Source organism: Lynx rufus, unplaced genomic scaffold (assembly GCF_022079265.1).
Source record: "Lynx rufus isolate CCGP_SWC_20201006 ecotype Redwood Valley unplaced genomic scaffold, mLynRuf1.p SCAF_6, whole genome shotgun sequence".
NCBI classification, from domain to species: domain Eukaryota; kingdom Metazoa; phylum Chordata; class Mammalia; order Carnivora; family Felidae; genus Lynx; species Lynx rufus.
Window position 1 is genome coordinate 125,231,842 of NW_025814878.1, and position 283,570 is coordinate 125,515,411.

Consider the following 283,570-nt stretch of genomic DNA (forward strand, 5'->3'; position numbering starts at 1 on the left):
TGTCTCTCTCTGTCCCAAAAATAAATAAACGTTGAAAAAAAAAAAATTAAAAAAAAAAAATTTCAAAAACATCAAACTAATGCACAAATCCACATATAACAGCTGAGAAGACTCTGGGGTTTTACAGCATTCTAGAGTTGAATGGCATTTATATACTACTGTATAGTACAAGCATAGACATAATACATTCAGTATTTTTTTGGAATTTTCTGGTTGGTGAGTCTGCCCAAATGCTTGGTTTTATAAAATTCCGTCTTAAACATGGGTCAGAGGAAAGAATGTGGGAGTTTCAGAAAAAGTTCTGAATCTAAATTCAATACATAATGCCTTGAGCAAGCTACTTAAATTCAGGTTTTGGTTTTTCCCCCTCTATAAAAATGAGAATCATCTTCCCTCAGGGAGTTGTTCTGAAGGTTTATTAGATGATAAATGGAAAGGCCCAAGAGGACAGTCCATCACTGATGTTTAATGAGTGAATTCCTTTCCTACTGCCTTTAAAAAAGCAGCTACATTAAATGGCACCTGAGCTTCAGAGCCATATTCCCAGATAATTCCAAAATGTAAAAAAGGGCAAACTCCAGGTTACATAATTAGTTACTACAAAAGTTCAGGCTTTTTTATAAATGAAAAAAAAAAAAAAATCCTACAAATACTAACTGGTAAAGTTCATAAGAGCCCCTAAAGAAACTGTTTAGATGTCTGCAGGTCAGGTAAGTTTTCTTCTTCCTTCCCAATATCCTATTCCACTTATGCTAATTAAGAGTAAGGGGTTGACATGTCAGGCTGCTCTTCACTAAGGTGGAGATGTTCCAAGTAGGATTTTATTTAGTAAAATTAGAGCAAATGTACTGATTTTATAGCTATAAGTGATGTGGTCCAAAAGTGTGGCAAATTACTTCAAGTATATTTGAAAATACAGATTTAAATTTTTTAATTTAAGCTAAAATCTAATTTTGGAACTAAAATGAAGACTGAAAACCCAAGGACTGTAACCTACCAAAATCTTGGTGAGAGATGATGTGTATTGCCAAGTTCAAGGTTAAAAAAAAACAAACTGCATTATTTAAATGCACTAACCAAGTACCTTTTTTCTTCCACAAAAGATGAATGCTATATGAGACTTGCATATTATTACATTTACCTACTACTATACCTCCAAAGTAACAGTCATTAAAGATTTCCATGTCACATTTTCACCATTAACTATTCCTTAACAGAGGCAAATACAAGTACAGGCTGATGCACTGCAAATACATTCTTAAGGCAGTGGACTTTTTAATGTTTTAAGATCTGAATTTGCCTTTTCCCCCTATCAAAGTCACTATTTTCTGAAGCTTATATGAAATTAAAAACTTCACTAAAACCAAGCCCATGCTCCTTTTCTTCTAAGTTCTATCTTCCTCAGGACCTTGCAGGTCCCATTCCCACCCCACCCCGCCCCTCCTCAGACAACACCTCAGAGGGTTCAAGAAGGCAGGGGGAAGTCTTAAAAGTCACTATGTGAGACCATGAAATGAATGAATGAAGCTATACAACCAAAGCGAGATCCATGCTTTATGAACACATTATTCTCACATGTCTGGGTAACAGGTTTGATATACAAGATTCTTGGTTCATTTTACAGATTCTGAAACCAATTTGCTCAAAAGGTGAATTCTGAAACCATGGTTGGTGTAGCAAATGAATATATCAAAACAAACTTTAAAAACTTCATCCAAATATTTACATTTAAAAAAGACATTTAAAAAATAGGCTACTTATTAAGTGTGCTTGAACAAACCATGTGTGGAATTGAATTCCATTCATTATGGAGTTAGTTTCTGCTAAACACATACTGATACTATAGAAGACCCCTGGCAGCTGAGGATTTAAAGGATTTCAACTGTTCCCAATCTATGCTAAAAAATGAAACATGACAAATGATTTCTGAGGCACTGATCGGAACCTCAGCAGTGGAAAGGCTAGTATGTAAGGCAAATTACTTAGGAGGCCGAAGGGCTGGCATCTGTAACTCAGTGTAGCTTTGCCACTGCCTAAGTATCACCAAGTAGTCAATAAAACTCTCTAGAAGCCATTTAAATTTTGTAATTACACCTCATCGCATTATGTTCTAGTAGTTTCACAAACTTAGAAATTCACAAAACAATGTTTTGGAATATATTCCTTGAGAAGGTGGAGGGTCTCCTATATTACATTAAACAAAAAACATGCAGTTTTTACAGCTCATAGAGCTTTTTCAAAATAAGCTATTGATCACACAGCCCAATTAAAAACTCAAACACTTTATATTACAGGTATAGAAAGTTTATAGTTCAGCAATGCCAATATAGATAATTTGACACCTTAGCCCCTACTTGCAAAGTGATTAACAACTATACAGTAACTTCTATTCTATTCTGGCTTTGGCTCAGATGTTTAAATACTTAAAGAACCTGGAAAGATTTTTTTGTCTGTGTGTCTTGTTTTGCTGTTGTTTTGCACGGACGTGAGTGGGGATTATAACGAAGAGGGGAGGAGAGGTCAGTTCATTGTAATAAAGACCGATCAGGAATTAAACAGCCACTAGAATTTCATTTACCATTTCCTTACGAAATATACGTGGGAGATTATGGCTTAAAGACAGAGAGGAAAAGCCTCTTATTTGTTCATCTATTTTACTTTACCCTTTTTCCAGTCTGACAATAATGCCAAACTTTATTTACTACCTATGACAAGAGTGACTCTAATAGGGTTTTATGAAGTCCAATTTAATTTTGGTTGAGATCTTAAGTGCTTAAAACTTTGGAATTCTTTAGATTAACTAAAAAAATAAATGCTTCTGAACAACCAAAATACCCAAAAGATTAGATAAGAACCAACTGGTTAGCTACTTAAAAAAATATCCAACTCATCTTTTTTTAACAGATTAGTATTACTTGTAATATATCTCTGCCCCTATAAACTGACTTTTTGCTTAGTCTGTAGACCAAGGCAATTTTTCTAAAAGCAAGATACTTCTAATTAAGGGGGAAAAAATGATCTCTTAAAAAAACAAAATGACAACTTAAGGAGGTCTAAAATCACTGCAGAGCTACCTCCTGGGTCAGAGAGAAAACGATGGATAACACAACTCAGTTCCCACAAATGTACCATTTTTTTTTGTAAAAACAAAAACAAAAACAAAAAGAGGGTGGGGCTGGTTTTATATATCAAAATCAGCAGATTTCTCATGCTTCACAATTTTGTTGCTAGAAATCCCCAAATTCCTTGGACTCATTTGGGAAGTTTTCTGAAGGTGCGCATTATAGTAAACAGCAGCAAAAATACCAAAACAATTCTATTGCTAAAAAGCAGCTACTCCTGTGTGTGCCTTTAGAATACTAGTTGTAAAACAGCAACAAGAACAAAACAGTAATTTGTGCCATCAACTGGGATTTGAGCAATTCTAAAAAACAGTTTCCTTTAAAACAGTCTAAAAGCAGGACATCTACAATCATATTGGACAAATATTCATTAAGTTTTGGGGGGAAATATCAGAAAATGTCAAAAAGAGACAACATCATTATATTCAGTATTCTAAAGGCATGCTTCAGGTAGTTCAACAATGATTCTGGTAAGACCAACTGCTCACATACATACACACGCACACACATAGATTTTAATGGCTTAAAAAAAACCAAATTTGTTACTTTAGAAAAATGAATGCAGTGCATTTTCAGTAATATTATCGCCACAGACTCTGATTGCTCAGTCCACACATAAGTAGTAGTTGCCTTCTATGGTGATATGGCTTCTCTGCACTAATTCCCATCAGGCCGAAAAACATTAGGGCAGGTTAAGTAAAGACTGAATTGTTGCACAAAGGAACATTTACTCATCAGATCCCACTGATCTCTTCTGTGCCCGTTTCCTGGGCAACCTTCTTGGTGAAGCTTTATCTGGAAGAAAAGAGAAAGTTTTTAACTTGCTTATTTTAAGTACAATAGATTCAAAAGACCTTTAAAAAGCATTTTCCTTCAGCTTTACCACTAAGTTAAAAAAAGAAAACACACACACACATGCAAAAATACCCTAATAATAAATGCTTCTTATATAGTATAGGTTTTTAAAATAACCTTTAAGATAATCCTTCAAGAAGTAACTCAATTAAAACAAAACTTCACGCAATCAGGATGGGAAAAGATCTTGGTTACTAGAATACTGAAGCCACCAAGTATAATCTTCTTAAACTCTACAATGAATATGCTTATACATGCATAAGTAAACACTTTAGAAGTACTATAAGAGGTATGAAGTTTGCAGCTCAAAAACATGTATATTGGTTACAAATTAATATTTATAAATGCAGCCATGCAGTCTGCATAATTTTTGGCAATTTCATACATTTTCCTGGAAGCAGCAGATTAAAGGAAATTTTTAGACAGATGATCAATACCAAAACCATCATGCAGACCTAAGTATTATCTTTGTACTTTTTTCTCTTTATCTCCTTTTTTACAATGTTAATTTACTTTGAGAGCAGGTGTGCACATGGGGGGGGGGGGAGGCAGAGAGAGAGGGAAAGAGGGAAGCCCAAGCAGGCTTCACACTGCCAGTGCAGAGCCTGATGCAGGGCTACAACTCACAAACGGTGAGATCATGACCTGAACCAGAATCAAGAGTTGGACACTTAACTGACTGAGCCACCCAGGCATCCCTCTCTTTATCTCTTACATTAGATTCTTAGCGGAGTCTACTAAACAATAGCTAAATTGGTGGTGTCTATGTCCAACCAGTAAGCATCACCTATGTTTCTTTAAAAAAGCTGTCTTCTCTCTGACCACTACCCTTTTTATTTTCTAGGAGCCCTTTACATATTAGGAAGATAAGCTCTTTGGGGAATATGTTACAAATTATAATTATTTTTACAGCTTAAAAAAAAAAAAAGGTATTTAACACCAAAGTATGGGGTTCATTTGTAAGCATCTCATGAAGAATGGTATGAAAAAAAAATCCACCTACAATATCTTAATTTTTATTTTCTAAAATTACCAGATCACCATAACCATATTTTAAAAATATATAGTAAATGTTTATCGAGAATATTTAGCAACTAAATTTTTTCTAAAATGTGCTTAAATGTTAATGACTATGAAATATTAAGACTGAGTCTACAAATCCCGTGAAAACTGATCTCAGTACTTTATTAAAACAGGTTAGTTAATGATGCATTTGGGGAGGCTCAACTCACCTAAAACTGAGCACAGAAGCATTTTTCTGAAGAAATCTACAACTTTCATCAGATTTCAGAAAGGTCAGACTAAACTACTGCCTTCAGACAACTGACCAATTACTAGATAATATTTTGTTTCTTTTTTAAATTTATTTTTGAGAGAGAGACAGAGTGCGAGCAGGGGAGGGGGAAAGAGAGAGAGAGTGGGAGGGAGGAAGAGGGGGGAGAGAGAGAGAGAGAGAGAGAGACAGAGAGAGAGAGAGAGAGAGAGAGACAGAGAATCCGAAGCAGGCTCCAGGCTCTGAGTTGTCAGCACATACCCCGACGTGGGGCTTGAATTCACGAACTGTGAGATCATGACCTGAGCTGAAGTCAGATGCTTAAAGAACTGAGCCACCCACGAACCCCTAGATAATATTTTAAAATAAACAATATGCTGAATGTGACATTTGAGGATTCAAAAAGTACTTTAGAATCTAACAGCCATCTGTGCAAATACAGCTGTTACTATGCAGATGTGAAGTGGTGATTACTGACTTCCAACAATTTCAACCACCTGTAGCAGGGTTTTAAATATGAGAATACAGGAAAAAGTGCCTCAGAGGAACTGCAATGCCTATTTCAACACACAACAATCTGACTCCAGTAAGGCAGCCAACTCAGCTTAATGGAGTCTCAAGTCTAAAGACCTCCATCACCTACCTAGCACATCAAAGTTAAGAGGCAGATAAATGAGAGGGTGCCTCGGTGGCTCAGTTTGTTAAGCATCCAACTTCAGCTACGGTCATAATCAAACCATTTGTGGGTTCGAGCCCCGTGTTGGGCTGTGCTGACAGCTCAGAGCCTGGAGCCTGCTTTGAATTCTGTGTCTTCCTCTCTCTCTCTGCCCCTCCCCCACCTGCCTTCTCTCAAAAATAAATAACATTTACGAAAAATTTAAAAAGAAGCATATAAATGAGAAACAGAGTTAAGATAGTGGCCTAAAAACATTCAGCTTTTGGGAAAATGGCTCCAAATACCTCAACGGCCTAGAGAGCAGCATTTTACTTCACTAAAAAACAATAACTAATGTGTATAATGATGCTTTTCAGCCATCAAAGAAAAAACACCCCCCTCTTACAACCCTCCCTACCCAAAACCCTAAAAAACTATTTTTAAAAATCCAACAAAATATTTAAGATCAAAATATTTTAGCTTTTAAGAGTAAAACCTAAAGTATATGAAAAAATCAGTTAACTGAAAAGACAAAAAACACTAAAATATGTTAATGATATTCAGTAAATGGGCCTGATCTGAAAATGCCCACCCTGCCCTTCATAAAAAAACTTATTAGGGGCACCTGAGTGGCTCAGTCGGTTAACCATCCAACTTTGGCTCAGGTCATGATTTTGCAGTTTCTGGATTCCAGCCCCTCATCAGGCTCTGTGCTGACAGCTCAGTGCCTGGAGCCTGCTTCCAATTCTGTGTCTCCCTCTCTCTCTGCCACTCCCCTACTTGTGCTCTCTCAAAAATGAATAAACATTAAAAAAATTAAAAAGAAAAAAAAAAAAACCTTATTAGGAACAGGCTCAAATTGTTTAAAACCACACCTCTCTTTCCTTTATGTTCTGGTGAGATGGATAAAAATCTTCCAAAATAAATGCTGGCCCCTTACACTCGCTTGCCCTCACACTACCACTCCCCAAAGGTAATTCCTCAAAGCTTGAGAGACCTTCTGCTTCCATGCACACCTCCTGCTCCATGATCTTCAAAGTTTCTCTTGGTGTTCTCCATTTTATCCTCAAATATGCAAAGTACATGTACCATCTCTGAAAGAAATGGCTATTTTTTCAACCTAAAGTATCTTCCATTTGTCTCAACCCCTTTCTTCTGAGAAACGCATGTTCTAAGAGTGGCTCTCAAAGTATGGTCTGGACCAGTAGCTTCAAAGTCACCTGAAAATACAGATATGCAAATTCTTGGGCCTCACCCCAGACCTACTCAACTGGAAACTCTAGGGGGTGGGGCCTAGCAAGGGGAAGAGGCAATTCAGGTGGTTCTGGGGAGGGCTACAGTTTGAGAACTATTGCTGTAAGGAACCAAGTATAAGAGAAATACAAGCATACAAAATTAAGTAAAAATACTATTAAAAATTGAACTGAAAATATCAATATGATTTGGGGATTTGAAAAAATAGATATTTTTCTAGCTCAGTTCACAGAATGGGCCTAGAAACCATGTCATCCAATGTCAAGGACATCCCTAATGTCCAGATTTTCATTTTTAAGTATCATCCAGGGGTCCTTGGAGAAACAGCTTGCTCCATGCCTAAGGTAGAGAAAGTACAAAATGTCTAGATTATCTTCTTGAGCCAACAAGTAAGGGATCATTCAAAGTTCAAAAGGGTAAGATTGGAGGTAGTTCAAAAAGGCAACCAGTAGTCAAAACTCTAACAATTTGCGCATCAAAAAGAATACAGCTGACTAAAATCCACAGATTCTATGAAAAACCGAGTCTATACATGATAGTCAAAAAGGAGAGAATTAGGAAAAACTCATCTGTCACCATTTGGGTGGCTTTTAAACCAACTCTTTGAAAATTGGAAAATAAAGATAAGAATTAAGCATTTAGCCTGCTTTTTCAATAGGAATTGTCCTTTTAAGATAACCAAAAAGTCCCAGTTGATGAAAGAAAGCTTTACTTTACAAAACAATAGCAGTTAGTAAAAATTAAACAAATTTCAATTAAAAATCATCACAACTTCTGAAACATTACTGATTCAGGAAAGGAATATCAAATGGTGAATGGTTTAGAGAACTGGACATTGGTGCGTGTCAAAGTGATAGTATACAGGTAACTTCTGGGTTGCAAGCAAAAAAGACCTATCCGATCCTGGTTACATGGAACGATCATGTGGCTACCACCCTAATCTAGTGCTCAGTTTAGCATCACTAATCAGATACGGTTTCTTGATGTGATATGGGGAAAAGTACTTTTAAGTTATGACATATCAGCCAAAAATGATTAATTTAAATCTAATCAAACCTATAGATTAGTCTTCCAAGTTAAAAGAAATGTTAGCTAAAACACACCAGGAGAAAACAATCAGAGAAATCTGGAACAAGGGATTTTTTAGAGTCTCATTCCCTCAGTGTGATCAATGGGTCAGCAGCACTGGCATCATCTGGGAGCCTATTAGAACACTGACATTTAGGCCCCACCCTAGAACAACTGAATCCAAAACTGCATAAGATTTTCAAGTGATCTTGCACACAAAATTTGGGAAGCCCTGGCTTTGGGCTGACAGCATGGAGTCTGCTTGGGATTCTCTCTCTCCCTCTCTCTCTGCCCCTCCCCTGCTCACACGCACTCTCTCTCTCTCAAGATAAATAAACTTTAAAAAATTTTAAAAAATAAAGTGTGAGAAGTCCTTTTCCAGAGGACAAGCGGCCATCTCTTGAGCTGCTATAAATTAAAAAGGACTTAAGAAACAGAACAAACAGATGCAATGAATCATCCTATATTGGAAAACCAGCTATAAAAGGTATTTTTGAAACAACTGAAGAAATTTCAACATGATTATTAATAAAGTAATTCATAATTCTTTAAATGTGATGTTATTTCTGTCAGGAAAAGGTTATTTCTTTGCAAATTGAAATTTTTTTTGAGGTAGTGTGTGTCACTGTATCTGTATAGAAAACAAACAAACAAAAAAACAACCTGCACTCTAAAAGGGCAAATAATTGGGATGTCCTGGGCTGGCTCAGTCAGAAGAGTATGCAATTCCTGATCTGAGTCGTGAGTTCAAGTCTCATGTTGGGTGTAGAAATTAGTAAACAAACAAACAAACAAAACCCCCAAAAACAATAATGAAAACTTAAAAAAAAAAACACTAAAAAGGGTTATTTTTGTTTTTAGAAATAAATAATAAAAGAAAAAGAGAAGGAATAATACAAGTGTCTTTTGGTAGTAAGACGTGGTCCTAAAACAAACTCAGCTGGACAATCAGATTTTGAGAAAGAAAGACAAGTACTAAAAAATATTTAGTGACTTTAACTCTACCCACCTTTTTAATTTTTATTTATATATTTATTTTTAATATTTTTTTCTAATGTTTATTTTTTAGAAAAAGAGAGAGAAAAAACGTGCACAAGCAGTGGGGGGGCAAAGAGAGAAGCAGACACAGAATCCAGAGCAGGCTCCAGCCTCTGAGCTGTCAGCACAGTTGGGGCTTGAACTCACAAACCGTGAGATCATGAGCTGAAGTTGGATGCTTAACTGAGCCACCTAGACGTCCCAACTCTACCCATCTTTGAGTATTAAGTCTTCCTGAAAAAGTACGTGGGCTTCAGAATGAGACAAATCCAGCTGTGGATCTTGGCAGGTTACTTTTCCTCAGTAACAGTGTCTCATCGGTAAATAGAGGGATAGCACCTCACCTTGCAGAGTGAATGCCCAGTACAAGGAGGCACCCAACAGTTCAATTCTTTCCTTCAACAAGGTTTCCCTAGATTCTAATATGGTCCTCTTTCCTAACTTGTAAGTTGTCCGTACCATGTAACTCCTTCTAGCACATATCATATACTACCTTGGATTATTCAAATATTTCATACGTGTGCTTTATTTTCAAGTAGAAATGTAAACTTCTGAAAAAACAGTAATATTCGTTTCAACATACCACTCATGACCTAGCAGAGTATTGTGAAAGACTAAATACTTGGCACTTGCTGATTAAAATACAATTATCAATGATTTGAAGTATAATCATTCCCAGCTTTAAAGCTCATGAATAATAATGTCAGGAAGAAAGATATTATAAAACTAACTCTCCCAATCTATTTGTCATGAAAGAATTCTTTTGGAGAGGTGGCTCCACAGCTGTTACGGTGACTTTAGTTTTTAATTATAACTTTTAATACTTTTCAAATTAGTTTCAGCTAATTCCATGTAAGACACTTAAAATTTAATTACTTTTGAAGAGCCTGTATTTTAACATACCAGACTTTACAAGTAATTCTGATGCATTATAAAGATACCACAGTCTACTGTACAACCCAATTCCATCTTTTGCTATAACGAACGTCAGGATAATGGGGAAAATTTGTCCTTAAAGAGAAAAGATTATCTAAAGATTTATTTAAATTTAAAGACATTATTTCATGGGACCTCAGCTACCACCTATGCTATATATTCAATGACTTCAAATCTTTTTTCTAAGACTTTATTTTCAAGTTTACTCATTTTTGAGAGGGGGAGGGAGGCGAGGGGGGTGAGGGGGGCAAGGGGGGGGCGAGGGGGGGACGAGGGGGAGATGAGGGGGACGAGGGGGATGAGAGGGAGAGGGAGAGGGAGACGAGAGGGAGAGGGAGGAAGAGGGAATCCCAAGCAGGCTCAGCACTCTCAGTGCTGAGCCTGTTGCGGGGCTTGAACTCAGGAACCATGAGATCATGGCCTGAGCAGAAATCAGGAGTAGAATGTTTAATAGACTGAGCCACCCAGGCACCTGTCTTAAGATTTTTAAGTAATCTCTACACCCAACACGAGGCTCAAACTTACAACCCTGAGATCAAGAGCTGCATATGCTCCACCTATTGAGCCAGCCAGGCACCGATCAACATCTCCAAATCTTGATCCACCTGTGCTCTAAATACAACTTTCTTTTTTTTTTTTTTTTTTTTTTTAATTTTTTTCAACGTTTATTTATTTTTGGGACAGAGAGAGACAGAGCATGAACGGGGGAGGGGCAGAGAGAGAGGGAGACACAGAATCGGAAACAGGCTCCAGGCTCTGAGCCATCAGCCCAGAGCCCGACTCGGGGCTCAAACTCACGGACCGCGAGATCGTGACCTGGCTGAAGTCGGACGCTTAACCGACTGCGCCACCCAGGCGCCCCTAAATACAACTTTCAAATAGCTTACTGGATATCCTTATCTTGGCTTTCACACTCAACAGATCTAGTTCCAGCTCCTCACCCCTCATGCATGTTCGCTGCTCTTCCTATATTCCCTAACATTAATGGGATCATCTTCCACCCAGATGCCTAAAACTCACAAGTACTTTTTCCTCCTTCCTCCCTAAAACATCCAAAAAGTCACCCAAAGGCCAATTCCCTCCAATTCTGAAATATCTTTCCAGTTTATTTTACTCTGCATCACTACTGCTTTAGCTTAGGCCCTAAGGATTTCTCAAATGTTTTACGGAATTCACCTAACCGGTATCCCTACTTCTAGTAGTTCCTGCTTGCTAAACTATACACCACAAAACTATTACAATTTCTTTTAAAAATATAAATGTTTATTTCTCTGCTTCAAAGTATCTGATGGCTGCCTTTTACCAAGAAGAAAAGCCAAATCCTTGGCATAGCACATAAAACTCTGAAGATTCCTTCTCATCTAACTCAAGACTCTGGTTGGTCAAAAGTCAACTTTTATGAATGATTCTCCTACTCTCTCCTAGAGAATGAAAGCCCCTCCTATGCTGTTACTTTGTACCCACTTTTAATAAAGCACCTACCCTACCATAATTACGTTGCAATAGAGAATGTTCCCTGAAAGTAATACACATGAAAACAATTCAATTTGTAAATCCAGGAAGGACACAAATAGCTCATTCACAAAAAAAAAATAAGTGGCTATATATGTATAAAGAAGTCAAATCTTACTTTTTAATTTTTATTAATTTTTTTAATGTTTATTTATCATTTTTGAGAGAGAGAGAGAGAGAGAGAGACACCGTGCGAGAGCGAGCAGGGAGGGGCAGAGAGAGAGAGGGAGACACAGAATCTGAAGCAGGTTCCAGGCTCTGAGCTGTTAGCACAAAGCCTGATGCAGGGCTCGAACTCACTAACTGTGAGATCATGACCTGAGCCGAAGTCAGACGCTTAACCGACTGAGCCACCCAGGTGCCCCTCAAATCTCATTCTTAATTGTCAATGAAAAACAATGATCCCATTTTGTATCATACCACCAGATTAAAACATCTGATAATATTTAATGCCTGAGAAAGACTCGTGAGAGTAGAAAAGAAATAGGCAACGTTGTACACTGCTGAGACCATAAACGGACGCTATCTTTTGGGAGGGAAAGAGCTTTCTCCATTAAAAAAAATGTATATAATCTTAGGCCTAACTATTCTACTTTTATCTATCTACTACTATCTATCCCAGATAGCGGGGTCGGTGAAAGGAGAAGAGGGTCAAAAGGCACAAACTTTCAGCTTTATAAAATAAGTTATGGGGGTATAATGGATACCATGGTGTCTATAGTTGTTAATACTGTATTGTATATTTAAATATCTTAAAAGTTCTTATCACAAGAAAAAAAAGACTTTTAACTGTGTGGGGCCAGTAACAAGACTTACTGTGATCATTTCACAATATATACAAATAGTGAATCACTACATTGTACATCTGAATCTAATATAATGTTGTATGTCAATTACCTCAATTTAAAAAAAATGATAAATTATCCCATAAATTTATATAAAAATATTCATTATAGTTTTAAATTAAGAATGAAAATCTGGAATTAAAACATCCTTCAACAGAGAACAAGTTTAATTTATCATGACACATTTATATAAAGGAATACTATCCAGCTGTTAAAAACAATGAGGTAAAGAAGTATCATAAAAAAAAATATCCAACATACGAAAACTTGGGATTCTAGTACAGTGCACGCAGCATTATGCCATCTGTGTACAATATTCACAGAAACAATAGCCATATGCACTGGTAAATGTACAGAAAATACTTAGAATAACAATTACTTGTAGAAAAAGAAAAAGAAATTAGTGGAGTGAGAAGGTGATCTCAGTTTTTCATTCTGTACTGTTTTTGTTTTGTTTTAATTTCTTAAGTTTATTTATTTTGAAAGAACGTGAGCAGGGTAGGGGCACAGGGGGGTGGGGAGAGAGAGAATCCCAAGCAGGCTCCACATTGCAGGGCCCGATGTGAAGCTCAAACTCACCAACCGTGAGATCATGAGCAGAGCCGAAATCAAGAGTCAGATGCTTAACCAACTGAGCCACCCAGATGCCTCTATTATTACAATGTTCTTAATATGAAGCCATACTACTTTCACAATAAATTTTTTTTAAAAGCCCATTTACAGCTGAAGAAAAAATATCTATAAAGATTAATATTTTAACTAATTGCATATGTGATAAAGCTGAAATATGTTAGGTAAACCACCAAGCAATATTTTAGGTTTATTCTTTCAAACTGCAATGGGTAGTTAGTTTTTCTAATAAATATAGTGCTATAAAAAACTGTTCCATTACTCATTAAATGTACTGTATTCATATGCTATACAACCTCCCCAAAACTATACATAGCAAACACCATTAAAAAAATTAATTGCCTCACCTCTTCTACTCTGCACTGAAGCAACAGAAAAAAAGAGATAGGAAAAGATTAGGAATACAGAGAATTCACACATTTGTAGATTAAACTGCAGATATGGAAGCATTCTAAATTAAAGCATAAAAATACTACTCAGAAAAAAAATGTTTAAATGTTTACTAATCATATTATACTAGATTCTATACAAGCAATGGAAAAGATGAGTGTTAAGTAGAATTGACCAAGTGTTTTTAAATCTAAAATACTTAATTTGATTTCCATTTAAGAGAAAAAATTTCCAGCCACATTTATAAGAGTACTTACTGATCTGATTCAAAGTTTCCTGAGGAATCCAACTCATGTCAACATCATTCTGACTTGATGTACCCATTTCTACCTTCTGTATGGGTCTCTTGCGCTAAAAAAGCATAAAAACATCATTTTAAAGAAGTTCTATTATGTTGTTCACAGTAATTTTAAAAAGACCTATTAAGTTACCTAATTTATATATCTTAAACAAATAGTTTTAAAAACATACCCTTACTTAAGTATTTTATTAATTAAAAGAGAAAAGTCATGTCTAACACTAATTATAAAGAATAAACAATAAGGGGGGGGGGGCTTGGGTGGCTCAATGGGTTAAGTGTTTGACTTCGGCTCAGGTCACAATCGCAGTTTGTGAGTTCAAGCCCTGCACAGGGTTCTCTGCTGTCAGCACAGAGCCCTCTTCAGATCCTGTCTCCCTCTCACTCTGCCCCTCCTCCGCCCATGTGTGTGTGTACACTCTCTCAAAAATAAATAAAACATTAAAAAAAAAAACAATAAATTATAAGTAATAAATCTTTGCAACAGTTATTTGTTTTCAGGTTTTAAAGACCTTTTCCTCTGCTATAAAGCTTCATATATTGTTATACAACTGGTGGACCAAGTAAGAACTTCTATTTATACCATTTTTCTTTCTCTTTGGGAAACGAACTTTAAAGAATAAGTTTTCTACATCAAACAAAATTCAAGATAATTACTAAAACATTCAATGTAAGCAGGCAGATTGCTGCATTGTTACCTAAACACACTTTTTAAACAGACGGCACAGGTAAAACAAAACAAGAACATAAAATCTCATTTAAGCCAACAACAACCTCAAACTTTGTCCCTGGAGTACTTGCAGCAAAACTGTTTGGAAGAAAGTGATTCAATTCCTTCTTTAGTCTTGCTCTTAAAACAAACAAAAAAACCTAGCCATTTACATAAGAGTATTAGTTATACAGTCCAGAAACCAGACTATATACACAGAAAGGTAACTAAAAAATGGCTTCATCCAAATAAAAAAAAAAAAATTAAAGATGCCATTATACCTAATACACAAATTTATAGCAAAAATGCTATCATGAAAACGTGGGAAAGAAAGTTATGGAAATTAACACTTGAGCGCTAAGTATTTCTCTTTAAAAAAAAAAAACTTTTTTTTATCATTTATTTATTTTTGAGAGACAGAGAGACAGGATGTGGGCAGAGGAGGGCAGAGAGAGGGAGACAGAATATGAAGCAGGCTCCAGGCTGAGCTGTCAGCACACAGCCCAGAGTGAGCTGTGCTCTCGTGAACCGTGAGATCATGACCTGAGCTGAAGTCAGGTGCTTAACTGACTGAGCCACCCAGGGGCCCCATCTCTTTTTTTTTTAAGTTTATTTATTTGAGAGAGCGAGAGCTCACAGGAGGGGCAGAGAGAGAGGGAGAGAAAATCCCAAGCAGGTTCTACATGGCCAACATGGAGCTCAACGTGGAGCTCAAACTCTTAAAACCACGAGATCATGACCTGAGCTGAAATCAAGAGTCAGACGCTTAACCGACGAGCCACCCAGGTGCCCTGTGTATTTCTCTTCTATTTTTTATCCTAAATGTTTGTTTTGGGGGAAAGGGGGGAAGAGGCAGATAGAGGAGGAGACAGAGATTCCAAAGCAGGCACCGCGTCCGACACAGTATCCACAACCATCAGATCATGACCTGAGCCAAGCTTAACCAAATGAGTCACCCAGGTGCCCTCCAAGTATTTCTTTTATTTTTTTTTATTATTTTTAAAATAAAGAACATTTTTTTTTCAAGTTTATTCACTAAGAGAGAAAACGTGTGTGTCGGAGTGTACAAGTAGGGGAGGGACAGAGAGAAGAAGAGACAGAACCCCAAGCAGGCTCTGTGCCATCAGCTCAGATGCTTGATGTGGGGTTCGAACTCATGAACTGTGAGATTGTGACCTGAGCCGAGATCAAGTTGGTCGCTTAACCGACTGCATCACCCAGGCGCCCCAGTATTTCTTTTAAAGAGCAAGTACTTACTGTCTCTGACACAAATCGTGTTATATTTTCCATTGAGAGCAATAATATGGGTTGCTCTGGTTTTTTGCAGGGAGGACAGGGAGCTAAAGATACAGTGATGGAATTAGCTACTGTATCCAGAGAAAGAGAAACCAAGATTATAGCAGGCGCTTCAGTGTTGCCACTTTAGTACCTTAACAAGAAAGCAGAAGCTAGACAGAATACAGCCAAATTCATTCTTCCTTTTTCAAATGAAAAGACTTAGGTAATTGCTATCCTTACAGTTAAGAGTATTAAAACAAATCTAAAATCTGTGTTGCTCACAAGTAACAAATCCATGAAAAAGCATAGTAAACAGAACAATGAAATCTTACTGAGTTTAAAGAATAAAATTCTAGCATGATTTAGAATTACAATAAGAAGGTAAAGATCATTCTGGAGGGTGTAGCCAAAGATGCTAATTGTATGTATATGAAAGTCTAAACAAATCAGTCACATATCCAAGGTCTCATCTTCAGTTTATTTTTTTTTAATGTTTATTTTGACACAGAAAAAGAGAGAGGGCACATGTGAGCAGGGGAGGGACGGAAAGGGAGACAGAGAGAATTCCGAGCAGGCTCTGCCAGTGCAGAGCCAGACATGGGGCTCAATCTCATGAAGAACCATGAGATGGTAACCTGAGCCAAAATCAAGAGTCGGACCCTTAAATGAGCCACCCAGGTGTCCCAGTTTTATTTTAAAAAGGTACAACAGGGATGCCTGGGTGGTTCAGTTGGTTAAGCACCTGACTCTTAATCTCAGCTCAGGTCATAGTTTTTGAGTTCGAGCCCCACATCGGGCTCTGTGCTGACAGTGCAGAGCCTGCCTGGGATTCTCTCTCTCCTGTCGTCTCTCGGCCCCTCCCCCACTCATGCTTGCTCTCAAAAAATAAACAATAAAAAAAAAATTTTTTAAGGTGCAACAAACCTGTAAATACACAAACTTAGAATGATAGCAAGAAGCCACAAATAACTAGAATATGCTCAGTATATAACAACTTTTGATGTATGACTGTAAGAGTCATTCATCTAGAATTACCTTTCTAGATTCTAGGAGTTGATGAAGGCCAACAACCACCAACAGCCCAAGACCAGCAAGGAACATATACATAAAGATTCTGATATAAAAGGAGAAAAAACAAATTGGCTTTAATTCATAAGAAACACAACTAATTAAAACTAGAATTCTGCTTTACTTCAAACAATAGCACAACTAATTACAGTTGTAATTCTAACACAATATAAGTTTTCCAAATAACTTATGGGGCAAAGGAAGAAAATATTTTATATTCAATTTATATCTAGGTAGTAAGTTCCACAAATTTACTTTTATCTTTAAGAACAATTAGTCAAAAAAAAAAAAACCAAGTATCTGATCTAAAATAAATAAAATTACTTTATTATTTGTCATACTCAAGCTCAAGCTCAGTTAGTTAAAATAATTATATTAGCTTTTGTCTCCCTCAAATATTATTTGGCATAATTTGATTTAAAAATTGCTTTTGCTCAATTACATATATGTATACAGTATAAATGACTCATCATTATTCATGAAGAACACAGTTTCCAAGATAATACCATCTTCTAATTTATATTTTTAATAGCAATTGAAGAGGTATGTAACTTAGATGAGGCTGGTGATCAGCTTATGAGCATGGGGTAGAAAAGAATTTAGGAGAGGGGATGTTCAGAAAGCCAGCTATCTTTTTTAAAACAGTTTTTTTTTTATCAGTTTCAACCATCCTTCCTCTCTGTTAATAGTTATAAGAACCACCTAAGATATAGATTTCACAAAATTTATAGGTCCATTTTCGCTATTAAAACAAATGTTGACAGGAGCAAGCTTTCCAGGTCTGACAGGTGAGATCAAGATCTACCTACACATTGCAACTTTCACTTACGTTTCTCCATCTAATCCATCCTCTCTTTCAATAATCGTAACTGTTTGATTGAAGACAGCATCTTGGAATACATTGCCCTATTAATAAAATAAATCACAAAAATGTGAAATTCATTGAAAAAATAGAAGGTTGTACAATTTCTTAGAAGAATCCCCAACAGATAAAGAAACAGCTTTCTCATCACTTAGCTCGATGTCAGAGACTCAACATTGTATTACTTTCTTCTACAAAATAAAAAACCTTGCTAAAGTTGTCCTCCACTTTCATGAGGGCAGAGAAGGGGAAAGGTATGAGAAAACAGGGAAGTAAAGTAAAAAGGAGACAAATGTGCAGAAAGCAAAAAAAACCCCACAGAACACCGAAGCCATAACTTCTGTTGTACAGAATCCTCCAAAGAAGGGAACAGCATGAAAATGCAGAGTAGCGGATTTTAAGAACTAGATTTGAACAGGAGTCAAATCCATGCTCTAAATTCACAATGAACTGGAAATCAATTTACAATAAACATGATCTGCAGTATCAAAGCATGTTTATGTTGTGGTCTTGGAATAATTTTGTCAGTTTCACACTTCAGTTTTCAAATTCATCATAGTCACTGGAACAATACTTAGATGTTTTCAGCATTTGATGCTTCACAACAAGGCATTACTTTCTCAAAACTGTCACTTATTGCTAAACTGTAATTATTTAAGTTTTACTTCAAGATCTTTCCATCCACATGGCTCCAATGACAATTCCAGCAATCAGAATACATTGAGGATACAAACTAACATTCAAACTGGAACTGAAACTATGTACATGTGTGCTCAAAAACAAGACAAAATATATAATTATTCAAACTGTTTAACTATGAAGCTGAGGAAGCTTAATACATTATTTTGAAGGATGAAAAACCCTTCCCACTAAGTAATTTAAAGAAAAACAGAAAACTTAATGGCAGCATGAGAAATTGATCTCAGACATGAGTGAACATGTTGACACTATGCGATGAAAAGTTTGAGTAAGCTTCCAGGAGAGGATGAAATTTCCCTCTTTGAAAACTTTGAGAAGGGAATGGTTTAAATGTGCTCTCATCTAAAGGACATAATAGTTGGCACCTAGAAGTCAACTCTCAGCAGTAAAATTCTAGTGGCCTTCTCTCATTAATTCTTTGGATATACAATGTGTATATTAAAAACCACAAAAAAGACAACAGAGCATATTAGACTATTTGGTTCTCATAAACCATAAACCTCACTGCTCTAACTATCCTAAAAATATTTGGTTATGTTTTTATCTATGAGGGTATAAAATGATGGAAAAACAGTTACAGAAAGACCTTCACTTACAAATAAAAGCAGTAAAATGGGCAAAATGCAAGCAATAAAAGGAAGTACAAAATAGATTACTTAACACATATTAACATCTGAATACGAAGCAGACTCCACTGTGTGGCTTACTGCTCCTTTTCCTTTTAACATCTAGCTCAAGTCACATCCACTTTCATACTACAGCACTTTACACCCATCCCTCACTATGTATCATTTATAAATGCTGTGATATCACCTGTTTACATCCATCTGCCCCCACTGGATTCTAGACTTGAAGACAAACATGTGTAATTTATTTTTGCCTCCCTCTTGCCCATTACAGTTCCAACTACAAAACAGGCACTTAGATGAATAAGAGTATTCATTAAACAATGTCAACTGTCCTCCTCCATCTCTAACTTAAAAAAAAAAAAAAAAAAGGTTTAGAAGGCCTTACGTTCAGATCTTTGTAGTTTAGATTGATGACTAGACCAAAGGGTCGTCCACCCATGGGCTCTGCAGGAATGAAGGAGTACTCAAAAGTCGCCTGTCTCTGGGGCGGTACTACAGTGTTCAGAGGAAGAGCTGTGAAATTCTGGATATAAAACTGGTAGTCCTGAGGATAACGGAACGAGGCATCTAAAGACTCAACGATAAAATCTTCTGTACCCTTGTTTGTAAAGCCTACTAGGAATTTCACAATGTTATTTGCTGGAAAATCTAAGAAACAAAAAAAGAAACCAGAAGATTAGAAAACATTCAAAGGACACGAAGAGACATTATAAGGATTTGGGCACCCTCTCCTACACGTGGACCTGGTTTCAGAATCTTTTTTAGTAGCTCACTCCAGCCCCCTACTAACTAGTAACAGATTACAGCTGATGTATAAACTGCAACCCTTGTCTGTGCTCCAGCGTTCCAACTTAAGAACTGAATGGAGTATCTCAATGTCAGACTACATCACTTGCACATCATGTGGTCTAAGAAAGAGATGTGTACTTTTAGCAGTTAAGATTATGCTGCCGTGTGACTATCTGTCTTGAAATCACCTTCAACTCAGTATCTATTATCTGTGCAAATAACAGAAGAATGACAGAAAGACAGGCCTAAGAGATTCACCTGAAAATTGTAGTATCTGTTAAAATACTGAGAAAAAAACAAAAACGAACCAGGTAACCCATATCCACTTTGAGCAATCACTCAAAACACAAATTTGAAGGTGAGACCCCAGGAGACAGCTACAAAAAAAGGAGAAGGGGGGAATCTCTTATTCATATCATACCTATTGAAGGCATAAAATTGGAATGTAGGTGAGAATAAAACAAAACTTGAGAAGACCAAGATAATTAATAATTTCAAAAAAGAAGTCTTCAATGATTACATTGTGGTCTACAGAGCTGAGTTTCACCCAGTTTAGCAGAGGCTTTGGGACAGACAAATCTGGGTCTGTCTTCACAATCTATTTGTGAAGCTGAGTCATCCTGGACAAGTTCCTCACCTCTCTAGACTCTCTACTGAACAGTAGTAACTATCCTCATATGGACTAAATAATACACACAAAGTACTGAGAACAGTGTCTGCCATATAGCCCTCAATAAACCTAAGACATTATATGTATTTTCTTTTACTGAAACCTAGGCTCTAATCAAGGCCTAATAGTACAGATTTAATATTTCACTAATATTTACACTCAAGATATTAGTTTACTGTGGCAGTTTGAAAAAAGTTTTAAAACAGTAGCTTTCAAAAGGACATTTAACTTCTAGTTAAAATGGATAGTTTTTATTTTCCCCCTTAGTTTAAATGCCAAGAATACTACCTTACAGATATGGCTATTCACACATATAGGAAAACTTGTTTGGAAATATGTATTTACATACTTATTTGTAATCTAAGAGAGGAAAATAATAAAGATCTTAAGCATCTCTGCTTCCCAAATAAAGTGAGCTTGTCATCTGAAAAATTCCTATGTCTGAATTAAAACTAACATTTCTCTATTACCTTCTCCTTTCACAAACAAGATTGTTGTATCTGCACTTGGTGAAGCTTCAGGTTCGCCAGATACATCTTCTTCTTCTTTATCTTCAGCCTAAGAAAAACAACATTAAAAAGTATTTATGGGGTAAAAATACATCATTAAAAAATTAAATAATGACTTTAAAAAAATGACTTCACTAGATTTAGCACAAAAGACTGCTTCTCTGAGGCTTTCTTGGGATTAGTAGTGAATGAATTTCAGTGTATCTCATCAGTTAAAATAAAATTTACATCTCAAAAAGTAAAGTGCATACCAATCCCCTGGAGATTTTATGCAGATCTGATATAACTCTAGGGAAAGCTGGAAATTCAGTATTTCTTTTTTTTTTTCCCCAAAAAATTTTTTTACATTTATTTATTTTTCAGAGACAGAGCATAAGCAGGGGAGGGGCAGAGAGAGGAAGACACAGAAACAGAAGCAAGCTCCAGGCTCAGAGCTGTCAGCACAGCTTGTAGGGCTTGAGCTCACAAACTGCGAGATCATGACCTGAGCCAAAGTCATACTCTTAACTGACTGAGCCACCCAGGTGCCCCGGAAATTCTGTATTTCTAAAAGCACCCAGGAAATGCCAAGGCTTCACGTACTCAAACCACACTTCAAGCTTCAAGGTTCTAAAGCATGGGTTGGTAAACTTTGTAAAGTTTGAAAAAAGCTTAAAATGTGTCTGTCAAAGGAACATTTTACATTCTAGTTAAAACAAATAGTATTCATTTTCCCCCTTAATTTAAATACCAGGAATACTGGGGCGCCTGGGTGGCGCAGTCGGTTAAGCGTCCGACTTCAGCCAGGTCACGATCTCGCGGTCCGGGAGTTCGAGCCCCGCGTCGGGCTCTGGGCTGATGGCTCAGAGCCTGGAGCCTGTTTCCGATTCTGTGTCTCCCTCTCTCTCTGCCCCTCCCCCGTTCATGCTCTGTCTCTCTCTGTCCCAAAAATAAAAATAAACGTTGAAAAAAAAAAAAAAAATTTAAATACCAGGAATACTACCTTATAGGAAAAAGTCTCAAACTCAGTCTTCCCCAGCTACCTGCCCCATCCTCCCACAACATGGGTGGAGGAAACAATACTCTGAAAGTGGCACCAACCCATGGACCCAGATATCAAGTATTTTTGGCTTTGAGAACCATGAGGTCCCTCAGGCAACTACTCAACTCTGAGGCTGCAGCATAAACGCAGCCACAGACAATTATGTAAAAGAATAAAGACCACTAGACTTGGCCTGTAGCCCTTTTGTCAGACTTCTGTTCTCGAGCACCTTGTCCTCACCCTTGGAGTGATTTCTATCCTGATTAAGAGAACAATTTTCCTCTGAGAAGACATCACACAACTTGGTAAAAATGGTAAAGAAAAGAAAAGAAAAGAAAGGAAAGGAAAAGGGAAAAGAAAAGGAAAGGAAAGGAAAGGAAAGGAAAGGAAAGGAAAGGAAAGGAAAGGAAAGGAAAGGAAAGGAAAAGAAGGATTATATTGGGATGATGGAAATGTCCTAAAACTCAGAACTGCTCACCTTAGTATTTACTAAAGATCACTGAATTCCATGTTTAAAAGAGACTACCATGATACGTAAATTAGGTCTCAACAAAGGTGATAGAAAATATGAACTAATTTTAATTTACAATTTTAATCCTCAGTGCAGTCCTTCTCCAAGCATCAATGAGAATTACAAAGATATTCATATATTTGAAATACTCAGGCCCTTAATAAATTGAGATGCTTAAGGGCACCACTGTTTACTGGCATTTTGCCTTCCATTTATGTAAAACACTCTCTCCCCCAATAGATAGACGTCAAGGGCAAAGACTGTCTTACACTTTAAAAAAAATTCTCCACAGCCAGCTAGTACTCAAGAGAAGGCACTCAAAAATTTGTTTGAGGACTATGCAATTGTATAATGTTATATTTTAAGTATCCTTAATGATACCACTAATTTAGTAAGAGTTAGTGAATTTCCACCTTTGAGAAAAGAGACCAGAGACAAGAAGGCAGGAACCCTAAAACTGTATTAAGGAGGAAAGGGTATGCTAGAGAAAGTTAAGACAAATCACCCTGAAGGTATGATTTAATGAGTTGTGGGATAAAAAGAAATGGAAGTAATAAGGCAAGAGCCTGAATCACTGAGCCATATCAAAACAGTAAATAATTTATGGAGGTGGGATGAATGCTAAAAGCTGAATTCCATTTTGGACATATAAAATCTGAGGTACTAAGGGGCGCATTGGTGGCTAGTTGATTGGGCTTCCGACTTCGGCTCAGGTCACAATTTCACGGTTTGTGGGTTGGAGCCCTGCATTGGGCTCTGTACTATCAGCTCAGAGCCTGGAGCCGGCTTCAGATTCTGTGTCTCCCTCTCTCTGCCCCTACCCTTGCTCACACTCTGTCTCTCTGTCTCTCTGTCTCTCTCTCTCTCTGTCTCTCTCTCTCTCAAAAATAAATAAATAAATATTTAAAAAAATAAATAAATAAATAAAATTTGAGGTACTAATGGAATATCCAGATGGTGCTAACTGGCAAAGAGCTGGAAATAAAGGTATGGAGTTCAGTAAGGTAAGTGGTTAGAGACCAGGTCTGAAGGTTGTCAGTTAAAGATGGTGTTGGGGGGCGCCTGGGTGGCGCAGTCGGTGAAGCGTCCGACTTCAGCCAGGTCACGATCTCGCGGTCCGTGAGTTCGAGCCCCGCGTCGGGCTCTGGGCTGATGGCTCGGAGCCTGGAGCCTGTTTCCGATTCTGTGTCTCCCTCTCTCTCTGCCCCTCCCCCGTTCATGCTCTGTCTCTCTCTATCCCAAAAATAAATAAACGTTGAAAAAAAAAAATTAAAAAAAAAAAAAAAAGATGGTGTTGGTTGAAACCACAGGGTTTTTTTTTAATGTTTATTTATTTATTTTTGAGAGTGCACGCACAAGTGGGGAGGGGCAGAGAGACGGGGAGGCAGAATGCGAAACAGGCTCTAGGGTCCAAGCTATCAGTGCAGAGCCCTACACAGGGCTCGAACCCACAAACCATGAGATCATGACCTAGGCCGAAGTTGGACGCTCAACCAACTGAGCCACCCAGGAGCCCTGAAACCACAGGTTTCATTAACATTATGGGGATAAGCAGGGGAGAGAAGATAGTGGAAAGACCAAGCAGCAGAAGATGGGCAGAGGAAACTAAAGGGGGAGGGTACCACAGAAGCCAACATGAAGGGACTGAAGAAAGGGATACTCTACTCTGCAAATGCTAAGAGTTTGAACAGGAAAACAATGAAAAACAGACCAGGAATTTCACAATTAGGTCAGTAGTGACTTAGCAAGAACAGTTTTACTAGATACATAGTAAAACTACACATTTACTCTTTCAAGAAATGTGCTGGTAAAGATAAAATGTGTAGCAACTTAAAGTGGAGAATACAAAGTGGAGTACGTAAGTACTGTATATGCATATACAGTTTGAAAGAAACAAGTCACTAAGAAGGATCAACATGTGAAATTACAGAATAATACAAAATCCCACAGGACGACAGGGGGACAAGAACACAGGTGGTAGGGCTAGCCTTAGAAGACAGTAAAGACAACTAATTTTTAAGGAAACTGTAGAAAGAATGAGTAACATATTTAGAAGTAGAAAATTTGACAGCGTTTGCACCTGATAGCCTTCGCTTTCTGACACTGAAGGCAATGTGTTGCTAAGACTGTGAAGAGGACCAATTTTGGGGTTTAAAAGTAGTAAAGAAAAAAAAATGTGTAGGATAAATTATAGTAGTCCAAGAGAGGAAATGAAATTAGCTAGAAGCATGCAGCAATAATCTTGATTTTAGCCTAACATTCTTACTGTCATACTATAATTTTAGAATAAGTCTCAGAACTAGAGGACTTTCAAGACATCTTCTCTAAACCCCTTCCTCTTCACAGGACACATTTTATATACTGTTTACTGCCTGCTCCTCACTTCCTGCCAGCAAAATACACACATACCGCCCCAAAAACAGAAACTCCACGATAGCAGAGAAAATATCTGGCCTATCCTCACACCAAGAACAGTGCCTAGCACATAGTAGGGACTCAGTAAATAGTTGCTTACTGAATGAAGGAAAGAAGAGGCAAATGAAATCCAAAGAGAAAAGCTACTCAAGGTCAAAAAGCTAAGTAGATGCATCCCAAATCTATCAACACTGGTCCAGTGCTATTCCCACTATACTATTACCCTCATAGACTCACAATCATATGATCTTAATTGTTCTTTGTTTCATGTCTCCTTCCTTGTGCAAGAAAATATTTATAATCCATCCTCAACGACTGGCCCCATTCTCCCAACTTCAATCCACTTTGATCACATTTACAAGCCTCTAAAAGCAAGAATGTTAATATCAAATTTGTCTATAAAAGGATAAATTCTAGAAATGACATATACATGAGTTACATTGTATAGAACACTAACCAAATCTGTGGGTTCATCTTCTTCCACCTCTGCTTCATCATCTTCATCTTCAATTATTGAATCTTCTACCGTTTCTTCATCTTCTGTAAGATCTTGAGCCTCAGCTAATGAGCCTAACAATAAAATACAAAACAAACAGTTAACCTTTACCCCTGGCAAACCAATGTTTTTTAATCCCAGGTATAGGCAACACACTTTCCCCCTTGGAGTAACTCAATCTCTCAGTTCACTTGAATGATGACAAATTACAATGCATCTACCTAGATGATTCATGATTTTATCTTATTGACTGTCTTACCAACTATATGTTAATTTTAATGGGAAATGCTGTTTAATTTTAAAAAGCATCTAATTGTTAGGAAAATGAAGGGAAACTAAAGATGGCTGGAGGCTCAAATAAAAAACTTGAAGCAAGTTTGTTTTTTTTTTAATTTTTTTTCAATGTTTTTATTTATTTTTGGGACAGAGAGAGACAGAGCATGAACGGGGGGAGGGGCAGAGAGAGAGGGAGACACAGCATCGGAAACAGGCTCCAGGCTCCGAGCCATCAGCCCAGAGCCTGACGCGGGGCTCGAACTCACGGACCGTGAGATCATGACCTGGCTGAAGTCGGACGCTTAACCGACTGCGCCACCCAGGCGCCCCTGAAGCAAGTTTGTTTTAAAGAAGCTCCAGGAGGCTGAGTGGCTCAGTCGGTTGAGCCTCTCTTGATTTCAGATCAGGTCAGGATCCCAGGGTCGTGGGATCAAGCCTGAGATTCCTTCTCCCTCTGATCCTCTCCCCCGCTAGTGCTCTCATAAATACATACGTACGTACGTACGTACATACAAAGATAAATGTAAAAAGCTCCAAAATTTAATCCCTGTCATTAACCATACAAACAAAAACCCTGCTCAGGTCTAAAGGAAAATAGCACTCTCAATAACTAGGCAAGAAACATTTGTTATTAAACGTGACTACAGTTCTAACTTTCAGAACTTGATAGCATGTAATTTCAAGGAACATACATTTGTATGGCATCCATGGTAAAAACTAGCTTGCATAAAATGCATATGATTTAATGAAAACTGCACTGATAACTTCAGGGCTCATAGCCCTTGAAAGCATGCATTTATTTCTGCATATACCTTCAAACATGTTCAAGTACTTTTTTATTTTCCCTACACTTAAAAATTAAGCATAACTTTAAGGCCAAGAAATTATAATTTTATAGACAAAAGTTCTCTAAATAAGTCACATTAAATCTATCTCAGGCAAGACCTCAAAAAAGAATTCCCAAGTCCTAGTGATTCTTCCAACTTTCCTCAGAAAAAAAATGATGATGTGGCAGTTCAGTAGAGGGAAAAATGTGGGAAAGGAAGCATATGTAGATGCTGCAATACCCAAGAAAAACAGTACATACTAAGGACTATGCATTTTAAGTTTTTTCCATTTCCTTTAGTTCTTACTGGTTAAGATTTATTTAAAATATTAAAGAACACTGATCCACACATTGCGAACACATTGTGAAAAATAGCTTCTACTGTTTGCTGAAGAAAGACTCAAATAGTGCATTCATAATTTACAAGTCATTTTCTAAAACCAGTAAGAAAAATACCTATGCTCACACAATTTTAAACTGTACTTAAATTTCAAGACTTCTCAATATACATAATGAATTTGCACCCTACATTTCAGTAGATACTAATGTTAACCAGTAACAATCTTGTGCCTAAAAGTCTAGCAATTTTCAATTGGAAAAATGAAGAGAAAACATCCTTTGAAAGACCATTCCTCACAAAAAATGCTTAAAGATATCCAGTTGGCTTTAGATACTGAATTGATGTTTCTTAAAGATGAAAATGTTTTAAAATCTGAAAAAATACACCTAGATTCTAATCAAGTACAATCGTCTAATTTTCTTTAAAAAGCCAAGTGAGCACAGACCAGCAAGCCACTCATAAAGGAAAAGAATCCCTCTTTACACCCGCAAATGATTTCATTAACAGGTTTGGGTAATTCTCTCACTTGGTTTTCTATCCACTAAATAGAAGCCAGTCACCTCACTGTTCTTTGCAAAACCACTCATGGGTACCTGGCACTATCATTCATTTTGCCACACAGCTTGCTTGAACTTACAGAATGAAAGGAATTCTAGTAATCTTTTAGTCAGACTGAATTTTACAGATTAGAAAACTGAAGTTCCTGATAGAACCAGGGCAAAAAGCCAAGTTTCCACATCATTAATGTTCTGCTAAGTTATTTCCACACCAGGTTAACTGTTGGAAAGAATAAGCCGAAATAAACGTATCGTGTCGAATTAGATTCCCCACCCCCCACCCCCAAGAGCAAAGCGCTGTTTCCCACAGAACAAAAAACAGTTAACAGAAAAACGATAGGAGAAGAAAACCGAGGGCTCAAGTAATGGGAATTCCTCGTTCGGCCTGGGAGTAAGGGGTGGACAATGAAGGCGAACATGTGGAGTTCTTCTGAAATGAAGACTCCTGGTAACACGGAAGGACCGAGTGCTGATAAACAGGGAGATGGCCAGAAAAAAAGATGCTCTAAGAGTTTAGGTGTGTAGAGACCAAGGGTTTCAGCAAATGAATGGAGGGCTCCCAGCGTGGAAGTTAAAGACACGTCAGCCCAGAGCGGATGGGGGTGGAGCGGAGGCGGCCAGAAGAAATACAACGGGCTGCAGACCGCGCTCGGGGTGCAGCTGTGCCCACTGCCCCTTCGCCTCCTTCCCCCAAGCCGAGGACCCACCAACTCCGGCCACAGCTGCAGGCGCGGGTCCCGGGCCAGAGGAGAAGCCCAAGGCTGAGGGCGGCCACCAAGCAAGGTCGCCCGGCACTGCCCCGCGCTCCGCACGCAAGAGGCGGAGGCCCCAGCGGGACTCAGCCCGCGCGCGCTGAGACCCCCTACTACCGGCCGGGGATCGGGGAAGGGGTAGGGAGAGGTTGGCGGGACGCACGCCGGACCCAGGAGCCGCTGCCGCCTCCAGCTTCAAACTTGCGGTCGGTGGCGTCTCGTCTCCTTCCCGGCCAAGACCCGCCACCTACTCCCTCGCCTCACCTCCAGGGCCGCCTCGGAGCAAGAGGGTGGCGGGAAACACAAGCAAGAGAAGCAGAAGCAGGCGGGAGAGGACTCTCATGGCGCGGCCGGTCCGGGAACCAGTCACCGCCCGCCAGTGCTCTCCGCGGCTCCGGCGGTAATGGCGTTACTCTTCATCCGGGCTCCGGCAGGGGGCGGGGCACGTATCACGCAAGGGCCCTCGCCACGCCCCCTCTTCTGGCCCAGGAACGCCGCCAACGTGGCTGCTTGGCTCGGAAAGGTGGGGAGCATGGGCAGCCCCAGGAGTCACGTGACGGATTGCCGGAGGCCTCTGACGTTCCCGAGAAAGTCCGCCTCTCGCGTTAGACGCGGGCTGGCCACCAGTGGTTTGTTGCTCGCTCCGCCCTGCTTGTCCGTTGGTCCCAATTAATTAGCGTCGCAAGTAGTTACTTCGTTTGGGTGACGTTCCGCCTGGTACCCAGCGCGCGATAGTCTTCGTATAATTTTAAATTACAGTGCTACAAGGAACATGAAGTGCCCGTATGTGGCACTGAAAAGCAGAAATATGTTCTGTAATACATAATTGTTAAAAAAAAAACCAAAAAGCATTAAAATATACACTGAAAGATCTTGCCCCCTATCTGCCCACAACCTCATCTATGGTTAAATAGTGACAGTTCTTAAATTCTTTTTTTTTTTGACAGTTCTTAAATTCTTACTTGACATTCCAGAATTATAAATCACCTACAACAGTGCCTGGCATATGGTAAACATTTGGTAAATATAAAATAGAGGCAGCAATGGCTGTTCAGTGTCCTTCAGTTTCCTCATCTAGTTGGTTGTTACCAATAATCTGGTATTTCATGCAATTAAACAATGTGAATATGAAGTATTACTGGATTGAATCCGTGTGAGATGTCCTATAGATGATGAAACAAATAAGTTAACCTTTATTGCCTGCTTATTATTTCCAATCACTATTTCCTAGAGCTGTGCTTTCATTATAATCTCAGTAATCTCTAAAAATCCCTATGAGCTGGATATTATTCACTGAGAAGAAAACGGAGACACAGAAGGGTTAGTAATTTACCCAGAGCTTAAAGGCTGGTCAATGGCAGATGCAAGATTTGAACCTGGCAGGCTGAGTCCAGATTCCTGCTCCATGGCCGAGGACCATCTGCTGTTCTGCTCCTGCATTGGCTCTGCTCAAGGCCTCTTTGCCCTGGGGCCCCTGTAAAAGCAGTTTGTGGCTGCTGTTGCCATTAATTCTGTCTACTAAAATCACAGCCTGACTGTGCTGAGCTCAAGCAGCTCAGCCCCACTCCACTCCACCAGGCCACCAGTGCCACTGCCGCCACTGCTGTTACAAAGAAAATCACAGGCCCAAAATGGCATCATTTAGGCCAAAACACCAAATCTGGACTTGATATGCTACTTAATTTCGGTGTCAACTTCCCCCAGAAATAGAGTCATAACCAGTCGGTCACGAATTTTCTGATCAGCATCAATGAGGCATCTAGTCACATGGGCCCTTTTCTATCTCCCAAAAGAAGGTAAGGTAATCAACCTAATAAGACACCCAGTCCTTCCCCCTAAGGGCAGGTGACCAGGCCTGAAACAACCCTTTCTTTTCTTTTGCTAATAACTTCTGGCCCCACCCTCCTTCCTATAAAAACCTTCCCTTTTGTACAACTCCTTGGAGCTGCCCTCTACTTGCTAGGTGAAATGCTGCCCAATTCATGAGTCGCTTAAAAGAGCCAGTTAGATCTTCACATTTACTTGGTTCAATTTTGGTTTTTTAACATGGCTAAGGCACCTGGCAGAAGTGAGGCACTCCCTGAGAGGGCATTCTCCCACTCTGCTGCTGCCTCCATTTCTGTGCTCGGCTGCCAAAGCTGCCACTCTGCCAACGCCACCAAGGCCACTGTCAACACTTTGTGGCTGAACCTTGCGAGTACTCTACTGGCACGGGAAGACTCTCCTTCCCAACCGTGAGGCAGCTTCTGTTCCCTGAGTTTCAAATCAGGCCTTTTCTGAGTTCCTGATGTGTGACAGGTTTCTGACAATCCTTCTATTTAACTTGCTGCTCTCTCCTCGTACCAGAATGAATCCAATGTGAGCCGTGTAACAGAAGGTATAGGCATTATGTACAGTACTCAAAATCACCTCTTGTCTCCTCACTGGACCAAGGATGTCTCACTGACTCTCATTTCCCTTCAGAGGACTGATTTCCCATGGGGAGGAGTCTCATTACAACTCAAACAAGATTCCTAGTAGGTCTGTCTCCAGTTCTCAGGAGGTGTTTAGACAGCCTGAACCGGTGAGGATAATCCAGTTCAGTCTTAAACTAGGACTGCTACACCAGGTATTAAATGATTACTAATTGATTTTATTTGGGACTTGAACTTCAGGCAGCCAGCTACCTAATACTCATCAGAGACAAAGTGTGCCTATCCTGGAAGTGACTTATATGCAGAATTTAGGAAAAATAAAAACATACAAACAGAAAACAAAGAAACCTATGTGACTGCCCAGTTGGTATTAAAATAAAAAGTAGTTGGGGTGCCTGAGTGGCTCAGTGTTGAGTATCCAACTCTTGGTTTCTGTTCAGGTTATGGTCTCACAGTTTGTGAGTTCCAGCCCTGCCTTGGACTCCAAGCTGAGGGTGCGGAGCCGGCTTGGAATTCTCTGTCTCCCTCTCTCTGCCCCTCCCCTGTGAGTTCTCTATATCTCTCAAAATAAATAAATAAACATCAAAAATAAAAAGTAGTTGCCTGTGGATCAGGGAAGTAAAATACTTACCCTGATCTTGGTGCTTACAAATCCTGTGTTATGATCTACATTCTCCCAATAATAAGCAGATTTCCCATAGTGCCCACCCAGAGCTCTCCCCCTTAGCTGGTTCCAATCCTTGATTTATGGAATTAAGAATCTATCTAATTTAAGGGCACCTGGCTGGGTCAGTCAGTAGAGCATGTGTGACTCTTGATCTTGGGATTGTGAGTTTGAGCCCCATATTGGGTACTGAGATTACATTAAAAATCTTAATTAAAAAAAAAAACAAAGAAAGAAAGAAAGTATCTACTAATTTATTTAGGTCTTTCCAAATATTTCCCCACGTTCTCTTTTTCTCTCACCTCTGCACCTATCTGTCTGAAGATACTCATTTTCCAGGAATATACCACATCCTGGTTATTCTCTTCCTACAGCTCAGGCAGATCCACAGTTGATTTTCTCCTTTGGTCATTGTATTCCCTTAGAATTTGCAAAAGCAGAGCCTTCTCTTCCTCTGATTACTTAAGTGTTCCTTCAGCCTCTGGCAAATGGGCTCATTAAGCACCAGTTTTTGTTCTGTGTTATATTTCTCCAGGTTACCACATAGCTGAGGAACTTCCTCATGTCCCTTAAACTCTTGCTCAGCTGTTACCTTGAGGGCTTACCTTCACCTCCTAATTTAAAATCGCAACCCTCCAGCCTTCCCTCCCCCTCTCCCCCACTGCCTATTTCCTTCTCTCTATTCTTCACTCACAGTGCTTACTACCTTCAACACAATATATAATTTATTATGTGTCTTGTCTTTAAACATCTTGAGGCCAGGGATCAGTGTGCCTAGGCGTCATGGTTACAGAAGAGTACACTCTGTGATAACACAGAAAATATTTGTTGAATTTGTTATATTGTTACCAGTGACATCTGTTCTCCACAAATTTGCAACTGAAGTTTAATTGTAGGCTTAATAGGAAATGAAAAAACATCAAGCAAAAAAAAATGTTGTGTTCATTACATGCAAGCAAAGACTTCACCTAGCAAGGGCTAAAGAAAAGGATTGGGCTTTTTGTGCTACACTTTACCTCTGAAAGAAATTCCTTATGAAAAGGGGACATGACAGGAAAAAGAAACAGAAAATAAGGAAAGCTTTCGTAGGAGTTGTGGCTCTGGGGCACCTGGGTGGCTCAGTTAGTTAAGTGTCTGACTTCGGCTCAGGTCGTGATCTCACAGTTTGTGGGTTTGAGCCCCACATCGGGCTCTGTGCTGACAGCCCAGAGCCTGGAGCCTGCTTCAGATTCTGTGTCTCCCCTCTCTCTGCCCTTCCCCTGCTCATCCTCTCTCTCAAAAATAAACATTTAAAATACACACACACACACACAAAGAAGTCATGGCTCTCCAAGCTCTCCTAACTTAGGAGGAAGTCCTACATTCTCTCCCGGCTGCTCTTCCCATCTGGTTCTCTTTCTGCACAATTCACAGACCTCCCCAGCTCATATTGCCTTGAAAAGAATGGACAGACAAAAGCACAATCACCTGATCATGGTCCACAAAACCCTCCACTTATGTCCTTCTGTACACTTGGCTCTGCCCTCCTTTCTGTTACAACAAAAATATTTATAGGCCCACCAAGGGCATCCACCATTTGTGGTGCGCATCCTATCCCCTGCTCAAAAACGTGTATTTCAAAGATAGCCCTCTCTTTTCTACCTCATAATACATTTCTACTTCTCCAATCCATTGCTCCCATGAACATACAAACATACGGTAATATCGCCCAAGTTAAAAAACAAAACTCCCCGTGGCCCCTGTTCCCCTTCAGCAACAGCCTCATTTCCCTGCTTTCTGACACAGTAAAACTTCACTAGCTCACCTTTAAACTTTCTTCTCCACCTATTCCAACTGGGCTTTTTCTTTTCAACAGTAAAACATCTCCGTCTTGCTAAACCCCAAAGTCCTCATCTGAGCCCCATTCCCCGCTTCTTTCACACTTGTTTCTCTAGACTCAGTGACAACCTTACTCTCCTAGTTCTCTTTCCACCTCACTGGCCCCTCCTCCTCTTCCTGGCTCCTAAACGTAATCCTGTTGGAATGGATCTACTATGTAAGGCTGGAAGACTCACCAGCTCACATTCTGGGAGAGGGCCTGGAGGACACTCCATCTACCAAAGCAATGAGGAATGCAGAGGCAAGAAGGGTTCCAGCCTCACTGAGGCCAGTGGTGGGTTGTCCTCTGTAGCCCAGGCTGAGGGTAAAGGATGCTGTTACAGAACTGGGCTGATAGCAATGAGGATGAGTGGATGAGAACAAAGACCAGATGGCACCCCTTAACCATCCAACAGGGTGGGCTCTGTTATCACCGTCACCATGAGCTGCAAAGTCTGATAGGGAGAGGACTGGAGAATGAGCAGGAGGAGTAACCTGGAGAGAGCCACGGCAATGGTTAATAAGATACGTGGGCACTCAACTTAGTGTTAATTTATACAATTAAAGAAATCAAGAAAGATTGGGAGGGTGTTGAGGGCAGTCACCCAGGAAAAAGTCATGGTCCCCTCCTCAGCTGCGCCTGAGCTGGTTCTCAATTCCAGAACCCAGTAACTGCAGAGAAGCCAGGGTACTATGATGGGGAGTCCTGAAACCCCACAATAGTTGCCATTCAGTTGTGAATCCCCCATCCTTCTTCAAAGGATGGACATTTACTCACAGTAATCACGCATTGAGGAAAGGGGAACACCCAGGCCTTTGGAGGATTCTTGGACACAAGGTCTGAACTGATGTTATATCCAGGATCTAACATGCCAACATGGCCCCCTTTTAGAGTAGGAGTATAAAACAGCCAGGCAATAAATGGAGTCTCATCCTGGGTCCAGCCAACAGTGGATTCTTCAGGTTATCAGACCCACCATATCTGGTCCCTGAAAGTACAGATGGAATGGACATACTTGGTGGTTGAAAGAACCCTTACATTGGTTCCTTGGGGAGCTATCAAGAGTATTAAGAGTGTGAAGGGCTCAGTGGAAGCTTCTCAAGCTGCCACTACTACTCTCCTTCCCAATGGAGATAGTAAATTAAAAGCACACCCACATCCCAAGGGAATGGTAGAGGTGTGTGCCACTCTCATAGGGTGGTGGTCTCCATCAAATTCCAATTTAATTTGCCAGCTGGCCCCTACAAGAACTAGATGGGTCATGGCAGATGACAGTGAAATACCAAGAAAGTAACCAAGTAGCAGCCTTAATGCCTCATGTTCAGACACAGCAGCTGATCACAGTTTGTCGTACTAACCCTTCTCTTGTATGTTTCCCAAGAACAAGACTGACCAGAATCCTGAAGAAATTGGGGGTGAAAGCAGTGATTGGCTGCCAGTAGGCTAGAGGAGATTTGGGGTGTGTGAGATGGAAATATTCTAAAACTAGATTGTGGGGATTATTGCATGACTGTACATTTACTTTGTAAAATCACTGAGTTCTACACTTAAAATAGGTGTCTTTTACAGTATGTAGATCATCCCTCAATAAAGGGAAGAGTATATTAAAAAGATATATTAGTTGTAGTAATTCCTCATGTATTTATGTACTGTAGTTTTTATACCTATTTGTGAGATAGAAGAAAATATATATACTGGTCTCTGTCCCAGTTCCTGTCATAGAGCACCTAAAACTTTTGTCAATTCCTAAGTGAGAACAGCATTAGGGGCATCTTTTGTTCTAACGAGGCAACTCTGTGAGCTCTGGATGGCTCCTGGCTGGGGGCTGGTCACTGGAAAGACCAGACCATGATTAGGAGGTTGGAATTTTCAGCTCTACTGTCTATTTTCCAGAAAGAGGAAAAGGATTGGACATGGATTTAATGATAAGTCATGGCTACATGAGGACACCTCCATAAAAATCCCAAAAGGATAGGATTCAATGAATTTCTCAGTTGACGAATACCTCCAAATACCAGGAAGGGAACACACCCCAACTCCATGGGGTCAGAGCACTCAGGATCCTCCCAAGACCTCATCCTGTGTAACTCTTAGTCTGGTTTTTCATCTGTATCCTTTTATAAACTGTTAAAGGTAAGTGTTTCCCTAAGTTCTGTGAGGTGCTCTAGCAAATTAATCAAACCTGAGGAGGGGTTTGTCGGAACCTCTGATTTATAGCTGGTCATCACCTGGACTAGTGATAGGCATCTGCCGTGGAGTGAGGGCAGTCTTGTGGGACTGAGCCCTTACCCTGTGGAGTCTGATGCTACCTCCAGGTGGGGAGTGTCAGAATTGATTTAAATTGTAGGACACCCAGCGGATGTCACAGAGAATTGCTGTCGGATGCTTGGTGTGTGAAAAAACACCACACATCTGGTGTCAGAGTGTTGTGTGGTAGTAGCATCAGAGTAAACGAGAGACATGGGAGAGAGGGAACTGACTTCTTCCTAGACCCTATTCTCCGAGTACCAAAGGTCTCTGATAGGGATGTTCAAATCCTCTAGTCCAAATGGAAGTGGAATTCATCAGTAGAGTGGTTGTGCTGTGAAATCACAGAAATTCTCTTCTCAGAACATCTTTGTTGACCTTGGCCCCATTTATTATAAGGACCCTCAAGTGTACATTAGTGCCATTGAATTTTTCACCATATCGTGCTCACTGGAATTTCTTAAAAACTATGTTCTAATTGTTCTTCATGCAAGGTTGGCCTTGCTAAATATGGGAGGATCTATGTTCAGTTTCACAAAGTACCCCAGAGGTACAATTATGAATTCATACTGACTCCTAGAGTCCTTTGTAAATATTTCAGAGTGGAGCTTCCGGAATTACATATGCCACTTGCTCATACCCAGAGTTTTATTTCTATAGGCAAGTGTCACAATCTTTTATTATTTTATTATTTTTAAAACATTTATTTATTTTTGAGAGAGAGAGAGAGTGAGCAAGTGTGCATGACGGGGGCTGGGGGCGGGGGGCGGGCAGAGAGAGGGTGACACAGAATCGGAAGCAGGCTCCAGGCTCTGAGCTGTCAGCAAAGAGCCCAACATGGGGCTCAAACCATGAACTGTGAGATCATGACCTGAGCCGAAGTCGGACGCTCAACTGACTTAGCCACCCAGGTGCCCCTAACAGGTACTTCTGATTATAGCATCACCCACCATCAACCTACCCTTTACATCACTTTTAAGGTGATCTTTCAAAATGCATATATGACCACATCGTTCCTCTACTTTAAAGCTTTTGGAGCTTGAGATTTCATAAGGATAAAGTTCAGATTTTTTGGCCAGGCATACAATGCTATTCATGACCATCTTCGCCTCCTGCCATATGAAGAATGTGGGTTTTAGACATGACTTGTGGTTCATGGGATGTAATAGAGCCTATCATGCCTCTGTGCTTTGACTGTGCTATTGTTTTCCCCTTCTATCTGTCTGGGGAATGTCCAGTCAGGGACAGATCTGGCTCAGGTGTCCTGAATTTCCCTGACATAGTCCTGGGTCATTTCATCTATGCTTCTAGCGTACCCTGGACAGTTACACCTGCACCCCACTCTAGAACAGTGTATCTATCTCCTTTGGATTATGTAGTCCTTCCTTGCCTGATTTTTCTTTGTGTCCTTGGCATCTAACATAGAGGCTGTCACACAGTTTATTGAAAGTCACTAAATGTTTATTGAAAGAAGTACAGGCTTAGACTCAGCATCCTTCAGTCATGCACCAAAGGAGGCACATTCATTTTGAGACAACCTGCAGGTAAAATATCATAAATGCCTAATAACATACATGGCAAATGTGGTGCTTAGGCACACGCTCCTGTTTGCAGACAGCCTATGTTAATCCCTCCTTTCCAAAAGTTTCATCACAATCGTGTACAGATTGCAGAACTGCATTAGCTATCTTTATGTTAATATTTGTCTTTCTCCTGTCATGTTTTTAATTTTCCCTGGAGGGGATCCTCCAGGGAAACAATATCTCTTTTTAAAACTGGAATCATTTCCAAAACTTTCAATGCTTAATTTTCTGAAACACAACACTGTCACAGCTGCATTTTTTCTGTGCATTTCTCATCATTTGTCTTAAATGGTATTGCAACTTTTTGGATTCGAGAAGTTAAAATTTCTGTTTCAAAATTCACATAAGATCTGTCTTACAGAATTCCTCAGCAAAAATAACAACAATAATAATAGCTTTTATTTATTCAGCACTTCCTTCAAGTGCAGATATATATTCTCCATATATTCTTCTCTTGTACTTCCCTGAGTAATTTCAGTGCAAAACTAATTTCAGCAAGCTAAAATAATTTCTCCCTTCCAATAGTTGATTCAACAGCTACACCTCCATCCTGGTTCTGGGATTTAGCAAAAGGACAATATGCATGTAGGCACATTTGTTTTTCTGATATATCTCACAAAATCAGCTGTCTCTGGTTCCTTTGTTTAAATTCAGAACTAATTCCTCAAAACTATGTTAAAGTAGAAATTATGAGTTAGGTCTCAAAGGACCAGTCCTCCCCTTTCATCTGTGTTTTAATTCCAAAGGATTTCAGAATTAGTGTCTTAAAATTTGGTTGGTAGTAGGAAGAGCTTGCCCGCCGGAAGAGAAAAACGATGTCCTACAGGCAGAAACAAAAAGTTGGAATGAGATACATTACTGTTTTTATGTGTCATTAAAGGCTTGATAATATGGAAGTGATATTGTGTGAATGAAAATAGACATTTGCAAAAGAAGCCACTTGTTCCTCTGTTTATGTTAAAGTAAATATGTTTTGTCATTCGCAGGAATAAATTAGAAGAAAAGTAATCACAATTTTTAGGATGTATAATTTCATCTTTTATACAGATTTTAATGTATCATTTGTATGATTGATCTGGTTACTATACTTAGTAATGACTGTGCTCCTGGACTGGTTGATGAAAATGATTAATGTTTAATCTTCAATCCTATTTAATTTAAATAATTTCTATTTCCTTCTAAAATATCTGGCATCTAAAAAGGAAAGGAAAAAGATGTATCAAGTTTTTAGGAAACACAGACATTCAGTGACAGGACAGCTGATTCTTGATTACATATGGCATTCTTAATTATATATACAATTCTTACTGCATAAACAGCTAATTCTTATATACATGTGGAAAAGTAGTACAGCCTGTAGATGGATAAACTTCACAGATAACACCAATACTATATTTTAATAAATATTTTTGTTTGTTTCAACCTTTTTCTCATTAAGGAACATGGCAAGGAACAAGGGTGGTTGAGTTTCATCTTCCTTGGTTTGGTTGCCAGCTGGCAGAATGAAGAAAAAGGAATAGAAACAAGAATGTAAATATTTCATAAAATGACTTACCAGCGCAGTATAACTAAGAACTGGTAGGTAGTATTAAGGTATTCTCATAACTCCACTATTAGAACAACTGGGTCTCAGTGGAGCATATACAGACATGCCCTTGACTATACCCCTCTTCCATAAAGCTATATCACAAATAGGCCACAGGTTTTCATGAATACATACCCTTGGCCTGGGGTAGGACAAGGGCACCAGTGGCTATATCTTATATTAGGAATTACTCCACCATGGGTAGCATTGGTCCTGGGTCCTGAGTCTGCCTACCACCCCCTTCTATTTAGTACCTATTAGGGGATAGGTGCTGGGGGATACCAAAATGAATATGAGACAATCCCTGCACTAAAAGGGTTCTAGTCAAGTTAAGGGATGTGCAAGTAGAGAACAGTAATGAAATGTTGCAGGTGCTGTTTTATCAAAGGGGACAGTGTGGGCACGTGGTAGGAAGCCAGTCAGTTGCATGTGGGAGACAGGGCAGGAGAGGCTTTATACAGGAGATGGAGCTTGAACTGGTCTATAAGTCTGTGAGGTGGGAACTGAAGTAAGAGGAGAAAAGGAATTGAGAGAGAACATTCCTGGCAGGGGAAGATGCATGGGCCATACCAGGAAGGCATAAAAATAACAGCATGTTTGGAAAATGGCAAGTGGTTAGATGTGGTTTGGTGTATGATGACAAGGAGGGAGCAGTGAATGAGAAAGCTGGATAGGAAGGTGAGGGCCAGATCATAGAGGACCTTACATGCTGTGCTAGGGAGCTCGATTTGATCCAGAATGCAAGTGGGAACCACTGAGGGGTTTTATGTAGGGAAGGGGCATCATCCTTTTTGCTTCTGAAAGATCACTCTGTCTACTCTGTGGAGGATGGAAGGAAGGGGTGCCAAGCTGGAGGCAGAAACAAGTAGGAGATGACTGTCATAGGGCGGATGAGAAATGATGAGGGCCTGACATGTGGCAGTGGCTGTAGGGATGCAGTGAAGAGGATGAATACAAGGAAAATTTCAGAAGGAAGGTTCCCAGTTACAGGATGTATGATGATCAGAGGTCAAAGAGGCCTCATCTGAGGACAGAAAGGAAAGCGACACTGAACATTACTGAAATGTAACTTTAGGAACTCCTATTTAATCTTGTGCTACGGTCAAATTACATGGAAACAGAACATTCTTTATAGTGATCATCAGTATGACCTACCACGGTCAAGGACTTTGGATGATATTCTAATCTTCTTGGTCTGTAGGAGATAGAGAATAACGTTAAAAAAAAAAAAGTGGTGGGCTAAAATAGAGACCCTAGTGAACAAGTATGCCATTATTTAATATGTTCTTGCCTTCACTTTCAAGGAGAAATTGCCATTTAGGATAGAACTATGAGCACCTAGAAGATTCAGAGAAAGGTTTTCAGTGTGTAATATATGGATCAGTCTCATTGCAATTAAATAAAAATATTGAGCCACAGTCTTGTTGTGTTTTAACATTCTCATGGACTTCTTTAGGATAAGATTCTGGCTCTTGAAAATGATGAAGAACTAGAAGCAAAAAAAAAAAAAAAGACATCTGAAACTATTAACGTGCTCGCTTTTATCTCCGAATTTCCCACTCTTTCCACTACTGAAGACAGTCAGCGACAGGAGCACCACAATTCTGAGGCAGTGCAGAGGTAGTCTAAAGCGTGTTCCCCATGCTGAGGGGAAGCTTCAAGGACGGTGGTGGCTGAAGGCTCCTGTAAGTCTCCAGTTTTCTAAGAAACAGCCTTGACCAGCTGGAAAGGGCTCTTCTACTCCAGCTCACCCCCTGGCTTCAAAGGCCATTAGAAGTTTACACAAATGGGCCTCAAATCCACTGTGAAAATAGGCTAAATAAACAACTAGCTGTACTAGTGAAATCTGTGAATTTATATGCGAATTTTCTTATTTTAAAATAAGGATGGGAAAAATATTCCACAGTTTCTGACAGCAATTCAGAGAAGATTCATATTCAGTTTAAATTAGCAACTATAGGGCATCTGTAATATGTCAGGCATCAGATTGTATTCTTTCATATTAGGGGGAAAAATCATAGTTAACCTATCACTTTGCAAATAGTAGGATAATCTGCTAAGGGGTTTTAATTCTCAAAACATAGTTGTATTGCAAATGGTATGCTGAACATTCGTGACTCATGACATAGTCAAAACTCAACTTTAATATCTGCTTCCCATTTCTGCTTTGGACTTTCCTCACTCAAGAAAGCTTTTCCTTTGCCATTGGCTGAATATGCAGCAGGCCCAGTGATGTCGTTGGCTAACTCTAAGGTGAGGTCAGTCCTCATTGTGGGGCAAGAACACAATCTCAATTCAGTAAGCAGAAGGTCCGGTCTTGCATATTAATCCTTTAATCTTCATTCAAAAGTAGGACTTCTCCTCCCCCTTGCCAAGCTAAGGCATGTAGTTGGGAGCACCACCTGCCATTGAGGGTCAATTTCTGCTCCCTCTTCACTCACCATCTCCTCCATTTGCAGGAGGAGGGAGGAGAAGTAAGGTGCTGGGACATTTTTACTTGGTATGGTGACTTCAGTCTCTGGGCTTGTAGTGGCTAAGCTGACTGCGTCTGTGGAGCTTGCCACTGCTAGGGACCTCTGTCCTACAGTTCCCTTGACCAAAGCCGATGCATCTCCCTTCTGGTTGTCACCTGATACTCCATCAGCCTCTAAAAATCTGGCATTCCCTTCTGGCCTCTTGGTGCTGGTAGCCCTCCAGGCAGCTTTGGGCAGAGCCCAAGATAACTCAACTCTCTCCTGTCTGGTTCTTAAGAAACTATCACACACATCTTTTGTCCTGCTGACAAGCTCAGAGAGAACAGGCCACCCCATCACAGCCCCTCTGTGGATCTGCCACAGCTTGCTTTAGTTATCTCAGGCATGGTGTGTCACTGGTGTTCTGTTTCCCAACTTTTAGGGCATGCATATCAAAGCTCTCAAGTTGATCTTCTGGAAACCCCCACACCAGGCTTTAAGCAAAAGAGGTAGAATTACTTGGGGGCAATGGGAGCTCACAATATGATGGATTCAAAGAAATTTCTTTTCCAGTCTTCCCCACTCTCCACACTTTTTATACATTGGATCTGGCCAAGAGATAGGAGTCCTGAAAGCAGTTCTTTGCAATTTCCTTCAGAAACTCTGCACATGGGGAAACTCACTCTCACTTTGAGAACTGATAACTGTTTTTTTTAGCACCTCAGGGACTAGGCCGTGAAGAATCCCATTTTAATATCCTGCTATGGTCTTAATCAACCCCATAGGGCTTGTGCATATACCTTATAGCATCAAAATTACAGAAATAATGTATGTATTATAAGATTTAATATTAGTGTAAGAAAATCTGGTCATAAGATATATATGTAAGCTGTTTTGGTGCAGACAAAATATTAGCTCATATCTCTATATCATCTTCCTTAGAGGTGATTGTAAGTTCCATGAGGGCAGGTATTCTGGCTTTCCAATTCAAGTTCTACAAAAAACATTTATCAACCAACTATTTTATGCCAGGCAAAATACCAAGCACTTGCATACAGTGTATCTTAAATTAAGAAAAGGAAAAAAAAGTTTTTTAAATGTATTATTCATTAGACTTATGTTTTAAAGTTAAAGACATTATTATTTAGAAACAAAGAGAAAACTTACCTTGATTTTCTTGCTTTCTCTCTGGGCCTCCTAATTAAATCTTCCAGATGTTTATTTCTCTTTTCTAAACTGAAGGAAGAAAAATTGGATTTTATGACTAAAACTGACTTTTCTAAACTAATATTTTGTTGGACTCACTACGGGATTTGAGACGATAAATATAAGTGGTGATCTAGCTTCCTGTATATCATCCATCCACCTCACCGTATGAGAATTTGGGATTCTTTCCTAGCAACTCAAATTATTTAATTAATTTCTTCCTTTATAGGTTCCAGTAGTGAAGAAGGAAAGTAGATAGTAGTAAACCTATAAAGTGACAGACGTTCTATTCATTTACACAGACAGTGAGAGAACTGATCCCTTTGCTCAAGGAAACTCAACATGATCCTGGGAATAACATGTTAAAAACAGAGCCCCTGGGGGCGCCTGGATGGTTCAGTCGATTGAGAGATTGAGCGTCTGACTTTGGCTCGGGTCATGATCTTGTAGTTTGTGGGTTTAAGCCCCACATTGGGCTCACTGCTGTCAGTGCAGAGCCCTCTTCAGATCTTCTGCCCCGCTGTCTCTCTGACCTTCCCCTTCTTGTGCTCTCTCTTTCTCTCTCAAAAATAAACAAACATTCAAAAGAAAATTTTTTTTAAAAGCACAACCCTTGAGCTGTGAACTGCTTTAACATGGGGGAAATGTGTAATAGTGTCGTAGGAAGGATCACAGCACGCAGGTGGTCTGTTAGAGATTTACTTGTGTTCTACTTTTATGGCTTTTAGCAAGAGAGGTACAAGCAGGTTCCCTTCTTGCCTTTAGGAGGGCAAATTCAATTAAAGTAGTCTCTTCCCAAATTCCCTTTCCCATCCAGGGACAGTTTATTAGTTTCCTGTGGCTGCTGCAGCAAATGACTACAAAGCTGGAGGCTTGAAAAACACACCTTTATTCTCCCACGGTTCAGGAGGTCAGAAGTCTGAAATCAGATACACTGGGCTAAAGTCAGAGTGTCAGCAAGGATGTGCTCCCTCCAGGGGCTCAGAAAGAGCCTTCTTTGCCTTGCCTTTTCCCTCTCTCTGGCCTCTGTCCTAATTCCTTGGCTCCTGGTTCCTCGGCACATGGCCTTTACTCTTCCTGCTGCTTGATCACATTGCCATCTTCTGTCATCAAACTTCACTCTCTCTGCCTCCCTCTTGTAACAACAATTGGGACTGCATTTAGGGCTCACCCGAATAATGCAGGGTAATCTCACCATCTCAAGATCCTTCATTTAATCACACCTGCAAAGTCTCTTTTGCCATACGAGGGCACATTCACAAGTTGCAGGGAATGGGATTTGGATGTCTTTGGGAAGCTGTTTTTCAGGCTACTATGGAGAGTAAACAGATCTGTGGAGGATAGAAAATTCTCTTGCAGAAGTCATTACCTCAAATGCCTTTGGAAGAGTCAAGCAAGTATGTGAACTGAGTAAAGCCAGCTAAGTGGGGATTTGGACAAACCAGAGAGCATTTGCCCCTATTGTAGAGGTCACTTTTAAGTAACAGACTTGAGCCATGAAAACTTGATCAAGGCAAAAGGGCCCACAGTGACCCCAACCTCCTGGCTGAATACAGACCCGGCCCATCAGGCAGCCTACCTCAAAATATCCATAAGCCCTAGCTGACCAATGGGTTACTTACAGCCAGGCACAGTTCCAAAAAAGGGAAAATTCCATTGGTCACCATACCACCTCACCTTCCCTCTTTAAATACAGTCCCCACCCACTACCTTGTGGCAGACAGTCAGTCTCTCCTTTGCTGTCCTGCCCACTGCTCCCTTCGGTGTATTCAATAAATTTCTATCTCCTTTGTTCTGCCTCAGGTGAATTCTTTCATTTCCCAGGCCACTGGCTTCCACTCAGTCTGGTCGCCCCACATTTGGGGGCCCCCATCTGATTGGGAGGGAATCATACTCATTCCCTGCCTAAAGGACAAAGTTGCTACTTGGCTGATGTTGCCTGATGTTGCCATGTGGGAATGTTGCAGTAATGACGTCAGATCTTAATTTTAAAGAAGAGACAGAAATCTAAATCTTTACAGGAAATCTTCCTTTTTAAATATTAGCAATATTTCAAAAGTACTTTAAACATTAGATGGACCAAACAAAACATATCTGCCTTGGGATATGCCTCATGGGGTGTCATTCTGAAACCTCTGCATTATTGTCCAGAGATATCAGGCTTTTGTTTTCAAAGATTAAAGGGGAGATGTTGTCCATCCAGGAGGGGATGAAAATATTAAATAGGTCCTCTGTTTACAAACAGCTTGAGTCTGTCATACTTCATTATTAGAGAAAATGCCATGGAATAAATCTTTGTCTTTCTAGAGCTCACAAACAACAGCCCAAGTTGTGGAGGAAAAGGATACTCAAGGAGAGAGACTAAAGGGGCTGGGTAGGTTAAGCGTCTGACTTCAGCTCAGGTCATGATCTCACGGTTTGTGGGTTTGAGCCCTGCATTCAGCTCTCTGCTGACATCTGGAACCTACTTCGGATTCTGTGTCTCCCTCTCTCTCTGCCCCTCCCCTGCTCATGCTCATGCTCATGCTCTGTCTCTCTGTCTCAAAAATAAACATTAAAAACAATTTTTTTTTAAGATTTAAAGAAAAAGAAGTACAAAAGGAGAGAGAGTGAAAAGTTCTTCTAAGCGTGCTGCAAGCACCAATGTAATGTACTTATACACAGTGCTCCTGTGCATAGAGCTGAGGACAAAAAGTCACAACCTAAGGCCAGGTAGATGGAGTCATTGGTTTCCATGGGGGAAGTGATATCCTCCCTTGAAGGACACTGGCAGCTCATGCAGAAAGCCAAGCAAGCAGAGCAGCACCATCCAGCAGAATGAAGTGCTAACTGGACCAAGCCAACAGATGGCATGATGTCCCTGCTTGGGAGTGGAAGTCAGACTTACCCATTGTAAAGTCTGTGTTAGCACTGGCGTTTGTTCTTTGTTTTTTAAACATCTTTATTAATGTATAACTGACATATAATGGACTGCACAAATTTAACATGCAGTTTGATGTTTGACATATATATTCACCCAGAGAACAATAATCACAGTGAACATAGTGAACATATCCATCATCTTCAAAATTTTGCTCATGTACTTGTGTAATCCCTCACTCCCATTCCTCCTTGCCCCCAAGTCCCCAGACAACCACTGACCTGCTTTCTCTCACTATGGATTACTTTCCATCACCTAGAATTTTATAGAATGGAATCTCACATTCAGTCCAATTATTTTGACATTGATCCATGTTGTTGCCATGTACCACGAGTTTCATTCATTTTCTCTTTTTTTTTTTTAATCACTGAGTAGTATTCTACTGTGTGGCTATTCTACAATTTATCATTTTACCATTTGAGGGACATATGGGTTGTTTTCAGCTCTGGGCTATTATAAATAAAGCTGGCATGCACAGTCATCTTTGTGTGTACACAAGTCTAGAAATACAAAGACTTATTCCATGGCATTTTCTCTAATAATGAACCATGATAAACTCAAGCTGTTTGTAAACAGGGGGCCTATTTAATATTGTCATCTCCTCCTCATTTGGATCAACACATAGGAGTGCTGAATCATACAGTAGTGTCTGTGTAACTTTGTAAGAAGCTGCCAGACTGCTTCTAAAGTGGCTTGTGTCATATTCCATTCCCACTGGGATGGTCTGAGCTGGTCAGCTGCTCCACATCCTTGCCAATACTTTGTATAGTCAGTCTTTGAAAACTTCCAGTAGTTGTGTAGAGTTATTCATTGTGGTTTTGTCTTTTAATGATGTTGAGTATCTTTCCATGTGCTTCTTCATCATCCATATATCTTCTTGGTGAAGTATCTGTTCAAATCTTTGCCATTTTAATTGGGTTGTTTTCTTACTACTGAGTTTTGAGATTTGTTATATATTCTGGATAAAAGTTCTCTATCAGATATAAGACTTGCAAATGTGTTCTTTCAGACTGTGGCTTGTCTTTTCATTCCTCTGTCTCCTGAAGAGCAGAAGCTTAATTTTTTTTTTTGTTTCATTGAGACACACTGACACATACATAGCACTATGTAAGTTTAAGGTGTACAGCATAATGACTTGATTTATACATACTGTGAAATGGTTACCACATGTTGCAGACTATGAGCCTGGAGTTCTCTCTTGTCCAGCAAGACAGTGAATGCAGAATTGAATATGTGAGAGGCTAATGTCTGGGAGGAGACAAGAGCCCCAAACAGGGGTTTCGTCTCCGTATTTGAGTTCACAACATATTACCCACATGGTGAACGTGGAGAAAACAAGATATTACCCATGTGGCGAATGTGAAGAAAACAAGATCTTACACACATGGTGAATGGAAGAAAACAATCAGATAGTAATCATTAACTTGTGTGTAAGCAAAGGATCTTGAGGGCAAGTGGAGTTTGTGATCAAAGTACAATAGTATATTGGTGTCAGAATGGAAAGTACTCATGATCCCATTACAATATCTCACTACCTAATCTCGAGTGCTTTTGCCCCGTGGTGGTGGCTTTCCACCCTAAGCTTTTTTCTAACCCATTTATGTAAGTAGAACCTATTTCCCCACAACGACAATAAGTTTAGTCAACATCCATCATCTCATATCAATACATGAAAAATAAAGAGAAAATAGGGGCAACTGGGTGGCTCAGTTGGTTAAGTGTCCGACTTCTGATCTGGGCTCAAGTCCTGATCTCATGGTCGTGAGATAGAGTCCTGCATCGAGCCCCATCTTGGGCTCTGTGCTGGGTGTGGAGCCTACTTAAGATTTTCTCTCTCTCTCCCTCTGCCCCTCTCCCATTCTCTGGCATGTATGCTGTTTCTCTCTTTCAGATTAAATAAACTTTTAAAAAAGAGTAAAAGTTTTTTTCCTGTGATGAAAATTTTATAATTTACTCTTAGGGACTTTAAAATATACCATACAGCAATGTTCAACTATAGTCATCATGTTTTACATTTCATCCCAAGTACTTACATATCTTATAACTGGAAATTTGTACCTTTTGACTACCTCCACCTAATTCTCATGCCTCCTCACATCCCCCACCACTGTTAATTAAAAATCTGATCTCTTTTTCTATGGGTTTGGGTTTTCTTTTATTTTGTTTTTCAGATCTCACATATAAGGATATCACATAGTATTTGTCTTTTTCTGACTTATTTCACTTAGCATAATGCCCTCAAGTTTCATCCATGTTGTTGCAAATGGCAGGATTTTCTTCTTGTTTATTACTGAATAGTATTCTTCTGTGTGTGTGTGTGTGTGCGTGTGTGTGTACATAACACATTTTCTTTATCCATTCATTCATCTATGGACACTTAGATTGCTTCCATACCTTAACTATTGTAAATAATGCTGCAATAAACATAAAGATACATATATCTTTTTGAGTGTTTTCATTTTCTTTGGATAAACACCAGGACATGGAATTTGTAGATCATGTGGTAGTTCTATTTTTAATATTTTAAGGAACCTCTACACTGTTTTCTATAGTGGATGCACCAATTTATATTCCCACCAACAGTGCATAAGTGTTCCTTTTCTCTATCTCCTTGCTAACACCTGTTATCTCTTGTCTTTTTGATGATAGCCATTGTAACAGGTATGAAGGCATATCTCATTGTGGTTTTGATTTTGCATTTCCCTGATGATTAGTAATGTTGAGCATGCTTTCCTGTACCTGTTGGCCATTTGAATATCTTCTTTGGAAAAATGCCTATTCAGGTCCTTTGCTCATTTTAAAATTGGATTGTTTGTTTTCCTGTTATTAAGTTGTATGAGTTCTCTACATATTTTAGATTTTAACCCCTTATAAGGTATATGATTTACAAATATTTCTACCATTTTGCAGGTTGCCTTTTCATTTAGTTATTTCTTTTATCATGCGGAGTTTTTAGTGTGCTGTAGTCTCACTTCTTTATTTTTTTACTTTGTTGCCTGTGCTTTAGGTGTCACATCTAAAAAAATCAAGACCCATGTCAAGGAGCTTTTTGTTTTTAATTTTTTTAATGTTTTATTTATTTTTGAAAGAGTGCAAGAGGGGGAAGGACAGAGAGAGAGGGAGACAGAGGATCCAAAGTGGGCTCCGTGCTGACAGCAGTGAGCCTGATGTGGGGCTCCAACTCACAAACTGTGAGATCATGACCTGAGCCGAAATTGGACGCTTAACCGACTGAGCCACCCAGGCGTCCCTGTCCAGGAGCTTTTTTTTTTTTTTTTTAATTTTTTTTTTTTCCAACGTTTATTTATTTTTGGGACAGAGAGAGACAGAGCATGAACGGGGGAGGGGCAGAGAGAGAGGGAGACACAGAATCGGAAACAGGCTCCAGGCTCTGAGCCATCAGCCCAGAGCCTGACGTGGGGCTCGAACTCACAGACCGCGAGATCGTGACCTGGCCGAAGTCGGACGCTTAACCGACTGCGCCACCCAGGCGCCCCATCCAGGAGCTTTTTAAGCTATCTTTTTTCTTAGGAGTTTCATGGTTCTTAGTCTTTCATTTATGTCTTTAATCCATTTCAAGTTCTTTTTTTGAATGGTGGAAAGGAGTGTTCTAGTTTATTCTTTTACATGTGAATATCCAATTTCTAAGCACCATTTATTGAAGAGACTGTCTTTTCTCCATTAAATATTCTTGGCTCCTTTATCAAATATTAGTTGACTGTAAATGTGTGAGTTTATTTCTGGGCCCTTGGTCCTGTTCCATTGGTCTATGTGTCTGTTTTTATTCCAGTACCATGTTGTTTTGGTTACTATCACTTTATAAATATAGCTTGAAATCAGAAAGTGTGATGTCTCCTGCTTTGTTTTTCTTTCTCAACATTTGCTTTAGGCTATTCAGGGTCTTTTGTGATTCTATATAAGTTTTAGGATTTTTTTTTCCTAAGAAATTTTTAATTTTGAGGAAATACAATTATCAAATTTTATTAAAAAAATTTTTTTAATGTTTATTTATTCTTGAGAGAGACAGACAGACAGAGCATGAGTGAGGGAGGGGCAGAGAGATAGGGAGACACAGAATTGGAAGCAGGCTCCAGGCTCTGAGCTGTCAGCACAGAGCCCGATGTGGGGCTCAAACTCACAAGCCACGAGATCATGACCTGAGCTAAAGTCGGATGCTTAACCGACTGAGCCACCTAGGTGCCCCTCAAATTTTCTTTAATGGATTTAGTGTCTTTTCTAAATCATTGCCTAACCTAAGGTTAGAGGCATTTTCTTCTATATTTCTTCTAGAAGTTTTATAGTTTTAGCTCTTAAATTTAGATCTAATATGCATTTTGAATTTTTTCTGGCTGTAGTACAAGGTATAAATTAAAGTTTTTCTGTTTTTTAAGTTTTTTTTTAATTTATTTTTGAGAGAGAGAAAGAGAGAGACAGAGAGGGGCAAAGACAGAGAAAGACACAGAATCGGAAGCAGGCTCCAGACTCTGAGCTGTCAGCACAGAGCCCGACATGGGGCTCAAACCCACAAACTATGAGATCATGACCTGAGTTGAAGTAGGACGTTTAACCCATTGAGCCACCCAAGCGCCCCAAAGTTTTTCTTTCTAAACAAATGAATATCCAAGTATTTCAGCACCATATGTGTCAAAACAATCTTTTCTCTACTTCATCACGTCTACACCTTTATGAGACATCAGTCACCCATATATGTGTGGGTTTGTATCTAGATTCCATATTCTGTTCAATTGATCTTTTTTCCTATTTTAACATCAATGCCACACTGTTTTGATTATTGTAGCTTCACAGAAAGTCTTAAAATCAGGTTTTCCCCCAATTTTGTCCTTCTTTCTCAAAGTTCCTTTGACCATTCTGTGGCCCTTTGAATTTCCATATGAATTTTATTTATCTTTTTAAACTTTTTTTAATGCTTATTTATTTTTGAGAGAGAGACACACACACACAGCATGAGTGGGCGAGGGGCAGAGAGAGAGGGAGGGGATCTGTGTTATCAGCACAGAGCCCGCTGCTATCAGCACAGAGCCTGATGCAGGGCTTGAACTCAAACCAAAGTCAAGAATTGGACACTTAATGGACTGTACCACCAGGTGCCCTGATTTTTTTTTTTTAATTATTAAAGCTTTCTACTCATTACTCCATGAATATTTTATTGCACTCCACTTACTTATGTATTCTTTAATCTTCCAATAAGGACAAACATTTCTTTCCAAAGTTCATGGACATTTTTTGTAGGGAACTTTTGTTTGCTATTATATATAGACTTTAAAATTTTATTTAGTTTATTTATAGTGTAAAGAAATTAAATTGACTTTAGAAGTTTTTCATGATTGTCAATTTTGCTAAAGTCATTTGTAAATATCAATAATTCATCTGTAGATTATTTTGGGCTTTCTGGGTAGGCAAGTATATCATTGGAAAATAATGACAATTTTGTTACTTTTATACTAATATTCACAATTTCAATTTCTTTCTCTCTTCTTAGGATGTTGGTGGGGACTGCCAGCATATTACTACATAGAATTGGCAACAACAATGGGTTTATTTATCTTGTTCCTGATTTTCAGATGAAAGAAATACTTACAGTGTTTCAATTGATTATTATATTGGCTTTGGGTTTTGGGAGGGCATGGGATGGGAACATACCCTTAATCAAAAAGTAGAAGATTCCTGGGGTGCCTGGGTGGCTCAGTCGATTGAGCGGCCAGCTGTTGATTTTGGCTCAGGTCATGATCTTGTGGTTTTGTGAGTTTGAGCCCCGTGTCGGGCTCTGCACTGGCAGCACAAAGCCTGCTTGGGATTCTCTGTCTTCTCTCTCTCTGACCCTCTCCTACTCATGCTGTCTCTGTCTCCCTCAAAATAAATAAAAATAAACTTAAAAAAAAAGTACAAGATTCCCTTATTTGTATTTTTGTCATGAGCTGTACAAAAATATTTTTAATGTATACTGCTGTAGAATTTCTGAGCCTATTGAAATGCTATTTTCTCCTTTAATCAGTTAATGTGGTGGATTTTATTAATAGTTTTTAATGTTTCATTGCTGTGATAAATTCAATTTGCTCAGGAAGCATTGTTGTTCTTTTCATTGCTGGATTCAGTTTGTTTATTTTTGTTGAGAAGTTTTGTATCTATGTTTATGATGAAATTAATTTATCATTTATGCTTCTCAGGCTGTCCTTGTTTGCTTTTAATATTTTTTCTATAAACTCTCCATTTCATCTAATTTTTCAAAATCATTGGTATAAAGTTTTTATTATAATTAATTAATCTCTGCTGCACCTGCTGTCATTTCTCTGTTTTCATTTCATTTTGAAGTTTCTAGCAGTAAAGTCTTATTGTCAAGAAATGATCTATGTTTTTGTCTGAAGTTTCTGTATCTTATCTGCATTTCTTCAAGAGTTCAAGTGGATAAAACATTCTAGGTTGGCAGTGACTCTTATCAGCACTTCACAGACAGTATTCCACTCTCTTCTGGCTTTTGTTGTTGCTATCCACAGGACAGAGGTCAGTCAAGCTGGTTTGCATTTGCAGATAAGGTCATTTCTCTTAAGCCTGGTTTTAAGATCCCCTCTTCCTATCCAGTGTTCTTTAATTTTACAACAACATTTCTAGGTCTTGGTTTCTTTACATTATCCTGTTCTGAAAAATCCTCCATAGTTTATTCTCCACCATTCCATTCTCTTTTTCTGAAATTCCAGGTAGTTTGGATCTTATTCCTCTGAGCAGTTTCACTTGACCTTTATTTCATATGTTTGTGTAATACAGTGTATGCATTTTTTTCTCTTCTAACTCACTTATTCTTTCTTATTCAGTGACCAGTCTACTGTCTATCCTGTTCATTGAGCATGTATTATGTATGTATGTATTTCTGTGATACAGAGGGACTGGAAGAAGGGTCACATTAGATAGTGTGGTCATAGAAGGTCTCTGAGGAGGTGACATTTGAACAGAGACTAAAGGTTGAGAAGGGCAAAATGTCAGGTCAGGGGAAAACATTCTAGGCAGAAGAAAGAGCAAGTGTGAATGCCCTGAGACAGACAAGTCTTGCCAAGTTCTAGCAACTACAAGGAATAGGTAAGGAGAGACCAAGATGAGGTGGGAGAAAGAGTATGAGGTAAAAAAAAATGCAGGGTTTTAGCAGCTGTAGTGGAGAGTTTGCATCTATATTAAGGGTGAGGGGAGGCTCTTCAAGGGTTTAATGCACTTTGAAATAGTGCTATCTAATTTGTGGCTTTTAAAATAATTTTTAGAGAGATATAATTGACATAAAACTTCATTTTAGTTTCAAATGTTCAGCATAATGCTTTAATATTTGTATATATTGTGAAATGATCACCACAATAAGTCTAGTTGCCATCTGTTACCATATAGAGTTACTAAAATTTTTTCTTATGATGAGAAATTTTAAGATTTACCCTCTTGGCAACTTCCAAATATGCAACATGGTATTATTAACTACAGTCACCATGCTGTACATGACACCCCCATGACTTATTTTATAACTGGAAGTTTGTACCTTCTGACCCCCTTTACCCATTTCACCGCCCCCCCCAACCCCCTACCTGTGACAACCACTAATCTGTTCTCTGTATCTATGAGCTTGTTTTGTTTTAGTTTTTAGATTCCACATATAAGTGAGATCATATGGTATTTGTCTTTCTCTGACTTATTTCATTTAGCATTTCAAGGTCCATCCATGTTGTCACAAATGGTAGAATTCCTTCTTTTTTATGGCTGAATAATATTCCATTGCATACGTACATCACATTTTCTTTTTCTTTTCAGCCATCAATGGATACTTCAGTTGTTTCCATACCTTGACTATTGTAAATAATGCTGCAGTGATTTTCATTTTCTTCAGATAAATACCTAGAAGTAGAATTGCTGGATCATATGGTAGTGGTATCTTTAATTTTTTGAGGAACCTCCATACTGCTTTCCACAGTGGCTGCACCAGTTTACATTCCCACCAATAGTGCATGAGAGTTGCCTTTCTTTCACATCTTAGCCAATACTTGTTATTTCTAGTCTTGTTAATAGCCATTCTAACAGGTGTGAGGTGTCTTCTCCTTGTGGTTCTGATTTGTATGATGATTAGTGACATGAGCATCTTTTCATGTACCTGTTGGCCATCTGTATGTTAAACCAGGATATTTAAAAAATTTTTGCTTATGTTTATTTATTTGGGGGGGGGAGGGGCAGAGAGAGAGGGAGAGACAGAATCCAAAGCAGGCTCCAGGTTCTGAGCTGTCAGCACAGAGCCTCACGTGGGGCTTGAACCCATGAAACACGAGATCATGACCTGAGCCTAACAACCAACTGAGCCACCCAGGCACCCTGAACTGGGATATTTTTGTGAGAGGATCTACCTCTCACCAAGATGTTGTCATAGATGTGATGGGGAGGAGGGTACAGAGAACAAGTCTAAAATTCCATAGAAAACTGTCCCTGAACCAGGAATATATGGAGCAGTACTTTTATACCTGAAACTGATCTGGCCACAGGTATTACAGGGAGAGCAGTGTTAGGGAGACAGATGCTTGGTTACTTGAATCTCTGTAGCATTACGGAAAAGCTGCCTTACTCAGACTGGGAAGACAGTGAATATACCTCTGAGGAAAGGGCATTTGGGTGGAGATTTTAAGAACAGTAGGAGATAACTGAGGTGCAGGTAGCCTTAGCGTTCCAGGTGGAACAGCCTATGCTAAAGTTATGAGGCCAAAGGGAATGTGATGCATTCGAGAAGCTATAACATCTCCAGTGTGGCTGAAGGCAATGCAGGGAGTGCGGAGATGAGACTGGAGAGGCAGGCAGAAACCACATTGTGAAGAAAATTTTAGGTCATGTTAAGGATTTTTCTTTTATCTAAAAGTGGTGGAAGAAATCACTAAAAGTGTTTTAAGAGGCATGATCAGATTGATTTATATTTCAAAAAGATTACTCTGGCTGCATGTGCAAAATGGATCTCACCAAGTTCCTTCTTTTATTTAGTCTTTTATAAAAATCAAGTGTCATTAACGGCTTTTATAAGCAAGCAGCTGTTTCTAAAATTCAAGGCATGTAAATTGAAAACTTACAGTATATCCAGTGAAAATATTTAAAGATACTTCAAACACTGCTAAATTTTAACAGAATAGCACCACCTTAAAGAAACATTGCTCTAATGATGTATTTGATAATTTTTGATGTAGCATACACCTTTTAAAAAGATCAAAACTAGGGCATCTGGGTGGCTCAGTCAGTTAAGCATCCAACTTCTGCTCAGGTCATGATCTCACATGAGTTCACCAGGATATCTGTTGTCAGTGCAGAGCCTGCTTCGGTTCCTGTCTCCCTCTCTCTCTGTCCCTCCCCAGCTTGTGCTTTCTCTCTGTCTCAAAAATAAATAAAAGCATCAAAAAATATTTTTAAAGATCAAAGCTAATTCATGATAATTTAAAAAAACTGCTTTCATGAATGTAAGAGACTATATTTGATTTAAAAAAAATGATGATTCTTATCACTTAAAGCAAATCAACTCACATGATATCTGGCAGTGGTTCTTGAACTGTCCAGACATTAGAATCACCTGGACAGCTTTTGAAATACACTGATGCCCAGAACCCACTTGTTATTTAGTTTACTGCATCTGGGAGTAGAGTGTGAGCACTGTGATATTTTTAAAAAGCATTCAAGGGAATTTTAATAAGCATCCACAGTTGACAACCATTTTAGTAAAATTTATAGAACCCAGATGTCAAATCTCTTTTTATTTTTTATTAATTTTTTTAAACGTTTATTTATTTCTGAGACAGAGAGAGACAGAGCATGAATGGGGGAGGGGCAGAGAGAGAGGGAGACACAGAATCCTATGCAGGCTCCAGGCTCTGAGCTGTCAGCACAGAGTGCGACGTGGGGCTTGAACTCACAGACCGTGAGATCATGACCTGAGCCGAGGTCAGACGCTCAACTGACTGAGCCACCCAAGCACCCCAAATCTCTTCTTTAAAAAAAATTTTTTTTAAGTTTATTTATTTTGAGAGAGAGCAAGCAGGGTAGGGGCAGAGGCAGAGGGGAGAGACAGAGAATCCCAAGCAGGCTTCACATTGTCAGTGAAGAGTGTGGGGCTCGAACTCATCAACTGTGAGATCATGACCTAAGCCGAGATCAAGAATCAGATGCTTAACTGACTGAGCCATCCAGGTGCCCCTCAAATCTCTTCTTGGCCACAAAGTGGATCAGTCACTTTTCTGAAATGTAAGTTCAAAAAAATTTGAATTTTAAAAATGACTGGGGAGGGCGCCTGGGTGGCGCAGTCGGTTAAGCATCCGACTTCAGCCAGGTCACGATCTCACGGTCCGTGAGTTCGAGCCCCGCGTCAGGCTCTGGGCTGATGGCTCAGAGCCTGGAGCCTGTTTCCGATTCTGTGTCTCCCTCTCTCTCTGCCCCTCGCCCGTTCATGCTCTGTCTCTCTCTGTCCCAAAAATAAATAAACGTTGAAAAAAAAAAAATGACTGGGGCAAAGAAATGTGGCCAGAGTGATGGTTTGATATTGGTTTAGAAATATTAGGTTATTTGTTATTTCTATATTTCATGAGCCCATGATGTTTGAACATTGGCTGAGTTTTCTTGGTTACAAGCTAAGGAGGAGTCTTATTTTACTTGTCTTCAGTGTATAATTAACACTCCTTTCCTCTTTCAAATTTAAAATTTGTCAATGTCAGTCTGAAAAATGGGAAAATTGTTTTAACATTCATTCTGCTTAGATACAATAATAAGAAACAAAAACAAACTTCCCAAGGTACAAATACCCGAACTGTCTTTCAGTTAGTTATCTTGTGGTGAGTTAGCCCTATAGAAAGTTCACATGTGGGGTGTGCCTTCTATGTAAGAATGTGCCTTCTATGTGCCTTCTATGTAAGACCTTTTGCTTAAGCTTAGTGATAGCCAGCACAGTATAAATGAAATTGGGGGAAGGATGAAGAAACAGCATATGAGAAATGAAGATAATAAGTGAAAAAAATTTGCAGAATTTTATTTATTTATAAATGCTTATTTACTTTTGAGAGAGAGAGAGACAGCGCACATGAGTGAGCAGGGGACAGGCAGAGAGACAGACACAGAATTCGAACAGGCTCCAGGCTCCAGGCTCTGAGCTGTCAGCACAGAGCCTGATGTGAGGCTTGAACTCACAGACTGTGAGATCGTGACCTGAGCCAAAGTCAGACGCTTAACTGACTGAGCCACCCAGGTGCACCTTATTTTTTATTTTTATTTTTATTTTTTTTAGAGAGAGAGAGAGTGCCAGAGGTGGAGAGAGAGAATCTTAAGCAGACTCTGTGCTCACAGTGGAGCCTGATGTGGGGCTCCATCCTATGACCCTGGGATCATGACCCGAGCCAAAATCAAGGGTAGGACGCTCAACTGACTGAGCCACCCAGACGCCTCAAGCTGAATCTCATTCTCATGAGAGAGTTTAGTTGGCACTTGATATATATATATACATGTATGTTTCATTTGGTGTGCATTCAAAACTTTTTGTGAATAAAGTCTAAGCATTAAGCATTGCAAGGTTATTTTACCTGAACACCATGGAATAGCTCCTGAAATTTTTGGATGTTTCTCACTAAGTTTGTCACTGCCCCCCTCCCTGAAATCAAAGGGAGCTCTGAGAAAAGAAGATGAAAATCTGGTTATTCAAGTAGTCAGACATTGAGCAGACTATTTGATTGAAGAATGGCCTTTATTTATAAAAACTTCACATTTTTCCTCTTTCTAGGAGCCTAAAAAAATAAACTTGGTAAGCCAGAGAGCAAAATAAAATACCGGTAAATGTTTACAAAATTAAAAACTAAGCTTTTTTCAACTCACTGTACAATATGGGAGTGGGATATCTCAAGCCTTTGGTCAGCACATTCGATAATTTCTTCATATGATGTAACCTTGAAAAAAATAAGCCAAAAAATTATTCTATGATAAATTCTAGAATTTTTATTTTTGTTTATATTTGCTTTTATAAAAATCTCTTCAGTTGAAGTTCAATTATGTGAATTTCATCAATAGCTTTACAGTAGGCAAAACATCTTCCTTACAGTTTGAAATCAGGAATATGAATAGAAATAGAATCATAAAGTACCTATTCATCATGCAGAAAGAGTGAAGTGTCAGAAAATGGACAACTGTAGTGAGTCAACTATAATCCAGTTGTCTTCCACACAAGTGGTAGATGTATCAGCTAAGGGTTAGAGCCTGTTTGGTTAAAGTTAATGCAGTTTTCAGAAGGTAAACTAGAATGTTAAGTTGAAAAGATCTACAATTACCCTCAAAATGAAGTCGTAATACTAAGACCTAAAATTGCCAACAGCAGGGGATAGACACACAGAATGTTCTTTGTTAGATGTCAGCTAAAAGGCTGATGGGAGCATTTTATAATGTCATTATGAAGTGAAAACAATCAATATAAATGTGTTCCATCATTCTTCAGATCCTTTGTAGCACCAAAATTCTATTATTTTAATATTTGGCATAGTTTTTAAAGACAAATATTTCTATAAGAACATTTGTACCTTATTTATTAAGTTGCCTACGTATCTTTGATATTTGTCATTTTCTTCAATGAGTCTGTTGCAATGGTCTTCTTTTGACTCTAGAAGATTTCCTAATTTTGTGATCTATGGAGAAACATCAGTAAAAATACTAACCTGGAAACTGCCATGAAAACCACACATGGTTGCTGAGAACTAATGAGAACAGTAGCCTATACTTTATTTCAAGATTCTCTCTTTTTTTTTAAGTTTATTTATTTGTTTTTGAGAGAGAGATAGCACTAGTGGGGGAGGGGCAGAGAAAGAGGGAGAGAGTGAGAGAATCCCAAGTAGGCTCAGCACTGTCAGCGCTGAACCGTAGGGCTTGAACTCACAACTGTGAGATCGTGACCTGAGCCAAGAGTTGGACACTTAATCCACTGAGCCACCCAGGTGCCCTTATTCCAAGATTCTCTTAAACCAAGCTGTATCACAAGTGAATTAATAGACACTAATCCTAGTTAGATTGCATTTATAACAGAGGAACAGAAATGATAATTTTATAATTTTATACTCACAATTATAACTTCCTCCAATTTAACATTATGAAAGACCTTTGCAAATAATTGAACATTTGTTAGTGAAAACAAACGTCTGCCCAAAATCTTCATTATCCTCTTTCCATTTATAACCAGTGCATTGATATATTTGCTCCCATCTGAAGTAAAGCACTGATGTCCCTGATGATGCATTTTCAGGTTTGATACATAGTCTCAACTTGCATAAATGACACCAAGTTTTTAAAAAGGCTCAGCTCAATGTATGTCATGTTCTGACCTAAGGTCTAATGTTTTACACACAAAAAACTACCAAAAATTTAATGTTTATTTTTAGAGAGAGAGACAGAGAAAGAGAGAAAGCACAAGTGGGGGAGAGGCAGAGAGAGGAGACACAGAATCCAAAGCAGGCTCCAGGCCCTGGGCTGTCGGCCTAGAGCCTGATGTGGAGCTTGAACTCACAGACCCTGAGATCATGACCTGAGCCGAAGTTGGACACTTAACCGACTGAGCCACCCAGGTGCCCCCAAAATGGCCATCAACCTTCTAATGTTTTAGATATACTTACATGTCTGTAGTGAAATCCCATAGGAGAAGCAACAGCAAAACAAATTTGCTGCAGGAATAGCCACTCTCTTATTCTCTCTTATGTAAATAAATGGGGACAATACCAAATTAATGGTCCTATTCTTCTGACTACATACGTTATTTAAGGTAGGGAGTACAGACATTATGATCTCAGTTTAACAGATGGAATCAAGGGGAAGAGAATCTAAAAGTTTTTGAAAGGATAGGTCTAGAAGTGGGGAAGACTAAAATCCGTATTGATCAACTATTAGCATAGGGCTTGGCTTTTCCCATTCTATTCCTTCCCTGCACTCCTCACCTGGAGCTTCAGGTATCTTGTGACCTCTAACTAAAGCAATGTGGAATTCTTTCCCACTTCTGTTTTTCATTTATAGACTTCATGGCACGTTTTGGATTTCTTTAATGGCTTTCAAGATCAAAGTAATAACTCTTTTAAATCTGCTGACTGAATTTTTTAAATTTGCTAACCTCAGATTAAAGAAATAAGAGCAAAATATTCCTTAAAAAATATTTGTTTTAGAGGTGAAGGAATAGCTCTTGTAAAGCAGTTTTTTGGATTACAGTGAAAAGGAATCAAAATTTTAAGTTTCTGCTGAAGTGTGTGTAAAGTTTAACTGCTTTAAGAGTATTATTGAGGGGCGCCTGGGTGGCTCAGTTGGTTAAGGGTCTGACTTTGGCTCAGGTCATGATCTCACCGTCTGTGAGTTCAAGCCCCACGTGGGACTCTGTGCAGACAACTCAGAGCCTGGAGCCTGCTTCAAGTTCTGTGTCTCCCTCTCTCTCTGCCCCTCCCATACTTGTTCTCTCTCTCTACCTCTCAAAAATAAATAAATGTTAAAAAAATTTAAAAAAAGAGTATTATTGACATATGACAACACATATTTTTATTAAACAATTTTATTCAATTTATTAAATATATTTTATTAAACATTTATTATTTATTTTTATTTACCCATTTTGAGAGAGAGAGAGAGAGAGAGAGAGAGAGAGAGAGAGAGAGAGAGAGAGAAAGAAAGCATGTGCATGTATGATTGGAGTAGGGGCAGACAGAAGGAAAGAGAATCCCAAGCAGGCACCATCCTATCAGCATGGAGCCTGACATGGCACCTGATCCCATGAAACATGAGATCATGACCTGAGCCAAGATCAAGAGTTAGACGCTTAACTGACCAAGCCAGCTGGGTGGCCCTAAATTGCACATATTTAAAGAGTACAGTTTGCTGTTTTCACATATATATACAACCATGAAGCCATCACCACAATCAATATAATGAACATATCCATCACTGCCCCTCCTCTTGCCTTTTGGTAATTCCTCTTTCTTGTCTGCCTGTCTTCCCTGACTCCCAACTCTATGTGAGCCCTGGCAAATACCCATCTGCTTTCTGTCACTATTGACTGGTCTGTATTTTCTAGAGTTTATTATAGAGTAGAAGCGAACAGTATTTACTCTTGTCTGGCTCTTCTCCACACAATTTTGAGCTTCATCTAGGTTGCATGTGTATCAGTAGTTCATCCCTTTTTCCTTGCTGAGTAGTATTCCATCATGTGGACATACCACAATTTTTTTATCCATTCATCTGTTGCTAGACATTTGAGTTGCTGTCACTTTTTGATTATAAATAAAGCTGCTAGAACTTTCACATCCAAATCTTTGTAGAAACATATGCTTTCATTTCTCTTGGGTAAATACCTAAGAGTAGACCAATGGCAGGTATATGTTTAGCTCTTTAATAAACTGCCAAAATGTTTTCCAAAGTGGCTGTACCATTTTACATTCCCATCAGCTGCATATGAGACTTGTAGTTGTTCCACGTACTCATCAATCCTCGGTGTGGTCAGTCTTTTTAACAGACACTATAATGGGTTATGTAGTGGTATTCATTGTGGTTTTAATGTGCATCTCAATGATGTTGAGTATCTTTTCACATATTTATTTGCTATCCATGTATCCTTTTAGTGAAGCGTCTATTAAAACCTTTTTGCCCACTTTTTAAGTTGGGTTATTTTCGGGGCACCTGGGTGGCTCAGTTGGTTAAGCATCCAACTTCAGCTCAGGTCATGATCTTGCCATCCGTGAGTTCGAGCCCCGTGTCTGGCTCTGTGCTGATGGCTCAGAGCCTGGAGCCTGCTTCCGATTCTGTGTCTCCCTCTCTCTCTGCCCCTCCCCCGTTCATGCTCTGTCTCTCTCTGTCTCAAAAATAAATAAACGTTAAAAAAAAATTTTTTTTAATAAATTGGGTTATTTTCTTCTTATAGAGTTTGAGGGTGCCTTACATATGTTTTTAAGTTTTCTTTTTTAAGTTAATTTATTTGAGAGAGAGAAAGCATGAGTGGGGGAGGCGCAGAGAGAGAAGGGAAGAAAGAGAATCCCAAGCAGGTTCCACACTGTCAGCATGGAGCCTGATGCGGGGCTCGAACCCACCAACATTAGATCATGACCTGAGCCCAAGTTGGACGCTTAACCAACTGAGCCACTTGGGCACCCTGGTGCTTTACATATTCTAGATACAAGTCCTCTATCAAATCTTTGATTTGTTGGGCACCTGGGTAGCTCAGTTGGTTATGCATCTGACTTAAGTTCAGGCCATAATCTCATGGTTCATGAGTTCAAGACCTACAACAGGCTTTACATGGAGCCTGCTTTGGATCCCCTGTCTCCTTCTTTCTCTGCTCCTCCCCCACACTCTCTCTCTCAAAAATAAACATTAAAAATATCCCTGTGATTTGTAAATTTCTCCCAGTCCATTGCTTGTCTTTTCATTAAAAGCTCAAATTTTAGAGTTTAAAAAAAATTTCAAAATAGAAATATTTTAGGGGCACCTGAATGGCTCAGTTGGTTAAGCATCCAACTCTTGATTTCAGCTCAGGTCATGATCTCACAATTCATGAGATGGAGTCCTACACTGGGCTCTGTGCTAAGAGTGCGGAGCCTGCTCAGGATTCTCTCTCTCCCTCCCCCTGAATGCACATTCTCTCTCTCTCTCTCAAATAAGCTTTAAAAAAAAAAAAGAAAAATTTTAGAAGACAGAATTGAATCATTGAAAAAGTCTAAAACATTTTCATGAAAGCATACCAAAAAGTATATGTAAAGTAATATTTAAATAATAAAGGATGGAGTGGTGGTAACATTTTTCTTTTGTAAAGGAAGATACCATGAGATAACCTTGAATGTGATATTTGAATAATATTAATGAAAGGTGTCCTTTAATGTGTCTTTTCCTTGATGTCTCAGAGACACTGTAGCACTTCTGAGCTGAATGCTAACCTGAACCCACTTGAAGTCTCCACTAAAAGAAAGTAGATTTGGATGAAGTATGAGAAACTGAAGAGTAGTAAAGTGACTATCTATGCACTTGGCTTAAAATAGCAGAGATCTAGACCACTGTGAGTCAAACCGATGATAGAGCTCCCATTCACCACATGGTTCACAGAGAAGAGGCTTCACTTGGCTCTATTCTATCTGGCCCTAGATTTCTGGATCCATAGGTACTGTACCTGGTGCCACCACACCTCCACCCCATCCTCCTATCTGGTCGATGATTCTTGTGGCTTCCCTTCTAGGTCTTTCCCATGACATTCCTGCATGGTTTTTGGCCTTGTTTAGTCCTTTGATTTTGGCATCCTTTGTTGTGCCCAGTGAGGATCTCAGCCCTCACGGGGAAACTCCTCCCCCTGCTCCCCACCCCTCCCACCCTCCATGGTCAGTCTCCATAACTAGGTGAAGGTAGAAGAGAAATCAGATTTGGGGACACATGAAATTGAAGAAAAAGCAAAAAAATCTTTAGATGGTTATCAGGCCTAGGAATATATACAATAACATTTAAAACTTTGTCTTGGAAAGCAGTTTGGAATCTGCATATAACAGGATGTTATTTATTCTATCACAATTATTATTCTTTAAAATATAATGCATATGTTAAAATCTCTGTTAAAAGATAGTTGTTAAACTCTGTATATATTAAAATCTGCAGGTGAGACTGTCCCCCACACACAATTGTAAAAACAGTATGTTAAAAAATGTTTCATCTTACTACAAGTATAAACTAAAAGGTCAATTGTTAGAAACATTTCAAGTGGTAATATTTGATGAAATAGCACCATTAACACACGGATATCTGTAAGGTAAAGTTAGTCTTTTGAAATTCATTTGATTATGTACATAAAGATTCACATGCATATTTATAGCTTTAAAAGCAGTAATGCCACTTCAATAATTTATTCTAAGGAAATAATCACAAATGAAAAGCTTCTCCATAAAAGCAGAAAGAACTCAATCATCCAATAAGGGGAATGGCTAAAAGATTATTGTATTTTCACTCTATGGAATATTATGCAGCCATTGAGAATTATATATAATCTATATACAATCTATAAGGATAGTATAGTAGCATTTAAAAATGTGTGATATATTAAAATTCAATAGTATATAGACATTATGATTTCAACTCTGCAAAGGTTTGTGGACAAAGACTCAGTATATCTGAAACGTTCTAGTGTGAGCTATGATTTATTCATATGTTAAAATACTACATAGGAGTGAAAATGGGTAAATGCAGCTACATCTATCACAAAAAAAAAAGAACCTTACAGTTATAGGATTGAGGCCAAAAAACTTAGAAAAGGATGTACAATAAAAAAGATATGTAAAATAATAAATGATATACAAAACAATACTGCACATTGTTTAAAGATACATATATATGCAGGAAATACAGACCTGCATGGTCAAGGTAAACATTAAATTCAGGATAATGGTTACCACTGGGTGGAGGGGACGAAAATGCAACTGGAGACAGCCACAGGGGGCTTCAACTATATTCACGTTTCATTTCTTTACCTGGGTGGTACATACAGGGTTATTTATTATATTAGTTTGGTGTGAAATATTTAAAATAAATACTTTTTAAGATCGCATCAGAGCCCTTGCATAAGTGGAGATAAGAAGTATCTGGAGGGTGCTCGAGGGCTGACAGCATTGCAGGGGCACGCTCTCTCATTTCCCCAGCACCTCCCTTCCTGTGGGGTCTGCCCACGTGTGCTGGAGCACGTGGTGCAAATGCAGACCTACAGCAGTGGCGAGGGGCCTTGCCAATGATCTCAAAGAGGCAGACTCCCAGGGTAGGGCTGAGCTAGGCAGAGGAAGAGTACCTGTGTCTGGCCCTATTCACAGGCCCTATACACTTGGCCAGAGTAGAGGAGGAAGTCCTCCTGGAAAGCTGCTTTCCATGCTGTGTGGACACAGGTACTGAGAGGTGAAGAAGCCAGCTGGCTGGTGGTGCTGGATGAGGTTCCCTCGGACCAGGTGTTACTGCTCAGTTATAAAGTCCTCCGGAGGAAGATTTCCTGGGTTGGGTCCCCTTTACAGTCCCCCTGTGTTCTAGATTTATGGACATAGTTCCAAGTTAATAATATATTAACTTGCCCTAATATATTATGAGGCACTGAAATCCACCCCCCCCCAAGAAAATAAGGTCAATACCTCTTGTATTAGCTTTTTATTACTGCTGTAACAAATAGCCACAAACCTAAGTGGCTTAAAACAACAGAAATTTATTATCTTTCATTTCTGTAGGTTAGAAGTCTGGCAGGGATCTCATTTGGCTAAGGTCAAAGTGTCAGCAGGGCTGTGTTCCTTTCTGAAGGCTTTAGGGGAGATTTTCCAGCTTTTAAATGCTGCCCACGTCACTTGGCTTGTGGTCTCCTTCCCTCATCCTCAAAGCCAGCACGTTGCATCTCTAACATTCTTCAAGGTTGTAGCTCTCTCAGACATGGCTAGATGCATGAGATTAGATTGGGCCCATCCTGATAATCCAGGATAATCCACCTCCACATCCCAAGGACCTTGATTTAATCATCTATCTCCACAGAAGTTTCCTTGATTTAATCACAGCTACCAAGTCCCTTTTGCTGTAAGTGCCTAGATTTTTTATTTCATTAAGCGACACAAAATCTCTGTTGCCATGTTGGGTGGCCATTGCTGTGCCTCCCACACACCTCTGCGAGGATCACTGAGGCCTTCTATGATGAGAGGTACAAGCGTCCTGGTAATACAGTCAAGCTATTTGGTTCTACATAGTTCATAATTCCAGGTTTCCTAAGAAAAAAAATTTTTTTTTTTTTTGCTTACACTAACACTTTTTCCTCAAATGGGATTGTCTTATGCTCTGCTGCTGTCAACTTACAGAGAAAGTGTGTCAAGGTAGAAATAACGTTTAACCATGATCGTAAATATATCCGTCATTTTTATGAATGGCCTAGGAGACTGGGACATCTGAAGGCTGGCTGATTGATTGATTTCCCAATTCTTTACATGGTTTTGAGATTGAATACATATAGTAAAATATAAGTTAAATGCAATTAAATCAGAATGTACAGAACAAGTGAAGAACAAGATGCATACATGAAGACAGTTAAAACCTGCACTACAGAGCCATGCATTTGATACTGAACTTCCTGGCAGCTAAAGCAAAACTGACATCTGGCCAGTTACATGATTTGCATTATTCGTGTGATGAAAACACACCTGTTTCTAAAGAGAAGTTTTTTCCTAGTAGGCCTGAGGCCTCAAAGGAAGTTCTCATCCACGTGGCACTAAGTGAAACAATAATCTCTCTGTAACAAATAGAGAAAGAGGTTTCCTAGGATTGCTAAGGGCATAACACGAAACACAACCTGGCAAAAGCAATCCTTTTGGAGGGCCAAGACAACATGTTTCAAGCAGCAGCTTTCTGCTAATAATCATGATCCAGGTTGTGACTCATTAAGCAGTGAAATGAATTTATGACCAACATGCACAAAAATGGAATAGAACAGAACAATAAAAACCCAGTGTTTCTTCTGTGCGTGGGGTATATGTGTATTTGACCAAGAAGTGAAATGGATTTTCTACTGTGGATTGCTCTGGGAGGAATGACAGGGCTGCACAGATAATTCTTCAGAGATGGAAGAGTTCTTAAGTTCTAGGTTGGTCAACAACTAGACTGATGTTATATCCTGCAACCAGGATCTGTCGTGCAAGTATTGCTTCTTGCACTGGCTTCACAATAGGATTTAGGAAAATCAAAACCAGAAAGATGAGGAAAGGGAGCAGAGTATCCCATGAATGCCCTGGGTGCTGGAGAGGGCAAGGAAACAGATGGTAAGGTCGATATCTTCCTGTGGAAACTGAGGAGCAAGTGTTCCGCCCAACTGGATAGCCCGCCCATCTGTGTGACCTGAGTTCCAGTGAGCCCAGAATCTTCCTCAGGAGGTTGGTGGTTCAGTGGCAGAGAGGCCCACAAACTGTAAGGTTTACTCAAGGAAATGCTGTATCCAAATCCAGGAACTGGTGGGTATATTTAATAGTTCAGAGGAACCATATGACATTGGGTTGTGACCGTTTTCTTTTGGCTTACTTAGAAAAGTTTTCCTAGAGTAGTAGTTTTATGCCTTATATAATATTTGTTTCCTTATTTTTAGGACTATAGGAGATGAATATGAAAATGAAGCGAATTTGCTACTTTCTGAGCATTTCCTTGAGAAGAAATAAACTTCTAACTTTTAAGACTACCAAAAGAATAAATTAACGTTTCATCTAATACAGTGAGTATTACAGTAAAGTGGGATGTTTTAGAATAGTATTTCAGTTCTTAGTCTTCAACTATTATATAATTATGGTTACAGGATATCTTCTAGGGGCACCTGGGTGGCTCAGTTAAGCATTTGACTCTTGATTTCAGCTCAAGTCATAATCTCACAGTTGATGGGATTAAGCCCTCTGTTGTGCTGAGAGCACAGAGCCTGCTTGGGATTCTCTCTCTCTCTCTGCTCACACTTTCTCTCAAAATAAATAAGTAAACTTAAAAAAAAAAGGATACCTTCTATAATACTGGTGTAAAAGTATTTTATTTTTATAAAAAGATTTTGGGGGCACTAAAATGGCTCAGGCAGTTAAGTGTCTGACTCTTGGTTTTGGCTCAGGTCGTGATTTCATGGTTTGTGAGATCAAGCCCTGCCTTGGGCTCTGTGCTGACAGCATGGAGTAGGCTTGGGATTCTCTCTCCCTTGCCCTCTGCCCCTCCCCCTCCTTAAAAACAAATAAACTTAAAAAAAAAACATTACTATTTTACTGAAGATGGGATCTAGGAGGACCCTGAAGAATCATTACAACTAGCCTAACTTGAACCCTAAAATTCACCACTGTTTTTTTTTTTAATATTTATTTATTTTTGAGAGAGAGAGAGAGAGAGACAGAGCACGAGTAGGGGAGGGGCAGAGAGAGAGAGAGAGACACAGAATCAGAAGCAGGCTCCAGGCTCTGAGCTGTCAGCACAGAGCCCCATGCGGGGCTCGAACCCACGAACCATGAGATCATGACCTGAGCCGAAGTCGGGCTCTCAACCAACTGAGCCACTCAGGTGCCCCATCACTGTTTTTTTTTTAAATGTTTATTTATTTATTTTGAGGGAGGGAGGGACAGAGAGAGAGAGAGGAAGACAGAGAATCCCAAGCAGGCTCTGCACAGTCAGCGCAGAGCCTGATTCAGGGTTTGATCTCATGAACTTGAACTCATGACCTGAGCCAAAATCAAGAGTCAGATAGGAAACTTCACCAACTGGGACCACCCAGGCACCCCTGAACTTCAGCACTGTTAACTAGACGCCTGTCTGTTCCCTCTGACTAAATCCCCACCTTTGGTGTACCTTATCAAGGGCTTCTAGGATCAGGATTCATTTTGTACTTGACAGTTAAACAACCACAGTGCTAGAGCCAGTCAGTAGGCAAAGCTGGGGTCAAGAACGCTGTCTCAAGATGGAAGAGGTCAGGAGGTGAAACGAGCAACAAGAGGATCAGAATTGTGAAGAAGAACCAAAAGCAAGGGGTCAGAAGGGCCACAAGAGAAGCACAAGATAAAGGAGGAGAGGAGGTATGAGCCTCAAATTTAGCTCCAGCAGACCAAGTCTTGCTGGCCTAGAGCTCCTTAGAGAATGAGAAATGAGCCTCTTGGAGCATACTTCTGCACTTCAAAAACAAAGAACACAACTAAAACTCTTTATTTGGGAAAATTCCAAACACATACAAAAGTAGAGAGACTAGTATAAATGAACCTCCATGTTCCCAGCACTTAACTTCAACAACTTATCAACATTTTCCATTGTTTTTTCATCCGTTTTCAACCTCCCACCACCCCAACTTGGCCACCTTTTCATTTCCCTGGAATATTTAAAACTTTTTTTTAATGTTTATTTATTTTTGAGAGCGCCAGTGGGGCAGGTGCAAAGAGAGAGAGGGAGACACAGAATCCGAAACAGGCCCCAGGTTCTAAGCTGTCAGCACAGAGCCAGACCTGGGACTAGAACTTATGGGCAAGATCATGACCTGAGCCGAAGTTGGACTCCCAACCAACTGAGCCACCCAGGCCCGCCTAGGTTATTTTTAAAGTTTATTATTTATTTTTGAGAAAGAGATAACATGTGCACACAAGTTGGGGAGGGGTGGAGGGAGAGGGGGAGAAAGAGAATCCCAAGCAGGCTGTGCACCACCAGTGCAGACCCTGACGTGGGGCTCAAACTCACAAACCATGAGATCATGACCTGAGCCGAAATCAGACGCTTAAACAACTGAGCTACCCAAGTGTCTATTCCTAGGGTATTTTAAAGCAAACCTAGACATCCTATTAATTCATTCATACATACTTTTCAATATGTATCTGTCTATTCCTAGTGTCTATTCCTAGGGTATTTTAAAGCAAACCTAGACATCCTATTAATTCATTCACACATACTTTTCAATATGTATCACTAACAGATCAGGGCTTTAAAAACACAGTGATATCACTATTTCATTTAGTAAAATTAACAATAACTTCTTAATATTATACCTAGACTGTGTTGATTTTTCTGCTGCTATCTCACAAATACCTTTTTTTTATTTAAAAAAATTTTTTTAACATTTATTTATTATTGAGAGACAGAGAGAGACAGAGTGTGAGCAGGGGAGGGGTAGAGACAGGGGGAGGCATAGAATCTGAAGTAGGCTCCAGGCTCTGAGCTGTTACCGGGAGCCCCTCACAAATACCTTTTTATAGTGGGCTTGTTCAAATCAGGACCTGTATACGTATACATAGGTGTCACACACTCACTGCATTTGGTTGATTAGTTTCTTGTCTCCAAACTCCTTTAGTCTATAATCGTTATTCCTTCGCTTCCTTCCTTTCCCTGTGTCCAGTGTTGACTGATGAGAGTTTTTCACATTCTGCATTTGTTATCATGGTGTCATTTAATTCATCTCTTTATCTACTGTCAAGGTAGTTAGGTCTAGAAAGCTGCTTTCGGACCCAGCTGTTTTGCTGAAAAGGCTTCATAGATGCTGCTGTGTGTGTCCTTCCTGTGGCACATCATGGGGCACAGGCATGTGCGTCTCCCCTTTAGTGAGGTTGACATTAATCAGCAGGCTCAGGTGGTTGTCAGTCTGACCCATTCACTGAAAGTTCCCCTTCAGTCTTTTAAAATTTTTTTTCATGTTTTTTTTGAGAGAGAAAGAGAGACAGCATAAGCAGGGGAGAGGCAGAGAGAGAGGGAGACACAGAATTGGAAGTAGACTCCAGGCTCTGAGCTGTCAGCACAGAGCCCGATGCGGGGCTTGAACCCATGAACTGCAAGATCATGACCTGAGCTGAAGTTGGACGCTCAACCAACTGAGCCACCCAGGCACCCCACCTCAGTCTTGAATGTAGGGTTTTAGCAGCCATTAGAATTGCTAGGAAAAGATGCCTCTTCTCTTCCGCTTTTAATAGCTTACTTTTCCAGTGAAGAGTTGTCCCTTCCTCATCAATTATTTGGTCTGAGACACGGTTTGCACAAGTAGGCCACAGCACACTTTAAAAATGACATCGTGGGGCGCCTGGATGGCTCAGTCAGTTAAGCGTCCGACTTTGGCTCAGGTCATGATCTCGCAGTCCGTGAGTTCGAGCCCCGTGTCAGGCTCTGTGCTGACAGCTCGGAGCCTGGAGCCTGTTTCAGATTCTGTGTCTCCCTCTCTCTCTGACCCTCCCCCATTCATGCTCTGTCTCTCTCTGTCTCAAAAATAAATAAACGTTAAAAAAAAAAAAATGACGTCGTGTATCTGACATGCTTCCAGTTGTGTGCTCTTTCTCCTTCCCAGCTTCCCACTGCTGGGAACATGAAGTTCACTTGCTGTATCTTCTATGCTGAAGCAGAGAAACTACTAATGAACTTACCGAGGGTCTGCTCTCATCCCTCTATGGTCGGACATAACCAGCCATTCTCCTTCACGAGGTGTTCCATGACTCCCCCACCTGGACAGCATCTGGTCCTCCTCTGAACTCCTCATTCAACAAACATGGCCTCTGACAGATGCTGGTCACTGTATCACTTTTTAAGAAATTTCTCCTTTGGGGCGCCTTGGTGGCTCAGTCGGTGAAGTGCCCAACTCTTGATTTCAGCTCAGGTCATGATCTCATGGTTCGTGAGTTTGAGCCCCATGTTGGGCTCTGCCTGTCAGTGTGGAGCCTGCTTGGGATTCTTTCTCTCCCCCTCTCTCTCTGCCTCTCTCTGTGCTCTCTCTCAAAATAAATAAACTTAAAAGAATTCCCCATTACCCCTTATGAATAGTTATTTATGTTAGAAGTGGACATCAGGGGGTTGCCTGGGTGGCTCAGTCAGTTAAGTGTCCAACTTCGGCTCAGGTCACGATCTCACGGTTTGTAAGTTCGAGCCCTGCACTGGGCTTTGTGCTGACAGCTCAGGGTCTAGAACCTGCTTCAGATTCTGTGTCTTCCTCTCTCTGCCCTCCCTCCTTTGCTTATGCTCTCTCTCTCTCAAAAATAAACACTAAATTAAAACAAAAAGAAGTGGGCATCGTGTTTGATTTAGCTCTCTGTCTCCAGAGTGACTACAACTTTTAGCCTTTTCTGGGAAGTCAATAATAACTTATTAAATTAAAAAGTTAATGAATTACAAGAAACTTTTGAGCCCATTGGACTTTTTCTTCTCTCTTAAAGATGAATGGTTATGCTATGAATTTAGTGCAGAATGCCAATTTTTAATAATTTAGAAATATTATAGACTTCTCTAATTAATCACTATTAAAAAACAAATTACATTAATTAATCACCTTTTCATTATAGTAAAATCCAATTGGATTGTAATTCTGTAACTATCTAGATACCAAGATCACATTTTCACTTTTTTTTTTTTTAGGTTTATGTATTTATTTTTGAGAGAGAGAGTGAGTGTGACCAGGGGAGAGGCAGAGAGACAGAGAGAGAGAGAGAGAGAGAGAGAGAGAGTCCCAAGCAGGCTCCATGCTGTCAGTGCAAAGCCTGACTCGGGCCTTGAGCTCACAAATTGTGAGATCATGACCTGAGCGGAAATCAAGAGTTGGACACTTAACTGACTGAGCCACCCAGGCACCTCACATTTTCACTTTCTTATAACATATTTTTCATGTTTTATCTTTATTTTTTTCTAGCTTTATTGAGATATAACTGACATATAATACTGTGTAAGTTTAAGGTGTACAACATGTTCGTTTGATACACTTCTATATTGCAAAATGATTATCGCCACCACATTAGCTAACACCTCCCTTAAGTCACATAATTACTACTTCTTTTCTGTGGTGATGCCTTCATCTTTAGATGGCATCTAAAGTAAACTATAAGAACTATTTCCCAAAGTACTCCTAAATCATAGTTGTTATAAACAGCTATTGATATACTGATATAAAAATGATGGTAGTGGGGTGTCTGGCTGACTCAGTCAGAAAAGCATGTAGCCCGTGATCTCAGGACTGTGAGTTCGAGCCCCATGTTGGGTGTAGAGATTACTAAAATAAATAATGTGCAAAAATATAAATGTGCTTCAATCGCTGTGAAAAATAGCACGTTTTTTTATTTCTGCATTTTGAAAAAATAAATCTGATTACTTTAAACAGTATCAGGTAGGACAATATGTAAAATTTCAAAACCTGAAAGTACAAACTTCAATTCTATACTCTTGTGGTCAAATAATACTGCCACAGTGCCAGTGTAAGACCATTTTAATGAACAAAGTTTTTGAAGGTTGATAGTTTTTTTTTAAGTTTGATTCAAAGAATCCTTTATTTAATTAAAAAAATTTTTTTAATGTTTATTTATTTTTGAGAGAGACAGACAGAGCATGAGTGGGGGAGGGGCAGAGAGAGAGGGAGACACAGAATCCGAAGCAGGCTCCAGGCTCGGAGCTGTTAGCACAGAGCCCTATGCAGGGCTTGAACTCATGAATGGTGAGATCATGACCTGAGCTGATGTTGGACACTTAACCAACAAAGCCACTCAGGCGCCCCGAAGGTTGATAGTTTCTTAAACTTGTCCATAAAATGATGCTATGGATAAAAAGGATAGCAAACCAACAAAAGATCTTTCTTACCAAGCAATCAAGCTCTTCATTCAGACTGTGGTACTTATTCCGTTTGGCTCCCAGTAAGATAGGTACATCTCCAACATTCTTGGTTTCATCTGAATCAAAGCCTGTAACCTGAGATTACATACATTTGTGCTCACTTCCAACACTTCCACATTCCTTGGAAAATTTGACAATAAATACTCTATAAGTTTAACAATCAAAGAGATCTTCAATGGCTAGAATCATAGATGTATAGAACATACAGCTGGGAGGATTTCAACACATTTCCCAGAAGAACATAAATATCTGAAATTGTATTTTTGTATGTTAAGGACAGTGCACAGTAAATATTACACTCACCTCAGTAACTCGATTTTGAAATGCTTTTTCATTAGTAATCAACTCTCTAAAAGCTGTGATTCTGTCTTTATGTTTCAGTAGCTAAGAAGAAAAGCATTTTACATTTCAGAAAAGAAGACAAAATAAAACTACATTCTATAACATTTATAATAAAATCATCAAATCATGCACCATCTAATCCCTGGTCTCCAAAGATCTACTGTTTTTACAGCTCATGTACAGAAAAGCGATCACACAGCAGATCTGAGACTGCTCTCCTTAGAAAGGCCGGCTAGTCAGATTGCTCCCTCGGGGACTGGAAACTTGGACTGCAGGAGGATTTCCATTGTTCCGTACTATGAACAGCTCATTGTGCCTCATCTATCTGTACAAAGATATAGTGTTTACTGAACAACTCTTTCCTTCTGGACGGTCTGGAATTTTAGTATGTGCTAGTCAGAGGTGCTTATGTGAGCAGCCCCCAATAAAAATCCTGCGTGCTGGGTCTCTAATGAGCTTCCCTGGTAAAAACTTCACATATATTGTCACAGCTCATTGCTGGGAAAATGAAGTGCATTTTGCGTGACTCCACTGAGAAGGAACTCTTGGCAGCTTGAATCTGTTTTCCTCTAGACTTTGCCCCGAGCACCTTTGCAGAGTCCCACGGGTCCTACCAATCAATGAACCTGAGGGTGGGCTTGGGAATCTCTGGGAGCTTATGCCAATATTCAGTTGTTTTTACAACCAGGCTATCAGAATTCTTTAGAGGAAAAAAAGAAACTACCAATTTTTCCTAGGTGTAATTTATAATCATTTCTTATTTGTTAATTTGTTCCTTCAGTATAATAACAATAAATCTTAATCTTCAAAATTCAAACTTCTGTAAAAATCAGTGAGGTAAACTATGAAGCACAGAATTATTATTATGAGCAATATAAATAGAGAAAAAACTTGAACGAACCTTCATTTAATTATCACCCAACTTCGACTACTGACGGTTAGCAGCCAATCTTGTATCATTTATATCCCCAACCATGTCTTCTTCCCCACTCCAATCCTCCCCTTCACTAAGTTAAATCACAGACACCACATCATTTCACCTGCCAATATTTCAGTAAATTTACCAAAAGAACACAAACATCTGACATTGTATTTTTGTAACATCCTGCTCCAACCCTCAATGGGGCCTATTTTTTTTTTTACATTTCTTTCTTTCTTTCTTTCTTTCTTTCTTTCTTTCTTTCTTTCTTTCTTTCTTTATTTTTGAGAGACAGAGAGAGACAGAGCATAAGTCGGGAAGGGGCAGAGAGAGAGGGAGACACAGAATCCGAAGCAGGCTGTAGGCTCTGAGCTGTCAGCAAAGAGCCCGACGCGGGGTTCGAGCTCACAAACCGTGAGATCATGACCTGAGCCGAAGTCGGATGCTTACCCAACGGAGCCACCCAGGTGCCCCATCAATGGGGCCTATTTTTGAAGGGTGGCTTAAAAAATGGAGGATGTATCTGTTTCTCTGCATATCTGTTATTCCTTGATCCTTTTCTCTACAGGTGAACTAGAAGACAAAGAGACTCCCCAGAATACCTGCATAAATTTCTACCCACACCAGTTCAGAGAAGTAATTTCCTGATAATATAGGACTGAGTTTGTTACTACAATCCAAGATCCCATACTTGAGTATATTTTTATTCCATTAGCTGATAAACTTGTCACTTCTGTTTTCTTCTCATATGAAAACTGGCAGAAGTTAACATCCTGGTATTACCTTCCCCATTTCACTTACTCTCTTAATCTGTTCCTCCATCGCTGTACCACTATACCAAGAAAAGAATAATTGAAGAAATTCCAGGAATCTCTTCCCTTATGCTTGTGCCACTTGAAAAATAAAATGACTGGTTTTCAATGTATCCACTATTCCAGGTGATAAAGTTTGAAACCACTATCGGGATATCAAAATACACTGTTCTTCAGGAATCTGTAGTGCTGGGACGCCTGAGTGGCCCAGTCGGTTAAGTATCTGACTTCGGCTCAGGTCACAATCCCGTGGTTTGAGTCTGAGCCTCACATAGGGCTCTGTGCTGACAGCTCAGAGCCTGGAACCTGCTTCGGATTCTGTGTCTCTCTCCCTCTCTCTGCCCCTCCCTGGCTTGTGCTCATTGTCTCTCTGTCTCAAAAATAAACATTAAAAAAAAAAAAAAAGAATCAGTAGTGCCATGCAAAAGTGGAAAAAATAATCATACCTTTTTTTGGTAGATGAATAATATTTTGTAATACAAACTTAAGTTATAAAACAAGCCAATTGTTGAACAATGTATCTCCTTAGTTAGGGCCATAGTAAAACTAATCTGGTCCTCCAAAATGATTCTTTTTAAAAAATCAAAATTTGGAGAGTTTTATGTTACCTCTTTGACTATTATTTTCACCAAAAATGATACAGGTTTTAGAATAAAGAATAAATATAGTACCTTTTTATCTAAATTTTTCTTTTTAAGATGGAAGTACTTCAGTTTTTGTAGCATTATATCACTAATTTTCTCACAATCTTTGAAATATTCAGCATCAGTAGTAGTAATCTCCTAAAGGGTAATAGTTTGAGAAGCTATATTAAAAAGTTTTCATTAAAGCTAAAAGAAGGACAGAAAACACACACACACACACACACACACACACACACACACACACACACACAAAATTCCATAATACCTGACCAAACCAAAAGAGATAAAATAATATTGAACTCAATTACTCATCCATAAGACACCTAATAAAGGGTTATAAGAAAGAATTCTTATAGATTCACACTTGTATGTAAGTGGTTATTGGGACAGATTGGTATAATCTCTGGGAAGTTAATACTCACCTATAATAAGGTGAACATCTCCTGTTAGCCTAGCCCGGTCAGTTTACAAATCCAAATTTCAGCCAAATTGCTATATCTAACAGCAGAGTAATCAGACATCCCCAACAATACTGAAGCTCTAGGTGCCTATAATGAAGGTATTTGTATGTATAACCTCAGGGCCAAAACTGTGTGCATGAGTCAGACTGCCTGAGTTTGTATCTGAGTTCTGTCGCTTCACCCTATGTAAGACTTTGGACAAGACACCCTACAGTTCTAAGTCCCAGTTTGTTTTTCCATGTTTTGTTTCCATTTTTTTTTAAGCCTGAGAATATAAAGACTGACATAAGGATTGAATGAGATAACCCATGAAAGGCAGGGACAGTAAACTGAAATGCCTCCAAGGACAGGTTGGAAAGTCAACAAATATTTGTTGAGTGCTGATTAAGGGCTTCATCAGAATTAGATACGGGGCATACAACATACCACGTTTCTGATGTTGAAGCCTTCCACTCTGGTGGGGGTGGGAGACACAGAATAAGCAACCAGATAATATTTGGTGTGGGATGACATCCACCAACAAGAGGGATGAGGACACACTCTTCATGGGGAGGTGTGGTGGAGAAGCAGCCTCCAATGACATGGTGGAAAGCCAAGCCTTACAGTAAGTAAGAAAATGTTTGAAGGAACAAAGTAGGCTGGAAAAGTTTGCAGCTAAGGAGAGTCTGTGCCACATTCAGAGTCACATATATAAAAACAAGACGTTAGGTGGATATAGTCTGTATGCTGCCACTTTGTGATTTCTACATAAAATGCTCAGCTCAGTGTCTAGCATTAAATAAATGCTAGCATTCAACAAACTTTAGCTAAAACACAATAGAAATAAGGATTGTGTTGGATCAGGAACATCACAGACCATGCCCCCCAATTTGGGCTCTGATGACTACACCCAAGATCAAAGAAATGGACGATAATGAAGAGGAAGAAAGACAGCTAGCTCATTTGAGAAGCTATCAAATGTCATGCTCTGTACTCTCATCTCTCATTAAATGTAGTGCTTGTAACCTCCCAGGGCAGGGGAAAGTATCATTTCCCCTACTTACAATGCAGAAACTGAGGCTGAGAAAGGCAAAGTCACTTGCGCCAAGTCACAGAGCCAGAAAGTGGTGAAGTCAGAATTTAAACTCACCTACACTAATTTCATTCTTCATTCCACTAATGTATACAACTCCCCACTGCTCTCCCCCTGCCCAAAAGCTAAATTTTAGATTGGGCAAACAGCTCCATGATGGGAACACTCACTAATCACTAGGAACCAACTGAACCAGAGAACAAGACTATCACTCTGATAGAGTTTCCATGACATGTAAGAAGTACCAAATAAAAGGTTTTCTCTGGTGCCTTTATCTTGTATCTGATTATATTATTTTACTTGTGGGAATTAGGTGTTAAAGAAAGATAAAAAGAAGCAGGAGGAGGTCTGAATTTTGTCTTCCATTTTTTTCTCCCATGACAACTCCAATGCTTTATATTGTTTCTTTGGTTTAGTCCAACTTCTATATTTCTTCCTTCCCCAATAAAAAATATGAATTTTTTAAATTACCTGACATGTGAGAAGTCCTATGACCAGAGCCAGAAGACTGTGAAGTTTGGAGACCAGCTGAGAGGTTCTTTTCACATCTGGGGGATTCAGGCTTTCTTCTTCACAAGGTGAGCAATTCAGGAACAAATTAGAATGTATCTTCTTTGCATCCTATGTGTACACAATTCAGAGGTGTTACAATAAAGACAGAGAGTCTGGATTGCTCTTTAAGTAGAATTCTGAATTAAATACCACTCTTTAAAACTTTGAGCAGCCCTAACAACATGGCACTCAAATTTAAATTTGAAGAGATAGTGGGACACCTGAGTGGCTCAGCTGGTTGAGTGTCTGACCCTTAATTTCGGCTCAGGTCATAATCCCAGGGTTGTGGGATCGAGCCCTGTGTCCGGTTAAGAGTCTTTCTTTCCCTCTGTCCCTCTTCCCCACTTGCTCATGCTCTCTTTCTAAAATTAAAAACAAACAAAATTGGAGATAAATGTTAATATTTAAAAAAAACAAAATTATGAGCTGTGGTTCTCAAACTTCTGATTCTCAGGACCCCTTTATAGACTCAAAAATTAATAAGAATCCCAAAAGCCTTTTGTTTATATTGGTTATATCTATCAATATTTTTTGTATTAGAAATTATGACTGAGGGGGTGCCTGGGTGGCTCAGTTGATTAAGCGTCCCACTCCAGACTTTGGCTCAGGTTGGTGGGATTGAGCCCCATGTTGGACTCCACACTGACAGTGCAGAGCCTTTTTGGGATTCTTTCCCTCTCCTTTCTCTCTCTGCCTCTCCCCCACTGGTGCGTGTGTATGCACATGCTTTCTCTCAAAATAATAAACTTAAAAAAAAAAGAAATTATGACTAAGAACATTTAAAAATTATGTTTACTGGGTCACCTGGGTGGTTCAGTTGGTTGAGCATCCGACTTTGGCTCAAGTCATGATCTCACAGTTCATGAGTTTGAGCCCCATGTCAGGCTCTAGGCTGATAGCTCAGAGCCCGGAGCCTGCTTTGGATTCTGTGTCTCCCCTCTCTGCCCCTCCCCCACTCTCTGTGTGCATGTTCTCTCTCTCTCTCTCTCTCTCTCTCTCTCTCTCCTTCTCAAAAATAAACATTAAAAAAATAAAATAAAAATTTTTATTAATCTATTCAAATAACAATAAATCCTTTGTGTCAACATAAATAACAATTTTATTTTTTTTTTTTTTTTTTTTTTTTTTTTTTTTTTAATTTTTATTTTTTTTATTTATTTTTTTTTTTTATGAAGTTTATTGACAAATTGGTTTCCATACAACACCCAGTGCTCATCCCAAAAGGTGCCCTCCTCAATACCCATCACCCACCCGCCCCTCCCTCCCACCCCCCATCAACCCTCAGTTTGTTCTCAGTTTTTAACAGTCTCTTATGCTTTGGCTCTCTCCCACTCTAACGTCTTTTTTTTTTTTCTCCCTTCCCCTCCCCCATGGGTTCCTGTTGAGTTTCTCAGGATCCACATAAGAGTGAAACCATATGGTATCTGTCTTTCTCTGTATGGCTTATTTCACTTAGCATCACACTCTCCAGTTCCATCCACGTTGCTACAAAAGGCCATATTTCATTTTTTCTCATTGCCACGTAGTATTCCATTGTGTATATAAACCACAATTTCTTTATCCATTCATCAGTTGATGGACATTTAGGCTCTTTCCATAATTTGGCTATTGTTGAGAGTGCTGCTATGAACATTGGGGTACAAGTGCCCCTATGCATCAGTACTCCTGTATCCCTTGGGTAGATTCCTAGCAGTGCTATTGCTGGGTCATAGGGTAGGTCTATTTTTAATTTTCTGAGGAACCTCCACACTGTTTTCCAGAGCGGCTGCACCAATTTGCATTCCCACCAACAGTGCAAGAGGGTTCCCGTTTCTCCACATCCTCTCCAGCATCTATAGTCTCCTGATTTGTTCATTTTGGCCACTCTGACTGGCGTGAGGTGATACCTGAGTGTGGTTTTGATTTGTATTTCCCTGATAAGGAGCGACGCTGAACATCTTTTCATGTGCCTGTTGGCCATCTGGATGTCTTAATATGAAATTACCACATTTTCCAAAGGAAAAAATTAGTGGAAAGAGTGGCATCTTTTACATTTTTGTAAGTATCTATAATGCTGACTTCATAGAAGACAGCATGATTCTTACATCTGCTTCACACATTGAGCAGCCATAAAAGCAATGATCAACAGTTTCTAGAAAATGCCACTGGGAGCACTTGTGAAAAAAATGAGACTGGCAAGGGCATAACATCTTCCTATTACTATGAAAATACTTTTGATCTCATGGACATTCCCAGACCACACTTTTGAGAAAACAGACCTAGAGTTCATGAAAAGCAAAACTAAAAGCAGAGTAAGGATGACTTAGGGATATTAAAGAAATTGATTAGTCAAGATAAAACAAAGAACTTTCCTTTTTTTAAAAAAATATTTATTTGGGGGAGAGCATGAGCAGAGGAGGGGCAGACGATCTCTGGGCTAACAGGCTGACAGCAGTGAGCTCAATGTGGGGCTGGAACTCACAAACTGCAAGATCATGACCTGAGCCAAAGTCAGACCCTTAACCGAATGAGCCACCCAGGCACCACTACTTTTTTTTTTTTAAAGAAAATTCAAGAAAAAAAATATATACTGTGATAAACCTCTGTACAGTTGTACTAACTTATTCAGAGTTTACCAATTCAAAATTTGTCATGATTTGGTTAGCAGCTAAACTTAAGGTCATCTCTGCTTAGGTTAGTGGTTCTCAAAGTGTGACCCTGGGACCAGCAGCATGGGTGAGACTTGGGATCTTCTTAGAAAGGCACATTCTCAGCACCACCCTCCTCCCTGCACACCTACTGAATCAGAAATGCTGAGGTGGGCCCCAGCAATCTGCATTTTCACACCTAATGCTGATGAATGCTAAAGCTTGAGAACCACTGGCATAGAAAATCCTAACTTCTTTCTGGAGAAAAGATCACAGAGAGAATTTTTTAAGTATAAGACAATATTTTCCTAAGAATCATTAAAAAAATTAGCCTTCTTCTAAAAAAGTTTTTAATGTTTATTTTTGAGAGAGAGAGAACAGAAGCAGGGGAGGGGCAGAGGGAGACAGAGAATCCAAAACAGGCTCCAGGCTCCAAGCTGTCAGCACAGAACCCGATGCAGGGCTCAAACCCACGAACTGTGAGATCATGAACTGAGCTGAAGTCAGACGCTTAACCAACTGAACCACCCAGGTGCCCCCAGATTAGCCTTCTTTCTAAATAGTCAGAATTAATAAGGCTGTACTATAAATAATATTTTTAAGTTTATTAATTTTGAGAGAGAGAGAATGCACATGGGAGGGGCAGAGAGAGAGAGAGAATCCCAAGCAGGTTCCGTGCTGTCAGTGTAGAGCCCAACTTGGGGCTTTATCTTGCCAACCGTGAGATCCTACCTGAGCCAAAATCAAGAGTTGGATGTTTAACCAACTAAGCCATGCAGGTGCCCCTATACTATAAACATCTCAAGACAAGCCTTCAAAACTGAAATAGATGTGCTCTGGCTTATGAAAATGATCACTTCCAGGACATGCTTCCAGGTTCTTGTCTACCAAGTCATTTGAACTGCATAGAATACAAAATTACAGCCTCTCCAAATGTACTGTTATGAGGCTTTCATGTTATTTTTAACAGACGTTAACTAGATTTATTGTGGTGATCTCTTTGCAACACGTACAAATAATGAATTATGTTGTAAACTGGAAACTGATGTTATGGGTCAATTACACCTGAATCAAAAAGTGTATACTTTCATAAAATTAATATGTGATATAATATAGTTTTGTTTTACTTTGTAAACCAAATACGTAATTGCGTTATTCAGTTTTATCATTGAATAGGCAGAAGTGACATGAAAACATAGAGATCCCCACGTAGAAAACCCTTTCTCAAAGGATACTTCAGATGATTGGTCATAGATACCCAGAAAATTCCCATGTTAATTTTCATCTCTACCAAAATAGTCACAAGAGGCCAGAAATAGCCTCTTTAGGTGAGTATCCAAGAAGTAGCTGTCTTTAATGTGAGTACCCAAGAACCGGAGAAGCTTCTCCAAATCTGTGGTACCTTTTCCACTCTCCCTTTTCTTGTCGTTGTTAATAATTCTTTCTGCTGACAAAGTGCTGCATCTAAATATGCATGAGCAGACTGTTAGAAACTCCTGAAATTCTGCGTTAGAGATTCTGAATTTGTGACAATACCTTTGTGATATCTGCCTCCACTGCCTCCCCAGAGTCCTCCTTTAAATGAGCCGTCTCAAACCGAGGGGCATAATTTTGCTCCTCGCTCCCTGCAATCTGCTGCTGTAGCCTCACATTTTCTTGTTTTACTGAGCTGACCTGCTGCTTCAGTTTGGCATTCTTCCCCTTCTCGTTCTCAGATATGAACTGTAAATTATTAACTTGAGTGAGCAGTTTCTCCAGTCTTGATTTCAGTTTCTGTCGTTCTTCCAGGTTCTTCTTTTCATGTTTCTGAAATTCCTCCCGTAAAGACAGGAACTCGTGCTCTCGGGTCTTCTTTTCCCTTTTCAACAAGTCCAAAGCAGAAGTGGTGGCCTTTTCCAATTCTCCCTTGAGCTGCTTCAGCCTCTCTACCTCTTCTTCTTTCTTACTTAAGGTTGTGTTCATCTCCATGCACTGACTTACAGTTTTATCTTTCTGTTGCATTTCAGTCATGTACCTTTCCTGTAAGTGAACATAATTGCCCTTGACCTTCTTAAGCTCGAGCTGTAAGGTTTCCTTTTCATTCCTAGATTCCTGGAGATGTTTTTGGGTGTTAGTCAAAACCTCGTGCAAGTTCTGCAGTGTCTTCTCGGTATCATTCTTCTCTAGCATCACTCTGTATTTGTCTTCAATTAGTTCTTCCATCTTTTCCTTTAGCTTATTTATGTCAACGAACACCTGCTGCTTGGTAGTCTGCCTCTGGAGCTCTTCGACCTTCTTCTCTAAATACTTGTTACTACACTGCAGGTCTTGGATCAGAGTTTGCTGCCTTTTGTTAGTATGTTTTAATTTCCGTAAGACTTCATTTAAAGCCATGTCCTCTTCCAGAGGTTGTAAGCTCTCCAAACTCTGCTCCATGTCAGGTGCCTTGCTGTCCTCCTGAGATGCTCCACTACTCCAAGAAATGACTGCAGGAGACCAATATGAGACAGTCCCTGGTCTGTCCATGTCCTCCACTGTGACTTCCTTTTGGTGACTGACTGGCATCTCAGGAATATCCCCGAAACTCTGGATTCCTTTCGAAGACACTGAAATCTTATAGTAAATAAAATAAGTGAAAAAGAGTATAAAGATCATAAATTTTGAAATCAGAGCTGGCCTTAAGTCCTAGGTCCCTAGTTTGGTTTTCTCAGCTGTAACAATGATAATATCCACTTCCAATAATACCTATTTAACAAACATACTTAGGTATTAACTGCTAAGTATATATATAGCACCGATAGCAGAGCACAAAGAGTAGGTATATGATAGGTATCATATTTACTTTTACAAAAGAAAAGCTCAGCTTTGATACTCTGACCACTTTGTATGGTGCGAAATTTTCTGAACACATGTACTTTCTTTGACTTCAAATGAATTAAAACAAATTTATCAATTACCCTACAGTCTGTGAGGCCTCTTCTGAATGAAGACTACCTCTTTCTTTTAATGTTTATTTATTTATTTGGGGTGCCTGGGTGGCTCAGTCGGTTAAATGTCTGGTTTCAGCTCAGGTCATGATCTCACAGTTTGTGAGTTCAAGCCCCACATCGGGCTCTGTGCTGACAGTTCAGAGCCTAGAGCCTGCTTTGGATTCTGTATCTCCCTTTCTCTGTCTGCTCCTTGCCTACTCACACTTTGTCTCTCTCAAAAATAAACATTAAAAAATAAAAAATAAAAAATGCTGTTATTTATTTTTGAGACAGGGAACAGACACATGGGGGAGGGGGAGCAGAGAGGGAAAGAGAAAATCCTAAGCAGGCATGAGGCTCAGTGCAGAGCTCAATGCAGGGCTCGATCCCACAACCGTGAGATCATGACCTGCGCTGAAATCAAGAGCTGGGTGCTTAACCGACTAAGCCACCCAGGCTCCCCTAAATGAAAACTACTTTTATTGCCTGCTAAACCATTATCTCATTGCTATGACTCCTGTGAATGTAAGAATGTCAGACGAACATGTTTTGCCATTGACTTTCTGCCCACAACACAGGTTTTAGGGGCTTTTTCAAAGGACAATAAGTTGTAGTAAGAAAATACTGAAATGAATATGACATTAAAAATCCTGTGAAAGATATTTGCAAGGGTGGGCTGTATAACTTCCTAGAACTTAGAGATATTGGACCCCTGTATTTTTTTTTTTTAATGTTTATTCATTTTTGAGAGAGTGTGTGAGCCCGGGAGGGGCAGAGAGAGAGGTAGACAACAGAATTTGAAGCAGGCTCTAGGTTCTGAGCTGTCAGCACTGAGCCTATGCAGGGCTCGAACTCATGACCTGCCAGATAATGACCTGAGCTGAAGTCGGAAGCTTAACTGACTGAGCCACTCAGGTGTCACTGGACCTCTCTTTTAATGGTTTACTATCATTCTGGGATAAAAACAACTATCCCTACAGAGGCCTACAGGTTCTACTATCTGGTCTTGCTGCCTAAGGCTACCTTTCGTCCTCATCTACTACATGCCTCCTTCAATCCAGGCTTCTGTCAGGTACTAGTGGGTGCCATGATCCCTGAAGCCACAGGGTTTTCCACATGTTACTTCTGCATGGAATGCTCTCCCACCCACAGTTCCTTAACTCCTAACTTATCCTTCAGAGCTCAGCTCAATGACCACTACTTCCGGAAGCCTCCCCCAAACTCGCTGACTAGGACAGTAAGACTCCTGTCATTTTATTCACAGCTCTTACCATCCTTGCAGCTTACAGTTTATATGTAATACTATAGCACGTTATCTACACTTTACATGCACTTTATATGTAACCACTCAGAGCCTTATCATAGTTGAAAGTTTACATTTATTTGTGTGATTCTTTAATGTGAGTCTCCTCTACTAAGGTGTTACTTTCATGAGGACAAAAACCACATTCTTTAAAACCATTATATAATCAACACATAGCATAGAGCCTAGCACAGAATAGGTTCCAGAAAGTATTTATTGACTGAATAAATGACTAAATGCAGTGGAAATAGGAAGGAGCAATCTTGAGAAATGCTGATTAAGCAGATTTTTTAAATGCCATTTTCCAGAATCAATACAGGGAAATAAAGTTCTCTTTTAAATAATGCTTCCAAATAAATGAACAAAAAAACTGCTCATACTTGGAAATGAAAAATAGTCATAGCTTTTCTCATCAGACTTAAAATAAAAAGGTATTATTTTTACTATTCTTGGATTATATTTGCCCATACCAAGTCTTAAAACTATTACTTTTAAAAAATTTTCAGAGAGCACATAGAATTTATACTAGTGGCATCTTCAGTGTTCTTAGGATACTACATGTATGCCCAGAATCAATAAGTCAAAAGACAAATTAGTATTTTCACTTTGGTAGAAAAACTAACATTTTATACTTGTTAACTGAAATCCCTCATGATAGAAAAATTTTAAGATTTTCCTGTCAAATAACTTAATACCTCCATCCTTCTTCCTCTTCTCAATCTTTTTCTTACTGTAAACTCTTGAGTTCCAGCCAATTTGATTCACAAATATAAAAGCCAAGGCACCATGTAGATGCTAAGACACATAAAAGGATGAGTAAGACAGAGCCTTGGTCCTCAAAGACATGACCATTCAGTAGGGCTAATCTCCATGTATGGACATGATTTTAATAGAAAAATCTGTTTCTAAATTGATTAAGATCTCAGAAGGTATTTTCCCCAGAGAAGCAATGTCCCTCTTGCTGATTATTAGATTATTTAGTGGTACTTGGAAAAGTCTAAAATTATATACATAGTTTTGGGGGTTTTTTTTGAAAGCACATATTTTAATACTCCACAAGCTATATTGACCACCCCAAAATTTACCTTCTCTGTTGCATAATTAGCTTTCAGATCAAGCTGGTTAAAGCCGTTCTCTTTGTAAAACGGTTTGTCAACATCACTGGGTACATTTTCCTCATACCAGAAGCTCTGAGGTTGACTAGGTTTGAGGGCAGATTCCGTGGCAGCACTTTTAGCCAGTGACATTTCCATGAATTTCACTGTCTCTCCACTGCCGTGGACTACAGGTGGACTTCTAGAAGGTTGTATGACACATTTATGAGCAAATTGCTCTTCATTTGTAGAAGTGCTAGTTCCCAGTGAATTTTCTTCCTTAAATGAATCTTCCTTTATATTAGTGTCTTTTGCACAATAATACACGTGAATTTGCATTTCGGGTTGTACTGTATAAGGTAAGCCTTCTTTCAGATTTTGAAATGTTATCATTTCATTACTAAATGCTTCTGTGTGATGAAATTTGCAAATGGGTTCAAATTGTCTGAAGGAAGAAATGCTGGGGTCAACTAGTTGAGGTAGTACATTCTGTGAGTCATTTCCAATGTTGAAATCTCATTAGAAAGAGAAAGATGGAAATAAGAATTAGCTGTCTATACATTTATATGCTAACAGTTATATTTACATTTATGAAATAAACTGTTGGGAGTCTTTTTAAAATTATATTTATGTCAACATTTTTTTATTGAGTGTATTTCAGTATGGCTTTGTGCTAGCAAACAAAATAAACTACTTTTTACATGGAGACCAGAAGTTCTCAAATGACTGCTACCAAAAAAGTTTGTACATCATTCTGGTCAAATGCCATTACAACAAATTCCAAGATATCTTCAAAATTCTTTTGTTGTACTGTAATTCTAAAATGTTTTGATTATGTGTCCAAAGAATACAAAAGCACAATGAACAGTATAATAACAAACACACATAAACTTGGTTAATCTCACAGCAATCCCCTGAGCCAGGCACTGTTATTATCCCTGTTTTACAGATAATGAAACTGAGACATAAGAGATGTTAAGTCACTTACTTGCCTAATGTCACAGGTTGGGTAGGCGGTGCACCTGGGATTCTAGAACACTATTTCTAAATGCTGTGTTTGTCAACATGACAAGTTATCCAGACTTAAGACATTTAAAACAATTTTTTTAACGTTTATTTATTATTGAGAGACAGAGCATGAGTAGGGAAGACAGAGGAAGAGACACAGAATCCGAAGCAGGCTCCAGACTCCGAGCTGTCAGCACAGAGCCCAGTGAAGGGCTTGAACTCTCAAACTGCGAGATCATGACCTGAGCTGAAGTCGGATGCTTAACTGACTGAGCCACCCAGGTGCCCTAAGAAATTTTTAAAAATCAGAAGTAGAGATGCCTGGGTGGTTCAGTTGGTTAAACGTCCAGCTCTTAGTTTGGGCTCAGGTCATTATCTTAGGGTTTGAGCCCCAAGTTGAGCTCTGGGCTGACATTGTGGAGCCTGCTTGGGATTCTCTCTCTCCCTCTCTCTCTCTGCCCCTCCCCCACTCATGCTCAGCATTCCCTCACTCTTTCTCCCCCTCCCTCAAAATAAGTAAACATTTTAAAAATTAAAAAGGTAAAAATCAGAAGCAAATAGGCAATAAAATGTTACAAAACTAATTAATGATGCCTCCTTCTATCTAAATTCCCTCCTTTCCCCCTCTTGAGAGATAACTACGAAAGCTGGTATGTATTTATTCTTTCCACCCATATTTTTCTGCTTTCATTACTCAACTATGTACCTTAAATAATATATATCAACTTCCAAGAATTGGAAAGAAATACCTAACAGTTCCATTTATTAAGTAGTGAAGCTCAACTTCAGTATTTGTCTCAACAACTTAGATGTTTGAAAATTACACACAAACTGAAAGAAAAATATAATGCTTTATTTTATTCTCATACAATTGAACTTACTACTTGGATGCACTACTGGGTATCACATGTCTCAAATCTTGGAATCAGATAGGACAATGCCAACCATCACTTTCTATTCTACATTGATTTTTGTACAATACTTGCTTTTTATCACAGCAACCTTCAAAGACCCAGCTTTGCAAATAATACTTTATAGAAAGGGTTATAGTATGGTTTTACACTGAAATAGTAAACTATCTTAAGCTGGTAGTTTGTGGAGTCCAACAGATGTCCAGTGTCACAGCTTCCTAAATATTTCAAAATGTCATGCAGCACCCTGGGTGATATGCAGTACACTACTATTTTTTGTGCTTTAAAATTGTATGTAAATAGACTCAAATTACATTTGTAACATATATATTAGACATAAAACATATATATATATATTTATATCCATACAAAAGTCTTTATTTCACTTAAAATTTTGCTTTTCAGACTTAGCCATGTAAATATCTGTGATTTGGTTCATTTTACTGAAGGACTACACTTTAATCCCTTTTTGTTAGATATGTTTCTAATTTTGCTCTTAAAAACAACTTTCAGTAAACATCCTTATACATGTTTCCTTGTACACTAAGAATTTTTGTCTAGGTTCTGGATATACATACCTCAAAGTAGAATCACTGGATTATAGAAAATGTTACCTTCAACTTCACTAGACATTGCAAAATTACCCTCCAAAGTAGCTGTACCAATTTATACTTCCAACAAGAGCATAGAAGTTTATCTGCTCTACTATGTCCCTCCAACGCATATTAAACTGGTATTCATTAAATGGTATTTTGTGGTCATTTGAATAGTCTTGCAGGTTTCCTTTTCTGTGATCTGCCTGTTAGATACTGTTATGGCCTCAATTTAATCTCCCCCAAAATCACATGCTGAAGGCTTAACCCCCAGCATCTTACAGTGTGACTGTATTTGGAGATAGGACCTATAAAGAGGTAATTAAGGTTAAATGAGGTCATAAAAGTGGGGCCCTAATACAATATGACTGGTGTTCTTATAAGGAAGAAAGGACATCTGGGAGGCCTCAGGATAAACCAACTCTTCTGACACCTTGATCTTGGACTTCCAGACTCCAGAACTGTGAGAAAATAAATTTCTGTAGTTGAAGTCACCCAATCTGTGGAGTTTTGTTATGGCAGCTCCAGCAAGCTAATACGTACACTTGGCCTGTTTGTCTATCAAGCTCTAGGGGTCTTTTCCTTATCGGAGTTCTTTATTTTGGATACTAATCTTGTCAATGTATACATTGCATGTGTTTTTAGTCTGTGTCTTTTTTTTTTTAATTTTGTTGGTTATAATTTGGTCATATAGAAATTATTTTTTATTTTAAGATAGTCAAATGTGTTGCTAATGGTTTGTACTTCTCATGTTACTCTCTGGGCCTCATGCTTCTCATCTGGGTAGATACAAACAACCCTTATTCAAAAAGAAAAAAAAAACCGATTTCATAGGATTGTTTGTGGAGTGTGATCATGCATATAAAGTGTATATTAGCACATGGCTATTATTATTATTGCTGTTATCACAGGACACTGACACACACAAATCTTGTTTCTCTGTGTATTGCCAACAAAGAGATACTCACCACCTAACCGGTCATCTAGTGTGCTATAAATTTCTTCAGCAAGTGTGAGTTTAGACTCATCTTCCCTTTTTACATTCTTTATTTCATTCTGTATTAATAATAAAAAAGGCATTAGTGTTAATACTTTAAACAAACATCAGAAGCTTCTTCTAAATGTGTATGTACATTGCTATGTAACTTTTCTCTTAGTATTTTTTGTTGCATGGGTAGAATGTACTTTCCAGTATCCTTCCCTACTGTATATCTGAGCTCCTTTACTAAAAAGTAAAACCATGCTAAGGGAGTCATGATATTAAATGACGTTAAGCAAGTATCTTGCTATTTTAATATTTTAATTTTTTTTGTAAGTCAAATCGTGGTACTACAAACATGAGTATATAATAATGTATAAATCTCTGATAATCCTTTGGAGTCTGTTAAATCTGGTCTAAAGATCTATTAGGGTAGTTGTCATTCAAGTCTTTTAACAGTGAAGATACAGGGTGGGTTCCAGTAATGAGGTGAAATCTGATTTCCAATAGATAAAAATCTATAAAAATTCATGTAAAACTTATTCTCAAAGTTATCTCAATGTTATCTAAGGGAAAGGTTTTGTTAAGTAATATTTTAAATGTTTGAGGAAAACATTGGTTTCATTATGAACAGTGTACCAGGCATGTAAGACAAATGATGCTCTAAAAAATTTGTATCTCCTACTAAAGTCAGCTGGTTACAAGCTTCTATTCAATCATGCTTTTTATAACATTGTTCCACTTATTGAAGGTACCTAAAGAGTATGATAAAAACTGAGTTATATTTTATAAACATTTTTTTAGACTTCTTGCTAATTTAGACCATTCCTGCTAATTAGATTTTAAACATATCAAGAAGAATATCCTTTATTTATTTATTTATTTATTTATTTATTTATTTATTTTTTAAATGGTTTTACTTATTTTTGAGACAGAGAGAGACAGAGCATGAGCGGGGAAGGGGCAGAGAGAGAGGGAGACACAGAATCCGAAGCAGGCTCCAGGCTCCAAGCTGTCAACACAGAGCCCGACGCAGGGCTTGAACTCACAGACTGTGAGATCGTGACCTGAGCTGAAGTTGGATGCTCAACCGACTGAGCCACCCAGATGCCCCAAGAAGAATATCCTTTAAAAAAAATAGTACTATTCACATGTATTGATGTTATATTTACATAAACTTCTTGGAACTCCACTACTCGTTGAATTTCAGAGATTACCTCTAACTCTAGCCTTCTATGATAATACTGTCTTTAAAATATGCTTGTTGTTCCTTTGGTTTATAAATTCTTTATAAAGAATAAAATACTCCGTGAGTTCCAAGACAGAGAACCTCTTACATAATTTAGGAGATTCATTCTTTACAATTTGATATATATAAGATGTTAGACTTTGACTAACACTGTAATACTATGATGAAATTTTCTTTTAAAATGAAATATGAAAGGGGCCACCTGGGTGGTTCAGTTGGTTAAGCCTCTAACTTTGGCTTAGGTCATGATCTGGCAGTTTGTGAGTTGGAGCCTGCATCAGTGCTGAGCCTCTAGGGATTCTCTCTCTCTCTCCCCCTCTTTCTCTCTGCTCCTCCCCCACTTGCATGCACATGCACACACATGCACTCTCAAAGTAAATAAACTTAAAAAAATAAATGAAAATATGATAAAAGTTATCATTATGAAAATAATCTTGAACATTTTAAAAAAGAGAGAAAGTAAAAAACACTCAAAAGCCCACTACCCAGTGAGAAGCAATGTGACCATTTTTCTATGTCACCGAATATACAGTTGACCCCTCAACAACATGGGTTTGAACTTCCCAGGTCCACTTACACAGATTTTCTTATAAATACAGTATAGTACTATAAATGTATTTTATTCTCCTAATGATTTTCTAAATCACATTTCTTTCCAGTATATAATAAAGATAATACACAAAATATGTGTTAATTGACTGTTTGTTATTGGTAAGGCTTCTAGTCGTAGTAGGCAATTAGTTAACTTTTGGGGGAGTCACAAGTCATATGAAGCTTTTCAACTATGAGGGGAGTCAGTACTCCCAAGTGCTGCATTGTTCAGGGGTCAACTGTGTGTCTGTATTATCATATTTAAGGTTTACATATCTACTATACATCTGTGCAATCATCTAACTAGGTTCCTATTGGTAAAAATTTGGTTGCTTCTAGTGTTTAAATAATGCCTTTCATGAAAGTTTACTTGTTTATTTATAATCTCTACACCCAGTGTGGTGCTTGAACTTACAACCCAGAGATCAAGAGTCACATGCTCTTCAAACTGAACCAGTCAGGCACCCCTGATGTTTATTTATTATAGGTAATCCTGCACATAGCTCATTTGCATACTTCCTTGAGATAGAATTAAAAATAAAATGCAATTTCCTCTCACTAAATAGCCCTTTATTTTTTTTAAAGATGTGTTTCTTCAGTTTGTTTTGTTTTTATTTATTTTGAGAGAGAGAGAGAGAGAGAGAGAGAGACAGAGACAGAGAGCGCCTGTGCATGCACATGTCTGCAGGGAAGGGGCACAGAGAGAGGGAGAGAGAGAATCCCAAGCAGTCTCTGCGATCTCACAAACCAGGAGATCATGACCTGAGCTGAAATCAAAAGTCAGACGCTTAACCAACTGAGCCACCCAGGCACCCCACTAAATAGCCTTTTAGATAGTTTATGCCAATTTATGGGTTAGCCCACGTGAAATTGTCAATATTTGTCCATTTTCAAACTATAAAAAGGCAATTACATATGGCACAAACTAATTGATTCCTATTATTTCCCTACACTCCTGCTAGTAATTGTTAAACATTCACCACAATTTGGGACAGTATAATTTTTTTTTAGTTTATGAGAAAGGACACTTGTAATTGTCATTAAGATAAAGTCATTTACATGCAGGGCTCTGTCAATACCATGATGAATGACATCTAAATCATTTGCATGCTGACATACTAGAACATGCTCAAGACCAGATGTCTGGCCCGTTGGGCTCTTTTCCTGCCTCTGTGACCCAGTTGTTGTGGCCATGTCCCCCTGGCTGCATGCTTAGGACTTTGTGTGGAGGCTAGAAAGGATCAGGTTTAATGCTCTATTTGTAACGTTCTACCTTTGGGAAAACTAGACCGTGTATTCCCCTCCTTTGAGCCTCCACTGGAGATTCTTTTACTGTTTTTCGTATTTTTGAGGACATTTTCAGAGGAAGACAACGTGAAAGCCGAATACATCTATACCTCCTAGAACTTACAAGTAATGCACACCTGAGGCAAGTCTGAATTGGTACTGCTGGTGTCCATATAGAAGGGAGAATCTGAGCGAGTTAAGTCTTGACAAAGACTGCTGCCATTCCTGGCATCCGCTTCCAAGTTGCTTTCTAATTTTTCATGAGAAGCATCCACTTCAAAATGCACAGGATCTGAAGGTGATGAGCAAACTTTTTGATAATCCTTGTTCCTAACTGGTGAATGATGAAAGTCTTCTTTAAAAAAAAAACATAATTTTAATGTTTATTAGTATATGTGAACAGAGAGCTTTGTCCCCCATGCCTTCTCACATTAAGAAAGCAGCAAAGTTCAGTGTCCTAAATTTTAAAATGTCATTGGTCAAGTTATTAGAAAAAAAATTTTTTTACTCTGAGTATACCATGGTCACTTTGTATAGTGCAAATACTGATTTGGACAAAAACAAGTCGATATGTGTGGCTACTATCCAATAATTCCCTAGAAGACTTGGGACTCAAAGTGAAGGGAACTCTCAGTTACTTAATCAAAAGATATTTACAAAATATTATCAGAGAACTATTAGGTTCCACAAAATACTGTTTTTCTATTTACTTGGTACTTTCTATTATCTCATTATCAAGTCATATCCAACAATGTAAATCCATTTCCCCCACTTTCCTATGCCACACCCATTCTCTTAGGCAACTGGGCTTGAAAACTTGGAGATGCCTTTGGTATCCTTCTAGCTCATCATTATGAGCCACCCAATTACCAAGTCCCGTCCATTTCTCTTTTAAAAATGTTTTTCGTAACCCATGCTTTCTTTCTACTACTCGCGCCATCACACAGGCCCATACTCTCATGACTTCCTCAGGTCGGGGATGGTAGTGGACAGGATGTCCAATCACCTGGAATCCAAGTTCTTCTGCTGGACTTTCTAGGACTCCCATAGCCTGGACCCACATTACCTATCCAATACTCGCCTGCTCTAGTCAGATCATACTCCTTACTATTTCAGTCTGACCTGGCAAATGCTTCTCTCTCCTAAAGCCTTCCTATACACCCATTCATCTATCTAAAAAATTCCTGCAACATGGGAAATCTCTACAATTCAGCACCTATTTGTTTTACCGTTTTAGCTTTTACCACCCTTTCAAGGGTGTTAGTATTTACAGATTATAAATGCCTCCAGAAGAGTCCATTCAAGATTTTCCAGTAATCACCGCAGCAAACAGCAATGTTGTTCACACAGAGTAAATACTGATCAAATGAATCCTGCAGTCCAAAGATTTTATTTCTATTAAAACTTCTCAATTTACAGTTGCTACCTATTTGCCCGGATTATTTTATTGAATTATCGAATTAATGAACAATTTATTGAGGCTTGATTTGTTTTCCCAAAGCCATGCCATCGTCTGAAGTATAAAAAGCCAGTAAGACAAGCAGGCTAGTCGGGCTTAGTGACAGGCCTAACTTTATGCTCACCTTTTCCACCTTCCGAACACACAAATGCTGCCTAGGCTGTGGTGAAAGGAATCTGAAAAATCTTCGTTTTCCAAAAGCAAAAAAACTCAAGGCCCTTATTTCTTCAATTTCTTTGTTGGTGAACCTAGAACTTCCATTTACACTTTTATAAATTTGTTCACATGGCGCAATCTGTCAACTTACTTTAAAGTTAGGTTTACTTTTTCCATCTTTCATCCTGTCCTTACCAGGTCTTTGCCAACATTTTTAAAGTATTTATTCAGATGTTTGGGTAGATATTCCAGGAACATTATAAAGCTGTTTTAAGATGGGCGCTAAAAGGGTCGTCATTTGGAGTTACCACCAACATTCTAGTTTTAAAATTCTCTCAGTTGTATGACAAACATTTTAAAAATCACTCCTCTCATTTTCCCTCAAAACAATGCACCAAACTTTTCAAGTCTAAAAAGTGTGCTCACTTTCAGGGTCCATAGCTTCTTGGATCCGCTGTAAGGATTTAGCGCTTCCACCTTCCGCACAGGGTTTCGCGGGAGAAAGAAAAACGCTTTACGACCTCATCCACTGAAGGCTTTGAAAAACTCGCAGTTGGCACACGGGCGCGCTGGAACGGCCCTCTGTGACGCCCGCCCACCGCCCTAGCCAGTCTCGGCTCGCTACGACGCCAGGCGGGCTCCCACGCCCTGCGCAACGCCCCACGCCCCAGGGGCGCGGCCGGGGGGAAGGGCGGGACTTCCGGCAGGATTGAGACTTCCGGTCGGGCGGGAGTTCCGGTCAGGGCGGTCCTAGCTGTCCTGGTTGTAGGTTCTTATCTCTCTTAGCACGTGGCGTTCGCTTTTGGCGTTGGAGCTTCTGAGCAGTTTGATAGGCGGGCATCTGCCCAGAGGGGGTTGGATGGGCTGCGTGTAGCGCTGTCTCTGTGCGGTTTCCGTCCCAGCGCGGGGCGGACGGCCTCCAGGGGCGCCGAGGATCTGCGCGCTTCCGTCATGGACTACCGGCGGCTGCTGATGAGTCGGGTGGTTCCCGGGCAATTCGACGACGCGGATTCCTCGGACAGGTGGGCGAGCCCCTTTGGGCACACAGACTCCGTAAGGATTCTGCTGTCTCCGCCGCCGCGGGCAGCCTCGGGCTTTTGAGGGAGACAGGTATTTCATTCGGAGTAGTCTCTCCACAGCCCTTTGCTTCTTTCTCCATGCCAGCCGGGTCTTTTAATCCCACTTTGCGCCAGAGTTCACGAAAGCCACTTGTCAAGGGAGTTCCAGATTGGCTAGCCTCGCTGAGAGGCAGAGTTGGAGACAGTGGTTGGGAAACGTAGATTTTTAGTCTTTAACTGCATTTGGCGTTCAAAAAATATTTGAGCACCTGTCGTGGGCCAGGTTTTGTCCTCGGCGCGGGAGATGGTGGTGAACAAGATTAAGTCCCTTCAGTCTTTGAATTTTACCTTCTATTTGGGAAGGAGGGCAGACAATTAAGTACATAGAGATATTTTATAAACAAACAAAAAAAACCCCACAGATAATATACTCTATGCAAATAATTAAAATCAGTTGGTAGACTAAGTAATGACAGTGTCAGGGATGAGTTAAGTCCACATCTGGAACTAACCTCAGGAGGAGCAGAGGGAACAGCAGTTCAGGAAGAGGAGACAACAATGCACAGGCCCAACGTTGGCATCACTCTTGGCTGTGAAAGAAAGGGCTAGAGGCCAGTGTACCTAGAGCACAGCACAGGGAGTTGAGAAGATGGCTAGGTAATGATGTAGAAGTGAGAAGGGGCCAGATCATATAGAGCCTTATAAGGGATGATAAGCAGTTGGGATATTCTAGGTCTTAACAGAAAGCTATAGGAGGGATTTTACTAGGGGAATGACAATCTGATTTATGATTTAAAGGAATTACTCTTATGGAGAGGATGGTTGTAGAGGGCATGAGTGGAAGCAGTTCAAAAGTGATAAAGTTATTCAGTTCAAACATGAGGGGAGCTAGAGATAGGGTCACGGGATATGTTTTGGAGGTAGAAGTGACAAGGTTTGGTGGTAGATTGGCTGTGGGATGTGAGGCAAAAGGATTTCAGGATAACTCCTACATGAAACATAAGAGTTCCTTTGGAATTCCAAGAAAACGTTTTTTACTTTATATTCACAGTAAAGATTCATTACATGTAGATTTTAGTAGTCATTTGGGGATTTTTTTTTTTTCCAGTAAAAGTATGTTGATCATTTTCTGTGTGCCAGGTCTAGTGTTAGTGGGTAGGGATACATTGTAAACACCACCCTGATTGACACAGAGCTTACATGATAGGAGGGGAAACATTAAATAATTGGACAAATTATTTGTATTAGAATTGGGTAAGTAGTACAAAGGAAAAAGGAGTGAAGAAGATGGGAGACTTTCCTGACCAAATGATGATAATCTAATACTGAAAGGTTACATAAGATTTAGTCAGAGAAACAAGAAGATTTTATTTCAGATGCATTCCAGGTTTATGTTTCCAGATAACCATATAAAAGTCTTTAGGGAAGAAGTAGGAAGAAGAAACAGCCCAGTGTGGCTGGTAAATAGTTGGCAGTAATGGGTATACACTGGTTTACCATCCATCACTGGATATTGTGAAGATAAGCCAATGGACTTTGTGACCCTGCCACACTCCAGGGTCCACTCCACTGGGAGGTGGGGGGAGAGCATAATGTATTGGGTAGGTAGAAGCCAAAGATGCTGCTAAAATCCTACAAGGCAGAAAACGACCTCCCACCACAAAGAATTGTCCAGCCAAGGTTGAGAAGTTCTGGTACAAATGAGGTATAACTTTGGGGCGCCTGGGTGGCTCAGTCGGTTGAGCGTCCGACTTCGGCTCAGGTCATGATCTCGCAGTCTGTGAGTTCTAGCCCCGCGTCGGGCTCCGTGCTGACAGCCCGGAGCCCGGAGCCTGTTTCAGATTCTGTGTCTTCCTCTCTCTCTGACCCTCCCCTGTTCATGCTCTGTCTCTCTGTCTCAAAAATAAAGAAACATTAAAAAAAAATTAAAAAAAAACAACAAACAAATGAGGTATAACTTTAATGTGCCATTGTAGATTGTTGGCAATTAAAGGATCAAATTAAGGATTATGTTTACAAAATCGTAGTAAATAGCAGGTGTTTGATGATTATTCTCTTCCCACCCATGTCCATGGAGATTTGGAACCCTTTGAGCTGTGGCTAATTAATAATCAGGATTGATCACCTGAATTTACTGAACTCTTGTCTGACCGTTTTTAAGCTGGTAGTTCACATTATCAGGGTTCTATGTGGTTCCTGTGTTTGTTCTCTACATGAGTGATCAAAACTGGTGGGACCTCTGTTGAATCTGACCTGCAGACATATTTTGTTTGGTATGCACAGTGTTTGGTTAAAATTAAATGTACCAGTTAAGTGGGAGATTTAAAAGTCCACACTTCGGGCTTCTCTTGAAAAACTAAGATCTGGTAGCACTGGCTCTGAATTTTCACATGGCAGAAAAACACCCTATTGGTTGTGCTCCATTTACTCTGGGCCTGATCTCTGGGTTTGACAATCACCACTTCTCTTACTGAATTACACCCAGACTGCTCTGAATTACACCACTCATTAGTGGTGCTTATGTTTACCACTCCTTCCCTTTATGAATAGGGGTGATTTGAAGTTCTTTGTGTAGCACAAATCTTGATACAGCTTCTTTTGTTGGAGTGGTATTGAGTTCAAGGTAAGGCTGCTTTAGACTTAGTCCCAAATTTTGTCAGAAAGCTTTCCCCCAATTGACTCTTAAGACATATCTGTGAATGGTTTTCCTGGAGTTGGGTCTGGTGTACTGTTCAGAGTGCATTCATTCAGCAGAGAAAATGACAATGTAAATCCTGACTTCATTAAGACCGAAGTGGTTTAACACCTGATGTACTTCTTCTTTAGTAGGACCTGGAGAATAAGCAAACAATGGGAATGCCACTTTGAAAAACAGAACCTGGTATTAAGTTTGAGTTTATTGGGAGATAATGTTGAGAGGAAAACTTTTAGATTTATTGGTATAAATTTAGTCTGTTATATCACAAATAGCTGCATGTATAAATCCAATTAGAGTTATGTGGAAACATGCTGCACATTGTTATTTCTAGTGAAAACATTGACCTGAGGACCATCAGAGAGGAAGATATTCTGTTTGAAGATCTGCAGAAGAATGTGCCTGAGAAGATGGGTGGAGGTGATATGGAAGAGGAGGAGGAGGAGGAAGAGGAGGAGGAGTATGATGAAGACGACTGGGATTGGGATGATGGAGTTGGAAAACTCACCAAAGGTTGTATCTCAAATGCAAGGAGTAACCCACAGGTATTTTACAAATGATCGTATACATCTTTATGTTATTTATGTCTTCTTTTTTCAAAGGACTTTTTGTTGTTCTGGACTTGAATTGGAAGATTTCCCTCAGGTTATGTTGCCCTGTAGCCCCAACCTTTAACGAGTTTTATTCTTCATCCTTTTTGTATTTCTGATAATTTCCTGGATGTAGGTTCTTCTCATAGTACATTTTAAAAACTATTTAAATTATGGTAAGATTAGGAGCTTTAAAGTCTGCATGGGAAAAGATGCAAATAGGCAGTTCACTACAAATGGTTAGGAAACATGGAGAGAAAGTTCAGCTTCCTTAGTAATTAAAAAATGCAGATTAAATATGTAGAAATGCTTTTTTTTCCACTTATGAAACTGACCAAGATGCAAAATCTATAATTGCTGATTGAGTAAATAAGTACTTATTTAGAGGATAAACTGGTATGTGATAAAAGCTTTTAAAACATAAAATAAATGCTTTGATTCAGCAATTCTTTTAAGATTGTGCCAAGAATGGTGTTATGAGAATGATTCTCCAGTATTGTTTATAGGGAAACACTGGAAACAAGCTTGACTAAATTTGTTGTGGGACTGATTTCACACGATGGGATATTATGCGGCCATAAAATACATTGCAGTGGAAAACTATATTAATGACATGAATCTGCCATCACCTACTGTGTACCGGGCACAAGTTATCAGACTGTAGAGCCTGCTTCTCAACTAGAAGTACTCTGTTTCAGGATTTTGCAGAGCCTTAGGATTAACATGGTACATCTTACTAGAGCATAAAGATTTCTGAAAGAGATGGAGGGGGAAAAAACCAACAGTATTTCTTTGAATATTAAAATTGCTATATTGTGGATAAGAATGAGTGCATTTTAAAAATAACCAGATGAATTTCACACTTGTCTGTTTTGGCGAGATGTTGAGCTATTTTAATATAGAGTATATTCTCTTTTAATAAAGATAGAAAAAAAGGCAAGTGTATATGCTTAAATGTTAACTATTGTCTTTGGGTGCTGGGATTGTAGGTGATTAAAATTTTACCTGTGTTTTCTACTGTGAATCTGTATTTAGAAATGTTTTTAAAGTTATATCTGGTAGAAAACTTTAAATAGGTCTATACAGACAGCATAGGTCTATGCAGTCAGCCTCACACTTGCAAGCTGAGATACGCGGAGTAAATCAGTCATTGTTATGAGCCCTTTTTATCTGTACTATACTTCCTTTGAATAAGGGTTCTTTCTTTTTGTTATTATTTTAGTTTGTGTATAACGCCAAGTGTAAGTGGTAAGCCTCATGCCTGATCTTTCCCTTTCTTGAGACAGTAGGCCCAAAATGAAATTCTTAGAACCAGTTTAATGTTGGCCTTAGCCATTCATTATACGTTTTGGAGGTAAATGAACATTGTCAAATTCTAAGTCTATTAACAGTTGAATTAAAAAAATGCATTTAATTACAATTTGTTATTTATAATAATGAGGAATACATTGTAGGGAGGTTAAAAAATACAGATTATACAGACTCTTCATTTTAGCCAGTAACTTTGTCCTATTTCAAATGTCTTTCTAAAAAATTTCTTGAGCAAACATGATTGATTCTTAACCTTTTCTTAGGGTACTCCTTCAAGTATTGATGCTCTGATAGTTAACTGTTAGCTAAGGAGAAAGACATGTAATAACTAACCTTAGGTCTGTATTTATAACTAGTGCCTTCAACTCTGGAACTTATTTCTTCTAGACAAATCAGCAGACTTCCAACTACAATTTGGCCAAAATATCTACTCCAGCAGACAAGGTCTTACGGAAATTTGAGAATAAAATTAATCTAGGTGAGTTCATAAAATATATTTGGGCTATGAGGAAGTTATTCAGAAGCCATGAAGTGTCATAAATTTTGTTAGGTCAAGAAATGAGTGTGTTCAGTGTTACTGGCTGAATAATAATAATGTTTAGAGAAGATAAAAACTCAGTATTTAAAGACCTGGCTTTAGGAAGAGACTTCAGCTTCTGCTTTTTTAGCTCTGTTTGCTCCTCTGCTGTAAAAATATAAATTTACAGATATCTGTTCAAGTTTTCGTCTGTTTTGTATTAAAGTAGCATTGTCTCAGACTAGAATGTTGAAAATACGTTGACCCTTGAACTTGGGGGTTGGGATGCTGACTCCATGCAGTTGAAAATCCACGTGTAACTTCTGACTCCCTCAAAACTTAACTACCAGTAGCCCACTGTTGACCAAAAGCCTCACTGATCACATAAACAGTTGATAAACACATTTTATATGTTATGTATGTTATATACTAAGTTCTTACAATAAAGGAAACTAGATAAAAGAAAATGAAAATGTTAAGTCATAAGAAATACATGTACAGTACACTACTGTGAAAAATCCATATATAAGTAGATCTGCATAATTCAAACACATGTTCAAGTATCAACTGTACTAGAATATTGAATATAAATACATTTTGTTTTACTAGACACTTTTTATGTACGCATTAATCATTTAGTGAGCTGTTGAATGCAAGGAATCAGAATGTTGATTTGAACCACCACCTCTTAAAAAATGCAGGATCATCTTTGTCTTGTGGAAGTTGATTCATTATAAACCTAGCACAGTGTCTCTCATATCCTATCACTGACCTATAACTTGAAATGAAACTGAAGTTTTTAGAGTTAAACTTGGAATTTGGGCAGTTTATATTCCCAAATTAGCCGTATAAAATATTAACAAGTGTCTGAAATTCAGCATATGCAGGTAAAGGATTTTGGGGAGATTCCTGGATCTGGGTTTCTGTGGCTCAAATTAGAGCTGTGATGATGACAGTGACAACACTTGTCACTAAGGAGACACAACTTCATGCTCAACATCTAAAAACATTAATAGTTTTTCATCATTAAAAGATACTTTATATGTAACAAAATATTGGGAAAATAGAGGAGGAAGAGGGAAAAAGTATTCTATTCAAAATGTTGTCTTTTTGTCTTAACTGTTGTTTACATTGTGGATTTTTTAATTTTTAGATAAGCTAAATGTTACTGATTCTGTCATAAATAAAGTCACCGAGAAGTCTAGACAAAAGGAAGCAGATATGTAAGTAATATTTTAACTATAAAACATGGCGGATAGGGACTAATTCTAGACAAATGAGCATCTTGGTTATAATTCTTTTGGAAAGGATATTTCTTTATATGATTAAACCAGTTATTTTCTTTTTCTTTTTAGCTTAAATGAGGGTGTCCTTTCCTTAGTAAGTTGAGAATATTAAGTGAGTTTTAAATGTGTGGTCAAACTATAATCTTGTGAAATTCACAATGTGCTCTTGGGAGGGTAATGGTAAACTAAAATGTAGATTCCAGTTTAAACTGAAGTGTTAAAGTGTAAAAATGCTTCCTTTTAAAAACTTATTAAAAATTTTTCCCTTCCATGAAATGTTTTTAAATTTTTATTTTATTATTTTTAAATTTTTTTAAGTAGGCTCCATGCCCAGTGTGGAGCTTGAACTCACGACCAACCGAGCCACCCAGGCACCCCTCCATGAAATATTTTTAAAAATGTAAGGGAAGATTTAAAATTAAATAGTGATCTAATAAGAACAATTTCTATTTATTCTTCTCAAAACCAGTTGTTTAAGTGCAAGCTAACTTCTATATGCTAAAAACACTAGGGCATTGACATATTGTAGAAAATGACATTAAGTTTATACAACTAGCAGTGTTTGAACTTAAAAACCAACTTTCTTCTGACTAAAAATCACTTTTCTTCTGGTTTATTGCTATCCCCAAGAGATACCAGCCTTTTGAGAACTGCCATAGTCATGTGTTATTTCATAGAAGTGTCTGAATCTTTGTGTTTGAATCTTTGAGTTGAGGTTAGTGTGCTAATAGAATCAGTGTGTGAACTGAAGCCAGTCAGAGTCTGCAATTTAATGCAGAACTCAAGAACTGTCTTTAGATGACAAAAACCCGTGTCTTTGTAGAAAGGGACTCTAAAGAGAAGGTGATATAAATGACTTTAAATCTCACATTAGATTAATAGAATCATTAAAGATTGAAAGACAGTATTAACAGACCCAATGTTTCCTTTTTTGCAGCATGGTTCACCTTACCCCAGCTGCTCTCTTTATCTAATCCTTCTGAGATATGGATAGAATGATTTTTTTCTTACTGCAGATGTGCTCCTTTTGCTCTAGGGAACTGAACTGATGATTAAGGGGACACAAAGGAAGCAACATTGAGCAATGAAACTACAATGAGATTTTGAAATGGGTTATTAAAGAAAGTACCTATTTAGGAATTTTATGGGATGAGATACATTTCGAACTTTTTATTTTGGCTTCTGAATTTTGAATGTCACATTCTTTTTTGGTTTTGGTTAGGTATCGCATCAAAGATAAGGCAGACAGAGCAACTGTGGAACAGGTACAATTTAAATGTGCTTTCATTTTAAGTAGGCATTATAAGTTCTCATTTTAAATTAGCACTTCTTTTCTCTTGGGATTATAGTTTGCATTCATTCTTCTTGCTTAATGCTAATATTACCTAAAATTACTCCTAGTTTTGAGTTTAGAAGTCTACATTTTGAGGGGCGCCTGGGTGGCTCAGTCGGTTGAGCGTCCGACTTCGGCTCAGGTCATGATCTTGTGGTCCGTGAGTTTGAGCCCTGCGTCGGGCTCTGTGCTGACCGCTCAGAGCCTGGAGCCTGTTTCAGATTCTGTGTCTCCCTCTCTCTCTGACCCTCCCCCATTCATGCTCTGTCTCTCTCTGTCTCAAAAATAAATAAACGTTAAAAAAAAAAAGTCTACATTTTGTTTTATTGATAATAGATAACTTAGAGTCATGCCCCCCTCTGTGGCCACCATGCGGTGTTTTCATCTTCTATGAGGATGCAGAATTTACTGGAAGTCCAGAAATCTTTTGTCTTAAGCAAGATATGCAGGAATTTTGTGAGCTTTATTAGAAGGTACCTGTCACAAAGTGAAGGGATAGGGCAATGCCTTCAGATTTTCACTAGAAATCCCTTACTTGGTTTAGACATTATGCTGGTTTTATTCTTTCTGTTCAAGAATGGGGGAAATTTTTCCTAATTTTCCCATATGTAGAGAGTTGTGAATTGGATGTTAGCATTGGCTCCGATTTTTGACGTGAAGGTGGTAAAAAGGGTCAGAACATTGCTACTGCTATCTACCACCCTTCTCACCCCTACACAGAGGCACAAACATTTTGGAATAGTAGCCCCTATGATCCCCAGATCCTTGATATAAGATATGAACCCCCTGCTACTAGCCACCTCAGTCCCCAGCAGAGTAACACCCAACCTGAGCTCCAGAACCATTTGTGCAGTTGAAGAATTCCACCTGTAGTTGGGCAGGAGTGGGTCTGAGATCTGTGTCTTCCTTGTCCTCTCATTTATTTTGTGTGTGTGTGGTTGAAAACAAAGTGTATAGTCCAGCTGAGAGAAGTGAGGCAGCCATAATTTTCAAACACCCTAAAATAACAAAGGCAATAAATCCTTTTTTCCCCCTTTTTCAAAATTAATTTTGAATAAACAATGTATATCTTGGTCTTAAGCTGTCTTTTTAAATATGTATTTGTAAAGTTTATTCCATTCTCCTGTTTCTCTCCCCTATTTTGTTTTTAAGCCATTTTGGTACGTTGCTCCTCCTACGCCCCTGCCTTGGCTTCCTCCCAGTTTTGCAGCCACACAGGTGTCTGCCTGGATTCTCAGCGCGTCGCTTCCCTCTGCTGACCTGTGCAGTGAAGTGGGAATGTCATTTAGGGCCCGTTAGCCCAATTCCCTTTCATTCCTCTCTAGTTGCCATAGTTGCAGTTTGGCTTTTTGTCCTGTAGTCTTTCCAGGGTTGTTTTGTTTTTATTAACCCTAGGTTTCTGGTATGACCGTGGCTGCATCACTGAAGGATAGACCCTAAAGTATAGTTAGATTTGGCCACTTCACACTGTCTCTCTCTGTGGAGCTGGAGGGGCTGCTGTGAGTGTCCCTTGAAATTGCATGTAAATATCTGGCTGGTTGAGTTCAGGCATGGATGAGACCAGGCTTTAAATTCCTTGCTTTCTGTTAAAGAGGACTTTGGGATCCTTTTTACTCAAGATTGATTGCTCTAACTTTGAAAGAGACCCTTTCCCTGATTTACTCATCTATAGCAGAGGTGCACAGACTCTTTCTTTAAAGGGTTAAATAATAGGGGTGCCTGGGTGGCTCGGTTGAGCATCCAACTCGATTTCAGCTCAGGTTATGCCCACATTGGTCATGCTCCATACTCAGTGCAGATCCTGCTTGAGATTCTCTCTCTCCCTCGCCCCCCTTGTCCCATGCCTCCCCAACCACCCACTCATGTGTGCGCGTGTTCTCGCTCTCAAAAAATAAATGGGGTGCCTGGGTGGCTCAGTTGGTTCTGTGTCCGACTTCTACTCAGGTCATGATCTCATGGTCCGTGGGTCCCCCATTGGGCTCTGTGCTGACAGCTCAGAGCCTGGAGCCTGCTTCAGATTCTGTGTCTCCCTCCCTCTCTGCCCCTCCCCTGCTCACGCTCTAACTCTCTCTCAAAAGTAAACATTAACAATTTTTTTTAATAATAAATAAGGAGTTAAATAATAAATACTTCAAGCACTGTGGCTCACAATTTTTTTTTTTAAGCAACTTTTAAAATGTAAAGACCATTCCTAGCTTGCAGGCTGCAGAAAAAAAAGCCATGGCCTGGATTTAACTTCTGTGCTGTAGGGTGCTGACCCCAGTTTAAAGTTGCAAATCCAGGGGCGCCTGGGTGGCGCAGTCGGTTAAGCGTCCGACTTCAGCCAGGTCACGATCTCGCGTTCCGTGAGTTCGAGCCCCGCGTCAGGCTCTGGGCTGATGGCTCAGAGCCTGGAGCCTGTTTCCGATTCTGTGTCTCCCTCTCTCTCTGCCCCTCGCCCGTTCATGCTCTGTCTCTCTCTCTGTCCCAAAAATAAATAAACGTTGAAAAAAAAAAAAATTTAAAGTTGCAAATCCAGTACAGTGACCACTGAGCACTTGAAACGTAGCTAGTCTGGATTGACATGTGCTATAAACATAAACCAGATTTTGAAGACTTGGTGTAAAAAAAGAATGTTAAATCTCTTACTGATAACTTTTTATATTGATTACATGTTGAAATTGATACTGTTTTAGATAGATTGCATTAAATAAAGTATATCAAAATTAATTTTACCTGCTACTTTTTGCTGCTTTTAGTGTGACTAGAAAATGTGAAACTGCTATGCAGCTTGCATTATATATTCTATTAGCTAATATCAGTCTAGAGTCCATTTCTGCTTCTGTTGAACTTGGTAGACTTTGACTTCTGTGTCTGAACGAACTTGTTGGTTTGTATCTTGTTCCTTTGGCTTTCGTGTCGTATTTTATTTACTAAAAATCAGAATAAATAAAAACACCACAATTGAGACTGTCAGTCAGCCAGAATAGCATAGTATTTAAGCTCTTCAGTTTATTAATGGTCAGGTGCTTCAATGAGAAATACTTGATACTATCTTTCTGAACTTTCTATTTTTTGCATTTTTTTAGGTGTTGGATCCTAGAACACGAATGATACTATTCAAGATGTTGACTAGAGGAATCATATCAGAGATAAATGGCTGCATTAGCACGGGAAAAGAAGTGAGCTTTTCTTTGGATGCCTGAATGTTTTCATGTTAGTTTTCTTATTTCAGATACCAAATGAAACTAAGGCACGTAGTAAATAAATGGTGCCTTTAAAAGAAAAGAAAAAAAAAGCATGCACAAGTCAGGATAGTTTAATTAGTGTTTGTAAAAACAGCTTTATTAATATTTATGGCTAGGTAGGAAGTTGTGCACATAAATCGGCCTTTTCACTATTGTTGCTGTACTGGATCACTGAGTCCAGGTAGTGCCCAGGGTAGGCATAGGTGGTCAGATTACTGCAGGCCCCAGTCCTTGCCACATAGTTACTATGGGAGGGGGGCTTATAGTCTAGTTTCTGTGGATAAGCAAATCTCTTTCTCTGTTTTTCTTTGTACGTGGATATGGAGACAGACAGACATGGCATTTGTAAATTAGCAACTCATTCTATGGGAAGCAGTCCTCAGTAAAATTCAGTTTATAAATCATGAGATGTAAGAATGTCTTGAAATATTTTTCACATACTTGATACATAGGGGCACTTGTACCCCAATGTTTATAGCAGCACTCTCAACAATAGCCAAATTATGGAAAGAGCCTAAATGTCCATCAACTGATGAATGGATAAAGAAATTGTGGTTTATATACACAATGGAATACTACGTGGCAATGAGAAAGAATGAAATATGGCCTTTTGTAGCAACGTGGATGGAACTGGAGAGGGTGATGCTAAGTGAAATAAGCCATACAGAGAAAGACAGATACCTTATGGTTTCACTCTTATGTGGATCCTGAGAAACTTAACAGAAACCCATGGGGGAGGGGAAGAAAAAAAAAAGAGGTTAGAGTGGAAGACAGCCAAAGCATAAGAGACTCTTAAAAACTGAGAACAAACTGAGGGTTGATGGGGGGTGGGAGGGAGGGGAGGGTGGGTGATGGGTATTGAGGAGGGCACCTTTTGGGATGAGCACTGGGTGTTGTATGGAAACCAATTTGACAATAAATTTCATATATTAAAAAAAAATGCTTCATGCTTAATTATAAATTGGATCTTATATGTAAATTGGAGCTCAACTTACTGTACGTTTTGGTATGATGTTTCATATTTTAATTGATGTATTCAAAAGATATTTCTTCTACATGCTACTTCAGTTCACTTGACTTTGTTTTTTTGACTTTTGAGGATAGAATCAAACAGTTGAAAATTAAAATACTTTTGTTATTTTATACAAACTTATTTTGTTTTTGATGCAAAATAGGCTAATGTGTACCACGCTAGCACAGCAAATGGAGACAGCAGAGCAATCAAAATTTACAAAACTTCTATTTTGGTGTTCAAAGATCGGGATAAGTATGTAAGCGGGGAGTTCAGGTGAGTGAGCTCAGATTCTTTTTCCAGTGGCCTGATTTCTATATCCTAAAAAAATAAAAACTAGAAAAATAGAACGATTATAATAACAAGTGTTTTTCTTGTTCAAGATTTCGTCATGGCTATTGTAAAGGAAACCCCAGAAAGATGGTGAAAACTTGGGCAGAAAAAGAAATGAGGAACTTAATCAGGTGACTCTTGAGGGCGGGTGTCTGTGCTGTGCCAGGCATACTGGCCCCAGCTCCTTCTTGCTGACAAATCCCAGTGTGGTTCTGTGTAAAGGTGGGGACTCATAGTGCTGTTCAGTTGTGTTAGATCTGAGGTATGCAAAAGAAACCAATTTCTGGGCAAATAGAAACTACCTTATCTTCTCTGTTTTGAGAATCTGTTATAGAAAAATTTTCATTTATTCAGCAAGGGTGAGTCGTTTGAAGCACCTTGGTAGCCATGTGAAAGCATTTAGAATTTATACGGAGGATGATAGGGGGCTGTTGCAGGACTTTATTTTATTTATTTTTTTAATGTTTATTTTTGAGAGAGGGAGAGTGCAAGTGGGGAGAGGCAGAGAGACAGGGAGACAGAGGATTGATCTGAAGCAGGCTCTATGCTGACAGCAGAGAGCCCAATGTGGGGCTTGAATTCACAAACAATGAGATCATGATGTGAGCTGAAGTCAGTTGCTTAACCGACTGAGCCACCCAAGCACCCCTAATTTATTTATGTAAATTCAAGTTAGTTAACATATAACATAGTATTAGTTTCAGGAGTAGAATCAGTGATTCATCACTTACATGTGACACCCAGTGCTCACCCCAAGTGCCCCCCTTAATACCCATTGCCCATTTGGCTCCATCCACCCACCCAGTGCCCTCCAGCAACCCTCAGTTTGTTCTCTGTATTTAAGAATCTTACGGTTTATCTGTCTGTTTTTATCTTATTTTTCCTTCCCTTCCCCTATATTTATCTGTTGTGTTTCTAAAATTTCACATGTGAATGAAATCATATATTTGTCTTCCTCTGCCTGATTTATTTCGCTTAGCATAATACACTCTAGTTCCATCTACGTTGTTGCAAATGGCAAGATTTCTTTCTTTTTCATCACTGAGTAGTATTCCATTTTATATATATCATGTCTTTATCCATTCATCTGTTTATGGACATTTGGGCTCTTTGCATAATTTGGCTATTGTTGATAGTGCTGCTGTAAACATTGGAGTACGTGTACCCCTTCAAATCAGCATTTTTTTTTTTTATCCTTTGGATAAATACCTAGTAGTGCAATTGCTGGGTCGTAGGGTAGTTCTATTTTTACTTTTTTGAGGAACCTCCATACTGTTTTCCAGAGTGGCTGTTGCAAGATTTTAAACAGGGAAGTAACACAATCTGGTGGTCAGACTGATGGGTTATTTTGTCATAGGTATTGGAGTTTAGACAGTTTTGCTAGGTCCTAAACTCTATTATAGTTTCTTTTTCTTATTTCTATCCAGTTGTTTTTAAAAAAAATTTTAATGTTTATTTATTTTTGACAGAGAGACAGAGAGAGCCTGAACAAGGGAGGGACAGAGAAAGAGGGAGAGACAGAATCTGAAGCAGGCTCCAGGCTCTGAGCTATCAGCACAGAGCCCGACACGGGGCTCAAACTCACAAACCACGATGTCATGACCTGAGCTGAAGTCGGATGCTTATCCAACTGAGCCACCCAGGCACCCCTCCTCTTTCTATCCAGTTTTGGACATGTTTATGTATTATTCTTTGTGCTGATCCTTTTATATCAAGTGAAGGCAACTTGCTTAGCTGAGATGAAGTTTTTCAAAAAATTTGAAGTATTTTTTTCTCTTTCAAATAACTTTTAACTTTGTATGTGCCATACAGAGGTAACATACATTGGATACTTTAGTATTAAATCCTTATTTTGAAAGTCCTTCTGAAATCTTCCTGTGTTCAGTTAGCTAGCTAGATGTTAGGTATGAGTTCAACCGTGTTTTGTTTTGTTTTGTTTTGTTTTGTTTTGTTTTGTTTTGTTCTGTTTTGTTTTGTTTCATTTTGTTTCGTTTTGTTTTGTTTTGTAAGTAGACTCTGTGCCCAACATGGGGCTCAAACTCATGACCCTGAGATTGAGAATCACATGCTGTACCAACTGAGCCAGCCAGGCACCCTGAGTCCAACTGTTTTTATTAATCATTGTTTAGCTAGTCAGCTGAAAAGACATACCTGCTGTATCTCATCAATTCTTTTTTTTTTTTTTTTTTAATTTTTTTTTTCAACGTTTATTTTATTTTTGGGACAGAGAGAGACAGAGCATGAACGGGGGAGGGGCAGAGAGAGAGGGAGACACAGAATCGGAAGCAGGCTCCAGGCTCTGAGCCATCAGCCCAGAGCCTGACGCGGGACTCGAACTCACGGACCGCAAGATCGTGACCTGGCTGAAGTCGGACGCTTAACCGACTGCGCCACCCAGGCGCCCCTGTATCTCATCAATTCTGAGATGCACATTTGACAGGTTAATATCTCTGGAATGGGACCGAGTGTTAGAGACTGTGAGTAGTTGAATTGCCAGTGTTGTGTCATTCTTGGTCGTGCATCATGGTGTCACCTAAAAATCACTGGAGCCCTAGAGTTTATGACAAACAATAATACAGTTGAAACCTGTTGGCGCTGCCTCCTAACAGTGATACTAATCTTCTGTAGCCATTATAATTTGCTTTAGATGCTGTGTCACCTTCTCACTTGTCCTTTTACCTGTTTGAATATCACAGGCTAAACACCGCACAGATCCCATGCCCAGAACCTATCCTGCTAAGAAGTCATGTTCTTGTCATGGGTTTCATTGGTAAAGATGACATGTGAGTACGTAGAAGGCCTAATAATTACATGCTCAGAATGGTATTTTTAAGTGCTTTGAAGTATACAGTGTATAAATATTTCCCATTTAAATAGCTCCTTTTATCTTGAAGTATTTCATAGGATTTTTTTTACTATATGAGTGCATAGAGTTAATTTATTCTACCTTTTTTAAATCCCCAAATGCTTCAGAATAACAAAGTTCACCCTGTTTCTGAGAAATGTTTTGTATAGTAGGCTGCAAGAGCACTTGTTTCTTGACAGCTTGTTGAAATGGTACATCTGTCATGAGCCAAATTGTTCAGCAATGAGTTGTCGAAAAGAAGTGCATGTAGCAATGTAGTCTAAAGCAGGAAAACTTGTTCTGGGGCATTTTATCTTAGTTCATTTGATTTTTATTCAAGGCCAGCGCCACTGTTGAAAAACGTCCAGCTCTCAGAATCCAAGGCTCGGGAGTTGTATCTGCAGGTCATCCAACTCGTGAGAAGAATGTATCAAGACGCCAGACTCGTCCACGCGGATCTCAGTGAATTTAACATGCTGTGAGTGCATTTAGTCCTTTAGGAGCCACCTGCGTGGTGTTTCATGTCCTTTAAAGAAATAAAATCCCAATCTAAGAAGTCATTTTTAAATTTTAAAGTTTTAAAGTTGGCTTCCATGCGGTCATAGTATAGGATGTGTTCTCTGCCTCTGGTGACCTCAGTCACAGAATTGACCATCTGATCATTAACAGGCTTCTAGGACTTGGGAAATTTTCTCGGTTTTCATCTCTTGTTAGTCAAGCGGCCTCTTATCCTTACCCACCTTGTTCATCTTATTGGTTATTTCCCTTGCTTTTAAAGTAGAATTTTTTAAGCAAGGAATGCAGGAAAGTAGTAGCATCCAAGTCCTTGTGTGTCTGGCCCACAGGTACCATAGCGGAGGTGTGTACATCATTGATGTTTCCCAGTCCGTGGAGCATGACCACCCACATGCCTTGGAGTTCTTGAGAAAAGACTGTGCCAATATCAACGGTGAGTGGGAATTGGAGTTTCCAGCCAGCTTGTTTGTATAGTGGTTTTGCACTGTTAAGCTGTTGATATGGCCCTAAATCATTTGATACAGCGATTACCATTTGCTAGGAGATTGTGTATTTTTATTCATCTCTTTGTTTCTCTGTAAAGTAGTTGGAATAAACCTTTTCCCTCATAAAGCTATCATTATATTTTCCTTCCAACAGATTTCTTTTTGAAGCACAGCGTTGCCGTGATGACTGTGCGGGAACTCTTTGAATTTGTCACAGATCCATCCATTACACATGAGAACATAGATGCTTATCTCTCAAAGGTGAGATGGGGCGAGGAAGGGAAAGGGAAGAAAATGACAATAGTAATTTGCACTTAAATGGCGCTTCTAGGGACTCAGATTGCTTAGCATATGTTCATTTTGACAGCTTCCTGAGACCTTTTCCTTCTGATTTCACAGATAGGGAATCAAAAGTACAGTAAAAGGCCAATGAGAAAGCCAGGTTTCTTGACATGAAGCATTGGGCAGGATTACATAGACTGCCAAAGTTCATGAATGTTTAGTAAGAGACCTGTTCGCTTTTGGTGTTTCCCTTGTTTCTCAGAGGTCTTTCTGAATCCTAGAATTTTTGAAAGTGTGTTAAAACGTACATAGCATAAAACTTGCCATTGTAACCATTTTTAAGTGTACATGTCACTTAAGTGCATGCACAATGATGTGCCGCCACCGCCACCGTCCATCTCAGAACTTTTCTCCTTGTGCAAAATAGAAACTGTGCCCATTAAACATTAACTCCTCTTTCTTCCCTCCCACAGCCCATCCTACTTTCTGTCTGTGATGTTGCCTACTCTAGGTACCTCACATAAGTGGAATCAAGCTGTTTGTTTCTGTTTCTGGCTGACTTGATCCCCTTAGCGTAATGTCCTCAAGATTCATTCGTGGCATGCAGCACATTTTGTTTATCCATTCGTGTGTGGATGGACACTTGAGTTGCTTCTACCTTTCAGCTGTTGTGAATAATGCTGCTATGAACACGGCTGCACAAATACCTCTTCAAGACCCTGCTTTTATTTCTTTTGGGCATATACCCAAAAGTGGAATTGCTGCATTATATGGTAATTCTGCTTTTAATTTTAATACCGTTTTCCTTAGTGGCTATACCATTTTACATTGCCACCCAACACTGTGCAAGCATTCCAGTTTCTCCATGTACTCACATCCTCGCCATTTTCTGGTTTTGTTTTCCTGTTGGTGTTTTCCTGTTTTTGGAACAGCTATCCTGGTGAGCGTGAGATGGTGTCTTATAGTTGTTAATTTGCATTTCCCTGATGATTAGTGATGTTGAGCATCTGTCTTTTCACATGCTTGTTGGCATTTATAGATCTTCTTTGGGGACATGTCATCCACTTTTTTGCCCATTTTTAAATTGGATTGTTTTTTGTTGTTGAGTTACAGGAGTTCTTTATATATTCTGAATAGTAACCCCTTATCAGATCTGTGATTTATAGATACTTTCTCCCATTCTTTGGGCTGCCTTTTCCCTCTCTTGGTCACACCCTTTTGATTTTGGTGTCAGTGTATCTGTTTTTACTTTCGTTGCCTCTAAATCTAGAATACTGAATACGTGGCATATATGCCCCGAAACAGTTTTCCAGGTTTTATCATACCCTTTTTGTATTCTCCCCTTTCCTTGGAATGCCTTCCCATTTCTACCTTTGCACATTTTACTCTGCCTAGTGAATGTTAGAGCTCAGTTCAAAAGCTTTCTCCAGGAGGAATCAGGCAAAAATCATTGTTTCCACGGGTGTATTTCCCATATTATGTGAGCCTGTAATAGAAGTAGTTGTACTGCATTCTGTTATTAAGTTCTTTTTAATGTTGTCACCCTTTACTAGACCATGAACTGTTAAGGGACAGGACTTCTCTTCTTGTATTGCCTGTACCTCAGTCAGTACTGGTGCATACTAAGCAATTGCATATATTAATTGGATAAGTGGTATCATTTTTATTTCTAAACTCTTAAGCACTAATTTTAGTGTCTGAATGTAAAACAAAAAAACCTAGTACCACATTTTTTTCCTCTTTCCTGTATATTCTAAGTAGAGAACGAATCCAATTTTACAAGCCAGAGACTCTTGTAAAATCTGTCACCTTAGTGTCAGTCATCGTTTGTTCAAAGAGTTTTCTTTGGTGGTTGATGCTTCCACAGCATTAGAGACACATACTCAAAAGGACAATCCACCTTTCCTCTTTCATTTCTTTCATTGTCTATTCAAGAATTAAAGAATAGGTCTTTCATTCTTTGGGTCTCAGTTTTCTGTTAGTAAATGTTTTTGCTAATCATTTAAACATTAGGAAAAGTAGTTTTACTCTTAAGGAAAGGGGTGGGGATCCCCTGACGCTAGATGAGTTTGGTTTATTCTGTTACTTGTGAGCTTCCCGCAGCCTTTTTGGTGAGGTCTGACTGAGAGAGCTAACCTGTATCACTAGAGGTCACTGAGTCTTTTCTTTCAGAAGTGTAGAGGTGATACTGGTAAAAATTAGAGCAGGTTTATACTAAAATTGAGAAATGGATGCATCTTCTATAGGTTGAATATAAAGGAAAGTAACTTTTGATTTCTTTCCAAGGCCATGGAAATAGCATCTCAAAGGACCAAGGAAGAAAGGTCCAGCCAAGATCATGTGGATGAAGAGGTGAGATTTATTATCTACTCACAGGCTTAGGAAACACTGAGTTTTGTTTGTGTTTTTGTTTTTTGTTTGTTTGTTTTAAAGGCATGCTAGGTCACAAACTTGATTTTAAGAGAGAAGCAGTTTTCAAATGACTGTTTTCCTTGTGCATAATTTAACTGAGCCAGATTATATAAATACATTTCACTACATCATTCCACTCGGCAGCCTATGGACAATCTTTCTAGATAGAGAACTTTATTTACTTGAAGAATAATTGACGTGCAGTATTATATTACTTTCAGGTGTACAGCACAGTGATTCAACATTTATATACATTACTAAATGGTCACCACAATAAGTCTAGTTCCCATCTGTCACCATACATAGTTATTACAATATTATTGACCGTATTCCCTATGCTGTATTTTATATGTGACTTATTTAAAAATTTTTTTTTTTTTCAAAGTTTTTATTTATTTTTGGGACAGAGAGAGACAGAGCATGAACGGGGGAGGGGCAGAGAGAGAGGGAGACACAGAATCGGAAACAGGCTCCAGGCTCCGAGCCATCAGCCCAGAGCCTGACGCGGGGCTCGAACTCACGGACCGCGAGATCGTGACCTGGCTGAAGTCGGACGCTTAACCGACTGCGCCACCCAGGCGCCCCTATATGTGACTTATTTTAAAACTGGAAGTTTGTACCTCTTAATCCCCTTCACATATTTTGCTCTGCCCCTTATCCTCTCCCCACCTGGCAACCACCAGCTTGTTCTCTATATTATGAGTCAGTTTCTGTTTGTTTTTTTTAGAATCCACATATAGGTGAAGTCTTATAGTATTTGTCTCTCTCTTTTATTTCACTTAATGTAATACTCTTGAGGTCTGTCCATGTTATCACAAATGACAAGATTTCATTTTTTTTTTTTTTTACTAATAATTTTATTTTACTGTGTACGTGTATCCACAGACATACAAGCACTCCATTTTCTTTGTAGATGGACACTTAAGTTACTCCCTTATCCTGGCTTTTGTAAATAATACTTCAGTGAACATAAGGTACATCTATCTCTTTGAATTAGTATTTTTATTCTCTTTGGTTATATACTCAGAAGAATTGCTGAATTTTATGGTAGTTCTGTTTTTAATTTTTTGAGGAACCTCCATATACTTTTCCATAGTGGCTGCACCAGTTTGCATTCCCACCAGCAGTGCATGGGGGTTCTCTTTTCTCTATACCCTTGCCAATACTGATTTATTTTTGATACTAGCCATTCTGACTGGTGTGAGTTGATATCTCATTATGGTTTAGATTTGTATCTCCCTGATGATAAGTGATCCTGAGCATCTTTTCATGGGTAAGTTGGCCATCTGTATGTCTTTGGAAAAATCTCTGTTGAGGTCCTCTGCCCATTTTTTAAATCAGATTGTTTTTTTGTTGGTGGTGAGTTGTAGGAGTTCCTTCCATAGTTTAGATATTAACCCTTTATTAGATGTATCATTTGTAAATATTTTCTCCCGTTCGGTAGACTGCCTTTTCGTTTTGTTGATGGCTTTGTTTGCTGTGAAAAAGCTTTTTAAGTTTGATGCAGTCCCATTTGCATATTTTTGCTTTTGTTGCCCTTGTCTGAGGAGACAGATCCAAAAAATATTGCCAACACTGTTGTTTAACGTTACTGCCTTTATTTTCTTTTAGGAGTTTTATAGTTTTGGGTCCTACATTTAGGTCTTGGCTCTATTGTGAGTTTATTTTTGTGTATGGTGTAAGAAAGTGGTCCAGTTTCATTCTTTTGCATGTGACTTCCAGTTTTCCCACCACCATTTGTTGAAGAGACTGTCCTTTCCCCATTGTGTGTTCTTACCTCCTTTGTTGTAAATTCATTGACCTTATATGCATGGGTTTATTTCTGGCTTATTTATTCTGTTTCCTTGATCTATGTGTCTGTTTTTGTGCTAGTGCTATAGTCTCTTGATTATAATAAGTTTGTAGTGTAGTTTGAAATCAGAGAGTATAATACTTGAGATAGAGCACATTTTTAAAGAAGCTATTGAAACATGACTCAAGAAGGAAAATCCTGTTTCAGTTCGTGACTGTGAATTTTAAAATGATTTATATGTTGATTTCAGTAACATTGTAGATTTTAAATATTTATGGTAAAAAAGAAAATTGTTTTAGCCTTGAAGATCAGTGGATTTTTTGTGAGTGTGATCCATGTTCTCACAGCTATTAGTGTGATGGATGACTATAAGGCACCCTATATTTATCACCAATTCTGAACCCTTTTCACCATAGCACAGGACAGACAATATTTCTATGTAAGAACATGTTCCTTTGTAAGGCATAACCAGGGCAGCACTTGCTAATGCAACTCCATTCCTTCCTTTCCCACTCAGAAAAGCTTTTGAGAATGCAAATGAAGGGAGAGAGGTGTTATTTTAAGGATAACTTCAAATCATTTCATATTTTATTGTTAGTAACAAATTCCTTTTGGCACACCACACAGCAGATGTAAACACCAGTGTTTGCGGAGAGCCTGGCTGAAAATCAGTGTTGTAGATGACGATAGGTTCCTCTGTGACATGACGGGTGTGGGATGCTCAGTGAATGAGAGAAGCATGTGAATAACACTTTTGGTTTTACTTTCCGTGTGTGTTAGGTGTTTAAGCGCGCATACATTCCTAGAACCTTGAACGAAGTAAAAAATTACGAGAGGGATGTGGATATAATGATGAAATTGAAGGAAGAGGATATGGCCATGAATGCCCAACAAGACAATGTGAGTAGCTTGATTTGTATATAGCAAGCAAATTTACAGAGGAAGCTACTGTCACATACCTGCCTCTTGACTGTTGGCTTCTAATCTAGTGAGATGGCTAATTCCCTTTGCATTAACAGGTCCTTTCTGTGTATTGGATGTAAAGGATGTTCACTGGCATTTGTGAAAAAATGACACATTTGAGTCCAATAGATGATAGTTGCAGAAAATTGAAGATATCTGTATAAGTCTAGGCTATAAATCATTATTATAGTGGGTCTGTTAACATATGTGTTTCAAGGTCTGGAACATTTTTTTTTTCTGTGAAAAAGCCAGATAGTAAATATTTTTGACTTTGCATGCCAGGAAGCAAATTGGAGGCTATTATGTAGGTCATTATATAACAAAGAAAAAATTTCCCCAAGTATTTATTGATGAAATTAAAAGCTCTTTAATAATAATCAATTCCTACTAATCACAATTCCTATTAGTGAGAGAAGAATGGAGTTATTTGGGGGAGGACAATACATTTCATTTAATTGAGATTCAGAGTTAGAGTTTTGTGTCATCAGGTTGGTGGCAGAGTTTCATCTGTAAAAACCATCAGGCTGTGGGTAGGTTGTGGGCAGGTTGTGGGCCAGAGTTTGCTCATGTCTCTTATGTTTGGTGGGCAAGAATAATTCCCACCAAGAATAAACTATGTGTTGAGAGGAGATAAATTTTAGGCTCCTTTTAATAATCACAGAAGGTACCGGTCAGCTCCCAGCGTTCTTCCATAATATTACAGGGTGTGTTCTTCACAGCGTAGGTTTATGTTGACTCTTCTTTTTTGTCTCTTTGGTTATAAGATTCTGTACCAAACTGTTACGGGAATGAAGAAAGATTTGTCAGGAGTTCAGAAGGTATGAGAACATGTGTTGCTGTTCACTTACGTGAATACTCCTTTGGAGGGTATAAAACTTGATGTATACTAGAATTAAATTAGCAGTGATATTATATTAGTATAGATCCTTTCCAAGTTCATGGGAATTTTCAGAAATGCCCTTTTTTTGTTCATTCTTTTAACCCTAAGACTGAAATTTGGGAATTTACGGTTTATTTCTCATTCTGCCTCCGAATTGTTCTATTGTTGTTGCTGAGGCAGTGATATTTTTTATATCCTGGTCTTCATTTGTGAAATTATTGATGATAGCCATGTATTTCTTAATGTTTTTACAGTCAGCTTTAAAAAAAAAACAAAGACAATGGTATCTGGTCTCTTACTGCTTTATAACCTGTTGAAGAGCAATCTCCTCATGAGTCTAGCAGTCTTATACCGCTGGATTCCTTAGGGGTTTTTTCTTGGAAAAGTCTTGTTTTATTTTGTTTTACATTTCAGGATGGTGCAGATTAATTCTAATTAAGCAGTAGTAAATAAAGGCAGTTCTTGTTATTTTAATGTTCTTAACTAAAGGCTTAAATGTGAAGGATCATAGTTTGCTTTTTGAAAATTTGATGTGTGTTTGTTTTTGGAAGAATCAAATTAGGAAAACTCACATACTTACTATGTGTTATATATAGCAAGTGTTACAGGGCTGTTGTGCCATGAATTCCAGGCCAGGAACATTTTGTTAAAACTGGCCAGGAAACCTTTTTGTACAGTTCCCTTTTAAAGTTTACTTTTTATTATAAAAAGAAACCTCTTGTTCTTTAAAAATGCTTTCTGCTAAAACGTCAGAAAAGAAAATCTCTCTTGTTTAAATATTGGTTTCCCTTTTGATTAACAATAAATTGTTGCTTAAAATCGTATTCATAGGAAAACAGCTGTGAGATTATCCAAATAAATCTTCTAATTCTTACTTCCATCTATATTTCACATCTTTCGATACTCCAGCTCAGTTCTGTCTTTGATCTGAGTCACCCAGGAAAGCCCCAGTTCCTTCATTTGGGTATGTTCTTGAGCCTCACGAGATGGGCTGTTTTCTAGCTTCTGCCCTGATGTTCTGTTGTTTTTGATGCTTCAGTACAGGATGTTGTTTTTCAGTGTATATCTGCAAGGCTAAAAAATCTGAATTGTGGCTTTAACACATTTAACAATAGATAACTAAGTGGTTTCGAATGACATGGTTTTGTAATATTTTCAAGGTTCCTGCACTTCTGGAAGATCAAGTTAAGGAAGAGGCTTGTTCTGATTCAGATGATGCTGGAAGCTCTGAGTGTTCTGACACAGACTCTGAAGAGCAGGGAGACCAGGCCTGCTCCAGGAAACCCGCTGCTGACCCTGAAGTTGATAAAAAGGTTAGTGAGAACTCAGATTCCCTTGTTCTTCAATGTGGCAGCAAAGCCAGCCTCATTTCTCTTTGTTCACATATCTAGATTATGATGGCAGAACATAGTATTGATCAGTAAGTACTTCCAGTTGTAGATCTAGTTTCTAAGTGTGAACTTTGCCTTTGGAAGTCACACTGTTTAGGGATTGGACTGCTATTAAGAGGTCCCTGGGCACTGCCTAGAGAGAAGGACACACTGAATTCATTGATCAGAAATGATTGTAATTCACTTGAAATACAAATGATGTTGGAGTTGTCCCATGATGAAATATTGAAACGCCATTTTACAGGGGATTTGCAGCCCCGCCAAGTGTAGCCAGGATCTAAAAGACTTACTCCACTCCTAGCCATGGACAAGAGACACTACTGACTGAATGATACATGACTGTAAATGTTACTCTTCATTCTTAGCTTGATCCTTTAAACCTTACAACATGTGGGTCCTAAGACTTCTGAGAGACATACCGAGCTCACGTGCACAGAATTTTCTCTTTCAGTCTACTAGAAATGCTTAGTCTGTTTCCAACCTTTATTTCTCTTAGAGTATGAAACTTGTGAAGAAAATTAGTTGCAAACATTTAATAATCCTCCCAGATATTTCTGTTTGGCAGTCTTCAAATTTCTTTCTTTTTTCTTTTCTTTTCTTTTCTTTTCTTTTCTTTTCTTTTCTTTTCTTTTCTTTTCTTTTCTTTTCTTTTAGAGACAGGGTGTGGGGGAGGAGCTGAGGGTGGGGGGGAAGAGACAGAGAGAAAGAGGGAGGGAGGGAATCTTAAGCAGGCTCCATGCTGGGCATAGATCTCAGGATCCTGAGATCATGACCTGAGCAGAAATTAAGAGTCACTTAACCGACTGACTAATCTAGGTGCACCTGGCAGTCTTCAGGGTTGTTTTTGTTTTTTGTTTTTATTTTTTTTTTTCGTATTTATTTTTGAGAGAGAGAGACAGAGTGTAAGCAGGAGAGGAACAGAGAGAGAAGGAGACACAGAATTCGAAGTGGGCTCCAGGCTCTGAGCTGTCAGCACAGAGCCTGATGCAGGGCTTGACCTCACGAACTGTGAAATCATGACCTGAGCCAAAGTCGGACGCTTAACTGACTGAGCCTCCCAGGCACCCCGTTTTTTTTTTAATGTTTATTTATTTTTGAGAGAGAGAGTGAGTGTGAGGCAGGGAGAGGCAGAGAGAGAGGGAGAGAGAGAATCCCAAGCAGGTGCTATGCTGTCAGAGCAGAGCCTGATGTGGGGTTCGAACCCAGGAACCTGGGAGATCATGACCTGAGCCAAAATCAAGAGTCAGACACTTAACCAACTGAACCACCCAAGTGCCCCACAAATTTCTGTTAAGAAACTCCAAAGACAAATTTCGAATGAAATTTCACTACCAAATCATAATCATTTTCATCTAGTTATATTCACTTTTATCTTTTCACATATATTTTTTTATTTAGTTGTAATAGTAAAGTTAATACCCTGAACAAATGAAGTCTGCAGGTTCTTTTAGTTTATTTTTGTTTTTTTTACAGGAAAGAAAAAAGATGGTCAAGGAAGCCCAGAGAGAGAAAAGAAAAAACAAAATTCCAAAACATGTGAAAAAAAGAAAGGAGAAGACCGCCAGGATGAAAAAGGGCAAATAGAATCAGAACACCACAACATAAGAGTAATTTACCATCTGTCACTTTTCTCACCCACGCTGTGAGCTATGAGCTGCGTCTTGAAGACGTGCTACTGATTTTAACTGAGGTTATCACGGCAGTGTCATGAAGACGGAGTTACGTGTTCTCATCTAATTATGTAAAAAGCTCTAAGCTCTCTTATCTAGACCCAGTCACTGCCTCTGTGTGGTATTGACAGAGGATTTATTTAAGCAACTATATGAAGAACTTTGTACAATTTTATTTTTATATGTATTTTTTTCTCCTGCAGTGTGTTTTTTGAGGCATCATAAATGTTATAATGTAATGAGCATTCATCGTCTTTAAGTGTAAAGGCACTTTGGACAGACTTGGCAGATTGTATTTGCTTTGTTTGTACATGCCAGAGACCCATCTGAAATCATTTGATCACAGGGCCACGGTTTCTGTAGAAGGGAGTTTCCCTTCGAAGAGAATTCACATGGCTGTTGACATAATCATTCACTGCAACTGTTACGACCGTGAGGTATGCATTGATGCTCATTTGTGATGCACTTATGCATCATCTCTGATACTCTTTTGAGTTCAGACATCCCAGTTCGTAATCTGTTTCACACTCTGCTGTTTGGCCTGTTCATTCACTCATCAAATATTTGAGTGGCTCAGGTGCTAGGGATACAGAAGTAAACAAAACCAAAAAATTACTACCTTCAGGTAGTTTACATTTTGAAAGGAAAACATTAAACAAGTAAATAAAAAACAGTGTCTGAGTAGGTGGTGAATTCTGTGGAGAGAAAGGATGCAGAAAAGAGAGAACTCCTGGGGAGGAAGGAGGCTGCCATTGTCAAACAGTCCACACTAAGCAGCTACCTTTGAGCAAATACTTGAAGAATGTGAGTCGTGTGCATATTCGGAGAGAAGGGTATTCCAGGCACAACAGGTGGGAAGGCCTTGAGACAGAAGTGTGCCTGAAAGTTCTAGAAACAAGAGACTCCCGTAACTGAGAAAGAGGAGATCCGATGGTGCCAGGCTATTAGAAGGTTTTGAGCAGAGGAAGGATACGATCTGACTTGGGTTTTGGGAGGATCTTGATCTCTCTAGCCTTTGTGGAGTCCTGAGTAGGAAGCAAGGGTGGGAGACCAGTGGGTGGTTACGGTGGTAGCCCACGTGAGCGATGGTGATGACTTGGTCTAGGATGGTAGCAGTGGACTTAGAGCAGTGGGATTCTGGGTGTAACACAAAGTGGAGCAACCCTGATGTGCTGAGGGGAGTATGTATCAGGCGTGTGACAGACAGTGAGGGATGACTTCAGGATTTGTGACCCAAGCAACTGAGAGACTGTTGGAGTTGCCACTTCTGTGTTGGGAAGGAATGTGGCTGGAGCAGGTTTTGGGGGTAAGAGATGAGATAAAAGCTTACATTGCAACAAAGCACAAAGGTCAAAAGAAATTAATTTTTAACTTTTTACCATATACTTTATGTTAGAAATGTCTGTTTTAGCCCTTGCATCAGAAACAGTTGCTACAAATAACCTTAGTTTACCTTAAACTGAAGCTTGCACCTGCTTGTTTGAAGGTTGGTGGGCTACTGGGGGTGGTCAACTAAGCTTTTAAAATATTAGATCACGTTTATTATGTTCATACGATCTTCTCCCTGACTTCAAAAAGTTCAAAATGCAGAATGTAATTCAGTGAAATACAACAGCCCCTCTAAAATATTCTACAATTAACCAAAGGGAAAGCAGAAACAGACTTAACAATTCTATACACCTTTGAGGGTTTTCTCTTCAGGATCTTCCCTATGTTGTATTTGTTTGGTCTTACTCTCTGACGGGGTGTATTTGAAGAGGCCAAGTTTCTCAGTGCTATCTTTTGGTGAATCTAATGTAATTATGAAGTTTGGAATCAATTTCTCTTGGGCAGAAGTAGTGTCAGCAAGATACAGGGACAATTCCTTCTCATTTGCATTGCTTCCGGGAGGAAGTGGCTTGTAAAATACCAAAATTTGGGACTATAGGGAGATTCTAGGGGGTGTCTGGGTAGCTTGGTTAAGCATGAGGGTCGTGAGTTCAAGCCCCAATTTGGGCCCCATGCTAATTTGGGCGTGGAACCTACTTTAAACAAAGGGGGGGTAGATTCTAGTTTGAGGAACATTTTTCTAATAACTGTCTTGCTGATAGGCTGTTTCCCTGTTTGGATTTGTGGGCCACTGGTAATATTCCTGGCAAACTTGTCTGAAACTGTATGTCCCCATTCCTGTCTTTCTCACCAGAAGGCTTAGAAGGAGTCTCTTCTTAGGCAGACTTCTAGAGCTATTTGCTGACTTCAGTTGCAATTGAATTTTGAGTGCCTGACAGGTTTTAAGTGCCCATGGATTATTGGTTGTACAGTTACTTTCCATCTGGAGGGATGAGGTTTGGGTCTTTGACTCAAAGGCTGGTACATAATTTTGTCAGTTGTACGTGTATCTGATTTCCTGTCATATTTTGTTGATACTTAATCCTTTCAAATAATGTACGTTCTTTCTAAAAGTTAACTGTGAGAAATTTGGATAATTTCTTTGAAGCACAAAATCACAGCTATCTCCAGGGCTGCTCTAGGTGTCATCCTTTCTGTGATGAAGCAGTTTGGGACCAGAACTTGCACAGGCCCAGATGCTCCAGCATTTGAGTACGGCCTTGCAGCAAAAAGACAGGAACTATGGTGGCACTATTTGTCTCAGTCTGACAAGTAGGAAACCCAGGTTTCTGTGCTGGCATCAGGTTTCCTTCAGTTTTCTCTCTCCTTGATGAAGATGGACTCAAGAGGTTGGAAAACGTTTTGGTTTGGTACAAAGGGTTGTTTGAGATGGTCTCTCCTTTTCAAGAATGTTCTGTTGAATTCAGTGTGAGCAGCTTGCTGTTTTTTGGTAGTGGGCCTATCCTGTTTTGTGGCTGTGATCTCATTAGTCTTTTGGATTGGCAAATGAAGAGTTGAAAAGTTCTAAAAGCTGGTAAAAAAAAAATTCAGTTTAAGGACATCTCAAACGTCATGGGCTCCAAAGGAGGACATTAAAATCTTTTTGTTTTCAAAAGCTTGACAGGTTTTCTAATTTTTAGTTGTTTATACACACAGTAAGTAGAGACCATGACCGTTCAGAGTTCTACCTTGGGGGTTACTTTGTCATGGTGAAAGAGTTGCACTGATCAGCATCTCCTCAAAGTATAGTTTCCCAGGAAGATGTTTTATGAGCACATCAGATGGACACAGCTTTCAACCATGGGTAATCATTAAGCAAGAGCTCTTTATGCTGTGTTTTGAATCGGATTAAGTTGTCACAGTCCCTACATTTCGGTTGCAGTTTTTAACTTCTGTAGCCTTTGGGTTTGTGTTGCCTTGGACATAAAGACTTTTGTAAATGCCCCAGGGCAAATTGGAATGCTGGGTATCAAATCATCTAAGCTAGTTTCCGAAGGAGAAGATGCCTTTCTTGCACCTGTGTTCTCCATGCATCTTGGTCCCAGTTGATAGTGTTATGGAAACCTCTGGACTTGAATTTGAGGAACCAAGACTTGAATTGGTGGAATTCTTGACTTTGGTTTTCAGCTTTCCTTCATCTTCTGTGTCACTGCACATCGTGCTTTGAGTGCTGGCAGGCCATGAGTGTGAGAAGGTGGCTGTCCTACAGCTAGAGTAACCACACAGCCACACAATCTTTGTCCTCATTCCCCCCCTACCCAGAACGGTAAGGAGGTCATCTAGTGTGTGAGCAGAGCTACTTGTAGCTCTCTGAGACGCTTCCATGTCTCATGAGTGCTACTTAGTAGTTTTTGTTTGTTTGTTTGTTTAGTAGTAGTTTTGTTTAAAGGCTGATCAACCTCATCCTCTTTGGATGAGATTTTTAACCTGCGTAACCACTGTATATGACCATCATGGGGTTCTAGATTTGTCACTGAAAAAGTGGTAGGTCCTTGGGGCCAAAGAATTGTTGGAGTCATGATACTACTAGAGTGCAGAAGTTGGAAAAACAGAGGAGGCCAGAGAAAGGTATGTTTAAGGTCATACTAATGGAAAGTTGCCCTTGGACATATCTGCGGTGCAGCCATGGGTGGGAGTGGCCACGGGAGGGTAACAGACAAAAGCATTGAAGGCCGGAAGGCCAAGAAACTGAGGCTAGGGCATGGCAGGGCCATCTGTGTTAGGACAGGCCTAGTTTTAGAGTGTCTGTAGGAGCCCTCCTTCAGTCTTCAGGGAGAGAAGGGAAGTGAGCCGGGGAGGGTGTGGCATCGATGCTTGCCACTTGGAGGGGAAGTGAGCAGTGTCTGATGACATGAAACTAAGGGTGGCAGGTCGAGCAGTGCCCCCAGGAGAGCCAGAGTTTAAATGCAGTAAGTAAAAGGGAACCCTCAGAGGAGATGCTGAGGACACAAGGCTCTTGTGTCTGACAACGAGTTCTGAAAGGCCCCGTGGGAGTGTTTCAGGACTTAGAAAGGGAAGGGATCTATTTGAGCTCAGGTGCAGGCCAAGCCTTGGTGGTGTTGGCGGCCTTCAGGTTCTCAGAACCTGATGCCATGAAGTAGATGCGGCGACCTCTGTGGAGATAGTAGTGGGGCCCACCTCACAGAGTTCCTGTGAAGGATGCTGAGGAGAGCTTGGTGAGGGGTGGAGCAGGCCTTCAATGCCTAGACCCATTGCTCAGTCACTGAAAGTGGAACAGCCAGACACGTGGGCGCTCCTGTTGTGGAGTAGGAAGAAGCGCAACACAGCCACCTGTGAAGTATCTTGCCTCCTACAGAAGCCACTGAGCCTGAATCCAGGTAGTCTCCAGATGTGGTCAGCGGTTATAGGAAATACACAGCACACAGGGGCTGGATTAACTGAGGCTGGGAGGAATCAGTCATCCAAATCCAGAGTCAGAATATCTGTCAGGGAAAAAGGAAGAAGCACTGTTGCAAAAAGTGGAAGAAATCTAAGAGGCATGCATGCCAATGCTGGAGACGTCGTTTGGATCCTGATTAGACCAAATCAATTGTAAGAAGATGGGCTTTTTTTGTTTGTTAGGCAAACAGAATAAATTTAAAATGGAGTAGGTATTCGATGATGATAGGAAGGAATTGTAATTTTATTGGATATGAGGGTGGTATTGTTCCATTTTAAAAATTGTGCTCTGTGTGGACTGAAGACTTTATGGGTCAGACAAATAGGATGTCTGGGATTGCTTGAAAATACTCCATCTTTATCCCCATCCCTGCAGTAGACAAGACAAGATCAGAACATTAGTGAATGCTAAAGCTGAGAGTAATGGGTGTATAGGATTCATTGTGTTATTCTATTTCTATGTATAAAAGTTTCCATAAAAGTGTTTTTTAAGATGATTTAAAGCATATTAAAAACAGGGCTTGTCACTTAGTGTCTATATACTTGTCTTATTATTTTTAAGTAACTGTTTTTGCCTGAGCATCAAGGTTTAACCATGTGGGCCAAATAAAGTCGGTATAGGCAGAATCGTGATGCCTACTGGTCCTGGACTCGCTTGGTGTCACTTGAAATGAACTTTTGGGTCTGAAATTCAGATGCCACTAGTAGGGTGCAGTTGGAGAACCTGTATAAAGAACAAAGGCTGATGGAACCTTTAGTTCTGCTGAACCTGATCCTTGTTTTAAAATATGATGCCACCTTCTGAGTGCCCTGTCCTAACCACTGTTTGGCATGGCTGTCTGCCCACTTCCCTGAGGCCCCTACATTCTTTATTACCTTTGCACTATTTTTCTAGAGCTCTTCTAACTCACTTACTTGGATATTGAATTTACTTCTGTATATCACGTGTCTTCGCTCACTTCCAAAACTCTGATTAGAATGTAAGCTTCATAAGGGCAAGGATTTTTACCTTTGTTCAGTTTTGTATCCCAGCACCTAGAATGTTGTCTGAAACATAGTAAATGCTCCATAAATATTTAAGTGAATGATAGGTCGTGTTCCTTAAACAAAAATGAGGGTATTACATCAATTGGATGCGCCCCTCATGTTCATAACAATGAAAAGTAGAAGTTGATGTGGACTTCTTTGTACCCTCTCTAGCCCTACCCTGACCAGCGGTGTCCACTTTAAAGTGGCTGACCCGAGCTTTGTCTGTAGGCTATAGCACTGCCCCTGTGACACTCAAGTCAATGGAACTGATGGGTTTTTGTTTTTAATATTTATTTGAGAGAGAGCATGTGTGCACGAGAGCAGGGGAGTGGCGGGGGTGTCGGGTGGGGGGAGAATCCCAAGCCTGTTCCTGCACTGTTAGCACAGAGCCAACGCTGGGGCTTATTCTCACGGTTCATGGGATCATGACCTGAACTGAAATCAAGAGTTGGACACTTAACCGACTGAGCCACCCAGACGTCCCTGGAACTCATGGGTTTTAAACCAGATTGATATTTTGACTTTGACCATGTGACACCATTTGAGCATTATCCAAAGTGCTCAGCCAAAATTGGATTGACTGATGAATTCTTCAGTCACCACAATGTGTAACAATGGGAATCTTTGAAACCAACGTTTGTGTTTACACATTTTGTCATCTTTTCTAAAATATAGACTGAATAGACAAAGTTTTTAAGATAAATTTATTTTAAAAGATGGTTCTGACTTGAGGGGTACCTTGGTGGCTTAGTCACTTAAGTGTCCAACTCTTTTTTTTTTTTTTTAATTTTTTAGTTTATATCCAAGTTAGCATATAGTACAATAATGATTTCAGGAGTAGATTCCAGTGGTTCATCCCCTATGTATAACACCCAGTGCTCATCCCAACAAGTGTCTTCCTTAATGCCCCTTACTCATATAGCCCAACCCCCCTGCCCACAACCCCTCCAGCAACCCTCTGTTTGTTGTCTATATTTGAGTCTCTGATGTTTTGTCCCCCTCCCTGTTTTTATATTATTTTTGCTTCCCTTCCCTTATGTTCATCTGTTTTGTATCTTGAATTCTACATATGAGTGAAATCATGTTATATTTGTCTTTCTCTAATTTTGCTTACATAATACACTCTAGTTCCAAGAAAGTGGTCCCGGTTCATTTTTCTGCATGTCACTGTCCAGTTGTCCCAACACCACTTGCTGAAGACACTGTGTTTATTCCACTGGATATTCTTTCCTGCTTTGTCGAAGATTAGTTGGCCATACATTTGTGGGCCCATTTCTGGGTTCTCTATTTTGTTCCATTGTTCTAAGTATCTGTTTTTGTGCCAGTACCATACTGTCCTGGTGATTTTTGTAACACATCTTGAAGTCTGGGATTGTGATGCCTCCAGCTTTGGTTTTCTTTTTCAAGATTGCTTTGGCTATTTGGGGTCTTTTCTGGTTCCATACACATTTTGGGATTGTTTGTTTTAGCTCTGTGAAGAATGCTGGTGTTATTTTGATATATTGCATTGAATATGTAGATTGCGTTGGGTAGGATCAACATTTTAACGATATTTATTCTTACAATCCATGAGCATGGAATATTTTTCCACTTTTTTGTGTCTTCTTCAGTTTTTTCATGAGCTTACTAAAGTTTTCAGCATATAGATTTTTCACTTCTTTGGTTAGGTTTATTCCTAGGTATTTTATGGTTTTTGGTGCAATTGTAAATGGGATTGATTCCTTGATTTCTCTTTCTGTTGTTTCATTATCTGTATAGAAATGCAACAGATTTCTGTGCATTGATTTTATATCCTGAGAATTTGTTGAATTCATGGATCAATTCTAGCAGTTTTTTGGTGGAATCTTTTGGGTTTTCCATATAGAGTATCATGTCATCTGCAAAGAGTGAAAGTTTGACTTCCTCCTTGCTGATTTGGATGGCTATTATTCCCTTGTGTTGTCTGATTGCTGAGGCTAGGACTTCCAATACTGTGTTTAATAACAGTGGTGAGAGTGGCTATCCCTGTCACGTTCCTGACCTTAGGGGGAAAGCTCTCAGTTTTTCCCCGTTGAGGATATTTGTGGTGGGTCTTTCATACGTGGCTTTTGTGGTCTTGAGGTATGATCCTTCTATCCCTACTTTCTTGAGAGTTTTTATCAAGAAAGGATGCTGTATTTTGTCACATGCTTTCTCTCCATCTTTTTAGAGGATCATGTGGTTCTTGTCCTTTCTTTTATAGATGTGATGTATCACATTGATTGTTTTGTGAATATTTAACCAGCCCTGCATCCGAGGTATGAATCCCACTTGGTCGTGGTGAATAATTCTTTTAATGTATTGTTGGATTGGTTGGCTAGTGTCTTGTTGGGGATTTTTGCATCCATGTTCATCAGGGAAATTGGTCTGTAGTTCTCCTTTTTAGTGGGGTCTTTGTCTGGTTTTGGAATCAAGATAATGCTGGCTTCATAGAATGGGTTTGGCAGTTTTCCCTCCATTTCTATTTTTTGGAACAGCTTCAAAAGAATGTTCTTTAAATGCTCTTTAAATGTTTGGTAGAATTCCCCTGGAAAGCCATCCAGTCATGGACTCTTCTTTTTTGGGAGATTTTTGATTACTAATACAAATTTCTTTACTGGTTATGGGTCTGTTCAAATTTTCTGTTTCTTCTTATTTCAGTTTTGGTAGTTTATATGTTTCTAGCAATTGTCCATTTCTTCCAGTTTGCCCAACTTATTGGCATATAATTGCTTGTTTTATTCTCTTATTATTGTTTGTGTTTCTGCAGTGTTGGTTGTGATCTCTCCTCTTTCATTCTTCATTTTATTTATTTGGGTCCCTTCCTTTTTCTTTTTGATCAAACTGTCTAGTGGTTTATCAATTTTGTTAATTCTTTCCAAGAACCAGCTCCTGGTTTCATTGATCTGTTCTACTGGTTTTTTGATTTTGATAGCATTGATTTCTGCTCTAATCTTTATTATTTCCCATCTTCAGCTGGTTTTGGGTTTTATTTGCTGTTTTTTTCCCCAGCTTTTTAAGGTGTGAGATTAGGTTGTATATCTGAGACCTTTTTTCCTTCTTAATGAAGGCCTGGATTGCTCTATACTTCCTTCTTATGACTGCCTTCTGTGTCCCAGAGTTTTTGGGCTGTGGTGTTAACATTTTCATTGACTTCCATGTACTTTTTAATTTCCCCTTTAACTTCTTGGTTAGCCCATTCATTGGCTAGGATGTTCTTTAGTCTCCAAGTATATGTTGTCTTTCCAAATTTTTTCTTGTGGTTGATTTCGAGTTTCATAACGTTGTCATCTGAAAACGTGCATGGTATGATCTTAATCTTTTTGTACTTGTTGAGGGCTGATTTGTGTCCCAGTATGTGTTCTGTTCTGGAGGATGTTCCATGTATACTCGAGAAGAATGTGTGTTCTGCTACTTTAGGATGAAATGTTCTGAATATATTGGTTAAGTCCATCCTGTCCAATGTGTGATTGAAAGCCATTGTTTTCTTGTTGATTTTCTGCTTAGATGATCTATTGCTGTAAGTGGGGTGTTGAAGTCCTTTACTGTTATGGTATTGTTGTCGATGAGTTTCTTTATATTTGTGATTAATTGATTTATATATTTGGGTACTCTCACATTGGGGGCATAAATGTTTACAATTGTTAGGTCTTCTTGCTGGATAGACCCCTTAATTATGATATAATGCCCTTCTTCAGCTCTTTTTATAGTCTTTATTTTAAAATCTAGATTGTGTGATATAAGTATGGCTACTCCAGCTTTCTTTTGACCAGTAGCATGATAGATGGTTCTCCATACCCTTACTTTCAATCTGAAGGTGTCTTTAGATCTAAAATGGGTCTCTTATAAACAGCATATAGATGGATCTTGTTTCTTATTCATTCTTTTACCCTTTGTCTTTTGACTGGAATGTTTAGTCCATTGACATTTAGAGTGAATACTGAAAGATGATGAATTTACTGCCATTGTGTTGCCTGTAGTGTTGGAGTTTCTGGTCGTGTTCTCTGGTCCTTTCTAGTCTTTATTGCTTTTGGTCTTTTTTGTTTTGTTTTGTCTTTTCTCCCCTCAGAGAGTCCCCCTTAAAATTTTTTGCAGGGCTAGTTTAGTGGTCACGAAGTCCTTTAGTTTTTGTTTGGGAAATTCTTTATCTCTTCTTCTATTTTGAATGACAGCCTTGCTGGGTAAAGAACTCTTGGCAGCAAATCTTTCTGATTCAGCACATTGAATATATCCTGCCACTCCTTTCTGGCCTGCCAAGTTTCTGTGGTTAGGTCTGCTGCAAACCTGATCTGTCTTCCCTTGTAGGTTAAGGACTTTTTTTTCCCCTTGCTGCTTTCATGATTCTTTACTTGTCTGTGTATTTTGTGAATTTGACTATGATATGCCTTGTCAGTTGTCAGTTTTTGTGGAATCTAATGGGAGTTCTCTGTGCTTCCTGGATTTTGATGTGTGTGTCTTTCCCCAGATTAGGAAAGTTTTCTACTATGGTTTGCTTACATAAACCTTCTACCCCTTTTTCTCTCTCTTCATCTTAAGTTTGTCCTCTATATTGCTGATTCGCTGCTCTGCTTCATCCATCCTTGCAGCTATGACAGCCATTCAAGATTGCATCTCAGTTATAGCATTTTTAATTTCATCCTGACTCGATTTTACTTCTTTTATCTCTGCAGGAAGGGATTCTATACTTTTTTCAACCCAGCTAGTATTCTTAATATCGTGATTCTAAATTCTTGTTCAGACATCTTGCTTGTATCTGTGTTGATTTAGTCCCTGGTTATCATTTCTTCCTGTTCTTTCTTTTGAGGTGAATTCCTTCGTTTTATCATTTTGGAGGAAGAAAAAGAATTAATAAAATAAAATAAAAATTAAAAACGACACAAAACAATCAAGCAAAGGATGCTACCGCCTGTGTGTTTTGGTCTGGTTGTTGAAAGAAACTTGGTAGAATAGAGAAAAAAGGGAAAGAAAAGAAAAAGTAGGAAAACGTTTGAAATTTAAAAAAATACAATAAAATAGAATAAAATGAAATGATGAAAGCAAAATAGAATTAAAAATTTTACAAACAAATAAATTTAGTATAAAAAAAATAAATAAAAATCTTTTTATAAAACGGAAAATAGGGGCACCTGGGTGGCTTAGTTGGTTGAGTGTCTGGCTTCGGCTCAGGTCATGATCTCACGGTGTGTGAGTTCGAGCCCTGTGTCGGGCTCTGTGCTGACAGCTCGGAGCCTGGAGCCTGTTTTGGATTCTGTCTCCCTCTTTCTCTGCCCCTCCCCCGCTCGTGCTCTGTCTGTCTGTCTCTCTCAAAAGTAAATAAACATTTAAAAAAAATGGAAAATAAAAATAAGTTTCTCTTTATGTATTCACAAATAAGAAACGAAAAGAAAAAGACAAAAAATTGAATAGATGGACCAGTGAACAGAATGAAATACAATTGAAATTACATCCAGTTTCCCCTAGAAGTCAAACTATGAAGTACTTTATAGTTCATAAACTAAGCAGGCGGAGAGACTTGTGTTCCTCTAGAGCACGGTTGGCACAGCTGGACGGAGCTTGATGTAATGGCTCCATTCTCTGCTAGATGTTGCTGCTTAGTTTACTGGGTTGAATTGCGTGACGCATGTACGCTTGTAGGTGCATGCGCAAGAGGGGTGAAAATGTCATCACCCGGCTACCTAGTCTCTAGTATCAGAACTCTGTGCTCTCCCCGACTGGCAATCAAGTACCTCTCCTTTGTCTCTAGCTTCCATCCACTTCCCACTTCTACACTGTCTGTGACCAACTTATCAGCCTGCCAGGTGGCACCTCCCTCTTGAGTATTATCTCAGATGGGTCTGTGTTTCTAAACCCTTCACTTCTGAGGGCCTTGCAGCTATGACCTACTCTGACCCTCTGGGGGAGGGTCTCGTTGAGCAATGGCCGGGTGCTGGCCCGCCCTGAGGAATGTTCCTGCAACTGTGCTGCTACAGATGCCCAGAGACTGTGGCTGGGTGCCGGCCCACCCCAGAAGTTCGAGGGATCTTGTAGCAGCAGCATTTCAGGGATTATGGTAAATCACAACACACATCTGGCGTCAGTCTTCCCCCTTAACGTCCTTGTACCAACACCAGCAAACATGGCACTTTTCCGGGGCCCACTGGAACCTTTGCCTATGGGATGGCTGCACAGCCTCTACTAAATGTCCTCTCAGCAGAGGAGTTGCCTCTCCCTGTGTGGCCTGAGGACCCCTCAGACCTCACTATCTGCTCCTGGGGATTCACCCTTCCCACTAGGACTCCGCCAGGTATTGAGCTGCAGAGTTTCAGACTCTGTGCTGCCCTGTTTATAGAGTCCTGATGGTATTTAAACCCTCTCCTTTCTCCTTTTCTTGTTCAGTCCTTTATGGGTGTTTCCATTCTTTCTCTCTCTCTCCAGCTGCTTTGGGGGGGAGTGCTTTTTCTGTACTCTCCCCTCTGTGTCTGTCCTTTCTCTGCAAGCAAAAATAGCTCCCTACCCTCCATGGCTTCTCTCTCCCCCAGTTCACCTCTCTGCACCACCTACCTGCCAAGTTCTGTGGTTCAGGTTGTGCAGATTGTTGTGTTAATCCTCAGATCAGTTTTCTAGGTGTGCAAGATGGTTTGGTGTTCATCTAGCTACATTTCAGGGATGAGAGAAACAGAAAACTTCCATGCTGCTCCGCCATCTGGGCCCCTCCTCTTAAACATCTAGTTCTTGATCTCAGCTCAGGTCTTTTTTTTTTTTTTTTTTTTAATTTTTAAAAAAATGTTTATTTTTGAGACAGAGAGAGACAGAGCATGAGCAGGGGAGGGGCAGAGAGAGAGACACACACACAATCTGAAGCAGGCTCCAGGCTCTGAGCTGTCAGCGTAGAGCCTGATGCAGGGCTCAAACCCACAAACTGCGAGATCATGACCTGAGCCGAAAGTTGGATGCTCAACCAACTGAGCCACCCAGGTGCACCCTGCAGGTCTTGATCACAGGGTCATGGGTTCAAGCCCTGTTGGGCATGGAACCTAAATAAATAAATTAAATAAATAAATAGAGGATGGTTCTGAGTTTAAACAAGACCTCTGCTCACTTGAGAAGCTCAGAAACTACCACAGTGAGGCACCATCCTGATCAGTTCCCTCAACAGGGCATAAAAGAATACCCCATCCCCAGGAGATTGGCATGATTATTGACTACATATTTGGTCTTGCCTAACCTGGTTTTTCATTAAATGGTACCAACATTGGCAGTAATGTTGGGAGCTTGTCTCCTGCTCCCCCAGCATGTAAACACTGTCAAACTTTGCTTGAGGGGCTAAAGGAGCCACTAGCCCAATCTCTCTTTCTTGGCTGGAGGAGTGGGTAAGCCACTTTCCTCTGGGGGGAGATTTTTCATCTGTGGATTGAGGGAGTCAGACCAGGTAGTCCTAAATTTTCTTCTTTACAATTCCATTATTTTTTTTTTAATTATTTTTTTCAACGTTTATTTATTTTTGGGACAGAGAGAGACAGAGCATGAACGGGGGAGGGGCAGAGAGAGAGAGGGAGACACAGAATCGGAAACAGGCTCCAGGCTCTGAGCCATCAGCCCAGAGCCTGACGCGGGGCTCGAACTCACGGACCGCGAGATCGTGACCTGGCTGAAGTCGGACGCTTAACCGACTGCGCCACCCAGGCGCCCCTACAATTCCATTATTTTTAAAAAGTGTAGCACATCAGTGATTTTAAAAAGACCAAGGGACCAGGCTAGAATTACATCTCTTAAAAGAGTTTGTTTATTCAAGATACAATAAATGGGTTTAAGGTGCCAGTTACCATACAAGGCAGATTTGCTTTTTATATGAATCATAATCTCAAGGCAACTTTTTCTTACTGTGTGCCATTTTAATTTTGTGTTCATTGTCCTTGTAATAATGTTTGCTCCTCTAGAGGGAGGTGTGCTCTTGAGTTCTGATTATCAACATGTCCTACAAGCTGTATCAATGGCCATTTAGGCTGCTGATTGCCAGAACTTTTAGACTCTGCTACACTGGTCAAGTTCATCTCTACGTTCCGCTTAGAAAAGGATTAAATGAACGGATCCTGTTGGCAGATGCATGTTTGGTGGCAGATCTTTGAACTAATCCTCTTAAAGAACTCCTGGAGAAATAACTCAGTAACCTTTTTCCAGAAGTTGTAGCTCATTTAATCAGGAGCTGTTTTACTTGAAAACAGCACACATACTTCAAGAAAAGAGTAACAGTCACACAGAAACAGACGTTTGAAGAGCCTTAGATTGGGATTCTGACATGCTGTTAACTTGCTGAGACTCACTTTCTCTTTCTAGGCCTCAATTTCTTCTAGAAAGTGAAAGTGTTTGAGTGATGAGGTCTCAGAATTCTAGAACTGCCATCAGGTGGTAACCACAGGCCACGTGTGACTGCTGAGCCCTTGCCATGTGGCTGGGCTGGATCGTTAAAGTGCAAAATACACACTAGATTCTGAAAACTTAATATGAAAAAAAAGAATGTCAAGTAACTTAGTCACTTTTTAATATTGATTCCATGTTGCAATGATAATATTTTGCATGCGGTAGCTCCCTCTTACCGGTGGTTCCAGTTACCTGTGGTCAACCGTGGTCGAGAAGCAGATGATCCTCTTTCTGATGTGTCCTCAGAAGGTCAACAGCAGCCTAGCACTAGGTCATAGTGCCTACATCATTCACCTTGCTTCATCTCTTCACATGACATTTTATCATCAAATATCCCAAGAAGGGTGAGTACAGTACAGTAAGATATTTTGAGAGAGACCACATTCACATAACTTATGTTACAGTATGTTATCATTATTCTACATTATTAGTTTTTGTCAATCTTACTGTGTCTAATTTATAAATTAAACTATCCTATGTGTGTATGTGCAGGAAAAAATTATATATACAGGGTTTGGTAGTATCTGTGGCTTCAGGCATCCACTAGGGGTCTTGGAACATATTCCCCTAGATAAGGGGTAGGGGGACTACATTATATTGGAAAATATATTAAATTTATTTTAATAATTTAATAAATATATTAAACATATAAGTATAAAGAAAATATATTAAAATTAATTGCACCTATTTTTTGTGGGGTAGAAAATTCTAAATTTTGTATATGAATACGTTTTTAAAATTTCATATTCAGGAATATTTACTACTTCTGAAGGTAAAATTGCCATTCCATTTGGCTTAAATATAGATAATAGATAATATATACAAGAGAGGAAAATGGGGCTTCTTAAGAATAAATTAGTATAAGGAGGCATTAAATACTTGTTTCTTTCTTTTTTTTTAACGTTTATTTTTGAGAGAGTGTGTGTGTGCACGTGCTGGAGATAAGCAGAGAGAGAGGGAGAGAGACAGAATCCCAAGCAGGCTCTGTACTCTGCAGGTGCAGAGCCTGATGCGGGGCTCGATCCCACAAACCATGAGATCATGACCTGAGCCGAAATCAAGAGTTGGACGCTTAACTGACTGAGCCACCCAGGTGCCCCAATACTTGTTTTTTCTAACAGTATTTTGTTAGGTTGTTAGTTTACTCCTCAAACTTTTCTACTGAAGGTACTCACTGGGACAGAAAAGCATGGCCCCACACTGCATTCCACTCTATTTCCAGGCATGACATTTCTTTCAAATCTCTTGTTTTAGCTTAAAAAAAAAAAAAAAAATCCATGTGAATTTTGTTTTCTAGTTAATAATAAATTCCTGCTAAAAACTTTTTTGGAAAGTTTTAAATGACCACCAAGTAATATTAATATTCCAGGCAGTCATGCCCATGTTTAATCTGAGGTTCCCTTGTGGACCATCATAATTGTTTTTGTTTTTGTTTTTTAACTTTTTTTAAAGTTTATTTCTGAGAGACAGTGTGTGTGAGAGCTGGAGAGGGGCAGAGAGGGAGACAGGATCCAAAGCAGGCTCTGCACTGTCAACGCAGAGCCTGATGCAGGACTTAAACTCACCAACCATGAGATCATGACCTGAGCCAAAGTCAGATGCTTAACTGACTGAGCCACCCAGATGCCTCCATCATAATTGTGTTTTAAAGTCTGTTGCTGGTGAGGACAGTGTGGCAGGATCTTTGCTTGAAAATTGTAAGATAATAGTATCCATTATACTGCAGTGAGGATTAATGTAGTAAGTCACATAGTTCAAATAAATGTTTATTAAAAAAAAAATTTAATAAGTATTGGTCACTTTTCTCCTTTGGTTTCTGAAAGGTGCCATTCCATTTAAAATGAAGGATAGAGGGTAAGGATTTTTCTTAGAAAATGTGAACTATACTAGGGGAGCATACATGAAGTTATAAAAGACTGCCACAGTGTGTGTAGGATAGCCACTTCATGTATAGTATTGTCAACACTTATGCAGGTGTTGGTAGATGGCCACATGCTGTAACTGAAAAGGTCCCACGTTTAAATTAAGAAACTGAACTCTCGTCCAGGATCTGATATTCCTTCTTATTTTATTTATACCCCATCTACGAAGAATTTTTAAATGGTTTCAGTAAGCAGCATATTGCAATACTATCAATAAAAAGAGCAAAGCCATTCGGAGGAAGGGAGAAGTTATTATAGCAAAAACCTATGGGCAGATATATATATACATACACTTGTTGCCTGGCTGAATTTCCTGAGCTGTTGGGCAGAGGATCAGTGAGCTTGGGGAAGCCATTTGACATAAGCCCTTTTCTCCTCAGCTCCATAATGAGGAGGCTAGACCAGGAGGTTGCTAAGGTCTCTTCCATCCCTAAGTACAGGACTTACAAGTCAGACAAATTCTGACTGGTTCTAATTCCACCTCCAGTGTTCACTAGCGGGATCAACATGGGCAAACTGAACTTTCTGAACTTGTTCCTTCATTTGAAATGAGGATGGTATGGAAATCAAATGTCAGTGAAAGTTCAATGCTTGACAAGTAGGAAATAATCAATGCCGGTTTCCCCTCAGAATTCTAGGAAATTCGAATGCAAGTTTACTTGCAGCGCCACATTACTGCTCTGTCACCCTCTTCCAAAATGAATGTTTTATTTTATAAACAGGATAATTTGGAACTTCAAAACCAAGAACTCCAGAGCAAGGGGTCATGGAGTCCATGGCACAGCCCTTGACATATGGGGGGATCACTGACCAACCAACCGTCTTCTGGGAATAAATTTAAAAAAAAAAAAATTTTTTTTAATGTCTTATTTTTGAGACAGAGAGAGACAGAGCATGAGCAGGGGAGGGGCAGATAGAGAGGGAGACACAGAATCCGAAGCAGACTCCAGGCTCCGAGCTGCCAGCTCAGAGCCCAACATGGGGCTCGAACCCACGAACTGCGAGATCATGACCTGAGCTGAAGTCGAACGCTTAACCGACTGAGCCACCCAGGCGCCCCTGGAAATAAGTTTTTAAGAGCAGATGAGGCATTTTATTTCGAGACATATTCACCCCAAATTGTAAAAGGCTAATTTCTGTTGAGCAGACCTGAATGAGGTAGAGGGCAGTGGAATGCCCAAAGGGGTGTGGTGGGAAGTGAGGAGTTTGCAGAACGGGGAGGGTGGAGAAGTCCAAAAGTCAAACTTACTGACTTCACAGTTTTACCTGGGGCCGGCCCTGCCCTCACTTAAAACAGCGGGAGGAGTCGGTTAGCTCTCAGGACCTGCTCATCCTGTTGGGAAACCTCTCCCTATGTGGGGCATGGGATCTCAGTGTGCTGCTCCCGGGTCAAGGTGGAGCTGTTTCAGGGAGCTTGCACCCACACCTAGCACCTGACTCGGAGAAGCTGGCCTTCCCAGTTAGGTGAAGGAGTGCGTGCTCATCCCATAGGGTGGGCTGTGGGGCTGAGGCTGTGAATCACTGAGCAATGGATGTCAGTCCACCTCGGGACCCCAGAGTTCCTCTGGGCAGGCAGGCCAGGTTTTAATTAGGATTCTCCGGTAGAGACACGGGTTGGGTTCTTTTGGCTGTCTTTTGGTTTTGCTTTTTGGCTGTTTGTTTTAGGTCACGGCTATTTTCTGGCACATGTAATTGCTCAGCTCAGTGGAAGGGAAGAAAGCCAGTAGCTCTCCCTTTTGTTGGAAAGCTCGCTTTTGGTTAAGATTTCACCTTCCACCCTGAACTAGTTTCACTGCTTCTTCTCCAGTTTACGAATGAGTACACATTATGTTCGCTGCTTTTAGCCTGTGCCTGCCAGGGCAGAAAGTCCTCACCAAAAAGGCAGTGAGCAGTCCTGAGCATTAGCTGGATTCACCATCCCAGCAGCTCTCAGAGATCCTTTAGACCTTGGGGAGTGGATCTGAGTCCCTGGGATAGGCCACTGTGGGCTTAAATGCTCCTGCCTCTGGAGTCAGGGGGTGGGCAATGAAGATCGGATTCTCTGGGGACAGCTCTTCAGAGTGAATCCAAGTTCCTAACGGTGTCACAAAGGTGGAAATCTAGCTCTCTGACTAGACCAGCTTGCTGCAGACAAGGCAGTCCTGGAGAAAAAAGGGAAAAAAATGCTTCAACCATCTTAACAAAGGGAGAACATTTTTGTAACAAAGAAAGAACAAGCCCCGACAAGAAGGCAAGTGCAGAAAAGATCTCTGAATGTGTATTTCGGGTTTGAGATTTCAGCAGCTTCTAATCTTCAAGCCCAAGGGAGTCCTGGACCAGCCCTGGTAGACTCTCTCTGGTCCAGCCACCTCCCCTGGGCCCTCATGATGGGTGACGTGCCAGCCGGTATCAGCAGCCCAGTGAGTGCAGGAGTCTGTTTTCCACAACCATGTGTTTTGAGATGGAGTGGAGAATCAGATGAACTAGGGGTGCTTTGGATACTGCCGTCGGAGGACGGGCGTGGGCGCTGCCCAGGCCTGTGCCACGGTCACATGGAGGCAGCCCAGGCACCGCCCATACACAGTGGAAACCCACGTGTTTGCAGACAACAAGGGCCAGTGAGGAGGGCGATTCCCGGTGCCTGTGAACTGGTGGTGCGGGATCCATCTGGTCTCCCAGCCAGTGCTTATGGACATTCAGACTGCAGACAGAGGCCAGCCCCACACAGCTTGGCTTGCCCCCTAAGTGGGTGGGGGTGGGTGAGGATCAGGCAGTCTTGGCTTTGGCAGTCTGGCCTCTCCAGCCACTCTTGGTGTTCCTGCTCCCCTCCATCAATCAGGTCATCTCCTTGAAGCTGGCGAGGAAGGTTTAGAGATCCAGACACTTGAAGGAGCCTCAGGGCTCCTCCTGGCCGTGGCTGTTGTCCCCAGCTTAGGGGAGGGCTCTCACAGAATCTATGCCCTGGATGTGGAAACGAGGTCCACTTTCTCATGGCCTGTTCTTGAAGGGATTTTATTTTATTTTAATCTTTTTTTTTCCCTAGGTTAGAGTATGGTTTATTTTTTATATTTTTAAAAAAATTTTTTTTTTCAACGTTTATTTTTGGGACAGAGAGAGACAGAGAATGAACGGGGAAGGGGCAGAGAGAGAGGGAGACACAGAATCGGAAACAGGCTCCAGGCTCTGAGCCATCAGCCCAGAGCCTGACGCGGGGCTCGAACTCACGCACCACGAGATCGTGACCTGGCTGAAGTCGGACGCTTAACCGACTGCGCCACCCAGGCGCCCCTATTTTTTATATTTTTATATAAATAAATATAAATTAAATAAATATAATTTATGGTCAAATTGGCTTACATACAACACCCAGTGCTCATCCCAACAAGTGCCCTCAATGATCATCACCCATTTACCCATCTCCCCCACTCCCCACTGTAATCTTTTTTTTTAATGTTTATTGTTAGAGAGCACACAAGCAAGTGGGGGAGGGGCAGAGAGAAGGGGACAGAGGATCCCAAGCAGGGTCCAAGCTGACAGCAGAGAGACTGATGTGGGTCTCAAACCCTCACACTGGGAGATCACAACCTGAAGTCGGATGCTTAACCGACTGAGCCACCCAGGTGCCCGTTCTTGAAGGGATTTTAGATGCTCTCGGTCACAGTTCCAAGAAGTCCAGGGGAAAGCAGAAAGCTGTAGATGTGATTGCCAGCACTCTGCTCTAGTTCTGAGGGCAAAGTTGCAACGGTTTGACTGCCGACCCAGGGGAACAGCCAGGCTGCTCCAAGGTTGGTTCCCCAGATCCCTGACAAGCCTCTTAGCCGCCTGCGAGTCTGCTCTGGGTTTTGTGGTGTTGGGTTTTGTTTTGTTTTGTTTTGTTTTGTTTTGTTTTGTTTTGTTTAAGTAGAACAACAGAATGAAACGCTATCCGGAGGCTTCCTTGGGCTCTGGTTTATAGATCTTTCATATTGCATTCTTAGAGAGGCTTTGACCACATGAAATGTGCACTGAGGTCACAAGGGAGGTTTGAGAGCTCAGAGTCCATTTTGACTTGTATACCTTAGATTTATTTTCCAAATGCCCATTCCCCCACCAAAAATATAAAATAAAAACAAGCCCCCTGTGAATAAATAGCCAATGAAAATCAACAGTAGCCATATTATTCATGGAGTCTTTCTTTTTCTAATTTAAATATCATTGTAAGCTTACAGATGTTATGCTACTGGGGGATAGACAAGGGTTATACTTCAGCTCCTGCCCTTAATGTTACTGTTTCCTTATGGAATAAAACACACACGTGCATGTGTACTCCTACTCGGAACAATTGGGAAATAATGCAAGCCTTTTTAAGAGCCACATTGTGTGGTATAGGCAATATGCTATAGGTGTATGGAGTGAGGAGCAAACTGTACGGATTGGAGTGGTTGGGTATGGCTTGGAAATAGATCAAGGGATGGGTTAGTTTGGGGGTAGGAAGGTGAAAAGCTGAGCTACGTGGCAAAGAGCCATCCTAGAAAGGCTTGCTCTGATTGGCAGCAAAGAGTCCATTAGCATGCTTTGGGTTGCAAGTAACAGTAATCCCTGCCCCATGTGGCGTAAACAGTAAAGACAAAATTGATTTTTTAACATTATACCAGTTTCAGCATGGATTTTAATACTATAACGAGAATGGCCCCTGGCTGTGGTGATGGAGTAGGGTCCTGGAGGCCTCTGCTATGGCCAGTATTTACCCATTGTGCGGGGATAAGGGAAAGCCTAGCAAATTCTAGGGGAGGAATGAGGGGCTGGGGTGGTACTGAGACACTCAGGAGGCTCGGGACAATGCTATTAACAAAGCAGCACAGACGTATTTCAATATGCTGACAACGAATATGACAACAGGTGTGTACCTGCTGAAAAGAAGCCCTGAACAGGGCTAGTGCGTTATCTTACACCCGTGTTTAGAGGCAGGCCCATCCTGGCTGGATAACTTGGCAGTCCAAGGTCTTCATCCAGGACCCGGTTCTTTATGGTACTCTATCCTGCCATCACCAGAGCAATCACATTCTCCTGACAATATCCAGAGGTAGAAAAAAAGGACACCCCTCCCCGTTATTCTTTTTATCAGCTAAGAATACATCTATCAGAGGTTTCCTTGCAGATTTTCATGCAAATTGCATTGCACTGCAAATGACTGGTCCAGGATGGCTAGGACTAATTGTGGTTCTCCCCTTGGGATTAGGGATGGGCCACTTCCCCTGAAGCACATGGCCACCACCCAGAGGAAGATGTATTACTGGGATGCACTTGGGGTTCTCTCAAGGGGAAAGAGGAAATGGCATTGGGTAGGCAGTCAACAGTGTGTGCCTAGCGAGGGCACATGAAGTAAGATGGAACCATGTTGGAAAAGGCCTTCTCTGAGTGGAGAAATGTTGACTTAATCAGTAAAGCCATTAGAGTAATGTTGGCGACCACTTAGTGAGCACTTACTGTGTATGCTGCTCAAAGACATCATATGCATCACCTCACTGAAGTCTCAGGAACTCCAGAAACAATGGACCTGAGTACCAGAGGGTTGTATACCCTGCACCCATCCCACAGGCAGACCGTGACAGTGCTGGAGCAACCAGCTAACGGAAGTGGTGTTTCACTGCAGCGTGGCACAGAATAGATTGGGAAGCAGAGAGGTCATGGCACGGAAACCAGTTAGGAAGTGTTGCAGACTATGAGTCTGGAGTTCTCTCTTGTCCAAGAGAGCAGACGCAGAATTGAATACGAGGGAGACTAATGTCCGGGAGGAGACCAAGAGGCTCGAACAGGGGGTTTCGTCTCTGTATTTATTGAGCTCTCAGTATCTTACACATGTAGTGAACGTGAAGAAAACAATCAGATAGTAATCATTAACTTGTGTGTAAGAAGCAAAGGGTCTGGGGGGCAGGTGGAGTTTGTGATCAAAGGACAATAGTATATTGGTGCCAGATGGAAAGTAATTTCCTGCAGGTGATATAACAAGTTACTTGTGATCCCATTATAATGTCTCGCTAGCTAACCTTGGGCGCTTTTGCCCTGTGGTGGCGGCTCTCTGCCCTAAGCTTTTTTCCCTACTTAATGTCTAAACTTTTTATAAAAGTATAAGGAATTCTTGAACCTATTTCCCCACAAGGAAGCTCTGGAAATGATGTGCAGACATGCTAAGGGTCTGAACCACTATGAAATGCCACTATTGTGTATATCTCTTAGACTTGTGCCGTCCAATAGTTGCCTCTAGGCTGCAAGTGACTATTTAAGTTTAAATTAAGTAAAATGAAATAAATAAAAATTAAGTTCTTCAGTGGCACTGGTCATACTTCAGTGTCCAATAGCCACATGTGGCTGGTGGCCACTGAATTGGCCAACACAGATGTAGAACATTTCCATCATTGCAGAAAGTTCTACCAAAGAGCATTGCCCTAGAGAAACTTGTGCTCCTGGAGCCATATATAAGAATGTTCCTGACCCATTGCTTGTAATGACCCTAAACTAGAAGCAGCTTCATGTCTTCCTGCAATAGAATGGGGAAAGTGGCTTACACATATGATGCAATATGACGCTCATGAAAGTGAACGAAGAGATGGGGTTCCTGGGTGGCTCTGTTGGTTAGGCGCCTGAGTCTTGGTTTTGGCTCAGGTCATGATCTCATGGTTTGTGAGATCGAGCCCCGTGTCGGGCCTGCACTGACAGCACAGAGCCAGCTTGGGATTCTCTCTCTTTCCCTCTTTCTCTGCCTCTCTCTGTGCTCTCTCTCAAAATAAATAAACTTAAAAAAAAGAAAAAAAAATGAAGAAAGAGGTACAAGAATACACACAGATGGATTATCACACAGACAGTACAGTGGTATGAAGTCTAAAATCATGCACAACTCTAATATATTATTTTTTTCACTATGGCAAAACAATAAAAGATTATCACAAAATGATTATCCCAAATATCAGTACCATGTTAGGATAGTGGTCCCTTCTTATTCAGTCTTCATAGAAACCTATGCCAGTGGTTTGCTGAAGGAAATGTTTCTGTTCTTTTGGACTACCGAGAGGAAGAAACTAATAGTATCTCAGTTAATTAATCAATCCTTGTAAGACTCTTCTAAGAACGTTCCATAGACTGTGTTTGTGTCCCCCCAAATTCATATGTTAATATCAAACTCCCATTGTGATGATATTACAAGGTGGAGGCTTTGGGAGGTGATTAGGTCACAGAGCCCTCATGTGTGGGATTAGTGCCCTTACCAAAGAGAGCTTCCTGCCCCCTTCCACCATGTGACGACACAGTGAGAACATGGCGGTCCATGGACAGACATTGGATCTGCTGGCACCTAGATCTTGGACTTCCCAGCCTCCAGAACAGTGAGAAATGTCTATTGCCTATAAGCCACACCCTGTCTATGGTATTCTGTTAGAGCAGTCCAAACAGACGAAGACAGGTAGCTATTAGGGTTGGGAATTATTTGACTTATTATTTTAAAGTGAGGGTAATATAATTTACCATTTCCTCCTGATGGGATGACTTTAAAAGTTTACAGGGATTATAACCATTTTATATTCCATTAAAAATAAAATCCCATTTATTCCGACACTAAAAGTTTTGCCTCACTTCCTATCGTTAGTCATTTGGGGCAGGAAGAAGAGGAAAGGTAGGAACTGAGTGTGAGGTTTCAAGAGAGTTTTTGATGGATGAGCAATGCTAAAAACAACTGTCAGCGCTTCTGCCGTCCTACACTGTGTTATCCGCTCTGCACCCATTTATGCGGGGAGGAATGTACTTCTCTGCACTCCGAAGGTGTTCCTGTCCTGAGCTGGCAGCCACCTGGAGAGGTGGCTGTGGAATCAGTGCCTAGATCGGGCTTGAGGAGATGAGCAAGGCGTGGTGGGATACTTCAAAATTTGCAGATGACCCAGTTCGGCCCAGCAGGATTCTAGGATGGAGAATGTTGTTGTTCAGTTAGTATTCAGTTCCTGGATAAAACCGTTTCTGTGTTCTTATCACGTGTGACATGTTGCTCAGTGTGTGCCTTGGTCACTTGGGGAAGGAAAAGCTTTGGGTTGCCTTTAGGAACACGTTGAACTCAGCATTGCTAAGAAACCTCCAAGCTGGTCAATGCAGTCAAGTAGGGGATTCTACCTCACCCTACCCCCCTCGAATGCTTGGAGCTGCCTTGGTTTAGCAGAGTCCACAATTAATCCACTCCACAACACAGCAGAAGCCAGCCAAGCCCCTGTGAGCTGACTCAGAGGACAGCCATCTTACCCTCATCTTCACTCCCACAGCCAGGAAGGAATGCATTTCCAGGACTCCAGTGTGTTTGGACTGAGAGCAACCTCTATCTCTCCCCTCTGCCTGCCATGTTATCTCTAGTCTCATTTCCAAAGTGCAAACTCCTCAGGAAACAGGCATGGTCGCTTTCCCCACTCTGTGGCCATCCTTTCTTCAAACATTTTCTATTGTAAAGAAATGGAGTTCTTTGGTTATTTTTTCCCCCTGTATCTCTTGGGTATTCCTTAAGAATGTATCACTTACATAGGCATGCAGGGAACATAGATCTTCTTCCCAAATGATGAAACCTCCCTGAAAACACAAGAGCGCTTGGCCCTTGGGCTCATACATGGAATGCTGATGTTCAGAGACTTTCAAGTAGCCCTTACGAATTTGTGGAGGGAGCTTTAAGTCTTAAGGAATTAGAAAGTTATCAGGTCTGGATATGAGGAGGCAGACAAAGCCCAGAACTGGCACTGTATTCTTACGGTTCTGGAGGAAGTCTCAGGTTTAAGGGAGAAGGAAGGAGATCATCTTAAAGAGTTTCTCAATCTTGTTCCATGAGCAACTTGTCTGAGAAATAGTCCCATATGCCAGGTGTGTGTCTGCAGGGTGTGGAGGTGGGGAGCAGCATGGGGACGGGAAGGGAAGAGGCCATTCAGAGAGTGATGGCTGTGCTCAGAAAAGACAGGTGGTAACAATATGGCTGGTGGGGGTAGACTGGACATCTCTGAACTGAAGGCAATGAATGTAGGGTGTGAGGAGGGGAGACCATCAATCCAAAACCCAGTTTAACATGTAAGTCTTGGGGTGCCTGGGTGGCTCAGTCGGTTAAGCGGCCGACTTCGGCTCAGGTCATGATCTTGCAGCCCGTGAGTTCGAGCCCCACGTTGGGCTCTGTGCTGACAGCTCAGAGCCTGGAGCCTGTTTCAGATTCTGTGTCTCCCTCTCCCTGACCCTCCCCTGTTCGTGCTCTGTCTCTCCCTGTCTCAAAAATAAATAAATGTTAAAAAAAAAATTAAAAACAAACAAACAAACAAAAAAACAACATGTAAGTCTTGAGAATACCTGTATCCAAAGGGAAAAAAGAAAAGCTTTAGTTTCATCTGCTCTGGAGCATGACTGGTATACCATGCTTGCTCTGAGGTTCTTCAAAGAAAGTTTGGTCAAAGACATAAGATTCCCAAATCCTGCTGGGAGACTCATGGTTCAAATGGTCTGGCCCTTCTAACTCTGAAAGCCTGAAATCAGTTTTTACCTCCACTGGGAGAAGTTTTCTTTCAAGGTTGGAAACTTCTTTATTTATTAAATTTATTTTCTATTTTTGGGAGAGCACAAGTGGAAGAGGGGCAGAGAGAGGGGGACAGAGGATCCAAAGCAGGCTCTGTGCTGACAGCAGCAAGCTGATGTGCGGCTCGAACTCACAAACCGTGAGATCATGACCTGAGCCGAAGTAGGATGCTCAAGTGACTAAGCCACCCAGGTGCCCCCAAGATTGAAACCTTCTAAAAGCTATCATATTTTATGTGTATACTGAAATATGAAAATTGGCCTTTACAAAGATGTCTTTTAGTTCTGTAAAAAGCACTGGTAGAGGGGCGCCTGGGTGGCTCAGTCGGTTGAGCGGCTGACTTCGGCTTAGGTCATGATCTCACAGTCCGTGAGTTCGAGCCCTGCGTCGGGCTCTGTGCTGACAGCTCAGAGCCCGGAGCCCGTTTCAGATTCTGTGTCTCCCTCTCTCTCTGCCCCTCCCCCATTCATGCTCTGTCTCTCTCTGTCTCAAAAATACATAAACATTAAAAAAAAAATTAAAAAAAAAGCACTGGTAGAAAGTATGCTTTCTGTGTGCACAACTTGCATTTCCTACAGATAGTTCATGTCAGTATTACCATTCTTTCAAAAATGTGTCATGAGTTGCTTACAGATATTGAATAATTCCACCTGCTTAAGGTGAGAAATTTGACTCACATTGGTGTTAGCCAGTGGATTCTTTCTTAAAAAATTCTAAACTTTATATTAATAAGTTGTTTCAGTTTAGAGTAAACATTTTTTGCTCTTGCAAATAGATCCCCATATTTCATTGTTTTCCTTTTTGTCAAGTGTATGTATTATTTATTTTGAAAAGTCAGGTCACCAAGTTACACAGAAAATAGTCTTAGACCACTTTCCCCATGCTTCCCCCCTCCCCAATTATTCCTCCTTTGGTGTCAGCTATGTTTTTTTAGTTGTTTCTTAGTTGGTTCTTTCGTATTTGCCTCTGTATCTCCAATTAGCAAGATTGTATTACCATTGCTTCATTTCCAGACTAAGGCATTAGTTATTTTTCTTCTATGAAAGACGAGAATTAGGTCTAATCCTCCCTTAGCCCCAGCCCACACATTTACACTTCCTTTCTTCTCCCCTGTCTCCAGGTCAGTTAGTTGTATTTCACATAAGTTTCAGTATTTACACCAGTGGGACTTCTGCTGTTCAGAGCAGATCCTGAACCATTATAGCTATGAGTTCTTCCCCAAATTAATGTAGAGGAGCAAAATTTGCCACCGTCAAATGTGTCTCCTTGGCATGCAGATTCTTTTAGCCTCAGTATTTTGAAGAAACAGAAGGCTCAGGAAGAACCTTGACCTTTCCCCTGTCTAGAAGATTTAGATAGAGGACCTGCTCCAGAAAGGGAAGTATCACCATAGATATCTACAGTATAATATAAAATAGGTGTAGTAGACAAGGAAGGAACTTAGCAAAGTCTGTTTGTTAAAACTCTTCCTTATGTTCCAGTGTTTCTGAGTGGCCCTGAAAACATTTGCTTATCAAACATTTACTCTTTCATCCCAGACTCCTGCCCCCTCTCCTTAGTTCAGGATGACATATACCTCATTTTGCCTGTCTTTGGAATCTCTAGTGTTTATATGGATTCACCGTATATGTGTAATTACATTTGATTTTCTCCAGTTAATCTCATGCCAATGTAATTCTTTGACCAGCCAAAAGAATCTAAAAAGGTATAGTAAAAATCTTCCTCGCCAATATTAACAACTATCTTCTTTTTTTTTTTTAATTTTTTAATGTTTATTTTTGAGACAGAGACAGGCAGAGCATCAGTGGGGGAGGGGCAGAGTGAGAGGGAGACACAGAATCCAAAGCAGGCCCCAGGCTCTGAACTGTCAGCACAGAGCCTAATGTGGGGCTGGAGCCCACAAACTGCGAGATCACAACCTGAGCTGAAGTCGGACATTAACCGACGGAGCCACCCAGGTGCCCTTCTTCTTTAAAAAAAAAAAAATTGCCTCCTTTTCTGTGTGGCTATGACTAATTCAATCCCAAACTCTCTGCTAATTGTCCAGATCCCTTCCCAAAATGTTCCTTTCCATCAAACATCCTATCAACTTCATCTTCACAAAAGCTCCCTGGGCCGGTTACCCCTGTGCAGGTGCACACCTGTCATTCTGGGGTCTCTCTTCATTGTCTCATGAGGTTCCCCTCACCTCTCTTCTGCCTTGGATCTCCAATTCCATGTTTTATTTGTCATCTTTTTGTCTTTTTGCTCTGGGAGATTTCCAGTTTTATCTCCAATTTGCATTTTTGAAAAGTCTTAATTTCCAATATCTTTTTAAAAATCCTCTCAATGCAGCTTTTTCATATTATCCCATTCTTCTTTTATGAATATACTTTCTTCCATATCTCTGCAATATAGTTTACAAAAAAATTCTGTCTTGACCCAGTTTTGTGGCCTTGGTGCTCACACACACACACACACACACACACACACACACACGATAGATAGTCCAGCATCCTGCTGGGAGGCAAGAGCCTGGTTAACCAGCCTAGCACAGGTAGAGGCTTTAACTGCCTTATTCCTCAGTGTGTAAACATTCACGTCATCTTCCCCCTTCAGGAGAGTCTCCTCACCCCTAACTGTACCTGGTGTCTCCCAGATCAGAGAACCTCTCTTTGCCTTCCCCTGAGGACAGATCTCCCACCTCACACTGCGGTGGGGGAGAGGCAGTCGTGGAATGCGGGAGGGAATCTATGGATTTAATTAACTGCTTCATAAACAGCTTTCACCTCATCCTCCCTAGGATGGGAGTCACATCTCCTTTACCCCTGGTTTCTGAGATACCTCAGAAATGGTGCTGCCATTTCCTGAGTGTTTTAAGGATTCTGGGCTTAAATCAAGTTGTTCTCAGTTTTCCCCATTTGCTCAGTGTTCAGCTTTTCAAGTCAGCTAAAGTCATTTACCACAGGTCCATTTCCAGCTTCCAAAATTTTATTTTGTCTCCTGTCTCATTCTCCCTGTCCCTGTGCAGGTTTTAACATTTCAGGGGAACGAAATTAGATGCACATGTGTTTGTGTGTGCTCATCACATATCTTTACCCAGAACTATGTCGCAAATTCTAAAAGAATTGTTTAGTTAAGGATATACAAACACTGCAGAAATGGCCCAGAAATCTTTTATTTCATTGGTGTGAGCACCTAAGAAAAGAAAATTAAAAATATTATATTTACATGAATGCCTAATTCTTTTATCTTCATGACCTCTTAAGAATCTTTTCAAGCAGGCCAAGGAAGGCAATCATTGATGAACTGAATCATCAGTCAAAAGCTTTTTCTGGTCTCTCTCTCTTTCTCTTTAAAAAAAATTTTTTTTTAACGTTTATTTATTTTTGAGACAGGGAGAGAGACAGGGCATGAACTGGGGAGGGTCAGAGAGAGGGAGACACAGAATCTGAAACAGGCTCCAGGCTCTGAGCTGTCAGCACAGAGCCCGACACGGGGCTTGAACTCATGGACCGCGAGATCATGACATGAGCCGAAGTCGGATGCTTAACCGACTGAGCCACCCAGGCGCCCCCCTCTCTCTCTCTCTTTTTAATTGAGAAAGCTTTAAACATCATACATCTCTTCACTTATGACGGTGAAAGGAAGAACCACAAGATGACAGGGTTACTTGGCGGGTAGGACTGGAAGGATAGAGAGAAGGTAGAGGAGACAGGCAAGAAGCAGTCAGAGAGGCCAGAAGAAAATGAAGGGCATAGGATTCTCCAGACTCACACTGCTTAGAATTGCCAGCACATGGTGACCATAAAAGCAGAAGGAATGTTGATTGGCTCATTACTGTCTTTGGAATCTTCACAGACAAAGCCATCCCTTATGTCTGCACCTGAGCTGATGACACTCTCACCTTAGTGCATCACTGCTTGGTGGTTTTAGTTGAGGATCCTGGGAAAAAGAAACTTGTAGTAATCATGTGGAGATTTTATTTTATTTCTTAAAGTTTTCTAATTTATTTGGAGAGATAGCGAGCAAGGAGGGAAGGGGCAGAGAGAGAGGAAGAGAGAGGATCCCAAGCAGGTTCCGCGTTGTCAACGCAGAGCCCGATTTGGGTGAGGCTCAAACTCACGAACTGTGAGATCATGACCTGAGCCAAAACCAAGAGTGAGACGTTTAACCAACTGAGCCACCCAGGTGCCCTTGATCATGTGGAGATTTTAAACCTCAAGGCAGAAAAATGGAAAGATTCTGGAGTCTCAGAAAGTTTAAAACCTACATAACTGCAAAAATTTTTTGTGGCTCTTCATATCATTCCATTTTTCTAAAATTCCATATGTGGAAAGAAGGTGTCTTCTATACTTCACTTAGTCATGCCTTTCATACACATTTATTGAGAACCAGTGATGTTCCAGCCCTGTGCTAAGAGCTGAGGGGTGCAAAACTAGTTAAGACTTTCCTCAAGGGGTTAGTCTGTAGTCTAACTGGAGGGAGAGACATGTTTTAAAAAATGCAGTATAGGTAAAACATGACAAGTGATATAGTAGGGGTTTTCTTGACTACAAGGTCCAGGGGAGGCCCAAAGGAGGATGCAATTGATTTTGTCCAGGGCATAAGAAAGCCTTGTGTTGGGGAGGGCATCTGGATAACAGAATAGCAGGGCAGAGAATGGGTGCATCTTTGGGGAAATGAAATCAAGACGGCTGAAGAATGGATGAGTATTGGGGCCAAGGTCTTTTGAAGGAATTTGAAGTTTATTCTTTAGGCAAGTGATTTTCAGTATCAGGTCCATGCCAGGCTAACTGCCTATGAGTCCCTGGAGATCCTGACTCAGCCTTTCTTGGGTCCTCTCAATCTCAATCTTTCAAAATCTCTAAGAAACTATTGCTTTAGGCAGCACAATCCCACTGAAGGGATTTAGGTAGGGTGAGAACATAATCAGATTGGCATTTTAGAAATATCCCCTTGGCCACAAGATGGAAGTTGGACCGAAGGAGAAACTGGAGACAGAGAAGCCATTCTGGAGACAGAAAGTGGCACCTGCACCAAGGCAGTGGCAGTTGAGATGGAACAGATTAGACATGGCAGTACATAGCAGCCATGTGGCTAGAGGGAAAGGAGTGGGGGTGGGGTGTCTCAATGATTCCTGGGTTTCTGCATCCCAGAATAGCAGGCTAGACAGTGGCCTGTTTCCATCAAGATGGAAATCAGGAGAGGACCAGGTTTGGGGAGACAGAATGAGATACTTTGGGGGCACAATGAGTTGGTACTTTGGGAGGGCGAGTGTATAAATGGATGTTCCTACTGGGTGTGGGGTGGTACTTGACTGTATGAATAAGTGAGTTGCCCAGAGTGTGAGTGAAACCAGTAACCAAGGAGTTGACTGGGCAGATACCCTTATCTGGGTATCTTAAGCTGGAGCTCTTTCCTCACTTCTGCCTCTTCTCAGAACGCCGTCTGCCACCATGTTCCCGTAAGATAATATTCTTGCTTGAAGATGCCCATGATAGCCAAGTATTAATTTAGTTGTTTTGCGGGAACTCAAGGTTTCATCAAGAAGCCGGCTGGAACCAGTTGGGACCACCCACCTCTTCTTTGAGACCAACAAAATGAGACTAACCCTCCTTTACTTGGTAACTTCCTTTATCTGATTTTGAGTCACTAGCTCCTGTCTCATGTAGACCCTCTTCGGCCTGCCTTTAAAAAACCCCAAATTTTCCCTTTCTGGAGGCTGATTTGAGGCCCTTGCTCCTGTCCCTTCCTTTGGTGGCCTTTCAAATAAACTTATTCCTCAGCGATGGGCTTTTCTGTGCAACCGGACGACAAACTAGGGTTCTGTTACATGAGTAGACAAGGGAAGACAATTTTTCTTTCAACCTTGAAGGCAGGTAAGACAGCACAGGGTTAGGGTTAGAGGAGAAGGCAGGGGAGACAGCAAAAGTGGCCAGAAGGATCAGAGAGAGAGAAGAAAATGAAGGCAAGGAATCCTCCACACAGGGAGGACAGCCTTGAAGAAGGGTGTGGTCAGCCGAACCTGGTTCCTCCCCAGAAGGCCCCCTCCCACCCAGCAGAGGCACCTGGGAGTGGAAGACACACACCCCGAGGGGAAGGCGAGGAGCACAAAGCTGGAGACCTCCCTCAATTATTTTTAATCTCCTTGCAGATTCCCTCAGTGCTCAGCAGCGTTTTCTCCCAGAGACGAAAGCTGGAGGGTGCTTGGGGCCTGGGTGTGGCTCCAGCAGCCATAATTGCTGAGTGAGAAGCTCCTCCAGAGCTTTGGCGACCCAGCCTTGGGGGAGGCGGGCCACCCACTCTTCAGGAAGAGGCCAATTCTGAGCCGAGCGTCCCTTTGTACTTTTCTTCTCATTTTGGCAGCACAAGCCCAGCGCCCAGAAATCTTCCTAGATGCTGCAAAAACGAGAAAGGACATTAAAGAAGAAAAATTAATTTTCCCCTCTGCTCTCCACTCTCTTTGTTTCAATTTGAGTTTAAATGAGATGTTATGCTTCTTAGAGGCCCCAGTTGTGAAGTGAAATATATTTTATTTAATTTACAAGCTTTTCTTTTTTTTTCCATCCAGCAGGATTTAGTGTTTTTCATCTGAAGATCTCAAGTCTCATCAGGGACACGAGTGAACTGATCGATTCAGCACTCCCTGTGAAGTAGGAAAGAACAATTTTCTCTTTTGTACAGCAATTTTGAGGATAGATGATTCGGATTGATAACCAGGTGCTATGAGTACATTCATTCACTTATTCATTCAGCAGGCATTTATGGACTGCCTACTCTCTGCAAAATAGTGTGTGTGAAACCATGCCCTGCCCACGGAGTCACAGCCAGCTAGGACGACAAGATACGACATGCACGCGACGTTTAAAAACACCGCAAAGAACAAGGATCCGTGCCCTTGCTCGCCAAGTGAAATGCAGAAGGCAAGAGCTTCTGTTTGCCAGGGGTGGTCCCTTAGGTCTGTCTGATATGGGGGCGCTGGCAGTGGAGGTGGGCCTCCCAGTGACATGCAGCAGGGTGGCCAGCAGCACCCAGACCCCTGCCATTTGCAAGCTCTCAGCCTCCTCCTCTCCAGAATGGGGATAACTATAGCTATCCAGCAGTTATTGAAAGCACTCAGTAAGGGAACGCTTGGGTGGCTCAGTTGGTTGAACGTCCGACTTGGGCTCAGGTCATGATCTCATGGTACGTGGGTTCAAGCCCTGAGTTGTTGGTCTGGGCACCGCCATTGTGGAGGGGATTCTCTCCCTCTCTCTGCCCCACCCTGATTTGTGCTTTCTCTCTCTCTCTCTCAAAAGAAATAAAGTTAAAAAAAAAAAAAGTACTCAGTAAGGATGGCTGATGCTATTCTTCCCCTCCTTCCCATGCACTGCCCTGCCCCCCATACTGGTTTGCTCTCCCCCAGAACCCTGCTCTCCACCCCCATACCACTTCTCACACTGTCAAGGGACGGTCCGATTCCTTGTCTGCCACCCTCACAAGCCTTGTCACTGTGAAGTCTCCCCTCTTGGCACATAGTGGGGACTTTGTGAAAATGTGTTGAATCAGGGAACAAAGAGCTTTATCAACAGAGGTTGGAAGTCTGGTCTGAGCTAAGGCTGGAATGTGCTTGGGTTATTGGGAGAACAGTGAATCAACCTGTTTGGGTGGAGTAGAGGGTGTGTGAGAGAGAACAGCAAAAGACAGATGAGGACCAATTGTGGGACATCTTATATGTCCACGTGGCAGACTGGGGATCAGGGCTTTGTGCTGCAGGTACAGGGAGACACAGAGTGGTTTGGAACAGGGAGCTGACAGGGAAATGCGGGAGGAACTTGAACCTGGGTTACTGTGGGATGATGGGGCCGGCGAGAGTTTAGGCAAGACATGGTGCTGGCCATTCTCGGAGTGGAAATATACAAGCAAAGATACAGTAAAAAAAAAATTAATGTGTCTACATTCCATTAAAGAGTATTTTAGTTACTGATAGGACAGTGACTTTTATAATTTAAAATACAAACAAGTTTCATTCAGGCCATAACAGAATGACCTCAGTCTCTGAGTGAGGATTGATCTGCAACTCTGATCTTTGACTCCTAAGGATGTCACCCTTGTAAACAAGGTCTGTTCTCCATACTTGGATGGAAGACTCTCCAGGGTCTGGACAAACAGGGATGGCAGTGAAGAGTGAGCTCCTATCTTTTGTCCCTCAGGAAACTCCTGACAAAGAGGTTTTTCTGGAGGGAATGTGTGTGCGTGTGTGTGTTTGTGTGTGTGTGTGTGTGTGTGTGTGTGTACGCACACAGGTGCCTATGCTGTGGGTGTGGCTTCCCTCGTCCTTCAGATCTTATCTGGAGCGAAACACTGTCCAGTTGCTCCTGATCCTAAACTCTGTTAAGAGAGTCTCAGGGGGTCAGTAAACCTGGGCTTGAAAAATACCCCAGGTCCACACTCCTGGGAGAAGAGGGGAGAAGGACGGGGCGGGTTTCAACAAACCCGCTGGCCTGCAGGCAAAGAGCTCATGGAAAAAGGACTATTCTAAGAAAGCTCGGGCGTGCCAGCTTTTAAATTTTTCCCAGGATGAATTAATTTGGCAACCATGACTATACTTGTTGGCAAGCAGAAGGGGAATAGAAAATGCATGGTAAAGGAAGAGGTAGAGGAAGAAAGGCGTGTCGGGCAGGGAGCTTGCCTGGAAAGCACAGAGGGAAAGGGCAGCTGAGTGGAGTCTTCAGTGTTCGGCCAAGGGACACAAAGTCCGTCTTTGACTACTTCCTTATGAAAGATCACTTTTGCTAATTTGACACAATTTAACCACTGCTATCTTGTATTGAGGGTTTTCTAAGTGGAAGGGCATTACACATTTCATGCTCATTAGAAGTCTGTGAGGGATGTGCATTCTTACCATCTCCACTTAGCTCTGAAGCCTGAGCACTTTACAACAGTGAATAAATGACAGAGCTCTGAATTTGAACCCAGACAGCCTGGCTCCAGAGCTCACCAGCTTAGCCAACATCTAATCTGTCCCCTGTCCCCCATCTCCCTGTCCTTGTTCATAGTCTATTAACAAGTCCATGAGGGTTACGTACAATAGGTTTCTCTTAGATTTCAAAAGAAAAACACGTTTAGCTCTGGCAGAATCCCTAACGCACGCCAGGAGCTGGGCTTGATGCTTATTTCCTTGTACACTTCCCATCCTGGGAAGTAGCCATTACTGCATCACTTACAGATTGAGGCATTTTAGAGACAGAAGTAATTTGCCACAGGTTACATAGCTAATAGGTTTCAGAGCCTGGGATCCCAAACCAGATCTCTCTGTCCTGAGACTTCTTCCCATCACTTGTCCATGTGCCCTTGGAGGCATTCTCAAATTCAGAGGCATTGCAGGATGGAGGTTATGCAGGTGATTTCTGAGGCTGAGAAGGTAGTTTTCCTTCTATTTCCTTTCTCTTCCCCTCCTGCCTTCTCAACATCTCAGCACTGTGTTCCAGCCTCTTGCTACTCAAGAATACTTCCTAGACCAGCAGCATCCACATCACCAGGGAGGGAGCTTGTTAGAGGGCAGAACTTCAAGCCCCACCCACCTGCACAAGCAGAATCTGCCTTAAAAAAAAAAGTTTATTTATTTACTTTTGAGAGAGAGAGAGAGAGAGAGCATGCACAAGCGGGAGAGGAGGAGAGAGAGAGAGAGAGAATGAGAAGGAGACAGAATCGGAAGCAGGCTCCAGGCTTTGAGCTGTCAGCAAAGAGCCCAACATGGGGCCTGGACCCACGAACTGTGAGATCATGACCTGAGCTGAAGTTGGATACTTAACTGACTGAACCACCCAAATGCCCTTCTTTTTTAATATATTTTTATTTTTTGAGAGAGAGAGAGAAAGCATGCATGCTTGTGCGCGCACACACACACACACACACACACACACACAAAGTGGGGGAAGAGCAGAGGGAAGAGGAAGGACAGAATCTTGAGCAGGCTCCACACCTAGCTCACAGTGTGACACGAGGCTCCATCTCACCACCGTGAGATCATGACCTGAGACAAAATCAAGAGTTGGGAGCTTAACTGACTGAGCCACCCCAGTGCTCCTTTCATTTTTTTTTTACAGATTTTTTTTTTTAAGATATCTCTACACCTAGTGTAGGGTTTGAACTCACAACCCAAGATCAAAAGTCGCATGCTCTACTGACTGAGATAGCTAGGCCTCTATTGTGTAGTTTCTATCTTTTGGAGAGGGGTGTCTCAATCTACAGTATGAACCCAATTTACAAAGGATCTGGTTTCAGTAGAGGGAGTGGGGTGGGGCAGGAGTTATCAAATCATTAACCCTATTGAGTCTACCATGGACTTCTCCCTTCCAGTTTAAGAAATAAAGAAGCGGGCACCTGGGTGGCTCAGTCTGTTAAGCGTCTGGTTCTTGATTTCAGCTCAGGTCATGATCTCACGGTTCGTGAGTTCGAGCCCCAAGTTGGGCTCTGAGCTGACAATGTGTGGAGCCTGATTGGGATTCTCTTTCTCCCTCTCTCTGCCCTTCTCCTGCTCATTCTCTCTCTCTTTAAATAAACTTAAAAAAATAAAGAAACAGGGGTGCCTGGGTGGCTCAGTCGGTTGTGTCCAACTTCAGCTTGGGTCATGATCTCACAGTTCATGGGTTCAAGCCCTGAGTCGGGCTTTGTGCTGATAGCACTGCTTCAGATTCTCTGTCTTCTTTCTTTGCCCCTCCCCTGCTAGTGCGTGATCTCTCTCTCTCTCTCAAAAATAAACAAACATTTAAAAAATATAAAGAAATAAATCATATTTAATTTATTTAACAAATTTATTTAACTAGCCTTATATTATAAATTAATGCGTTTCCCATTGGCTTCTCTAACTCAACCAGTTTAAATTTGAACTGCTCAGCTCCCCCCAGATATATTCCTTTTCTTGGATTTCATCTCCCTGTTGGAACTGTCACTGCCCTGCCCTCAACCTGGGCATTTCTTTTGGCTCCACCGTCCTTCTGGATCTCTCACATCAGCTACTTGTTAGGGTTTGGCCATGGTGGTTCTCACTGTTCTTCCTTCCACTACCAACTCACCTGGGCAATGGTGTTAGTTCTCAGACTTTCTTCTGTTATCCTTCAAAATGAAAGAGTAGGGTTGCCTGGTGGCTCACTGGATTAGGTGTCCAGTTTCTGCTCAGGTCATGATCTCATGGTTTGTGAGTTCAAGCCCTACATCGGGCTCTGTGCTCACTGCATGGAGCCTGCTTGGGATTCTTTCTCTCTTTCTGCCCCTCCACAACTTGCACTTTCTATCTCTCAAAATAAATAAATAAACTTCAAAAAAGTAACAAAATGAAACAGTAAGTTTTTTTACCAGGAAAAACGAGTTTATTTGGAAATTAAAATTAATTGAAAAGAAAAATTAATTCAAAGAAAATTAAAATTGATAAGAACAAGCTATAGCAAAACCATAGGCAAGTCCTTCAACAACGGAGAGGACCCCTCTTTTATTGGAGTGGGGGAGTTGGGAGTTGTTATAAACTAAAGGCCCATTGGAGTAAACCAGGAGTTCCAAGTGTAGTGGCTTCTCGTTGGCTGAGTATGCCCACGTCCCATGAGCTGGGCTGTTGCTGGAGGAGGAGGAAACTTCTCTTCCTCCTGCTGCCTTCTCTTCTTGTTGGGGGTTCGCAATTGAGGGTGGTAGGCCTTCGGCTCTATGCTGACAGCACAGAGCCTGCTTGGGATTGTCTCTATCTCTGTCTCTCTCTTTCCTCTCACCCCTCTCATACTCTCAAAAATAAACATTTAAAAAAAATAAAGGGAGAGTCAAGAGTACACTTACCTAGATAAGCACTGAATAATATATGGAATCATTGGGCCACTATATTGTACACCTGATTGTACAACTAGTAGAACACTGGATGTTAACTATACTGGAATTAAAATAAAAATAAGGGAGAGTGAGGGGGTGGGGAAGAGAAGCCAGCAGGGCTCAAGCAGGGACAGGGAAATGAAACATTACAAAAAGCTGTTAAAAAGGTTGGTCTAGGGACACCTGGGTGACTCAGTGGGTTAAGCGTCCAACTTCGGCTCAGGTCATGGCCTCCCAGCCCGTGAGTTTGAGCCCTGTGTCAGACACTGTGCTGACAGCTCAGAGTGTGGAGCCTGCTTCAGATTCTGTGTCTCCCTCTCTCTGCCCCCCCGCACTTGTGCTCTGTCTCTCGTTCTCTCTCAAAAAATAAATAAAATAGATCAATAAACATTAAACAAAATTAAAAAAAAAAAAGGGGTTGGTCTAACATACAGTTAGGCCAGCTGTGCCCTCTAACTGCATGTATCAAAGTTAGGCATCTTTCTACTCTCCTCTAGAGACTGGGAACCAGAGGCCGTATCCTTTTTTTTTTTTTTTTTTTAATGTTTATTTATTTTTGCAAGAGAGAGCACAAGTAGGGGAGGGGCAGAGAGGGGGACAGAGGATCCGAAGTGGACTCTGCACTGACAGTAGAGAGCCAGATTCCGGGCTTGAATTCATGAACCGAACCGTGAGATCAGTACCTGAGCTGAAGTCAGATGCTTAACCCACTGAGCCACCCAGGCGCCCCAAGGCCTTATCCTTTTTGATGATTACATTTAAAAGGAATGACTTTTAGGTCCTGGAGAAAGAGACTTCTGGGCTGTAGCAGAAACATACATCTCAAAGGAGGATAGACTTACAATTTGAATCTCCTTTTTTTAGTACATACTCTAAGAAAGGGAGTTATTAATTAGGTGTTAGCAGACACGAAGGGTGAATTCTCTTGGCTTGGCAAGGTTGAGTTTTTCCAGACAGAGAGCTTAAGGTGGGGGCTGGGTTGGCCCAAAGATGAGGGCCTTGGCTGTTAGAAGCCATGTCATGGTTTGGTCAAGTGTCTTAGTGCTGGTGTTTGAATGGATTCTTTCCTGTGGAGAGTTTATGAGATTCTCACAGTTCATTGGCAGTAAGTACATTCACACTGTTGTGCAACCGTCACCACCATCCGTCTCCAGAGCGTTTTTCATTTTGCAAAACGGAAATTCTGTCCCCATTAAACACTAACTCCCCATTCCTGCCTCCCCGGCACCCACCCTTCAGCTTTCTGTCTCTGTACACTTGTTGACTCTAGGGACACCTGGAATCATACAGTATTTGTCTTTTTGTGACTGGCTAACACTGTGTCCTCCAAGACTCATCCAGGTTGTAGCCTGTATCAGAATTTCCTTCTTTCTAAGGCTGAATCATATTTCATGCCCTCGTATGTGTATAGCACATTTTGTTTATCCACTCATCCACTGATGGACATTTAGTTTACTTCTGCCATTTTGCTTTTGCGATTGGTGTTGCTATGAACGTGGAGGTATACAAATACTGCTTCAAGACCCTGCCTTCATTTATTTTGATTATTCCCTTTTGCGTCTGCAGGGCTGGCCCCCTTTTAGCTCCTTGATAAATGCTTGTCAAAAATCTTACTGAACGAATTTCTTGGCAGTGGGAACGACCATAGCACATCGGCCAAGGCGCACAGTGGGGAGATTCCCAGAGGTCCAAGGTGACCACACAGTCAGCGCCCTGGAGGTAACGGAGCTGGTCGCTGAGCTGAGGAGCCCAGCTGGAGAGGGAGGGCTCCTCAGCCAGGGCGCAGTCCCAGGCAGCAGCATGTTGATCCTTTGATGGTCTCTGAAGCCTGTGGATACAGTGGGCCTCTGTCCACACGCTCCTTCTCTGGCTCTTTCACCTGCTTTATGTCTGAGATCCCTTATCTCCTCCTCCAAGAGGCCTTCCCGAACCACCGAAGCAGCATCCTCATGGCCACCTAACTCTCTAGCATAACACCCTATTCATAACCTTTAGAATCCTAGTATAGGTTACACTTGTTTCATTTGTTCACATGTTTATTTATTGTCTCTTCTCCATTTATGGTCTTCTCTCTGTAAGCACCATGAGGATATGGGCCTTGTCTGTCTGTATCCATGCAGTGTTTGGCACGTAGTAGGTGATGTTAAAAAAGGTAGAATATGGGGCACCTGGGGGGTTCAGTTGGTTAAGCATTCGACTCTTGATGTCAGCTCAGGTCTTGATCTCAAGGTAGGGAGTTCAAGCCCCACATTGGACTCCACACTGGGCAGGAAGACTACTTAAAAAAAAAAAAAAAAGTAGAACGAGTGATGATCAGTTTGTTTACATGGGGAATGTAGGCACCTCTGGATGTAGTCTAAACAGTGTTGGGGAGGAGGCAGTGACCCCAACCATGGTCGTCTAAGACCTCATTGAACTGAGGAGGGGCTTACGAAAGATCTCTAGAGCAAGCAGCTGGAGAAAGTTGTGGCAGGTGAGCAGGATTCAGGCAATCAGCTGATCTGAGGAGGTACTGGCAGTCCAGGCAGAGGACACGGCAAGGACCTGGACCCTGAAACTGAGTTCAGACACAAGACTCCATTCATTAGAAGTACTGGAAAGAGTACACAGGGCTCAGCCAAGAGGAGTCAGAAAAGAGGGCAGAGTCCTGAGACTGGGGATGGGCCTGAGGAGTGATGACAGGAGGGCCCAGGGCAGAAGGTTTGAGTAGGACCAGCCAACAAGCTCTCTGCCCTGATTTGGGCAGGTTTGACCTAGAGCCTGAGTTGGAGATAAAGAGCCTCAGCATTATAATTACAGAGCAATGGGAGCCAGAACCAGGCAGGCCATTATAGCAAGCATAGTACATACACACACACACACACACACACACACACACACATGTATATATATGTATTTTTTTAAGCATGGTATGCTTTTAAAATGGTGTTTCATGAAATATAAAAACACACGGACCAGAAGTCCCTGGTGGTTCAGTCAGTTAAGTGTCTGACTCTTGATTCAGCTCAGGTCATGATCTTCCAGTTTGTGGGACCAAGCCCCGTGACGGACTCTGTGATGACAGTGAGGAGCCTGCTTGGGATTCTCTGCCTTTCTGCTCCTCCCCTGCTTATGCACTGTCTCTCTCTCTCTCTTAAGAAAAAAAGATGTTTTTTAAAAAAGGAATGAGCTGGAGGACAGAGGGAGTGGGGATTAAGTACCATTAAACAATGGGAACAGAGTTTCATATTTGCAAGATGAAGAGAGTTCTGGGAACGAATGCTGGTGTCAGTTGCACAGCAGTGCGAATCTACTTAGTTCCGGTCAATCATGCATTTAAAAATGGCTAAGGTGCTAAATTTTATGTTATATGTATTTTACAATTAAAACACAGGAAGAAAATTCTGACACAGGCTACAACATGGATGAACCTTGAAGACGTGATGCTCAGTGCACTAGGCCTGTCACAAAGAGACAAATACTCTCTGATTCCACTTACATGAGGTTCCTAGAGTAGGCAGAGGGACTGGGGCTGGGGGGGGAGAGGGATGGGAAGTTAATGTTTCATGTATATAGAGTTTCAGTTTTGGAAGATGAAAAATTTCTGGAAATGGATAATGTTGATGGTTGCATAACATTGTGACTATATTAATGTCATTGAATTGTATACTAAAAAATGGCTAAAATGATCAATTTTATGTATGTATATTTTACCACAGTGAAAAAAAAAAGACAGCATACACAAAGGGAAAAGACTAGGAGAAAATATCTGTTAAGTTTTTACATCTACAGACATTTATTTATACTGACTAGAAAGGTGGAGTTTCTGGATCAGAGAATGGACTAATTACTTGCTCCCATATTGGTCTTTGAGCCAGTTCCCAACAGGCAATGCGGTGAGGCCTGGATGCAGCATGTACAGGGGCTTGTAACACAGAGAAGAGCTCTACAGTTACGGGTCTCAGAGCATGAGTGGATCCTGCTGGCACATCGCCCTGGTTGTGGAAGGGGGAGCCCTTTGTTCTCCAGTGTAAACAAATCCACTCCGGGAGAGGAGAGGAAGGTTTCTGGGGTTTTACAACCATTTGGAATGTAAACAACCAGCTCTGGGTTTATCACCTTTAGAAAATGAGGGGAAAATGGGTCTGGGGAGAAAGGGGGCATTCTCTGTCTTGGTAGCATGTCAATATCGGTTTCTCAGAAAGGTCTGGACAGTCCAGAAACACTGAGAAATCCAGGGAGGATTGCCTTCCAGCAATACCCATACCATATGGAGCCAAAAAGGGATTCATATACAGAATTCTTAACTAACTCCTACAACCAAAGAAGGAAAAGACAAGCAATCCTATTAAGAAATGGATAAAAGAATGCAAACTGGCAGTTTCCAGAGGAAGAATTCCAATTGGCCAGTAAACATATGAAAACCTCATGAGACTTACTGATAATTAGGGGAATTCAAATTAAAATGGGCACCAACCACATATTTAAATATTTCAAAACTAAAGACACAACACAAAGTGTTATGTTGTCAGGTTATAAAAGAACAGAAGCAGGATTCAGCTTATAGGAAATGTCCAGAATGGACAAGCAAATTTGGAGGGACAGAAAGGAGATCAGCAGTTGTTTGGGGTGGGGGTGGAGAGAGGGGGAGGGGCTAGGAACAGGGGTGGTGGCTAAGAGGGGCCAAAGTTCCTTCTGGGGTAATGAAAATATTCCACAATTGATTGTGGTGATGGATGTGCAACTCTGTGACTGTACTTCTAAAAGCCATTGGATTATATACTTTAAATGGGGGAATTGTCTGGTATACAGATTGTATCTCAATAAGCCTGTTTTTAAAAAAGGATGGGGTTGGCACTTCCTTCCTACCAGACTACCAGAAAGTAAAAAGTCGAACTCTTCTGTGTGTTGACAAAGATGTGGAGAGATAGGAGCTTGCCCCACTACTACTGGACGGGTAAGCTGGGACACCTTGGAAGAGCACATTGGCTGCCTTTGAGCAAAGTTAAAGATACACCTACTCTGTGTCCCAAGAATTCCACTCCTGGGTCGAGAATCTGGGATATGTGCACAAGGAGACTTTACAAGTATGAGCATGGCAACCTCATCTGTAAGAGTGAAAAAAATTTTTTTAATATGAAAATTATTGTCAAATTGCTTTCCATACAACACCCAGTGCTCATCCCAACAGGTGCCCTCCTCAATGCCCATCACCCAGAGTGCAAATTATTTTAATGCTTATGTATTTTTGGGAGAGAGAGAGAGCACACAAGGTGGGGAGGGGCAGAGAAAGAGGGAGAGAGAGGATCTGAAGCAGGCTCTGCACTAATAGCAGAGAGCCCCATGCGGGGCTCAAACTCATGAACCATGAGATTATGACTTGAGTTGAAGTCTGATGCTCAACCAACTGAGCCACCCAGGTGCCCCAAGAGTGCAAATTTTGAGTGACTTCAATGCCCACCAACAGAAGGATGGATAAGTACATTTAAATCCATGCAATGGGATACTCTACAGAAACTGAAAATGAATCAACTACGTGTATCACCATGGTTATGTAATGTCAGGTGAAAAAAAAAAAAAACAAGTTTTCAAGATGATGCATTCAGTGGGATGCCATTTATATAAAGCCATGCAAAACAATGACATAATCTTTTTTAAAGCAGGCTCCGTGCCCAGTGTGGGGCTTGAACTCAGGACCCTGAGACTATAAGTTGCATGTCCTCCCAACTGAGCCAGCCGGGCACCCCAATAGCAGCATACTTTTATTATCAGGTAACATATGGAGTGACACTATAAAGTTCGCACAAATGACAAATAGCAAAGTGATGATAATAGTCAGCTCTGGAAAGAGGAAGAGAAAGAGGACCAGGGAGGAGTATACAGGGAACACTGTACCTGTACCTTTGTTTCTTGCGAAAAATTTAATGTTGGTATCTGATAAAGCTGGTATGTATTTATTTGCCATATTATCTGCACTTTTCAGAACATTTGCAATATTTGCCAGTATGAAAGAAAAAGATGAAGTTCTTTGTTGTCAGGCGGTAGGAATTTATGAAGAGAATGAAAGTCTGTACAGCGGAAGCCAGAGCTGGAGGGGCTGCTCCCTCCCTGCCCCAGCCGGCCCCCTCCTCCTAAGTGCCCTCTCTGCCATCCTCCCTGCGCAGAGGCACCTGGGGAGGTGCTGGCGGGCAGTAGATGTTGCCAGGTGCACGCTCTGTCCCTGTCCTAGATGCCTGGTCCGCAGGAGTGCAGGCCAGCCTCCCCCCGGCTGTGATTGTGGCCTGTGCTGGGCTGGCTGTGGGTGGAAGTGTGCAGTCCAAGAAGAACCGGGACTTTGCAATATGCCTTATCATCCAGAAATTGTGCCCTGCGGCGTCACCTGCCTCTTAGTTTACAGGATGACAGACTGGAAACCTTAAGAAATGAGACTGCTTGGAGGACTCTGGCATTCCATAGGAGCTGAGAAGCCAGGAAGGGTTATCAGTGTTACTATGACAACGGTGGGGACCATGAATAACAGGGCAGAGGTGAAAGGTCATGTCAAACACTGATAGATATGTGCAGCAAAACGTCGTATGTGCCTGGACTATGTACCTAAGGTGCACCGGGTAGTTAGTTTGAAAGTAATTTTTCTGGGGCGCCTGGATGGCTCAGTCAGTTGAGTCTGGGACTCTTGATATCTGCTCAGGTCATGATCTCAGGGTGGTGGGATCAAGCCTCCTCCTTGGGCGTGAGGGGGGGTGTTGCTGAGTGTGGAGCCTGCTTGGGATTCCCTCTCTCTCTCTGTCTCTCTCTCTCTCTCTCTGTCTCCCTCTGTCCCTTTCCCCCGCTCCAGCACACATGCATCTCTTTCAAAATAAACATCAAAAAAAAAGAGGAAAGTAAATTTTCTTTCCACCCCCAAGTGACCTCTTATGAATGCTACTCTTTTTTTTTTTTTTTCAATCTATTGCTTTGGAATGCAGCTTAGCAAACAATTATACTTGGTACTGCTCTTTTAAAGGATCATGTCCATAAACCATGTTAAGTCTGATCAGAGAAAATGCTGTCTCTCTAGTTTGTATAAGCTTTAAAAACCACAACTTTCTCACCTCTATCCAGTGCTGCAAGGTGCTAACATTAGCATGGTTTGCAAATTAGACTCTAAAGAGTCATAATAATTAAACTCAGAATAATTAAAGACTCAGAATAATTAAGCTCCCAGAAATCTGGTGGTAGGGGTAGGAATGCATAGGTTTCACACGTTATTTTTCAGGAAGGACATTCATTGTCTGCAAGTTGCTTTCTCTGTCTAGCTCCTTGCTACCCAAAATGTGGTCCTTGGACCAAGAAACTGAGCTCAGCCCCATCCAGACTATTGGATCGGATAGATCTGCAGGTGATTTTTCTGTACACTAAGTCTGGGAAATTCTCTGTCTTACAGCCTGAGGTAACTGCCTTCCAAGAGATTTCTGGCATCATAAGAAATAAGGTTTTCCAAAAGGAGAGACACTCCCAGGAAAGTTCAGGAAGAACAGCTTTTCTAAAAGCAACGAAAGGGGCGCCTGGGTGGCGCAGTCGGTTAAGCGTCCGACTTCAGCCAGGTCACGATCTCGCGGTCCGTGAGTTCGAGCCCCGCGTCGGGCTCTGGGCTGATGGCTCAGAGCCTGGAGCCTGTTTCCGATTCTGTGTCTCCCTCTCTCTCTGCCCCTCCCCCGTTCATGCTCTGTCTCTCTCTGTCCCAAAAATAAATAAACGTTGAAAAAAAAAATTAAAAGCAACGAAAAACGTAGATTCTCTGAGATGTCCTAAATTACTGGGTTATTGGAGGATTATGTTTTGTACAAAATTGTTATTCCTTTCTCCCCCGCCCACTGAAAATATGAATTGATTTCTAAAACAAGGCAGGAGAGGGGATGCTGGTTAAAGATAACATGGAAGTCCTCAGTTCTTATTGGATCATCATCTTGTGTGATACTATGACCATGACCTCCACTGTGCCTTAGTTTTTCTGACTTTGAAATAGCCCGGATCATTTCCCAGGACCTGCACAAGGATTCACAAGTTAATGCTTTTAAGGACTTTGAGGTTCTTGGATGAAAGGCATGGCCAAGGCGTTATTGGGGCCATGTTGTGAGGGCTGGGTGGACTCCTGATTCAGCAGCCTCCTTACACTTGGAGTGCAGCGTGCTCACTTTTATCTCAGTCCCTGACTTCTCCAGAGGAAAGGATTGGGGGGGGGGGGGGACGGGGGGGGGGGGCCAGGGAGATAAAGCAGCTTCTTGTACCAGTGAGTCAGAGGAAGCCTCATTTGTGGCTGGTGGATCCATTATTCACCCAACCCAGCACTCCTACCAACAAGGCTGAGAGGAGTGTGAGTTTCTCACTTCACTTCTGTGATGGTCTCCCTGTGGTGGGGACAATTACAGAATGACATTAGTAACCAACAGGTTGCTCATCATACAACACATAGTGATGGAGGTGCGTGAATGACCATGACTCTAAGTAATTTGTTAGGCACAAGTATTAAATAAATATTTGTATATGAGTGACTCTCACAGAATCTCCTTGGAGAAGTGATTGCAAATGGGCAGATTGCAGAGCAAAACAGATCTTAGGTGTGACCGGCTTTAGGTTTATACATAAACCTGAACTTCCAAAGCATATTAGTTAGGAGGAAGAAGTGTGACTCCTCACCTAATACAGGAGACTTTGGCTTTACAAACGGACTCATTCATGGGCTCCCCCCCTTTTCTTTCATTGTGGGAAATACAGGTAACATAATACCATCTTAACCACTTTTAAGTGTGCAGTTCAGTGGCATTAAACACATTGACATTGTTGTAAAACCATCACCACCATCCATCTCCAGACATTTATCCTACAAAATGGAAACTCTATACCCATGAAAAATAACCCCACCCCCCAGCAACCACCCTTCTACTTTCTGTCTCTATGAATTTGACTACTTTAGGTACCTCCTAAAATTGGCATCACATAGTATTCGTCCTTTTGTGACTGGCTTATTTCACTTAGCATAATGACCTCAAGATTCATCCATGTTGTAGCATGTGTCAGAATTTCCTTTCTTTAAAAAAATTTTTTAACGTTTATTTAATTTTGAGAGAGAGAAAAAGAGTGCAAGCAGGAGAGGGGCAGAGAGAGACACACAAAATCTGAAGCAGGCTCCAAGCTCTGAGCTGTCAGCACAGAGCCTGACATGGGGCTCAAAGTCATGAGCCATGAGATCATGACCTGAGCTGAAGTTGGACCCTTAACTGACTGAGCCACCCAGGCACCCCTAGAATTTCCTTTCTTTTTAAAGGCTAAATAATATTGTATTCCAATGTATGTATGCACCGCATTTCCTTTATCCACTCATCTGTGGATGGGCACGTGGATTCTTTCCACCCTTTTGGGCATTGAGAATAGTGCTCTCACAAACAGGGGTACACAAATATCTCTTTGAGTCCCTGCTTTCAATTCTTTTTGGGTAAATACCCAGCAGTGGAATTGCCATATCATCAGGTAATTCTATGTTTCATTTTTGGGAAACCACTATTGTTTTAGTTCCAGTTCCTCCACATCCTCACCAACATGTTCTTTTCTTTCCTGTCTTTTTTTAATGGGTCACCTTAATGGGTGTGCAACAAGCAGCAATATTTTTAAGCAGCAGTATTTAAAAATGTGATTCTGTTTATCAAAAAACAATTTGTACCCCAAATTTAAATAACTGGATAAAAGCAGAATATAGTAAAATCTGTAGGCTCTCTTGGTGATACTTTAAAGGTAGGAATGAAGTGCAGGTGCAGAAAGTGAAGTTAATTATTTGCCTCAGTTTATGGTCAGTCTCATCTGGATTCTTGCAAGGCCCCTCTCGTATTTGTCCCCTCCCCCATCCTCGTTCCCTTTGCACGTCTGTCCCCTCCCACCACAGAGGAGGTGATGTGACTGCTGACATATTAGCACAGGATTGTCATCGGGGGTCACGATTATCTTTGAAATTTTTGAAAACAGCTCTGTGTTAATGACCTCACTGTTCACCTGTTACTTTCCTCACTGAGCTGAGGCTTTCCTCTTCCCTCTCACGAATCCAATCGTGTGGAATTGCCTGGTGGACACCTACAGGCTGATGAAGGCTGATTGAAGACAAGGGAAGAACCTACAGATTAAGATGAAGAACCACATTAAGATACCTCATTCTACTTGCCAGGGAACTGAGGGCTCAGAGGTAGATTCTAAGAGATGGTTCCTAAGGGGCGTCCTGAGGCTGAAGTGGGGGTGGGCGGGGCAAAGGGGAAAGGGAGGAGCTGCATATGCAAAGCACCCCCCGCCCGGAGCCCACAGAGCCTGGCCTTCAGGAAGAGCCAAGAGTGGGTCAGAGGCACTGGAGATTAGTGTTTCATCAGGAGAGGGGCTGTAGTGAGGAGGTAAGTAGGAGCAAAATCCTAAAAGGCCTTAAAACTATGCTTAAGTCTGCACTTTATCTTGTGAGAAATGCATAGCCATTGATTTTAAACCAGGGCACGACATGATTAGGTTTGCTTTTTCTTTTATCTTTTTAATTTTTTTTAATGTTTATTTATTTTTGAGACAGAGTGTGAGCAGGAGAGGAGCAGAGAGAGGGAGACACAGAATCTGAAGCGGGCTCCAGGCTCTGGGCTGGCAGCACAGAGCCTGACGCGGGGCTTGAACCCACAAACAGTGAGATCATGACCTGAGCTGAAGTCGGCCGCTTAACTGACTGAGCCACCCAAGGCGCCCGTAGGTTTTCTTTTTAGAATGATCATTGGTACCCAAATGTGGAAAATAAATTGGACAAGAGTGTGGGGATGTCTGTTAGGAATCTCTGTTTCATCCTGGCAAGAGATGAAAAGAACATTGACAAAAGAGAGAAGAACATTCTTTCATTCCTTCGCTCATTCACTAATTTGACATTCACCCAGTGTTTTTGCTGAGCATCTACTATGCGCTGGCATTGTACTGTGTTGCATGCAGGGAAGAGGATAAACTTGGCATCTGCCTCTCCGCAAATGGAACATTCACTTGGCCACCCAGGCAGGTATGAAGGCAATCACAGTTAGCGTGTAAGTGCTCAGACGGTACGTAGTATTTTTGCAGCATGTATATCAGGAGCATGTTCTAAGGGATGTGGGGCTTCCTGAAAAACTCCTCCAAAAATAATGTCTAAGCTAAGACCCAAAGGAGGGGCAGGGGCTGGCCAGGTGAAGGAAGGGGTAGAAAGGACTCCAGGTAGATTAAAAGTGGGTGCAACCACCTGGAGACGAGAGACAGCAGGGCTTTTTGAATGAATTAGAAGGTTGGGTATGACTAGACTCCAGGAACTTTTTTTTTTTTTTAATTTTTTTTTCAACGTTTATTTATTTTTGGGACAGAGAGAGACAGAGCACGAACGGGGGAGGGCCAGAGAGAGAGGGAGACACAGAATGGGAAACAGGCTCCAGGCTCTGAGCCATCAGCCCAGAGCCCGACGCGGGGCTCGAACTCACGGACCGCGAGATCGTGACCTGGCTGAAGTCGGACACTTAACCGACTGCGCCACCCAGGCGCCCCTAGACTCCAGGAACTATTAAGGGATGAAGCTAATGAGGTACGCACAGACCCGATTCCAAAGGGCCTGCCAACCACATGAAGGAGGCTGTATAAGAGGAATGGGTGTTGCTGCGGGCAGGGAAGTTCAGACGGACATCTTGGAAAGATCCCAGTCTGGAGGATAACTGGACAAATAGAAAAGAGGTAGAATGGGCAGGACTTGGTGAACCATTAGAGGGGTGCCTGTGGAAGAACGTGGGGACTCCCAAAGTTTCAGGCTTGGGTGTCATGAAACAGTAAGAGAAGGGCAGGATTAAAATGGAAGATGTAAGTTCCACTGGGACATGTGGATCTGGAGGGACATCTGTGTGGCATTCTATAGCGGACACTCCTGTGATATTCCACCCCATGGGGCGTGCAGGACCCATGGATGGTGCAGAAGTCATGGGATGGGGGAGATCAGAGAGACGGGTCTGCGGGGTAAGAAGAGAAGAGAACCAAGGAGGCAAGTGTGGGGGGATTCCAACATTTATGGCTCAGGCAGTGGAGGACTCTGCCCAAGAGGCTGGAAGGGGGGCAGCCAGGAGGGCAAGGAGAGCTCAGAGGAAGGAATTGTGCATGCCAACGAGGGAGTTTCAAGAGGGGCAGAGGGCAAGTGTGTCAACCACTTTGGAGAGGTTAGGTAAGACAAGGATGAAAAATGGTCATACAGCTTGGCAAGAAGGAGGTCTACCACAACAGGTGCGGTGGTGGGAGGTGAGAAGAGGGGCTGCTGGTCAGTGAGGGGGAGGCCAGTGCTGTCCTTGGTGGGGGAGCCACATCTCGGTCCATCAGGGGAGGTACAGTGGAAGCAGCAGGCACAAAGGCAGCAGGAGGAGGCCAGTCATCAGGAAGGGGAGACCCAGCCTAGGGGAAAAGACATGTTTAAATGATTAAAGACCAGTGATTCTGGCTGGTAAGGGATGAAGAGCCACTGACCACATTCATTACTGTTGCTATTAACTTCCAGCTTTAATTATATTCCCCCAGACAGGAAGTAAGAATTCAATAGATGTCACTTAAGCACTCATCAGACATTTACTGAGCACTTACTATGGGCCATGTGCTAGAGTTATAAACGGCCTGGTGCCTATTCTCCAGCATCTTATGTCTTTGAAAATGCTTGCCTTTAAAAAAGTCAGAGTAAAACCCTAGATTAATTTCCAAAGCATCAAAAACGATGAAGAGGGGGCGCCTGGGTGGCGCAGTCGGTTAAGCGTCCGACTTCAGCCAGGTCACGATCTCACAGTCCGTGGGTTCGAGCCCCGCGTCAGGCTCTGGGCTGATGGCTCAGAGCTTGGAGCCTGTTTCCGATTCTGTGTCTCCCTCTCTCTCTGCCCCTTCCCCGTTCATGTTCTGTCTCTCTCTGTCCCAAAAATAAATAAACGTTGAAAAAAAAAATTAAAAAAAAAACAAAAAACAAAAACGATGAAGAATGTAGATTCTTCATGAAGTCTTGCTTGATTTTTGTTATGTTGGGTGCAGAGTTCCATGAAGTTTTTGCCTTTACAATTCATGTTTCCAAAGGTCCAAGGGGTCAGACAGTATTGAAGTCAAATAGTCAAAACCCAAAGCTGGAGTTCAGTGTGAATGGCGCCCCAGCCGGGGAATTTGGGGTCAGGGTTTGGATGGAGAAACAGACCACAAGGCAGGGACTGGAAGATCAGGGCTGGTGGCACTGTGGGACAAGTTCAAGACCAAACGTAAGTGGTATTATCCACAATGGATATGGATTGAGACTGGGAAAATTGCCTTTCATTTATTTGCTATGTAGTTTTGGGAGGGAAATGTCATACATAAAAATACTAAAGGGAAATACACCAAAAATGTTAACAGTGATTATCTCTTGGTGGAGGGATTATGGGTGACTTGATTTTCTTCTTCATAACTTTTCATATTTTAAAATTTTATAAGGAATAGTATTAATTTCATAATCTGAAACACTGCTAGCTTTTTTTTTATGTTTTTATTTAGTATTTTTGAGAGACAGAGACAGAGCATGACTAGGGGAGAGGCAGAGAGAGAGGGAGACACAGAATCTGAAGCAGGCTCCAGGCTCTGAGCTGTCAGCACAGAGCCTGACTCGGGGCTTGAACTCATGAACTGTGAGATCATGACCTGAGCTGAAGTTGGCGCTTAACCAACTGAGCCACTCAGGTGCCCCAAAACAATGCTAGTTTTAAAACATGAAAGGAAATATCAGAAAAAGGCAGGATGATGAAAAAGAACAATGTTTCATTTTTTTAAAAATGGTAGGAAATAGAGTATTGGTAGGAGAAATACCCAGAAGTAACATTGGAGAAGCAGGGATCGCATGCCACGCTTAACTTTGTCACAAGTTTGGAGTGGTCCTGTCATTTCCTACAATCTATTTATCATAAAATCGAGGAATAGATCTGAAAAGGACGGTATGGTTGTGTGCCACACTGGGAAATGACTTGTCCTAACATGATAGTCATTTCATCTTGAAATTCTCAGGGAGAAAGTATAGCATGAGGGCAAATAAATATTAAGAGTTATAATTCTTGGGACATCTGGGTGGCTTAGTTGGTTAAGCGTCAGACTTCAGCTCAGGTCGTGACCTCACGGTTTGTGGGTTCCAGCCCCGTGTCAGGCTCTGTGCTGGCAGCTCAGAGTCTGGAGCCTGCCTCAGAATCTGTGTCTCCCTCTCTCTCTGCTCCTCCCTTGCTCACGCTCTGTGTCTCTCCCTCAAAATTAAGTAAACCTTAAAAAAAAGTTATAATTCTTTTTAAATTTTTTTTATGTTTACTTATTCATTTTGAGAGACAGAAAGAGCAAGAGCACAAGTGGGGGAGGCGCACAAAGAAGGAGAGACAGAACCCCAAGTAGGCTTTGCACCATCAGAGCAGAGTCTGAGGCAGGGCTCGAACTCCCTAACTGAGAGATCATAACCTGAGCTGAGATCAAGAGTCGGATGCTTAACCGACTGTGCCACCCAGGCGCCCCAAAAGTTATAATTCTTAATTGTGACATTATTATTCATGAGAAGAAACAGATTTGATGTCTCTGATGAGAGAGTGACATATTCCAAAATGAAGAAAGGTCACTACCAACTGGAATAGAGTTTTTAAGGTTAATTTGTTAAGGGGGGAGTTTATGTCTTAAGAGACATGAGAGGCTATTCTTAAATTTGATGTTTTTAAAGTTTACTTATTTATTTTGAGAGAGAGAGAGTGCACGCACGAGTGGGGCAGGGGCAGAGAGAGAAGGAGAGAGAGAATCCAAAACAAGCTCTGCAGTCAGAGTGGAACCAATGTGGGGCTCGAACCCATGAACCATATCTTGCCTTGAGCCTAAGTCGTATGCTTCACCTACTGAGCCACCCAGGTGTCCCCTAAATTCAACTTTAATGAGTATTTGTGGGTAGGTAGGGAGATAGGTGGAAGTCATGTTTGGGGTGTATATCCTTGTTTTAAAGACAAATTCCCTTTTATTAGCCTCATAGGAGGGGGCTTGCTTTTCTTTGTACCAAATCTCTAAACAAAAGAAGCAAGGTGTTGGTCCTACCAGTTGCTGCTTGTGTTGGTAGGTGAACGAGCATGCTACCACTGGTGGACATGAACGGAAGTGCTGCTTTCCACACCCATTCCAGACTTGCAAGAAAGAAAACCTACCCAGAAGCTGGAAGGAATCCAGAAGACATGGACAAACCCACAGCTCTCCCTTGAGAGAAAGGTGTGCCCTTTCATTTCTCAGGTCTACTGAAGCCAGAGAAGATTAATTGAGGGATTGCTTGCCTCCGAGGCATTTCACTTAAGCAGGCTCGGTCCTGGATCAGCAATGTTCCAGGCTGTCAGGAGAAACACACACTTGGGCATCTCCTGTGTGAAATCCCCATAACCACAGCTTCTGACTGAGGGCTTTGTAAACCCTCTCCACCCTCGGGGGCCAAAGAAATCCGGTACCAAACAGCCCTGGGTAGGTCTCCCCTTCTTGGCCATGTCTTCGAAATAAATTGGAGAGAATGATTACAGCTGAGTTTGAGAATTTACTGGCCTAATTCTTAATTAAATTCTCTTGATGGAAAACAAATTTATTCTTCTATAAAACAAAATCTGAGTTTAGAACCCATCTAGGATTTTTCAATACCCTCAGGGTCAACTTAAAAATCCCATTGCCTTTCTTTCCAACGCAGATGTCCAGCAGGATGCTGTGATGGGGGTTTCCTTCCAAGAGACTCAGCTTGACAAATCTGGTCACAAAGTGAAAAATATTGATAAAGGTGTTCAAAATAACACACAGTTCCATTCAAGATATTTGGCCCATCTTGGGGCGCCTGGGTGGCGCAGTCGGTTAAGCGTCCGACTTCAGCCAGGTCACGATCTCGCGGTCCGTGAGTTCGAGCCCCGCGTCAGGCTCTGGGCTGATGGCTCAGAGCCTGGAGCCTGTTTCCGATTCTGTGTCTCCCTCTCTCTCTGCCCCTCCCCCGTTCATGCTCTGTCTCTCTCTGTCCCAAAAATAAATAAACGTTGAAAAAAAAATTTAAAAAAAGATATTTGGCCCATCTTTAGCCTCAGTCATTTGCCTGAGTAAAATAAAGCAAGGAGCTATTTAGTCAGGGTTTTTTTTGGGGGGGGGAGGGGGTTTTAGGGGGGTAGATTTTAGCATCTGTAAACATAATTATTTAATTCCTACATATTTAAGTCTATTAATGAGTTTTTGTGAATACTGTGAGGTAAGGACACACACACACACACACATATTTTTTGCCTCCATATCTTTGTTGAAAATCAACTGATCATAAAGGTAAGGGCTTATCTCTGGACATTCTATTCTGTTCCATTGCCCCATATATCTATGCTTATGCCAATATAAGATTGTCTTAATTATTATAGCTATATAGTTAAGTTTTTAAATCAGGTAGTATAAGTCCTCCAACTTTGTTCTTCTTTTTCAAAATTGTTTGGCTCTTCTAGGTTCTTTGAATTTCATATAACTTTTAGGGTCATGTTGTCAAACTCTACCAAAAAACTCATGAGATTTTAATAGGGATTTCATGTAATTTCTAGATCAATTTATGAAGGATTTCCCTTTTTTTTTTTTTAAAGTGTCTACTTATTTTCGAGAGAGAAAGAGCATGCATGCTAGTTGGGGAGGGGCAGCAAGAGAGGGAGAGAGAGGATCCAAAGCAGGCCCCATGCTGACAGCAGAGAGCCCGATGCGGGGTTTGAAGTCACCAGCCACAACGACATGAGCTGAGCTGGTCAGTTGCTTAACTGACTGAGCTACCCAGGTGCCCCAGAAGGATTACCCTCTTAACTATATTGAGCCTTCTAGTCTATGTACATGGTACATCTCTCCATTTATTCAGATCTTCAGATAAATACCTGGTAATGTTTTCTGGTTTTAGTGCATAGTTCTTGCACTTCTTTCGTTAAATTTATTTCCAAGTATTTTATTTTTTGATGCTATTGTGAATGGAATTGCTTTTTTTAAAAAAAAAAATTAAATGTCTATTTTTGAGAGAGAGAGAGACAGACAGACAGAGTGTAAGTGGGGGAGGGTCAGAGAGAGAGGGAGACATAGAATCTGAAGCAGGCTCCAGGCTCTGAGCTGTTGGCACAGAGCCCGACACATGGTTCGAACCCACAGGCCATGAGATCATGACCTGAGCCAAAGTCAGATGCTTAACCAACTGAGCCAACCAGGCACCCCTGGAATTACTTTTTAATTTTATTTTTAGACTGTTTATTGTTAGTATATTGAAATACAATTAATTTTGTGTATTGGTTCGTTTATCCTGTGGCCTTGCTGATCTGGTTTACTAATTCTAGTAAGTTTTTGGAAACTCCTTAAAATTGTCTACATACAGGATCATGTTGTCTATGAATAAAGACAGTTATGCTTCTCTTTCCAATCTATATACCTTTTATTTGTTTATTCTTGCATTATTTCACTGGCTAGAGACTCTGGGACAAAGTTGAATAAAAGTGGTGAGAGAAAATATTGTTCCCAGTCTTAGAGGGAAACATTAGTTTTTTTTTTCACTGTTTTATCTACTTCCTTTTTTTAATGTTTATTTTATTTTTGAGAGAGAGAGCAGGGGAGGGGCGGACAGAGAGGGAGACAGAAGATCAGAAGCAGGCTCCGCACTGTCAGTGCAGAGCCCGACGAGGGACTTGAACCCATGAACCATGAGATCATGACCTGAGCCGAAGGCAGATGCCTAACTGACTGAGCCACCCAGGTGCCCCTGCTTCTTTTTATTTTGTAGCTTGTGGTGAAATATAAAAGTCATAACATAAGATTTATCATTTTAACCATCTTTAAGTGTACAATTCAGTGGCATTGAGTACGTTCACATTGTTATACAACCATCACCACCATCCAGCTCCAGAACTCTTTTCGTCTTCCCAAACTGAAACTCTGTGCCCCCTAAACAAAAAATCCCCCTCCCCCTATCTTTCCAGCCCTGGACAACCACCATTCTACTTTCTGCCTCTACAGATTATACTATTCTAGATACTTCATTATCAGTGGAATCATACAGTATTTATGTTTTTGTGACTGGTTTATTTCACCTAGCATAACGCCCTCAAGGTTCATCCATGTTGTAGTATGTGTCAGAAGTTCCTTCTTTTTGGGGCGCCTGGGTGGCTCAGTCAGTCAAGCTTACAACTCTTGGTTTAGGCTCAAGTCATGATCTCATGGTTTGTGAGTTTGAGCCCCACACTGGGCTCTGTACTGGCAGTGTGGAGCCTGCTTGGGATTCTCTCTCTCCTTCTTTCTCTGTCCCTCCCCTGCTCTCTTTCTCTCTTTCTCTCTCAAAATAAATAAATAAACTTAAAAAAAAAAAAAAGAAGTTCTAGAGCACCTGGGTGGCTCAGTCGATTAAATGTCCAACTTTGGTTAAGGTCATGATCTCACAGTTCGTGAGTTTGACCCCATGTCGGGCTCTGTGCTGACAGCTCAGATCCTGGAGCCTTGTGTGGATTCTGTGTCTCCCTCCCTCTCTTCCTCTCCCCTGCTCATGCTCTGTCTCTCTGTCTCTCTCTCTCTCAAAAATAAATAAAAATTTTAAACATTAAAAAAAAAAAGAAGTTCCTTCTTTTTAAGGTTGAATTGTATTCCATTATATGTTCAGTCTTCACTATTAAGTATAGTGTCAGCTGTCAGGTTTTCATACATAGCCTGTATCAAATTGAGGAAGCCTCCTTTTATTTCTAGTTTTTAAAAAAATTTTTTTAGTGTTTTATGTATTTTTTGAGAGAGAGAGAGAGAGAGAGAGAGAGAGCAAGCTGGGGAGGGGCACAGGGAGGGAGGAAGACACAGAATCCAAAGCAGGCTCCAGGCTCTGAGCTGTCAGCACAGAGCCCGACATGGGGCTCAAGTTCATGAACTGTGAGATCATGACCTGAGCTGAAGTTGGATGCTTAAACGACTGAGACACGTAGGTGCCCCTATTTCTAGTTTGTTGAGAGATTGTATCATGAATATCATTGGATATTGAGCAATGATTTTTCTGCAGCTGTTGAGGACCATGTGGTTTTTTTGTCCTTTATTCTATCAGTATAGTGAGTTACATTAGTTGGATTTTGGATGTTAAAACAACATTGCATTCTGGGGATAAATCCTACTTGGCCATGGTATACAATCCTGGGCTTTTTTTTCTAAGAGTTATAGCATTCTAGCCCTTACATGTAGGTCTGCAATCCATTTTGCATTACTTTTTCTCTATTATGGAAGGAAGGGATTCAGAATCATTCCTTTGCATGTGGATATCCAGTTGCCCCAGTGCCATTTGTTGAAAAGAATGTTCTTTCCCCTTTGAAAGATCTTGGGGCTCTTTCAACCCTTGTTGCAAATCAACTGAATATAAAAGTAGGATTTATTTCTGGGCTCTCAGCTCTGATCCATTGTTCTCTATATATTGATACTTATGCTATACATTGTCTTGATTACTGTAACTGTATGGTAAGTTTTGAAGTCAGGAAGTATGAATTCTCCAAGTTTGTTCTTTTTCACTATTGTTTTGGATAATCTGAGTCTGGCATTTCTTTTTTTTTATTTTTTTAATGTTTATTATTTATTTTTTGAGAGAGACACGTAGTGCAACTAGGGGAAGGACAGAGAGAGAGGGAGTCACAGAATGCGAAGAAGACTCCAGGCTCTGAGCTGTCAGCACAGAGCCCAAAGCGGGGCTCAAGTTCATGAACCATGAGATCATGACCTGAGCGGAAGTCGGATGCTTAACCGACTGAGCCACTCAGGCACCCCTGGGTCTGGCATTTCTTAAAGTCCTTTTAACTTCACCTGAGGATAATTGCCTTCTCTCAGTTGTGATTCAGGGTTATGCACTGTGCCAGTGGTTCTTAAGCTTGACAATACATAAGAATCACCTAGGGAGCTGCCAATGAAGAGCCGCATCCAAGACCAGTTAAATCAGAACTTCTGTAGTGTGAGGCTTGAGCACTGTTAGAACTGCCCAGCTAAGCTCAGCCCAATTTGCTGACTCTCAGAATAATGAACAAATAAAGCTTTGGGGTGATTTGTTACATAGCAATTGATAACTGATATGGAATCTGTATCCCACCTTGAGGACCTTTCTAGAGACTCTAACCTTGACTGGAGAATTCTACTTTAATGCTTTGCTTTTGCTATGGGAATATATGATAGGAATAGTGTCTATTCTATCATTAGGTAGGGAGGATAGAAGCTAATATGAAATTGTGTATGAGGTATATATTTTAAAACTAAATTTTTAGAAAAGCTAAGCTTCCCTTGAGGAAGTTTCTTTTTCTCTCTAACACTTAGAATTATCAACTGACTGGGGTGCCTGGTGGCTCAGTTGGTTAACAGTCTGACTTCCACTCAGGTCATGATCTGGCAATTTGTGGGTTCGAGCCCCACGTCGGGCTCTGTGCTGACAGCTTGGAGCCTGGAGCCTGCTTCGGATTCTCTGTCTCCCTGCCTCTCTCTGCCCCTCCCCGACTCACACTCTATCTTTCTCTCTCTCCCTGAAAAATAAATAAACATTAAAAAAAAAAAAAAGAACTATTAACTGACCATGTTTTCATTTTCAGTTTGGCTGGTAGTAAACAAAAAGTAAAAATTAAGGCTTAATCATAGCAACTATATATTTCCTTATAGCCTGTAGTTTATGATACTTTTTTTTTACTCTTCTGTTATTAACTTTTAACTATAATATTTATGTTATCTATAATCTTATTATTTTATTCTTATTTATATTTAGTCATGTTATTGTACCTATCTTTGTGGTAAATCACTTTAAATCCCTTGTGGCAAAAAGTAGTATTTTATTTTTTTATTTTTTATTTATTTATTTTTTTCAACGTTTATTTATTTTTGGGACAGAGAGAGACAGAGCATGAACGGGGGAGGGGCAGAGAGAGAGGGAGACACAGAATCGGAAACAGGCTCCAGGCTCTGAGCCATCAGCCCAGAGCCCGACGCGGGGCTCGAACTCACGGACCGCGAGATCGTGACCTGGCTGAAGTCGGACGCTTAACCGACTGCGCCACCCAGGCGCCCCAAGTATTTTAAATGCATATAAGACTTTGACTTTTCCTTTAGAGAGCCAAATATAGTGTGAAGAACTTTCTGTTTTCCATCAATACATGTTTTGAGTGCCAAGATAGGACATGATAACTGGCTCGGGGTGAAAAAGCAGGAAAACCTAGGTAAATCTTTATCAACTTGATCAGGGACAAGGATCCAGTGGAACTTGCCTACAATTTATCAGTCATCTTCTGTGCTGGATACTTGCCTAGACCACTGTATTCAAGAACTGGGCTGGGCGGTTCTTGTTTATTTTCACATCTGTAAAATGGGTTGAACAAGCTTCCTTCACAGGAACATTGAGAGGATTAAATGAGATAATATGTTGAGAGCACCCACCACAGAATGGTGGGTTTGTATATATTATCTCCTTTCCTCCTCCCCTTCCTCAATTAGATGCTGCAATAACTTACTAAAATGATTTGTTGGGGCACCTGGGTGGCTCAGTCGGTTGAGCGTCTGACTTTGGCTCAGGTCATGATCTCACAGTCCGTGGGTTCGAGCCCCGCGTCGGGCTCTGTGCTGACAGCTCAGAGCCTGGAGCCTGCTTTAGATTCTGTGTCTCCCTCTCTGTGCCTGCCCCATCCCACCTGTGCTCTCTCTCTCTCAAAAATAAACATTAAAAAACTAGTTATATTTGTTACACAAAAAGAACATAATTTGTTAAATGTGCAAATGAACCTGTCACGTCTTGATCAGAGAGAATTTCTAATCTTTTCTGGTAGGGAGTAGTGGACGTTGGGGAGGAAACAGAATGAGAGGCAGAGCACCTCCTGTGGTCCATGATAAACACCAGACAGCTTCGTGTGGAATCTCCATTCTGAGGGCGTGAATAGCAGAAACATTTGGATGGTGGAAGACATTAAGGGAGGAAATCCATCCACAGCAGAAGTGGTGGGTGTGGAATGAGAATTACCAGCAACAGCTGCCTTTCTTAGAGAATGGCGAGTAGGCAATAAAGAACAGAACTCTCCTGCGTAGAAACCTTCGGTTCTGGGGCACCTGGGTGGCTCAGTCGGTTAAGCCTTTGTTCGACTCTTGGTTTTCAGCTCAGGTCATGATCTCACGGTTTCATGGGCTCGAGCCCTGCATCGGGCTCTGTACTGACAGTGCAGCCTGCTTGGGATTCTCTGCCCTTTCCCTGCTCATGCTGTCTCTGTCTCTCTCAAAAATAAATAAATAAACTTAAAAAAAAAAAAAAACACAGAAACTATCAGTTCTCCGGACTGCTATTCCTTGTGCATCATCTCCTACCTGCCACACCCCTAACTCTCCTTCCGCAGCTTCTCAGTCTTGACCTAGGACAGAAGCACAGTGACCACAGGCTCACGCAGCCCGTTGGGAACTGCCCCAATACTCTCCACGTCTGATTGTCCTTCTTTCGCCTGGCTTCCTTGTGGTAAACGGACAAGTTTTTAAAAACCGGAGATGGAGGGAGCATGGCAAGAGACAGTCTTCTTTTGATGCTACTGGTTCTCTGAGGAGCACGGATGAGCTTGGCGATTGGGGGTTCAGTTGTTCCTAGGACTGCTCATTCTATCTCAATCGTATTTTACAATCCAATACCCCAACTTACCTTTGTATTTTAAGATGAAGACGAACTGCCTGTGCAGAGGCTTCCTTTATTACCTAGTGAGGAGAAATCTCAGGCTTTACCTCAAGTTTTCCATTGTTCTTCTGACCTCCCACTGATTTTGCCCCAGGTACAGCAGCGCAGGTTTACAGGGAATTCTCCCAAACCCACCACCCTTTTCATGCCCTGGCACGTGCTGCTCTGCTCATTCTTTCTGGAATGTCATCCTGACTTTTGTCTGCCATGAAAACGCCTGTTCATTGTTCGATATTCGTGTTTCATTTTTGAATCCCCACATAAAGGCTGTGGCTGGCCTCTAACCCCTCCTCATGTCTGCCTTGTGTCCTTGTCAGACTTGGTTTTTTTTATGTTTATTTATTTGAGAGAGAGAGAGAGAGAGGGAGACACAGAATCCAAAGCAGGCTCCAGGCTCCGAGCGGTCAGCACAGAGCCTGACGCTGGACTCGAACCCATGAATCATGAGATCATGACCTGAGCTAAAGTCAGATGCTTTACTGGCTGAGCCACCCAGGTGCCCCAAGTCAGACTTTGTTTTAATGATTTACTCATAGGGCAGTCTCCCATGCTTTTCTCTGAGTTCTCTGAATACAAGATGTCTGGATTATTCAAATGTACACTTCCAACGCTGTGCCTTCCCTTGTACGTGTGGGTGTGATGGACATTTTGGCCATCTTATGTTAACCTCCACAGGTTAACCCTTGACAGTAGGGTTATTTTCATCTTGGTTACTGGTTCAAATGAAAATGACACCCTTTGGGGGACACGCCCCAAAAAGCTAGTAAATTTTCTCAAAGTTTTTGTTTATCTATGGGATAGCATGATGCCATAAAATAAGTAATTATACATGTGATGTATGTAATACGTGGGGTCATTAAAGACGTGATGCTAATTGAATCTACCTCCCTGCAAGAGCTGTCTCTTAGCAATTAGTGTTTAGGGCCAGCTGTGGGGTGTAACTGCATAGCACAAGTTAAATCAGAAGAAAGCAGTGAAAATAAAAGTAAGCAAACTAGCCATCATATCAAATTTACCCAGATGTCATTCATACAGAAGTATCTTTTTTAAAAGTCTCTTTACATCACTTTTATTTGTGCTTTTAAGAAGGTCTATTTCACTTATTTTTTTAAAGTATTTTCTTAAAAAAATTTTTTTTAATGTTTATTTCTGAGAGAGAGAGCATGAGCGGGGGAGGGGCAGAGAGAGAGAGGGAGACACAGAATCTGAAGCAGGCTCTAGGTTCCAAGCTGTCAGCACAGAGCCCGGCATGGGGCTCAAACTCATGAACCATGAGATCATGGCCTGAGCTGAAGTCAGACGCTTAACTGAGTAAGCCACCCAGGCACCCCTAAAGTTTTTATTTTCTTCAGTAATCTCTATACCCAATGTAGGATCAAACTCACAACCCTGAGATCGAGAGTCTCATGCTCTTGGGACTGAGCCAGCCAGGTGCCCCTCAGGTGGTCTATTTCATTCAGTAGGTTTAAATAATTAATGACATGCCCGATTTACAGTCAGTTCAGTCTTCATTTCAACAGTGGCTATTCCTGAAAATCAGTTCCTGATCCAATGAAAGGTTAGATCATTGAAATGAAATGGCAGAGATAGTCAAAGACACTTGAAGCAAATAAAGGACCGTGTGTGCTCTCTTTTAAAAATGTCTCTGTCTTAGGGGTGCTTGGGTGGCTCAGTCGGTTAAGCATCCAACTTCGGCTCAGGTCATGATCTCACAGTTCGTGGGTTCGAGCCCCTGTCAGACTCTGTGCTGACAGCTCGGAGCCTGGAGCCTGCTTCAGATTCCTTGTCTCCTTCTTTCTCTGCCCCTCCCCCACTCACGCTCTGTCTCTCTCTCAAAAATAAACATTAAAAATTTTAAAAAATAAACATGTCCCTGTCTTAACGTTGAACTTAGACTTCATTAGTATTCCATGGATGTCACTTTTATTGCCCCTCACAATCACCTCCTCGTGCTTCTTTCTCCAGCTCAGAGGGCACTGGGATTCTCTGTATCGTACAAACATATTTTGAGTATCTACTGTGTGCCAAGCACTGCGAAGTACTGTATCTCAATGCTCATGCCATTCTAGAGACAGGTTGCAACACCACCCTGCTCAGAGCCCGTCCCAGGAGGTGGAGGACGGCGCTGGGCAGCACTATCCTGGTGCAGCTGGTAACTCCTGGGCACGCCAGGGGGAGGATTTAAAGTCACATCCCTTCGCGGTAGGAGCGTGACTCTGTGCAGCTTTCTCTCACGATAGCAGAGTTTGTAATGCTGTAGAATAGGAAGCAGACATATTTTGTCTTGAAAAGTAAATGGAAAGGACTATGCAAGCCATACTGGCCTCTTTTTTTTTTTCTTCTTTGTTTATATTGAGCAAGGGAGGGGCAGAGGGAAGGAGAGAGAGAATCAAGTAGGCTCCATACTTGGCACAGAGCCCAACACGGGGCTGGATCTCAGGATTGTTGATGCTCAATTGACTGAGCCACCCAGGCACACCCTCTTTTTTTTTTTTTTTTTTTCTACAGAAGAGATGCTGGAAGAGTAAACGTTTTTGAGCTACACAAGCTTTCTGGCACCTGTCACCTGAGACATTTTTTTGTGACATTCCCATATATTATATGAGACTTGAGCTTCGACATGGCAGAGGAAATAAGTGCCACCAGAATGGTAAAACTTGGGCATAGACAGTGACCTTAGAGTCATTATCTTGGCATTGTGGGTTGACCCAGAGAGCCTGTGGGTTAGTCTCATAACTCTAAGGTCAATGTTGCTTCTCTCATATTTGCTGGAGCAAATCTTCCCTGCTAATGATTTTCTTGCTTTTCTTTTCTTTTCTTTTCTTTTCTTTTCTTTTCTTTCTTTCTTTTTTTTTTTTTTTTTTTTGTATCTAGGCATATGTTTGGTGCCTAACACAAAATATCTTTGGAATAAAAGGCTGCCCACCACCATCCAGTCTCCCAATAACAACCCATTCCAGAGAGCACCGTACCCACCTTGCATTCTCTTTCCTCCTTGTCTCTACCAATTCTTGTTTCATTTCATTTTATAAGATTTTTTTGAATTGTGCTGAAATATAAGTCACGGAATTTGCCATGTGCCATCTTAGCCACTTGAAAGTGTACAATTCAGTAACATTAATTACATACACGGTGTTGTACCAGCATCACCACTATCGATTTCCAAAACTTTTCTACCACCCAAACAGGAACTCTGTGAGCATTAAGTAATAACTCCCCATTTCCCCAGCCCCTGATAACTGCAATTACACTTTCTGTGTCTATCAATTTGCCTATTGTAGATGCTTCATATAGATGAAATCATACAATATTTGACCTTTTGTGTTTGGTTTCTTTGTTTCTAAGTTTATTTATTTGGAGAGAAAGAGAGAGCAAGATGAGTGTGGGAGGGGCAGAGAGAGAGGGAAGGAGAGAATCCCAACCAGGTTCTACACTCCCTGTACAGAGCCCATTGTGGGGCTCAAATTCACCAAACGTGAGATCATGACCTGAACCGAAATCAAAAGAGGCTTAACCGACTGAGCCACCCAGGCACCCCTTGTTGGGTTTATTTCATTTAGCATAATGCTTTCAAGGTTTGTCTGTATTATATCAGAACTTTATTCCTTTTTTAGGACTGAATACAATGTTTTGTTTATCTATGCATCTGCTGATGGATGCTTGGGTTGTTTCTACCTTTTGGCGATTGTGAATAATGTGGACAAGTATCTGTACACTTGTTTTCAGTTCTTTTGTCTCTATACCTATGAGTGCAATTGCTGGGTCATATGGTAATTCTACATTTAGTTTTTGGGGGGAGACACCAGCTTTTCACAGTGGCAGCACCATTTTACATCCCCATCAGAGTTCCAGTTTCTCCACATCTTCACCAGCACTTGTTGCTTTCTATTTATTTGTTTTTAATAATGACCATCCTAATGGTTAGAAGGTGGTATTTTACTGTGTTTTTGATTTACATTTCCCTAATGATTAATGATGTTGAATATCTTTTTACATGCTTGATGGCCATTTGTATTTCTTCTTTGGAGAAATGTCTGTTTAAGTCTTTTGCCCATTTCTTAAATTTGGTTGTTTGTCTTGTTGAGTGTTAGGAGTTCTTTTTTTTTTTTTAAGTTTTTATTATTTATTTTTGAGAGAGAGAGAGAGAGAGAGCGAACATGATTGGGGGAGGGGCAGAGAGAGGGAGACACAGAATCTAAAGCAGGCTCCAGGCTCTGAGCTGTCAGCACAGAGCCCCATGTGAGGCTGGAACCCATGAACCATGAGATCATGACCTGAGCCGAAGTCGGATGCTCAATGGACTGAGCCACCCAGGCACCCCTAGGAATTCTTTATATAATCTAGATAGTAAACCATTATCAGATATTTGATCTGAAAATATTTTCTTCCATTCCATAGATTCTTTTCACTTTCTTGATAATGTCTTTGGTGCACAAAATTTTAATTTTTTTTTAATTTATTTGTTTTGAGAGGAGCAAAAGCAGGAGAGGGGCAGAAAGAGACAGAGAGAGAGAGAGAGAGAGGGAGAGAGAGAATCCAAAGCAGGCTCCGTGCTGATAGCAGGGCTTAATCCCATGAATCGTGAGATCATGACCTGAACCAAAACCAAGAGTCGGATGCTCAACCAACTGTGCCACCCAGGTGCCCCAGGGTTTTAGCCCTTATATTTAGGTCACTGATCAATCTGAGTTATTTTTGTGTACAGTGTATGAGAGCCCAACTTCATTCTTTTGCATGTAGGAATCCCGTTTTGCCAGCATCGGTTATTGATAAGTCTGTTCTCTCTCCCATTGAATGGACTTGGCACCCTTGTTGAAAATCATTTGACCATAGACACATGAGTTTGTCTCTAGATTCTCAATTTTATTCTGTTGCTCGATTTGTCTGTCCTTATGCCAGTACTCCACTCATTTGATTACCGCAGTTTTGTGATAAATGTTGAAATTAGGAAGTGTGACTCCTCTCAATTTGTTCTTCTTCTAGTTTTTTTCTTTCAATTTGTTCTTCTTTCCCAAGATTCTTTTTGTATTCATTACTTCCTGCAATTCTATGCAAATTTGAGGATCAGCTGTTACATTTTCTCCAAAAAAACTGCCAATTCTCCTTTAGTCTCTTCCCCCCCCCCTTTTTTTAAGGCTTTATTTATTTTTGAGACAGAGAGAGACAGAGCATGAACAGGGGAGGGGCAGAGAGAGAGGGAGACACAGAATCAGAAGCAGGCTCCAGGTTCTGAGCCATCAGCCCAGAGCCCGACGTGGGGCTCGAACTCACCGCGAGATCGTGACTTGAGCTGAAGTCGGACGCTTAACCGACTGAGCCACCCAAGCGCCCCTGGTCTCTTCCCTTAAGGAGAATTCTAACAACAGTCTTCCTCCCCAAAGGCCGCCCTGGTGCCAGCTCCCCTCAGGCCCTCTGCCTGATCCTTATCAGAAGTGTTGGTCCAACCTGCTTCCCAGGACTGGTTAATCACCTCCTCAGGTGCAGACTGCCAAGAGTCTGGTCCACTCAACCCTTTTATCAACATTATGCATATGAGGTTAAGTCAAGTTTGAGTTCCTACACATGAAGCTCCTTTTGTTGTTGTTTTTTTTATATGAACGGGGGAGGGGCAGAGAGAGAGGGAGTCACAGAATACGAAGCAGGCTCCAGGCTCTGAGCCATCAGCCCAGAGCCTGATGCGGGGCTCAAACCCACGGACCGCGAGATCGTGACCTGAGCTGAAGTCGGACGCTCAACCGACTGAGCCACCCAGGCGCCCCCCTTTTTTTTTTTTAATTTTTTTTTTAATGTTTATTTATTTTTGAGACAGAGTGAAGCTCCTTTTGGAAGTTAAGAACCCCTTTGACTTGGAGCTAAGGCTTTTTTTGAGCCGCATTAAGGAAGTACTGGGCAAGCTGGTGGGGTTAGAGGTTAGTGGCCATTTCTACGAATTGAAATGAATATGCTTATATTCTATCTCTGCCCTTTTTTGCCCGCTAACTCCATTTATGTGGACCTTTGGCATGTTGGCTATTGTTTCAGCATTAATTTGTTGAGCACCTAATATGCACTAGGTTTTACAGTGTAACAAATACATAAGAAGCTCCAAATCCATGACCTCAAGGAACTTAGAGTCTCATGGGGGAGTTTGCATGGCATAAAAATGTTCCAAATATCTTAAGCATGGGCATGGTACCTTATTTAACGTCATGATACATCTTATGGTATCACTATATATCATCTTATAGTGAACCCTTAGGTGATTAGGGCTCAACCAAAGGAGAGACCCACATGAGCTGTAGTGCTACCAAGAGGTGTGTGGATAAGGCAATACATAAATTGGGCCTTGAAAGCCAGATAGAATTTTCAGAGGAGGGAAGAAGGGAGAGGGCATCCTAGTGGGTACAAGTGGTGTGCTTAGGGGAGAGAACCACAAAATCCAAGACAAGGTGGGAATAAGTTTAATATCTCTGCCAACCAATAAGAATCTTAGTGCAGTCTACTCATATTCAAGGGCAGAGTAGACCCAGCTGAGGGTGGGACAAATTGAGAGGGCCCTGAATCAAAAGGAATTGTTTGGAGTCATTTGTGTCCCAGGACCTATGAGATCATCTTACACAGCTTTGGTAACCACTGCCTTTCCAGTTTCTAGAGGACTCCTTGTTCTCAAGGTGAAGGCAGAATATGGCTCTCACATACACATCAGCTGGGTGCAGGTGCTTGGACACCACCCCCTCCCACCCCTACCCTGGGCACATCCATCTGCCTCCAGCTTTCATTCTGTGGCCCCTACCTCTTGTCACCACACACCTGGAATGACTGAAATGGTTTTTCACCTGATCTCTCTGCTCCCACCCTCACCTCTGCTCCAAACCACAGGGCAGAACATTGTCATCTAATGTGCTTGCAACATCAACATCATGGGGGCCCTTTGCTCAAGAGTGTCTTAGAGCTTGGATCTAGACTTTCTCTCCATGATCTTTCCAACTTTAAGTGTCCTACAAACTTCCTGCTGTGCCCATAAACAAAGCAATCTTATGCGCTTCATTTATTCAGTCTTTCAACCATTTCCTGACCACCTACTATACCTCAGGCATAGACAGTGTGACGAACTGAACTGTGTTTCCCTCAAAATCCATACATTGAAGTCCTATCCCCCCGCACCTCGGAATGTGACTGTATTTGGAGACAGGGTCTTTAAAGAGGTGATTAAGTTAAAATGAGGTCAGTAGGATAGACTCTAATCCAGTCTGACTGGTGTCCTTATAAGAGGAGGAGGAGTTTAGGACACAGACACATGCGGAGGGAAGACTGTGTGAGGACCCAGGAAGAAGGCAGCATCTGCAGGCCAAGGAGAGAGGCCTCAGAAGGAATCAATCCTGCCAACACCTTGATCTTGGACTTCCAGCCTCCAGAACTGAGAAAATGAACTTGTGTTGTTTAAACACCTCCAATCTGTGGAACTCTGTTGTGGGAGCCCTAGAAGATGAACACAAGTGCCTTTGCCCAGCCTGCTCAGTAGTGGCCCCTCTCCTCTGACATGCCACACACTCCCTCTGCTTCCCTCATGTGCCTGCTCCTCTGGCCTGCCCTCATCTAGCCTGACTCCCCACTCGAGCCCAACTCAGCCCCTTCATGCCTCTTCTCTGACCACCGCGGCCACAGGGTTCTTTCTCCTCCAATGACAACATCTATTCCAAATTATTCTCTAATCTTCTTTGGTGCATTGTCTTCTCTCCCAAGACCATAAAACTTCCCAACATCCATGGGCTTTCCCCCTGTCTCCTATGAAGAGAGAGAGCTAAGGTGCGAAGGAAGGGAAGGAACCAAGAGTGACTGATTTCTGTGTGTTTGCCTGGAGCCACTGGGTAGACTGTGGTGCATAGTAAGATAGTAAAGACTGAGCGAGGAAAAGATTTGTGTATTTATATGTGCACACACTCTTGTCTTATAAAAATGGTATATTATGCAGTTGTCCTTCCTTATCGATGGGGGATCCATCCCAAGGACCCCAGTGGATGCCTAAAACCACAGAGAGTATCCAACCCTATATATACTCTGTTTTTTCCTATATGTACATGCCTATGATGAAGTCTAATTTCAAAAGATAAACAATAATAGACAATAATAAAATAAAAACATTGTAAGAATATACTGTAGTAAAAGTCAGGTGAATGTGATCTTTCAACATAGCTGACTATACTGTACTCACTCTGCTTCCTCCTGTGATGACATGAGAAGATAAAATGCCTACGTAATGAGATGAAGTGAGGTGACTGACGGAGGCACTGTGATATAGTGTTAGGCTACTACTGACCTGCTGATGTGCCAGAAGGACGATCATCTGCTTACAGACTGAGGTTGACTGCGGGTAGCTGAAACTGTAGATAAAGGGGGGACTATACTACATACTGTTTTGTAACTCAGTTTTCTAACAGCAACACTCATGGGACATCTTCCATGTCAGTGTTTATAAATCTATCACATTCTTTTCTTTTACAGGCTTTACTTCACTTTAGTTTTCTTGTGTAACACTATGTAGTGGCTACAGCTGGAGCCGGGATCCCCTGTATGGAGACTCTGGTGTGGGTCTTCCAAAGACGGTCAGTGATTTTCTAGTAGGGAGACTTGGCAAACACTGTCTCTTTCCAGAAGTCAGGGGTGACATAACCGTAGGTCTTGGAAATGGCATCAAAAGTGACATGGATCGGGGTGCCTGGGTGGCTCAGTCGGTTAAGCATCCAACTCTTGGTTTCGGCTCAGGTCATGATCTCACAGTTTCATGAGCTCGAGCCCCACATGGGGCTCTGTGCTGGTAGCACAGAGCCTGCTTGGGATTCTCTCTCTCCCTCTCTCTATGCCCCTCCCCCACTTGCACTGTCTCTGTCTCTCTCAAAATAAATAAATAAATAGATTTAAAAAGAAAAAGTGGCCTTGCTGAAATTGCCCACAGTGGCAGTACAGCCCCTGGGTGAGGGGTGGCAGTCGTTAATACTGGCCATCACCAGTAGCTTCTTGGGCACAGGGGCTGAGACAGTGCCTTTGTGGGCAGGGATGCCAGTGCTTCTATGGGCAAGGATGAAACACACCAGCACAGAGCCACAGGCGCTGGCTCCCTTGCATGAGACAGTGTGGGGCTCGCCAACCTTGTTCCCCTGGTAGCCTCACTTCACAGGGACAGTGGAAAGTTTGTTCAGTATTATGGCCCAATGGATGGCAGTGGCTACCTCCTTGGAGCACTTAACACCCAAACCGACGTGTCTGCAATAATCTCTGATGGCAACAAATGCCTTGAACCTAGTCTTCTGGTCAGCAGGGGTCTGCTTTACACAAGCATAATCTTCAAGACCTCATCCTTGAGGGGCACCTGGGTGGCTCAGTCCGTTAAGCGTCCAACATCGGCTCAGGTCATGATCTTGCGGTTCGTGGGTTTGAGCCCCGCTTTGGGCTCTGTGCTGACAGCTCAGAGCCTGGATCCTGCTTCGAATTCTGTGTCGCTTTCTGTCTCTGCCTCTACCCCGCTCACATTCTGTCTCTGTCTCTCTCAAAATAAATAAACATTAAAAAACCAAAACCAAAACAAAAACAGAAAAACTCTCATCCTTGAGGAATGCCCCCAGAAAAAAGTCAATGACCTCGGAGTCCTTGATGGGCAGGGAGAAGAGATAGATCTCTTCCAGGGACTTCATCTTCATGTCATTGATCAGGTGGCCCAGCTTGGTGACAGGGATCCACTCCTTGTCCTCAGTCATGCCTCTGCGAGCTCCCATTCCAGGTCCGTCCTGCAGCACCAGCATCATCTACTATTTGGTGTTTTCTTGAAGATGGAGCTACCACACTCTTTTTAATATGCAATATATTCCATGTATTTCTCTCAGTCTTTTTAAAATTTTTTTATTTTTTTAAGCACACTGTGCACCCAGCATGGACCCAAAGTGGAACTTGAACTCATGACCCTGAGTTCAAGACCTGAGCTGATATCAAATATCGGACGTTTAACTGACTGAGCCACCCAGGTTCCCCATATCTCAGTCTTTTTAACAGAAAAAAATCAATGGCATTAATTTTATTAAAACTGTTAGAATCTACAATGTGGGTGAATACATACTTTATTCCAAGACGGGTCTAGGTTGCCTTCAGAAAGCGAGGGTGGGTTAGAACTCAAACTTTCTATGGGAGGGACCATCGAAGCCACCCTCTAGAGCTTCCATATTTTAGAGATACAAAAACAAAGAGCTGGAGGATTTGATGATTTTTCTAAGGTCACTCCAGTGGTAAATGCTGAAACCAGTGAAGAATCCAAATCTCCTGGGTCCTTCCCACCATATCATAGTGCTGCTGAAACAGAATCTAGGCATCCCTTCCCTGGGGTTGCTATGCCTGGTTCTATTCCTTTAGCTTAACAGTCATTTTTTATTTAACAAGAAATAAAAAAAACATGGAACTAAACGTGACCTTGGACGTGAGTTAGTCTAACCTTAATGATGAGAAAACTGAATATTTCCTGGGGAGGGTTCTGAGCGTGGTAAGTATGTCATACAATGAAGTCATACAGCATGTGGCCTTTACGGCCCAGCTTTGCTTAAAATCATAAACCTGAAGTTGTTCGTCTACTTCAGCCCCTCCGGTAGCTTCCTACTGCACTTGCACGAAGCCCACACTCTTTCTTCCCATGGCCTCAAAGCTCCATTCCTGTCTGGCCCCCTTGGCTCATCTTATTGTCCCCTTTGCCCACTGTGTTTGTGCCACACTGTCCTCCTTGGCTGTTCTTTAAACAGCCAAGTATTGATTAAGAATCTCTTTAGCGTAGGACCAACTGGCAGATGTTAGAAGAAATACAACCTTGGTCTTTGATGAGCTTATAGTATGTGGGAGTGGGGGGCACGGATAGGATTCATTCATTCCTTCAGTCGTTCAATACAAAATTATTAGCGGTATATATATCCTAGGCCCAGAGCTGGGTACCAGGGTGTCAAGTCCAACAGGACAGGGACCTCAAGGTCAGCAGGGAGGAGAGCCAGTTGGAAAATAGCATGGACTAAGTATGGAGATGATTGGAATACAGAGGAGCGCTCCCCACATTTCCTGGGGGGCCAGGGAGGCTTCTCAGAGAAGGTGACCCTCCAGTTGTGTCTTAAAGAGCGTGAGAAGTTAGTAGACATGGAAAGCATCAAGGAGTAAAGCGGAGGTGGCTCAGGATGATCAGAGACCTGGACAACAGCACGTGCAAGACTTGAGTGTGTGCAAGGACTTGCTGCGTGCAGGGAGCATGCTTGCTTTTTTATCTTGGGGGCTCCTCAGAGCAGTAAGAGGTACAGCCAGGCCATGGCGTGCACAGTCTTACAGGCTAAGCAAAAAAATAAAAAATAAAAAATAAATAACAAAATAAAAAATAAAACAACCAAAAAAATAAAAAAAACCCCAACAAATACAAAAGGAAAAAAAAAAACAACAAAATTTTATTCTGCCAGTTATTGGCATTGGAAGTTATAGGTGGGATCAGACAGGGTTTTGTGTTTTTTTTTTTATAGAGCTCCTTGGTAGCATAGAGAGCACTGGATTTATTCTTGTGTCACTGCAGCCAGGGGCCAGGTGGGAAATTATTTTTTTTTTTATTTTTTTAACCCTTCACAGGTGAGAAAACTAATGCTCAGAAAAGCCGAGCAACCTCCCCGGAATCACACAGGTAGCGAGCTGGGTGGAGATGGCAGGCTTTCTATCTCAGTGCCACAAGGACGGTCCTGCCCCAGCTCCCAGATGGGGATGTCCTGAGCTCACACAGGGCAAGGGAGGATGACCAGAGGGGACAGATGTGAGAGAGCTGTCTCAGAGGCTGATTTGCAAGGACCCGAGTGAGATAGAGGAAGGCATCTGGAATCCTCCAGTTTCTGGCCTGGGCCCTGTGAGAGGTGACGGCGTTCCCCGTGGTGGGGAAACGAAGGAGCTGACGAATGGTAACAAGCATGGGCCTTGTGATGATACAGGGCAGGAAGGGAGTCCACAGAGCACTAGGGCTGCACGAGAGCAAGCAGGGCATCTGGAGAGGGTATCAGGAAAAGGTCCGAGTGGACCTATCATTTAAAATGCATTTTGGACTAGGGGTGCCCGGGTGCCTCAGTTGGTTGAGCATCCGACTTCGGCCCAGGTTGTGATCTGATGGTTTATGAGTTCAAGTCCCACATCAAGCTGTCTGCTGTCAGTTCAGAGCCTGCTTCAGATCCTCTGTTTCCCTCCCTTTCTGCCCCTCCTCTGCTCAAGCTCTCTCTTTCAAAAATAAGTAAACATTAAAATTAAAAAAAAAAAATGCATTGGGCACCTGGGTGGCTCCGTCTGTTAAGCATTCAACTTCAGCTCAGGTCATGATCTCTCGGTCCGTGGGTTTGAGCCCTGCATTGGGCTCTGTGCTGACAGCTTGAAGCCTGGAACCTGCTTTGATTCTGTGTCTCCCTCTCTCTCTGACCCTCCTCTACTTGCACTCTCTCTCTCTCTCTCGCTCTCTCTCTTCCTCAAAAACAAACATTAAACATTTTTTTAGAAGGGGCACCTGGGTCGCTCAGTCAGTTGAGGGTCCGACTTCGGCTCAGGTCATGATCTCGAGGTCCGTGAGTTTGAGCCCCGCGTCAGGCTCTGTGCTAACAGCTCAGAGCCTGGAGCCTGCTTCAGATTCCATGTGTCTCTCTCTCTGCCCCTCCCCCACTCATGCTCTGTCTCTCTCTCCCTCTGTCAAAAATAAATAAACATAAAAAAAATTAAAAAAAATTTTTTTAAATAAAATGCATTTTGAAACAGGCAGGGAAGCACGAACTTGTGTTGAGGAAACGATGGAGGTAGATTTTGGTGACGGTGCACCCACCAGCGGTGACCTTGAATATCAGGCAGAGTGAGGCACTTTGAGCCAAGGAGTACAAATTTTTGACTGCGCTTGGGGAAGGGAAATCTGTCAAGGTTGATCTAGGTTGATTTGGAATGGGTAGAGAACGGAAGTGGGGAGACCAGTTAGGAGGGTTTGCAATGGTGTGGGGAGGAAGTAATGGGAGCCCGGATTAGGTGGGGACATGGATGTGGGACAGAAGAGGGCGGCATGAAGGGATCAGTGCACATGAGGTCAATATGCTTTGATAACTAGATGTCAGCAAGTTGTCCAAGATCATTTTGAAAGTTTTGAGCTTGGACTGAAAGAATTAAATTCCGCTTTGGAAATGCTGACTTAAGACAGCAACTGCCTCACCAAGCAGTGTGGCCCAGAGGAAGGCTGGAAATTTGTCTGGAGAAATGTCAAGACCAGAGTCACAGTTTGGGATCATCCTCACAAAGGTGACAACTGAAGTCTTGACAAGGGCTGGCATTGTTGAGGACCGGGTGGGCAGACACAGAGCAAGGGGCCAGAAACAGCCTCATGGTGCAGCCCGAGGAGGCGGAGGGGAGGATCAGGGCAGTGGAGAGGCTCGGAAGTCCAGAAGAGGAATTGCGAAGAAGAGGTGGCAGATATAAAAAGTCAGCCATCAGGATGCCCGGGTGGCTCAGTCGGTTAAGCATCTGACTCCAGTTCAGGTTATGACCTCATGGTTTGTGAGTTCAAGCCCTGCATCCGGTGAGTCCTGCTTTTCTCCAAATCTGCCCCTTGTGGTATTCTCTCTCTCACCCTCTCTCTCTCTGCACCCTCTCTCTCTCTCAATAAAAATAAATAAATAAACAAATAAATAAATAAAGTCAGTTCAAAACCCAGAAACTCAATGATTTAGTATGCTGCCACTGCTTTAGTATTTCCACCCTAAAGAAAACTTTTTTCCATTACTACTCCTGTGATACACTGGAACTTTTTTTTTTTAAGTTTATTTATTTATTTTGAGAGAGGCAGAGAGAGTTGGAGAGAGAATCACAGGCAGGCTCCGCACTGTCAGCACAGAGCCTTACACGGGGCTCAAACTTGCGAACCGTGAGGTCATGACCTGAGCCGGAACCAAGAGTCAGATGCTTAACTGACTAAGCCACCCACGCACCCCATACACTGGAACTTATTAAAAAAGACTTTCCCTTCTCTCTCCTTTTCTCTGTGTCCAGTTGACCGTCCCTCGCCATGTCTTCCCACAAGACTTTCAGGATCAAGCGATTCCTGGACAAGAATCAAAAGCAGAATCATCCTGTTCCCCACTGGATTTGGATGAAAACTGGTAATAAAATCAGGTACAACTCTGAGAGGAAGCATTGGAGAAGGACCAGGCTGGGTCAATAAGGGATCGCACACAAGATGGCACACAAGTTTATGCTGCATGAAGGTCACGTGTTCCTAACCTATTACTCTGTAAACATCACAACCGCCTGAACAATGGATGTGTTTTATCAGGAAAATGATTTTTCTTTGCTACTGTGCTTCTGCACCAGTGTGTTCGTTCAGTAATAAATGAGACATTTGTTGGAAAAAAAAAAAAAAAGAGTCTTCCAAGTACTAACAGAAACCAAAAGAGAATACAACAAATAATGGATTTGCAAGGTATTCGGTTCTCACCTAGCACAGCCAGGTTGTTCTGAGGGACTCATGGGTTTCATTCCAAAAGGGAATAGGGCCCTACCATGTCCTCAAAGGTGGTATGGCTTCTTTGGGTCCCTGTCTGGGCTCCTCTCTTCCAAGGATTTGACTGGCTATTTCCACTTGACTGATTTTCTTCTGCCCTCCTTACACACATGGTATCTGAAGTCTGGACAAGAAGGCCACCCACCCAGGGCCTGAGTTTTCTTCTCCTTTGCCCATCACAAGTGACCTCTTGTCCTGGTCAGTGACACTAGGAATCACATCACTCTTCAGATGAGATCTTGACTCTACTCATGGCCAAGAGTACAGTGATGGATTAAAGAGATTGCAGCCTTAAAAAGGATGAAATAATGGGGTGGGGGTTGCGGTGTCTGAGATCAGAAGGCAGGTTTCTCTTAGAGTCAGATGTAGCAAATGTTGTCACGGATGAGGAGGCCAGGACGGACAAAGAGCCTCTGGAAAATGATGAGAAAGGCACCAGTAGTAAGGCAGGGTTGACCAGAGCAACTGTAAGGGATTTCAGAGTGATTGTGGAGGAAATGAAAACCAGAAAGACATCTGACCCTCTCTCTCCTGCCTTGGAAATGTTAGGATTCCGCCTTTCTTCCGCATCCCATACACTATGGCTGCTCCCGTTCCCTGCTCCAGTCCAGGTGGTTCAGCCAGGGAGAAGCAGAGGGCCTCCTCGTTCCTTCTGGACTCACTCCCCTCTGCGGAGTGGGGACCCCTCTGCCTTTCTGAGCACCAGCTCTGGAGGCTCACTTGGAAGGTGCAGCCCAGGCAGGGTTTCCATCTTTTCCATCTGCCCTCTCCTTGCTTGCTCCCCTGGCTTGTAGCAGGCCCTGCTTTCTCTACTTCTGCCATCCTGTGAAAGTCCTAAATGAGGACTTTTGAGTTCTGCTGGGCAAGGACAGGAAGTCACACCAGGGAAACAGGTGCAAGCATTGATGTTCGTTTGTTTCTGCTTTGGAACCACAGTCATCACAAGAGACAGTAGAGCAAATCTGAGAACGCGTACTCGGTGATGGATTTTCAGGCTACAGATCTGAATCCCTTCTTATTTATAGTCAGGCTATTTACCCCCAATCTACCAAACATGCCACTTTTTCTTCCAGGACTACCAAGCCTCTTCTTGGTGAGATTGTTACAAAGAAGGGACTGTGTCCAGTCTCCCTGTTGCATTCCACATACGTATGACAAGAACGGTGCTCATTACTTAGCCTCCACCCCTAGAGAAAGTTCCAGGATGGGTCTAAATAGCAGGCAGTCTCTTTCCCCTGACAACTTATTTTCAAGATAACTATTTGTCTCTTACTCCCTGTGGTTATGGTGGTAACATCTTCATGGCTCTATTTTTGGGCAGGATGCTGGGTCTTGGGTGACAGAGCTATGCTTTCGATAGCCATTGACGGAAATAGGATGCAAAAGATTTGGAGTCTAAATTCTGACACTAATTAACAGTATGATCCTAGGTAAGTCATTTCCCCTCTCTGGGCTCAATTCATCCATAAATAAAAGGATTGAGGATGTGCCAGTAAATCTTTAACAATCAACTCTTGGTGGAAGAGGAAAGGGGGAAAAAGGAAGCCCTGATTTGTACTACTTGTTAATTTCTCTGGTGTAAATATCCCACCAAAGTCAACTGGTTCATAAATTTCCTGAAAATTTAGCAATGGGTTCTGGTGAGATAGTACCAGCCAGTTGCAATACAATTTTGGATAAGATCAATAATACACATTGTTTTAATCCTGAAATTCTTTGATATGATAGATCTAAAAGTCCCTTCAGACTTCAAATGCTACAATTCTGTGATTCCAACACTGGATGATTTTTTTTTTAATTGCCAGGATACACCCAAAGCCTAATTCACAGACCTCACTCACTGTGTAAGTTCTTTGGCATCCTGAATGAACTTGGCTTTGGTCCAGATTCAGAGCTATCCTCCCTTTTGAGCAAGCAGCTCTGGCCAGAGGCCTTTGAACTAGAGGTGCTCTGAAACTATCATGGCCTGGGAGTTGGGACCTTGGGTCTTGAAACTTCAGGAGTCATTGTTACTGCCTTCACTTGAGTGGTCAGATGGGTTATGATTCATCACCATGTGATTTCAGCCACTGTTTCCCAGGATGCCTGGAAGCAAGGAAGGCCTGGAAGCATGGAACAGACAGAGGAAAAACAGGGAGGAGGAGAAAGGGATGTGTCTAGGGTAGGGCCCCTGCTGAGTCATAAGCAGGTGTGAGTCACTCCTGTCTCCCTTGGCAGCCACACCTTTTGCCCAAGTTCTGTATGCCAGGTGGAGAATTTGCCTACACCAAGCTCCCTTGATCAAGTCAGAACAGGTTTCCTGAGCAGTCATTCCCATTAAATTAATGGAATCAAAATAAGCTGATGTCTCTTGAAATGTGATTTACGTATTTCTTTTCTGTTTCCTAAGTCCTTCAGAGGACCCTGAGAGTGTAGAAGAGAGAAAAGAGGAAGAAGCATACTTTAACAGCCAGGAGGCTAGAGGCTGGGGGGTGGTGGTTATATTATCCATTCCTGCCCTCCCATCCTCCTAAACAGCTTGCTAAAGAAACCAAGCTGAGTGCAGTGAGGAGTGTAATGGCCAAGAATCTTCATGAGTTACTGGTAGTACTATGATCAAGATCTTTCCACTGTGTGTGTGTGTGTGTGTGTGCACGCGCACACGCACACATGCGTGCAACTACTATTGAATTAAGGAGAAAAGGTCTAGGGGCACCTGGGTGGCTCAGTTGGTTAAGCGCCAACTATGGCTCAGGTCACGATCTCACAGTTCCTGAGTTCAAGACCCACATCAGGCTCTGTGCTGACAGTGTGGAGCCTGCTTGGTATTCTCTTTTTCTCCCTCTCTCTCTTTCTTTCTCTCTTTCCCTTTCTCTCTCTGCCTCTCTCCCATTTGTACTCTCTCTCAAAATAAATCAACAAACTTAAAAAATTAAAAAAAAAAAGAAGAAAAGTTCTAGAAGGGAAAGACTTGGCATATAACTAACTTTCAAACCCTTAAGGTCACACCTCACATCCATCAGGATGCTACCATCAAAAACAAAAACAAATGTTGGAGAGGATGTGAAGAAAGTGGAACCAGGGTGCACTGCTGATGGGGATGTAAGAATATGGTGCAACCACTGCAGAATTAGTATGATGAGTCCTGAAAAAACTAAACATAGAATTACCATATGACCACAGCAAGTCCACTGCTGGATATATATCTAACAGAATTGAAAGCAGGACCTCAAAGAGATATTTGTATGCCTGTGTTCATAGCAGCATTATTCACTTTTTACAGGCAAAAAGTGGAAGCGCCCAAGTATCTATCAGCAGATGAATGGATAAACAAAATGTGGTCCATACATACAGTTCTATTCAGCCTTAAAAAGGACAGAAACCCTAAGGATGCTGGCTCAGTTGGCTGGGCGCCAGACTCTTGATTTCAGCTCAGGTCGTGATTTCACAGTCATGGGATCTAGCCCCGCGTCAGACTCCACGTTCAGTGGAGATTCTCCACTCTTGAGATTCTCTGTCTCTCCCTCTGCCCCTCTCCCCAGCCTGTGCACTCACTCCTCTCTGTCTCTCTCTCTCAAAATAAAATAAAAAAAAATTTTTTTTAAAAAAAGGAACGAAATCTTGACACATGCTATAACTTAGGTGAACCCTGAAGGCATTATGTTAAGTGAAATGAGGCAGTTATGAAAAGACAAACATTGTATGGCTCCACTTACAGGGAGTAGTCAAATTCACAGAGATAGAAAGTAGAATGGTAGTTGTCAGGGGCTGGGGGTAGAGAGTGATGGGAAGTTAGTGCTTAATAGGTAAAATGATTCCATTTGGAAAGATGGAAAAAGTACCATGGATGGATAATGGGGATGTTTGCACAATGATGTAAATGTACTTAATCCCACAGAACTATCACACTTTAAATGGCTAAAATGGTAAATGTTATACTATGTATATTTTACCACAATTAAAAAAAATCCACACGCACACACACACACACACCCCTTGGGGACAAACTGTTTGAGTTTGAAATCCTGTTTCATGGCTTGCTAGAAATATGAGCTTGGTCAAATTACTTGACCAACTTGAGCCTTTGTCATCTGTCCCATGGAGAGGACAGTGATACTCACTTCTTAGGGCTATTGCAAGGCTTAAATGAGACACCCCAAGTAAAGCACTTAGGACAGCATTTGGTACATAGTAAGTGATCAGTGGTAGAGTTCTTAGGCATCATGGTTGAGGGTCAACTAGAAGCTGACCATGGGCAATCTTGTGCAACTTGTCCTCTTAAACTTGATCCAAGGAAGTGAAACAATATTTTCTTACCACATATATTCATATTCATAAATATATGCACCATGAAGTCCCACATACATATGGAGTAAAGATGACTAACATCTCCAGTTGGCATACTTATTTCATGTGTTCTAAATTTGTCTTTTCTGCTAATATATCAGAGTCTTGCTTTGCCCTTAGGCAAATTGCATTTAGGGCTGAGATGTTTTATGTTTGTCAATACCATTAAAGATTAGGCATTTGTTTTCTTTTTTCTTTTTTAATTTTTTAAAAAATCTTTATTTATTTTTGAGAGACAGAGAGTGAGCAGGGGAGGGGTAGAGAGAGAGGGAGACACAAATCCAAAGCAGGCTCCAGGCTCTGAGCTGTCAGCACAGAGCCCGATGCGGGGCTCGAACTCAAGAACCGTGAGATCATGACCTGAGCCAAAGTCGGACACTCAACCAACTGAGCCATCCAGGTGCCCCTAGGCATTTGTTTTCTACAAGGAACTGCTGGAATAATGTCTGAGCTGTTATGACATCCACATAAGCTTCGGTGGGACGCCCACAGAGATCAAGCCAGGGCTGTAGTTAAGGCAGCAACAATGGCAGATCCCACTTGTACCCCCACCCACCTAGAATCACGCTCATGGACCTTCCATCTCCATGCTCCCTGCTAGGCCTTCCAGGCCTTCTGGAAATTGCCTGGAAAGTTTATCTGATGAAGGCTCAGGAAGCCAAGGACAGGAGAAGAGCAGAAAAATACAAGGGAGACCTATTAAGAAGACATGAAATCTTTGAGACAATATTGAGGAACAAAATATGCAAAATATGAATTGTATGTAGTATTTAATTCCAATGAATATTTTCATTAAAAATTTTTTTTTAATTTTTATTTATTTTTGAAAGAGAGAGAGAGTGCAAGAGGTGCCGGGGCAGAGAGACAGAAGGAGACACAGAATCTGAAGCAGGCTCCAGGCTCTGCCAGCACAGAGCCCAACACGGGGCTCGAACTCACAGAGTGTGAGATCATGACCTGAGCCGAAGTCAGCCGCCCAACCAACTGAGCCACCTAGGTGCCCCTGAATATTTTCAGAACAATGGTTCTTAGCTGGTGTGGGGGGAGGATTTACCCCCCTACTCACTACCTCCAGGGGGCACATAGCAGTGTCTGAAGACCTTGGGTTGTCACAATTTACAGGCTGGGGAGAGTGCTGCTGGCATCTAGTGGGTAGAGGCCAGGGATACTGGTAAACATCTTAATAATGTTCAGAGCAGCCCCCACAACAAAGGATTATCTGGCCTAAAATGTCAAAAGTGCTGGGGTTGAGAAATCTAGCTTTAGAACACCCTAATGTTTATAACAGTGCTATCAATAATAGACAAATTATGGAAAGAGCCCAAATGTCCATTGACCGATGAATGGATAAAGAAGGTGTGGTGTATATATACAATGGAATACTACTCGGCAATGAAAAAGAATGCAATCTTGCCATTTGCAACAATGTGGATGGAACTAGAGTGTATTATACTAAGTGAAATAAGTCAGTCTGAGAAAGACAAATATCACATGATTTTACTCATATGTGGAATTTGAGAAACACAGCAGATGAACATAGGGGAAGGGAAGGAAAAATAATATAAAAACAGAAAAGGAAGCAAATCATAAGAGACTCGTAAATACAGAGAACAAACTGAGGGTTGCTGGAGGGCAGGGGTGTGAGGAAATGGGTTAAATGGGTGTTGGGCGTGAAGGAGGGCACTTTTCGGGATGAGCACTGGGTGTCATATGTAAGAGAAGAATCAATGGGTTCTATTCCTGAAGCCAACACTACACTGTATGTTAACTCACTTGAATTTAAATAAATAAAAAAAGAACGAGAGAAGATGAAAAGAAATCATCTCCTAGCTGACACTATACGTATTACATTTATTTACCTTCTTTTCTTCAGTGAGGTATTAACATTTAAAAGTGGACTTGGGGGCGCCTGGGTGGCTCAGTCGGTTGAGCGTCCGACTTCAGCTCAGGTCACGATCTCGTGGTCCGTGAGTTCGAGCCCCGCGTCAGGCTCTGGGCTGATGGCTCCGAGCCTGGAGCCTGCTTCCGATTCTTTGTCTCCCTCTCTCTCTGCCCCTCCCCCATTCATGCTCTGTCTCTCTCTGTCTCGAGAATAAATAAATGTTAAAAAAAATAAAATAAAATAAAAAAATAAAAGTGGACTTGGTTAGGAGGGGAAATCTTCATCATAAACCATCAAGACTTCTTTACTTAGGACTTCACTATATTAGTCAGAACTTGTTTCTTATCTTGCTCAACATTCGGAAGGAATTTGTCCAAACATGAAATCCTTTTAAACCTCCCAGTGCGTTGTACATGGGAAACAGCTTTATGGGCCACAGATTAAAGTGGGAAAAGGGTTTGGAAAAAGGTGCTAAATGATCTGCAGAAAACCACGACAGAATAAAAGGCTCTCCCATGCTCTGGAATCTGAAACCACATCATCATCATCGTATGTTCCCGAAACACCAGCCTCAAGAGAACACGCAGCACGGGTATAAGCAGGTTCTGTGTCTGCCTGCCTGTATTTCAGTCCTGTCTTCAGGACCTGTCTTCAGGTCATGACAAACTGTGTGACCTTGGGCAACTTTATGAACTTCTTGGTGCCGCTATTTTCTCACCCCGAAAATAATCCTTGTAGAGTTGTCGGGTGGATTAACTGAGATAGTTAATACAGGAAAAGCACAGTTCCCTGGGGCATCGTAAGCCCTCTAGAGGTGCTATCAGTTACAGTGAGAATGACAAAGTGGAATGTTTATTATAAAGGTTAAATATTATAAACATTATATTTCCTTTTAAATGTAATCAGCCTTTGATGGTGTCTCTGTGACTCAAAATAATCTCTAGGTTGCTTTAAAACTGGGCAAAGGTAGTTTTCTTTTCCTCCACTCTGGAAATGATAAGCCATACTTACAGTAGCACTGGAGAATGCTTACAAAATTAGAAAATAGGATAGTAAAGAAAGAACCCAAGAAAGAGAATTTAGATAATTCACTGTGATAGCAAGTTTGAGATTAGGCTTTGTGCTGACAAATTCTAGGGGCCCAATAGACATTTATTAACAAATGAAACCACAAGGTATGTTTTGCAAGATGAAAAGCAAAACCATCTGATGGGAAGGTTGAGTTGTAAAGAGAGAAATCACTATGTAGGTGAGGGTCTGGGCTTACAAAATATTGCAGGAGTTTGGGAAAGCTCCAGCAAGGGCACTCACAATGGTTCTTGTCTCTGGCTGGACACCGGGGGCACTCTTAAGAATCCTAATTCCCAGCTCCACCCTAGATTAATTGAATCAGGATCTTAGGGATCCTGGAGGTTAAGTGGCCAGACATCATGTATTTTTATTTAATTTTTTTTTATTTATTACATTTATTTATTTTTGAGGGACAGTGAGACAGAGTGCGAGTGGGGGAGGGGTGGAAAGAGAAGGAGACACAGAATCCGAAGCAGGCTCCAGGCTCTGTGCTGAATGTTTGCAAGGGGAGCTCGAACCAATGAACCATGAGATCATGACCTGAGCCAAAGTCAGTCCCTTAACCAACTGAGCCACCCAGGCACCCCTATTTTTATTTTTTAAAAATATTTTTAATGTTTATTTATTTTTGAGAGAAAGAGCAGGGGAGGGGTAGAGAGAGGGGGACAAAGGATCCGAAGCAGGCTCTGTGCTGACAGCAGAGATCCCAATGCGAGTCTCAAACTCATGAACCACGAGATCACGACCTGAGCCGAAGTCCAATGCTTAACCAACTGAGCCACCTAGGTGCCCCAACATCTTGCATTTTTAGAGTCTGCATAGATTCCAATGTGTGGCCAAGGTTGAGTGACCAATGTTTCTTAGACTCAAATGTTATAGGAATTGTCTGGAGATTATTATTAAAACTCAAATTCTGATTTGGTAGGGTGTGGGTAGGGGGGAGAGAGGAGAGAGAAGAATCAGGAGGCTAAGATACTGCATTTCTGAGAAATTTCCAAGAGATGTCAATTTCACAATTCTGGGGATGCCCCCATTTGAGCTGCCAAATTCCACGTACTTTTAAAATGGCTTCATATAACGGGAGCCTGGGTGGCTCAGTCGGTTAAGCGTCTGACTTCAGCTCAGGTCATGATCTCATGGTTCACGGGTTCGAGCCCCATGTCGGGCTCTGTGCTGACAGCTCAGAGCCTGGAGCCTACTTTGTGGATTCTCTCTCTCTCTCTCTCTCTCTCTCTCTCCTCTCTGCACCTGTCCGCTCGCACTCTCTCTCTCTCAAAAATAAATAAAATATTTAAAAAATCAAAATGGCTCCATATAAATAAACATATGATATCATTATAATATTTTTCTTTGAAATTCACCTGTTCAACAAATGTGCAATAGCCTCCTGGAGATATGTGCTTTTGGAGGCATACAGATGAATAAGTAGATTCCTTCCCTCAAGTTGTTTACAATTCAATTTGTAATTGATGGCATCCAGTTAGGCAGAAAATAAAACTTTCTGACTGTAAGGTTTCCCGATGGCGGTGAAATGGGATGGGTACTGAGGGGTATTTAGGGTGGAAGACATCAAGAGAAAGAGTTTTGTTTGGGGAAAGTACCGAATGAAGAATATTTGTGTGAAGCAAGAGAATAGCCTGAAAAGAGGTGAAAGAAATGGACAGGAAAAAGGAAACTGAGCATCAGGGTTTTTAAAAAGTAGTCTATAGATGGCTGCTATGAGAGGTTTCTGAGGAAAGAGAACCTTGTTCCTGAAGGTAAGAGAAACTCGCTCTGGATTTGAGGTTTTTTGCCCATTTTATTCACTGCACTTAGCAAGCAGATAGATAAACCAAGCACATAAACTCAGGGCTCAAATTTCTCTGAAAGGCTCATCCACATCTCATTTTGCATCTTCTGATTTGCAAACCATATGTTATTTGCATCTGATTTCCAACTGTCGTGGCCAAGTGTCAATATCTAGGGATACTAGTCCACAAGTCTTTGTGAGCATGGTCTCCTTATATCTCCTTGTGCTTCACATTATCAATCAGAAGTAGCAATCCAATCTGGAGTGTTTAGTGCATTCCTAGCTTGTCAGAATTGGCAACGAATGGATAGACTGCCTGGTTATTGGGAACTTCATCTTCATTATTCCCCTGTCTGATACCAACTTTGCTGAGCCTGGCCAGCACATCACCTCGATTGCAAAATCTCCAACTGCTTAGGAAAGCCCAGACAGACCTGCTGAATTTTCAAATTGCAGGACAAACCTGTTCCTCCTCACCTACGTACTGACAGGTTTAGAAAACCTTTCAATGATCATTCCCAAGCTTGAACACAATTGGTTTATTCTTTTATTTTTTTATTAGTTTTAATGTTTATTTCTGAGAGAGACAGAGACAGTGCTAACAGGGGAGGAGCAGAGAGAGAGGGAGACAGAGACAGAGAGAATTGGAAGCAGGCTCCAGGCTCTGGGCTGTCAGCACGGAGCCCAATGTGGGGCTCAAACTCACGGACTGCGAGATCATGACCTGATCCGAAGTTGGACGCTTAACTGAGCCCCCCCAGGCACCCCTGAGAACACAATCAGATTCTTAATATGGGTCTCAAGTCTTTTAAATTCTTAAAAAGATGGAACTCGGGCAGATAATTTTTAATTTTTTTTAACCTTTATTTATTATTGAGAGACAGAGAGACACAGAGTGTGAGCAGGGGAGGGGTAGAGAAAGAGGGAGGCACAGAAACTGAAGCAGGCTCCAGGCTCTGAGCTGTCAGCACAGAGCCCGATGTGGGGCTCGAACTCATGATCTGTGAGATCATGACCTGAGCCGAAGTCAGTTGCCCAACCAACTGAGCCACCCAGGAGCCCCATGATAATTTTTAAAGTTCCCCCACACACTGATTCTAGTGTGTCCCCAGGATGGGAACCAGGGCCATAGACCAGCGACTGATTCCTTTGTTCAAAAAGGAATACATGCACCTGATGAAAATTTAGAAAACATAGAACAGTATAAAGGATAAAGTAAAAGCCACTGTAATCCCACTACCCAAAGACAATGTTACTATTTGGTTAAATCTCTTCCTAGCTACGTTTATTACAAATGTGGGATTATGCCGAATAGACAGCTTTGCTATCCCTACGTGTTCACTTAACATTCTTGTTAAATCATGTTCAGAGTGAAAATTATTTTTCTCTCTTAGGGTCCTCAAATCCATTCAGGAAAAGAGCTCTTCTTACTGGTATGAATTCACACTGATGGGTCTTATCCTCCATGAAAACACATCTGGGTTCTCATCTAGGCACAACATTCGGTAACAGAATTAGCCTGCTCTGCAGAGGCTTGTGCCAAGATTGCTTTTAGACTCAGTAAAGAGTGATTCTGTCTGTGGTAGTAAGGTAGGTATAATTTACTTATTCCCATTCTTGAAATATCCTTGGGGATAAGGATATTCCAGGCTTAGGATAGTAGCCTCTACTATGCATTTGTAGGATAATCTGCATATTCTCATAATATTTGCCTATCTGACTGCATAAGCTACCCTCAGGACATTAGCATACTAAATGCTCATTATTTCATAAGCTTGCCCTTTTCTTCTAACTGGTCCATTAACTCTGCTCCTCATTAGGCAATTCTATCAACAAGCATTTATTGAACATTGATAGCGCTGGAATTTTAAGAATGGCAATAATCAGGGCCCTAAAATCCTCCCTGGGAGACAACTTAGGCCAGTGATGAATGGCTGGGAAGCCCACGAGGAATGGGTCTCGTCCCTGGCTACATGTTAGAATCACCCTGGAAGCTTTTGTGTGAAGCTGCACCCCAGACCAGGTGCACCAGCATCTCTGAAGGTGGAGTTCAGGCAGGTGGCTTTCAGAGCTCCACCGGATGATTCTGATGTGTACCAGGGGTGGGAACCAGTGCCACAAACAGTGATTTTCATCTAACTGGCTACACATTAGAACCACCTGGGGGGAGTTTTTAAAAAATAAAATGCCTGGGCCCCACCTCAAAGCACATGAGTCAGAATCTCTGGGAAAGGAATCTGGCAACTGTATTTTTTTCAAAGCTCTTTCAGATGGACTGATACCCAGTGAGCATTAAGAATCCTAACTATAGGGGCGCCTGGGTGGCTCAGTCGGTTAAGTGTCCAACTTTGCTCAGGTCATGATCTTGCGGTTCGTGGGTTCGAGCCCCACGTCAGGCTCTGTGCTGACAGCTCGGAGCCTGGAGCCTGCTTCAGATTCTGTCTCCCTCTCTCTCTGCCCCTCCCCGCTCATGCTGTCTCTCTGTCTCAAAAATAAACGCTAAAAAAAAAAAAAAAAAAGAATCGTAAATATAAGCAAACTAGTGAGTTGGAATAATCTAGATTTGGACCCCTTTCTGGCTGTTTTTGCTTCGCAAGCTGGGTGTGGTCCTAGGACAATGAGTTGCCTTCAGGAGGCCATGTGGGGTTTGGACACAGCACTGAGCTAAGGCATGAAGGAAACTTAAGGCCTAGTTCAGGTCTTGGTTTGCTATAAAACATTGGCAACACAACATCAGACAAGTCACATAACCTTTCCGGGTCAGGAGCCCCTGTCCACCTGCTGATGATGGCTACCACTCTAGTTTTTTCAGACTTTCTTTCTTCCTCAATTGATGTTTTACTGGTTTTTATTTGGTGATCAGTGCATAAACCTGATGATCAACTTGCATATAGTTCTTAGCATAAGTACTGAAACTAGAAAAAGGTAGAGATGCCTGGCTGGCTCAGTCAGTAGAGCATGTGAATCTTGGTCTTGGGGTTGTAAGTTCAAACTCATGTTGGGTGTAGAGATTACTTAAAAAATAAAATCTTTCCAAAAATATATAAAAAGCTATGTAATTGCAGTTTTTTTCCCCCCAGATAGTGATTCAATTGACTTTCCAGCTTAAAATTTGGGGACAAATTGTTCTTAAGAAGAGGCTCTTAAAATCCCTTGAGGGCATTATGCTAAGTAAAATGAGTCAGAAAAGGACAAATACTATGTGATCTCACCTATATGTGGTATATAAAAAGCTGAATTCATAGAAACAGAGAATAGAATGGTGATTGCCCAGGGCCTGGGGGTGAGGGAAATGTAAGTCAAAGGGCACAAACTTCCAGTTATAAGATGAATAGGTTCTGGAGCTCTAATGTACAGCCTGGTGGCCACAGTTTGAGATACGTTATATACTTTAAAGTTACTAAGAGTTACTAAGTTACTAAAAGTTACTAAATAAAATACTAAAGTTACTAAGTTACTAAAGTTACTAAGATAATATGTTATATACTTTAAATCTACTAAGAGCAGATATTAAATATTCTCACCACACACACACACACACACACACACACAGGTAATTATGGGAGGTAATGGAGGTGTTAGCTAACCCTATCATGGTAATCATTTCACAATATATATGTGTATCAAATCACTGCACTGTATACCTTAAACTGACAGAATGTTGTACGTTGGTTATATTTCAGTAAATTTGGAAAAAAATAGAGGCTCTCAAATATCATTATCTTAAAGCATTGATAATCTCGAGGCACCTGGGTTGCTCAGCTGTTTAACCATCTGACTCTTCATTTTGGCTCAGGTCATTTCACCATTGTGGGATCATGACCCACTCACTGCGTAGAGCCTGCTTGGGATTCTCCCTCCCTCTCTCTCTGCCCCTCCCCTGCTCTCTCTCTCTCTGAAAATAAATAAACTTAAAAAAAAAAAAGCATTGGGGCCGCTTGGTGGCTCAGTTGGTTGAACGTCCGACTCTTGATTTCGGTTCAGGTCATGATTTCACGGTTTTGTGAATTTGAGCCAGGCATCAGGCTCTATACACCGACCGAGTGCAGAGTCTGCTTGGGATTCTCCCTCTTTCCCTCTCCCTCTGTCCCTCTCCCACTCAAGTGTTCTCTGTCTCTTTCAAAGTAAATAAATAAACGTAAAAAAAAAAAAAAGCATTGATAATCTGTTAGGTCTAAAATCCTACGAATTCATGACTTCATATCATTTACATTACATTTTCAAAAATTTCCAATCTGTCCCAACACATTAACAAAGTTATTAGGAAAAGCCGAGCTACCTGAGAACAAAGATGTCACCGAGAACACCTGAGTCTGTCAAGAGAAGCCCAGATCAGGAAGCATTTTTATACATAATTCCACTAAAAGATAAAAAGTTAGGTAGTATCAGATGTTTATAACAAGTTAAATGCATGATTATGACTTCAAATTGCCATTTGGTTATGTTTCTTGTTACAGGATTAAAAGCTGCTAACACACTCCTCCTCCTCCCAGCCTATGGTCAAAGCCTCCCTGAATTTGATATTTTATTGATTTCTAGTTGTACTGAAAAAGAAACAACGAGCCCATGAACTCACTTCTTTTTTTTTTTTTTTTAATTTTTTTTTCAACGTTTTTATTTATTTTTGGGACAGAGAGAGACAGAGCATGAACGGGGGAGGGGCAGAGAGAGAGGGAGACACAGAATCGGAAACAGGCTCCAGGCTCCGAGCCATCAGCCCAGAGCCTGACGCGGGGCTCAAACTCACGGACCGCGAGATCGTGACCTGGCTGAAGTCGGACGCTTAACCGACTGCGCCACCCAGGCGCCCCCGATGAACTCACTTCTTAAAAAAAGTATTTATACTTATCAAAAAAAAAAATGTTTTTTAAGGCATAGAATGAATTTCCTACTTTTTTTTTTTAATGTTTATTTATTTTTGAGAGAGACAGAAACAGAATGCGAGTGGGTTAGGGGCAGAGAGAGGGAGACACAGAATCCGAAGCAGGCTCCAGGCTCTGAGCTGTCAGCACAGAGCCCAATGCGGGGCTCGAACCCACGAGCTGTGAGATCATGACCTGGGCCAAAGTCGGTCGCTCAACCGACTGAGCCACCCAGGTGCCCCCTACTTCTTTTTTTTTTTTTTAAGTTTATTTATTTTGAGAGAGAGAGAGAGAGAGAGAGCGCGAGCAGGGGTGAAGCAGAGAGAGAAATAGGTAGAGAGAGAGAGAGAGAGAGAGAGAGAATCTCAATCTCAAGCAGGCTGCATGCTCAGCACAGAGCCCAATATGGGGCTCGAACTCATGAACTATGAGATCATGACCTGAGCCCAAATCAAGAGGTGGGACACCTAACCGACTGAGCCACCCAGGCGCCCCGTGTTTTCTACTTCTTCAAAGTGTATTTGTAGTACTATTAACATCTTTCATTTATAAAGTAGCTTCATTTAGGAGTGCCTGGGTGGCTCAGTCGGTTGAGTGTTGCACTTCGGCTCAGGTCATGATCTCGCAGTTCGTGAGCTCGAACCTGGCGTCGGGCTCTGTGCTGACAGCTCAGAGCATGGAGCCTGCTTCGGATTCGTGTCTCCCTCTCTCTCTGCCCCTCCCCTGCTCACACTCTGTCTCTGTCTCTCTCAAAAATAAATAAACATTAACAAAAATTTGTTTATAAAGTAGTTTCATTTATAAAACGCAATTCCTCTGGATTGTGCAAAAAGGGCAATTGATGAGACTCGGATCATGTCAAGCAGATTTGGTGGCTTTCTCTCCTGCTTCATCAGAGGCTGACCTGTCCTGACTTCAGCTTCTCTGTTTACTGCCTGGGGGTCTTTAATTTCTTGGTTGGTTACTTTGACTTATTTCCCTTTTGCTCCCCTTTTCCCTTTTAGTCCGTACTTAGTCCCTTTAGTCTGTACATGAGAACGTTCGGATGACGTGTGGCCTATCTGGCCTCGAACTCTCCCTTTACTGCTTCTAGAGCTGCACAGCCTTTTCCCCTGGGCATCTCAGCAGAGGCTGTGCTGGGGAGCACCTGGGCGTCTGTGGGGACAGCGCAGCCTTCGCCGAGCGGGGCCAGCTGGACATTGCCACTCTCACCACCCCTGAGCTGCTGGAGCCTCTGTTTTCAAACTTTGTAAGACCACCAGAGCTCCTTCTTACTCATGGAATCTTGCACAGAATCGCCGTTTCATGGGGACAGAGGGGCATCTGCCGTGTCGAAGTGGGTGTGTGTTTTTACGGAATGCTGATAAACTTCCCTGGAAAGTCCCACCCCATGTAATGCTGCAACATATTTTCAGTATGAAAATAATAAAAATCCTTTTAGAGTTTCTTTTTTTTTTTTCCATAAAGGGGAGTTACTTGTCACTTCTGCCAACTTTTAAGACTGGAGTGGGGCGCCTGGATGGCTCAGTCGGTTAGGCGTCCAACTTTGGCTCAGGTCATGATCTCACGGTTCGGGAGTTTGAGCCCTGCATCATCAGCCTCTGCGCTGACAGCTCAGAGCCTGGAGCTTGCTTCGGATTCTGTGTCTCCCTTTCTCTCTGCCCCTCCCCTGCCCGCACTCTGTCTCTGTCTCAAAAATAAACAAACATTAAAAAAAAAAAAAGATTGGAGAAAACAAGGTAAAGGGGTACGCCTGACAGGGAAGGCTTTAGGAGCTACTAGCTGCCCTAGCACTGCCACTTCGGTCAGTGGAGGAGGGCCCTGGATGGAAGAGCTAAGGGAAGAGGGCCGCAGTCACATCTGAAGGCCTGTTCAGTACTGTGGGGCCCCTGTGTCCCTGTGTTGTGTTTGCCATCTTCATCCCGCAAGTGGGGGTGGGGGTGGGGGTGGGGGTAGAGGGAAGAGTATTTCCCTTAGAGTGAGAACATGGCTGTAGGGCAGCTACAGTCATACCCTGGTCATCCCTGATGATCAATCAACTGCAAGTAAAACCAGCAGAAACTACCTGCTGAGGCGATCCACCTCCCTGGTTAATGACCACTAATCTGTATTCATTGTTTACCAGCAGCCCAATTAGGCCTTTAATAATACCAGAGAAGAAAACAATTAGGAAAGTACAGGCTAGCTGACCCCTTGACCTGCAGAGGACTAGACTTTTCTCTACCCAGTTGGCTTTGGCCAACTAGAGTACGGGTAACCCCATACTTCCTTTAATTATGTGAGGCTAGTTTCTCATCTCTTGGGAAGCTCAAAACACTTGATTCATGAATAGGCACTCTTTCTCTTAATTATTAGTATCTATACTAATAGATGCTAATAGAAGGAGCTAAAGGCACCTTCTTTAAAGAAAAATAGGGATAGCTTTGAAATTGCTTCTTCTTTTATATAGATTCAATTACCAACGAATTACCAAGGCAATGAAACGCCTTGAAGTAGGCATTTTGAGTAAATTTTTTGTTGAAGTATAACATACATACATAAATATATACAAATCATAAGAGTACAGTTGGATGAAGTTTCACACCTACGTATACACGGAGTCTCCAGGTTGGGAAATAGAACCCTGCCGTCACCCCAGAAAGCCCTTCTTTGGTACCCCTCCCCCCAGTTACTCCCCAAGGTAACCACTACCCTAATTCTAACACCATACACTAATATTTCCGCCTTTGAACTTTTCCATTTTGACAGTTAACCTGTTTAAATCTGCTGCAATGGACAGAGACCTTCCTTGGTAATATTTTTACCTCAGCAATCTCGATTCTAAAGAATGATTGCTATTTCGCCTTTTCCTTTGTGTCTTGTAAGTTGGACCAGCTTGATATAAAGCCATAAACTCAAAGGCTAAAAAGTCTTTCCTACAAATGGGATCAGCCTTTTTTGTTTAATCATTTGCCCCCTGAGGAAGCCAGATGTGCATGTGTATGCACCTTCCTATTTTTTTCCTGCCCCAACTTCTCTTTTTTCCTTTTTAAATTTTTTTAACGTTTATTCATTTTTGAGAGACAGAGCATGACCAGGAAGGGGCAGAGAGAGAGGGAGACACAGAATCTGAAGCACACTCCAGCCTCTGAGCTGTCAGCACAGAGCCCGACGCGGGGCTCGAACTCACAAACTGCTGGATCATGACCTGAGCGGAAGTCGGATGCTCAACCAACTGAGCCACCCAGGTGCCCCATTCTCTTTTTTCTTTTTATGTCCTCAGTGGACAGCCTTCTCTACCCTGTGCTTCCCTTGCATACAAACTTTCCTCAACAAATCCTGCTCTCCAGAATGAATCACTACTGCACACACTGCCTCGAATTGATTTTATTGTTTATCCACAATAGACACACACAACCTCAGAGAATCCCTTTTGTTACTTCTGCTTTTTCTAAAAAGATTTTATTTTGGGGGGACCTGGGTGGCTCAGTCAGTTAAGCATCGGATTCTTGGTTTCAGCTCAGGTCATGATCTCCTGGTACGTGGGTTCGAGCCCCACATCAGGCTTTGTGCTGACAGCACTCAAAGCCTGTTTGGAATTCTCTCTCTCCTCTCTCTCTGCCCCTCCTCCCATGCACTTTCTCTCTCTTTCTCTCTCTCTCAAAATAAATAAGTAAACTTTATTTAAAAAAATTTTTTTTAATGTTTATTTATTTTTAAGACAGAGAGAAACAGAGCATGAATGGGGGAGGGTCAGAGAGAGAGGGAGACACAGAATCCAAAGCAGGCTCCAGGCTCTGAGCTGTCAGCACAGAGCCTGACGCGGGGCTCGAACTCACGAACCATGAGATCATGACCTGAGCTGAAGTCGGACGCTTAACTGACTGAGCCACCCAGGCGCCCCAGTAAACTTTAAAATATAATTAAAAAAAGATTTATTCTTAAGTAATCTCTACACCCAACATGGGACTTGAACCCACAACCCTGAGATCAAGAGTCCCATGCTCCACCATCTGAGCTAGTCAGGCGCCCCCTACTTCTGCTCTTTTCTTTTCTTTTTTAATGTTTTATTTATTTTTGAGACAGAGACAGAGCATGAGCGGGGAAGGGGCAGTAAGAGAGGGAGACACAGAATCAGAAGCAGGCTCTAGGCTCCTAACTGTCAGCACAGAGCCTGCTGTGAGTCTTGAACCCACAAACTGTGAGATCATGACCTGAGCTGAAGTCGGATGCTTTACTGACTGAGCCACCCAGGCACCACCCCCCTACATCTGCTTTGGCAAGGGCAAGTCGAACTAAAGTAAACAAATGAAATTACATCAAATTAAAAAGCTCCTGCACAGTAAGGGAAACCAACAAAACAAAAAGTTGACTGACTAAATGTGAGAAGATGTTTGCATATCATACATCCAAAAGGAGTTAGTATCCAAAATATGTAAAGAATTTATACAACATAAAAACAAAAAACCCAGACAATCCTATGTTTTTAAAAATGGGTGACTTGAAGGTGACACACAGGCAGTGAAAAGATGCTCAACATCACTCACCATCAGGGAAATGCAAAGCAAAACCACAATGAGATAGTGCCTCACTGTCAGATAGGTTATTATCAAAAAAGGCAAAAAAAAGAAAAAGTGTTGGCGAGGATGCAGAGAAAAGGGAACCCTCATGCACTCCTAGTCGGAATGTAAATTGGTGTAGCCACTATGGAAAACGGTATGGAGATTTCTCAAAAAAATCCAGCAATTCCACTTCTGGATATTTATCCAAAGAAAACACCCATCTGAAGGATATATGTACCCCTGTTTTCACAGCAGCATTATTTACAACAGCAAAAATATGGGAGCAACCCAAGTGTCTATCGATAGATGAATGGACAAAGAGGTGGTATGTACACACAGTGGAGTATTACTCAGCCATAAAAAAGAAATCTCGTCATTTGCAACAATGCAGATGCACCTAGAGGGTATTATGCTAACTGAAGCAAGTCAGACAGAAAGACAAATACGGTACGATTTCACTTACATGTGGACTATAAAAAACAAAATAAATGAACAAAAACAGAACAGAAACAGACTCATAGATACAGGAAACAAGCTGTTGACTACCAGAGCTGGGAGGGGGGTGGGGGTGGGGCAAAATAAGTGAAGGGCATTAAGAGGTACAAACTTCCAGTTATAAAAGAAAGAAGTTGCAGGGATGAAAAGTCCAGCATAGAGAATATAATCAATAATATTTCAATAACTTTGGTGACACGCGGTAACTAGAATTGTCGTGGGGAGCATTTCATAGTGTGTACAAATATCAAACCCTAGGATGAACACCCGAACTAATAGGATATTGTATATCAATTATACTTCAATAAAAACTATCTTCCATGTTATGAAAACCCATTACGTCACCATCAATTAAGTTTTCTGATTAAAATGACAACCTTTGAATCATCTAAATCCCTATTATTAAAACTAGTCAGCGGGGGCTCCAGGGTAGCTCAGTCAGCTAAGCATCCGACTCTTGATTTTGGCTCAGATCATGATCTCATGGTTTGTGAGGTTGAGCCCTGCAGTGGGCTCCGTGCTGCCTGCTTAAGATTCTCTCTCTCTCCCTTTTCCCTGTCTCCCACTCGTTCTTCTAAATAAATAAATAAATAAATTTAGTCAGTGAATTCAATATTCCATGGTGTCATTTTAATATTAATTATAGTCATATTTTCATACAAGAGAAATAAGCATATGTTAAAAATTGTTTATTTAAAGATTTTATTTTTTTTAATGTTTAATTTTTATTTTTGTAAGTGAGAATGTCAGCGGAGGAGGGGCAGAGAGAGAGGGAGACAGAGGATCCAAAGTGGGCTCTGTACTGCCAGCAGCAAGCCCGATGCAGGGCTCACACTCACCAACTGCAAGACCATGACCCAAGCCCGAAGTCAGACACTGAACTGGCTGAGCCACCCAGGCACTCCAACATTTTATTTTAACTTTATTTATTTATTTTGAGAGATAAAAAGAGAGACTGGGGGGGGGGGAGGGACAGAGAAAGAGGAAGAGAGAGAATCCCAAGCAGGTTCCATGCTGAGCCTCAGAGCCCAATGTGGGGCTTGATCTCATGAACCATGAGATCATGACCTGAGCAGAAATCAAGAATCAGATGCTTAACTGACTGAGTCACCCAGGTGCCCCCCGCCAAGATTTTATTTTTAAGTACTCTCTATACCCAACAGTGGGGCTTGAACTCACAACCCCAAGATCAAATCACATGCTCCACCAACTGAACCAGGCACCACTAAAGACTTTTTTTTTTAATGTTTGTTTATTTTGGGGAGAAAGAGAGACAGTGAGCAGAGGAGGGGCAGAGAGAGAGGACCAGAAGGCCAGAAGTGGGTTCTGCACCAACAGTAGCACGCCTGATGTGGGGATTGAACTCATGAACTGGTGAGATCATGACCTAAGCCAAAGTTGGGTACCCAACCAACTGAGGTATCTAGGCGCTCCACCCCTAAAGATTAAAAAAATTTTTTTTAATGTTTATTTATTTTTGAAAGAGACAGAGACAGAATGAAAGTGGGGGAGGGGTAGAGAGAGGGAGATACAGAATCAGAAGCAGGTTCCAGGCTCCAAGCTATCATCACAGAGCCCAATATGGAGCTTGAACTCACGAACCGTGAGATAATGACCCCAGTCGGATGCTCAACTGACAGAGCTACCCAGGTGCCCCCTAAAGATTTTTTTGTAAAGACTATAAGAGGGGCCCTTGGGTGGCTTGGTGGGTTAAGCATCCAACTCTTGGTTTCAGCTCAGGTCATGATCTAATGGTTTGTGGGTTCAAGCCCCTCATCAGGCTCTGTGCTGACAGCACAGAATCTGCTTGGGATTCTCTCTCTCCCTCTCTCTCTGCCCCCCCCCCCTTGCTCACACTCTCTCAAAATAAATAAATAAACTATAAATACATAAATAACGATAAGAAATTTAGACCTGGAAGGGGGAAATGAGTACAAACCCAACTGTTAGGATGTATGGCTTTTTGGTTATCAGCCTGAGTCTGAGCCTCTGTTTTCCTTGAATAAGGGTGGAGTGTCTGGGTTTAGACATCTGTTTGCTGAAACCACAGACATCCCATTCACTAACTCATTCATGAATTAATTTTCTGAGCCCTATTATGTGCTAAGCATTGTGTGAAGGCTGGACTTGCCAAGGAAAAGTTCTGTTCTTCATATAGGACAGAGACTTAGGAGCTCAAATAGAATATATTTATAGATATGACCTTTACAGTACAAGAGACACCTCACCTCTTAAAATAGTCAGTTGTTGCTTTTAATTATGGCATGCACATAATGAGAGCTCTACATACATTTTGGGATGAAGATAATAGTTTTGTGCATGTTTCTCTATAATAAATATGTATAAACTTTGGATGGGTTAGATTAAAATAAATCCAGATCATTATTACTTTTTAAATTAAACCTAATCACTTTGTCAATTAGGCAACAACAATGGATTGCAGCCCCGTAATGAGTGGGCCTGTTTCTTCGTGGGGTAATTGCTTACTGGATTTTAGGCTGCCCTCTCTCCTTTCAGCTCTACTACTCTGGTGAGAGTCACAGCCTACACTTGTGTGTTGCCTATGGTTTAAAGTCTCATGTCAGGAGGATCTTTAGGCCTCCTTAAGGAAGCATTAGGTAGATGTATGAAAAAAATACTGAATAGTGTTTTCCTGTTATGCAGTAAGTCATATATTTGGTGCTTCCAATGATTTCTTGCAGGCACATTCACAAACACTCTCTAACCAGACAATATAGCCTTGCCTTTATTTTTTTTAAAAATTTTTTTAACGTTTATTTATTTTTGAGACAGAGAGAGACAGAGCATGAACGGGGGAGGGTCAGAGAGAGGGAGACACAGAATCCGAAACAGGCTCCAGGCTCTGAGCTGTCAGCACAGAGCCCGATGCGGGGCTTGAACTCAAGGACCACGAGATCATGACCTGAGCCGAAGTTGGCCGCTTAACCGACTGAGCCATCCAGGCGTGCCTTGCCTCTAGATAAAATGCAAAGATTTATGATAAAAGTTTCTACAGAAGGCAAGAGAGGTGAGAGGGTGATTCTCTTCTTCCCATGGCATCCATTCTGTTATCAGTTGACAATTAGTACATTTTCAGCTTTGACCGAACCCATATCTGTTAGCTCAAACTTTTGTGCGATCTGTATTATGGAGAGGTAAGTGCCAGTTAAAATGAATTTGCTGAATTGGGTATAAATTTGTTCCACTGAATCCACTACTGTTAATCCCATTAACACCTGTACTAATTGCATTGCGTAATCAGTGAGCTGGGACCCAACCCCCTTTTGTATTCTTGTTGAATACAGAAGACACATACAAGTCAGAGCTCTTCCCTAAATTAAGATTCCTCTTCATAAAAGAATTCTGGACTCAGAAGGGAAGAATGCACTTTACAAGGTGACATCATCCTGTCTACTCTCAGCTCAGGGTCAGCAAACTCGTATCAGTGGTTTCTAGTCTCTGCGATGTGGATGCCTGAAGAGACCAGAAGCGTTTGTCATGGGTTTGCAAGCATTAAATATAACTGCATAAATAATATTTTATACCTACGTGTATTATTTCTCAACAGTATTGAGATACACAATTGTATTTGCTCCGTCAGTTGCAGTCAGAAGTGTAACTTTGCTTACGTGCAGGTTTGCAATTTTTAACAATAAAATGGTCCTCATAATTTAAAAGTTTGGGAGTCATTGTTTGCAAGTGTTAGTGATTTGTACTTAATGTATGGATGGTCTCCTCCTAGTTCAATAAAGTATTGAGGTGTTGACATTACAAAGCTGTTACAAGTGGAACAAATATATTAATCCTACTCTGTAAAAGTCATATTTTTTATCCCATCCTCTCCTAATTCCCTCTGTCTCTTGGCATTTGCAACTCTAATTGGGGAAATATGGTATAAGTATACAAAATATCAAATAACCAGTCAAGGAAATGTGAAGAGAAAATGTGTAGTACGTGATCAAAATTGTCAAATGCTTTGAGCTCAGAGGAAAGAGTGGGAGGAAGGAATGGGGAGAGAGAAAGAGAAAGAAGTGGGTAGTGTGGTGAGAGAGAATGTGTCACGTAGGAGTCAAGACCTTAGGACGGGTTTTTATAGACTCTTTTTCTTGGCTCTGCTAATTACCATGTGAATGACCATGGACAGGTAACCTGACACTGCTGAGACTCCATTTTATCATCAATAAAATCAGAATCTCAATACCTCCCTCACAGTGTTATTCTGAAGATAACTATGGCAAAATGTTTTAAATGCTTTGTACTACACCTGGTATATAGTATGTTCACAGTAAATGGTAGCTACTATCTGTTCTATTATATTGTCAATCTTGCTAGCATTGGAAGGATGACTTATTTATTTTTGCTTCCCCAAAATTTAGTACAATGCTTGGCTAAGTACTCAAAAAAAATTTTTTTTTTGTTTTACTAAATGAAGGAATGGATGCATAGACAGATAGATGATTAGATGAACTTTGAAAATGAACCATAAACTTTGGTGACCTGGGAGGATCTCATAAAGGAGGAAGACTTGACAAGAACCTAACAGAATGTGTGGAAAAGGTAGGAGGGCATTGCAGTGAGAGATGGGTATGAACCAAGGTATGGAGGCAGGGAAACACAGTGTGTGTAGAGGGTAGATTGGAATACAGTTGTGGAGGGCTTGGAATGGCAGGCTGGGGAGTGTGTCTCTTATCTGCTGACAGTGGGGAGTCCAGGAAGGTTTTGAGGAGGAGAAGAACATGAGGAGAACTTTCCATAAGGTTAGTCTGGTGCTGGTGTGTGGTATGGAGTGGGGAAGGGAATGGGGCAATCTCTCTGAATAGGACATGATCAAGTCCCTGTCCATTGTGACCACTATGGGAACAAAGAGAGACAAAGGACAGAGTAAAGGAAGGGCTGTAGTCCCTGTGTCTTCTCTATCCTTTATGAATTTTTAATATGGCCATTGAAACCATTTACTAACATGCATAGTGACACTTGAAATATACACAATGGCATTTTCATTTTCATTGTAGGTGAGTGTTTAGCTGGAGAGGAGACCAGCTTAAATCAGAAGGTTACATTGATGAGATGTATGGAGCATGTGGCATTAACTTAGTCAAGAAGTAAAGGTGACTTAGGGACCAGGCTGGGTTTTGTTTTCTTAGAGATTTTGGGAGATAAACAGTGGTTAGGGTTAGGAAATGGATTACTCTATAGAATGGATTAATCTATGGAATGTGAAACTGAACTGAGACAGCTCGATTGCCAGCAGGAGAGATTCACTTGAATGGAAAAAGGTGAATTAGATGAGGTAGAGTGAGAGCCAGGTGAGGGGTGGGGGGTGGGGCTGACCTGCTGAGAAGGGATGGACAGCAGGTGCTCGATGGCTCCCCTGGTGATAAAGAGCACAGGTGAAGCCTGGTGAGGTCACTCCTCCTTCTCCTTTCACTGGGGTGGCCTTGTGGACCTCTCTTGCCACTCCATTTTAATTTGACCAGGAGCAAGTAGGTGGAGCCTAGGAAGTAGAGTTAGAGCAGGCTGCTTGCTCTTGTTACATTTCCAGGAGAGGTCTGTCTCCGTGGAGGAAATGATTTTTCCCAGATAAAGAAACCATCTCTGGAAAGAAATAAAGAGAAAGAGAGATGGGAAGGAAGGAAGGAAGGAAGGAAGGAAGGAAGGAAGGAAGGAAGGAAGGAAGGAAGGAAGGAAGAAGGAAGGATAAGAGGGGAAAAAAGGGCCCTCTTTTCTCCTACTCGTAAGGAAGATTCACTCATTTATTTACCGTATGTGTTAAATTAAAAAAAAATATCCACTTTCCTCTTCTTCCAATAACTGCCATGTTTAATGACTGCTGACCTTGTTCCTGTCTCTGAGAACCGTAATATACTCTTTTTCTCCTGCATTGGGGACCAAACAAGAATGGTGTTTAGGTGGAACTCCCTAAATTTTATTATCTAAAAATAGTAGAACATCCTGATTACTGAAAGTTTCATAAAATGTACAGAGAACCAGAGTGGTTCAGAGCTCAGAGTGGTTGCAGCAACTCTGCAAACATAAGTCAATAGAGCCAATGCTTCTGACAATCTGAGGGAAAATGATTTCCAATCTAGAATTCTGTACTCAAATTATCAGTCAAGTATGTGGTGGAATAAGGACACTTTCAGACACACGAGTTCTCAAAAAAGGTATCTCCCATGCAGTTTTTCTCAGTAAGGTTGGTGGAAGGCAAGTGCCATCAAAATGAGGGAATAAACCAAGAGAATGAAAGACATAGGATCCAGAAAACAGAAGGTATAACCAACACACAGCAGGCAAAGGAAGCGTGACAGTGAAGGATCTCCCAGGTCAACTGTGGAGAAGCGGGTCTGAGAAGCAGTCAGCTCAGATTAGAGCAAGCCGTAAGATTCCAGGAAGGATTTTTTTTTTTTTTAATCACAAGCTAGTTTAACATCCATCACCACATATGGTTACAATAAAAAATGTTTTTCTTGTGATGGGAACTTATAAGACCTACTCTCTTTCAAATATGCAACACAGTACTATTAACTATAGTCACCATGTTGGGGCACCTGGGTGGTTCAGTCAGTTAAGTGTTTGACTCTTGATTTCAGCTCAGGTCAGGATTTCACAGTTCATGATGTCAAGCCATGCATCAGGCTCTGCTCTGGTAGTTCGGAGCCTGCTTGGGATTCTCTGTCTCTCCCTCTGCCTCTCCTCAGCTCTCTTTCTCTAAAAATAAATAAATAAATAAACAAACAAACAAACAAACATTTAAAAAACCCTATAGTCACCATGCTGTACATTACATCCGCATGACTTATTTATTTTGTAACTGGAAGTTTTTTTTTTTTCAAATGCTTATTTATTTTGAGAATGAGAGAGAGAGAGCATAAGCAGGGGAAGGGCAGAGAGGAGAGAGAGAATCCCAAACAGGCTCTGCACTGTCAGCACAGTGCAATGGGGGGCTTGAACTCACAAACCATGAGATCCTGAACCGAAACCCAAGAGTTGGACGCTTGACCAACTGAGCCACCCGGGTGCCCTTGTGACTGGAAGTTTGTCTTTTGACTTCTTTCTCTCGGTTCACCCATCTCCCACCACTACCCCCTCGCCCCCAACCAGGAAGGATTTCTTTAAGAAGATGAAATTAACAGAATACCTGTTGTGGATGTTTGTGTTGAGAAAATATTTACTCAACTAGGGGAGAGTTTGGGAATAAATTAGTAATAACAGATAGTGAAGCAAAAATAAATAAATAAATAAATAAATAAATAAATAAATAAATAGGACAGTTATTAATTCTGGGAAGAGGGGAAGTTATAAAGGGAAGAGTAAGTTTATAATTATTTTACTACTTAAAAAACAACATAGTAGCATTATTTGTAATAGCCAAAAGGTAGAAGCAACCTAAATGTCCACTGACGGAAGAATGGATAAACAAAATGTGGTCTATACATACAATAGAATATTATTTAGCCCTTAAAAAGCAGGGAATTCTGACACAGGCTACAACGTGGTTGGACCTTGAAGACATCATTCTCAGTGAAATGAGCCAGACAAAAAATAACAAATATTGTATGATTCACTTATATGAGGAGTCTAGAATAGTCAAATTTATAGAGACAGAAAATAGAACAGACGTTCCCAGGGGCTGGGTTAGGGGAGGGGATAAGGGTGTTAGTGTTTAATGGTACAGAGTTTCTGTTCTAGATGATGAAAAAGTTCTAGCAATGGGTGGTGGTGGTTGCATACATTGTGAATATACTTAATCCCACTGAATTGTACGTTCAAAAACGATTAAAAGGGTAAATTTTAAATTATATTTATTTTATTACAATTAAAACATTTTTTTTAAAACCCTGTAAGGTGTTGTAGAAATAAATGAATTTATAATTTTTATTCTCACATTGATGAACACCAAATTTTTATGACTCAAGTATTGGGGGATCTCCCCTTCATTTTCAAAACTAGATATGGAAGCTACCATTTTCCTACAAAATTGCATACCTTTATTTTAACCATCTATTATTAGAAATGTATACTCCAACAAATAAGTGTTCTATGTAGCCACTTCCCATCAATAACCTCTACACCTTAAGATCAACTTCATATGTCTTTTCTAACACATACTTTTTAATGTAAACAATCTGACCACACTGTATATGTGGCTTAAAAATTGTCTTTTTAAAGAAATGAATCACTTTTTATGTAGAGTTTAAGATACAAAACATATGAACACAGGGGAAGAGAAGGAAAAATAAAATAAGATAAAAACAGAGAAGGAGGCAAACCATAAAAGACTCTTAGACAAACTGAGGGTTGCTGGAGGGGAAGTGGGTGGCAGGATGGACTAAATGGGTGATGGGCATAAGGAGGGCACTTGTTGGGATGAGCACTGGGTATTATAAGGAAGTGATGAATCACTAAGTTCTACTCTTGAAACCAATAATATACTGTATACTAACTTGAATATAAATTAATACATTGAAAAAAACAAATTTAGGTGAATTCTCAAAAAATGAATTTTAATTTTTTAAAATTTATTTATTCTTTTCAAATATACTAACTTGAATATAAATGAATAAATTGAAAAAACAAATCTAGGTGAATTCTCAAAAAAATGAATTTTAATTTTTTAAAATTTATTTATTCTTTTCAAATAGGCTCCACACCCAACATGGGGTTTGAACTCATGACCCTGAGATCAAGAGTCAAATGCTCTATGGACTAAGCCAACCAGGGGCCCCCATCATTTTGCTTGTTTGTTTGTTTGTTTGTTTGTTTTACTTTACAATACATTTGCCTTCTTTCTACATCCCTGATTATATAAACACATTCATTTTCTTAACATTTATTTGTATTGATAACACTGGGATGAAGATGTTTTTCATATTAATATAAGTCCCTCTTACAAAGACAACTCCCTTTGTAGTTAAAAAGGTTTTAAAAAACCCTCCTTTTGTATATTACATATTTTCTCACGGCTGCAAAACCAACAGAAATATTGATTTTTTGTTTTAGGATGCAGTAATTCTAATTTTGAATCAGGAGGTTATTTTTCCCTTACTCAGTAAAGCAAAATAAAAGATTGTTTGGAGATGACAGGTGACATGTCTCCTCAGTACCTTGGTGGGAAAGGACTCCAGATGCTTTGCTTGATTCCACCCGAAGCCAAGTTGCTAAGCAGTTAAAACTTCAGGGAGCTACCAGACAGGTTTAACGAGAACGGCAGAATGGTGCGTCGCTCTCCACACCCACCTTTGCAAGACAGAACTGCTTCGCAGGTTTGCTGAAACTGCTGCAGATCTGTGCTCTCTTTCCCAAATGTGAAACGTTTCTGTCTGACGTCAGCATGGTTTGCACGTTCCAGGTGAAACTTCTGCCAATCAGTAAAAAACACACAAATCAGATCCAGTTGAATTTGTTGCAATGGGCATTAATTGATGGCAGAAGAAACAACCCTGTGGGCTCTCCTCCTGATGTGCATGACTTTTTCTTGAATCCAAAGCTTGCTAAAGGGAAGGTTTCTCATTTGGAGATGAGTGTTCAGTTCACTAAATCCTGAGGAGCTCATTAAAGAAACCAGAATTGGCCCAATCTCTTAGAGCTTCCACAGCACCCATTTCCATGGATTACTCAAGGTTTCAGGAAACAAACCTCTGGTTTCTGACGTCTGTAACCCTTATACTGAGGGCTACAGAAGGATTGCCGGAAGACCCTGCAAGGACTTGCTGGGCTATGACAGGGCAGGATTGTTGTCCTAAACATGTTTGATGTTGTTGTGACTGTGTTCCATGAAGCGATGGCTCACTGCTTCATTTCTGCCTCACCCTGTCTCATTTTCCATCCGCAGTGGATACTATTTGCCACTGATGTGAAAAATTCTAGAATGGGGAGGATCTCTCGTATAGAACGTTCCAGGATCTGCACATAGCCACTGTAAAAGAACCTTTAAAAACAACAAAATGGTACGCACCTTTTAAAATAATGCTAATAAGACATTTTAAATGAGGCTGGGAAATGTTCATGGTATAATGCTAAATTAATGCTGGAAACAAATTTATATAATCTGACATCAGGCAAGAAATTCAGTGGAAAAGAAAACTGGAAGGAAATCTACCAAAAATGCATAGTGTGATTGCTTCATCTGAGTGGTATAATTATAGACAAAATTTTCTTAGCTTCTCTGTATTCCTTTCTACCATTTGTGAGTTTTTGTTTGTTTTACACCAAACAAACATACTTTTACAATGATGGGGGGAAAACCCCAACTTTGGATTCATCCTTCTAAGCAAGTCTTTTACTTGATTTGTTAGCAAACTCTCAGGTCTAATCTAGATTTTGCCCCTCATAGGCTGGGAACTTGATAAGGAACGTAAATTCTTGTCACCTCAGTTTTTTTCTGGGTGCCGTGGAAGAATCTGCATAGAGTTTTTTCCCTGAGATCTGTAATCTTACCAAGTCTCCGACAAAATGAAACTATTTCAACCCTAGATCAGGAGAGTCTACTGAAGCTGAGAATTTTTCTCTCCAGCTGCCGCTCTGTTTAGATGCTCACTTCTTGTGTCTTTGTGAATACTAGCAGTTGGTTTATGTTTCATATTTTGTCTCCTGCTTTAGATACTTTAGATGTCAAGATAATTAAAGATAGGAACTTACTCTTTAAATTCCCTTATGTGGATATTTCTCTTTGCAGCAGGGAAACAATATACATGCAATAAATCCTTCCTGATGGGGGCGCCTGGGTGGCTCAGTCGGTTAAGCGGCCGACTTCGGCTCAGGTCATGATCTCTCGGTCCATGAGTTCGAGCCCCGCGTCGGGCTCTGTGCTGCCAGCTCAGAGCCTGGAGCCTGTTTCCGATTCTGTGTCTCCCTCTCTCTGACCCTCCCCTGTTCATGCTCTGTCTCTCCCGGTCTCAAAAATAAATAAAATGTTAAAAAAAAAAATTAAAAAAAAAATCCTTCCTGATGATAAAATGATAATGGTTGCAGGAACTTGCTATTTTGCCTACGAATGTCTCTAATTTTGAAAGATGGTCACTTCAGAGATTAGGTGACATCTCCTTTCCATTACACTCTACCCAAAGTTAGATATCAGATCATCTATGGCTTTGTTTCCATCCTGATTTTACATTGTTTGTATATGAATCTGTAATTTCACTTTTTCTAAATGATGAAAGCTGTATTAAAAAAAAAAAACAACTAGGGGTGCCTGGGTGGCTCAGTCGGCTGGCATCCGACTTCAGCTCAGGTCATGATCTCACAGTCAGTGAGTTTGAGTCCTGCATTGGCTCTGTGCTAACAGCTCAGAGCCTGGAGCCTGCTTCGGATTCTGTATCTCCCTCTCTCTCTGCAACTCCCCCGCTTGCGCTCTGTCTCTCTTTGTCTCTCAAAAATGAATAAACGTTAAAAAAAAAAAAACTAAAACTAAACAAAAATATGCACTGTGATTTAAAGACACCAGGAAAAATAATCACCTCACCTATGCTATAAGAACAGGACTAAAAATAATGAACATGTTTTTTTGGTGTGACTTCTGTAGAGCAGGCTGATTACTTTTACTGCATTTCCAGACATCCTATATGTCTAGTGTAGGAGGATAACAATCAACAGGATAGTTTGTTGGGTTTAAACTGATAACAAATCACTGCTCAGAAATAATATGCTTTCATGTCTGATTGTACAGGAATTTTGACATAGTGGAAAGGGCATGAGGCCAGAAACAGGCAGAATTCTAATATTTTATTTATTAAATAACTCAGGAAACTTTCTTAACCTCTCCAGGACTATTTTCTTTCATTAAAATGTGTGTTTTGGGGGCGCCTGGGTGGCTCAGTTGGTGAAGTGCCCAACTTCAGCTCAGGTCATGATTTCATGGTCTGTGAGTTCAAGCCCCACATCAGGCTCTGTGCTGACAGCTCAGAGCCTGGAGCCTGCTTTGGATTCTGTGTCTCCCTCCCCTGCTCACACTCTGTGTCTCTCCCGCAAAAAGAAACATTAAAAAACTAAAAACAAAAGAAAATAAAATGTGGATTTTAGTTTATATGGCGCTTTCATTGGGGAAATCTTTCTGGGGCCAGAGCATCAGAAGGCATGGGGCAGGTCCCATGGGTGGACACTGGGTTCCACCAAGCTATGACTAGTCTGGCACTATCATGATCTATTTCGATTGCTGGCTGTTTTCATAGGGTTTCTTTTATAAAGAGAGTTCCAAGGTTCTAAAAGTTTTGAGAAGAATAGGTATAAAAATTCTTTAAGGCAGCTTTTGTTTCAGAAATTCTCTATGGAACATAAATTTTGAATTCCTCCTGTAAAGGCTAAGTAGCTAGTCACAATTTTCTTCATGTGGCTATTAGCAGATTGCATATTGATGTGACATTTGCTGATAACTGGCTTTACCAGCAATAATCTGCATCCTGGTTTTATATTTATAGAAGTCTGAGTAAGTGTTCCAGTCCCAACATGACAGATCGACGGTTCCTAACAATCATGGCAAGCTTAAAAAATTACTTTGAGAGCTTATTGAAAAGGCTAACTTAATTGGCACATGTATTATATTTATTGACTGTGTGGCTTACCTACTAAAAATTAATGTGAGTTATTGTTTAGGTTGGTGGGTCAGAAGTCACTTGGCCAAGGGTAGGGTGGCCTCTAGGTGGTCCATAGCTGTGCTCACCATCATCCATACCCTTAACCTCAAGACGCCCTACCTTGCAACTTGGGCTCTTAATGAAAAAGAGGATCAGGCAGGACAGCATGGATGAATCCCCAGTATCCATGCTATCCAATTAGAGGCAGTCAAAAAACATACTCTTAAAACCTAAATGATAGGGGCACGTTGGTGGCTCAGTCTGTTAAGCGTCTGACTCTTGGTTTCGGCTCAGGTCATGATCTCATGGTTTCATGAGTTCGAGCCCCATGTTGGGCTCTGTGCTGACAGTGAGGAGCCTGCTTGAGATTCTCTGTCTCCCCTTCTCTTTGTCCCTCCCCCATTCACGCTATCTCTGTCTTCTCAAAATAAATAAATAAACAAACTTAAAAAAAAAAAAGGATAGTACCATTTATTAGATATCACCTGTGCGAAAACCCAAACAAGTGGCATCAACAACAAAATCTTTTCACTACAGTGGCAGAAAATGGATTTGAGATGTTTCTCTCAGCTTTTAAAATTTTTAAAAAGTTAACCACCTTCTCCTGGTAGAAACGGAAAACCACTACAAACAGAAACACCTTCGTGTTCCTGAAGGACATTTGAACCAAGGATAATAAAAGTAGAATGGGGCTAATGTATATGTTTTGCCAATGTTTTCCTATTTCTGAAATGAAATTTATATGGTTTATCAAATTGCTTTCTGCAATGAGTAGTTTCAACTTGAAGAAGGAGAGATCAATCTTATTCTGGGGATATTGAGAACCCAGATTTAATTATTTGTGGAGGATTCTAATTTATTCATACAAATGGAAGAGTAATAAAGAAAAGGCAAAGGTATATGCAATTACCAAGAATTAAATTATCTGCTATTTTAATAGGCATTTTACTGGCATTACAGTTCCAATCCTAGCTTCTGTGGTTCTCATTTAACCAACATAGGGATATCATTTAACCAACATAGAGATATGAGAGTTCCCATGGGATTTTGAGCAAGTAAATGATCCCTCCTAATCTCATTGAAATCAAGGTGCTCTGTTTAGTTCCAAAAATATGCTCAAGATATGACTGATGCCTCTTACCTAACCACAAGGTCATCTCTAAGGGCAGCCCGAGAGAAAGTTACATGTCAGTGATCTGTCTCTAACAGTACAAGGGGAGGTATCTACAAGTGGCAGGGAAAAAAATAGCTGACCTTAGTCAGGTCAGCTCGTGAGGACTTTGCCAGATTTTGGATTGGGACCTTTTAGAACTTGGTGGTAAGAAACAAGCTAAACCTTCTGCTGTGCTCCCACAGTTCTATAAACATACCTTTGTAATAACGTATGTAACATATTGCAGTGATTTATTTTTCCTATTACAGATGTGATATCCCACAGAACAGGAGCCCTGCCTTATTCACCTTCATGTGATCAGTGCTGAGCTTATTGTGTAGCACATAGTAGATGCTTAATAATTGTTTTTAAAATGAATGAACGTTAAATGTCTCCCAAAGGGAGTTTTATTGATTCATGGGGGATTAAAGACAAAAACACTAAAGGTTAAAATTTCACAGCTAGCAAAGAGCTTTTGGTTTCATGGGTGATACCTTAGCTTTATACAATATTTCTATTTTCAAGAATGTTCACATATTATAAAGTTGGCAGGGTATGTATTATTGTTTCCCTCCTGCACGTGAAGAAATTGAGCTGCTGCCCAAGTAAATTGTGGCACAAAGATCAGAACTATGGTCTTCTGATCCCCAACTTCACCGTGGAGCCTTCCATGAGATGAGCCAATTTGGACAACTAATGCGTGTACATCTGGATTCCATCTCTCATGCCAATCTTCTATTTCATCCTTTTCTCTTCCTTTATCATCCTTAGAGAGAGATAAATGGAAGCCATTGTCTTCCCAAACCTGGAATGTTTGGTTAGCTGGAAGCTATTTGCCTTCCTGGGAATACCTAAAGGAGTTCAGGAAGTCAGAAGATAGGCTGCGAAGTAATGGCAGCCAGAGGTGTGTAATTGGTGGATTGTACTTTTCACCTCTTCTCCTGTTTTGTAAACAGATTGAACAGCGCTGTGAGTCTGAGTGGCGTTGGGTCTATGTGTAGCCCGTGAGTTAGGTGGAGTTTTGGTCGTCACTGGGATGTGGTTCACAGATGTGTCTTGTTTTTAAGGAGAATTCCGTGCAATTGCATGACCTTCTTATTACATATTATTAGAATAAAGGAATCCCTGAATCTTTTTAATTCAAGTTTTACTGTATATTTAATGGCAGTGATTGTGCCTTATTCATCTTTGTATTTTCCAAAGTCTAACATTGGCCCTCCCATATAATAGGTTATATAATTATTTGCTGAACAAATGAGATGCATAGGGGCAAAGCATCCTAAAGCAAATTATGTGCATTATGCCGTGGCATCCCAAATGGCTTTTCTCTGCTCCAACCAATGGATATTATGAGCTATTTGTGCTGATACTAACATCCAGCCATTGAATATTCAATTTTCAGAGGAAATACCGTTCCTGCCTGTACATCAGTGTTCGTGTGATCATCTGAATTTAAACTTTATCACATTCACATTTACTAAAAAAAAGTGGAAAGTGACACAATGATGGAAATTACTGAGTGTGCTAACAGTGGTAAGCTTTTATCTCATTGTGCTTAAGCTGGTCAACTCAACTCTGTGGTGGATTGCGAAGAAAAAGAACAGGGCAATTCATTTGTTAAAGATTTGTGCCTAGGGGCACTTGGGTGGCTCAGTCGGTTTGGCGACCCCCAGACTTCAGTTCAGGTAGTGATCTCGCAGTTTGTGAGTTCCAGTCCCAAGTCCGGCTCTGTGCTGACAGCTCAGAGCCTGGAGCCTGCTTCGGATTCTGTGTCTCCCTCTCTCTCTGCGCCTCCCCTACTCACACTCGGTCTCTTTCTCTCTCAAAAGTAAATAAACGTTAAGAAAAATTAAAAAAATTTTGCGCCTAAAAAGTGAGCTGTAATTAGGGGTGCTATAATATGGGAACTTATATATATATAACTAGGGGAACTACAATATGAGAAAACTCCCCGGCTGCCGTCACAACTTACACATGTAGCTCCATTTTTGTTTTCAGTTCTAAACATTTCAGTATATTGTATACGAAGTTAAGTTAACGGATGTTGCTAGGGAAGTTGACAAATATTTATTATCAGGACCTTTAAATGGTGTTTATTAAAGAGTAATTTTAACAGTTTTCCAAATTGTAAAAACAGCTCTTTGTGTATAGTGTGACTGAGCCTGTGTCTCAATCATGGTCACAGAGACTGCAGTGTGGTTTGCACCTGGCCACTAACTGGGAGGGGCCCCGGAGTAAGTTGCTGGAATGTTCTGGCTCAGAGTTACTCGTCTGTACCAAGTGGATGACCAAGTGGATGATGTCTGTCCAGGGCTCTTCGCTGCTTTCATTTAGACTAAAGTCCCAGGAAGGCCTCCGCCACCGACTTGTGGCAAAAGTTGACTTTCGCAAGGGATGGGTCTTGAGAGAAGGTGCTCAGGGGCGCGAGATAAGCATTCCCAAGGCTCTTTCACAAAATCTGAAAAGTGAGTCTAAAGGTGGAAGTCCTTTGCAATTTCTTGTTCCAAATGACCATCAACAGGCAAAATAAAATAAACTACAACTTAGATTTTCCCATTACTTCGTAGAAAGTGGGTAGTGTTTTCTTCTCTATCTTCATAGCAAGGGAATGCATTACTAATGGTGAAAACTTCTCCAGAAACTGATGGCTCCGTGTAAAAATCGTTTTACACGTCGGAAATCGAACTTCCAGACAATTTTTCTGGATTACTGGAATACAAAAATTCATAAAAACTCCCCAAACAAAAATCTCATCATCTAAGCATGCTCTTCTCAATTATGTTTCTATTCAAAGCTTGGCTGGCACGGTTTCAAGGGATTGGCAAAAGTAAATGTTTAATAAGTAACCGTCCAATCGAATGGCCCTCATTTTTCGGCTTACTTCCGCCCGGGGACCGAGGAAATCCTGAAAAGCAGGGGCCGCGCTTTCCCGGCGGTTGCAGCCGAAGCGCTGAGCGAGCGGCCCCCGCGAGCGCAAGTCCTCCCCTCGGTGGCCGCGCCCGGCGCTCGGGTCTCGGGGACCCCGCCCCTGCTCGCGTTCCTCGGGCCTCGGAGGCGCAGGGCGGAGCCGCGGGCCGGCGGGCACAGGTGGGGAGGGGCGGCCCGAGCGCGTCGGTGACACCCGCGGGGGGCGGGGAGGCGCGGCGGGCGCACCCCGCCCTGGGAAGAAACCGGCCAGGTGTGGCCTCGGTGCCGGGTGCCAGCGGGGAGGAGACTCGCGCCCCCACCGACCAACACCAACACCCAACCGCGACCCAGCTCCTCTGAGCCCTCGCCGCCCTCGGAGCCACAGCTCTTCCTCCCGCGCCTGGTCCCTGCCCGTCGTCGTCCCCGCGCCCGACCTCCGCCCGCCGCGCCGCGCTCGCAGCGGCCGGGACGGCCCTGGTGGCGAGGAGCGTCCCCGCGACCCTTCTGCGCCCGCCCCAGTTCCCGGCTTGGGGCCTCTCTTTTGAACCCCTCCACCTTCTCCGAGCCGGCCCGCCCTCGCTTATGCCTCGGCGCTGAGCGGCTCTCTGAGTGCTCGCCAACATGAGCTGCAACGGAGGCTCCCACCCGCGGATCAACACGCTGGGTCGCATGACCCGCGCCGAGTCCGGCCCGGACCTGCGCTACGAGGTGACCTGCGGTGGCGGCGGGGGCGGCGGTGGCGGCGGCGGGGGCACCAGCAGGATGTACTACTCCCGGCGCTGCACGGTCACCGACCAGAACTCGGACGGCTACTGGTGGGTACCGGCCGGCGGGCAAGCACCGGGAGCCTGGGACCGGGGGGGTCTCCGTACTCTCCTTGCCGAACCCCAGCATGTTAGGAAAGGGAGGCACCGAGCCCTCCCTCCTCTGACCGACGACAAAAGCCAGGTCCAGAAAAAGGAAAGCCGTTTTGCTCGAGGTCATGAAAGCATTGCTTGTTCGCGCCGGGGCAGAGCCAGGTGTCCTGCCGCCCTGTGCGCTGCGCACACCCGGGTGGGTGTGTGTGCGAGCGGGGAGCGGAGCGGCTCCTTCCCTGCAAACGGGTTCTCGGTCCCGCCCTTCTCCCTTCCTGCCAGCCGGGGCTGGAGGCTGGCCAGCGAGGCGTGCAGGAGGACGCCGCAGGCCGGCCGGGCCGTGGGGGTCTCTGCCTCCTGGACTGCCCCCTGCGCCGCCGGGTCCGGCTGGCATCCCTTTTGTCCCCGCCGGCAGGTGGGAGGTCGGGCGGGCGGGGCTGCAACGACAAAACCCAATCTCTCCAACTGTAACCAAAAGTAGAATAGTAAAGCAGCGGGGGCTCCGGCTAGCCAGGGTCGGATTCGGGGCTCCTCGGGCCCCAGTGGCTTACTCCAAATTCCTGGTCACCCCGAGACCACCCCAGCTCGGGCGCCAGGGCTGCTGCGCCAACCAAGGGCTTTTGTGTAGAGGCCGTGCGTCCGGACGCGCGGGGTCTGGTCCCGAGAAGGCCCCGCCTGGGCCTCCCCTGCTACCCAATGGAGCTTCCCCGCAGGGGCAGCGGACCGACCCCAGGTCCCAGTTCACCCGGGACGCTCCGGTCGCCCTGGCCCCGCTGCGCCGCAGCCCCAGCCGGCGAGCGTACCTGTGGCCCCGCGCCTGCGCCCTTTGTCTCCTTTTAAAACTCGGAGGAACGACCTCGGTGTATTGCTAGCAGAGTGGGGCGCAGGGTTGGCTTTTGGAGCCGGCGAGCGGGAGCGGGGACCTGTGGCGCGGAGGGCGCCGCTTCTCACAGCGCGAGCCCGCGACGCTGGGAGCCTGTCCTGGTCAGGGGGCCCAGTCGGGGGCCCTCCGGGATGGGGGCAGGGTCTTCTCAGAAACATCGCGGAAACTGATCGCGGGGGTCATTTGGGAGGGTGGGGAAGATCATGAGGCTGCATTGACTCGGTCCCTAGAGCTGGACTTGGGATGCCCACGGCAGCCGTGAGAATTCCGCGGTCCGCGCCCTCCCCCCGCCCCCCGCAAGCCCTTCCCCAGTAGGGCTTTTGGGAAACAGGCCGGCGTTCCAGAAGATTATTTACCCTGCCTTGTGGCCTTAGGCTGGGGAGGAGCAACCTGAATACACTCCAGGGGGTTTTTGTTTTACCAGCAGTTTTGAAGGCAGGACCAGTCGAGTTGCGACCTGTTTTCTGCTTCGATTTATTTATATATTTCTTTTCCCCGAGCATCTTGACATTTTATTTTCTCTTTTTAGAGTTAGCGAAGACTTGTCTTAGCCTTGGCGCTCTTGTTTTCTGAACAAAATGCGCCTGGGGATTTCCAGGAAAAATGTGCCAAGTAGTAGGAAGAATGGGGAGAAAATTTTACTAGTTATCACTTTGATTTTTAACCTTGTTTTAAAACTCGGCCAAGCATTTAAATCCGAAACTCCACTTTTCCCTCTCAGTCTTCCTGTATTTGGGAAGGACGTTCTTTTCATCTACCCATTTAAATCCAAGTCAGAATTTTGCAAGGATTCTTGAGCAGCAGTGCTTTCTGGCATTTTACGAACCAAGTGTTTTATTTTCATTTTATATTTTTTAAAAATATGAACCTGTTAGAGTCCTTATATTTTAAATTGACAATAAACATTACTGTTAATTGACCATTTCACTCCCTTGGCTCCTTGTAGAAGTAAATTTGTAATGAATTACTATATTGGTTAACGAACTGCATAAAGGTACATGATTTATAAGGATTCTTCGTGGAAACACTACATTTTGAGGGGGCTCAATGTTTTCTCATAGCATTATTTGCCAACCTAAACGCTGTTTATAAACATGTCAAGTTTTAAGTCTCTCTGAGAAGGGGAAACAGACTGGAGTTTAGAATTACTTACTTTTGGGGAGGGGTGTTTTTCTGCACTTTGAGGTCGATCTGCTAGGGCAGCGGGGTGTCTTGCTTGGAGGCCTGAGTCATTGTGGGGCCATTCTTTCGTGGTCCAGTAATGGAGATTCTCCCAGCCTGGCCCCCCAGCCAGTGGTGCCGCTAACCCTTGCTGGATTCAAGAATTAGCACACGAAAAAATTGCCTGCAACTGCTGACTTCTGCATTTAAAAAAATAATGGCGACTGACTTAGGAGACTTGAGACTTGAGACCACAGTTTCGTGTGGTCCTTTTTTTTTTAATGGTTTTGTGCCCAGGGATTTGTTGTCCCCCGGCACGTACTTTCTAGAAGTAAGATGCCGTGTATGACCCTGACTGCCCTCTGCCAAATGAATAAGGATTAAGAATTTAATAAGTGCTTTCTGACCAGAAGTTTTTCTAAATGAAGGTTTTTTGTTTGTTTTTAAAGCACCAAAACCTGTATGAAACTACTGGTTGAATTTATTATATGTGCTGCCGAAGCGAGCACGAAACTACTGGTTGAATTTAAACTTGTTTCTTTAAAACACTGCCACTTTATTGGCAGAATTAGATTGCTGATTTTTTAAACAATCTGTGTTTGTATTTAACCTTCCCCTAAATAAACTAATTTGAGTGTGTAAGGAGCCTCAATCTTCTTTTTAAAATGACTTTAAAACACCGTCCTGTGTTTGTGCTTTGCATTGATAACACTTGTCAGTTCTTAAGACAATATTTTATTTCATTTGTGGTTCTCCTTCTTCAGTGCCCACCCACCTTTTGTGTTTTCTTTATTTTAGGCTGAATGGAATCACAACTACTTTAACTTTTTTTTGCTCTACTTGATAAAGTTTGGTAAATGTTACGTGCTTGATGATGTAAGAGATATATTTTTGAAAATTTAAACTGTGGATTTTCTTATAGGATGTTACATTAATATTGCTTTCAATGAAAGCCAACTTACTGTCGCCTTGTTCCTACAGTTAAAAGAAATGATAAATCTGTAGTGAAATTTGGTAGCAAAATTCAGTTTGGTAGACAAAGCTCCACAGTTAGATCTCTCACTGATCAAAGTGTGGATATTGTAGGAGGATTAAAAGCCAAATATAGTCATTAAGCTTCAGAACTATGTGGTTATAAAGTTAATGCTTACTTCTCCCCAGAACTCGTGATTTCCAAACCAAAATACATGTGATCTATATTTTAATATTTGATATATATTTTAAAGTTTGTTTTAAACTAAGTGTCTTCCTTAGCAGGAGATAAACAGGTCCATTTGCATTGAATTTTAGAGCTGGAGAGAGGGCCGAGGTGTACAAAGTCTCACTCTTCCACTTTAGAGAGAAGTCGAGTAAGACTTGCCCTAAATCCCAGAGTCCGCTCATGGCTAAGTTGGCATGAGAACCCAAGGCTTCTCACCTTTGCCCTCCTATCATTCTGTGCCTTTAGACCATGTGTACCTTGGGTATTAGACTGGACAGCCCTGTACTTAAACAATGAAAGAGTCTCAATTCCATTCATTCATTCATTCATTCATTCATTCAGTGAATACTGAACATCTGCTGTGTATTAGGTGTCGAGTGTCAAAGGTGAAAATACAAAGACTTCTTTTTTTTTTTTAATTTTTTTAAAATTTATTTTTGACAGAGAGACAGAGCATGAGTGGGGGAGGGGCAGAGAGAGAGAGGGGGACACGGAATCCGAAGCAGGCTCCAGGCCCCGAGCTGTCAACACAGAGCCTGATGCGGGGTTCCAACTCACGGACTTCGAGATCATGACCTGAGCCAAAGTCGGACGCTCAACTGACTGAGCCACCCAGGCACCCCCAAAGACTTCTTAAAAGGAACATAGCTTTTTAAAGAAAAATAAGTACTATAATACAAAAGGATAGTAAAAGGTGTAAATGACCAAGAGGCTCATACTGTACTGGAGGTACTAGTGAGATTTTATAAAGAAAGTTGTGCTGAATTAGATGTTGAACAGTTTCAGCTGATAAAGATGGGTGGGCAGAGAGAGCATTCCAGGGGAAGGAAAGTCTGGGAGGTGAAAAAGCAGCAGGTCTGCTTTTTGAGCAAGTGAGAAGCAGTAAGACTCAGAAGAAGGGTAGGTTGTGGCCAGAGCCTGGGAGACGTTGACTCCGTGGTGGGGAATGTGGATACAATGTAGAGGGGAGCCACGGCAGGTTTTCGTCCAAGCCAGTGATGGTCTCCTACATTGAAGGAACAGGGACATAAGATTATCCTCGCGAGCTGTAGCACTGTTTCTGTGGTAGCAGTGAGCAGGGTGGAGAGGTGATGAAAGCCTGACTGAGGGTGGGGGCCTGGCCGCAGGATAGGAAAGTAGATGTGGCGGGTGGAGTGGCAGCTTCGGCTGAGAACTGGATGTGAGAGGCCGGGGAGAGCCTGAGAAAACAGGCCTGGAGTCGGGTGACTCACAGAATGGATCTTCTAAATATTTTTCTGGGAAGCGATTGCAAAGTACGATTCAGTTTAGCTCAATCTATGGCTGATAACACTTCCATGGTTATTATCTTTGAGTAAGTTACATATTTTATAAAAATATCAGATGAGTGGTTAATAATAGCTACCATCACCTGGCAAACACCTACAGTGTGCCAGGTGTATTATATATGTTTTCTTAAGCCTCCTGACAAACTTCCCATTTTACAGATACAAAACCGAGGTTAAAGTAGTTAGTTTATGATTTGGCCTGCGTCACACAACTGGTTAGTGGTTGAGCTGCACTTGAATCCAGTATACTACAATGGATCAAGAAAAGATCAAATCCGGGTTATTACAATTCATCTTTTGGGGGCGCCTGTGTGGCTTAGTCGGTTGAGCTTCCGACTTCGGCTCAGGTCATGATCTCACGGTCTGTGAGTTCGAGCCCCACATCGGGCTCTGTACTCACAGCTCAGAGCCTGGAGCCTGCTTCGGATTCTGTGTCTCCCTCTCTCTCTCTGATCCTCCCCCGTTCATGCTCTGTCTCTCTCTTTCTCAAAAATAAATAAACATGAAAAAAAAAAAAGAATTCATCTTTTGTCCTGGTAAACTCTTCTACCTAAACCGAGTGTTTGCTTCTTTTTAACCTGTTGCACTCCTGTGAAATATTTATTTCATAACCAATGTATTCTTTTGTTAATACTCCAGTAGGGTTTCCATCTGCCAAGGAAAAAACACAGCATGATGCTGTATTAAGCCAACTCATGTTGGTCAGACCTACAAAGCAGCTTTCAACAGCAGTTAATTTTTTTCTCTAAATATGGGCATAATTTCATTGTTGTTCAGGTGATTGAAATGTCTTGGGGAAGAAAAAAAACTGCTGATGCCCCTGATGCCTCAGTGCTGACTGCTTAGGGTGGAGCAAAGGAGGGCTTGGGTGTGACCTGGGGAGTCTAACTCAACCCTCAGCCAACCTGTCTTTCCAGATGAGGAGGTTCTAGAAGGAGTGCTTCAGTCTGGAGGCCCAGGTGCTTAGGGCACTGCCCCACCCTTTGCTTTTCTTTCTCCCTCCTGCACTTGGTGGGAAATGGTCAGGTGTGGTTCTGATGCTGAAGGCACCGCCCCACAGACCCTAAGACTCAGCGAGCCTCTCCTTTGAGGCAACATCCTGTAAAATGTTAGTGCCACCCAGCAATTTACATCTTACCACCAACAGCTTGGACTGGTCGGGTCCAGAACCTGCAAGGACCTCATGGATGTGAAATCTACATTTCGTGAAAATGATGATGCTTTTGCAAATAGGTCTAAGTTCTTGCTTGGAATTACATTTTTAAAAAACATTTTATTTACTTTTGAAAGTTTATTTATTTATTTTTTTAGTAATATCTGCCCCCAACGTGGAGCTCAGACTCGGGATCCCAGTGTCAAGAGTCGCATGCTTTCCCAACTGAGCCAGCGAGGTGCCCCTGCAACTAAATTTTTTACATGCAAACATAACATCCCTGACTTCATCTGGCACCTGAAAAAAATTAAAAAGGAGCTGACTTCTTGATGGATAAGCAGATAACCTGTCAATGATTTTTTTTTAGGCTTCAGAATGAATGTAAGTTTTCTCATAGGGGAATAATTTAAAATAGAAATCCTTATTGTGGTATTGAGTTTGTAAGGACCAAATATTCATAAGTCATTTCTGCTTCATGAAGGATAAGAGGACATCTTTTTCTAAATTTTCTCATCTCTTTACGAAATTTCTTTCACGTTGTTAAAATGTATCACTTTCTTTGAATCCTCTCAAGGTGTTATTTTCACATCTTTTTTTTTAATGTTTATTTATTTATTTTGAGAGAGACAGAGAGCAGGGGAGGGGCAGAGAGAGAGAATTTCAAGCATGCCCTGCCATGTCAGCGTAGAGCCCCACATGGGGTTCGATCCCACGAATTGTGAGATCATGACCCGAGCCGAAATCAAGAGTCAGATGCTTCACCTACTGAGACACCCAGGTGCCCCTTTTAGGTCTTGTAATAACCTCTGAAATGCCTCATATTTACTGCCTAATCCATTTCTTCTTTTTCCTTCTTTCTTTCTTTCTTTCTTTCTTTCTTTTTCTTTTTTTCTTTTTCTTTCTTTCTTTCTTCCCACCTCACCCCGGTTTGATGCAAAACATCTTTGGGAAAAGTTCAAAATTATGCATTGAGACAGAGACGCAAAATGAAAAATAAAACAAATCTGAGAAGCCTAGCCTAGCAAGCAGCAGCAGTGAGGATTGAATTTCTTCTGGGCTTTGTGGGCCTTTACTCGCTCCTCTGAGTGTCTTGTCAACCCCAGGAGGTGGGTGTGTTCCTACATGTTGCAGACGCAGAAACTCCAGGCACCGGGAGTCCAAGTCATTTATTTGCTCAAAGTCCCAGGCTGTACAAGTGGAAGTGGCTGAGCAGAGAGCGGAATCTGTCTCCCCGACCTCGAAAGTGTTTATATGAAGTTAATGGTATGTGATTTGTTTGCCCCGTGATGCTCCAATCCACGGAAAACCGTGTGAAGATAATGAACATGGGAAGGATGTGGAAATTTTATTAGAGACTGCTTCCAAAGCTCATGGGTGGGGACAAAAGGAAGGCTCAGAGGAGGCCCCTTTCTAAAATTTATAGAAAAAACTCTCTTTGTACATTGTTGGGGTGGGAATGGGGGTAGGGGGCAAAATAGATGCGCCACCTGACTTGGCTTTGGAAATCTGGGTAATGAGAGAGTGGTAGTATCCTCAGATCAGCCTTTTTATTTACCTTCATTTTGCTTCTCCTTTACTAAACCAAACAAATAACACATTAAGTACCTTCTGTGTGCAAAACTGTGTTGTTAGGTGCGTGTGTGAGTCAAGGATGACTAAGATGTGAGACTTTGCTCGGCAGGAGTAGGATGGACAGGTGTGTAAATAACTAGTGCAGAATGAGGGCAGAGGTGTGAACCTGAGAGCCTAGTGGAAGAGGCAGCAGTTTGGTCTGTAAGTTCTGAAGGACTTTGAGCTTGTTCAGTGACATTTCGACTGATACGTAGTGTGTTTAGTGTGTCTTGGAGGTAGGATATTGCCCTGAAATGAAGAAGTAAAGATGTTTTCTTTTTACAAACGTCACCTTTGCCCCCCTTTTTACTTAAGATCCTCTAAAGAAACTCAGAATAGTTTACGTGAAAATGCTTTGAAAATTAGAAAGAGCTGGGGCTCCTGGGTGGCTCAGTTGGTTAAGCGGCTGACTTCGGCTCAGGTCATGATCTCACCGTTCGTGCGTTCGAGACTCACATCGGGCTCTGTGCTGACAGCTCAGGGCCTGGAGCCTGTTTCAGATTCTGTGTCTCCCTCTCTCTCTGCCCCTTTCTCACTCCTGCTCTGTCTCTCTCTCTCTCTCTCTCTCTCAAAATTAAATAAACATTAAAAAATTTGTTTAAAATTAGAAAGAGCTAAGCAAATAGGCTTTAAGATCCATATTCATGCATTACATAATTATAATTTCCAACAAATATTTATTGAGCTTTTCTAAAGCCATTATTCTGTGAACCTGAATACAAAGAGACATAAGGACCCTGTGTTGATGGACTGAACAAAAGAAAGGCAAGAGATAAAGATGGTGGTAGAGCTAGACAGAGAGGGAGAGAGAGAGAGGAAGGAAGCAAAGAAGGAATCCAATAGGAGAGAAAGTGTATACACAAAAGCAATGCAGAATTAGTGGGCACGGACCACGTGTGCAATGAGCAGTACTGATTATTATAAAATGACCTTGAAAATCAGAAAGAGTAAATATTAAATTTTTTTCTTTTACCTTGTAAAGCTGCATGCACTCAAAATATTTGTCTTGTGTTTTTTGCTTATATTCTCGGCAATAGGCATTAAACTTAATGTCTCAATACAGCTAATGTTGAAGTCTTATTTTTAAAGAAAAGAATGTTATTTGGCAGTAGGAAAATAAAACATGAAAAGCTCTCTAATATTGTTCACATAATCATGTGGTCTGTCCTTAAAATTTGGATTAAGATCCAGAATGGGCTTTCCTTTTAGCCATTGATGAAGGGAACTTTATGTAAACAGTTAGAACCATTACTTGTTTAAACAAGTTTTAGAATGAATTTTTTTTTTTAATGTTTGTTCAGGCAGGTTCTTTATAGTATGAACCACTTGCCTTTCTATGTTTGAAGATAAAACAGAATTTCTGAGAAGTTAAAAACTTCGAAGGACAAATGTTATTTTTTCAAGGACAGTAATTAATTTTAGTTTAGAAGTCAGTATTTTTGATTGATTTGACCCAAGTAAGTTTTGTCTTCTTGTGGGCTTTTTTAAAACATTTTTTTTTACATGACATCTTTCATCTCCCATGCCACTGATGTGGAATTAAAAAATTGAACTTTGAGCTTTGTTAGTTCAATTCCCAACATGGTTTAAAATCGCTGCACCCCAACACCTATACATACCAGTATTGACAATTTTTTTTGAGGCCAGGGATTTTTAAAATCTCTATATGCTTGCTAAATAAGTACTTTTACTTAAAAATTATTTCTTCATCTGTGGTAGAATTTTGCATTTTTCCAGTCACCCTGTGAACTGAAGAGGAAACTTCATTCCCTACCATTAGAAGATCAGTAGGAGTGAGTTTGGTGGTTTCATAAAACAGCTACAGAGGAGTGAGCTAAAGAAATCTTAGATATCCTATCTAGCCTAACAGATGAGAAAACTGAGGTCCAGAAATTTCTGATGTAAAAAAAAAAGTTCTGAAATTGTGATGTGGTCAATTAAAAATATGACTTGACTTAAAAAGTTTTGAGTGGCACACAGCTGTAACAAAAAGGCACGTGCTCCCTGAGCAAGCTCTCAGGGAGCAATATTCACTCTTTTCTGATTTTTCTCCTGGCTGTCATGCTGATGGATCCTGCACAGTGTTGAGCCTCTGATGGCGGACTGACTTGATGAGTCACAGTCCATTCGCCTGCACTTTCTCCCTGATTGAAGTACAGCCATTTCTACGTGGAGTCTTCCTAGGGCCGCAGACAAGCAAATGGAACGTGAAAGTGGATTCTCTTTTCCCCAGTCACTAAACCTCAGTCAGCCTGAGCCTCCCTGCCCCTGATTTTGCTGGACCCACCTATTAGAAAAGCCTATACCTGGCTCCCTCTCTCACCTAGCTCTGTGCCCAAAGGGTGTTCCTGGCCACACTGCAGGCTGAAGTGGGATTTTTACAGATGAGAGACAAGATGGGTAGATTTCGCTTTGAGAATCAGAGGAAGTCTTGGGGCGCGTGGGTGGCTCAGTCGGGTGAGCAGTTGAGTGTCTGACTCTTGATTTCTGCTCAGGTTACCATCTCATCGTTCATGAGATCAAGCCCCGAGTCCAGCTTCACGATGAGGGTGGAGCTTGGGATTCTCTCTCTCTCCCTGTCTCTGCCCCTCCCTGTGACATGCGTACATGCGTGTGTGCGTGCGTGCTCTCTCTCTCTCTCTCTCTCAGTAAATAAACTTAAAAACAAAAAAAGGAACCAGATGAAGTCTTGAAAAGTCGTAAGTTTAAATTTGGTTAATTAGGTCATATTTTCCTATGGACATATAGCAAGATGGAAAATTCTTCATTATGTTTTTCTAACACTTAGCTTTCCCTTTTTTTTTTTTGACCCTTAAAAAAGTTCAATTTTTGTACATTTCTCTTTCCTGTACAGTGGTTAATCTATTCGCCTAATTGCCAAGCAACACATAGGGGGTTTTAGTGGATGTCTAAGGCATGCATGGTGAACATAGGCAAGTCCTTTAGTGAAGCATGAAGATTTTTTTTCAGAATTATTAGCAACATATGGGGTTACCTGTTTTTTTGATTAAGCTCAGATCTTTGTAGGGGAAAGGAAGCAGATGACTTATCTTTATATAGATGTCAACTGCTCTCTCGAGTAAAAATGTCTTCTTTTTTTTAAAAAATTTTTTTTAACGTTTATTTATTTTTGAGACAGAGACAGAGCATGAACGGGGGAGGGGCAGAGAGAGAGGGAGACACAGAATTGGAAGCAGGCTCCAGGCTCTGAGCCATCAGCCCAGAGCCCGACGCGGGGATCAAACTCACGGACCGCGAGATCGTGACCTGAGCTGAAGTCGGATGCTTAACCGACTGAGCCACCCAGGCGCCCCAGTAAAAATGTCTTCTAAAAGCAGGAGGGAACAAAAAACATGTAGGAAGTCCATGTATTTAAAAAAAATTTTTTTAAATGTTTATTTATTTTTGAGAGAGACAGAGACAGAATGTGAGTGGGGGAGGGGCAGAGAGAGAGAGAGAGAGAGAGAGAGAGAGGGAGAGGGAGCCACAGAATCTGAAGCAGGCTCCAGGCTCCGAGCTGTCAGCACAGAGCCCAATGCAGGGCTTGAACTAAGACCCGAGCTGAAGTTGGTAGCTCAACCGACTGAGCCACCCAGGTGCCCCAAAAGTCCATGTATTTTTAAGCCAACATCGAATTCCCTCACCTCCCTTTTTGCTGGATACAGTTCATTCCTATGTCGTGGAACTACTCTAATAGTTGGTTTAAAAGCAGCTGGTGAGTTTTCTGTTTTGTCATCAAGTGAATTTAGTGTCATCACCTCACTCTTAAAAAGACTCGTATGTACACTTTGGTCCATTCATCCACAGCTGAGTTTGGCCTCCCTGCCTCTTTTTTTTTTTTTTTAATACATTTTTATTTTAGGATAATTTTAGATTTATAGAAAAGTTGCAGATCCACTAGAGAGTTTTCATATGCGCTTCACTCAGTTTCTCCTGTCAGCCTCTGTCTTGCAGCTTAGTTTGTGATACTTTTTACAGTAGCCCATGCTATTAAATCATTTGAGGAACTCTGACTTTACATTGCACTAAGAGATAGCCCTTTCGTTTATATACCGGGGACTGGCTTGCTTTGTGGGAATCACTCTCTGGACCAGATTGCTGGAAGCAATCACGCAACATTTCAGAACAAAGGCACTCTCATCGCCTTTCAATAAAGAAAATAAATATAATTACACAGGACCTTCCTAAATTCCTTATCCATCCTCGGGTTCTAAATGAGGTTTCTGTATTTCCTAATTTTTTCCTTTGTCTCTTGAATTTCTTTCCTGTGATTCTTAAGTCCATTGGAATTTTGCACAAGTTTTGACAACTGATGCAGTCCTGTTTACATCTCAGCGATAGAGAAGTGTGCCAGGTTTCTTGTATGATTCTGAGTGGAAGAAAGAGAAGGCTGTGCTCATGGGGGGTGAGGGGCGGGGTGTGTGGGTTTTGGTAGGTGGGCAGTTCAGGCAGCATTGTGCCTGGGCCTGCCTGGAGAAGCCGTGTCATCATCCGGGAGTGGTTCCCAGGGAGAGCTTCCTCACCCACGTACATCAGCTAGTGCTGGCTTGTTGAGAAGCCTTCCTTGGAGAGAGGGACTGAAATAGGTGGCAGAGAAAGTCAGTTGCTTCCCCAACGTGAAAAGACGCAGAATCAGGTGCTGTGGGAGAAGTTTCTTGCGATCTCATCCCATCTACCCATGGGATAGCCTGTGTTTTACAAATCCCTCCGTTTTTTCAAAGTGACATTCTTTCTTTACAGCACACACAGACATACCCACCCCCCACATGCAGGCACATATACACATAAGAGAAAGTCCAGTGCGTCCAACAGGCATCAGTTTTATCTGCAGGTGTAGACCAGTCCTGGCTGAAGCCCTGGTGGCTCTGAAGCCCTGTGAGGAACTCAGGAGGCCTTTTCCCAAACATTCAGCAATAATTTAATATGCTTTAAATCTCTTTCCACTAAGCCTTAGGAGGCTATGCTGTAGCATAATGAATGTATCTTGGCAAATTAAAAAATAATACTTTTATTCTACGTTGCTCTTTTTATGTATATCTGGAGCACATTATGGTCTCGTAATCTCTTTCTTTAAAATATAGAACATCTACAGGGGTGCCTGGGTGGCTCAGTCGGTTAAGTGTACAACTCTTGGTTTCTACTCAGGTCATGACCTCATGGTTCATGGGTCGAGCCCCATGTGGGGCTCCACCCTGAGCGTGGAGCGTGCTTGGGATTCTCTCTCTCCCTGCTTGTGCTCTCTTTCTCAAAATAAATAAATAAACTTTAAAAAAATATGGAACATCTACAACAACACCTTTTAAAAAATTTTTTTAATGTTTATTTTTGAGAGAGAGAGAGAGAGAGAGACCGAGCACAAGTGGGGGAGGAACAGAGAGAGAGGGAGACAGAATCCGAACGAAGCAGGCTCCAGGCTCTGAGCTGTCAGTACAGAGCCCGACGTGGGGTTCGAACTCACGAACTGCAAGATAGTGACCTGAGCTGAAGTCAGACGCTTCACCTGGGTGGTGCCCCCGCCTTTTTTGTTTGTTTGTTTGTTTAAGGTTTCTGCCATGCATCTGCCAGGAAAATGTTTCATGTGAGATGTGCATTTGGGTGATTATCATTGTAGAGAAAAATATTCCATAGGGTCATCTTGAAAGGAAAAGCAGCTTGTTTTTGCATTCAAGATGTTTAAATTTCCCGTTGCTTTCCTGACACATATTTCTTTATCAATATTTTTTGTAGAATAAACTCTTCTCACACCTCCTACTGTTTTCCTCAGCCAGACCTGACTGTGAAACTTTCCTGTTCTGGGTCTGATCCCTTGAGGTCTTCCCTTGGAGGGCCTTGCATGGATAATCCACATTATCAGTTATTATGGGATGAAGCAGGAAAGGTGATGGATAAGCTGCTGGAAATGTGTTTTTATAACTCAAGGGAATATTTCTGGGTTGGATCTTAGACCTGGGGGTGGGGAGGAAGCTTGCCGTGAAGGACATTATTGGGCTAATTAGTAAAATTGGAAAAAGTTCTATAGATTAGAAAATAATGTTCAGGGGCGCCTGGGTGGCGCAGTCGGTTAAGCGTCCGACTTCAGCCAGGTCACGATCTCGCGGTCCGTGAGTTCGAGCCCCGCGTCAGGCTCTGGGCTGATGGCTCAGAGCCTGGAGCCTGTTTCCCATTCTGTGTCTCCCTCTCTCTCTGGCCCTCCCCCGTTCATGCTCTGTCTCTCTCTCTGTCCCAAAAATAAATAAACGTTGAAAAAAAATTTTTTTAAATAAAAAAAAAAAAGAAAAAAAAAGAAAATAATGTTCAATTTTGAATGTCTTGATTTTGGTAACTGTACTGTGGTTATATAATTGAATGTTTATTCTTAGGAAACATGCTGAAATATTTTGGGGTAAAGAGTTTATGAATATTTTTAAATGCTTCAGACAAATGTATAGAAGTTTTTTTCTTAATGTTTATTTTTAATTTTTATTAATGTTTATTTATTTGTGAGAGAGAGAGCGAGAGCGAGAGGGAGAGGGGCAGACAGAGGGAGACACAGAATCCGAAGCAGGCTCCAGGCTCCGAGCTGTCTGCACAGAGCCTGATGTGGGGCTCAAACTCATAAACTGAGAGATCATGACCTGAGCCAAAGTCAGACGCTCAAGCGACTGAGCCACTCAGGCGTCCCCAGACAAATGTGTATATACGGCAATAAATACACCTGCAGAGAGGGGAAGAGCGATAAAACAAACATGCAAAACGTTAACAATGAGGGAATCTGCACAAAAGGTCTACAGGCGTGTTTTTGTTTCATTCTTGCAGCTTTTCTGAAAGTTTGAGATTATTTCGAAATGGGGAAAAAAATAAATTTCACATCTGCTTTCTTTGTGTTTGCTTTGTCAGTCAAACCGGGACGATGTCCAGGCACCAGAACCAGAACACCATCCAAGAGCTTCTGCAGAACTGCTCGGATTGTTTGATGAGGGCCGAGCTGATTGTACAGCCGGTGAGCTTTCTTGTTCTTCGAGAATGCCATCCACCTCTACCTTTGTCCCCGTTAGCTTAGACTTCTTGTCCTGATCTGTGCATCCTTATTCACTGATGTCCTGCATACTTAGAGTTTAGAGATTATCTTTTTCAAAACAGACTAGAGAGGGAGGTGTATCTTCTTCATCTATTTGTTGGTTTAACAATGGCCATCAGTTTCCAACAAATGTTTACGGATTGCCACCCTTTTGGAATTGCAACAACCTGTCATTTATTTATTATTTTGATGATTATTGTCATGCTTTCTCTTCCTAGAAATGCAACCTGACATGTTTATGTCACTGGATTGTGACGTATGCCATCAATGTAATAAGTTTTTTTTTTGGTCAGGAAATATTACTGTATTGTGAGAACAATTCTATTTGAGAAAAGTAAAAGAAAGGAAAGAAGGAAGGGAGGAAGAAAGGAAGGAAAGAAGGAAGGGAGGAAGAAAGGAAGGAAAGAAGGGAGGAAGAAAGGAAGGAAAGAAGGGAGGAAAAAGGAAGGAAAGAAGGGAGGAGGAAAGGAAGGAAAGAAGGGAGGAAGGAAAGAAGGGAGAAAGAAAATGAGCAATGGAAAATTGAGGAAAAGTGGTAACATTTATGAAAGCCTCATGTTATTTCTGAGTATTAGCTTAAGTTCTCATTGAAACAGGCTTAGCAATCATGGATTGTATTTGTAAAGTTTTAATTTTAAAACACTGTAGCTAGCATTCAGATTTGCTCTGGTTTTGCTAAAAACCAGAATGGTGGGGCTGTAGACACCTTTTCTCTGTTTCCCCTGATTTATCGCATCTCTCCAGGGAAGGAATTGAGTTTCAATCTTCTCTATGCTGACATTAATGTAGGGGTTACACCTGGAATCTGGCCCATCACAAAGTTCCCCTGTGAAATACAAAGAGGGATTTTAACCAAGTAAATTTATGTGTTCTGTCTGGAGAATATCTTAGTGTTCTAATTTCTCAATTTTAGAGATCTGTGTGGGTTCTAGTTTATTTTACCCAGTTAAAAAATAACTTCACTTTAATCAGTATAAAAGGATATTTGGGGCTCAGCAAAGTAGCTTGACTCTAGTTCTGGTTGTTCCAAGTCCCTGGTTTATTTTTTTATTTTTTATTGACTTATTTTTTTAATGTTTATTTTTGAGACCGAGCGTGAGTGGGGGAGGGGCAAGGAGAGGGAGACACAGAATCTGAAACAGGCTCCAGGCTCTGAGCTGTCAGCACACAACCTGATGCGGGGCTCAAACCCACGAACCTCGAGATCATGACCTGAGCCAAAGTTGGACGCTTAACCGACTGAGCCTCCCATGCGCTACCCTGCCCCCCCTGCCAAGTCTCTGATTTAAAACACATTCTTGATCACAGAGCTGTGATTCCTTTACATAAAGCAAAATAGGAGGCTCCATGCTTCAGATTCTGTGTCTCCCTCTCTCTGTGCCCTTCCCCTGCTTGCACTCTGTCTCTCTCTCTCTCAAAAATAAACATTAAAAAAATTAAAAACAAAAACGGGAGGCTCCAGTGATTTAATATTGAATACATACACACCACAGTCCTGGACACGATTTGTAGTGACTGTGGAAATGTTTTACATGTGGTTGTAAAAATGTACCTGGCATCATATTCTCAATGTATTTTGACTTACATGCATTGAAGTGTAATAACGTCAGGAATAGGTAGCATACTTGCTTCATTTGGCTGAAGTCAAATGAAAACAGCAATTGTAAAATTCGAGGGAAAGCTCATCTATGGCCCTGAAGCAGCGGCCTCTTGCATGTGAAAAGAGGAAGCTTTCTTTTTTTAAAACAATGTTTAATTTTGAAATAATTATAGACTCATAAGAAGTTGTAAAAATGGTACAGACCACCCTGGTGTACCCCATCACCCAGCTTCCCCCAGTGGTGACATCTCACACGACTGTGATGCATCATCAGAAGTGGGAAATTGATTAGCTCCATACCATGAATTAGATAGCTTCCTTTTAAGAACTGAAAAGCTGTGTTCCTAGAAGATGCAGGAAAAGCTCAGTGTGTGTGTAAAACACTTTATCCAGTAGAGTGTTCTGACCCCAGTGAAATTCCCATTGGATGGATGTTCTTTGTAAATATGAAAGATAGCATTTAACATATTGAAGCAAGGGAAAACTCAGTGTTCCGTAACTTTGCCTTTAAAGGCCTAGTAAAAATTTAAAATATAGTCCACAAATTTTGCTTCATGAATCCGCCCATATTTACCTACCTGTCCCACCAAATTAATAAGGTAATTTTCAGTTAGTCACATGCAAAATGGCATCTTCTACTATTTGTCAAGTTTACAGCAGAAGCTTTTGCTTCCGTGAACACAAGTGAAAGTCTTCCTCTCCAGCATCGTGTGTTGCCTTCATGTGGATTCTTTCCTTTAGGAACTGAAATATGGAGATGGGATACAGCTGGCTCGGAGCAGAGAATTGGATGAATGTTTTGCCCAGGCCAACGATCAGATGGAAATTACCGATAGCTTGATCAGAGAGATGCGACAGATGGGCCAGCCCTGTGATGCCTATCAGAAAAGGTATTGCCTTTATCACAGAGCACACTTACCGGCAGGCCTCATGAAGAAGAATGTCATGCACCCACTGGCACTCAGTCATGTGGCCCAGGTCTTCCCTTGAAGGAACCACAGCCATTCCGGAGGAAAGGCTGGGCACGCTTGGTGTTTGTGCAGCTACTATATACAGTAGCTATATAGTGATTCTATTCTACCTTCCTCTTATGTGGAATCACAAAGCGGCCATGAAAAGAATTAAACAGAGGTGCCCGAAGGAGTGGGCTTGTATTGATTGAGGGGTTGAGTTTGTTATGAGATGTTACGTGTACCTCCATTTTTTAGAGGGCAGCGAAAACCTTGGGCACAGCATTTGACTTTTAAGAGTCTAATACCAAGGCAAGCCCTGTTTGATGCATACAGAACTGAGGCGTGTAGAGTTGAAAAAGCAGTTCAGAGCAGAGATGGGTGGTCTTGATTTTGCTGTCATGGTACTTGGGGCCCATGGCATGAGGCAAATTCCCAGGGTGAAACTTGGGGGGAAGCAGTGGGTGCTACCGGGTTAGGCAAAGCCAGCAACACTTTCTGTGATGTTTCAGACTCTGAGCATCATAATATTGAGGTTCTTGTATGTGATTGAGATTCCAGTCATGTGGTAAAGAAAAGAAATCTTCAGGGGCACCTGGGTAGCTCAGTTGGTTAAACTGGCTCTTGGTTTCGGCTCAGGTCACGATCTTGCACCTTCATGGGTTCGAGCCCTCCATCAGGTTCTGCGCTGGGAGTGCAGAGCCTGCTTGGGATTCTCTCTCTCCCTCTCTCTCTCTGCCCCTCCCCTACTCACCCTGTCTCTTTTGCTCTCAAAATAAATAAACTTAAAAAAAAAGAAAAGAATTCTTTAAATAAGACATTTGTGACCTCCGTGCTAACACAAAGGAGACTCAGAAGGGGGGACTTTTGTACAGAACATGTCTTCATAGGCTGTTTTCCTGCCACAGTGTAATTGTTTTCCTTTCCTTTCAGACTGCTTCAGCTCCAGGAGCAAATGCGAGCCCTTTATAAAGCCATTAGCGTCCCTCGAGTCCGAAGGGCCAGCTCCAAAGGTGGTGGAGGGTACACCTGTCAGAGTGGCTCCGGGTGGGATGAATTCACCAAACGCCTCACCAGCGAATGTCTGGGGTGGATGAGGCAGCAGAGGGTAAGCAACTTCCAGACACGGTTGGTTTTGGAGTGTTCCACACCTGGGTGTCAGGTGTATAGAACATGGCAGGGTCGGCCCCAGTGGTCTGGCCACAGAGTGGTCTGGGACCTCAGTTGGCAGTAGAAACTTGCTGTTTTCCGTATTTTCCTGATATACAATTTAAATTGAATGCTTCTTTTTTGAAATAAAACTTCAGCGTTTTTTTTTTCTTCTCTTCTGTGGCTTAGGGAATCAGCCTCATTGTTTTATGGTCCTAATTTATCATACAGGTAACATTTAACAGGTATAATTTAATAAGTAGATTTTGAATATCTAGCTCTTACCATTCCCAACCTGAAAATGTGTTGGAGTTCATGGGTCATTGTTCTTTCTACTTGAGCAGTGGTAAGGTGGTAAGTGACCTCATCTGTGTTACTGATAGGTACTTAAAAAAAATCTTGTAGAGGTTTATTTAAAATGTTAAATTGGAGGAGCTGGAAACAGTAAAACTGGATATTCTGGTTTGGGCTCATCGGTTGCTTACCTTATACTTTTGAAGTATCAGTTGCCTTGTGCAATCATTACGTCATGGGTGTGGGAGGGGAGTAAAATAATGGCAACCAAAGTATATGCTGAGCCTTTCCCTACAACTGCAGTTTCTACAAAGTGTTTTCCAATGCTAATTATTGTTTTGTTGTTTTATGTGGTCATTAGGCCCTTTAATGAACAGGTGGCATTAGAAATATATCATAATCATGTAGATGGGATTTTATAATGAAAAACCTGATGCTAATAACCCACCCTTCTCTCGAGAAGGTGGATACGATAGAATGATAAGTTGTGCAGACATCGTTTGTTATGCCATGTGGTTGTGGTTGTAAGAAATACTGGTTTTGTTGTTTGTTGTTGGACCAATTGAGCAGTGGGTTCAAAGTTTCTCAACCACTTAACATTTTTTGTATATGTTTTTACCTAAGTGGTGAGGATTTACGGGTCTGTACATTCATTCATTCAATTAAGCTTTTCTCCTACTTGTTATAAAGACTATATAATACTATTATAGAAGGTGGGGCTTATAGAGGAGAAAAGTCAGTTATAATCCCAGAAACATAAATAAGAGTCCTTTTTGCATGTTTTCAGATTCTCTTCTCATCTTTGAACACACATTCCTTGAGCTTTTTTATATCTATTGGCACCATACCAGAAAGGGTGTGTTCAAAATTATGTTTCATAGTCCTGGAAATGAATGTTATTGAAGAAAACAAGACATGTACACCCAAATGCCAGATTTCTGTCCAGAACAGTGTGGGGTTAATTGCTGTGTTTGAGCTGTAATAAAATCCTGGTCAGATAGGGCTGGGGGAGGGGTGGTGCTCCAGTCCCTGTGGAATGGAGCCCTCAAAGGAAGGCTTGCTTGGCAGAGCCGGTGGGGCTTGAGCTACATCATAAGTGATGTTAGGTGAGACAACCTTTGAGCCAAGTTACTTGTTTGGTGTGAAAACATCCCATCGCCTAATTCCTCCTTAGTCAGTATGACAGTTATATAAAATGACAGCTCATCACCGGTCATTTTCTGTATTCATGTTGGGTGTAGCTTGGCAAGAATCCTTTGTAGCAAAGGCTCAACATTTTTAAGTTTGGAAAATGGCATCGTCCCGTGGGCTCACTTTTCTGTCATGGTGGGGGTGTGTTGTTTTAATAGGTGCCATTGATGAGCAATGCAGTTCAGATCAGCTGGCCCCCATGGTTTGAAAGGAACTAGAAGTCGTTTTATCACTTACTGAGGGTTTGCTCTGGGATTCTCTCGGGGCCCTTTTCCTCTTATCCCTCTTCCCCCAAGCACAGCCTGCATTCTTTCTCACTCCCAGGAGACTGGGCCACAGGCCCAGCTAGCTGATAAGGGAGCAGCAGTGTCCCCAGCCACATGATCAGTAAGCAGTCACACATCTCCTGTGCCAGGTTTTTGTTGTTTCCCTGATTTGTGTCTGTGCTGATGGGCTGCTCAGATACTATACACCTGGCTGGTAATGAGGGGCGTGCACGGGAGCCTGGTCATCCTATTAACTTCCTAGTGCACTCACCTGTTTCTGCTCGAAAGCCGAAAAGAGCAAGGGAGAGAAAGGTCAAAGTCCCCGGTAACTTTCAGCAATCTGACTGAAATGGCTTCCCTTTCTGAAGGCTTGCCAAGTGTATTAGAACATGGATGTGGCTTAGAACAATGCATGTTATGTTCTTGCTGCAATACCAGACTGGGATGTTTGCCCTTGGCGTGTGTAAGAGATGACACAGGTGATTTGAAAATTTACATGAGCTTGTGCAAAAGAAACATGAGATAATAGACCTGCCTCAGTATGAAACTTGTGGAATAGTACGCTTGTTTCTTATTATGTGGCATTCTTAAATTTGAAGTAGTGGGGACTCAAATTAGAAAGTCAGGTTTAATTCTTAAAGAGCTAACATGAGACTTTGAGTATGTGCTATAGTAACTTCTCTTTGAAGTGGGCCATAGGGAGTTTTGCATCCTGAAAGGTAATGGTAAATGCCAAGTTTAAAGAGTCAACAATTAACACAAATCGCGATAATTTAAAGAAATGAACAGTGAAAAATACTTTGAGGTCAGCCGTTTAGCTTGGGAAGTAGTACATGACTGACCTTAATGAGCTATTTCTGGTGCACATTTTAAAATGAATATAGGGGCACCTGGGTGGCTCAGTCAGTTGAGGGCCCGACTCGATTTCAGCTCCAGTCATGATATCACCGTTCGTGAGATCGGGTCCCATGTCAGGCTTCACTTCACTTCACTTCAATGACAATGCAGTGCCTTCTTGGGATTCTGTCTTTCCCTCTCTCTCTGCCCCTTCCTGCACCTCAAAACAAATAAATATTAAAAAAAATAAAATGACTGAATATAGGAACTTCTATCAGTATTTTCTAATATATCATACACATACTATACAGTTACATGCCACTTGCATGTGCACAGGTAGATATTTTTTTCGTTAGAGGACATAATCTAGCTTTCAAGGGTCTCCTTCCTGCATCATGTCTCCTCAGCCGTGTCGAGCTGGGGTTGAACAAGTTGTGGGAAGTATTGGGCAAGCCCTGTTTGCTGTTCAGGAATTCCAAGCCTTTACAGTTTTTGGCAGGGGGGGGGGGTTCAAGAACAATGAATATTTACATCTTCATGTTTATCTGAATGGAAGCTATGGCTGTCCCTTGATACTCTGACCCCTGTTGCTGGGGCTAAGGTGAATCTAATGGAAAGGATTGGAAATGAAGGGCACACTCTTTCCCTTGGCAGGCGGAGATGGATATGGTGGCCTGGGGCGTGGACCTGGCCTCCGTGGAGCAACACATCAACAGCCACAGGAGCATCCACAACGCCATTGGGGACTATCGCTGGCAGCTGGACAAAATTAAGGCTGACCTGGTACTTTGAGATGTTTTCATTTTTAGAATCTTAGAAAAGTATATGGAGGGATTGTGGAATTTCTCGATCCCGGGCATTTTTGTCTGAAACATTAGCCTAAGATTTCTTCCATAACAGACTGGAAATTTCTAAAAATCCCATTTCATAAATGGGGAAGCGGGCTCAAATAGACCTGCTAGAGACTGTGTTAACACTCGAGGGGGAGGTAAACAGAAGGCGAAAGGTGGACACACATGCATTTGGGCACAGTTTGTAGAATAGGGTATTTGAGGGTGGTAGGGTTTTTTGTTTGTTTGTTTTTAGAAAGCAGAGCATCTCTTAAATAGAGAAAGAGCTACAATTATAAAATTTGTGTGCTTGGAAAATCCTTTCCTATGTGGTAATTCAATGGATTTCTAATAAGGGAAATCGTGTCTCTTCCTGACACTTTTCCTTTGTCAAAGGACTGACTTGCATCTGGCTCAAGAAATACAGGATGAAATAATCACTCGATTTTAAGTACTTGGATCCCCCTGACCAGATCTCCTGCTTTTAAAGCCCTCACTTTTTTACTTAGACCAGAGATACTCATCCTCACTTCTGCCTTTTTTCCTCCCTTACTTTTGTCTACCTGAATATCTCACCAAATTTCTCCCTTTTTTCTCTAAGGTCTAGAGAGTCCTAAGTTGTCTTGTGAAACTTAACACATGAATTAACATGTGAGTCTTTAAGTGATCAACCTTTTGTGGTGATAGCAACAAAAGCACAGTAAGGGGGCGCCTGGGTGGCTCAGTTGGTTGAGTGTCTGACTCTTGATTTTGGCTCGTGATCTCATGGTTTGTGAGTTCAAGCCCTGCATCAGGCTCTGCATGGAGCATGGAGCCTTCTTGGGATTCTCTCTCTCTCTTTCTCTCTCTCTTTCTCTGTCTCTCCCCTGCTTATTCTCTCTTTCTCTCTCTCTGTGTGTCTCTCAAAAAAAAAAAAAAAAAAAAAAAAAGCCAGTGAGGGAAAAGATCCCTATGAGTAAAAGGATTTTTACTGAGAGATTTTTCTGAGATTTTCTAGAGCAAATATGTCTTTCTACTGAGGGATCTGAAGTCAATATCTGACAAAAAGGAGGTTTAGAAGGGCTGCTCTTTTTGTACAAACCCACGAGGGGAATTAACTACTTGCTCGCTGTTTGTCTTTTTCTAGCGGGAGAAATCTGCGATCTACCAGTTGGAGGAGGAGTATGAAAACCTGCTGGTAAGCAGACTTATTTCTGACATCTCTGCATTCAGTTCAGTTCAGTTCCACAAAAGTGGAGAACAGCCTGGGCGGCAGCACCTAATAACCCAGGAAGTACCCGGAAGTAATAGTTAGGGGCTTGTAGATGCTAACTGCATTTCCACTGCTGGGGTTCCTTCAGAAGTGAAGTTAGAAGACTTTTTTTCTGAAGACAGTATTCACCGATATTCTGTTTATTTGCAAGTTGAGGGTCACGTATATAACACAGATTAAATACTTGGCGTTAAAGAAATAAAGCTTTTCCATTGGTCAATTGCAGCCTTTTTATGAAGTATAAACAAAAATAAGACTTGTTTTCCCTAGATAGAGAGTGATTAGACCGTCATCACCATTTTATGACAAACGTGAAATCAATTCACTTGACTGGTAAGAAGAACGGTTGCCATTTTTTTCACCTACTTGTGACACCCTGGCTTCACGTCCTCAATATTTTCTTGTTGGCAGTGATCCTTTTAAAATAATGTGGCTAGTGGGACACAATGTAGGACACAGTTGTCCTATTAGATCCGGGGCATGACTGATGGCACCTTGAAATTTTGGGGTGCGGCAGAGGGCAGGAAAAACTTGGCTTATCTTTCTAAGCATCCGTTTTTCCCTTTGTAGTCTAAAACTAATTCTCGAAACCAAACATCAGTGTCTGAATCAAGACCCTTTTGGGTTAGGCTATTCCACTGAATCTAAAATTGCTCCCTTGTTGATCATAAGTTTGGATGGATTTTTTTTTTTTTTTTTTTTACATTCTAGGTGGTCAGGGAAGATTTTACCGATTCATGTAATTTATTTATTTATTTATTTTTTAATTAATGTTTACTTTCGAGAGAGTGAGAGAGACATAGCATGAGTGGGGGAGGGGCAGAGAGAGAGAGGGAGACACAGAATCCGAAGCAGGCTCCAGGCTCCAAGCTGTCAGCACAGAGCCTGACACAGGGCTCGAACTCACGAACTGTGAGATCATGATCTGAGCTGAAGGCAGATGCTTAACTGACTGAGCCACCCAGGTGCCCCTGTATTTGTCTATTAAAAAAAAAAATTTTTTTTTTAAATAAAAGGGACCACACAGATTTATCTATGGAAACTGCAGAGAACACCAGTAAGGTGCATACTGTTATCCTAATGCTGCTTTTGAACTTGCCTTGCAGAAAGCATCCTTTGAGAGGATGGATCACCTGCGACAGCTGCAGAACATCATCCAGGCCACGTCCCGAGAGATCATGTGGATCAATGACTGTGAGGAGGAGGAACTGCTCTATGACTGGAGCGACCGGAACACCAACATCGCCCAGAAGCAGGAGGCCTTCTCTGTAAGCTTGCCCCTCGGAGTTGTAGATGCGAGGCTCTTGCCTGACAGGGCCCTGACATGGGGACAAAGGCCTCAATAATTTAATCAGCTATGTGGAATTCTGCCTCAGTTGAAATGGTCATGACAAGCCGTTCCTTTCTGGAAACTTCTCAGTGACTCTAGAGGGGCAATGCATTGCTTACCATCCTGGAAGACAGTAGATAAGAGTCAGAGTTATGCATTTGGATATCCCAAAGTGTGTGTAGCCCAGTAGGATGGTGGATTCAAACCTAGGATTAGGAAATCTCACCATTAGTTGTTGCTGTCCCTTTGCCTGTGTGGATTGGGACAAGACATGTCTCCAGTGTGACATCTGCCATGTACTAGATGATCTCAAACATCCTTTCTGGTCTTTATTTATTTATTTATTTTTATTTTTAAAAAAAATTTTTTTAACGTTTTATTCATTTTTGAGACAGAGAGAGACAGAGTATGAACGGGGGAGGGGCAGAGAGAGAGGGAGACACAGAATCGGAAACAGGCTCCAGGCTTCGAGCCATCAGCCCAGAGCCTGACGCGGGGCTCCAACTCACGGACCTCGAGATCGTGACCTGAGCCGAAGTCGGCCGCCCAACAGACTGAGCCACCCAGGCGCCCCCCTTTCTGGTCTTTAAAATGCTATGATTCTTGAGGACACCATAATTCGACTGTTTGACATTGTTCATTTCCAGAATGCAGTTTTGTATTCTAATTTTCGCTAAAACCAGTAGAAGTGATGGCCGGCTAATGGTGACTTTGCTCTGATGGATTTGTTTTTCTTTCGTTTACAGATACGCATGAGCCAACTGGAAGTTAAGGAAAAAGAGCTCAATAAGCTTAAACAAGAAAGTGACCAACTTGTCCTCAATCAGCATCCAGCTTCAGACAAAATTGAGGTAGGCTTCAAGAGATATTTTCTTTTTTTTTTTTTTTTAATTTTTTTTTTCAACGTTTATTTATTTTTGGGACAGAGAGAGACAGAGCATGAACGGGGGAGGGGCAGAGAGAGAGGGAGACACAGAATCGGAAACAGGCTCCAGGCTCTGAGCCATTAGCCCAGAGCCCGACGCGGGGCTCGAACCCACGGACCGTGAGATCGTGACCTGGCTGAAGTCGGACACTTAACCGACTGCGCCACCCAGGCGCCCAAGAGATATTTTCAATAGAGAGTAAAGGGGAACTTTTTATAAAGTAATACTATACAGATTGAATGATTCGTATGTATCGTAAAGCCATGACAAGTTTATTTTACATATTTTGGGATCAAAACCCTAGACTCGGGGCTGACAAGCTTTTCTGGAAAGGACCAAATAATTAATATTTTAGGCTTGCAGGCCATTTGGTTTCTGTTGAGATTACTTAACGCAGACATTGTTGTGTGAAAGTAACCATAACGACATGTAAGTGAATGAACATGACTGTGTTCCAACAAAACTTTATTTATAAATACACGCAGTGGGTCCAGTGTAGCCTTCGGGCCGCTGACCTCTGCCCTAGGCTGCCATCTGTGGGCTGTGCTAAAGGCCAACATTAGCTGGTAGCAGCACTGTAATGGCCATACTGGTTGTTAGAAACTGTTCTTCATACCAGTTGATAAGAGTCACTGCCTTAAACCCCTCAAGCCCTCTGCATGGGTTCCATGGACTTCCTCATCATCCAGAAGCTGTATAGGAACAGGGTGCAGTGGAAGGACCCTGCCCCAGTGCCACCCAGTGTCTGTTCTGATTCTGATTGGTCAGTAACTATGCCATTTGAGTGAATATTTTGGCTAATCTCCTAATGGTATCTATTTGCTAAAACTGTTTTTAATTTCTACCATACCAAGAGTTCCCTATTGGGAAATTTTATTTTTTTTATTTTTTTTTTTGAGAGAGTAAGACTGTGCACGTGCATAAGTGGGGGAGGGACAGAGAGCGAGAATTCCAAGCAGGCTCTGCGCTATCAGCACAGACCTCACAATCTGTGAGATCATGACCTGAGTCGAAACCAAGAATCAGACAGTTAACCATCTGAGTTCCCCAGGCACCCCCTGCATTGGGAAGTTTCTCTTTTCAATTTTTAGAAAAATGTTTGCTTGATTTGGTATTAGATAGAACATATTTCGTAGCTTTCATTCAGGCTCACATGTCAATCAAAGAATGGGTGTCCTTGTCACTGAGTGGCAATGTGACAGCTGATGGTTTCTTGTTTCAGGCATATATGGATACTCTTCAGACACAGTGGAGCTGGATTCTCCAGATCACTAAGTGCATTGATGTTCATCTCAAAGAAAATGCTGCCTACTTCCAGGTTTTTATGCTTAGTAGTTATTTAATTGTCGTATAGGTCTTAATACCTTATCTTCTTTTTTTCTAATTTTTTTTGATGTTTTATTTATTTTTGAGAGAGAGAGAGAGAGAGACCGAGTATGAGTGGGGGAGGGGCAGAGAGAGAGGGAGACACAGAATCTGAAGCAGGCTTCAGGCTCTGAGCTGTCAGCACAGAGCCCGACCCCGGGCTCAAACTTGTGAACTACGAGCTCGTGACCTGAGCTGAAGTCAGATTCTTAACCGACTGAACCACCTGGGTGCCCCAGAATACTTTATCTTTTGAATGTACTCCTAGAAGCACTGAATACAGTCTTCAAAATATTTTACAAATCCTATTTATTGGCTTTTCGTGTCAAGGAGCACAGATTGGCAACTTGATCATGAGTCACTCAGATGTCTCTGGCTGTCACGTAGGTTAATATACCTTCTGCTGTAACCTTTTCCTTTAGCCACCTATTAAATAGACTCTGGGAAGGTACTCCTTGAAATGGAAATAGTAGTTGCCTACTGAGTTCCTTTTCCTTAACATGTGATCACTCTCATCTTTAATAGTTTTTTGAAGAAGCCCAGTCAACTGAAGCCTACTTGAAGGGCCTTCAGGACTCCATCAGGAAGAAGTACCCCTGTGACAAGAACATGCCCCTGCAGCGCCTGCTGGAACAGATCAAGGAGCTGGAGGTATCGTCGCAAAACAAAGACAGAATACTGATTACTTACCAAGAAAATTCCTTTGGAAAGCATACTTCAAATTCTATTGGCAAAGTCTTTTCACACAATGATATTCTTTCCTGCCCACTTCATTCATGGCTCTGTAGCTTCTGAAGTGGCTTGTTATGAAAGGTTCCTATCGTCCCTGCAGATAGATAAACCTGCAGCCTTTTGTAGCTGAGGCAACCGTAGCAATACCTAATTTGTGACGTCGTAGCAGCTATATTAATGTCATTTGCAGGTCTTACCTGAAATGCACTGAGCATCTATGCTAAAGTAGAATCTTATTTCCAATTGCAGAAAGAACGAGAGAAAATCCTGGAATACAAGCGTCAGGTCCAGAACTTGGTAAACAAGTCCAAGAAGATTGTGCAGCTGAAACCACGCAACCCAGACTACAGAAGCAACAAACCCATTATTCTCAGGGCTCTCTGTGACTACAAACAAGACCAGGTGTGCACTCACTTCTTCAGAATGAATCACATGTTTTCCCTTTCTTTGCTTAGAGATTTTTGCCATCAAGGGAGTAGAGTTTAATCCACGTATCAGTGGGCAGCCAAGTCAATGCCTTGCTTTCATACACAGAGCAACAAACTGTTGAACTGCAGCAGCTTTACTCTGACTCTTATCATAGCTCTTGATAATTAGGACAGTGGTGATTATTTTTTAAATGTTTATTTATCTATTTTGAGAGAGACAGAGAGAGGCAAGTGGAGGGCGGTGGCAGAGAGAAAGAGGGAGTGGGAGAATCCCAGGCAGGCTCTGAGGTTACAACAGAGCTCTACGTGAGGCTCTGTCTCATGACCTTGGGATCATGACCTGAGCCAAAATCAAGAGTCGGATGCCCAACCGACTGAGCTATCCAGGTGCCCAGGGCAACAGTTATTTTTAAACTTTTCATTTTAAGTATTAATACTTCTCTTCTTCTAATATGCAGAACTTCATCTGTGATTACCCTTTAAATCTTTTTTTTTTAAGCTGATTTATTTTGAGAGACAGTGCATGAGAGTGGGGGAAGGGACAGAGAGGGAGAGGGAGAGAGAGAGAGAGAGAGGGAGAGAGAGAGTCCCAAGCAGGCTCTGCCCTGTCAGCACAGGGTAGGGCTGGAACCCATGAACTGTGAGATCATGACGTGAGCCGAAGTCAGATGCTCAACGCACTGAGCCACCCCATGCCCCACCCTTTAAATCTTAAATTTTAAAATCTTAAAATTTCTGTAAAGAACTTTAAGTTTCTGACATGAAAGAAAGCGGGAATGTGAGCATTATGCTGCGTTTGAAGTGAATGTGGTTATAGACATTATGAATTGATTGAGCGTATTAATCCTACAGGCTCTGTGGTAAATACAAGCATTTATATGGAAAGAGGACTTGTTTTTACTAATTACTTATGTGATTTTCACAGCTCTTTTTCTTTTTTTTTTCTAATTTTTTTTAATGTTTATTTTTGAGAGAGAGAGAGGCAGAGCAGGAGCAGGGGAGGGGCAGAGAGAGAGAGACACAGAGTCAAAAGACATAGAGCCTGACTCAGGGCTCAAACTCATGAGCCATAAGATCATGACCTGAGCTGAAGTCGGATGCTTAACTGACTGAGCCACCCAGGCGCCCCCACACAACTTTGTTTTCCTGTAAAAATTATGGAGGATTTAAGAAATATATGACCACCTGTTTAGATACATGTTATAAAACGGTGGAGTTTATTCTAACAGGTGGAAATGTTTTAAGAACTTGCATGGTAAGGGGTACTTGGGTGGCTCAGTCAGTTAAGTGACTGACTTCGGCTCAGGTCATGATCTCACAGTTTGTGAGTTCCGGCCTCACGTCGGGCTCTGTGCTGACAGTTCAGAGACTGGAGCCTGCTTTGGATTCTGTGTCTCCCTCTCTCTCTGCCTCTCCCCTAATCTCACTCTATCTCTCTCTCTCGCACTCTTAAAAATACATACACATTAAAAAAAAAAAAGAGAACTTGCGTGGAGAGAAGCAAGTTGAAATAGAGATATGAAATACATAAATATCAAGCTTATTACATTTCACTAATTAAGATAGTTGTCCTATTTGAAGTGTACCCATTTCAAGAAGCTATGGAGTTGATTTAGAAAGTGAGCTATTCAGAGGGCTGGGTGGCTCAGTCAGTGAAGCATATGACTCTTGATTTTGGCTCAGGTCATGATCTCACAGTTCGTGACATGAAGACCCATGTGGGGCTCTGTACTGACAGCACAGAGCCTGCTTGGGATTCTCTCTTTCCCTCTTTCTCTGCCCCTTCCCTGTTCATGCCTGTGCACTCTCTCCTCCTCTCTCTCAAAATAAATAAATTAACTTAAAAAAAGTAAGCTATTTAGATGTTGTAGTTAATTTAGAAAGTTATTTTCTGGGAAAGAATTTCAGAATTTCTTTTTTTTTATTTCTAACTTTTAAGAGCAAGTGAATGAGACAGGTGACTCCCACATACTCAAATCTAATATATAAAATATGAACTCACAAAAATAGAAAAGCCACGGGGGGAATTTTTGCTTTATAAAAGGATTTCTCACTTTACTTATGGATTCCCCAGGCTGTCGTTGGAAAGTTACTTTACCTAATTCATTTTATACACACCTTTTAGGCTCACATGTATTATTTAAAGCATCAGTATTGATGGGATGTGTAAAGATCATCTTCATTTAAGGGCAAATAATAAGATAAAAGCCCAAACAGTTTGCATATTTCATCTCTATTTCTCCCTTTGAGAAAAAAGATAAGAATGTGTGTACTCATGAGTAAAGCCAAAACACCGGGCCGCTTGCCTTACAGAAAATCGTGCACAAAGGGGACGAGTGTATCCTGAAGGACAATAATGAGCGCAGCAAGTGGTATGTGACGGGTCCAGGAGGCGTGGACATGCTCGTCCCTTCTGTTGGTCTGATTATACCCCCTCCGAATCCTCTGGCTGTGGACCTCTCTTGCAAGTAAGTTGTTGAAGTTCCTAGTGGCCACAGTGTGAATGCAAGTGTGGAGAAATAGGGGGCAAATGCTTATACAAGAAATGTAGACCCACCCTTTTTCACTATAATCCCCTCCTTTGAAAAACGGAGCCTCAGGAAGGTCCCCTTGCATTGTCATGTAACTTTATGTTGAAGATACTATAGTTTTTATTGGAAGGTAAAAAAGAATGTCTGACTGTATAGGGGGACTGGAGAAAGCCATCCTTTTAAAAAAATATTAAATATTTAATATATAAATATTAAGCAACCCACAACTGTCCAAGCAATGGGCCAAATGAGAAATCAAACAGCAAATCAAAATATGTCTCGAAACCAAAGAAAAAGCAAACACAATATTTCAAAATGTATGGGTTGCAGCAAAAGCAGATGTTAGAATGAAATTTATGTTATAAATGCTTGTATTAGGAAAGTTCAAATAAACAACATGACACCACTAGGAACTAGAAAAAGAAGAAACTTAGCTAGAATTTAGTAGAGGAAGAAAAAAGAACAAAGAAAATCAGAAAGAAATAAAATAGAAATCAGAGTAAACAATAACAGAACATGGAAAGTAATAACCAGTTTTTCCACAAAAAGAAACAAATTGGCAATGCTTTACATTAACTAAGAAAAAAAAGAGAGAAGACTCAAAAACCAAAATGAGAAATGGAAGAGAAAATAGTACAGCATATAACCACAGAAATACATAGTGTGATAATAGATTAGTATAAACAATTATATGTTAACAATTCAGATAACTTAGAAAAAAACCCAGATAATCCCTTAAAACGCACAAGTTACCATGATTGAATCTCAGATCTTGAATGAAAAAATAGGAAATCTTCTTAGACCAATAACAAGAATTCAAGTTCAATTAGAAATCAAAAATCTCCCAGCACAGAAAAGCCCAAGACCATATGGTTTTGCTGGTGAATTCTACCAAACATTAAAAACTATATAATTAATGATGATCTTTATCAAAATCTTACAAGTAATGGAATAGAGGCAATACATTCAAAATCATTCCATGAGGCCATTACTACCCTGATACCAAAGCAGGATAAAAATGATACAAAAGCAAAAGTCTAATTTGTCCAATATAAGTATTGCTACTCCAACTTTCTTTTGTGTGATAAACATTTCTCCACCCCTTCACTTTCAATCTGCAGGTGTCTTTAGGTCTAAAATGAATCTCTTGTAGGCAGCATATGGATGAGTCATTTTTTTTATCCTTTTTGACACCCTATGTCTTTTGATTAGAGCATTTAGTCCATTTACTTATTTATTCCCACTGTGTTACTTGTTTTGCCATTGTTCCTGGAGATTTTCTTTGATCTTTTCTTGTCTTTGTCACTCTTGGTCTCTCCTTTGCACTCGAAGAGCCCCCTTTAACATTTCTTGCAGGGCTGGTTTAGTGGTCATGAACTCCTTTAGTTTTTGTTTGCCTGGGAAACTCTTTATGTCTCCTTCTATTCAGAATGTTAGCCTTGCTGGATAGAGTATTCTTGGCTGCAGATTTTTCCTATTCAGTATTTTGAATACATCATGCCACTCCCTTCTGGCTTGTCAAGTTTCTGTTGAGAAATCTCCAGCTAGCATTATGAGGTTTCCCTTGTAAGTGAAGGACTTCTTTTGTCTTGCTGCTTTTAAGATTTTTTAGCACTGTATTTTGCAAGTTTAATTACAATATGTCTTGGTGTTGGCCTGCTTTTGTTGATTTTGATGGGAGTTCTCTGTGCCTCCTGGACCTGGATGTCTGTGAGGAAACCATTCTTATCATGTATCTTGAAGCATTGTTTCAAAGTTCTTCTTCCCTTCTTAGACAATCAGTAATTTTACAGGTAGCCACAAAAATAAAATGCCCTTCTTAGGAATACCTGCTCATCAACAAACAAGTAGAGCATTCATTTTACAGATTGTCCACAGCAGATTCTTTTCCACATTTAAGTATGGAAATCTTCAACTGTACACAGAATAGGGAAAGTAGCATAATGAGCCCACACACTCCCAGGCTGCAGTAGCCATCCACATTCCATCACCGGTTTCTCCCTGCCATCCTGCATGGTGTTAGACCTCTGTCAATTAAAAAGTTGCTGACAAACAACACAGTAACAAGGAAATGTGTGTTTTGAGCAAAAGTGAATTATCTACACTGATGTGCATCATTGAGAATGAACTTTGGGGGAGGAAATTAGTCCAGACCCATTGAAATGATGAATGTCTGGAAAGTATACATTCACTGTATACGTTAACTATTACTCTGTTGGTTCTTGTTTTAGTTTTAACACAGTATGTGAGCATAGCAGGTTTCCTGTTTGGGTGGAAGTTTGAAAGCCGGGCTCCAGTGTGTTTTCCCCTTGTGCCTTCCAGGATCGAACAATACTACGAAGCCATCTTGGCTCTGTGGAACCAGCTGTACATCAACATGAAGAGCCTGGTGTCCTGGCACTACTGCATGATCGACATCGAGAAAATCAGGGCCATGACTATTGCCAAGGTACATCCTGAGGACCATGCAGGCTGCCTGGAGGAGGCGCCAAGCTGCCCCCTGTGGTGCTTGCTTCTGCCAGGCTGACCTTTTAGCAGGGCGGCTAATCTGTTCGTATCTCATCTGAAGAGTCAGCTCAGCCTGCCTGCGAGGCTCATCCCAAGTAGGATGGGAGGGATTTGCACACGGCTGGCTCTGGTACAAAAAGAAGTACTGACTGAAGTTACCTGACAAGCCAGAAGTACCCATGGAAAAGACACGTGGTCCTGTACTATCCTGGATCCTATTGTCCTTTGATGCAGTGGAAAGCTAGGTCATAAACTATTAACTGGATATCACAGAAGTGAATGGTGGGACAGAATTCATGGCATAACACTCAAAGCAGTCCTTCCTCTAGATCAGTGGTTTTCAAGTTGTGGTCTGAAGAATCCCGGCTTAAGGGGTTCCACTAGGGATAACAGGGCCAGGAGAGAGGTACAGAATGAGTAAGTCTGGGATCTCCTTTGTCCCCCTTTTCTCTTTGTGGTCAGAGCAGCTTTGCTGTGATCTGCTTTAGATTTGCGACTTCTGAGTAATATTTCCTTTGAAGAATAAAATTCTGTAGGAAAAATAAATTGACAGCCCACTGCTGTGGTTCTGAGGAGCAATCTCGTAATTCTCCAGGACCTTTTATATCTTAACGGGTCTTTAACAAGGATTGCCTTAAGCCCCCTCTAGCATAGGGCGTTTCTGGGCACTCCCCTTGGTCACCCTGTGGGGGTAATCAAACACTCCTGCCTGGTTTACTTCCAGCTGAAAACCATGCGGCAGGAAGATTACATGAAGACAATATCTGACCTTGAGCTGCATTACCAAGAGTTCATCAGAAACAGCCAGGGCTCGGAGATGTTTGGAGATGATGACAAGCGGAAAATGCAGTCCCAGTTCACAGATGCCCAGAAGCACTACCAGACCCTGGTCATACAGCTCCCCGGCTACCCCCAGCACCAGACAGGTTTGGAGTGTCTATTCTCTTTGTTATCAACCACACACACAGCTTTAACAGAAAGTAGTTTGCACGAAACCGCACACACAGCTTTAACAGAAAATAGTTTCAGAATCAACTTTGAAAAATAACATATCAAAAGTCACTCATACACTAAATTTTCAGACTCAAATCAAAGAAGGAGCTGCAGTTTAGGCAGTACAGATGCTTTTTGAGGACAAGTACCCTTCTAGCTAGGAATTCTCTGACTTCTCTGACTTTTGTGGTCCTAACATATTTTTACAGTAACCACAACTGAAATCACTCATCATGGTTCCTGCCAAGATGTCAACCATAATAAAGTGATTGAAACCAACAGAGAACATGACAAGCAGGAAACATGGATGCTGATGGAGCTCCAGAAGATTCGCAGGCAGATGGAGCACTGTGAGGGCAGAATGAGCCTTAAGAACATCCTGCTAGCAGACCAAGGGTCTACGCACCACATCACAGTGAAAATAAATGAGCTGAAGGTAGGCATCCGGTGATATTTTGTTCGATTCTGGGTATATTATTTATCTGCAAGCTAATTAGAAAACCCTCCTGGTTTAAATACTTATAGGCAAGGAGCACTGATTTTCAAGAAAACAGGCTTCTAGCAGGATTTCCTTTTTTCTTTCCCTTACTTCCATATTTGTAGAAGGTTACCAGGCTGGGGATTAAAACACCTTCATGTTGGTTTGTGGATTATTGAATCAGACTCCAGCATTTTTCCTTTGTGCCCACATAGTACTTTGTTCATTTTTAAAGTTTTCATAAACATTAATTTGGTTGCTGCCTGAAACCACCTATGATATGGGCTAAACAAGTAGATTTTTTTTTTTTTTCAGTTTAGTTGTTTATTTTGAGAGAGACAGATAGAGCGTGAGTGAGTGGGGGAGAAGTGGAGAGAGAGAATCCCAAGCAGCCTGTCAGTGCAAAGCCCGGTGTGGGGCTCGAACTCACAAACTGTGAGATTATGACCAAGAGTCGGACGCTTAGCTGACTAAGTCACCCAGGTGCCCTGAATTATTTTTGTTTATAGACAGGAAACTGACATGGAGAGATTTGTTTGGTCGGGGGAGGTAAAACCTCAAAGCTACAGAGAGAGCTGGGACTACGGCCCAAGTGTAGTCAACTCCCAGCCCTGTGATCTTTCCTGCTCGGCCATGCCTGTGCACTGCATTGGGATATCTAAGATAATATATTCTGAGTAAGAGGGCCATGTTTACACAGTGCTGATAAGGCTCCTCAAAGAAGGAAATGGAATGTCAACTCTATCTCTTGAGTCTTTTCCATTTAGTGGACTTCGTCAGGACAAAAAATGATCATAAGACTCACACAATTCAATCAAGAGCTTTTCTTCTTTTTTGACAGAGTGTGCAGAATGATTCCCAGGCAATCGCTGAAGTTCTCAACCAGCTTAAAGATATGCTCGCTAACTTCAGAGGTTCAGAAAAATACTGCTATTTACAGAATGAAGTATTTGGACTGTTTCAGAAACTGGAAAATATCAATGGCGTTACAGATGGCTACTTAAATAGGTAAACGCCCCTAACATTTATCACAGATGTTTTGCTTTTCTCAAGCTTTATTTTGTCAGACTTCATTTGCTCTGTATACCTGACTTACTACAGTCTTGCCTTACAGTTTTTTCTGTTCATTGCAGACTTTTGAGATAGTAATTTTGAGATAGTACTTTTGTAGATACTGTGCTTTTGAGATAGTAATTTTGAGATGTTAATTCCACTGTTGTGAAACCTAACGTGTTTTACAGCTGAGATATATTATGTAAGAGTCAGGACTTAGAATTCTTCTTCAATTAATGCAGAATGGCTGTCTGAAAGATGATACAGGGGGGTGGGGGAGGAGTTTATGGCTCCTGCAGCTTAGAAATAGGCAAAATAAATTTTTATCGGCTTCTTTAATTAATAGTGGCAAGAGCCAAATGTTCAAAGGCTAATTACGTCACTGGCAATATTATTTGCCTCCTTTGCTCTTTACAGCTTATGCACAGTAAGAGCTCTACTCCAAGCTATCCTGCAGACAGAAGACATGTTAAAGGTTTACGAAGCCAGACTCACTGAAGAGGAAACCGTGTGCCTGGATCTGGATAAAGTGGAAGCTTACCGCTGCGGACTGAAGGTAACTGAAAGTTCTATTCAGTTTATAACCACTGTTATAAACAGTATTATGGGAAATCATGCAGGACTACTCAGTACCCAAATCCAAGGCTTCACTAAGTTTTCATGAGTTTGAGGATTACTGGATTTCATCAGCCACACATGGTTGATATCTGTCGTTATCTCTAGCACACTGCCTTCTAGAGTGTACTATTAGGAGCTATGTGCGGATTTCATTTGTGGTGAGATTTGTTTGGGGAATGCAGAGTTAAACATAATTGAACTGGTTTCTTCACTATAGGACTTTTCTTCTGCTTTAATATATTCATATGTATTATAATTATTCAGGAATGGAATAGAGTATGGTATTTAGCATTTCTCAAACAAATATACACACTGAATCCTTTATTAAGGGGGTAGCTTAATAAGTAAGGAGCTATTTATTGACATAAATAATGGGAAATGCAATCAGCAAATATATTTTTCTGGCTTGATTATCACTTAAAGATACAAATATTCCAAGAGATTAATTTGTACTCTTTCTTTCTCTCATGACAGAAAATCAAAAATGACTTGAACTTGAAGAAGTCATTGTTGGCCACCATGAAGACAGAGCTGCAGAAAGCCCAGCAGATCCACTCCCAAACCTCACAACAATATCCACTTTATGACCTGGATCTGGGCAAGTTCAGTGACAAAGTCACACAGCTGACAGACCGCTGGCAAAAAATAGACAAACAGATAGACTACAGGTGTGCCAACTTCCTTCCCTACTTTCTTCCCATTTGGTTGTTCCACGATAGCGTCACTTGAATTTGTCACTCTAAAAGCAGTGGTTTGGTTTGCTGTGTAAGTTAGGCATAAGAGGCGCTCTGTTCACGGACTGTCTGGAGTCAGCTTTGTTGCAAATGAGGGAAGCAGGTACCCAAGCTTGAACCAACCCATACCAGGTACTCTCCAGGCTCTTAGGGAAATAGTGGAAGCCATTGATCAGGCCCTTTTGGGCCCTATAAACTCTTGCTAGGATTGTTGGAAGGAGTAGATGTTTTGAGTGAGTGTTCTTCTTAAATTTAAGAAAATTAAATCTTCTACAAAAGAAATGCCTTCTTCCAAATGAGGGTTTAAAAAGTCTCTTCACTTTTGCAAGTAGTTCATTTTACTAACAGTGCTTTTACCTTTATTGATAACTAATTCCTATCTCATACAATTTGCCCATTGAAAGTGTATAATCCAATGGATTTTATTATATTTAAAATTATGTAACCATCACTGCAATCTATGTCTAGAACATTTTCTTTGTGCTAAAAAAAGAGCCCCGTACCCATTATCACTAATTTCCCATTACCTCCCAATCCTCCAGCCCTAAACAACCACCAGTCTTTCCTCTGTCTCCGTAGATTTGTCTATTCCAGACATTTCACATGAAGGGATCATATATCATGTGCTCCTTTGTGACTGTTTTTTCCACTCAGTATAATGTTTTCAGGGTTCATCCTTGGTGTAGCATGTTTTAGTACTTCATTCCTTTTTATGACTGAATAATATTCTATCGTATAGCTATACTTACTACATTTTATTTTATTTTATTTTATTTTATTTTATTTTTTTACTTTCATTCATTCATGATTTTTGGCTATCATGAAAAATGTCACCATGAAAATTCATGTATAACTTTTTGTAGGGAGGCATGTTTTCAATTCTCTTGAGCATACAGCAGGTGGAATGACTGGGTCATATGATAACTCTGTTAAATACTCTCAGGACCAGTAGCACTGCTTTTCTGATTTTATCATATCTATCTTCTGCAGATTATGGGACCTGGAGAAACAAATCAAGCAACTGAGGAATTACCGTGATAACTATCAGGCCTTCTGCAAGTGGCTCTATGATGCCAAACGCCGTCAGGATTCCTTAGAATCCATGAAGTTTGGTGATTCCAACACAGTCCTGCGATTTTTGAATGAGCAGAAGGTACAAGCCAGTTTGTCGCTTCCTTAGATAACATTGAGGGTGCACTGTATTTTCCTCTAGTTTTCATAGCAGTGTCTAGGTTTGAAATTATATATTTTTTTAAAGACTTTTTTAAATGTTTATTTACTGAGAGAGAGTGAGAACGTGAGCAGGGAAGAGGCAGAGACAGAGAGGGAGAGAGAATCCCAAGCAGGCTTCATGCTGTCAGTGCAGAGACTGACATGAACCATGAGATCATGACCTGAGCTGAAATCAACAATCGGATGTTTATCCGACTGAGTCACCCAATACCCTGAAGTGGTGTTTGATATTACTAGTCCATTTGGTGAATGCTTGCATAAGGCCCAGCGGAAAAACAGTTGAGATATTGAAAGGAAATCATCGTGGAAATCAATTGTAAAAGAAATAATGTAACATTGTAGTAAAGTATCTTTATAAATTGAGGTGATAGGATCAGAAAAGTGTACAGATTTGAAAGATTCCTCTTAGAGAGTAAGAAGTTGAAGATCTTGCTTACTCTTCTGAAGGAAAAACATGCTCATCTTCTAAGGCTGACCTGTGAGAATACGAGTTCACTGCACGTAGTCATAAACTGTGGAAAACCAGTTGTTCAGCAGTGAAATAGCATTTATTTAAAAACATTTATATACTTCAACGCTTATAAATATTTTACTTTTTGTCTAGAACTTGCACAATGAAATCTGTGGCAAGCGAGACAAATCAGATGAAGTACAGAAAATCGCCGAACTTTGTGCAAATTCGATTAAGGTATGTTCGTTTCACAAAGAATGTTGGCATCTCATCAAGAATAATGGTAAGTGCTTGCTTTGGCAGCACACCTACTAAAACTGGAATGATACAGAGAATATTAGCATGGTTCTTGTGTAAGAATGACATGCACATTTGTGAAGTGTTCCATATTTTAAAAGTATATATTATTATTATTTTTTTTAATTTTTTTCAACGTTTATTTATTTTTGGGACAGAGAGAGACAGAGCATGAACGGGGGAGGGGCAGAGAGAGAGGGAGACACAGAATCGGAAACAGGCTCCAGGCTCTGAGCCATCAGCCCAGAGCCTGACGCGGGGCTCGAACTCCCAGACCGCGAGATCGTGACCTGGCTGAAGTCGGACGCTTAACCGACTGCGCCACCCAGGCGCCCCTAAAAGTATATATTATTAACTGCATTATTTTCTGATTTACTCGAAAGAGTATAAACTTCTCGAGGATAGCAATTGTGGCTTTTATGTGTTCTCTCCTGAACATACCGTGAAAAGTTTGTTATCCATTTATTTGAATTCATTGCACATTGGCAATATCAGTGAAGTGCCTGGTCTTCATTCTTTACACTGGTAATATGGGTAAAAATCTTCCTGTAGCATATAAAGATGTACTCCTTGGTTTAATAATGTAATGTTAGTGACTTGGACACTATGAATGCATGGTAGCCTTTGGGGTTGGTCATGAGAAACACAGCTTGATGATTTAGAACCATGAAATTGTAGCTGTCAGTGACTCTGTGAAGTTCCTTGAGTATATTTGTCTTAAACCTTTTATTCTGTAGGATTATGAACTCCAGCTGGCATCATACACCTCAGGATTGGAAACCCTACTGAACATACCTATCAAGAGAACCATGGTTCAGTCTCCCTCTGGGGTGATTCTGCAAGAGGTTTGTACATCATTACGTATTTCTTAGAGCCAGCCCCTCCTGCACCTTCATTGTCTCTGCCTTCTTCCTGTCTTCCCTGCAGACCCTGAATTCACCCCTTGTTATAGGGTCTCCACTCCCAAAGGGTTTAATAGCAGGTTATGCTCCTTTAGTGGGAGTCATCAATACTGGAGTGATTTTAGGAGGCGGTTAGTGGAAGTCTGGATCTGTTGTTTATATAGAAGGATCTTGGTAGAAACTGGGCTTAAATTCTGGGTTTAGTGAGGGAAGCTTTTAACAAGTGGAAGATGTCTAGTCGATTTTTAAAAGACAACTTCTTCCCAAAGATGACAGAGAACATCACCCATCAGATGGTTTAGGGGAAACACTCTAGAGGGATAAGGATAGGATACAATGTTGTTAGCCTTTTGTGGTGCTTCCAGATTTTGGAATTAGCACACATGAAGGAAGGGAGTTCACTCTTTATTTGTGTTAATTTTTAAGTGTTTATTTGTTTTTGAGAGAGAGTATGCGAGCAGGGGAGGGGCAGAGAGGGAGAGGGAGAGAGAATCCTAAGCAGGTTCCGCACTGTCAGTGCAGAGCCTGATGCAGGGCTCAAACTCCCAAACCATGAGATTGTGACCTGAGCTGAAATCAAGAATCAGACACTTAACCAACTGAGCCACCCAGGCACCCCAGGAATTCACTCTTAAATTATAATTTCACTATTTCATTGATTTCGGAAACAAAATGGTCAGCTTGCATGGGACATTTTTTTAATGCAATAATTATTTTTTTCTTTTTTTCTTTCACCCCTTTTTTGCAAGGCCGCAGATATGCATGCTCGATACATAGAACTACTTACAAGGTCTGGAGACTATTATAGGTTCTTAAGTGAGATGCTGAAGAGTTTGGAAGATCTGAAGGTAATTTACTTAATTTATTTCCTTGGAGCATTGGAAAAGAAAATGGAATAGAACCTTATTATTACTGCCTCATTAGAACATGGATCTGGACATACTCCCTGGTATATACTCACTGTTGTAGAATTTGTTCAAAAGTCAGGGGTTAGTTCTGTGCTTCAGGACACTGCTCTGAATGGAGTTAGGTGATATTTACAAAATTCTAGCTGCTTTACCTTACCAAAAAAAACCCACTAATTTCATTTACTGTTTGGTCAAGGATTTTGCTTTTTTTGTTTGTGTGTGTTTTCTCTCTCTCTCTCTCTCTTTTTTATGTTTATTTATATTTGGGAGAGAGACACAGAGCATAAGTGGGGGAGGGGCAGAGAGAGAGACAGACAGACAGACAGACAGATAGAATCTGAAACAGGCTTCAGGCTCCCAGCTGTCAGCACAGAGCCCAGTGCTAACTATGAGATCATGACCTGAGCCGAAGTCGGATGCTTAACCAACTGGGCCACCCGGGTGCCCCGTGTGTTTTTTAAATTAAGGAAGAGAACATCCTGGACTGGCTGGATTTGTATTTTTTTATCAACATACAGATTTGCTTTATCAAATTTTGATGTTTTTATCAACATTGAAAACATCTGATTGTTTAATTTACTCATTATTTCCAATACATGCATTGAGTTTGTATGGAAATTTAATACCTTGAAATAAAGGAAACGTAACTTATGAAATCTTAAGCTTTTGATCTTGGAAGAAATCACCTCATTTACACACGAGGCAGGGGAACCTCAAAGACGCTGTATTATTTGCTAAGATCATACAGGCAGTTGATGGAAGAATTACGACGAGAATACAGATTTCGTGGGGTTTTGTCCAGTAGCTTTTGCTTTGTGTCACTCTTTCTATGTGTGCTTATGTGTGTGGTGTGCGTGTGCACATGTGCAGGTGTGGGAAGAGACACGAGAACACACAATGGTCTGGGAGGGGGGAAAAGACTGTTTCTTTTTTTAGGACGTGAGAGGTTTTCCTTTCATCCTAATTTCTGATTTCACTTCCGCAGCTGAAAAACACCAAGATTGAAGTTTTGGAAGAGGAGCTCAGACTGGCCCGAGATGCCAACTCTGAAAACTGCAATAAGAACAAATTCCTGGACCAGAACCTGCAGAAGTACCAGGCGGAATGTTCCCAGTTCAAAGCCAAGCTTGTGAGCCTGGAGGAGCTGAAGAGGCAGGCAGAGCTGGACGGCAAGTCGGCCAAGCAAAACCTGGACAAGTGCTACGGCCAAATAAAAGAACTCAACGAGAAGATCACCAGGCTGACCTATGAGATCGAGGACGAGAAGCGAAGACGGAAGGCCGTGGAAGACAGGTTTGACCAACAGAAGAATGACTATGACCAGCTGCAGAAGGCAAGGCAGTGTGAAAAGGAGAGCCTTGGCTGGCAGAAAATGGAGTCTGAGAAAGCCATCAAAGAGAAGGAGTACGAGATAGAAAGGTTGAGGGTTCTGCTGCAGGAGGAGGGCGCCCGGAAGAGAGAATATGAAAGTGAGCTGGCAAAGGTAAGAAACCACTATAATGAGGAGATGAGTAATTTAAGGAACAAGTATGAAACAGAGATTAACATCACGAAGACCACCATCAAGGAGATATCCATGCAAAAAGAGGACGATTCCAAAAATCTCCGAAACCAGCTTGATAGGCTCTCGAGGGAAAATCGAGATCTGAAGGACGAGATCGTCAGGCTCAACGACAGCATTCTGCAGACCACCGAGCAGCGGAGGCGGGCCGAAGAAGATGCCCTGCAGCAAAAAGCCTGTGGCTCCGAGATGATGCAGAAGAAGCAGCATCTGGAGATGGAGCTTAAGCAGGTCATCCAGCAGCGCTCCGAGGACAATGCTCGGCACAAACAGTCCCTGGAAGAGGCTGCAAAGACCATTCAGGACAAAAACAAGGAGATTGAGAGACTCAAAGCTGAGTTTCAGGAGGAGGCCAAGCGCCGCTGGGAATATGAAAATGAACTGGCTAAGGTAAGGAACAATTACGACGAGGAAATCATCAGCTTAAAAAACCAGTTCGAGACTGAGATCAACATCACCAAGACCACCATCCACCAGCTCACCATGCAGAAGGAAGAGGACACCAGTGGCTACCGAGCCCAGATCGACAGCCTCACCAGAGAAAACCGCAGCCTATCCGAGGAAGTAAAGCGACTGAAGAACACGTTAGCCCAGACCACCGAGAACCTCAGGAGGGTCGAAGAAGACGTCCAACAGCAAAAGGCCACGGGCTCGGAGGTGTCGCAGAGGAAACAGCAGCTGGAGATTGAGCTGAGGCAGGTCACTCAGATGCGGACGGAAGAGAGCCTGAGATACAAGCAGTCGCTCGATGATGCCGCCAAGACCATCCAGGATAAAAACAAGGAGATCGAGAGGTTAAAACAACTGATAGAAACGGAAACCAGTGAACGGAAACGCCTGGAAGAGGAGAACGCTAAATTACAGAGGGCCCAGTATGATCTGCAGAAAGCAAATAATAGCGCGACGGAGACGATAAGCAAGCTGAAGGTTCAGGAGCAAGAGCTCACGCGCCTGAGGATCGACTACGAGCGGGTGTCCCAGGAGAGGGCTGTGAAGGACCAGGACATCACGAGATTCCAGAGTTCTCTGAAGGACCTGCAGCTGCAGAAGCAGAAGGTGGAGGAGGAGCTGAATCGGCTGAGGAGGACCGCCTCGGAAGACTCCTTGAAGAGGAAGAAGCTGGAGGAGGAGCTGGAAGGCATGAGGAGGTCTCTGAAAGAGCAGGCGATAAAAATCACCAGCCTGACCCAGCAGCTGGAGCAAGCATCCATCATTAAGAAACGGAGCGAGGACGACCTCCGGCAGCAGAGGGACGTGTTGGACGGTCACCTGAGGGACAAGCAGAGGACCCAGGAAGAGCTGAGAAGGCTCTCCGCGGAGGTCGAGGCCCTGAGACGCCAGCTGCTGCAGGAACAAGAGAACGTCAAACAGGCTCACCTGAGGAACGAGCATTTCCAGAAGGCGATAGAGGATAAAAGCAGGAGCTTAAATGAAAGCAAGATAGAAATCGAGAGGCTGCAGTCTCTCACGGAGAACCTGACCAAGGAGCACTTGATGTTGGAGGAGGAGCTTCGGAACCTGAGGCTGGAATACGACGACCTCAGGAGGAGCCGGAGCGAGGCGGATAGCGATAGAAATGCAACCATCTCTGAACTCAGGAGCCAGCTGCAGATCAGCAACAACCGGACCCTGGAACTGCAGGGGCTGATTAATGATTTACAGAGAGAGAGGGAAAATTTGAGACAGGAAATTGAGAAATTCCAAAAGCAGGCTTTAGAGGTATTCACAAATATTTGATCACAGCTTCCCTGTCCTTCAAATAATTCCCTCCATTTTCATCTCATCTTAGCTGTGCTCCTGCTAACTGGGATGGCCACTTACAGAAAGTCTAATTTTTCTCCTTATTGCTGTACTACTAGCTGTCATAACCCAGGCCACTGCTTGAAAGCAATTTGCCCTCTTTGCCCTTCTGTCCTGTTCCCGCATCAATACCAATCTGTGTGTCACCTCTGTTTGGCCGTGCTTTTCAAACTTTAGCACACCATCAGGTTTAACACCTGAGAGCTTGTCCTCTGACTATTCCAGTCTGTTTTCTAGAAGATAGCTCTTACTTAGCGAGCTATGACCTGCATTTTTTTCATTAAAATTTTCCTAAATAAAAGCCATGGTAAAGGTATTGTCTATGCAATTTTGAAATCACTTTTTCTTGCTTGCTTACACGGCTTTTCTGCATGCATGACATGTTCTCTTTTGATCACGACCCTGATGTGTTTGTTTTTGCTAGGCTTTTCTTTTAACCCCTAGTTTAAAAATACCTTCTTTAAGTTCTAATACGTTTGACTTCTATAGACAATATTTGTGTGGGGCTGGGTGTAGGGTGTGTATATGCCCATAGATTTATTTTGTTTTATTAAACATGTTAGTATAGCTGTAAGAGGGGAGATGTAGGTATAGCAGGTGTGATAACCTGGGACAAAATTCCCCATATTTTTTCAAACCGTTATTTCTGTTAAGAGTAAGACAGGTCTATAACTTCTCCTAGTTCCTTCTAAAAAAAAAAGTAAGTATGATGCCATTTATCAAAGTGGCAACATACCTCTACAGAATTTTTTTTTCATAATTTATAAGATAACAAAATAGCAGTATATCCAGGGAAAATAGAGGAAGTTCAAACTAAGTTTTATTTTTTAAGTGTAGGAAAAGAGGAATTATAACCCTATGATACGATCAAAACGTTATTTCTTCCCATTTCTTTCTTTTTAAATTCTAGGCATCTAATCGGATTCAGGAATCAAAGAACCAGTGCACTCAGGTGGTGCAGGAAAGAGAGAGCCTTCTAGTGAAAATCAAAGTTCTGGAGCAAGACAAGAGCAGGCTGCAGAGGCTGGAGGATGAGCTCACTCGCGCGAAAGCAACGCTGGATGCGGAAAGCAGGGTGAAACAACGCCTCGAGTGTGAGAAACAGCAAATCCAGAATGACCTCAATCAGTGGAAAACCCAGTACTCCCGCAAGGAAGAGACGATTAGGAAGATCGAGTCGGAAAGAGAAAAGAGTGAGAGAGAGAAGAACAGCCTTAGGAGTGAGATCGAAAGACTCCAGGCAGAGATCAAGAGGATTGAGGAGCGGTACAGGCGCAAGTTGGAGGACTCCACCAGGGAGACGCAGTCACAGCTGGAAACAGAGCGCTCCCGACTTCAGAGGGAAATCGACAAACTCAAGCAGCGCCCCTATGGGTCCCATCGGGAGACCCAGACAGAATATGAGTGGACGGTTGACTCCTCAAAGCTGGTGTTTGATGGACTGAGGAAGAAGGTAACGGCCATGCAGCTCTATGAGTGCCAGCTAATTGACAAAACAACCTTGGACAAACTGCTGAAGGGGAAAAAGTCCGTGGAAGAAGTTGCTTCTGAAATCCAGCCTTTCCTTCGGGGTGCAGGGGCTATCGCTGGAGCATCTGCTTCCCCTAAGGAAAAGTACTCTCTGGTAGAGGCCAAAAGGAAGAAATTAATCACCCCGGAATCCACAGTCATGCTCCTGGAAGCCCAGGCAGCTACAGGCGGTATAATTGATCCCCATAGGAATGAGAAGCTGACCGTTGACAACGCGATCGCTCGGGACCTCATCGACTTCGATGACCGTCAACAGATATACACAGCAGAGAAAGCTATCACTGGTTTCGACGATCCGTTTTCAGGCAAGACCGTATCTGTTTCAGAAGCCATCAAGAAAAATCTGATTGATAGAGAAACCGGAATGCGCCTGCTGGAAGCCCAGATTGCTTCAGGGGGTGTGGTGGACCCCGTGAATAGCGTCTTTTTGCCGAAAGATGTAGCCTTGGCCCGTGGGCTGATTGACAGGGATTTGTATCGGTCCTTGAATGATCCCCGAGATAGTCAGAAGAACTTTGTGGATCCAGTCACCAAAAAGAAGGTCAGTTACATGCAGCTGAGAGAACGGTGCAGAATCGAACCACACACTGGTCTGCTCCTGTTGTCAGTGCAGAAGAGAAGTATGTCCTTCCAAGGAATCAGACAACAGGTGACCGTCTCTGAGCTGGTGGATTCTGGTATATTGAGACCATCCACTGTAAATGAACTGGAATCAGGTCAGATTTCTTATGATGAGGTTGGCGAGAGAATTAAAGACTTCCTTCAGGGTTCAAGTTGCATAGCGGGCATATACAATGAGACCACGAAACAGAAGCTTGGCATTTATGAGGCCATGAAAATTGGCTTGGTCCGACCTGGTACTGCCCTGGAGTTGCTGGAAGCCCAAGCAGCTACTGGCTTTATAGTGGATCCTGTTAGCAACTTGAGGCTACCGGTGGAAGAAGCCTACAAAAGAGGCCTGGTGGGTATTGAGTTCAAAGAGAAGCTCCTGTCTGCAGAACGAGCTGTCACCGGATATAATGATCCTGAAACGGGAAACATCATCTCTTTGTTCCAAGCCATGAACAAGGAACTCATTGAAAAGGGCCATGGCATTCGTTTATTGGAAGCACAGATTGCAACCGGGGGGATCATCGACCCGAAGGAGAGCCATCGCCTGCCAGTTGACATGGCGTACAAGAGGGGCTACTTTAATGAGGAGCTCAGTGAGATTCTCTCTGATCCAAGTGACGATACAAAAGGATTCTTTGACCCCAACACAGAAGAAAATCTTACCTATCTTCAGCTAAAAGAAAGATGCATCAAGGATGAAGAAACAGGGCTCTGTCTTCTGCCCCTGAAAGAAAAGAAGAAAGAGGTGCAGACATCACAAAAGAATACCCTCAGGAAGCGCCGAGTGGTCATCGTTGACCCAGAGACCAACAAGGAGATGTCTGTTCAGGAGGCCTACAAGAAGGGCCTTATAGATTATGAAACCTTCAGAGAACTGTGTGAGCAGGAGTGCGAGTGGGAAGAAATAACCATCACTGGATCTGACGGCTCCACCAGGGTGGTCCTGGTAGACAGGAAGACAGGCAGTCAGTATGATATTCAAGAGGCTATTGACAAGGGCCTCATTGACAGGAAGTTCTTTGATCAGTACCGATCTGGCAGCCTCAGCCTCACTCAGTTTGCTGATATGATCTCCTTGAAAAATGGAGTGGGCAACAGCAGCGGCATAGGTGGTGGCATCAGTGACGATGTTTTCAGCAACAGCCGACATGAGTCAGTAAGTAAGATTTCTACCATATCCAGTGTCAGGAACATAACCATCAGGAGCAGCTCTCTGTCTGACCCCCTGGAAGAATCAAGCCCCATTGCAGCCATCTTTGACACAGAAAACCTAGAGAAGATCTCCATTACAGAGGGAATAGAGCGGGGCATTGTCGATAGCATCACTGGTCAGAGGCTTCTGGAAGCTCAGGCTTGCACAGGTGGCATCATCCACCCAACCAGTGGTCAGAAGCTCTCACTTCAGGATGCAGTCTCTCAGGGCCTGATTGACCAAGATATGGCCACCAGGCTGAAGCCCGCTCAGAAAGCCTTCATTGGCTTTGAAGGTGTGAAGGGAAAGAAGAAGATGTCAGCAGCAGAGGCAGTAAAAGAAAAATGGCTCCCCTATGAGGCAGGTCAGCGCTTTCTGGAGTTCCAATACCTCACTGGAGGCCTTGTTGACCCAGAAGTGCATGGGAGGATAAGCACGGAAGAAGCCATCAGGAAAGGATTCATCGACGGCCGAGCAGCTCAGAGGCTGCAAGACACCAGCAGCTATGCCAAAATCCTGACCTGCCCCAAAACCAAATTAAAAATATCCTATAAGGATGCCATGAATCGCTCCATGGTGGAAGATATCACTGGCCTACGCCTTCTGGAGGCCGCCTCTGTTTCTTCCAAGGGCTTGCCTAGCCCTTACAACATGTCTTCTGCCCCAGGCTCCCGATCGGGCTCCCGCTCTGGCTCCCGCTCCGGCTCCCGCTCCGGCTCTCGCTCTGGTTCCCGAAGTGGGTCCCGGAGAGGAAGCTTTGATGCAACAGGCAATTCTTCCTACTCTTACTCCTACTCCTTTAGCAGTAGCTCTATTGGGCACTAGTAGTCAGTTAGTTGCTACTTCCTTGGCTTCACTTATGTGAATTTTCACTTTACTAAATACTAACAAAAGAAAACCTAGTGCTTGCAGTATAGTGATAGAGTTTCAATGATTAGGAAGATATAACCTTGGTTGAAATCAAATACTGTTCTGGCTTTTTATCTTCTCAGCTCATCTAACATATCTAATACACTGGATGTAGTGTGTCTGAAATGGTAATCAGTTGTAAGGATAGCACAAATTGAATCTAGAGTTCGTTCCTTCTGTGTTTAGTTTTTTTGATCGGTTCTTGTACTTCTTTTGGCCTATAATACAGATTTCTGTTCTTGGAGATGAAATTGAGTTGATCATTGATATTCTAGACATCATTCTGTTTCTCATCTAAATATTTCCATCTTCTGTATTAGGAGAAAATTACCCATCCCGTTCTCCCCAGAATACTCCACCCCAAACCCAAACATTTTGGAATGAGTCTCCTTTAGTTTTAGATTGTGGATTGTGTAACCTATATACTCTTCAATGCACCTGTTTGGTTTGGCATTAATTTGACTATATGTGCGTGATAGCAGCAATCTTTGCTTTTCTTTGGTCAAACTTTTCTGTTTATTTTGCTTGTCATTTACTATGTACTTTAAAAAGGTGTCTTTATGAAGTTTGCGATTCTGGCAATAAACTTTTAGACTTTTGAAGTTTCTGTGTTTTGATTTTATATGTTTATACATACGAGGCATTTATCAGCATCTTTCTGTTAATATGTCTAAAACCTTCTGTTTACTAAGTGCCTATTAAGGATGACCATTAAAAAAAAAAACTATCTTAGTTCTGAATTCTTGTTAGAAGTTGGTCTTTTGTAGTTTTTTCAACATTCTCAAGTGCCTGTTATGTACCAGGCAGAGCTCTTGGAAAGAAGCCCATGTAAAGAGGCCAGGCCACATGTCAATACCCAGTTCTTGTTTATCCTGGACAGTGAATTCTAAGTAGCATGGGCAAAAGTCACCACAATACCATTAGAAAAAAAATGAAGTGCCTAAGATTCTATTTTGGGTATTCTCAAAATATATGGTGTTTCATTTTGTCCCCTCAGACGTATGAATTGTCCTTGAATCTATAAAAATGAGTCCTGAAGGGTTTTTGGCTCTCTGTTGAAGGACAATGAGATAAAACCTATTCTTTGTATCAAAAGAAGCTTTTGAAATTCAAACACTTGTTATTAAATCAATATGACCTTGCTGAATACCTATTATGTCTAGTATTAGGTTAGATACTATGAGGATTCAATACATTGATATTCAGTACATATGACTTCAAGACATTTGCAGTCTGGATGGGGACAGAAGACACCTATAAAGCAATCAGTGGAAGAACTTTCATATATCAGCAATATGTATTAATATAATCAAGTACAGTACAGACTAGAAAATAGGAAAACAAATGAAATGTTAATTGTGAAAAGCAAAAAAGATCATATTTAAGATAATACTTAAATTATTGGGGCTTTTGATACTTCGGATGAAAACAGCATTCCTTCCTTCCTTGTCTCACCTGCTTCTCCTTGCTCCCCTCCCAATCTGGAAGACTTGAAATTAATTTTTTTTTTAATTTTTAAAAAATATTTATTTATTATTGAGAGACAGAGACAGAACATGAGTAGGGGAGGGGCAGAGAGGGGGGAGACACAGAATCCAAAGCAGGCTCCAGGCTGTGAGCTGTCAGCACAGAGTCCGATGCGGGGCTTGAACCCACAAACCACAAGATCATGACCTGAGCTGAAGTTGGGTGCTTAACCGACTGAGCCACCCAGGCGCCCTGAAATTAATTTCATTCACTAATAATTGACTTCTGTGTGCTACACATTGTGCCCAAAGCCATGGATCCCTTGGTATTAACACATCGTAATATAAAAGGAAGAGAAAAATAAGTGGTAAATGCTGTGTTGGGTGAAATGAAGAAGGATCTTCATGCTAGAGCTAGAAGACTGTATCAGTCAGCTTGGGCTGCCGTAACAAAATGCCATAGACTATGTGACTTAAATTAATTTTCTCAGTTCTAGAGGCTAGAAGTCCAAGATCAAGGTGTCCTTAGATTGGTTTCTGGTGGGAGCTCTCTTTCTGAATGGTAGGCAGTAAGGAGTGGGGCGGGGGAAGCCCTGTTGTGTCTTGCTTGTCTTAGAAGGACTTGAGTTTTATCACATTAGAGTCTCTTCTTTATGACTTCATTTAACCTTCATTACCTTCTTACAGTCCATAACTCCAAATAAGTCACATTGGAGGTTAGGGCTCCAGGATATGAATGGGGGTGATGGTGGTGGTGAGGACAACACACAATTCAGCCTATCATAGAGGCCTAATCTAGAATGGGACAGGAGATCTCTCTAGAAGAAATGGTGATTAAACAGATGAATAAGTATCCATGTAAAGCAGTTCTTAGGGTTGAAAGAGTATACCTCTAAGCTGTTGGTGAAAGTTGTTATTAAACTCTGAGACGAGATAGGCTGTGTCCTAGAGACAGGACTTGCTTGGCCTTGGATAAGTTTTGATTTGGCTCATTTATAGTGAGCCTCCACAGAAAAGGGGAGTATATATACAACTTTTCAATGACAGTCATCATTTCACATTCAAAAATAGTCTCACGTTTTCTAGGCTAGTTGAGCTAAACATATAAATGCTGATAAAGGTAGGTATGCTGTGGACAAAGTATGAATAAACTGGAATTCATCCCTTCATATCTGCTTGCAGCTCTTGGCCTATTTCCGTATTTTTGGGTACTGCTTATTTATACTCAAAACTTTTTTTTTTTTTTTTTTTTTTTGGTGAGAGAATTGTACTATCTGAAATAGCTATTCTGTCCACAGTTTCTCCATCTGATAGAAGTAAGTGCAAAGGGAAGCAAAGATTTGACATTAAGCTTGAAAATAGTATAAAATATAAGAGGGATTAGGTTCTGGGAGTTAAAACCATTTGGGGAAATTAAAAGGGTTGATTCCAGGTCTTGGATAGGAAATGTACAAAGTAAGCTTGGGTTAATCAAAGCAAGGAAAAGGAATCAAACCAACCTTCCACTGGTCAAGGTTGGGACAATTTGAGAATCAGTTAAGAATTGTGATGGTAACAGAGTATGTAATAATGAATTAAGAAACCTCAAACCAATAATGATTTTAAAATTCCCTTGATTCAGGGCGCCTGGGTGGCTCAGTTGGTTGGGCTCAGGTCATGATCTCATGGTTGGAGCCCTGTATTGGTTTCCATGCTGACAGCTCAGAGCCTGGAGTCTGCTTGGGATTCTGTGTCTCCTTCTCTCTCTACCCCTCCCTTGCTCGTGCTCTCTCTCAAAAATAAAAAAAATTTTAAAAATCCCTTGATTTCATAGTGAACAAAAAGAAAGTGTGGTAAGAATGCCGGCTAACAAATACAGAAGCCATGACAATACTAGAGAATCATCATTTATAACTCCTAACATAATGACAGATTCACTGAAGTATTGTATCAGTTTGTTGGGGAAGAAGACTCATAGGCTTCAAAGTATCATCCCACAGAGGAAAATATCCTACAGCGGAGTGATACAGCTCTCTACCTTTACCAAGTGATCAAATTTAGCATTACTAATAGAAGGAGAATTTAAGATGGGTGTCCTCCATGAGATGTAATAAAGAGGCATACACATCTCCTTGCAAAAATTATTAAAAAAATCTAATCATAGGGGGAAAAACCTGATAAATCCAGAAAGAGGAACATTCTATGAGATAACTGGCTGAGGCTCCTGACAAAATTCAATGACTTAATTTAAAAAGGAGGGTGTGGGGTGTGCCTGTGTGGCTCAGTCAGTTAAGCATCTGACTTTGGCTCAGGTCACGACCTCGTGGTTTGTGATTTCAAGCCCCACCTCAGGCTCTGTGCTGACAGCTTAGAGCCTGGAGCCTGCTTCGGATTCTCCCCCTCTCCCCTCCTCTCTCTCAAAAATAAATATATGTTAAAAAATTTTTAAAAAGGAGGGTGGGGGGACATTCCCGGTTAAAAGAGACAAGAGCCGATTACAGTTAATGGGTTGAAAAAACTAATCAAATGGCTGTGAAAGGAATTTTGTAGACAATTGGGGAAATTTGAATATAAACTGAAAATTAGATGGTTTTACGAAATTATTATTTATCTGAGGTTTAATCATGTATGGTGGTTATGCAGGACAATATCCTTATTCTTAGGAGATGCATACAGACCTATTTGGGGGTTGAAACAGCTGCACCTGACCCTTAAATAATTCTGCAAAATAAGTATGTGAGGTTGTGTGTGTGTGGAGAGAGCGAGAGAAAGCAAACGTAGGCAAATGTTAACCAGCTGGAGGACGGCTTTGCAAATTCTCCTTGTACTAGTCTTTAAACTTTCTGTAGTTATAAACCATTAAAAAAAAAAGTTCAGTTTTTTTTTTTAATTTTTTTTTTCAACATTTACTTATTTTTGGGACAGAGAGAGACAGAGCATGAACAGGGGAGGGGCAGAGAGAGAGGGAGACACAGAATCGGAAACAGGCTCCAGGCTCTGAGCCATCAGCCCAGAGCCTGACGCGGGGCTCGAACTCCCGGACCGCGAGATCGTGACCTGGCTGAAGTCGGACGCCTAACCGACTGCGCCACCCAGGCGCCCCAAAAAAAGTTCAGTTTTTTATTGAACACGTTGAAAGAGGTTTAGTCAAAAAGACCCAAAGCTCATGCATGCCATCATCAGACTCCTCTGATTCTTTTATT

The 283,570-nt window shown here is 41.4% G+C and overlaps 5 protein-coding genes, 2 non-coding genes and 1 pseudogene across 12 annotated transcripts; 4 read left to right on the forward strand and 4 right to left on the reverse strand.

The window, feature by feature from the left end:
- Positions 1–1,540: 1,540 nt before the first annotated feature.
- SSR1 (signal sequence receptor subunit 1) lies at positions 1,541–28,696 on the reverse strand. Its single transcript, XM_047101246.1, has 8 exons — positions 28,548–28,696; positions 25,494–25,606; positions 21,051–21,138; positions 19,507–19,769; positions 17,761–17,837; positions 16,899–16,977; positions 13,836–13,929; positions 1,541–3,917 (listed from the first exon to the last, which is right to left on the reverse strand). The coding sequence occupies exons 1-8, from the start codon at positions 28,624–28,626 to the stop codon at positions 3,850–3,852; spliced, it is 861 nt and encodes a 286-aa protein (XP_046957202.1). The 5' UTR covers positions 28,627–28,696; the 3' UTR covers positions 1,541–3,849.
- An 8,093-nt stretch (positions 28,697–36,789) lies between these two features.
- On the reverse strand, positions 36,790–93,924 carry CAGE1 (cancer antigen 1). 3 transcript variants are annotated; one of them, XM_047101245.1, is made up of 14 exons: positions 93,755–93,924; positions 91,851–92,068; positions 88,576–88,663; positions 85,087–85,610; positions 81,287–82,342; positions 77,043–77,192; positions 75,066–75,176; positions 72,625–72,705; positions 72,289–72,396; positions 57,774–57,878; positions 57,079–57,149; positions 42,255–42,323; positions 39,790–39,829; positions 36,790–38,543 (listed from the first exon to the last, which is right to left on the reverse strand). In XM_047101245.1, the coding sequence occupies exons 1-14, from the start codon at positions 93,765–93,767 to the stop codon at positions 38,439–38,441; spliced, it is 2,739 nt and encodes a 912-aa protein (XP_046957201.1). In that variant the 5' UTR covers positions 93,768–93,924; the 3' UTR covers positions 36,790–38,438. The 3 variants fall into 3 exon arrangements, with proteins under 3 accessions (XP_046957201.1, XP_046957199.1, XP_046957200.1); XM_047101243.1 differs by lacking the exons at positions 36,790–38,543; positions 39,790–39,829; positions 42,255–42,323; positions 57,774–57,878 and adding an exon at positions 56,656–56,990; XM_047101244.1 differs by lacking the exons at positions 36,790–38,543; positions 39,790–39,829; positions 42,255–42,323; positions 57,774–57,878 and having other exon boundaries at positions 56,999–57,149.
- Positions 93,925–94,061: 137 nt separating this feature from the next.
- RIOK1 (RIO kinase 1) lies at positions 94,062–125,320 on the forward strand. Of its 2 annotated transcripts, none has more exons than XM_047103310.1 (17): positions 94,062–94,350; positions 97,416–97,626; positions 99,370–99,460; positions 100,653–100,722; positions 102,008–102,050; positions 105,187–105,279; positions 106,521–106,633; positions 106,741–106,821; positions 109,387–109,473; positions 109,876–110,013; positions 110,381–110,484; positions 110,691–110,797; positions 113,105–113,170; positions 115,803–115,922; positions 116,750–116,803; positions 118,026–118,178; positions 119,730–125,320. In XM_047103310.1, exons 1-17 carry the CDS (start codon positions 94,280–94,282, stop codon positions 119,838–119,840), a joined length of 1,713 nt encoding a protein of 570 aa, XP_046959266.1. In that variant the 5' UTR covers positions 94,062–94,279; the 3' UTR covers positions 119,841–125,320. The 2 variants fall into 2 exon arrangements, with proteins under 2 accessions (XP_046959266.1, XP_046959267.1); XM_047103311.1 differs by lacking the exon at positions 94,062–94,350 and adding an exon at positions 94,351–94,438 and having other exon boundaries at positions 119,730–120,207.
- On the reverse strand, positions 108,710–108,782 carry TRNAE-CUC (transfer RNA glutamic acid (anticodon CUC)). The gene has a single exon. It is a non-coding gene; the product is annotated as a tRNA-Glu (tRNA).
- A 63,282-nt stretch (positions 125,321–188,602) lies between the features above and the next one.
- On the reverse strand, positions 188,603–189,869 carry LOC124528901 (40S ribosomal protein S2-like; annotated as a pseudogene).
- A 4,276-nt stretch (positions 189,870–194,145) lies between these two features.
- On the forward strand, positions 194,146–194,478 carry LOC124529412 (60S ribosomal protein L39-like). The gene has a single exon (XM_047103316.1). It carries the CDS (start codon positions 194,146–194,148, stop codon positions 194,299–194,301), a length of 156 nt encoding a protein of 51 aa, XP_046959272.1. The 3' UTR covers positions 194,302–194,478.
- Positions 194,479–230,856: 36,378 nt separating this feature from the next.
- On the forward strand, positions 230,857–278,838 carry DSP (desmoplakin). 3 transcript variants are annotated; one of them, XM_047102714.1, is made up of 24 exons: positions 230,857–231,050; positions 245,282–245,384; positions 247,804–247,952; positions 248,946–249,120; positions 252,404–252,532; positions 253,706–253,756; positions 254,938–255,099; positions 255,908–256,012; positions 257,310–257,405; positions 257,978–258,103; positions 258,434–258,586; positions 260,926–261,080; positions 263,466–263,592; positions 264,376–264,577; positions 264,854–265,080; positions 265,964–266,130; positions 266,593–266,731; positions 267,268–267,461; positions 268,518–268,680; positions 269,365–269,448; positions 270,246–270,353; positions 271,160–271,258; positions 272,304–274,598; positions 275,590–278,838. In XM_047102714.1, the coding sequence occupies exons 1-24, from the start codon at positions 230,857–230,859 to the stop codon at positions 278,836–278,838; spliced, it is 8,652 nt and encodes a 2,883-aa protein (XP_046958670.1). The 3 variants fall into 3 exon arrangements, with proteins under 3 accessions (XP_046958670.1, XP_046958671.1, XP_046958672.1); XM_047102715.1 differs by having other exon boundaries at positions 272,304–273,269; XM_047102716.1 differs by having other exon boundaries at positions 272,304–272,801.
- Positions 269,499–269,605, forward strand: LOC124529455 (U6 spliceosomal RNA). The gene has a single exon (XR_006966352.1). It is a non-coding gene; the product is annotated as a U6 spliceosomal RNA (small nuclear RNA).
- Positions 278,839–283,570: the final 4,732 nt, after the last annotated feature.

What these genes read in the sequence shown, in the direction of transcription:
- SSR1 (XM_047101246.1), bottom strand. Translation starts at nt 28,626, where the DNA reads ATGAGAGTCCTCTCCCGCCTGCTTCTGCTTCTCTTGCTTGTGTTTCCC. An exon ending in AAGATGAACCCACAGATTTG is followed by an intron (nt 21,139 to 25,493) that starts GTTAGTGTTCTA and finishes TGTTTTTCTTAG; the next exon opens with GCTGAAGATAAAGAAGAAGA. An exon ending in CTTGTTTGTGAAAGGAGAAG is followed by an intron (nt 19,770 to 21,050) that starts GTAATAGAGAAA and finishes TTTGTTTCTTAG; the next exon opens with ATTTTCCAGCAAATAACATT.
- CAGE1 (XM_047101245.1), bottom strand. An exon ending in ACTAGATGACCGGTTAGGTG is followed by an intron (nt 85,611 to 88,575) that starts GTGAGTATCTCT and finishes CTTTCTAATGAG; the next exon opens with ATTTCAACATTGGAAATGAC. An exon ending in AGAAAAATTTAGATAAAAAG is followed by an intron (nt 72,706 to 75,065) that starts GTACTATATTTA and finishes TTTTCTTCTTAG; the next exon opens with CTACTGAAACATAAAGACAG.
- RIOK1 (XM_047103310.1), top strand. Translation starts at nt 94,280, where the DNA reads ATGGACTACCGGCGGCTGCTGATGAGTCGGGTGGTTCCCGGGCAATTC. An exon ending in GAAATGAGGAACTTAATCAG is followed by an intron (nt 106,822 to 109,386) that starts GTGACTCTTGAG and finishes TGAATATCACAG; the next exon opens with GCTAAACACCGCACAGATCC. An exon ending in AAGATCATGTGGATGAAGAG is followed by an intron (nt 113,171 to 115,802) that starts GTGAGATTTATT and finishes CGTGTGTGTTAG; the next exon opens with GTGTTTAAGCGCGCATACAT.
- LOC124529412 (XM_047103316.1), top strand. Translation starts at nt 194,146, where the DNA reads ATGTCTTCCCACAAGACTTTCAGGATCAAGCGATTCCTGGACAAGAAT.
- DSP (XM_047102714.1), top strand. Translation starts at nt 230,857, where the DNA reads ATGAGCTGCAACGGAGGCTCCCACCCGCGGATCAACACGCTGGGTCGC. An exon ending in GACAAACAGATAGACTACAG is followed by an intron (nt 267,462 to 268,517) that starts GTGTGCCAACTT and finishes TATCTTCTGCAG; the next exon opens with ATTATGGGACCTGGAGAAAC. An exon ending in AGAGTTTGGAAGATCTGAAG is followed by an intron (nt 271,259 to 272,303) that starts GTAATTTACTTA and finishes TCACTTCCGCAG; the next exon opens with CTGAAAAACACCAAGATTGA.